Source organism: Oncorhynchus keta, chromosome 25 (assembly GCF_023373465.1).
Source record: "Oncorhynchus keta strain PuntledgeMale-10-30-2019 chromosome 25, Oket_V2, whole genome shotgun sequence".
Lineage (NCBI taxonomy): Eukaryota > Metazoa > Chordata > Actinopteri > Salmoniformes > Salmonidae > Oncorhynchus > Oncorhynchus keta.
The window spans coordinates 13,725,787-14,014,144 of NC_068445.1; the positions used below are offsets into that span (position 1 = coordinate 13,725,787).

Here is a 288,358-nt window from a genome sequence, read left to right on the forward strand (position 1 = left end):
CTTTATCCAGTCTCCTTCCACAGTTTCTCAATGACCTGCTGTCTCTGTCTCAATCCCTTTCCTTTACTCTGTCGGTGTCTCACGCTTTTCTGCTCTCTGCAGTAAACGGCTCTACGTGCAAGTCACCGGGACTGTTTTATGGTTCTCCTTTGCGAAACCTCCGACTTTTTCAACTCTGTTTGGAGGTGAGGAAGGCCCCTTCGGGGCAGCCATCGCAGCCTCTCCCATTACATCAGAGCGATAGCAGGAGGGAGGGAAGGAGAGAGAGAGAGAGAGGCTGTGGGTGGAGTCCCAGCTGGATCAGCTCCACCACACCATCTGTGTCCAGGCTTGGTCACACCACACTAACACACGTGTGTAGCAGCCGCTGTTGGATCACCACAACGAACACTGGATTATTCATTCTTTAAGAAGCTACTGTTTTTGCACGGCTCTGCCCTGGTCTTTAACTGTTGAACGGTGCAAATGCTCACTGATGAGTTTTCACCAAAACGGGTCAAAGTTCATGTTGATGCAACTAGAAGTGAGATTTATTGCCATTAAAAGATACTTTGATGCCAATTTAGTAAATCCCCTTTGAGTATCCGAAACACTACAGCTAAATATAGTTATAAATACAGTTTCCTCCAATTAATTGAAGTCTGTGTCATCCTTTCTCTGAGTCGGCCAAGTGGCTGAGGGAAAATAACGTAAGGGAACATTGCCCGGGTTATTTCTGACTGCGACTAAGCTAGGTCAAAACATTGGGTGTGTTCAGGAGGAAGAACCTCTCTTGATAAAGTGTAACTTTGCTAGGCCAGCCAGGCAGCCAGTCTCCAGCTCTGTCAGGGCTCTGTATTGTCTCTGTTCACCCAGGGCCCGTTCTGATAGGGATATAATGACCAATTGTGCCTGATGCCAAAAGACGTCAGGTCCTGTGTTTTTACAATCTCCCTCAGTAATGGCATGGTGCTCCTGGGTGGACCATTCTGACCACAGTAGACGATACTATTAACATCTGGGCCTAAAAAAGTGGCCAGGGCTTTGGGGTAGCTGTCACCTGTTCATATAGTCAAACAGCCTTTCCTCCTGTTCCCCCTTCCTCTTCCTTTCTACCCACTCAAACAGCTTTGATCAATAACACTGTGGTCACCAGCAGTCAGCCAATATGTTCACCAGGCAGAGAGACTCATTGTTATCTTAATTACAGGCCTTGCTCTCTCTGACTGAGCCAGTGCTTGGGTGACTTTAAATAAGAGTCAGCTGCATAGCTGGGCTCAGCCTTTGGTCCTGGGCTCTTTCAACTGGAACCCACAGCTTGCAAACACAGCACTACTAAACAAGGCATTGTTCACTGTGTCTTTGGTCAGGATTATTTAAACGAGAAAAGCATTGGCCATGACTTCTTCATTAGATGGAATTTCAAAGAAAGAAACGCAACCTGATTGAGAATCTACCCACTGGGCACACACTGCTTGAATCAACGTCGTTTCCACGTAAAACAAATGAAATGACATTGAACCAGCGTGGAATAGACATTGAGTTGATGTCTGTGCCCAGTGGGTAATGTGTGATAAAATTGAGTGCACCTGTGACATCTGGAGAGGCTGAAGCTGAATCACATGTGGCTCCAACCCCCGGGCCGAGAGTAGAGGAATATCAGCACAACGGCTGACACACACTACCTCATCCAGGACAACATCACTATCTTAGTCAGCGAGGCCAGGCATTGTGTGCCAAGTCCATTGTCTCAACTGACTGAGTTGATGGATAGTGTTTGTGTGTGTTGATGAAGTGTAGATCTCAAAGAAGTCCAGACTGCAGCTCACAACTTAAACCCCCTCCCTTCCTGTGACAACCAAGGCTGTTTGATTTTCTTCACAGTCTATAGTAAGCCAGTTTAAGACGGCGGCCGTCTCTGGGGCTATAGCCACGGCTGCAATAAGGCCGTAACAATGTGTGGAGGAGTCCGTGTGTTCCTGAGGGAGTGCTCACAGGAAACACCTTCTCCTTTATTATCTTTCCTGCTGTTATCGCTGGCAGCGCCGCCACTCTCCCCTCCTGACTGATCTCTTTTGCCGGCGCTGCCCGCACGCCATCCCAACTCTGCTTTCTCAGGTTTGCCCAGCCCCTCACACACCCACCCACCCCACAGCCCAGTCACCTCATATAACATACCCATAGAGTACTCTATATACTGTAAACCATGCTAGAAATGGGCCATATCGGTATGCCCTAAAAACCACATCAGATGTTGAGTTCAAATTCCCAAAAACCTTTGCGGCAAAGCAGTTGTGACTGCATTGCAGCAAACGAAAAGGACAAGTCAAATAAAACATGTTGATTGGAAGAGGCAGTATAGACTCCTGATGGCTCATTTGTCCATGATCGTGTTTCTCTGTGATTAGATCAACTTTCTCATCTGCAGTGTTCGTACAACTATTAATGGCTGTGCCTGATGAGACCTGAGCCAAATCACAGCCTGCGGTAGAGCCGGATGACAGCACACCCCCAGGCAATCACAGTGATAAAGGGACCTCAATGAGATGAATACTGAATACCTGAGTATTACACACATATGCAGAAACATAACCAAACCCTAGCCCTAAACTCCATCCAGATGTGTTCAGGAATGCTGGGACTTCATCGACTCCAATCAGAGTTATGTCATCATCCTCAGGGGAAGACATTTATTCTAGATTTTTTTTTTAAATACAAACATCTGATATGTACTCAATGACATGAATATTCTGGCTATTATTCTTCCCAAGACACAACAGTTACACTTTTGATCAATTAGCATGAAACATCGACGACAATTATCTGTCAACCTTGGAATAAAAAGCACAGGGTAATAATGCTTAACACAGTTAAAGGGGTTAATCTGCAGTTGAAACAATAACAAGGTGGGCATCTCACCGCTGGTTTGGTGAAGAGCTGAGTGATGGGGCTGGAGAAATGGAACCACTGGATAAACGTTTTCACTGTGATTTGAGGATGTGCAGTGCATCTTTACACTTACGAGGCTTGAATAAAAAACACGAGGTGGCGCACACCCAGAGATAATTATTTTATGTAGTGGTGCTGACTAACGGCGTATAAACTATAAGCTATAAATAATACAGTTGTTGCACACTCCATATATAAACTTCTTCAGGCACAGTGATGCCGAAACGTTGGGGATTTACACAATAAATGACAGGGGGTTTATGTATGGAGTGTGCAACTCTCTTTATCCTCATACATTTGCAATGTTTACAAAGGAGTAAAACAAGAGTATATTTTGGTTTCTGACAGGGTACGACAGTTGAGCTAAGCTCATGAGGCTATTAGTAATATCAAGAATCAATAGGTGTTTATCATGGATTAAAAAGTTTTAAAAAATGGATGTAGGGCCTCCCGGGTGGCGCAGTGGTTAAGGGCGCCAGCTGTGCCATCAGAGACTCCAGGCTCTGTCGTAACCGGCCGCAACCGGGAGGTTCGTGGGGCGAAGCACAATTGGCCTAGCGTCGTCCGGGTTAGGGAGGGTCCTTGTCTCATCGCGCACCAGCGACTCCTGTGGCAGGCCATGCGCAGTGCATGCTAACCAAGGTTGCCAGGTGCACGGTGTTTCCTCCGACACATTGGTGCGGCTGGCTTCCGGGTTGGATGCGCGCTGTGTTAAGAAGCAGTGCGGCTTGGTTGGGTTGTGTATCGGAGGACACATGACTTTCGACCTTCGTCTCTCCCGAGCTCGTACAGGAGTTGTAGCAATGAGACAAGATAGCAGCTACTAAAACAATTGGATACCACGAAAAAGGGGTAAAAAATAAAAATAAAATGGATGTAGCAACTGCAGTTTGCCCCTTTAAGTGTACAGTTATGTACACCTTAAACCTAACCATAGTACTTCAGCTATCCATCTCTGGACATGTAGTACTGCAGTAACCTAACCATAGTACTTCAGCTATCCATCTCTGGACATGTAGTACTGCAGTAACCTAACCATAGTACTTCAGCTATCCATCTCTGGACATGTAGTACTGCAGTAACCTAACCATAGTACTTCAGCTATCCATCTCTGGACATGTAGTACTGCAGTAACCTAACCATAGTACTTCAGCTATCCATCTCTGGACATGTAGTACTGCAGTAACCTAACCACCACCATTGGGGTGATGCTCCAGTCAGAGACAAACACCTGTCTCTGAGATTGTAATGGATGAGAATTGAAGATTGTTTCCAGAATATATATATATATCTACTGTATTAAGAAATGTCCTGCAGCTGAACCCATTCAGAGAAGTCTTAGTATAACAGCCCCCTTAGTAAACCAAAATCTGTGAGAGGGCATGAAAAGTTGAATCAAAAACCACATTCTGTAACAACGCTAATCCAACATAAACCAACCATATAGAACCCTAACCAGGCCGGGAGCTGGGCTAAAACCTAGTGGCAGTTTTCACTCAGCCTCCAGTGTTAACAAGTCCCGGTGCTCAGACCTGATCATCCTCAATCATAGTCCAGTGTGGAGACGTAAGGCCTTTGTCAATGCTACTCCACAACAAAACTGTACAGCTGATAGCACCTTGGTTTACTGTAAATAACACTCAAACTAAACTCAATATCTTTGCATGGGAAACAAACCAGCTTTCTGTTCACTCCAGCCCACACCAGTGCGCAACATTTCCCTCCACTACTGTACTCCTGGACTGATGTTTTAAAGAGAGGGGCCCCATCAACACTGCTGTTATTTTTATTGTTCCGTTCTGCGGAGAGAGCACCCTCTAATGCTCAGGTTTCCCCTCATCTGGTCGTCATAACGGCAGGCTGGCGGAGTGCTGAGACCAGAGTAGACCACGGTGGGATGGAGGTGGGGGGTGTGCGTGTACTGTACCCCTGTTCTAATACAGGCCTCTCAGCTGTCTGATTTAAGAGAAGCCAGAGAGTACCCCGGAGACTACAGCTCCATTAGTCCATCTCCTCACCGTGTCGTCTACACTACAGCCTATCCCAGGGTCTGCTTTTCCCAGCACCCCTAAGCCTATACTACCCCACACATCCAGGCACCAAGTTCTGTCTGAACTGTCTGAACAATACCAGCAATGTGCCGTCTGTGACTGAAGACGTCATAGAGAGTATTTGATAATGGTGCTACTAGATTACGCCAATCCAAACATGGACTCATCTCAGAGCATTATTGCAGTAGTGCTGTCAGCACAGCAGCAGTATTATGTTCTGGCACAGTTGAACAGAGTCATCTGGCTGTTTGGAAGCACCGTTTCTGAGGCATCCTACTACAGCCAGCCAATTCAGGGGTGGTGATTGCAATACACTTCCTGTTTTTAGCTCCTAACCACGCTCTGGACAGAACCTGCATGCACCCAGAATATTGATGACCCAAATGTGTTGGGGGGAGGATTGTTTTTCATACATTACTGTATCCTTGCTTGTAGTGGTAGTGGAATCAAGTTGAAAATATAATTATTTTTTTTAAAGAAAATAAATGTTGGCCACAATATCATAGCCTACTGTCTTGTCTCAGATCATTAGTAGTGACTAAAATAGTGTCAGTGTGTGGTCCCATCTCTGCTCAGAGAGCACAATGGTTTGTTGAGTGCCTTCCAACAGAGGACATCCTACCCATATGGTTGGGGGAGCCCGGCTCCATACTAATCTGCTCCCACTGTTTGTAAAATAAACAGGCCCTCGAACGCTAACCCACTGCCCACTCTGTTTCCCCCTCTGGCGGCCCCCTATAATGCATCTGGCTGACCTTTAACCTAATCCCGTTTGAACCACACTTCCTGTCCAGTGCACAGTGGATATCACTGTGTGGGCATTTGTGCAATGTCACCCGTTTTCCTATTGTGGTGGCACACAAAGGAGTGGGAAAACAAACAGGACAGGAGACTCATCATCCAAAACAAAATCACCTTGGTTATGAATCACATCACAAAGCCACAAACAGGAGGCAAGAAGTATACAGTAGACTCAGGAGGTCATATGGCTTCAAGCCAATAGAAAAACGACAATGACTCTTTAAGTGGAGTTCGACCAACCAAATGAGGAGATGTGATGGTGTGGGGGTGCTTTGCTGGTAACTCTCTCAATGATTTATTTATAATTCAAGGCACACTAAACCAGCATGGCTACCACAGCATTCTGCATCGATACTTCATCCTATCTAGGTTGCGCTTAGTGGGACTGTCATTTGTTTTTCCACAGGACAATGACCCAACAGATCTCCAGGCTGTGTAAGGGCTATTTGACCAAGAAGGAGTGATGGAGTGTTGCATCAGATGACCTGGCCTCCACAATCACCAGACCTCAACTCAATTGAGATGGTTTGGGATAAGTTGGACCGCAGAGTGAAAGAAAAGCAGCCAACAAGTGCTCAGCATATGTGGGAACTCCTTCAAGACTGTTCGAAAAGCATTCAAGGTGAAGCCGGTTGAGAGGTACTGTACATACAGTGTACATACAGTGTACATACAGTGCCTTCAGAAAGTATTCACCCCTTCACTTTTTCCAATTATTGTTGTGTTACAGCCTGAATTTAAAATGGATTACATTTAGATTTTGTGTCACTGGCCTACACACAACACCCCATAATGTCAAAGTGGAATTATGTTTATTTTTTTAAATGAATAAAAACATGAAATGTCTTGAGCCAATAAGTATTCACCCCCTTTGTCATACCAAGCCTAAATAGGTTCAGGAGGAAACATTTCTACATGTGTTTAACATGACTTTTTAATGACTACCTCATCTCTGTACCCCACACATACAGATAATTGTAAGGTCCCTCAGTCGAGCAGTGACTTTCAAACACAGATTCAACCACAAAGACCAGGGAGGTTTTCCAATGTCCCGTAAACAAGGGCACCCATTGGTAGATGGGTAAAAATACAATTTCAAAATCCTGACATTGAATATTCCACTTTGGATGTTGTATCAATACACCTAGTCCTTCCTAACTCTGTTGCTGGAGAGGAAGTAAACAGCTTAGGAACTTAAAATCAGCTGTAATAGGAGAAAATGGAGGATGGATCAACAACAGTTTAGTTACTCCACAATACTAACCTACATGACAAGAGTTAAAAGCTTGTACAGAAAAAAAATATTGCAAAACATGCTTCCTGAATACAAAGTGTTATTTTTGGGGCAAATCACTGAGTACCACTCTTCATATTTTCAAGCATGGTGGTGGCTGCATCATGTTATGGGTATGCTTGTCATCAGCAAGGACTAGGGAGTTTTTTTAGGATAAAAAGAAATGGACTAGAGCTAAGTACAGACAAAATCCTAGGGTGAAATCTGGTTCAGTCTGCTTTCCAACATACACAGGGAGACAAATTCACCTTTCAGTAGGACAATAACCTAAAGCACAAGGCCAAATATACACTGGAGTTGCTTATCAAGATGACATTGAATGTTCCTGAGTGGCAAGACTTGAAAATGGCTGTCTAGCAATGAACAACCACCAACTTGACAGAGCTTGAAGAATTTTAAAAATAATAATGTGCAAATATTGTACAATCCAGGTGTGCAAGGCTCTTAGAGACTTACCCAGAAAGATGCACAGATGTAATCGCTGCCAAAGCTGATTCAAACACGTATTGACTCAGGGGTGTGAATACTTATGCAAATGAGATGTTTCTGTATTTCATTTTCAATAAAAATGTGAGATTTTTTAAAATGTAAATAAAAATGTTTAAGTCAAGGGGTATGAATATTTTCCGAAGTCACTATATTTACCTCGTACTCCTGAACATCGACTCTGTATTGGTACCCCGTGTATATAACCAAGATATCGCTTACTTAACGCTTGCATTTATTCCTAGTATTATCTTTCTACTATGTTTCTCTCTCCATTGTTGGGAAGGGCCCATAAATCAGCAAGTCACTGTTAATTTACACCTGTTGTTTACGAAGCATGTGACAAAAAAAATCGTGATTCATTTGATTCGAATCAAAAATCGGAGATGCAGTAGCATCTCAACAACATGCTAGAACAGAAACGTAATGCCATCTTAAAACAAGATAGTTTGCTTGAAAAAGGCTGCCCAAACAGACAAGCAAAGCAGGTCTCCCCCGTCCCACCCCCTCCATGCCCTCTCTCTGGGAGCCCCTGAGCCTGTGTGTCCCACTCCACCCTCTGTGGGACTAGATAAGCCAGTGGGCCCCCTCCATCAACAATGGAGTCCTACCACAGAGGGTAGAGTTACAGAAGCAGGCAAGGCAGTCCTCTGGGGGCTCAGTGGGAGTGGGCTGCATAGGGCTGAATTAGACATGGGAGGCTAATAAGTTCCCGGGCCGGGCCAGGCTGCTTATGCCCACCATCTGTGTCTGTTACTCATCACCCACTGACCAGGAACCACCATAAGCACATCTAAACAAACACCCCCAGCAGAAATCCATTTAACAGCAAACTCTCTACCTGCTTGGGCCTTTTAATTACTGACAATCAGTGCCACCAAAGCAGCAGAGTTCAGAAACCCTTTGCCATGTTTAAATCTCTTAAGATTATTTTATTTAATGTGTTTATTGAACCTTTATTTTATCAGGGAGTCATACTGAGACCAAGGTCTATTTTACAGATGAGCCCTGAATGACAGAAATGACAGAAAATACACACATTCATATAAATACTGAATGCAAGCAGAAGAAAAGCCATAAAAACACATTCATCAGTCCTCAATCAACTTTCTGAATTCCCCTAGAGGCACCAAAACATCACATTTAAGAACATTCTTAAGATTATTCCACAAATAAGGAGCAAGAAAACTAAAAGCTGATTTTCCTAACTCAGTAGAGACCAAAGGAATTCCCAGAGTTAGCTCATATGTAACTCATATGTCTAAAGTTTACTAAAGAAGTTAGGTACCGTGGGACTTTTTGTAAAATGGCTTTATAAATCAAAATATAGCAATGTACGAGACATCAAAGAGGGCCAACCAACTTTCTGGTAGAGAAGGCAGTGATGAGTACTACAATTGTCGTCTGTAATAAAGCGCAGTGCGCTATGATAAACCACATTTAATGAAGAGGCAGTTGCGTTCATATAAATGACAACCCCATAGTCTAGGACTGACTAAATAATCTGCTTTCTACTATTTAGCGAGAGGCCGGATCTATTTCTATGGAAGAAGGCCATTTTTATTCTCAGCTTCTTAACTCATAAATATGCTTTTTAAAAGACAGCTATTTATCTATCCAGATGCCCAGATATTTGTAAGCAGGGACACGATCAATATGGACACCATCCCAACTACATATAAATCATTATTTATTTACATGCGCTCTGGAGAACAACATATACTTACTTCAATTTACCTGCATTCAATACTAATTTCAGGTCAATAAAGCTTCTGTAATACAATAAAGGCAGCTGTAGTTCAGTTAAAGCCTGGTCAACCGTGGGGGAAATAGCATACACAACAGTATCATCGGCATACAAGTGCAGGTTACAGTTCTTTACAGACAATAAAGATGATGATATTGTTCATGTAACAGTCAAAAGTACAGGACCCAGAATCGACCCCTGCGGGACACCTTTCATAATATCCAGGAAACCTAATTTAACACCATCAGTAGATCCACGTTGAGTTCTATCGGTCAAGTAATTATTTTGCCAGTTACATGCAGCCTGGTCTACCTAGGCCAATTTGGAAAGTCTCTGAATTAGCAGTGAGTGATCAACAGTATTGAAAGCCTTTGACAGGTCAATGAAGAGGGCAGCACAATGTTGCCTTTTGTCCAAACAATTAACCACATTTATAACTATGGATGCAGCAGAGATAGTACTATGACTTGATCTAAAACCCGACTGATGTAAATTTAGAATAGATTTCAAAGATAAGATCTTAGCTGAGAATCAAGGATTCTAATATTTTAGCTAGAACGTTTAGAAATAGGGCAATAATGATTTAGGTCACAAGGGTCACGAGCTTTGTGAAGGAGGAGTACATGATATAACCGTCAGGTAAAACATATTTAATGATTCAGCAATCAGAGGGGAAGAGAGCTGCAGCAAAAAGGATAAAGTATGGAAGGATGATGAGGAGACTGAGACTTCCACTGAATCTCCCATTATTACTTTTACAAGCATTATATGAGGAAGAACATGCCCAGATTCAGGTCATTATATGAGGAAGAACATGCCCAGAGTCAGGTCATTCGGGATTAGTTTAACATCCAGTACATGATGAAGACGAGCAAGGGAGACACTAACCTAACTTGGACCAAGGTTCATGAGTTTCAGGGTGAGAATGTGGGTGTACGCTTCATGGTTCATTTTCTTGACAAAACTTCAGCCCTAATTGAGCCTGCCTCTGGCACTGCTGAGCTGGAGATGGATTAGAGGGGTCGTAGTGGAGGGGAGTTGTGTAAGAGGAAATGAAAAGCTTCAACACCCAGGATTGTGACAGCCTTTGCAGGGCATACAGGTGTGTATCATTCAGCCCCCGCGCACACACCCATCATCTCTTTCTGCTCTGTGTTCCGTGGGCTTAGCACCAAGGTGATTAGCAGACACTTACTATGCTTCACTTGTCTTTCCACCATTCACCCACACTTTATTGTAGCTTACAAGATGAACACCGTCTCTATTGTTCATCAGATAAGAGTCTACTGATTGGCAGGCTGAATTTAGTCCTTGGACTATTCAATCGCTGTATTTGATTTGTTTTTAGCCGCAGGGCGTATGTCAACTGGGGGTAACTGGAGTAAAGACCATGATGACATTAAGTATTTCAGTTCCCTTTAAAACGTGCCCTTGGGCATTCTTGCTTGTTATCATAAGTTACATTTACCACCTTGGAATTAAGTGTATACTTAGACACCATATGAGGATAATATTAACATGGAAAAATGTAGAACAGCTGGCAAAATTACAGTCCCACGTGTTTTCAAAAGCCTCTATATAAGGAGGCTGTGTGGTGGCGTACTGGGGCCCGCAGGCTAAACTCAACACTGAAAACATTAACAGACATAATGATAACACGAATAAACGGCAGCCTGTTTGGAATGGTTAGGAATACACAAGCCAAAACAAGGGGAATATTTACAAGGACACACGAGACAAGCAAAGTCTGTATGGAGGAAGGGATTTGTAAGTAAGTGCAGTGTTAGCACAGCATATACACAAAGACGAGCATTGCTTTGCACAACTTCCCCGTGCATATATAAATATAGACATTGTGTATTACCAATGTTACACAAGGTTGCTACAGGCAACTACATCTTCATAAGGAAGGGAAAACATCAAAGTGTAGAGTTTCCCTTTGACAGTTGATGAGAACTCCACATGGAGAAACACTGGGATGATTCAATTATCAGGCCTGCCCCAGACCCCCTTCCTGAGTAGGGCTCCTCGCACAACACCTAATGTTTTCCATAGGTGTGATAAATGACACTTATTTCACCAGGCCTTGAAAAGGAGTAGACATGTTCGTTACCTCTGCCTTTTAATTTGACCTGAGCCAACCTGTCATGTGCCATCAAACACGGGAATCGGATACCTCAGAAATACAGGCGGCTTTTGCTTTGCACGTTGCCGTGCCCCCTATTCCTTAACACAAAGAGCCATGGGAGCATTGAGTTCCAAGCAACCCGCATCACATGAATCAACCACTGTGACAGGGGTCCGTTAGGTCGAAGGATCAGGACCACAAGTCTCTCTTTTCCTGCTCCTTCTCCTCATCTCTATTAGCGGAGGACAAGAAGGGAGGGATGGATTTCTAAAGGCACATATTTCCGTTGAACAGATAAATCAGATCATTTCTGGAGAGTGGAGAAGAGCACAGAAAGGGCCTTCTTGATGTCCCCCTTTGAGATGTAAATGGAGCGGGGGCACTGAAAGAAGGGCAGGTGTCCACTGCTGAGAGGGAGTGCGTAACGGTGGGTGCATGGATTCCTAGACCATTAACTGTTGACATACCTCTAGCCAGTTTAGAGACCACGAGAGCAAGAGGCAATACAAAATGTGACTAACAAATCATTGTACTCTTTACCATGGTTTTGCAAAGCCCCATGCAACCAGCTATTATCAAACTTGTGAAATTATGCACAATAAAGTGTATTCAGCATTTTACAGTATTTCAAAATGTTTGGTTCTCTGTACCAAATAAAACAATTCAATATAATAAATTAAAATTCTGGTAATTGTTTAGTAATTTTTAAATCTTGACTTGCATTTGTTCATTTGACACAAGAAACAATAGAAATGGAAAGACCTAATTATTCATGCATACTGACCTCAAGGAAAGAAATGACCTGTTGCTTGGAGACACAGGTAGTCCACCTATTGTCTGACCAAAAATGGGTTTATTGGGGGCGTAGAGGTGGCAATTTGTGCTGAACAAGGGGAAGAGGTTAGGCATTCACTCCAATTATCTCACACCTCGAGGTGGGAATAAGAGATGTTTGACCATCAAATCAAATGAAGAAAAACAAAACCACGTGTATAATTAGTCAGGGTGGCAGAAGTACCTTGGGATGACCTCACCTCGAGTAGGTTACACATCGCAGAAATGAGGGTAAAAAGAGACGTCAAATATTTCCTTAATTGGTTGAAGTGTTTGAGCGTTCTTGGAAGACAAGTCTACAATGTGTACAAAACATCAGGAACACCGGCTCTTTCCATGACAGACTGACCAGGTGAAAGCTATGATCCCTCATTGTCACTTGTTAAGTTCACTTAAATCAGTGTAGATGAAGGGGAGACCAGTATAAAGGATTTTTAAGCCTCGAGAAAATTGAGACATGGATTGTGTATGCGCTATTCAGAGGGGGAAAGGGCAAGACAAAAAGATTGAAGTGCGTTTGAACAGGGTATAGTAGTAGGTGCTAGGAACATCAGTTTGAGTTTGTCAAACTGCAAAGTTGTTCATTTTTACCAGGCATAAGTTTCCTGTGTGTGTATCAAGAATGGCCCACCACCCAAAGGACATCCAACCAACTTGACACAACTGTGGGAAGCATTGGTGTCAACATGGACCAGCATCCCTGTGGAATGCTTGACACCTTGTAGAGTTCATGCCCTGACGAATTGAGGCTGTTCTGGGTGTAGGAATGTGTTCCTGTTTTGTACACTGTGTATACGGTCTTCTACAGCTCTACTGCGCCCCCTGCTGCTATAAAGTAAACTCACCCCACAAACCTAATCAGGCTCACTACTATACTAAATAACCAATTTCCAATTTGCAGTCATTAGTTGGTGAAGATCAAAGTGATTTTATTTGTAAAAACAACAATATGTAACCCCTTCTAGGAGAAATACAGAACATATGATATATTTACTGATGGTTGACATTAATACCAGAGGTCTCTTCAGAAGAACAATTAAAACCAGCATTCTGCTGAGAAGATATTTCTAGGGAAGAAAGCATTGACTTTTGTGTTTGCTTTTCAAACTGTGAAACTAGTGTCAAAATTGTCTAGCTAAAATAGATAAGTCTACCATGATATGGCAAATGGTGGATTTAGATTATTGGTTGTTAAATAAAATATGTAGCATGGAAACAATTGAAAAAATAAATGTTCATTACAAAATAACGTCATTTTACAAATTAGTCTTATCTACACATTTGAAGCATCAAGTTCAACGAGAATACCTGCAGAATGGGAAGTATGTAATACAGGCCACTATGCACTTAGGTGGAGAAAGGCTTTGTTATTTGCTCTCCATTCAACTTGTATTGCTTTTTAGTGAGGTCTTAGAGGTGACTTGTATAAGAAAGTTGCAGGATTCAGTGGAATGATGTGTAATAATACTTGATGTGCATTGAGTCATGCACATCTTAATCCCTAATGAATCATTTCCCATCGTGCTGTAAACAGAATATTTCAACTTGATACCTTCGATTGCAAACCTTAAGCTCCCTCTAAACTGAATTCCTCAAAAAGGTTATGGTCACTGTCCAATTAGTTTGTTTCTTCCCCAAAGAAAAGGCAGGATCATAACAGGCCTCACGACGTTCCCAAATTAATTACACCGATTTAAAAATGGAAAGGCTCCCACGTTATCCCAAAACATGAAGGTTCCAAAAATTTCCCAAAAGTAAGGTCTCAATCACCATGTACAGAAACCCTCTTTGCCCGTCTGCAACGATTGCATTGAGACATCTAGTAAAAGAAAATGGATCACTGATGATTCGAATCACATCTTTGCGCCTTCTGGATCGGTCACTCAGTGTAGCAATGAGGTCATTCACGTCTTTCCAATACCACAGAGATACAGTAACTAGCCTGCCAGGTCCAGAACACCTAGCACACCTGTGGCAAGGAGCAGAGGTCAACACTTCACAGCTAACTGGCATAGCACACACAGCCCCCCCCCAAAGAAGTGTTAAAAATAGAAACATGCATTAATACATACACGATACAGAGAAGACTATGCATGTTAGCCACAAGACTAATTGGCTTTTAAGGAACCCAAGGGTAGGAATGTGTCATATTGTGAGGAATGTCCAGTCCTCTCTCCCTTTCCCTTATCTTACACGAGTTAAACGCTACATAGGGACTGGAACAGCCTGGCACAGTGAGGATATGTCTGGTCTCAGGACATCAGGCCCATTACCACCTGACTAGGAGAATAAACAGTCACAAGTCGCGCTGGTCCGGAGGATTTATGCACACGTACGAGGCACATGTCATGTTTCACTGGAAAGTAAAACATGCTAACGAAGTTCCTTTGAAAGTATGGAAAGTACGGAATTGATAGGGAGTGTATGTCCTCGTATTGTAAATTTGAGACAAGATTGTTGTGCGTTCCTTTTTAGGAAGGGGAATGTAACAGATGGAAGCACATACCAAGGCTGCTCTCTGGTGTTGAAGAATGGAAGCGCTATTTGCTTATCACCAAGGCTAACTGGGACTATAAACAATATTTCTCTCTTTCTTAAGCATTCCTATTTCTTACACACCACAGGTGATTTGGAGATTTGAATTAATATATATTTTTTTTTAAACACGCATTTTGCCCAAACAAAGGCAGGTTGAGTAAAACCCTAGAACCTGGTACACTATTGGGTGGTCTTTGACATGTTTAAAAAGGAATGCATCATGTATACAATAATTACACTACCAGTAAATGAGTAACATGTCTCCCTTTCACATCACTAATAGTCAGAGTAAAGAATAATGAAGAGGTAACATATGGATTAAAGTAGAACACTTAGAAGTGACGCATTAGTGAATGCTGCTGACTGTGTGGTCCAGGCAACACGGTGTCTTAAAAGCAAGCAGGGAAGAAAAAAACATCTATAGAAAAATATACAATTGTGGCACATGGTTGGGCAGCAGTGCCATTGGCCATGATACACCCAGTTGCAGGTTGATGGCGGAGCTGTGCTAATGCCTGGTAAACAGACAGAGGGCTTGGTTGGCATGCAGAGGGCCTAAAGTGAGCGAGTGAATGGGAAGATCTCAATGTCATAATCCTTGTGTCCTCATCTCCTTCTCAAAACCCACTGGAGGAGAAAGTCAGAGGGGAGAGACCTCTGGCTTTCTCATCCTATGGCTTTTGAGAAGGAGACGAGGAAAGAGGACGCAAGTAGTATGCCATTGAGATCGTCCCAATGACAACTGGAACATCCTCCGTAGAGCCATCCTGGAATCTCCCACAAGAGGTCAGGGGGCACATATGCCTGGCCTGGGGCAGAGCAAGGCTTTTTGTGTCTGGGTGACATCAGATTTAGACTCATTGTGGAAGTGAGTCATGTCCAGGATAACACAGGGATTGTTCCAGTTTCTCTTTTACTATTCACTCCTCCACCTTGTACCCATCGTGCCCAGTTTCAGACATGCTGTTCCACCCTCTGCCCAAAGCAAGAGCTACAGGTATGTGTCCTGATCTGCCTCTATGCTACTCAGGCTCTGTGTGGACTTCTGGAGGGGTGACACTGTTAGAAGAGACTGGTCGTTAAGCGTTGGTTGGTGTGGCGGTGGAGAGTCTTCAGGTGTGTTTGGGAGGAGTGTGTCATTGACGAGGGGCTGCTGTACTGTTGCGTTTCTGAGAGTAGGCATAGGATCTCTCAGTGGAAGCTGGGGATCTCTCAGTGGAAGCTGGGGATCTCTCAGTGGAAGCTGGGGATCTCTCAGTGGAAGCTGGGGATCTCTCTGGGGGTCACCGGCTAAAGGATAAGGGTTGGGGATCTCCATGACAGTAGGGGCTTTCTTCATACTTCCTTTCTTCTTGCTCTTCTCCTCCTTGCTCTTCTCTCCCTTCTTCAGCCGAGGTGTAGGCTGAGGGGGAGGCAGGGGCGACTCTACGATTATGGTGGGGTTCTGACGCAGGTCCTGGCGACTGGGAGGCTCCGAAGCCATAATAGCCCTAGCACCGTGCATTCTGGGAGGGGACTTGCAGTGAAGCTCACCACGGTTCTTCCTCCAGCGCTTCAGCTGAACATGGTGCTCCCTTTCAACGTCCCGCTCTGACACAGGCACCTCCAGAACCTGAGGGAGGAGAAGAGAGGTTAATGCTGGTGGTTGACATTACAGGCACATAGTGTTACTAAATAGAAAATTGTTTTAGTCTGCCTTGTAGGAAATGTCATGCAAAAAGACCAGGGATAATGGCCAAGAGGAGAGAAGGCTTTTCAGTGGGGATTCATTCCAGTCCTAATCTTAACCTTGTTAGTAAATGTCAAACTGCCTGAGGCTGAAGGAGCTTCTCACAGTGAGAATGGTCAGAGAAGCCATTGTCAAACTGAAGAGACACTCACACGAAGCCAGGGAAAGGGACTAGACACAGACTAGTCAGAACTGTGGTCAATGTGTCTCTCTCTGCATCACTTGAACTTCCACCCTGAACTCTACATTTCCACAGTACTATAGACTTCTGAACAGCCATTGTCCTCTACAGACAAACAGATGACTATTCTCAATCTGGGTGAAATAGGGGTGTGACCTCATTCTCTTGGTCCTTTCTACTGCCCCAGTCTGCTCAAAGACCATACTTATCCTGCGGTCATGCATCTCCAACTGTGTTTATTATTGGGTAAGTCCTGTGTCTCTCTACCGTCATTGATTCCCTGCTAGTGAAGTCCTTACCTCCCTGACTAGGAAGCCCTCCTGCATGTAGCGTGGCTCTATGGCCCTCAGCAGCTCCATGGTCTCATACTGGCCCTGACACGCCTTCAGCTTCTCACGGGTACCCAGCATGCATTTCAGCAGCACCAGGCCCACCCGGAAGATGATCTTCACACCTGGGGGAGGGGTCAGAGGTCACACAGTCACTAACTGGACATGAGGGATGATCGCAGATGTTAGAATCCACAATTACAAGCATCACAGGAACTTTATTGATTATCTAATGTGGGTGATCAACAAATAGGAAGAGTGGGATAAGTTGAGCCACCCTTGTTTCTGGGGAACCATTCACAAAATGTATAATTTGACCAAATATTTAGGGAGAGGTCATCATTTTATGGCGTCTGAAGGAAGAAACCACATGGAAAAAGTGGTAAGCAAGTTAGGTCCAAAAAACTGTTTTTTCACCAAATTAAATGTATCTAAACCAAAGTAGATCATTTTAAGACCTTGCTATAAATCAGTTGGGCTCTCTATAAGCTTCCATAGGAGGTCCTAAACCTTGGATGAAAGTGAATCCTTGTAGCAGTTTTGGGTAATATAGTCAAAATGTTAGCCTTGGGGTAGGTTCAGCCAATGGCCATGGGGTAAGTTGAGCCAATTGAAGTGTTCTCTTCCCAGGTAAAATGCAAGGCATTATGGCTGGGATATGAGGTAACAACAGGGCCTGGTCAATGTTAAAAGTTTTCTATAAAAGGTGTTAAACGTGTTAAGATGCTTAAAATTATTAAAAGACCAAAAAGCGATTATGATTATGTTGAATTGTGTTTGGGAAATAAAGACTGACATGGCTTTAAAAGGGTAGTGGTAATTTTTCATTCAGCAGAGAAATGTGTAGACGGCTTAACTTACCCTGTCCAGCAGCTCAACTTACCCCATACCAGGGGTAAGTGGTGCCAAGAGACCACTTTTTTTTTTTTTTTTAAAGAAAAGCTATGTTTTCAAAACTGTTATGTTTACATGAATTCAGATTATTTCCAGGGATACCCATCACCCTGAAAAATATGTAGATTTCTTTGTTAGAAAGAATACTATATTTCCCTTGACAGAGTGAATTAAAAAAAATGCCTCAACTTACCCCACTCTCCCTTACTGTAGATGTATAGTGTCAATTGGAGGTCGTAACTAAATGAATGCAAGACAGATGTTTGTGTGGAAGTTTCTGCAACAAACCGTCACAGAGGAACATGTCCCAGACGCGGAGCACAGAGGCCCAGGGCAGGGTGCGGGAGAAGGCACACATGAACCACTCTGTCATGTAGAGGATGGGCTCCATCTTGTGTTTCTCCAGGTGACGGTAGACTAAAGGGGAGACGCGCCGAGTCAAGGCATACAGGATTTCTCCATCTAACTGAATGGCCTCCTGCAGGGACAGATGAGCATGTAGTCTCATACAGACAGGATAACAAAACACATCTTGTGTGGTCTAGTTAACTCTATGTGCCTTTTCCTGTAGAGCATTTGTGAAGGGCACATGTCTTACCAGCCCAGCACTGTAGTATCCAGGAAGGTACTTCTCACAAATTTGGACCAGCCCCCAGAACGCATCCTGTGGGAAAACATAGAGATGGTGGTGTGAGGAAATTGTGAACGGAACCTTCCCTTACAGAGGGAACCAAAACTAAACCACACACTAGCAGGCAAACTACAGGTGTAGCATACAAACAATTCCATTGTAAATAGGAAGCTAGTTTAAAGCACTATTCACTGAGCTACACCACAGGTCAGGCAGTCATTTTGAGAGAACTATAGTTCAAGCATGAGCCCAGAGGCACAGGGTTCACCTCAGCAGGCATGTGCATGAGCAGCACAGCAGCAATGGGGGCCTGGGCTTGACAGTAGCCCTCCTCTGGCCTGTACAGTGTGTAGGCCTTCAGAACACGGAACAGGTCCTGTTGCCTGTGTGGGGAAACAAACATACAAACCCATGAACACACAAGGACAAAGGTCAAACAAGACTAAAAGTCAAACATCAGTCACTGAGTGAGGGTCAATTATTCCATTGTTTGAGACCACTAACCCGTGGCCCCCCCGTGACACAAACATCTCATGGAAGGGGAACTGTCTGTGCAGGTCTTTCTCAATCACATCCAGCTCCTTCGGGTCTCCAGCCTGACTGTCCAGCTCCTGAAACAACACCAGGGAGTCAACCACACTCCCACACAGTAAAAAACACACAGAGCAAGAGAGAACATAACCAACCTCGAACTTCCCTCGGTTCTGTTCCCTCTTCACTTTTCCCCCTGACAGGTAAAGCCAAGCACGGCCTCGCAGTGAGGGAGGAATCCCTTTCTGACACCGCAGTCTCACCTGTTAAACAGAGACAGAAATGTATTCATCACCAACCAAGGAATGTGCCAGTGAAGATAAAGCTGCATTGCAATAGAGTTGTTATACTACACATTTATACTGTAGGCCAGTATTGTTGACTGAACAGGATGGACCTCATATTCAGGGAAAACAGAACAGGCCTTTGAAAATCGATGATCCAAGACAATATTGTACAGGTTCAGTGGAATAATGGCTTATTCGCAGTACTACTCAGTCCATTTATTTTTACTGCAATCATAGGCCCCCCCCTCCTCCTCCTCCTCCTCCTCCTCCTCCTCCTCCCAGAAGAGTGTGAACATCCATGAGGATGTCATGGAAGAACAAAGTAGAGAAGGGGAAACAGACACTATGACCTTCACTGACTGACCTCAATTAACCAGCACAGCAGTCAGAGGCAAAAAATGCCTACTGAATAATTGTGTGTATATTTAAGTGTGTGCTTCAGTACATGTCATGTGGTAATGCCCTTAACCATGTCCATACTTGAGATTGCAGTGAGAACAAGCTAGTCGCTGTCAAACCCGAAATCTCACCACCATCTTTGTAACAGGGACGTGGTGTTAGTACAACCACACCCAGAGTCTTGCTCTGTTACTTAGCCCAACATGGAGTCAGTGAGGGAGATGAAGGATCCTTGCTATCTGGGTTCCTTGGGACATCCATACTATATTAAAGTAAAATGGTTAGCTAAGGTTAGTGTTTATGGTAAGGACCCCCTAAGGATCCTGGGAAAGCACTAACCGGAGACAAAGAGACGGGTTGTGTCACTCCCTGCTGCTGACTCATGGAAAATTAGATGAGGCTGTAGTTGAATAGCTAACGCTAGACACACGGGTAGATCCGGCTAGGCAACTAGAGATGAAAAACTGGCCAAAGGCCAAAGACAAGCACAACCTCCATGAAGAAAACTATCATCAAAAGGTCAGCTTCTTCCAAACATTTTAAGTTTACAGAGGAACAAACAGGCCAATGTCTGAGTGACATACAGGTTCATCACTGGTTTGTCTTTGAATTATTAGGCACTGCAAAATGTTGTTGTCATCCAATACAACCCAAACCTCCAACATGCCTGCCCTGGATAGAGGATGGAAGTAACAGTTGGGTTTACACATACAGGGAAGAGTGCCAACAAGATGAAAGCACTAACTAGGCCCCGGTTGGCTAATAACATAATAAGGAGTTGCCACATACTGTGAACAAACTTATTTAGGATCGTTTGAGGAATAATTAAGACCAGATGGTGAGAGACAGTGTCACAACAGTCTAGACATGGCAACAAATGAAGTCAGACCTATGAATTCCAACTCTCAGCAGGTCTCTGACCTTTTTGTGTCTCTTGACCATCCATTTGTCCCAGTTGCTGAGCATGTCCAGCCACTTGACCTCTCGCTGTCTCAAAACCTCTGGAGGGACGTCCTGAGCCCTGGGGGAGAGAGAAGAACAAGAAGGAAAATATTAGAATTTCCAAAACTATATCTTTAAAAAATAATATAATATATATATAATATATAATATAACATTCTCAGAAATGTGAGTGTGTATTACAGCTAGTTGTATATAAACGGTGTCTAGAAGAACTATAATGCAAATGTACAGGTTTTGAAGCATTAAAGATAAGAGATTCAAGCAGGGGGAAAGGGAAAACCAGGTATGCTATCAGAGGCATTCGACTTTCCCTCTACGTACTTAGGCAGGGCGGGCCTGGTGCAGAACCAGTCAAGAGATGAGGTAATGCTATAATGTGGTAAGTTTGGCTCTAGCCAATAAACGGAACTGAGAATAGAACACTCACAATGCATGACAAAATATAGGCCTAACGTTTTCTTATAGGTTGGCCTGATGGCACTCAACTAGTATGTAATCATGAGCACAACCTTGTAATCATGAGATGTTAGAAGTCTTCAAAGAGAGGCCTTTAAATTTTGACAATCCTCTCTCCTAGAAGTCTGCTGTAATTCTGTTCACTCCAATACCCAAAAGTGTGCAAAGGTCTATAAATATGTGTATCTTCCTTTGCAAGTTTGCCTACCACCCTACACAAATGAAAATAAAACCCTTTTGTCTTCCACTTCCTATACAACCCTGAGCCAGAATAGGCACTCCAACAACAGGGCACCAGAGCTGTGGCACAAGGCCAGTCAACCTCACAGAAAACAGGAAGCTCCCAAGCAACTAATGCTTGGCACAACTTTCACTCATTCCTCCACTCAGTGTGCTACTCAGCAGGGCCAAGGGGCATGAGCACAAGAACAGAGCCTTCTCACAATCAGAGAGACTCATTTGTTACCTCTGCTCTGTCAAAACCAGAGAGGAAATGGGAAAAGTGCTCATGGCGCAGATAATGAAATACATAATATTGTTTAGATATGAAGTTGTTTGGAAGGTGAAGGGAGCAGTAATCCAATGACCAAATCCAGTTGTGCTCCAACTCTATGCATCTTAAGGGAACTATTAACGTTAAGAAAAGAGCAGAATCAAAGTCAGAAAAAAAGATGTGCTGAACCAAGTGTAGAAGGAAGTACATGTGCTCAAGAAAACAAAACCTGGTGTCCCTCCAATCACAAAGGGGAGCGTTTGCGTCTCCATTCTGCCAGCAGTTATATGCCATCAGTGTCCATAAGGCATTGTCATTCAAAGAGACACAACAAAAGAGATGGATGAACAGGTAAGGAGATTAAAATGATGAAGCCGGTCAGCGTCACCCTTCACACCAGAGCATTCTGTTCTTATCTTATACAAGACCAAACATTGGACATAAACAATCAGGGGCCTCCCCTGACCAGAGAAGTGGTTGTCAGAGAGGGCTCGGTTTACAGAGACGTTATGTTAGCAAATTTGTTCAGGTCTTAAAATAGTATTGTATTTAAATGACATAGCTAGCTAGTGAAATAAAACACATTATTTTAGAACAGTGAGTTTCTGTCAAGTCCACCTCAAATAGCCCACTCACATATCAACTAGGTGACATGATCGGGAGGTTGATACTAGTGGCATTTATTTTTCATGGGTGGGGTTTGAGACGAGACAAACCTTTAAAAACACACATTTGATGTAGTTCAGTTCATGTACATCTGAAAGAACTGGCATTTGGTAAACATTTCACATCTTCCCCATCAAAGCTGTGAGAGTTAACCAACCAACTATAGGAATGTACAAGCTTACAAATGGGGCCATGCGAGCAGAACACCAAGGTTACTTACGATTCTTCTGAATACTGTTGCGCCCCTCCAATAAATCCATATTTATCCGTATGCCTGTCGTTGGTGAAGCCATTGATCTCGGAGTCTGAGCCAAGGGAGCTCTCGTCGTCCATATGACTGCTGCTAATTGTCCTGATACTTCTAGAGTCGGCCGACTTGCGACCATTCTCTATTTTAGCCATGATAGCTCAAAAATAACCAAAGCTAACGTTATTTCGTTGGCACGGTCACAACCAACAGTATGAAACCAGACGAAAGTTTCCAAACAAACAAAACCATTGCCATGGCATGGAACACGTAGCTAGGCTAGCGTTAGTTAGCTAGTGTTAGCCGCTAGCAAATAGCCTGTCAGGACTAATCGACTTAAAAAAAAAAAAGTTAGTTAGCTACTGTAACTAGCTACTACCGTTAACTAGCTAGTTACTTTATCTGGTTATTAACACAAACAAATACTTAACATGATCTCTGAGCGAGCCAAATGAGTAAATACCGCAAAATCCCCCATATGGTGTTGACTTTCCAGCCTTTCAAAGCTGACTAACGCGTTAGCCTAGTTAGCTTGTGATGTGTCAATGATGTATTAGTTCGCTAGTAAGTTAACGCATAAAGACGCATGCTAGGTTGAAATAACTTCCATCGACTACATGTTAATCTAACTAGCACAATTCACCACAAATGTGACATTTGTGTTTGTTATGTCGGTGAAGCAAGCTAAACAACGTTTTAGTGTCATTCCTTCCTTCCTGGTCCATGGATTCCGTTTCCTCGCCTGGGGGGGAAGTTCGGCTGTCTCATTTAGTCTGTGTTCAGGGTGTAATTAGTCCAAAACAGTTGCAAAAGGTAGGTCCCTCCTCCCTGCTTCGTTTAAGAAATCCATTAGTCGATTCACGCGTTCCGAAAATCTGCCTTCTCGCGAAAACGTCTGTATTGTTCGAACAGTTGGACCTAAACTATTATGACCACTCTATGGTAAGGGAAGACTCAAGTGTCACGGGACTCGTCTGAAGGTAAGCGGTAACGTCAAAATAAAATAATCAAGGCAGTTGTGCGCCTACCCCAAAAATGTGGTTACATATGTGTAAAATAAAATATGCTAAAATTATTTCCTGAGCTTTCTTATCTCCTAGATATAGTACTGACACTTCAAAAACGTGTTATTTTTTGACTGTCTTATTTTGTAATTTATGGTGTTGTTCAATGCCTTTCTCTGGGCTGTAGTAAAGGCCAAATTCGATATTTTATCAAATCATATATACATTACACACACCTAGAGGTCCTAAAATGCAATAGCAAATAGCTAAACGATCCACAGTATGACCATCTTAAAACAATTCCCCCAACAGCTTAAATTTACATCTATTGCCACATCAGCTGCCTCACTTTTGAACTTCTGCTGACTTAATATTCTGACCTACGCATATAATACCCCACTTGCACAGCATGACAATATGCCCCATTCCATTCAACATACTGAACAAACTAAAATGACAATGGTGGCATTTTATTACTTTATTTGATGATTGACATGGGCTGTAAGCTCTGGACATGGGTAACAAATACACTGACCAAAATAGCAACATGAACAACTATCCCCTTAAACAATACAATTAACCTTTAGAAAATAATCAAGGATTAACATAAGAAACTGTAGCAAGTTATAGTTTTTATTTATGGTTTATTTATGCCTTAAGCATTCTTTAAAATTGCTATGACCAACAAAGGATATAAATCGTTTAGAAAGATCTGCTCAGACAAATGTCCCAAACTACTAGAGAGAAACTTGTTGAGGGGGATGTACACCTCACTTCTTTCTCCCACCTCTCTCCTTCAGTGCCAGGTGTATGACTGAACCGTTGTTTATGTTGTAGTAGGCCAGCGAGTTGGAATCTTTGATGAAAATTCCCTGTAATGGAAGAAGTAATAGATGTAAATGACTCGATCATGCCAGTTTACATTTACAATTATTCAAAACAGGGACGACAATGCTTACCTCATACTGCAGCTTTTGCTTTCCGGCTGGCATTCCAGTGGCTTCATGGATTTTCACTTTAATAACAGACACCTGTGGTGAGAGAATGGGAAGATTAACTATTATAAATATTCCAGTAAATTTGACTTGGGGTTGCACTCCTGAGAATATATGAAGTATAGCTAAAAGAGTGTGGAATGGTGGGTGAACTAGTAACATACCTGATCTGTGAGTGGGATAGTGAAATTGAGCGCTTGTCCACTTAGCTTCCATTCAGTCTTGTCCTGCATGTTGGGAACTTGCACTGTGACGGACACTGAACCCTACAAAGAAATATATACAGTAGAATAACTATATTTGTACAGGAAGCCTTACATGCCAATATACAGAATTACTAACAGCAAGCATAGGATGAATGAAGGCATATCTAAATCCAGCTGTGGATCATTCACACTACTGCATTTTGCCAGTAGTCCTTGACATCTAATTGGCCAACAAACCTTGTATCTACGGAGGAACTCCTCCTCTGGCATGAGGTTGTCCTCTGTCTTCATCTTCTTGCTGGCAGGCTCATCATTATGGGGTGGGGGTGGCTGGGAAGGTGGCTGCGGGTCAGGGCGGGGGCGGGGGGCTGCGGGACTGGAGGGGCAGGGACAAATGCTGGACAGGGAAGAATAAAATGAGTCAATAAATAATATGCTTAAAAGACAACCTGAATTAAAATTGTAAATAATCATGAAAGTAATTTGTAGCAATGCATATTTCTGAAGTCATCCATTGGATTTCAAAGTATTTAACACTGTGGGAATAGTGTAGCAATGGTTATCTTACCAGTTGGGACCACCATGGGTGGTGGTCTGGGGGCCATCATGTGAGGTGGTTGGGGAATGGGCACCACGTTGATGCGGGGGGCATGCATCATGGGGGGCATGGGTGTTAGAACCTGCCCTGGGGCTAGGCGCATCTGCACAGGGGCCATGGGGGGCCGTGGAATCACAGGCACAGCTGACAGGAGAGTGGTGCGTACAGGGGGCAGCATCTACATGATTCACAGTGGAAAATACAGTCAACCATATACAGTTGAAGTCGGAAGTTTACATACACCCCAGCAAAAAACATTTAAACTCAGTTTTTCACAATACCTGACATTTAATCCTAGTAAAATTTCCCTGTCTTAGGTCAGTTAGGATCACCACTTAATTTTAAGAATGTGAAATGTCAGAATAATAGTACAGTGATTTAATTCCGCTTTTATTTCTTTCAACACATTCCCAGTGGGTCAGAAGTTTACATACACTCAATTAGTATTTGGTAGCATTGCCTTTAAATTGTTTAACTTGGGTCAAACGTTTCAGGTAGCCTTCCACAAGCCCATTCCTCCTGACAGAGCTGGTGTAACTGAGTCAGGTTTGTAGGCCTCCTTGCTCACACACGCTTTTTCAGTTCTGCCCACAGATTTTCTATAGGATTGAAGTCAGGGCTTTATGATGGCCACTCCAATACCTCGACTTCGTTGTCCTTAAGCCATTTTGCCACAACTTTGGAAGTATGCTTGGGGACATTGTCCATTTGGAAGACCCATTTGCGACCAAGCTTTAAATTCCTGACTGATGTCTTGAGATGTTGCTTCAATATATCCACATAATTTTCCTTCCCTCATGCCGCCATCTATTTTGTGAAGTGCACCAGTCCCTCCTGCACCCCCACAACCTGATGCTGCCACCAGTGTTTCACGGTTGGGATGGTGTTCTTCGGCTTGCAAGCATCGCCCTTTTTCCTCCAAACATAACGATGGTCATTATGGCCAAACAGTTGTGTTTTTGTTTCATCAGACCAGAGGACATTTCTCCAAAAAGTATGATCTTTGTCCTTATATGCAGGTGCAACCTGTTGTCCGGATTTTTTTAGTGGCGGTTTTGGAGCAGTGGCTTCTTCCTTGCTGAGCGGCCTTTCAGGTTATGTCAATAGAGGAGTCGTTTTACTGTGGATATAGATACTTTTGTACCGGTTTCCTCCAGCATCTTCACAAGGTCCTTTGCTGTTGTTCTGGGATTGATTTGCACTTCTAACACCAAAGTACGTTCATCTCTAGGAGACAGAATGCGTCTCCTTCCTGAGCGGTATGATAGCTGCGTTGTCCCATGTTGTTTATACTTGCATACTATTGCTTGTACAGTTGAATGTGGTACCTTCAGGCGCTTGGGAATTGCCCCCAAGGATGAACCAGACTGTGGAGGTCTACCATTTTTTTTTCTGGGGTCTCGGCTGATTTCCCCATGATGTCAAGCGAAGAGGCACCAAGTTTGAAGGTAGGCCTTGAAATACATCCACAGGTACACCTCCAATTGACAGGCTAATTTACATAATTTACCAGAAGCTTCTAAAGCCATGACAATTTTCTGGAATTTTCCAAGCTTTTTAAAGGCACAGTCAACTTAGTGTATGTAAACTTCTGACCCACTGGAATTGTGATACAGTGAATTATAAGTGAAATAATCTGTCTGCAAACAATTGTTGGAAAAATTACTTGTGTCATTCACAAAGTAAATGTCCTAAACGACTTGCCAAAACTATAGCTGGTTAACAAGAAACCCAAAATTTGTGGAGTGTTTGAAAAACGAGTTTTAATGACTCCAACCTAAGTGTATGTAAACTTCCGACTTCAACTGTATATTGACATAATAACCTGACAAAAGTGTTTTAGCACTTCTATTGAACAAGAAAGCAACTTACGGAAGGAGGGGCCCGAGCCATCGTGTTCATTGGAGGGCTGGGTTTGGGCAGAAGGGGGGCAGAGGAGATGAGGGGTGATTGATGATGATGATGATGGTAAAGCTCAGGCTTGCTTGGCCCAATCTTCTCTTTGCTTTCATCCTCCTGCACCAGTCCCTTGGCCTTGTGAATGGCCTCAATCTGCTCTTGTAGGGTGATGTTGGCCTGTGCTGCCTGCTGAGTACGCGCCATGCTGCCAGAGTGCCCATCCCAGGTCACCTAAGAAGGTGCATTAAGTAAAGACTTTGACCTCATAATGACAACAAAAATAAATAAGATTGAACCTAAACAGCAATTATACACTAATCACTCATAAACCACATGGCTAATTCCCTCTCTTCACTTGCACGCACCTTCTCCTCAGGCTTCTGGATCTCCTCTTCTCCAATCTTCTTACCGATGGCGGTCTCCTCCACACCAAAGATATCAGTACGCCTCTCAGCCAGCTGTTTTAGGCTGCTCTCAATGTCCATGCCAGGGGCGTAAACCTCATCCTCTATTTGCCTCTCTCTGATGCCGCGGTCCCTCTGCTCCAGCCAGCGGGGATCCAGTAGTCCGATGCGCATGTGCTCCTGCATCTTACTGGCTTGGATCCTCTCACCCGTGATGGGAGAGATGAGGAACTCATCCAGAGTCTTGGCTGGAGGCTGGGGCTTGGAGGCTACAGGGCAAGAAAAAGGGATCAAATGTAAGGGCAAATTATGAACAGGCATGTATTTTCCAGTCCTTTATGTCATGTCATGCATGATAATAAAACATCTAGATATTTAGGTCCTGATGATGAAATCCCTCTCACCCTTGGGGTCGTAATCCTTGCGGATAATGACCTGGTCTGGAGTAGGGGGCAGTGGGGGTGGCATGGGGTTGTCTGGGGGCAATGGTGCCTTGCCATCATCCTCTTCATCAGAACCCTGGGGAGAAGGCATCAAAGACTCTACATTGATTACACCATTTCCTAACAATGGTAATATTACATTCAGATTCAATCAGTAACTCTGAAGAAGTAATACGCTGTTAATTATATCCTGTTGTGCGTGTCTACTAAAACAGGTTGTGTTTACTAACCTCATCCATGTCTTGCAGCTGTGTGTCCTGATCAGGCTGTGTGGGACGCCCATCATCCCGATCCTCCTGCTCAACATCATCCTCGTCCTCACTTTCAACCTCCATCTCCACCTCCTCGCTCTCTCCAAACTTGTCATAACGCTCCTGGGTCAGGATGCGAGCTCCCAGTTCCTCAGGTGTGGTGGGTGGTGGAAAGTGGCCTGTTGGAAGTCACAACACCATCATTACAAAGCGATTGACACAGAGGGTGGATAACATTCTCTCAGGAACAGGAATTATCTATTCAAACAATCTTGTCTGGCTCTCAGTTAATTTCCCAACCTTGCTCATTAGGTTGGAAGTCCACGGTCTCCACCACTACAAAGTCATGCCAGTCAATTTGGGCGTAGGACACACGCTCTTTCTCCCGCTCCTCCTCCTCCTTCTTCCTTTCACGCTCCTGAAATTTCGCCCATTCAACGCGGTACCTCACCTGTTGGTAAAACCAGGAGATAAGCTGTTAAGACAATGAACATTTTATGAGCCAATTGTGGGTAAACCCTACCAGACAAGGGCAGAAAAGTGTTATTTTATAGTTTATTTGAAAATACCAACTTCTCAAATACTCAAGGTAGTCAAATATCATTTGTATAGAGTTTCAACTAAAAAGGCAACTATTTTCTTCGATAATCAAATACAGGTCTCAGAAAAACTAATAATATTGAAAAGTATTTTGAATACCTCTCAGAAAACCAAATAATATTTTAAGATATTTGAATATGCAAGTTATTTGAAAACAAAAAATAAACGTTTTTTGGGCATGCTGTATTAATTTTGATAGACTCACGTTTACCGGACTGCCTTACTTTCACCCGAGTGAGACATAAGGTAATACATCAACACTTGACAGCAGATTCTTATACATGTGTAGTAACTCTGATTATTACAAAAGCAAAGATGTGGTTACATTGCTTTATAATGGAGTTATTACATGAGTGGAATAAGGAAGTCACTATTCATTGTGTACAGTACGTGTGACAGATCAATTGTTTTTCGTAAGGCTGTTGGTCGACCGAGATTGTTTTAGTCGAGCAGTGACAAATATACATACATACACCACAAGTTTGGACACCTACTCATTCAAGGGTTTTTCTTTATTTGTACTATTTTCTACATTGTATATTTTTTTTATTTTACCTTTATTTAACTAGGCAAGTCAGTTAAGAACAAATTCTTATTTTCAATGACGGCCTAGGAACAGTGGGTTAACTGCCTGTTCAGGGGCAGAACGACAGATTTGTACCTTGTCAGCTCAGGGATTTGAACTTGCAACCTTCCAGTTACTAGTCCAACGCTCTAACCACTAGGCTACCCTGCCGCCCCAATAATAGTGAAGACGTCAACACTATGAAATAACACACATGGAATCATGAAGTAAGCAAAAAGTAAAGTGTTAAATAAAAATATTTTATATTTGTGATTCTTCAAACTTGCCACCCTTTGCCTTGATGACAGCTTTGCACACTCTTGGCATTATCTCAACCAGCTTCACCTGGAATACTTTTCCAACAGTCTTGTTGGAATTCCCACATATGCTGAGCACTTGTTGGCTGCTTTTCCTTCACTCTGCGGTCCAACTCATCCCAAAACAATTTGGTTGAGGCCGGGTCATCTGATGCAGCACTCCATCGCTCTCCTTCTTGGTCAAATAGCCCTTACACAACCTGGAGGTGTGTTGGGTCATTTTCCAGTTGAAAAACAAATGATAGTCCCCCTAAGCGCAAACCAGATGGGATGACGTATCGCTGCAGAATGCTGTGGTAGCCATGCTGGATAAGTGTAGCTTGAATTCTAAATAAATCACTGACAGTTTCCAGCAAAGCACCCCCACACCACCTCCTCCATGCTTCACGGTGGGAACCACACATGTGGAGATCATCCATTCACCTACTCTGCGTCTCACGATGACATGGCGATTGGAACCAAAAATCGCAATCTCAGCTCATCACTGCTCTGTGAAGCAAAAGAAGTATAAATGCCTTGACTTCTGCTGAGGCCATTCTTGCCCTGACTTCTGCAGAGGCCATATCACTGTGAATGCTGCATGGTCAATGCAGACATTGGATTGACCATGTGCCCAGATGCACAATGCACTTCTCCCTGCAGAATGCTCTCTCCTGCCAATTTGTGAACATTCATTGTTTCATAACTTCATTGTGTGAATTATTTGCGTTTGATTGTTCGTGTATATCAATTCCCTATTACATACAGTTGAAGTTGGAAGTTTACATACACCATAGCCAAATACGTTTTTCACAATTCCTGAGATTTAATCCTGTAAAAATTCCCAGTCCTAGGTCAGTTATGACCTATTTTAAGAATGTGAAATGTCAGAATAATAGCAGAGTGATTTATTTAAGCTTTTATTTCTTTCATCCCATTCCGAGTGGGTCAGAAGTTTACATACACTTAATTAGTATTTGGTAGCATTGCCTTTAAATTGCTTAACTTGGGTCAAATGTTTCAGGTAGCCTTCCACAAGCTTCCCACAATAAGTTGGGTGAATTTTGGCCCATTCCTCCTGACAGAGCTGGTGTAACTGAGTTAGGTTTGTAGGCCTCCTTGCTTTGTAGGCCTCCTAAACAATGAACAATAGTTTTATTGACTACAAACTAAGTGTATGTAAACTTCCGACTTCAACTGTATAATTGGTTAGTTGGTTTGACTTAACGTTCACCTGGGGGCAATGGACATTTACAGAATGTTCAGATAGAAATGTATTGTTTAGATCAAATAGGACTGTCAGATATATTGGAATAGTATAGAAGATTGTCTTCTCCATTTCTATGTTCAACATGCAGTTCCATTAATTGAAGGCAGACAATCCAATAGTTTCTGAATATTAGTCACTGCCTGAAATCAGTATTTAAATATTTTGAATAAGTAGTTGCTTTCTCAGATCTGTATTATATTAGTTAAAAAAAATAATGGCAGTTACTTTCTGAGATCTGAATTCAAATAGTAGTACTTTTTTGGGATCTGTATTCAAATGGTTTATTTTCACAAAGCATAGATAAAAACTATAGTTATCTAAGATCTGAATCCAACAGCAAAGCTTCAGGGGCTTACCTGGTCCAGCACCTCCCTGGGGTTCTCAGCCTCTCTTTTCAGCTTCATGAGCAGTCCCTTGGGAGGGATCAAAATCTAGGAAAAAAAGACCCAAGACAAACACAAGTGAGCATCACAACACAACCAGCTGAAGACATGGTCTACTACTAACAAGTTAAATAATTGAAATATAATATTTCAACAAAACACACTACATGACAAAGTATGTGGACACCTGCTTGTCAAACATCTCATTCCAAAATTATGGGCACTAATATGGAGTTGGTCCCCCCTTTGCTGCTATAACAGCCTCCACTCTTCTGGGAAAGCTTTCCACTAGGGCTGTGGTCCAAACACTTCAGAGACACCCTATCCCCTCAGCCCTCAAATTAAGTAGACACTTCTGATGACGTGTCATGACATCTGACGAGTATACACTTGCAGGGCAAGGGGAGAGGGAGGAAGGAATGCTTTTTAAATGGACCATCCTTAGCCGGAAGTTCAATCCGCGATGATTGTGTTTTCAGCCACCCAACGAACAGTTATTGTGCTGACGTTGCTTCCAGGGGCAGTTTGGAACTCAGTAGTGGGTGTTGCAAACGAGGACAGACAACCTTTACATGCTTCAGAAGTCCTGTTCTGTGAGCTTGTATGGCCTACCACTTTGCGGCTGAGCCATTGTTGGTCCTCTACGTTTCCACTTCACAATAACAGCACTTACAGTTGAGCGGGGAGCTCTAGAAGGGCAGAAATTTGACGAACTGACTTGTTGGATAGGTGCCACATTAGAAGTCATTGAGCTCTTCAGTAAGGCTATTCTACTGCCATTGTCTGTCTATAGAGATTGCATGGCTGTGTGCCTGATATTATACACCTGTCAGCAAAGAGTCTGGCTGAAATAGCCAAATCCATTCATTTGAAGGGGTGTCCACATACTTTGTATAAAATTGTATGTGCCACAATCAATAATAATAATTAGTATGAAGTTGTACCTTAGTGTACTGCTCCACCAGCTTGGTGAAGTAGTTGAAGAGGCTGTGTTGAGGTCGCAGGAAGTCAAACTGGTAATTTCGCTGTTCTTTCTGCATGAGCTGTGTGAGAAACTGGCGCCCGTTGCGAGCCACAAACTGGGCGGTCAGCTTGACAACATCCAGGTCGAATGCCGAGATTGAAGGAGGGTCAGCAATGAACTCAAACTCAGGCGGAGGCTCCTTTGGCACCACTGTCTCATGAATCACCTGGGCCTGCACCTACCGGTAAAGGAAACCATAACTTAGAATAGCTCTTTTAAGGCATCAATCACATCTTACACTTTACAGTGAACCATCAGTGATTTATAAATCGATAGACAAGGAACCACTCAATGTCTCGGAAGGCACACCTTTTGAGGAAGCTGCTGCGAGTTCAGCAGGGCCTGCTGCTGCATGACCTTTGGCACGGCCGCAGACGGCTCCTGGCCCTTGCCCTCCTTGAATTCATTGACCTTGTGGCGATAGTAAGCATGGTAGGGGTCATTGGGGTTCAGGAAGTTGAACTTTGGGTTGTTGATCTCATTCTGACGGATCCTTGCTTCGAACTCTGGTCCATTCCTGAGAATTAATGGAAGGAAAAGAATGAATGATAATTGCAATATGACATCATATTCAAGACTTCATACAATTTTATAAAAAACATGACTGAGACTGAAATGAGATGAGATGAAATGAGACTGAAAAACCAACCTGGCAACAAAGCTGGCAGTCTTATCAACAATGTTTCGGACCTCAGGAGGTGGATAGATGATCCCAACTATGGGTTTCGTTGCTGGGGTTTCCCCTGTAGGCTCATCTGCCTGTTGAAACAATAGAAATTGAAGTCTCATCACGTGGGGGTGTTTGAGGCTACATTAATGACATTTAATTGTCCCTACATCCTACCCCCTCTAAGTACTATGGTAGTAGATCTTCTGATGACTGGGTGGATTTTTCATCAATCCAAACCTTTCCCATAGGGCTGGGCGATATATAGAATTAATTCAAATCTATGTTTTTGCACGATATTCCAAATGCCTGTATTGCAAGAATCTAGTTTTTAATTTTTCTCCGTTTGTCTTTTTGGTATTGTCTCCTTCAGTCTTTCTGTGCACTTTTCCAGTTCCACCAGAGATCTGTATATAATGACAAGATGTTCATGTTTCTGCCCTAACAATGAGAGTTCTTGTCCTAACGGCGGGAAGGCTCATCCTCTCCGTCTACACACACCAAGTCCATTCCCCCTGCCACTCACAACAACAAAGAGATCACTTCTTCTCTGACAAGCAGTTTGTACATATGCTTTATCACTTTACACTTGTGTGTATAAGGTAGTAGTTTTGGAATTGTTAGGTTAGATTACTCGGTTATTACTGCATTGTCGGAACTAGAAGCACAAGCATTTCGCTACACTCGCATTAACATCTGCTAACCATGTGTATGTGACAAATACATTTGATTTGAATATTTGTAATGATTGCTAAACACCCACCCCACTATGCTGTTGGGTTACGCCCACACCATTCCAACACAGAAAAGATGCCTTTTAACATACTTTTTTTTTTAAATGGAAGGGAAACTATTTCCCTCATATTGTAATTTATTAACAGTTACTTTAAGTTAGGTAGCGCTAGTATTAGTAACTATACAAACAGAAACAGATAGCAACGTTTCTGGACACAGCTAGCTACTCTGTTTAGACAATACTCAACACGGTGGTAATGTTACCCCACATCTTCACAATTACAGGGAGGTAGTAAAAACGTTAAAGGGCGATTGAGGTAGCAAATCTTACCTTGCTGTTGGGCTCAAGCTGAACAAGTTGTACAGGCCCAGGCGGCATGGCTGCGTCAATTCTTTGATTGGGTTATCTGTTAAAACGTGAAAAGTCCAACAAAAGCGTTATTTATCTTCACAATTTCACTACTTGTTGTCGTACTGTATGTCTAGAAACCTAATAAATGGCACAAAATATTTACAGATAAGACCTACGAGTACGTTTTTCTGTCGTTGACCTGCCTGGAATGGAGGTCTTTTACTTCCGGAAACACATCTAAGCATTGTGGGATTTGCAGTTCTTCGAGCAGGTAGCTGTGGAAATTAAGTGACACCATCCAACCGACTAAACTCTACTCGCTCACAGCGGCTTCCTGAAGCAGGCACAACACATGAGAGAAAGAGTGCAAGCTACTAAATTTTGTCAAGATTACCCATCTCTTAGGACTGCGTGGAAAGTCTCCTGAACCAACTAATAGCTCTTCATGGTGCTATTCTGGATGTCTTCTCTCGGACTGGCCCAGTTCGATTCCACTCCTGGAAGTTCTCAGGTAAGCTTTCATTTGATCTGGACCTGGTGCCACAATTAGAACAATACGACTTTGTTGATGGGGAGGTGGAATTCAATCAGCATTCACATTGTTTTGCTGAATTTGGTGATTTAAGTGATAATGCCCGAGAATACGGTGTTTTGAGGATATATTGACACGGGTGTTGTTAGTAGAGGGCCAGCAAACCGTGCCAATATATCCTCCAAACACCGGCTTCGAGGGTATTACCATTTTTATACGGGTTACCAACATATTAAAATAATGATTTACATATTTTCATTACAAACGTTTTTTTTTATTTTTTATAAATGTATTCATACAATTTCATCCTTACACAAGATATAGTCCCGACACAAATCGGGACTATATATGCTACTCAAACTGGCTGGTCGTTTGTTCAATCGGTTCGTTTGCCAGAGACGCGACCCAGTATTTTTGTTCTGTATCTATGGACGAGACCCAGTCGTTCGTTCCAAATGTTCCATTGCCATACTAGCTGGCAACGTTATTATCCTTTGCCTTCTAGCTAGCCAACTACGGCTAATTCAGTCATGTCAAAAATTGCATTCAGAATAACAGCAAAGTAGCTACATTTGCATTTGTTTACGCTGTTTTGTGGAGACATCCATAACAATGAGTTAATGAGGCGCGATTTCGGCTCATAGAAAATGTGCTCATTTGTCAGGACACCGTTATTTAGAGCAACTGAAGCTGGAGATAGAATTTGAATATTGAAACAATTTTGGCAAATGTCGGCGAGACACACCGCAAGGTTTATACAAATCATACTGTTGAAACTAAATGTTAGTCTAAAAGAAATGTGAGATAATGTCTAGATGCTTTATATAGTGGAGATCAAGTTTATAAATTGCTTGGCTGGGCTGATGAGCCAGTGGATTGTGCAGTCAGATGGAACAGAGTAAATAGGCATTTTTAACTTCATAGATTAGCCAGTGGTAAATTGTGGAATAGACACCATCTGAAATGCGGATTTAACCAATCTGCATTCAGGATTAGACCCACCCGTAGCTAGAGAATAGTTGGAAATTAACGATGCATGACTGTAATCCATTTATTTTCCCTAGATTACTACTCCTGCTGCAAAGTTTCAGTGCATATGCAGAGCAGTTGAAGTTTGGACAGAAAGAAAACATGAAGAAAACAGCTCCATGTGTATCAATTGGCCTTGTAGTTGGACACTATTGGAATAACTTTATCCAGATTGGCAACCAGAGTGAGTTTTTAAAGCACTCCTGGTGTTTCGTTTTTTTTTTCTTCCCATAAAATGTATATTTTATGACCATGTTGTTCCCTCTTATTCAGAGTATGAAGCAAGATATTCAAGAATTGATCAAAACTCCAAAGTGTGAGGAAAACACCACTTTCTCTTTAGCATCCTCACTCCTGACCACAAAAAGAGATATTTGTCCACAGTCTCCATCCGTAGTGTCTCAGCACTGTACTTCAAGAACAACAGCAAGCACTCCATTCCTCCACAGACAATAGCAAATGGCGGCCCCTCCTGTCCTACTCGCAGAACAGAAAGCATCATCCCCTCCTGCCTTTCCCCTATATCCACAGACACTCATAATGTAAGTTGCCAGACAGTCCTCCCTTGTCCCCTGTGATGCCTGTGCTCAGGTCCAGTCCAGCCTGAGGGAGACTGGTGATGCTCTTGTGGAGCTGTGTCGGAGCGAGGGCCTTCCCACCTCTCTGCAGCGCCTCCTGGTGGCTGTGGATGACACTATGTAGCAGGGCCGTCTGGCTGTAGGAGATGTGTCCCAGTGGTCCACAGAACAGCACAGGGACATGGGTCAGGTGGGAAAGCATCTGCTGAAGGTGCAGGGCTCAGCTGGGGGAGGGAACAGGAGGAACTAAAGCGTGAATGGGCAAAGGACCAAGCAATACTTTAGGAGGCCCAGGCATCCAGGAAGGAGACAGAGAGGAGACTGCAGGACGAACATGAGGAGCTGAGGTACAGTAGCACTCAGAGGAAACCTCGCTGACAACAATATATTTGAAGGGGGATGAAATATTGTAACATTTCAATAGTAAATATGCTTTCATGTTATTCACAATATACTGTATATCTGTCCATTTTAGGCTCCATGTCCCTGGACAATAGCAACTCCAAACTGAAGGCAGAGATTAGTTTGCAACAAAAAAGGTTACAAACTCGGTAAGGACGTACACCCCCACCCCAAGTCTGATGTTTTAGGAGCAGAAGGAGACAGCCCACATTATCTAATTGTTGTGAACAGAAAATATGTGGAACCTTGTCCTTTCTTTGTCAGAGTGTGAGAGAGATAAGCTACATCAGGAAGTGAAGGCCTTGCAGGTGGAGGAAGAGGCACAGAATAAACAAGAGGAGAAGACACAAACACTGGAGGCTCAACTGTCCAGTACTCGGCTCTTACTTGACAAAGAGAACTCCAAGTACCAGAATGCATGTCACCAACAGGAGGTCAGTATAACAGCCATGAATGGGGTTGGATACTCATGGGGGGAGATGAGTCTTTAAAACCAGACCTGGGGCAGTACTAGTAAATGTGTTAAAGGCCACATCTAAAAACTCTGATCCTGATCCTGTTTTACGTGAGTTGTTACTGCACAGTCTCACTCTGTGTCTTCAACAGTCACTGCAGGCCAAGCAGATGTCTCTATTGGAGAGAGTGGATGCTCTGGACCAGGAGTGTGAGAAGCTTCAAGGACAGTTGGGGGAGACTGAGGACACACAGACAGGCTTACAGGATAGACTGACACACATCTCAGAGGAGAAGGACCAACTTAAAACCCAGCTCACCCAATAACAAGTACATTACTACCAGACAGATGTGACTCAACACAATATTAAGCACAATGAAATGTTCCACGTTATAGTTCTGCTTGCATACGTTGGGCAGAGCCATACTTCAGCATAGCAGATACAGTATATAAATATGATCCCATTTCATTTTCAAAGAACAATAATGTGTATGTAATTAATGGCCTTGCCTCTGCAGTCCCTGAGGCCTTGTGTTCTGAGCTGCAGCAGGAGAAGCAGAGATTGGAGAGTCATGTGAACAAGCCGAAAGACAGTTTGGATCAGCTGAGAGGAGAGGTGCAGGAGTTAGCACAGAGGGAGAGGCTGCTGGTGGCATTCCCAGAGCTCAACCCACTGCCTCAGGGACCGCCACAGAGTAGGATCACTTCCCTAAATAACTCAGAGCATTTTCTGTATGTTAACCACAATGTTGACTTTACTTGTACAACCTGTATTGTTTGTATTGTATTGTTTGTTCATGTGGGTTTACTTGCATATGGTTTCAAATATAAATACCAGTATTACAAGCATAGACCGAGTTACAACTCCAGTGCATTTGGAAAGTATTCAGTCCCCTTGAATTTTTCCACATTTTGTTACTTTACAGCCTTATTCTAAAAAGTATTAAAGAAAACATTTTCCTCAGCAATCTACACACAATACCCCATAATGACAAAGCGAAAACAGGCTTTTTGAAATTTTTGCAAATGTATTAAAAATAAGAAACTCAGAATTGAGCTCAGGTGCATCCTGTTTCCATTGATCTTCCTTGAGATGTTTTTAAAACTTGATTGGAGTCCACTTGTGGTAAATTCAATTGATTGGACATGATTTGGAAAGGCACACACCTTTCTATATAAGGTCCCACAGTTGACAGTGAATGTCAGAGCAAAAACCAAGCCATAAGGTCGAGGAATTGTCCGTAGAGCTCATAGAAAGGATTGTGTCGAGGCACAGACCTGGGGAAGGGTACTAAAAATATTATGCAGTATTGAAGCTCCCCCAAAACACACTGGCCTCCATTATTCTTAAATTGTTTTTATCCCTTTCTCTCCCCAATTTCGTGGTATCCAATTATTAGTTACAGTCTTGTCTCATCGCTGCAACTCCGGTAAGGCCTCGGGAGAGGCGAAGGTCGAGAGCCGTGCGTCCTCCGAAACACCACCCACCCAAACCGCACTGCTTCTTGACACAATCCGGGGATAATACTTCAAAACTGCTGCTGGAGAACTACAGATGTAGGATCTTAATTTGATCACGATTTTGTTGCTGAGAATTTCCCTGCGGAGCCGGAAATGCAAACTTGTAGTGTATTCAAGGTTTAACTAGGCTTCTAATGTTTGTAATTTCCCCTTTTAATGTCAGACTTGATTTGCTCTATTGAAAAATGTATAACCCCCTACAAAAAATGTCCATTCATTATAATCCACATAATAATTCACATTTCCTGTTGCTGCAGGATTATTTTCCTGCTGTAGCAAACTGGTTCAAATTAAGATCCTACATCTGTACTGCATGTTTTATTTATCGACTACACCTGAACAATGATAATGACAGTTGTAAAACACAAAACATTATCTCTTACAGATAACCTCTCTCAGCAGCTTTGGATTCTCCCAGTCTGCCTGACGCTCCCAGAGAGAGACAGCTAAATCCCACCCCCTACGTACAACACAGCCCTCTGTAAGTCAACACCACAGAAAGAACATGTACATTTATGTATACTGCAGGTAATATAGCAGTCAACTGTTTTGCTTGGCCAACTGTTTTTCTGGGGACTACAAAAAATGGAATCTTACCTTAGCATGTATACTGTTTTAATTCTAGTAGTGTTTTCATAAATGCATCATTTATGAATGTATTTATGACTCATCTTTTCTCTCATTTTGCCCATCCCAGACAGACCTCCAGTGCAGGAGTGTTGAAACATTGATTGCGGAGGAAGGGAGCAGACAAAGGGGATTCCATCCCTGTGGTGATGGGGCCTTGGGATCACGTCTCTGCCACTTTCTCTACAGCTCTGGTGCATCAGCGGACTCTACGGCTCTCCCCAGACACCAGCGCAGCCAGAACCTAAGCAAAGATACGCCAGGCGTCCCAAACATGCTCTTTCTCCAGAGGAAGAAATAAATCCAGCACTGGGTGATCAACCTCATGTTGACCATTTTTGGAGCATAGTAATGCCGAAAGAGGCTGAGGCAGAGGCTGTTAGAAGTATATGTCAGGCTTCTCCATCAGGAGACTGCAGTAAGGCATTGCATTGTAGCTCATACACATAGTTGTTTGTGTATCAGCTGAGGCAGATGCAGAAAAGTTATGGAGTTCAAGATCTTGGCAACATTGAGCTGGCTTGAAGTTGCTATTTAACTGAAAATGAATTTGATTAATTCACAAACTGGTATCATGTTTTTCTTTCTTGAACTGTTGTGTTAATCACTTTGCTACTTTGGATTGCAAATGTGCATTTGTTGACTTCATGCATTTAGAAAAACAGTTTTACCTAGTTTAGAATGGTAAAGCAATAAGACAGCATAACGAGCCTATCAAAGCACATTCATTATTTAAACTCAAAGAATCTGGTCATGCACAAACACACACTAAAAATAAGTGTCTTAAAATGATCAGTCTAGAAAAGGGAGAGGCTAGGTAAAAGACAAGCCATGGTGTGTGTCTGTGTGTTTAGCTAAGTGTGTGGTCTTCTAAAGGCTCTACTATTGTGTCACCAACACAATGCCACGAATGCAGATGTGTCTAATGATTTACAGAGTACTCTGTTGAGGGAGGGGTAAGTTCCTATGGCAACATTGATGATCAGAGCATGACATCTTGTGTGGGTTCCCTCCTGTCCTTACTGTCAGTCCAACCCTTCACCTATTAAGGAGTATACTTGATGGTAGACCAACCAATTCATTGTGAAGTATGCTTCCCATGGCATGTTAGGGTGCAATATTTTTGTCCTTTGTATTTCCTTGCACTAGAAATGCCAAATTACTTTTCTGAAGGTGGGTTGTAGTCATGGAGATACATGTGAAAAGCCCCGTAGATCCAGACTGGATATTGACTACACCTGAAACTATGCAATTCAAGCCCATATTATTGTTCATGCCTGTTCAAATGTTTCTGCATGAGTTCAGTGGTAGCACAATACTGGGTTTCATTTTCAGGGATATACCTAGATACTGAAGTATTTGCGGAATGCAGATGTACTAATGAAAGCAATAATTTCTTTGCCCACTAACTCACGAATCCTTCTCCTCAGAGACAAACTTGCTTGATCAAGTCTAACCTTGGACCTCAGAGTTCAGTCTTTCAGTTGAGCCAATTATACAGCTGTGTCATCCCTCAAGCATGTAATTGAGATGTGCCCCCCTAGATAATGAATGTATTGTCTATGGTATGCTTGTCTAATGATTGACAGACTGATTTAGCCTAATTGTTAAATTGTTACATGGAGTATAAAAACAAAATATGGCAGACAGTATTTATATGAAAATGTAAAATGGAGCATTGTATAATCAATTTAGTTATTTTAATAGTATGCTACCCTGTAAAAATAACAATATTCAGAATGATGCTTCAAAACATTTATTTGTCACAAAATAACTTATTTTAGACTATACAACAAAAATACATTTGGATGTGAAAGTATAGAGTACATAGGTACAGTCAGACCTCATATCGCACTATGCTTACTGATACACAAAAGACAAAGACCGTAACTCATAGAGGTGAGGAAATGTTCAGCTTGCCAAAAGCACCAGTGTCAACACCTGCAACTTGCCCCCACAGGAAAAAGAGAGACACGGTGGAAGAAGGACACACAGTCATTTGCAGTTAGAAACTTAAACAATGTGCAAAGTTGTACAAAAATCCATTTAGTATTTTTGGTATCCCCGCATCCAATAACATTAGATTATTTCAAAGGTTATATCTGTTGTTCAAATCAATTGAATGTTATATAGTCATTTACGATATATCCTATGAGTAAATACTGAGATTATAACAAGGAAAACTACTTGTTAGAGGGAAAATAAAAACCTGAACAACAATTTAGATTTCACGTAAGCTTTGGGAATCATTACGTATTCATGAAAACATATTTAAGGCCATTGGTTACTTGTGTCATATTTACATAAGCATACTGGTTTGTTTATAAGAACTAATAAATAGTGATAGAGACAAAACAACATTTCTGAGTACAACACTAAGCTGAGCTACAGACACTTCTGAGGCTGGTAGCCAGGGAATCATGCTCATTCTTCATCATTCTAAGGGCTGTGGTATATAGAAACTGCTAATAACATTAAGGCAATGTTTTAGTAACATTATTAAAACACATAAATGGTAGATGTTTTACCACAATCTCCAAATGTGACAACCATGCAAATCTACACCTAATAGGTAACAAAATAACACCTCGTCAGGACTTAACTGAAAACTTCAGCCATTGGAATGCTATGATTATCACCTTAAGACATTGTTACATCTTAGACACCGACAGGAAAGGGAGTAACTGTTGGTGAGAGTGCTGTCTCTCCGAGACATTCAGTGTAATTCAGCACTGTGTGATCTCACATATGTGTTTTATCATCTAGGTCAAGCTATTAGGCAGCTGCAGGGACCGCTGCAAATCTGTCAGATTACAGAGGCCTCATGAGGATGAGGGATGTCCTATGGCTGGCATAGTCTGACAAAACTCCCAATCTCTGTTTGCCAATATGCTTTTAACCACCACCACCAAATACCCTGTTCTGGTACATCATGCACTGGGTTTGTACTTGCCTTACAAAAAGCATGTATTAAATCATATGCCCATAAAATTGTCAGACTCCAGTCACCCAAGTCTTAGACTGTTCCCTCTGCTACCTCACGACAAGCGGTGCCAGAACGGAAAGTTTTGGTCCAAAAGGCCCCTTAACAGCTTCTACCCTCAAGCCATAAGACTGCTGAACAATTAATCAAATGGCCACTTGGAGTATTTACTGTGACACACCCCCCCCCTCACGTTTTGTTTTTACACTGCTGCTACTCGCTGCTTATTATCTATGCATAGTCACTTTACCCCTGCCTACATGTACAAATTGCCTTGACTAACCTGTAACCCCGCACATTGACTTGGTACCGGTACCCCCTGTATATAGCCTCGGTATTGTTATTTTATTGTGTTACTTTTTATTTAATTTTTTACTTTAGTATTTTTAGTAAATATTTTGTTTACTCTATTTCTTGAACTGCATTGTTGGTTAAGGACAACACCTGTTGTATTCGGTGCATGTGACAAATAACATTTGATTTGAAATTTTTATTTGATATGTTTATAACTCTCGTTATCCCTCTTGTGTATGAGGAGAAATGAGAATAAAACAATAGCTAAAACAATCCATGTGCTTTTATATCAGCTGGTTGTATAATCTAACCTCATGCTAGCAGAGCGACGGGGAATGGGCCGCTGTCTAGTTATTGTGCATGGGAAAAAACCCTTCTCAGCAAAGATTAAGTTCATTGACAAAATGTGGGACACATAAGAGAGAGTAAGGTCATGGGATAAGAGTCTGTGGATTAAGTGAGAGGTTGAAAGGTCTTCTCACCCCCTAGTCACCATTAGAATAATTTTCACTTGACCATCTCAAGTGGAGTCAGGTCACTATAATACGAAGTGAGGTACCAAAATATAATGTGTGTGTGATATGCTGATTGGCGTAGTCACAGATAGGGGAAAACACAGATTAATTAAAGAGAGTACCATCTGAGAGATGTCATCATCAGTGAAATGTATCACAGTTCGGAGAATACACAAAATAAATCAATATCTAAAAAAAAAAAACAGAAAAGGTCAGTTTAAGAAACTTTAGCAATGTTGTTGATTTGCATTTGGCTGAGCAGCCACCAGCGTGAGGGAGCTACAGAGGTGGTCACAGGGGTTGTAAGTAGAGCCACATGACCCACTGACAGAATCTAGTCTCTCCTCAGGCGAGAATAATGCTTGTGTGTGTGCGCGCGCGCCCCCACAAGAATAGTAAACAAACAACAATTTGACCAACTGGGGACATTTTGTTCATCCCCACAAGGTCAAATGCTATTTCTAGGGGGTTTAGGGCTAAGGTTAGAATTAGTGTTAGAATTAGGTTTAGGAGCCAGGGTTCGTTTTAGGGTTAGGTTAAGGTTAGGGTGAAGGTTAAGGTTGGAGAAAATAGGATTTTGAATGGGACTGAATTGTGTCCCCACAAGGTTATTTATACAAGACTGTGTGTGTGTGAGAGATAGATAATTTTTCAGCCAATGATTGTCAAGCAAATAACTACCAGTCTCACCGTAACTGACCATTAATTAACATAAACACATTTAGCATCTTCTGGCTTCCACACAAGCCACTGATGCAGACCTTTGGAACAGCTCCATTTTAAAAAGTCTAATAAATCCATGTAATATAGCCTACACCTTCACAATGAATCCATTATTTATTTTAGACAGGTCTAAAGAAGCATGATTAAGAAAATGTGGTCTATTTCAGAAGAACAGAATAGCTTACTCCGAGTTATCCTTATGTTAGGTCCTGACCTGGCTATGCTAAATGGCTGTGGGCTACACTAGTTCATTTAGCAGACAAGATTTGCTTAGAATTCTGTGGCATTATTTTATAGTTTGAAGAATACAATTGAACAAAGTTGAATAAAATAGAAAGGATATTTTCTCCAAACTCACTCGGTTATTCTGTGTTGAGCGGTTAACAAAGAAATAGGTACTCCTATATGCTTAATTTAGAGTTATTAATGTAACTTTAGTTGTTCTACAAACGTTGGTCTATATGTTTTGATTTTTAACACATTGTGAGGCTGCATGATGCGACTAATGATGATTTGAAAAAAGCTTGAAAGGCATGAGATCTTTTTGTTTTTTTGCATTGGCTGTACACACTACATCAGTCCCTCATTCACAATTTGACAAGCACTTGATAATGCCTTGAATTTCCCGGCGGCATCCCCTTTGTGTGGCCATTAAGCACCCTAAAAAAATCTGTCTTTTGCGTCCAGTGGCTGTTGTGCCCTTGGCCTGGAATGCTGCACGCTCCGAAGCACCTCTCACTCACATGGCTCTCCAGCAGTGATCTGGTCTTTCTCACAGGCTACAAGTGAAAACAGACACATCAGGGACGCAACTGTGCATGTCCTTATACAATTCCGAAGTGCATATTGAAGATATTGGGAAAACTGTCCATTTACTTTTCAACAGACAAAAATAAGAGTAGGTCACTATCAAAAGTGACTGTAAATGCATTATGCATGTAATGCTTTAATTATAGGTGCATTTTTATGGTGAAAATTATCTTACTCAAACTTGAAACTTACACATTGCTTATGTATGCCCGTTAGGCTCTGCACCCCGTGTAAAGCGGATTAATGTGCTTAATTCTAAGAAGTTATTGGCCACTTTAGTTGTGATACAAAACATATAGGCGTTTGGGCTAGGCTGCATGACGTGTGCGACTAGGATTTGAAAAGGTTAATTACATTTGCATCGATGTCAGACAATAAAGTGCTGAGTACCAGGCAGTTAGCAAGTTTGGTAGGCTACTAACAACCATCAGCAGCATCAGAGCTTGGAGAAGCCTAATTACCGTGACTAAACGGTCACATGGAATTTGACTGTCTTCATGACTCGTGACCGCCGGTGTGGCAGTAATATGGTCGCCGCAACAGCCCTAATCATGATTCAATGTATGCCATAATCATAAGCACTTTCCATCTTCCAGAAACATTCAATTGTGAGTGCCAAAGGGACGTTAAAGTTGAGAGCAATGCTAACAATAAAAAAACACCTGTGCTGGTTTATTGAAATAAATAATATAGTAAACAATGCTGGATAGCTATAAAAAGGTATGTTCCCATATTAACAGCGATAAATATGTTTCATAATGAGAGTGAGTCCCATCCTGTGATGTGTGTTTACTAATGCAGAGAAACAGAGCCTTGTGGGGTTACACACCAACTGTATGAGGCCAGTGGGGTGAGAAGAGAAGAGTGAGGTAATGAAAGCAGTAAAAGTATATGAGCAGGAGCAGATAGACGATAATGGCCCACTTGAATAAGAATGGCTCCCTTCTTACACATCATCTCTTTGCCTGCTGCTCAGCAGACCGGGAGGGAGTGGTGTGGAGGGTGCTGGCGTCACACTGTCCATTCGGCTGCACAGACTGGACTGTCTCTACCAGGCTGCCACTGGGGAGCACCACATACCTGGCTGCCATATCCTTGGGCTGCAGCTCCCTCAGGCCCTCCTTACTGTGCCAGATGCCATAGCCAAAATACACGAGCAGACCTGGAGAGGTGCAACACTTACTGTTAATTGAATTTGAATATTCTTAAAAGCAAATGGTATTTGTTACAGCATTGGGTAGCACTTTTGAATATTGTTTGACTACATACTAACATACGCCTACATAATCAGAATCACACAGACATGTTGTTATTGTCATCATACTGTATGTGCAACTCTGTTGAGAACATACAGCTATAGCAGGAATATGGTGGTGCTTAACAGTCACCACAGCCTATAGACACGACTTGGCCCATCCCATCTGTGTGTTATGGTCACAACTTTCACCAGGGAAATTATTACTTAAACATGGCTTAGCCCAAGCCTCTGTCATGTCCAATATTCCCTGTGAAGCCAGTTAAATCTCTGTAGGCAGACAGGTGTGTTTAAATGGTTTACATGGTCCAGAAGACCTCTGAGCCCATACAGCCACTCATGTTTCCTTGATGATCAACTTTTATGACAGCAATCTCTACAGCCAATTAACACCTTCTCACTGCAGCAGGTGTTGGCTAGAAAACTCACTGTCTCTTCAGGGGTTTACATTTAAATACAAACTTGTACCATGTACAAAACCCTGTAGGTATAAAACCCTGTTTCGTATCCTGCCATTTATCATCAATCAGTATTAAGTAACCATACTATTTGTCGATCATTTAGGTTAAAAGGCACAGTATTCCAACCACTGAATGCAACCATTTCAGTTCTGCCTGACATGATGTTTGGCTTACAAGGCCTGTCAGCACATGGTCTTTACACAGCACATATTTGTGCCATTAGCAGATGTAATCTTACCTGCGGCCACCCATACAGTAAAGCGGACCCAGGTCATGGGGCTGAGCTTCAGCATTAGGAACACATTCATGAGGATGCTTGCAGCGGGAATGAATGGGACCAAGGGTACCTAGAAATATTACAACAGCAAACAACCATGCATTAAAATTTGTCAAATAGCACACCTCAATTTCATAAGTCTTAGTCACTGACAAAAAGGAAGCTGGGTTCGCGCCCAGGCTCTGTCGTAACCGGCCGCGACCGGGAGGTCCGTGGGGCGACGCACAATTGGCCTAGCATCGTCCGGGTTAGGGAGGGCTTGGTCGGTAGGGATGTCTTTGTCTCATCGCGCACCAACGACTCCTGTGGCGGGCCGGGCGCAGTGCGCGCTAACCAAGGTTGCCAGGTGCACGGTGTACCCTCCGACACATTGGTGCGGCTGACTTCCGGGTTGGATGCGCGCTGTGTTAAGAAGCAGTACGGCTGGTTGGGTTGTGTATCGGAGGACGCATGACTTTCAACCTTCGTCTCTCCCGAGCCCGTACGGGAGTTGTAGCGATGAGACAAGATAGTAGCTACTACAACAATTGGATACCACGAAATTGGGGAGAAAAAAAGGGCTAAAATTTTAAAAGAAAAAAAGAAAAAGGAAGCTGGAGAGCCAGAAAGACTTTACTAAAAGACGAAGAGCTTGGTTAACTTAATTTAATTCAGCAGAGTGAATAAGTTGGTGCCAGGGGGAACATGGGTCCTGCTTGAGCTCTGCCTCTCAAATATGAGTCACAGAAACAGCTTTTATTTTATATGAGGAGCAGATCGGCCACACAGCGGAGAGCGAGTGGAGAATGTGGCTCCCTGAGTCCCTGTCTACTGGGCTATAGGCAGTCTGGGCTCTAGTCAGACTTAGCAGAGTTTAGCAGTGACAGCTACAATTAGTCTGTGAGAGACTTAAAACTCATAAAGAGTAGTATCAGTTTATCATAAGAACTTAGGGAAATATAAAAGGCTGTTTGCTCAACTCCCCAGGCAGACAACATTATACAGATAATAACACTAAGGTGAGGGTTTTGTTCTGCTTCCCTAACTTTATGGGTGGGCCCACACTATTCTATACAAGTGAAAGTCAACAAAGTTGTGAATGGCTTTACATTTATAATAATATAATAATAATAAATGCCATTTAGCAGACGCTTTTATCCAAAGCGACTTACAGTCATGTGTGCATACATTCTACGTATGGGTGGTCCCGGGAATCGAACCCACTACCCTGGCGTTACAAGCGCCATGCTCTACCAACTGAGCTACAGAAGGACCACATTTAAAGGACCACATTTAAAGTTTGGGCATATGAGCAGACATATAATACAAAAGTGAGAATCTGTTTTGCTCACCTGGAAGGTTTTGGTGTTGACATGAGGTTCATGGGCATATATGATAACCAGGCAGAGAAGGAAGGTTGAGCCAAACACCACTATTAGCAGGGCGATGCTCCACGTAGGCAGCTGAAGCTGGTTACTCCCAAACACAAACACAGCACAGAGGGACACTGAGCTCACCATCACCGCCAGCACAGAAAAGGCCACCACTTCCCCTGGCTCAAAGTCCCCCAGCAACCTGCCCAGGTAAGGCTCCCAGCGGGCCTTCAACACCCCTGGGGCACTCCGTTCCCTGGTCTTCTGCATCTCCACCAGCTGCAGCTTGTCTGAGAAGGACTCATACTCCTTCAGCTCCCCACTGTCCTGAGCTATGATCTGAGACTCTGAGACTTCGGGCGAGGGCTCAGGGTTAGAGTTGGGGGAGGTAGTGGAGTTAGCCTTGGAACTGGTCTTCTCTTTCTCAGGCTGGAAGCGCAGCACGATGACACTGGCTGCCACAAAGGTGTAGGCCAGGAGGGTGCCGATGGACAGGAACTGGACCAGGGCCTCCAGGTCAAAGATGAGGGCCATGACGGCCATGAGGAGGCCAAACACCAAGATGGCATTAACAGGGACCTTGGTGACAGGGTTGACCTTGGCGAAGAAGGAGAAGAAGAGGCCATCTTCCGCCATAGCGTAAACAATCCGAGGGAGAGAGAAGAGGTTGCTGAGTAGCACTGTGTTCATGGCTGGAAAAGGGGATGGAGAGAGAGTCACATTATCAGCCCAAGAGACCTACTGTATGAAGTAAAAATAAATGTCATACACATTTGCCCTTCAATCATTTATATCATCAACTAACCAAAATAAACTTAATGACATGATACATTGGTGTAGCCTCGTAACCACCAGATTGACTACTGCTGCGCTATCATGATTCCGTGGTAGCAAACCATTCATGTAAGCTGGCGACATCAGGTGGCTTGCTAGGCTAACATTGGTGTGGTTACAGTCTTTCAAGAGACACTTACCACAGATGGACCCTACTGCCACAATGTAGCCAGCCCAGCTGTAGCCTCGGCGGAAGAAGGCGTCAGACAGGGCTGAGTTTGGGTCGAGCGAGTGCCAAGGCACCATGAGAGTGAGGACTGTGGAGACCAGGATATAGGCTGTGGCGGCCATGCCCAGGGAAATGGCTGTGGCCATGGGAATGGCTCGCTGGGGGTTCTTTGCCTCCTCGCTGGAGGCTGCAATCACATCGAAGCCAACAAATGCGTAAAAGCAGGTGGCTGTGCCCGCCATTACCCCATTGACACCAAACGGTGCAAAACCTCCTTCCTTCTGGCTCCAGTTGACTGGGTCGGCTAGCACGAAGCCAAACACCAAGATGAAGAGTATGACAACGAGACTAACGGCTGAGAAGATGTGGTTGAGCCAAGAGGAGACTCGCACTCCGAAGGTTATGAAGATAGTGGCAACAACTAGAATCCCGGCAGCCAGCAGGTCAGGGTAGTGGGCGATATAGGGAACATTCCACTTCATTATGTGGTTCTCTGTGTAGTTCTGGATGGTGTGGTTAAACATGGAGTCCAGGTAACCACTCCACGCCCGCGCCACTGCGGCTCCACCAATCATGTACTCCAACACTACGTTCCAACCAATGAGAAAGGCCCAGATCTCTCCACAAGAAACATAGGTGAACATGTAGGCCGAGCCCGTTCTGGGAACACGAGCTCCGAACTCTGCATAGCAGAGGGCAGCCATCAGGGAGGCGATGCCTGCTATGAGGAAGGAGAGGACCACGGCAGGTCCAGCGGTGTCCTTGGCAACAGTGCCAGTCAGGACGTAGAGACCAGAGCCCACCATGCCACCAACACCCAGCAGGGCTAGGTCCACCATGGTCAGGCAACGCTTCATTGACGTCACCATCAAGTCATCATCCAGGGTCTTCAGTCGGTTCAGCCTCTGGCAGAAACGCACTGCAGGGACACAGCCACGCCCACAGGTCGCCATGGTTACAGGATCACACTCAGCAACTGGACAGGGTCTTATCAGTCAAGATGCTCAAACTGGATCCATTCTTCTCCTGATCGACTAACCTGAGAGACAAAAACACACATGCATACCATCATGCAGGGACAAAGCAGCCATCATTGAATTTGCCCTGAAGCCTGTGACTTCAGAGCAGGTAGACAAAAGCAACTCAACTCATCCATCGATCACCTATCCACACTGCTGCCTGATGTCATATTGCTGATGATGCTGTGCTTCCATGTCTGCCCTCATCAAAAAGGTGGAAACAACATGTTCAGAATTGCAGACACATTTTTCAGATTTGCCTTATATGGGGTAGCAAATGTCTATTGGGTCTACCTAAGTAATGTAAAACCTATAAATAAAGCTATAAAGTATGCAATTTAACAAATGTGATCACTGTCTAAGGAGTGATTAATAACTGTACATACTAAAGAGTTCAAACATCTGCTCTGGGTGTTTGACACGTCGTCTATTCACTGGCAGTCCAATTTGCCTAATGATGACAGGCCTGTTGGCTATTATATTCAGCTTCCTGTAATGAGACTGACTAGAAGTAGCCTAACCAAATTCATGCACAGCTGTTCGGTTATGATTTAACGCTGCTGTACCAAAATCAAACATCAATGGACGTTTTATGTGATAGAATACATTTACAAATTGGACCATCGGTACGCGGCTTTTCTGATGCACCGTTTCCGACAAAAACTGCGCGCTGCGAGCATATGGCGAGTTGTGCCTCAATGCTAGAAATACATTACGTAACGCTTTTATTCCCTAGAAATAAACACCAACACAAAGGGAAGCGACCCATACAGCTGTCCTCCATAATAACCGGGTGATTCGTGTGAAATAGAATGAATGGCTTTATGCGCGTCGTTTTCACAAAATCCACATGAATAATTTAAAAGAAAATGTTAAGTTATGCAAATATTATTCATGACAAACGATAAGCTATTTCAATAAAGCAATGGCTGACTATTCTATGACATTTTACGTTTTATATTGCTTTATTATGGCACAAACAAGGTGGTTCAATAGGTAGCCTATGGCAAGAGCCAGGTGAGAAACACAACCATTGCTGATATTCTGCATATATAGTGTAATATAAAACGCTCTACTATGGTAACAAATGAATTTATTGGTTTACCTTGAATGCTGAATATTGCTTATCAGTAGCCTATCTCGGGCCCGGTTGATATCCCTTGAAGCTCAACGGAAGGGAGGAAGGTGGAGAACTGACCGAGCTCTCTTCTTAAAGGCACAGTACTGGTCTATTGTACATCTGATAACGATAGGATCAGCCATCAGACAAGCGTCGCATACCCCTTCTCAGACATTGCATGCATCATCAGTTCCTTGCCATCGACTGTATCACCGAATGACAGATTGCTATAATATAATATGGTTAGCCGAAACTTAAAATACTTATCCACAAGTTATAAAATCTGGAATAAGTCAGTAATGCCTGGGAAAAGGAAGGCCTGTGTACAGCCAGTGTTTAAATGGATAGTTCAAGAACATTCTACAATTCCACAATGGTTTCCTTACCTTGTTAAAAGTAACCTGTTGAATGACAACAATCCATGCTTTTGATTTAGTTTCCCTGTTACTGTTTTCACATGCTAACATTTTAACATAATGGCATAAATCCCATTCAAGTCATGGGACAGATATTAGCATTTTTCGTGCACCATCTCCAAATCATCTGAAAGTATCTATAATTGATTGTGAAGCTCTACAAAGTCACTTATAGATGTTTGAACATGATGCTGAAAAATTCTAATATCGGTCCCATGACTTTAGCATGTGGAAACAGTGCCAGGGAAACCAAAGCAAAAATCAAATCCAGAGTCGGCTTTCTATTCCGCAACAAAGCCTCCTTCACTCACGCTGCCAAGCTTACCCTAGTAAAACTGACTATCCTACCGATCCTCGACTTCGGCGATGTCATCTACAAAATGGCTTCCAACACTCTACTCAGCAAACTGGATGCAGTCTATCACAGTGCCATCCGTTTTGTCACTAAAGCACCTTATACCACCCACCACTGCGACTTGTATGCTCTAGTCGGCTGGCCCTCACTACATATTCGTCGCCAGACCCACTGGCTCCAGGTCATTTACAAGTCCATGCTAGGTAAAGCTCCGCCTTATCTCAGTTCACTGGTCACGATGGCAACACCCATCCGTAGCACGCGCTCCAGCAGGTGTATCTCACTGATCATCCCTAAAGCCAACACCTCATTTGGCCGCTTTCGTTCCAGTACTCTGCTGCCTGTGACTGGAACGAATTGCAAAAATCGCTGAAGTTGGAGACTTTTATCTCCCTCACCAACTTCAAACATCAGCTATCCGAGCAGCTAACCGATCGCTGCAGCTGTACATAGTCTATAGGTAAATAGCTCACCCTTTTTCACCTGCCTCATTCCCATACTGTTTTTATACTGTTTTTATTTATTTACTTTTCTGCTCTTTTGCACACCAATATCACCAATATCTCTACCTGTACATGCCCATCTGATCATTTATCACTCCAGTGTTAATCTGCAAAATTGTATTATTCGCCTACCTCCTCATGCCTTTTGCACACATTGTATATAGATTGCCCATTTTTTTTCTACTGTGTTATTGACTTGCTAATTGTTTACTCCATGTGTAACTCTGTTGTCTGTTCACACTGCTATGCTTTATCTTGGCCAGGTCGCAGTTGCAAATGAGAACTTGTTCTCAACTAGCCTACCTGGTTAAATAAAGGTGAAATAAAAAAAATAAAAAAATAAAAAAGCACTGCCTGGTATGGCAACTGCTTGGCCTCTGACCACAAGGCACTATAGAGGGTAGTGCGTATGGCCCAGTACATCACTGGGGTCAAGTTTCCTGCTATCCAGGACCTCTATACCAGGCGGTGTCAGAGGAAGGCCCTAAACATGGTCAAAGACTCCAGCCACCCTAGTCATAGACTGTTCTCTCTGCTACCCCAAGGCAAGTGGTACCGGAACGCCAAGTCTAGGCCCAGGAGGCTTATAAACAGCTTCTACCCCCCCATAAGACTCCTACCCAGACTATTTGCACCCCCCACCCCATTTACACTGCTGCTACTCTCTGTTATTATCTATGCATAGTCACTTTAATAACTCTACCTACATGTACATACTACCTCAATTACCTCGACTAACCGGTGCCTCCGCAAATTGACTCTGTAACTTATAACAGTACCCCCTGTTTATAACAGTACCCCCTGTATATAGCATTTTACCGCTGCTCTTTAATTATTTGTTACTTTTATTTCTTATTCTTCTTATTTTCTTTCTTTTTTAAAAACTGCGTTGTTGGTTAAGGGCTTGTAAGTAAGCATTTCACTGTAAGGTGAACCTGTTGTATTCGGCGCATTTTTTTGATTTCATTGTTGTCATACATACTCCAGTGCTAGCCTCTCTACACTGGCCTCCTGTCAAAGCAAGGGCTGATTTCAAGGTTTTACTGCTAACCTACAAAACATTACATGGGCTTGCTCCTACCTCTCTCTCTGATTTGGTCTTGCCGTACATACCTACACGTACGCTACGGTCACAAGACGCAGGCCTCCTAATTGTCCCTAGAATTTCTAAGCAAACAGCTGGAGGCAGGGCTTTCTCCTATAGAGCTCCATTTTTATGGAACGGTCTGCCTACCCATGTCAGAGACGCAAACTCGGTCTCAACCTTTAAGTCTTTACTGAAGACTCATCTCTTCAGTGGGTCATATGATTGAGTGTAGTCTGGCCCAGGAGTGGGAAGGTGAACGGAAAGGCTCTGGAGCACCGAACCGCCCTTGCTGTCTCTGCCTGGCCGGTTCCCCTCTTTCCACTGGGATTCTCAACCTCTAACCCTATTACAGGGGCTGAGTCACTGGCTTACTGGGGCTCTCTCATGCCGTCCCTGGAAGGGGTGCGTCACCTGAGTGGGTTGATTCCCTGATGTGGTCATCCTGTCTGGGTTGGCGCCCCCCCCTTGGGTTGTGCCATGGCGGAGATTTTTGTGGGCTATACTCAGGATTGTCTCAGGATGGTAAGTTGGTGGTTGAAGATATCCCTCTAGTGGTGTGGGGGCTGTGCTTTGGCAAAGTGGGTGGGGTTATATCCTTCCTGTTTGGCCCTGTCTGGGGGTGTCATCGGATGGGGCCACAGTGTCTCCTGACCCCTCTTGTTTCAGCCTCCAGTATTTATGCTGCAGTAGTTTATTTGTCGGGGGGCTAGGGTCAGTTTGTTATATCTGGAGTACTTCTCCTGTCCTATTCGGTGTCCTGTGTCAATTTAAGTGTGCTCTCTCTAATTCTCTCTTTCTTTCTCTCTCTCTCTCGGAGGACCTGAGCCCTAGGACCATGCCTCAGGACTACCTGACATGATGACTCCTTGCTGTCCCCAGTCCACCTGGCTGTGCTGCTGCTCCAGTTTCAACTGTTCTGCCTCATTATTATTGGACCATGCTGGTCATTTTTGAACATTTGAACATCTTGGCCATGTTCTGTTATAATCTCCACCCGGCACAGCCAGAAGAGTACTGGCCACCCCACATAGCCTGGTTCCTCTCTAGGTTTCTTCCTAAGTTTTGGCCTTTCTAGGGAGTTTTTCCTAGCCACCGTGCTTCTACACCTGCATTGCTTGCTGTTTGGGGTTTTAGGCTGGGTTTCTGTACAGCACTTTGAGATATCAGCTGATGTACGAAGGGCTATATAAATACATTTTAATTTCATTTAATTAAACTTTTTCCGCGTTTTCCACGTTGTGTTACAAAGTGGGATTAAAATGTATTTAATAGTCATTTTTTGTCAACGATCTACACAAAATATTCTGTAATGTCAAAGTGGAAGAAAAATGTGAACTTATTTTTAATTAATTAAAACTAACACTAATAGATTTTGATTAGATAAGTATTCAACCCCCTGAGTCAATATATGTTAGAATCACCTTTGGCAGCGATTACTTTCTGGGTCTTTCTGAGTCTTGTACAATATTTGCCCTTATTCTTTTTTAAATTCTTCAAGCTCTGTGAAGTTGGTTGTTGATCATTACTAGACAGCCATAGATTTTCAAACTGATTTAAGTCAATACTGTAACTAGGCCACTCAGGAAATTCAATGTCATCTTGGTAAGTAACTCCACTGTATATTTGGCTTTGCGTATTAGGACTTTGCCTGTGCTTGAATCTATTCCATTTCTTCATCCCAAAAAACTCCCCTAGTCCTTGCCGATGACAAACATACCCATAACATGATGCACCACCATGTTTGAAAATATGAAGATTGGTACTCAGTGATGTGCTGTGTTGGATTTTTCCCAAACACAATGCTTTATATTCAGGACAAAAAGTTAATTTCTTTGCCAATTTTTATTGCAGTATTGCCTTATTGCAAACAGGATCCATGCTTTTGAATATTTTAATTCTGTACAAACTTCCTTATTTTCACTCATTTAGGTTAGTATTGGGAGTAACTACAATTGTGTTGATCCATCCTCAGTTTTCTCCTACCACAGCCATTTAACTCTGTCACTGGTTTAAAATCACCATTGAGGGGCCTCCTGAGTGGCACATCGGTCTAAGGCACTGCATCGTGGTGCTTGAGGCATCACTACAGACCCCAGGCTGTGTCACAACTGGCGTGACCGGGAGTCCCATAGTGCTGCGCACAATTGGCCCAGCGTCGTCCGGGTTAGGGGAGGGTTTGGCCGGGGGGGCTTTACTTGGCTCATCGCGCTCTAGTGACTCCTTGTGGTGGGCCAGGCTCCTGCAGGCTGACTTCAGTTGTCAGTTGAACAGTGTTTCCTCCGACACATTGGTGCGGCTGCCTTCCGGCTTAAGCAGGCGGGTGTTAAGAAGTGCAGTTTGGCGGGTCATGTTTCACATGACTCAACCTTCGCCTCTCCCGAGCCAGTTTGCAGCGATGAAACAAGATCATAATTGGTTATCACGAAATTGGGGAGAAAAAGGTGGTAAAATACAATTGATAAAAACATTTAAATCACCATTGGCCTCATGGTGAAATCCCTGAGCGGTTTCCTTTATCTCCATCAACTGAATTTGGAAGGATGCCTGTATCTTTGTAGTGACTGGGTGTATTGACACACCATCCCAAGTGTAATTATTAACTTCACCATGCTCAAAGAAATATTCAATGTCCGTTGTTTGGGATTGGAAAACCTCCCTGGTCTTTGTTGTTGAATCTGACATTTCAACTTTTCATTTTATATTAATTTGTAAAAATGTCTAAAAACATTTAACTTTGACATTATGGGGTATTGTGTGTAGATGACATTACAAGATGACATGGCTTCATACACTGGGTTGTTCTGAACAGAATGAGCCTATGTCTATTGTGAAGAAAATTGGCTGTGGAACACACATCTGAATGCACTCATGAATCCATTCAATGCGCATCAAAATTATCTGCTTCTTTGAATTGCCTTGTGAAATCCTCACACTAAGATTGGATTTTATAACTTAGCTAGTCATGTAGGCAATATAACAAGCTTTTAAATGATTCCCACCTGACTCAGATTGCAATTTATAATGGACTGTTTTTAGATTGTGTAAACTACAAGTTATTGTGTGAAGCCTGGGATGCAGGGCTGTGTTCAAAACAAATACAAGTGCGCTTGCTCTAGTTCCACAATTGCATAGCTAAGAGATTTTAAAAAACACCTTATGGTTGAAGATGATTTGAGTCATAAAGGTGCATTGAAATTACTTAGGAACTGTGAACATTTTGAGATGTGTTGCCACAGTCATGGACCAGTTAGACCCTCACTCAAACCCTTGTCATTTCCGTGTCTTGTTGCACCTACCCCACATTTTCAATTAATATTCTTATGTTACTGAATGTATCCAGAGTATTTTAAGATTTCATTATGAACAAATAGAGTGAAAAGTACAGAAAATGTCAAATGCTCATTAAATCAACAGTGCAATGTTTGAATTCAGTTGTGTCAGGTGAACTATTGTGTCCTCACCTTAAGTCTAATAATTTACTCATAATCTCCAAACTCTTATTTTAATTGCCACCATGGTTATGCTTTCATATTTCTTCTGTAAGAAACATTTCAATTTATCTCTAGCCATATAGGCCAATTCCCACGAGTTTAAGTCTCAAGCTGTCAGAAGTATTCATCTACCATAGTAACTCATAACTGGATGCTACAGTATCAGAATGCAAATTATATTCAAGTCCTCTAAGTATGTATAGTACTAGTCAATTTGAATACCTTTTAACCAATGTAGGTTGACCCTATTGTCACTGACTAGACTAACAAAGAAACAGGGGTCACAATCAAAGTAAATTGACTTTATTTCATGAACACACATTTTACAGTGGCCAAAATCATGGTAAACATGTAATGTTGATAAACATGAATGAAAAAGTAATAATGTCATCACAAACATGATAACTTGGATGAATAATACAAATTATTAACTGTTTTTATCTGTGAGTGAGTGGCAACACAAATAGAAACGTATCTACAGCCTTCAGTGATTCTTCAAATTCCCGCACTCTCATCAGGGCCCCATTACCATCCAGAACCAGTGATTTCTACATAGAATCACAAAGCAATACAACTTATTGGTTTCCATGTGCATTTAGGGGAACACACACAGCACCTGAGGACATGAACCTGAACGTGAATCCTGAGCCCCGCTCAAGTGCTCACTAACAAGAGGACAGGATGCTCTTTGAAGTGTCTATCCATTCTAGGATATGCTCTTCAGTGTCCAGTGCTTTATTTAACACAATCAGACCCTGTCTGTGTGTGTGTCTGTCTCATGACAGAACTCCTGACTGGGACTCTTTCTGTTGAAGTTTAAGGATCAGTTCAAGCAGGTTAATCTGCATCGTCAGCTCCTGCAATGACAAGAATGGAACATGAAATCTCCCGAGGCATTACAGATCTACTACTACACTGGACATGCAACTTTTGCCAGGTGTGAGCTGCTAGTGACGCACGCCGATTGCCGTCAATGAAGCCTGCTACACTGGCTGCGTGAGCAGTGCAGTCCCACAAAACCAAGAATGCGTTAAGCTGCTCACGCCAAAATCATTTTTATGTCTCGGTGTGCATTATGAAGGAAGTTAGAGGTAGTTTTGCGAGTCAATGCTAACTAGCATTAGCGCAATAACTGGAAGTCTACAGGTACAGTAGGAGGTATAAAAAAACTGTTTCATTGCCGCAGTATTCCTTTAAAGTGGCTGGCGCTCTGCTTGCACTGACTGCTTCCAGGATATTCTTCCAGTGAAGCAGCTAAAAACCCACAATTTGTCTACACCTGCAGCATAACAGGTATGTTACAATGGTGGAACGAGAGAGCCTCTACCACCATCTACTGGAAATGTTTCTGCACTGCAATCGGTGTTTCACCCCCTGACCCCAATGGAAGTGTACTCAGCTTTCAACACTTCAAAACGGCAGAACAAATAATTTCTCTAGAATTCAAGGCAATACATTTACCTAAATTAATCAGGATTATGTCAACATTAGAATGGAGACAAACTAAAATCTACCATATTATTTGATAGAACAGACATCTGGTTATGAGCTTATGTAGAAGCACACAATGACATTGAACCAATTTGTTTCATGCATCTGCCATATGCACAGGAATGTACATTTACAAAGTGTTGATTCACCTGGGGATTGGTGGTTATGTAAAACCCTGGGACTCCAGCCATCTCCAAGGTGTTCTGTTGGTCTATCACCTTTTGGTCCATCTCCACCACAATCTTCTCATCCATCATCCTTTGCTCCTCCCTCACTCGAATCTCCAGAGCCTGATAGAGACAATCATAATGTCCTCTGACATGATCAACATAATTTAACTCTGTGGCTGTGATATAGAAGGATGGATGTTTCGATAACGTGGAAAACTAATATAACAGCATATCAATAACAACAAAAAGACTAATAAAATGGCATGTTGCTCTGTCAATTCCCATACCTCAGTTTCTCCTTGTTGATTGGTTTTCATAACGGCAAGGTTGTGGGACTTGCAAACCTGTAGGGCTTCTTTATGCTTACGAACCAAATCCTGCTTGAGTGCTGGGCATGAGGAAGAGAATAGAGACATTGTAAGGTCAAAGGACCTCAGATCCCTAGTATAATGGGGCACACCAACATATAAAAAATAAAAAAAACATTTGAGTGTAAGACAGAGAACATGTGAAACCTAGAGAGACACACACCTCGATGCTCACAGTGCAGCTTTTGTCTCTGGTTGTACAGATTCCTCTCAGTCAGGTGCTGGATGTCCAGGAGTCCCTGTACTATATCATACACTGTTCCATCTATGAGTGCCTGAGCCAGGTCACTCAGTGTGGTGTAAGACAGGCGCTGCTGAAAGGAGCTGGGGAGAAATAGTTCAACAGATTTGTTTCTGGAGGTCAAGTCTAGTTTCTGTAACGCCTGAGGTGTATTCACTAGGAATCAAACAGACTGAAACAGGGATGGGACTACCTGAAATTCTGACATGCCTCTGACATCCAACAACTGTAGATATCTTATATGCACTCATGGTTCCTAGTTATGTGGAGACTCTCAATTGCTTTAACTTGATTCCTCGCATCCTCACCTTCTCAAATAATCAATTGGAAGGGACCATTCGATGGGGTTTTAGATGGACGCGAGGAATAAGGTGAATGTAATTGAGATTCTCCCATGGTGCTAGGTTGGGCTGGTTACCTGGGCAAATCTTTGACAAGGGTTTGTAGTTCTGAAAGTAAGTAGTAATGTCTCTCTTGTTGTTTTGTAGAATCATTCTGCTCTTCGTATACCGCAGGATAACTCTCCATTTTCTAAAGTTAAGTCAAAGAACCATATCAATCACCAAAATCCATAATATTTACACCAGAAGGTCGATGTTTTTAGCTATCCCCGAGCTAGCTTTCGAGAAAAATCAAGGGAGCCCAAAGGATTTCCGAGTCATGCAATCCATCATGCTAGCTAGTTAGCTTCACTCTGAGCCAAAGCACAGGTTATTATCATACCCTTTACCGTAAAAGCGTAGATGAACTACATACTTACCAAGTTACCCAACTACAGTAATTTATTTTAGAAGTTCATCAAAAAGTAGTATACACAATGTATCGTGCATTTCTGCTGTAGCCTAGCAAACAGTCAGGCAAGCGGCTGATGCTCTGTGGAAGGACCCTAACAAAAGGTTTGTTGTCTATAAGATGCCTGCTTGTAATACATCTTCTCATATGATTTTTATTTAATGTAAATTTTGTTATCAATCTTAGTATGTATTATATTAGGAAAGAAAAGTTCAATTTAAATATGTAACTATAATTTGACACAAACAAAAGCGAGTTAGGGGGCGCGAGAACTTGCAGAAGGTTCATTCTTTCGATAGATGGCGTGCGCCGCACAATGTCTGTCAATCGAGTAAAGTGCAGATGCAACAAGGCGAGCAGCTGAGCATCGCTAATGACTTGAGGATGCTTGTGTTCGCAACTGTAGTTGACAGTGTCATGTGTCTCTTTTCGGCAGGTAGTGCAGGTTAATGAGACGCCAATGAAGTCTAAAGATGTATAGTTTTTTAAAGTAGCTACTAATGATCTACATTTTTTTCCATTAAAATAGGTGGCTACACATCGTATCTGGAATTTCGAAAATACGCATAGGATGATTATTTTCTTCAAAGGACCGAAATTAGGAAAGTAAATGTCAGTCAGAAAATATAGATGTGTTTATTGGCACGATACTTTAGATATATAAAACATTTGGTTGTTTCCACCCAAACATTTAACAACATTGTTGTTTGTTTGTCTACACTGGCCTTACGCTTATTCGTTTGCAACGTGACTGTTAATTATATATCTAAACCTGCACAATGCAAACGATACAACATTGATTAACATGGGCTCGACGCGCCGTCACGCGCAAAAGGTGCCAGAAATGAAGAGAACACATTTGCTGATGAGGGGAGCACCGTAGTAAGGATCTCGGATGGGCAGATGAAAACAAGTGGCAAAACCACTCTCTGTCAGAAATGGCCAAAAACACATCCCTATATTTCCGTATTGTAGAGGGCAGGAGCCTACCAGCCAAAGACGTGTGAGTATTTCGTAATTGTAATCAGGCAGCAATTACTACTATTTGCTTATTTATAGGCGTATCGTTGTGTGAAGTACACTTATAGGACGTACACTTGTTTGAAGTCAAGAATACCTTTGTTTTTACAGATTAGTGTATGTTAAAAATTAGTATATTTTACAGGTGTTCTCTAAGAAATGTATATCAATAAGTTCTTAAGCAAATAATAAGTGAAGAGATATCTGTAGGTTTCCTCTCCCACTGGGAACACGCTGGTTGAATCAACGTTGTTTCCACGTAATGTCATACGTTGAACCAACGTGGAACATATGTTGAAATGACCTGCACAGTGGGCTTCTACCTGAATTCCATCTGAATTCCATTTTATTTAAATATATATATTTAACTTTTTTTATTATTTTTTTTTATCTCTGAAGCTCTGGGACCAGTGACCCATATTGCATTGTAAAAGTGGACAATGAAGTTGTGGCCAGGTGAGTCCATCAAGTCCTATGCGTACTTGTTTTGTTTGCTACTTAATTGGACTATTTTATGATCATAAATGCTATTGATAAGTGGGCTATACTGCTACTTTAGAATTTCATGTGACAGCAAGTGGCATATGCTGCTGCCAAGAACATGAAAACTGATGTACATGAGGGGACAACTGTAAATGCAAAAATATTTATCAGTTCAAATTAAACTGTTGTATCCTGCATACACGTTGAATTCAAAACTGGATGAGAACAGGATGTATGATTAGGGAGTGGGTTAGGATGTGGTACAGTAGGATAGATGTGTGATTACTGATCACGACTGTGGTGTTCTTAGCTTGAGCCCCCCAAGCCCATGAGAACCTGCCTTTAGGACACCAGCAGGTAACCATGGTTCAGGCAGTGCATTGCCCTGTTTTTGGCTGTGTGTGTCTCCACACAAGCAATGGTGTAAGTTTGTGTTTGATATTCGGGGGTCGGGGTCAGTGGTTTCCGGTGTCAGTTCACCCCTCTAGGGTGTCCGAGGTCCTCCTGGTGTTAAAAAAGCTTTGAAATGGTTATTTCTGGTGAATTCTGAAGGGGAAATACATTCAAAAATGTCCTGATCATTTGGTCAATATACCCCAATAACAACAAACTCAGAAAGTCCACAACCTTTCTTTAACTACATTTAAAAAGTTAAAAGCCATTCTATTTGTGTACTCTTAACCACATGGTCTTCAATAACACATTGCTTATACCCAATTAACATCAAAGGAGTCAAGGCAATCTGAGTCGAGAAACATCTTCCTTGGTTACACAACTCAAATTCTCACCTGATGACTTGTTCGTCCTCTCCTTGCCTCAACATGGGTGGTGCTCTCTCACTCACTCTCTGTATTGCCTGTCTTTGAACCATCCCATAATCGTATAACCAAATACCATTATCATATGACAAAAATGGCTGGACTTAACAGTGATGGGGTTAGCTTATTAACATGAATTAGATTCTGCTTTTATTAGCAAAGTTATTAATTTATTGTCTGGCAATATGTATAGCTAGTTAGCTGACTATGTAGTACCAGTCTATTGAATTGTACAGTGTAGTTAGCTAGCTAGCTATACCTATTGCCAGACAGTAAATAAATAATAGTGAATAAAAGCATAATCTAATTCATGTTAATAAGCTAACATTTACTTACAGTCCTCTGCACTCCCCAAAAATCATTGTCCTGCACTTTTCTCCTCTTTGGCATTGTCACCTCCATTAAAATGGAACTGACAGCGTTTTAGCAACATTAAATCTTTTTAAAAATCTGTTCATATAAATCCCCAGGAAGAATGACAGAATTTTTGTTCTGACAAGCGAGCACTTAGATATGGTAATTTTCATAAATTCATAGAATGTTTGGGAATGACATATGCTCAGGCATTTGTGAAAAATCTATAGCAATATAGAGTGGGAAAACGGAAGAGCGATTGGACAATTAATAGACACTGCAGTAAATAAAACTAAATACAAACATGTTTTGTCCTGGACTCTATGCAGACTGGTGCGCCGTAGCCAATCAGAGCTACAGTAGACCTATATGCAAATAAGCCATTTGCCACATGGGCCTGCCATCATTTACTTTGAACTGGACTGTGTGTTTACAGGCAGTAGCAACAGCGAGACTTGATCATTAGAACACATTCGTCAAAAGCTACAAAACACACCTGAATGGATTTCTGCAAATACCTATGTAAATACCACGGGAGTCCTCTTACATTTAGGAACTTCACAGTAATATTGCAACCATGAACAGGTAGGCTCTTTCTCCCTCAGTTGCCTATGCACATCAACAACAAGATCAACAACTAATGCTAGCCAGAGTGAGATGAGCTAAAATCTAACGAGGGAACCCAGACCCTCTCAAACTTTTTCAGCCAGTCGGCTGTCAAAATTGCACAGATAAACGATGGGGAATAGTAGCCTGCTCTTCCTTTTGCAGCTTGCCTACCAATGCATGCTTGTCCCAATCCACTTTTTGACAACTGAATGGGATCTTGCTTGCCTGCCTGCCAAATACATTTGATTGACAACTAAGAGTTATGCTAACTGTGAATAAGTCAATATACATTTCTTGCTAGCTAACCAAATGATGCATGCATCCCTAGTTGTAGCCACTGAAAAATTATATGAGGGGAAAAGTCGGTCACTCATGCCACTCCTCCAATGACATCCTCCCAGCAGCTAGCTAGCTAACGTTAGGCTCTGTGTTTTTAGCTAGCTACATAAATAGATACGCTAGCTTATGGGTGTCAAACTCTATCAGTGCATGGGTCGTATTGAAAAAAAATATATAACGGATGTGAAACGGCTAGCAAGTTAGCGGTGGTGCGCGCTAAATAGCGTTTCAATCGGTGACGTCACTTGCTCTGAGACCTTGAAGTAGTGGTTCCCCTTGCTCTGCAAGGGCCGCAGCTTTTGTGGAGCGATGGGTAACGATGCTTCGTGGGTGACTTGTTGATGGGTGCAGAGGGTCCCTGGTTCGCGCCCGGGTATGGGCGAGGGGACGGTCTAAAGTTATACTGTTACACTGACATAGCCTATTTGTTTTTATTTAAAAAAAACTTGCAACTTGCGACCCAAACTGGCCATTGCTAAGTTTTTGAAAGAAATATGGTCCTTTATAATGTCCACTTAGGTACATAGGATACTGTATATAGCATTAACATGTTAAAACAAAATAAGCGATACATAATATTTATCCAGTCTTTGCTGCTATGCTTGCATATGTGCATAATATGCTGCGACCCTAATATACAAATATTTAATCATTCCAAATAACAAAAACGTAGCTATAGGTTGTTTTGCACTGCATGGATCACCGGTGCGGTTGAATGCACCATTGTTGTATGGTGCACGCAAAATGTCTTGTAGTTGTGTAGCCAGCCTAGGCTACTTCTCAAATGTTGCTGTAATATACCTACATGTTTCCCCTTTATTGTGTTTTGTTGCAGGTTTTGTTTTTTGGTATTCATTGTCAAGCTTTAAAAACTGAAGCCAGACTGCAACATTTTGTGTTAAGAAAGTGGATGAGTTCGGCGGTGTGTTGTTAGCATACTCCACCCAGATGGGGAACTTGCTCCTGTTGCTGGACTGGGTAGAGATGAAACAGTGGAGGAACTTCTCCAGCTCCTGTTGGCCTGTGCCGTTTGCCCATTCGACTGTGGGTGGAACCCAGAGGGGAGACTCACCGACTCCCCCAGCAGGGAGCAGAAGGTTTTACAATACCGTGCAGCAAACTGGGGCCCACAATCCAAGACAATGTCCTGGGGAAGTCCTTGTAGTCGAAAGACATGGTTAATCATGAGATCAGAGGTCTCCTTCGCTGAGGGCAACTTGGGTAAGGCAATGAAATGGGCTGCCTTGGAGAACCGATCAATGACCACCAGGATAGTGGTAAGCCCTTGGGATGGAGGTAACACTGTGATAAAGTTTCCGGACAGGTGGGACCAGGGCCAGCTGGGGATGGGCAGAGGTTGGCACAACCCAGCTGGTCGCTGTCGTGAGGACTTGACCTGGATGTGCAGTTAATTGAGAGGAGTGTCCTCATTGTAGTACTTGGGAATGGGCTGATTGCGGAACGTAAAGACTTTTTAGTGGGTACCCCGCCGGGGTCAGGTTCCTGGGTCTCGGTATGTCGGACCGTGGTCTCAATACTCCATATCCCAGAGGCCACAACGCGGGAGCTGGGGATGATGGGCTCGGAGTCTCTCTCCTTGTTAGAGACGGCGGGACAGGGAGTCTGCTTTCTGATTCTTGGATTCCAGTCGATAGGCTAGTGTGAAATCAAACCTGTTAAAAAACAGAGCCCACCTAGCCTGGCGAGCGTTCAATCTCTTGGCTTCTTGAATGGAGACCAAGTTCTTATAGTACGTCCAGATCACGAAGGATGAGGTGCCCCCTCCAACCAGTGTCTCCACCCCTCAAGGGCTCACTTAACTGCCAAGAGCTCCCGGTGCCTACATCTTAGTTGTGTTCCTCCTGGCGAGAACCGCTTGGAGAGAAAGGCGCATGCCTGCAGTTTCTTGTTCTCCTCGTTCCACTGTGAAAGGACCACCCCTGCTCTGGTGTCTGAGGTGTCCACCTCTGCCACAAAGGGAAGAGTAGGATCAGGATGAACGAGGATGTGTTCGGAGGTGAAATGTCCCTTGAGCTCCATGAATGCCCTGTCAGCCTCAGGAGTCCAGCAACTTGCAGGTTAGACTTGCGGGTTAGAACCGTGAGAGTCGCTGCCACCACAACAAAGTTGCGTAAGAACTGGCAAACCCGAGGAACCACTGGATCTGCTTGAGGGAGGTGGGACGGGGCCAGTCGGCGACCGCCTCTACGGGATCCATTTGGATTCCTGCGGTAGAGATAATGTGACCCAGGAAGGACACTTGGGATACATGGAACTCACACTTCTCTATCTTGACAGTTGACTCTGCAGGAGGTGTCTAAGGACTTGGCGGGCGTGCAGTATGTGTTCCGGAAGGGATTTGGAGAAGATCAGGATGTTGTAGAAGTAAACAAAGATGAACAGATTCAACATATCCCTAAGAGTGTCATTGACCAATGCTTGAAAGATCGCTGGTGACTTCAATAATCTGAAGGGGATGACTAAACACTCAGTGACCACTATGGGTGTTAAAGGCTAACTCCAAGGCGGTGGGACATAAGGGGTAGGGAGTAACAATTCTTTATCGTAATCCAGTTCAGCCCTCTAATCGATGCAAGGACGCAGGCCTCCATTCTTCTTACCCATGAAGAAGAAGCCTGCACCAGCTGGAGATATAGAGGGGTGAATGAAACCTGCCTCCAGCGACTCCCAGATGTAATTGTCCATGACCGCTGCTTCAGGGATTGAGAGGGAGTACAGACGACCCCAGGGAGGTGTGGAGCCGGGTAGGAGTTCTATGACGCAGTCGTCCATCGAGGCCTTGAATCTGCAGAGGGATGGGACATTTCACTCGGGGGATTTGTAATTCTCTTACAAAGTTTGATCAATCAAATGAACTGTGTCCCCGGATTACACGAAGGCTTGAATCTGGTGCTGACGGTTGTCCCAGTGGAGGGTTGCAGGTAGTGACAGACTGGGTAGCCGGTGTGTAACTTCACAGCTTGTCAGGGCCTCATCTTGTCCTGGCTCCCATCAGCTCTGGGCATGTAGCACGGAGATGGTCGAGACCTCCGCAGTAGAGGCATCAGCCTTCGCACATGCGCCTGTCAAGCTGCTGTGGGCTCAGACGTGTGTCCCCCATCTGAATGGGCTCCTCAATGATACTCCTTGGTGGGTTACAACATTTTTGATCTGGGCGATCTCTTCTGGGTCCATGTTTGGGCAGAAGCTTGCTGTGACGTGGTGAGGTTGGACCCAGGTGCAGAAAAAAGAACCGACAATGAATCGGTGGTTAAGGATAAACATAATACTTTACTAAGAAACGGTAGCCCCGGGATCACAGTACACTTGAAAAAACAACAAACTCTCAAACTCACTCAGGAAAGGAATGCACCTGGTAAACAATTCAAGCTTCAGCAAAGAGAAACAGAAAACAGACCTTGTTTTAAGGGGAAATCATAATGAGTAATAGAACACACCTGAGTGTCATAATTGTCTCTAAGATGGTCTCTGCGCCCTCTGGTGACAGCTGGAACCATGACAGAGATCATCCGTTCACCTACTCTGCGGTTGGAACCAAAATTTAAAATCTGGACTCATCAGACCAATGGACAGATTTCCACCAGTCTAATGTACATTGCTCATGTTTCTTGTCCCAAGCAAGTCTTTTCTTCTTGTTGGTTTCTTTGCAGCAATTCAACCATGAAGGCCTGATTCACGCAGTCTCCTCTGAACAGTTGATGTTAAGATGTGTCTGTTACTTGAACTCTGTGAATCATTTATCTGGGCTGCAATCTGATGTGCAGTTAACTCTAATGAAGTTATCCTGTGCAGCAGAGGTAACTCTGGGTCTTCCTTTCCTGTGGTGGTCCTCATGAGAGCCAGTTTCATCATAGCGATTGATGGTTTTTGCGGCTGCGCTTGAAGAAACTTCAAAAGTTCTTGACATTTTCCTGATTGACTGACATTCATGTCTTAAAGTAATGATGGACTGTGGTTTCTCTTTGCTTATTTGAGCTATTCTTGCCATAATATGGACTTGGTCTAATACCAAATAGGGCTGTCTTCTGTATACCACCCCTACCTTGTCACAACACAACTGATTGGCTCAAACGCATTGAGAAGGAAAGAAATTACACAAATAAATGTTTAACAAGGCACACCTGTTAATGGAAATGCATTCCAGGTGACTACTTCATGAAGCTGGTTGAGAGAATGCAAAGAGTGTGCAAAGCTGTCATCAAGGCAAACCTTTTTGGTTACTACATGATTCCATATGTGTTATTTCATAGTTTTGATGTCTTTACTGTTATTCTACAATGTAGAAAATAGTACAAATAAAGAAACACTTGAATGAGTAGGTGTGCCCAATCCTTTGACTGGTACTTTATATAATTAGCCTAAATCTCAAAGTGTAGCCTAGGTGATATGTCCACATCGATGCTGACATGAGGGGGGAACCATAGAATGTAGCCAAACTTTTAATTACATAAATATAGACTAAACGCCAGTCGTATTTGACAAATATAATGTAGTATAATTAACGTCTAAAGGCCTGATTCTGTTGACATAATCGAGGCACAGTTTGTTCAGAGAAAATGGTCAAAAGAGCGGAGAGAAAGGCACATCACCCACTTTGCAATCTGAGTGGAGGAAGTCAGCATTTCAAATCAATTTAACCATTAACTTAATCGTTTAATAACCTGGAGGTTTTATGGCATTTTATGAGGCATGTCTTATTTTGTTTCATATTAGCCTAGCCAAATCAGACCATAGAAATGTTTAGGGAATCATTTTATAAACTCTTCCTTATGCCATTGATACCAGCATTTCTATAATGTATTGGTTTGCAAATCAACTTTCTTTCATTGCCCAGCAGCCAAAGACATAATCGTGGTTATATTAGCAACCCATGGTAGTTGTTGCATCTTTAGATCTCCCCTCTCTCTCAATTCCAAACAGATATTTTCATCTCTGTCACATGAAACCGCTCGCATGTGTGGTGCCCTTTTTAGAACTGTGTGTTCCAGCTAATTGTCATTTTGGAACATTCGCTTGTATCCTATAGTGTGTGTGCGCATTGCTGCGCTTACCGAACAGCCGGCTGCCTCTGGGGACCTGCACAACAAAAAAGCATATTTGGCAGCGGGGGATACAGTCATAAAATTAGGAACTGAGTCTGTGGTGCAAAAGCACATAGCCAGTAGCTGCCATGGCGCTTTACCAGTGGGGACATTTTTACCAATCCATCAAACTAATCATGGTGTGTTTCTAATATTGCAAGTTATGCGCCTGCACACACGTCTACTCTGTGTATATACATTTCCCATATGTTTAATTTATTGTCATTTAAGGACTGTGTATGAGTCCCCTCTATAAGAACTGTTGGGTCGATTTGTCCTTATGTGGAACCACTAACGAGTTGGCTAATCAAGACTCCTGATACCTCTTTGTAAAATGAATGCAGACCAGATCCCAACGCACTGTTTCTACTTCCTGACAAACTGAAGTGTTTCAGGTTGATAAGATGCGTTTGTTTTGTCTTTTAATGTTGTTTGCTCTCCCATAATGAGATGAGTTGGAGGGTTGACTGACTGCAGAGATCTGCATCAGTCTCTGGCTGGCTCGTTGTCAGCATCATGGTGCTTTGACCCTGCTGTGGGCTAATGGTGTCTGGAAAAGCAGTGTCATTATAATAAAGGGATGCACATTACTGATGAAAATAGACCTTCCAGCTACCCATTGGCATAGAGGACATGATGCAGATGTCATTCCTCAATATCATGTCTAGACAGCACGTTTGCAATCTCCAGTTTATGGTTCGAGCATCTGCAGTAGTTAATGTTTCATAATGAAACGGTTGATTTAAGAATGATTGCATGTAGACTTGTATTTTGTTACACAATACACTACCTTTTGAAGTTATTGCATCATCATTCTGTCACTGTGTTTCATTACTTTCAACACATCACAACATTCCCCACACAACCCTCATTCTAAATGGTCATCTTTCATTGTTACTGACATCCATGACGACAGGGTATAATGTTCTAAATAAGAAATAAGGGCCATACAGTACTTTCTGAGGTTACTGTCACAATTATTTGCAACCTTTCCTTGCAGGACAGCCACAGTGTGGAAGAATCTTAACCCTTTCTGGGGAGAAGAATACACACTGCACCTCCCAACAGGGTTCCACTCGCTCTCCTTCTATGTCATGGATGAGGACACCATTGGGTAAGATGGTCTTCAACAGCTGTCAAAGATAATTCAGAGATTTGTTGTAGTGTGTCAACAAACTAGTTGATAATGGTGTATAAACAAGTTATATCTATATAACCTGTAAAGGTCTCAAAGTTTTGTAATGTAAGAGATGTTCATGATTGTATTTGCTTGTTTAGCAGAGGCTGTGATTTGAGAGTTTTGTTACCTAGACGGACTGGGTTAGGAGCCATGGATGTGTGTTTTGGAAAAACCTGCATGCTTTGAATAAACAAACACCAACACGCAGATGATACCGCAGATTGAAAAATGAAAGACAACTTCAGTATTTTCCTTCCTGTCCTGATCAACGGTCTCGTCAGTTTATGAATATATTTTAGCTGTTATATCAGGGAACTCTATAGGATATTAAGTTATTTTTTGAGAAATATCTTGTGAAGTTCTCTTCAGATTGGCTATCTTAATTTGGTCACTCTGTTGTCACAGATCATTTTCCTGTGTAGCAGGAAATGCAAATTGTGGTGTATTCAAGGTTTAAAGAGGCGTCTAAAGTTTGTAATTTCCACTTTAAAATTTCAGACTTGATTTGCCCCACTGTGAGAAGCAGGGTCAATTTTAGACAGCGTATCTGTATTTTCTATAATACGTTTTTATGAATATGGTATTGTGGTATTAAAATTCTCTATTTTTTGCCCTAGCCATGATGATGTCATTGGAAAGATATTGCTGAGCAAAGACGCCATCGGGGCCCAGGCTAAAGGTATACCTGATCACTATGCCACAATACTGTTGGTGTCTTTAAATGAAAGGTTGGCATCATCATGATGGGGAAAAACTACCAGCACAGTAACAATTCTAAATGCTTTTCATTGCTGCGGTTTATCTGTGGGTCTTCTCCTCTGCCTATGCCATGCTAAAGAGGGCAAGCCAAAAGAGGGTCACCAGAGAGGGGTTATTCCCACGACTCTGAGTAAGGCTCTGCCATGTAGGTCACTGTAATTGAGGAGCTGGGCCTTTTTTAGGTCCTCTTGCTGGGAAATATTGCCAGTGTACTCTCACTCATCCACTGGTTAATTTAGAGATGTATTTTCTGACTTATGCTTGTCTATTTGCTCACACGCTGTCCACCTCTTTTTTTTCTGATTTGTCTCTGAGCAACATGCTCTCATTTCATTGGACAGGCTACAGACCTGTACATAGTTAAATTTTTGCAGGATTGCTCTTTGAATCAGGGTTTACATCAACTCCAGGATCATTCATTGTACAGTGCAGTTGTCCTTTATGTCTGAAATGCTACTGTAGTCTGTGAGAATCAGCCAAAGCTTTTCAAACTGTCAGCCTGTGGCTTTCTTCACCACAGTACACCTGGCTCTCCTACAGTGGCTTTTAACTTGGGAATTAGTTCGAATTTCTAGCAATACGGTATATCCTTGCACTGCTTTTTCTTATCCATGGCAACTAGGTATAAAACCCTGAAGAAGAAAAACACGCAAGTGTGTTGGTTAGAAATATATTGTTACTTTGAATGTGTTTTATCGCTACATAAAACTAAATGTGAAACCTTTTCTGTTAGTTAGTGTCTGATACCAGTCCTCTCATGGTAACATTCTGCATTCATTCCTGTGATTCACTGCAACATGTTGCCACTGAGTCAACAACTCCTTCACAGGATCTTAGGAATTCTCTCCTCTTTTGGCTGTGAAACTGAAGTTACTGCCCTCGGCACATTGTATCTCAACCAGAAATGTCAGCAGCAGTGCCCATATTATTACACACAAAAGGATCCTCTTGTCTTTTGATATACTGTATCTTCAGAAAGTATTCATACCCGTTGACTTTTTAAACATTTTGTTGTGTTACAGCCTGAATTTAAAATGGATTAAATAGTTTTTTTGTCACTGGCCTACACACAATACCCTATAATGTTCAAGTGGAATTATGTTTTATTAATTCTTACAAATGAATTAAAATGAAAAGCTGAAATGTCTTGTATTCAACCACTTTTTTATGGTAAGCGTAAATATGTACAGAACAAAAGATTTGCTTAAGTCAATAATAAGTTGCATGGACTCACTCTGTGTGCAATAATAGGGTTTATGATCTTTGAATGACTACCTCACCTCTGTACCCCACACATACATTTATCTGTAAGGTCCCTCAGTCGAGCAGTGAATTTCAAACACAGATTCAACCACAAAGACCAGGGAGGTTATCCAATGCCTCGCCGAAGAAGGGCACCTATTGGTAGATGGATAGAAATAAAAAAGCATACATTGAATATCCCTTTGAGCATGATGAAGTTATTAATTACACTTTGGATGGTATATCAATACACCCAGTCACTACAAAGACGCAGGCATCCTTCCTAACTGAGTTGCGGGAGAGGAAGTAAACCGCTCAAGAATTTCACCATGAGGCTAATGGTGACTTTAAAACAGTTACAGAGTTTAATGGCTGTGATGGAGGATGGATCAACAACAAGTATTGTAGTTAATACAATACTAACCTAATTGACAGAGTGAAAATAAAGAAGCCCGTACAGAATAAAATGTTTCAAAACATGCATCCTGTTTGCAACAAGGCACTAAAGTAATATTGCAAAAAAAGTGTTATGTTTGGGGCAAATCCAATACAACACATTACTGAGTACTACTCTCCATATTTTCAAGCATAGTGGTGGCTACATCATGTTATGGGTATGCTTGTAATCGTTAAAGACTGGGGAGTTTTTCAGGATAAAAAAAAGAAACCGAATGGAGCTAAGCACAGGCAAAATCCTAGAGGAAAATCTGGTTCAGTCTGCTTTCCACCAGACACTGGGAGACAAATTCACCTTTCAGCATGACAGTAACCTAAAACACAAGGCCAAATCTACACTGGAGTTGCTAACCAAGAACACGGGGAATGGTCCTGAGTGACCGAGTTACAATTTTAAATCTACTTGAAAATATATGGCAAGACCTGAAAATGGTTGTCTAGCAAAGATCAACAACCAATTTGACAGAGCTTGAAGAATTTTGAAAAGAATAATGGGCAAATGTTGCACAATCCAGGTGTGGAAAGCTTTTTAGTGAAGGGTTCCCCAACGAATTTGGCCCGTTATTGTTGAATTTTCATTGTTGGACATAAAAAAAACTGTACAAACACCAGGAAATCAGCTCTAAGTGATTTTTATTTGTTCCCAAATATTTACACGCATAATAGAGAGACATTATCATATACAAATTTAAGCAAGATTTGAAATTATTATGTTTCAGTCAAATATTATATTTGTTTTTGGCTTCTTGCGGTCAATTTGCAGTCTACAAATTATTTGTCATTCTTGTTCTGGCCACCTGACCATTTGCTCAAGAAAAAAATAGGCCCTGTCTTCGAGACTTACCCAGAAAAACTTGCAGCTGTATCGCTGCCAAAGGTGCTTCCTCAAAGTCCTCAAAGTATTGACTTAACAGCTGCACCATTGAGAGCATCTTGACTCGCTGCATCACTGCTTGGAATGGCAACTATTTGGCATCCGACCGCAAGGTGCTACAGAGGGTAGTACATCAGTGGGGCCGAGCTCCCTGCCATCCAGGACCTCTATACCAGGCGGTGTCAGAGGAATGCCCTAAAAATTGTTAAACTCCAGCCACCCAAGTCATAGACTGTTCTCTCTGCTACCGCACGGCAAGCGGCATCGACTCACCAAGTCTGGGACTATCAGGACCCTGAACAGCTTCTATCCCCAAGCTATACGACTGCTAAAAAGTTTGTTAAATAGTTAACCAATAGCTACCCAGAATATCTGCATTGACCATATTTGCACTCATCTCTTTTGACTCATCACATACTCTGCTGTTACTGTTTATTCTATCCCTTTACCTTGTCACTTTATCCTTACCTATATGTACATATCTACCTCGTTTACCCCTTCACATTGACTCAGTACTGGTACCACGTGTATATGGCCAAGTTATCGTTACTCATTGTGTATTTATTCCTTGTTTCTATTTTTTTCTACTATTTCAGTTTTTTTCTCTCTGTATTGTTGGGAAGGGCCAGTAAGTCTGAACCAAGAGTTTCATATCAGACCATTTCTTACATGAATACAGTATGCCACTTTGAGTTGTCTTGCCTTCCAGGTCTCCTACTTGGTCATTTTGTAAATATATATGATTTTCTGTAACTACTACATGTGCCCATCTCATTGATATCAAATTATTAGAGATACACAAATAGTTTTTGCACCCACCATGTGGCATGTGCGTAATGGTCATGTGAGGTGAAATGGTCATGTGAGGTGAAACTTTGTTGGTTTGACCTGACGAAGATCTGTTTTGGATTGAAACATTGTCAATAAAGCGGTGAATTGGGAACTTTAACCGTGTGCGGTCCTTCTTGTTGTTTACTAGGGCCAGTAAGTAAGCATTTCACTGTTGGTCTACACCTGTTGTTTATGAAGCAGGTGACACATTACATTTGATTTGAATACTTATGTAAATGAGATCTGTATTTCATTTAAAAAAAAAATCAAAATACATTTGCAAACATTTTTAAAAACATGTTTTCACTTTGTCATTATTGAGTATTGTGTTTAGATGGGTAAGAAAACAAATCTATTCATTCCATTTTAATTCAGGCTGTAACACAACAAAAGGGGTATGAATATTTTCTGAAGGCGCTGTATGTAGCAGACAGTGGCGGTCGGTGCCGTTTAAGATGAGGGAGGATGATACATTTTTTTTATGAGCATGGCCTTACTTCTATTACAGCATATTGGATGACTGTCATTCATGTTCTGTTCAATGTAATATCAATAGGTTTAGGCTGCTACATTGTACTCAAATTTCCCCTATACCCACCATGAGGTTGCTACAACCTAGCATACTAATGAAAGTTTACAACAGGTGCACAGGTCTGGAGAATTTATTTTGTAATCAAGGCGACCGTGACATTCAAAATCACCTTGCACACTCTTGCCTGCATCTAGCTGATCTAGGGTGTAATCATTAGTCGCAACAGTTGTAAACGAGAGCTTCTATTAGAGAAATTCAGGTATGTTTATCCCTAGTTCGTTCCGTTTGCCCTCCGTTTAAGATTTTTTGTCAACAGAATTGGCGGAATGAATACACACCCACCAACACAGTTCACTTTGATAGTAGACACATACAAACAGCATGATCACTTTGCTCATTGTATAATCCCTTCTCGCATCTATCCTGTCCTCCTACTGTACACCTTCATTGAAAAACTGTGTTTTAAGAAATGATTTGGTGACGTGAATATATTTAGTATAGTTTTATCTAAAAAGGATAACTTTTTTTAATGTTTCACTATTTTTATTTTTATGAAATTCACTGAGGAGGATGGTCCTCCCCTTCCTTCTTTTGAGGAGCCTCCACTGATTGCAGACATTTATCCAGGGTCTGACTTATGAGGATGTTTAAGGATTTACAAAATGTTCACAATAACAGAACCATGCAGGGCACTACCCATTAGAGACACTAGGCATTATTGATGTAGTACTGGGCTGGCTGTTCTACATTTCACTGATGGGTAGTGTTGTGTTCGAGACCACCTAAAGCGAAATGATTCAACACCAAGACTGAAGGAAATCGAATCCGAGTCAAGACCAAAACTGGGAGGGTTTAGTGGGTTGAGACCAAGTCAAGACCGAGACCAGACAAATGCGAATCTGTCACGAGAATTTTCAATCCCAATGATAATAACTGACAATCAATAGCTCTGACCAATCCCCGAGATCTGTAAGACCATGGGTTTAATAATAATTAGTCAAAGACTCAGCTTATGCAAAAAGATAGTACAGTTTATTCAGAGAACTTTCTTATGTCCATTATACAAAGACATCCATTTTATAGCTGCGCACATACTTCCACACAAACAGTAGGTATCCTACGCACATACTTCCACACAAACAGTAGGTGAGTTTTATCTCTGTAGTTGTCACCACTGCCTAGCCGACAGTTCCATTCCCCTGAGATTAGGGAAACCTTGGGAAGTACTCCCTATGCTATCATAGGTTCCTCAGAGGCCTAGCCAGGTCGGTTCAAACACAGTTTTAATTGTTCTTTGGTATTTTCCTAGGCACCCACATTCAAGTTCAAATCCTTGCTCAGACAGTCTGTTTTTCCACTATACAGATACATTGTTTAACCTAATTCTGACTAAAACTACACACATCCTCAGATTATCATTTTATGATTCTAATCAATTTCATACAGTTATAATGTTTGAGTGGAATTATTTTATCATTTATCTTTCAACATATACATTATTTTATCAGAATCCAATGTGAAATTGCCACTATAATTAGAGTTAAAAATATCCAGTATTTCTGTATTCATATTTCTTTAGACATTCAGAATGGTGAAACAATACATGCCAAGGACAAATAGAGAGTCACTTTACAAATGATTACTAACCCAAACAGGTCTATAATAGAACAAAATACTATGTTATAAATTCCCCCGGTCTCCCCTAATAATAGTGGGCATGCAACTATCAAACTTCCCTCATTCTTCCCTACCAGCAAATCAAGGAAATTCTGATGAGCGTGACAAGGTATTGAGGATATTTTTCAACGAAAGTAAAGGACAGCAATGCTATGAGTAAAGCAGGAAGCCCAGCTTTCAATGGGCGATAACATATCGTGTCATTTAAAATGAGTGTGCCTGACCAAGTGGTTTTATGCGCTGAGTGAATGGGAGCTGATCATTTAGAGTTGTTTTACTCCTCTGGTCTTGGCTGGTATCTGAAAGAAAATATCCTCACTGTCCGAGACCGAGTCCAGACCGGATTAAAAAGGTATCCGACCCCGAGACAAGACAGGGACACTCAATATGTGGTCTTGAGTACTACAACACTGCTGATGGGCTTTATTAAACAATACATACGCTACATGACCAAAAGTTTGTGTACACCTGTTTGTCGAACATCTCATTCCAAAATCATGGGAATTACTATGAAGTTGGTTCCCCCCTTTGCTGCTATAACAGTCTCCACTCTTCTGGAAAGGCTTTCCACTAGATGTTGGAACATTGCTGCTGGGACTTGCTTCCATTCAGTCACTAGAGCATTAGTGAGGTTGGGCACTGATGTTGGGCAATTAGTCCTGGCTCGCAGTTGGCGTTCCAATTCGTCCCAAAGGTGTTTTATGGGGTTGTGGTCAGGGCTCAGTGTAGGCCAGTCAAGTTGTTTGTTTTGTGCATGGGGGCATTGTCATGCAGAAACAGGAAAAGTCCTTCCCCAAACTGTTGCCACAAAGTTGTCAGCACAGAATAATCTAGAATGTCATTGTATGCTGTAGCATTAAAACTTTGCTTCACTGGAACTAAGGGGCCTAGCCCGAAATATGAAAACAACCCCAGACCATTATTCCTCCTCCACCAAACTTTAGTTGGCATTATGCATTGGGGCAGTTATTGTTCTCCTGGCATCCACCAAACCCAGATTAATCCGTCAGACTGACAGATGGTGAAGCGTGATTCTTCACTCCAGAGAACGTGTGTACACCGCTCCAGAGTCCAATGGCGGCGAGCTTTACACCATTCCAGCCAACGCTTGGCATTGCGCATGGTGATCTTAGGCTTGTGTGCAGCTGCTCGGCCATGGAAACCCATGAAGCACCCGACGAACAGTTATTGTGCTGACGTTGCTCCCAGGGGCAGTTTGGAACTCTGTAGTGAGTATTGCAAACAAGAACAGGTGATTTTTACCCGCTATGCACTTCACCACTCTGAGGTCCCGTTCTTTGAGCTTGTGTCACCTACCACTTCGTGGCTGAGTCGTTGTTGCCTCTAGATGTTTCCACTTCACAATGACAGCACTTACAGTTGAGCGGGGCAGCGCTAGCAGGGCAGAAATTTGACGAATTGACTTGTTGGAAAGGTGGCATCCTATGCCAGTGCCACGTTGAAAGTCACTGAGCTCTTCAGTAAGGCCATTCTACTGCCAATGTTTGTCTATGGAGATTGCATGGCTGTGTTTTAGATTTTATACACCTGTCAGCAACGTGTGTGGCTGAAATAGCCGAATCCATTAATTTGAAGGGATGTCCACATACTTTTGTATATATTGTGTATGCGTTGTAAAATGTCCCCTGTGTCCAGGGTTGGATAACTGGCTGAATCTAACCCGGGTGGACCCAGATGAGGAAGTGCAGGGGGAGATCCACCTGGGCCTGGAGCTTCTCAGAGATGCCAAGAGGATAGGACTGCGCTGCCATTTCATAGAGGCCAGGTAATATACCCATTTTATTGCCTAATTGATGCTACTGTAAGCCGTTATGGTCTCTTGTTCAAATATATAACTTCTTGTTGAAATATATAACTGCTTCTTCAATCTCAAAAGGTCATCAAAATGCTCATCCTCTGTGTGACAGATCATCATACAATATTTCATGTTACCAGGAATATCACACTCCATTTCAGTGTTTTATAAAAGAGTCTCGAATGCATAATACGGAAATTGTGAGATTTTAAGGTTGATTTGGCAGAGGGATCTTAATTGTTACATTGAGGAGGATGTATGGAAAAAATATACTTTCCAATGTAGGGTGGTGTACCAGGGTTGCAAGGGTGAAATGTACACATAAGATTGTTTATAGGTACTATTGGACCCCTGTTAGATGAAATAAATTAGGTTTATTGCAAAATAATGTATGCTGGAATTGCAAGGGTAGGTAGGTACCTTTCTGCATGCTATATGGGATTGTCCCATGGTGCTCCTTTTCTGGAAGGAGGTTCTTCAAAAGCTTGAAGAATGGGTGGGACAGCCTATCCCAGAGTCCTCACAGCTGTTCTTATTAGGGGATATATCTATTTTACCGGTGGTGTGAAGTACTTCAGTAAAAATACTTGAAAGGACTACTTAAGTCGTTTTTTTGCTACTTAAGTTGTTTATCTGTGCTTTACTTCACTATTTATATTTTTTACTACTTTTACTTCACTGCATTCCTAAAGAAATGTATGTACTTTTTATGCCATACATTTTCCCTGACACCCAAAAGTACTTCTTTCAATTTGAATGCTTAGCAGGACAGGAAAATGTTCCAATTCCCACACTTATCAACAGAACATCCGTGGCCATCCCTGCTGCCTCTGATCTGACGGACTCACTAAACTAATGCTTTGTTTGTAAATGATGTCTAAGTGTTGGAGTGTGCCCCTGGCTATCTGTAAACAAAAACAAAAAAACAATGATGATATCTGGTTTGCAACTTGTTATGGCTGCAATCCCACTAACGGGATAAGTGTCATCAACAACCGCTGAATTGTTTTATTTCTGCCTTTTCTATTCCAGACATTCTGAAATTCACTAAAGCATCCCATGTATGTAACTTTAGTCTTTCACTTTTCAATAAAGTGTGGCTACATTCAATAAATATTTCTACAAATATTTATATCCATGAAATCACAAGTGCAATATAGGAAAACACAGCTTAGCCTTTTGTTAATACACCTGTCGTGTCAGATTTTGAAATGATGCTTTACAGCGAAAGCAATCCAAGCGTTTGTGTAAGTTTATCGATCGCACGACAAAACATTAAGTACAGTTAGCATCAGGTAGCTTGGTCACGAATCTTCGGATGTTTTCACTCACGAGACTCCCAGTTACACAACAAATGTTCCTTTTGTTCCATAAAGATTATTTTTATATCCAAAATACCTCTGTTTGTTTGGCGCGTTATGTTCAGAAATCCACAGGAAAGAGCGGTCACGACTACGCAGACGAAAATTCCAAATAATTTCCATATTGTCCACAGAAACATGTCAAACGTTTTTTATAATCAATCCTCAGGTTGTTTTTAAAATATATATTCGATAATATAACAACCGCAAATGTCTCACAGTAGGAGAGGGAAAAGCAATTCCTATCCAAACTCTGTTGCATGAGCAAAACTCATGTGACCACTTGACGCGATGTTATCGCTCTGGCTCATTTTTCAAAATAAAAGCCTGAAACTATGTCTGAAGACTGTTGACACCTTGAGGAAGCGATAGGAAAAGGAATCTGGTTCATATCCCTTTAAATCCAGCAAAGGGAGGCTATGGAACTTGGAGTTTTCAAAATAGAAGCCACTTCCTGTTTTGATTTTCCTCAGGGTTTCGCCTGCAATATCAGTTCTGTTATACTCTGGGACAATATTTTGACAGTTTTGGAAACTTTAGAGTGTTTTCTATCCAATACTACTAATAATATGCATATATTAATTACTGAGACTGAGGAGCTGGCTGTTTACAATGGGCACCTTTTCATCCAAGCTACTCAATACTGCCCCTGCAGCCATAAAAAGTTAATAAAATTAATTTTTAATTACTTATACTTGTACATTTACTTTTGATAGTTAAGTATATTTTAGCAATTACATTTACTTTTGATACTTAAGTATCAAACCAAATACTTTTAGACTTTTACTCAAGTAGAATTTTACTGGATGACTTTCATTTTCTATTGAGGTATCTTTACTTTTACTCAAGTATGACAATTGGTTACTTTTTCCACCACTATATTTTAGCACCAGACGTTAGCAAAGAAAAGTTTGGTTTTGCCTCAGTGGGTTTTCTGACTATACTCATAACTGGAAGAGTGTAGATTGTCTGAAATCAACAGATTGGCTCAAATCTATGGTGGAGACTGCATCTCATGAATCAATGATAGCAAAATGACAGGAGAGGAAAGGGAAATTTAGTAAGATATGGGATCACTTTTTGAATTATTTAAGGGACATGCGAGGGTGTAAGTTAGTACAAATAATTTATTTGATTATTATTGTAACTTTTTTATATTATTATTATTACTTGTTGTTTAATATTCCAGCCACTGATATATATGGTTGAAAGGTGCTGTCTTGTTTCCTGTCTTGTCGGGTGTTAGGTTTTTATTATTATTAGTGTTATGTAATGTCATATCGATTAAAAAAAACATAAAAAACCTTTATTGACAATATCTGCAATGTTCATCAATCAATAGTGCCTGAAAAAGTATTTATACCCCTTGCCTTATTTCACATTTTGTTGTGTTAGAGCCTGAATTCAAAATTGATTGAACACAGAAATCGCTTTCTATCCGTGTGAACTTTTTGTATTTTTCTTGTCGTCAAATCCCTGCCGAAAGTCAGGTGACCGAAGCGACTCCAAATATGGAGATGCTGTCAAGAAACACTGGCATGTTTTATCATCCGACCCAGTTTTGCCAGCTGAATTTAAGAATCCACCACTTATTGTATATAAGAGAGGTCGAAACTTACGGGATAAATTGGTCCATGCCAACTGCCAGCCACGAATGAAAATCAGCCAGGCATTTTTTCGCCTTCTTCCGAATGGTAGCTATAAATGCAGAGGTTGCGCACCGTGCAGTAATATGAAGTGTGAATATTTCTGCCACCCACATATAGGTTCCAAATAAATGACATTATTACGTGCTCAAACCTACCCATGTTATCTACATGATTAAATGTCCATGTGGGCTGTGTTTTGTAGGTAAAACCTCTTGTTAACATAAAAGTTAAGTCAGGAGTAACAACAGGGATTATCCAGTCGCAGTACATTTTAATGAACAAAAACAGAACATTCTACTTTTAGGTTCTGTGGCATAGAGAAAGTTAAGATATCACCCTCCAGACATTATTTCCCAAAGGTCTTAATGATGAAATGCCTATGTATGTTATGTTGTAAATGTGAACATTAATTAATGCCCCCATTTCAAATTTCTCTGACGCTTATCTCGGGCTATTCCCAATGATTTATGAAAAATTGCTTGATGGGTCGATGTCCTCATTGTGGTTTTACAGATGTGTTTAATACGTCTTATGTACACACATGATTAAATATTTATGAAATGCGCGTTGTTATGTTTGGTAACACTCATTTTCCCTCGACTCCAACCCCATTCAATGCATGGAATGGATGTGGGTGGAGCTGTGTCTATCATAAGGGTGCTAATTTTAAAACAACTCACAAAAGCTCCGAGGAAGGCCTTGGAGACCTATAAATAAAGCTTATTAAAGAGCAGTGATACTATAAAGAGCAGTGGGCGGGTTCCTTCTTTTTTCTCATCTTATTCAACTGTTACCATGCACATGCAAAAAAGATAGCTCAGATGTGCGAATGCCTTTTGAATTAAGATTATTTAAGTCAAAACTGTAACTCGGGCACTCAGGAACATTCACTGATTTCTTGGTAAGCAACTCCAGTGTAGATTTGGCCTTGTTTTAGCTTATTGTCTTGCTGAAAGGTGAATTAAACTCCCTGTGTCTGATGGAAAGCAGACTGAACCAGGTATTCCTCTAGGATTTTGCCTGCGCTTAGCTCCTTAGCTCCATTCCGTTTATTTTTAGTCCTGAAAAACTCAGAAGTCCTTGACGATTACAAGCATACCCATAACATGCTGCAGCCACTACTATGCTTGAAAGTAGTAGTAGTTGGATTTTCCCCAAATCCCCCCCACTTTGTATTCAGGAAAAAAATGTAATGGCTTTGCCACATGCATGTTGCATGTTTTGGAATATTTGTATTCTGTACAGGCTCCCTTATTTTCACTCTGTCAATTAGGTTAGTATTCTGGAGTAACTACAATGTTGTTGATCCATCCTCAATTTTCTCCAATCGCAGCCATGTAAACTGTGTAACTGTTTTAAAGTCACCATTGGCGTCGTGAATACTTTCTTAAGGCACTGTATGTTATTGATGTCGCCTTTATTCTTAAAATAAATACAAGTCCCAGAGGAGATTGTGTTTACCCGCCTGTTGAAGTGCCAGCAGACACCAAGGCCACAGAGTTACAGTAAGCAGATTTTGACGAGGATACGCTCATTTAGAAAAAGGAATGTGCCACAGAGAAAGCCATTAAGAAATGAGAGGCAGAGAGGTCCCTGAGAGGGTTTCAATAACGTGATGGGGACTGAGCACTATAAGCATGGCATCTGTCCAGCTTGGCTGTTTCTGCAGGGTTTGAGCAATCACTGGCAATGTGCTCAAGACCCCCTGAAGGAGAGCTTCTAACTAGATCTGGCAAGCTCTCATTACTGCCTAACATTTGAGATTAGGGGTTTCAATTTAGTTATTTTCTACTAAATTCATCCTAACAACATTTGTACACTGTAGTGATGTCTGATAGATATCTCCGTAATTGATTGGTTATGCGTGTCATTGTCATAACCGGATGTGACTGACCTAGCGAACTACGCTAATAAAACTAACCTAGCAGTGAGGACAAGCAGATAGTTGCTCGGTGAACAGCATGTTAATTGCCTGATTTAAGAGTTTGTAACATAACTAAACCGGATAATTCACAGCCTGGCCTACATCATGACATGTTGTCCGAATTAAAGAACTCACATGTCGAAGATTAGTGGGGAAATGTCGAAATTCAACCTACCAGAGCCGTTCGATTTTTCACAGCCGTCGCCATCGGCATGGCCGATCTGGAGACCACGCTTTTCCTGTTTTCGAGTAGCATCGAAACTGGGTAAGGAGACCGGTGTGGTGCAGGTGAATTCACTAGTTTATGCAATGGGGAAAGATGCAGAGATTTTCTACAATGCATTCTCCTTTGATTACTTTAATGATGAGTTCAACAACAATGTGGTGATGGAAAAACTGAATGAACATCTTGTGCCACGGCGCAACGTGATTCACGAACGAGCATGTTTCCATAAACAGATTAAAATAAAAAAGGGGAGAGAGACAATGGAATCTTTTGTAAGGAATCTGTATGAGCTAGCTGAACACCGCGAGTTTGGAACTACAAAGGATGAACAAATAAGGGACAGGATTGTGATTGACCTTATGGACAGTGATCTTTCACAAAAGCTACAGCTGGGGGCAGACTTGACACTGGAGAAGACGATACAAATCACATGCCAGTCTGAGCAGATAAAGAAGCAGCACGGACATGCGAGTGGGAGCTGAGAACTACGTTGATGAGAGGCAAACCACAGCATAGAACAAACAGTTTAAGCAAAGAAATAGTCAATCAAAACAGGGGAATTTCTCACGTTGTAACCACAGCCATGATTACAGTGAAAATTGCCCAGCACTCAACGAAAGATGCAGGAAGTGTAACAAAATGGGCCATTTTGAGATTGCATGCAAAACAAAAATGGTCAAAGAAGTTACAGCTGAGGATGTAGAGGAAATGCAAGGGGCATTCTTTTTAGGATCGGTTACTAAGGAGTCTGAAGATCAGTGGCATGTTGAGCTCCCAGTAAATGGCACACCTGTAAAGTCCAAGATTAACACCGGTGCTGATGTTAGAGTGATGTCTCAGAGCACTTACCAGAGAATGCAACAGCGCCCCCGGCTGGTTAACATTGTAACTGATGTTCGCAGCCTAGGTGGCAGGTTTGACTGTATGGGAAAATTCTTAGCCATGAGTGAAAGAAAAGGAGAAAAGTACCAATTCTAGATCTTTGTGATTCAAGGACCATATGCTAATAACCAAGTTAGCAGAACCGTTGCTTGCAAGATGAGTTTGTTCCTCAGAGCAGATGAGATCAGCACAGATGTGTTTGGAGAGATAGGGCCACTGAACTGTGAACCGGTCAAGATTGAATTTAGGCCCGATGCAGTCCCCTATTCTCTGACTTCGCCATGCGGAATTCCTTTTCCACTCCCTTCCAAAAGCGGAGGATGAACTCAACAGAATGGAAAGAAATGGCATCAGAGGGAGAAACCGAGTCTACAGACTGGTGTGTTCCCATGGTGCTGGTGATGAAGAAAAATGGCAAAGTGAGAACATGCGTAGACTTAAAACGACTCAACGAAGCAGTGAAGCGGGAGAGGTTCATCTTACTCACCTTGGAGGATATAGTACCCAAGCTATCCAGGGCGAGAGTCTTCTCCACACTCGATGCGTCTAGCGGTTTTTGTCAGATAACGTTTGAACCCAGCTGCAACCCATCAAAGAGTCAGTACTAAAGCTGTACAAAAACAAGTGTCACCTTGGGAAGTCGGAGATCCAGTACTTCTGTCATGTGATCATAGCGGATGGGATAAAGCCGGATGACAGCAAAGTGAAAGACGTCTCCGAGATGCCCAGTCCAACAAACACCATTGAGCCGGGCCTGTCATCAGTGCTACACCCCATCACTGAGCTATTGAAAAGAGAGATGTAGGGAGACCCACAGGAGCAGGTATTGGCATACTACAATGCCGGCAAACCAACTGTAGTCAGTGCAGACGCAAGTAGCTATGGCCTCAGAGCTACACTCCTATAGGAACAAGAGGAAGGCGAGCTCCATCCTGTTGTGTTTTTTGTTCACGCACAGAGACTGAGAGAAGGTACGCGCAAATGAAAAAAGAGTGCCTTACAGGTGTATGTGCATGCAAATGATTTGCCCACTACCTGCAGTGGATGGGCAGCTTTGCTTTACATACAGACCATAAGTCACTCGTTCCGTTGATCAACACGTACGACCTGGACAAAGCACCACTCAGCTGTCAGCAACTGCTCATGCGCCTAGTTAGTGGTGGCTGACACACTGTCAAGAAACCCACTGAAAGAAAACACGTCAGACACAGAAGAAGAAGTCAAAGCATATGTGGAGGCTGTGGAGGAGAACAGACCAGTGTCTGCACACAGGTCAGATGACATCAGAGAGGCGACATGCAACGAATAAGGGCAGAATAATCCTTATGTTGCTGTGGACAAAGGGCTGTCTACCCCGATGTCATAGATGACACAGTTATGTGTATTGTGGATGTTAGAGAAAAACAAAACGTATGTTAATATGTTACAAAAAATATATATACTGTATGTTATTGAAAAACAAATATGTGTATTTGTATTGAAACGGTCCACAGGGTGAATATTTGTATTAGGTCGAGAGGATGTTATAGTTTTGATTTCTCTCAGAAAAGCCGATATGTAGTAATGTCTGATAGGTATGACTGACCTAGCGAACTACGGTAATAGGACTAACCTAGCAATGAGGACTAGCAGATAGGAGCTCGGTGGACTGCATGTTAATTGTCTGATTTAAGAGTTATCAAACATAACAAAACCGGATAATTCATGCCTGGTCTCCATCATGACATAAACCAACTTCTGCACAAAGGGTGAGAACCAAGAATAATGATACCGTTCCAGAGACTTGAGATTATGGGATGAAACAACATTGTTTTCTCTCATGGAAGCAGAGCACCACATGGGAAACATCCCACCAGCACAAACTGGTCGAATTAACGTTGTTTCAACAAAATGTGTTTACCTATTGTGATGTGGAATCATGGAGCAAATTGGATTTGAAAAGACATCAACTGATTTGAGGGTGACATTTCAAACCACAGGATTTATGTCGTCATTGTAATCCGATATTCAACATAAACCAATCTTTAAAAAAAAATGTCATGACAGGCCTGATGGAAATCGAAAAGTGTTGGGTAACTTTCAAAATGTTGACAAAACAAAATACGCTACACACGGTAGGATCTTTTTGTGTCTGTAAAATTAATTATACAAGAAATTTCGGTAGAAACACTTATGCGCAAATATTTATATAATAACCATCAAGTCACGCAATGACATGTTGCGTGGTCCTCCCACTACAACTCGTCAGGAAAGCATTCAGTTTATTAGGCTAATGATGAAATAAGTTATGATGAACTTCACAGGGTGGTGAAAGGTGATGAACTTGATGCTCCTTTCCAATCAATTCTACATTCGATTCTACAATTCTACATTCGATTCGATAGTATGATTTTATTGCGATTCGATGTTCCAAGCATATTGCTCACAATAGAGAGACAGAGAGAGTCATGAGAAAATTACTTTTGATTAGTCATGAGAATAAAAGTGCTGAAAACAAATTGGCTCCCTATTTAAAAAGCAGATGGAGAACAAGCTATGAAGGAAAAATACTGGCGTTTTGGTGGAAGTACAGGTTTTTCCCCCCCATCACTATTGTTTACTACCAACGTACTATTTTGAGAATGATTAAATGGAGACATTTTAATAAATATATTCACTGTTACTATCAAAGTCATTCCAAAGGGTAGGTTTAACAAAGCAAATGAATTCAAACCAGGGTTCAACTAAAACGAGACAATTACATATAGGCCTAGGGCATCAAGCTTTCATTGATTTCAAATGTAATCTTCACATTGATGTTTAATATGTTAATAAATTCACGTCCCCGTCTCAACCAAAAATCTAAGTTAAAGAATAGGACTAAATCAAACCTTATTTAAAGTGCATTGAATGCTTGATTAGATTTAGTCCTATTTTTTTCACTTAGATTTTTGCTTGAGATGGAGTCATGAATCCAACATATAAATTATTAATTTGTAGACAAACTGGATATTTATATTTTGTTTGGTTGTCAATGCAACCAAATATAAACATGTGAAGGAGAGGTATCTCCTGCTTGGATAGTTCCACTGAATTAGTCTGGCTTTAATTCCAGTTTGTCTACAAATGAATAATAGTTTGAGGTATTTCATTAGAATCCCCATTAGCTGTTGCAAAAGCAGCAGCTACTCTTCCTGGGGTCCACACAAAACATGAAACATGACATAATACAGAACATTAATAGACAACAACAGTACTACATCAATTAAAACAATTACAAAAGGCACATACAGTGCATTCGGAAAGTATTCAGACCCCTTGACTTTTTACACATTTTGTTAAGTTACAGCCTTATTCTAAAATTGATTAAATAGTTTTTCCCCCCCTCATCAATCTACACACAATAGCCCATAATGACAAAGCAAAAACAGGCTTTTAGAAATGTTGGTACATTTATTAAAAAATAAAATATCAAATTGACTTAAGTATTCAGACCCTTTACTCAGTACTTTGTTGAAGCACCTTTGGCAGTGATTACAGCCTCGAGTCTTCTTGGGTATGATGCTACAAGCTTGGCACAGCTGTATTTGGGGAGTTTCTCCCATTCTTCTCTGCAGATCCTCTCAAGCTCTGTCAGGTTGAATGGAGAGCTTTGCTGCACAACTATTTTCATGTCTCTCCGGAGATGTTTAAAATCCGGGCTCTAGTTGGGCAACTCAAGGACATTCAGGGACTTGTCCCGAAGCCACTCCTGCGTTATCTTGGCTGTATGCTTAGGGTTGTTGTCCTGTTGGAAGGTGAACCTTTGCCCCAGTCTGAGGTCCTGAGCGCTCTGGAACAGGTTTTCATCAAGGACCTCTCTGTACTTTGCTCCGTTTATCTTGAGTGCTGCAGAGTGCTGTAGAGTGCTGCAGAGATGATTGTCCTTCTGGAAGGTTCTCTAAGGAAGGAACTCTAGAGCTCTGTCAAAGTGACAATTGGGTTCGTGGCAACCTCCCTGACCAAGGCCCTTCTACCCCATTTGCTCAGTTTTGCCAGGCGGCCAGCTCTAGGAAGCGTCTTGGTTATTCCAACCTTCTTCCATTTAAGAATGATGGAAGCCACTGTGTTCTTATGGACCTTCAATGCGGCAGAATGTTTTTGGTACCCTTTCCCAGATCTGTGGCTCTACACAATATTGTCTCAGAGCTCTACGGACAATTCCTTTGACCTCATGGCTTAGTTTTTGGTCTGACATGCACTGTCAACTGTGGGACCTTTATATAGACAGGTATGTGCCTTTCCAAATTATGTCCAATCAATTGAATTTACCACAGGTGGACTCCAATCAAGTTATAGAAACATCTCAAGGATGATCAATGGAAACAGGATGGCCCTAAGCTCATAGCAAAGGGTCTGAATACTCATGTAAATAAGTATTTAGGTATTTATTTATTTGCAAACATTTCTAAAAGCCTGTTTTCGCTTTGTCATTATGGGATATTTTCTGTAGATTGCTGAGGAATAAAAAAATAAACATTTTAGAATAAGGCTGTAATGTAACAAAATGTGGAAAAAGTCAAGGGGTCTGAATACTTTCCGAAGGCACTGTATTTTGGATTCACGTCTCAATCTCAACCTAATATCAAAGTTAAAGAATAGGACTACATTTAATCAAATCAAACATTAAATGGATGCAGTCTATCACAGTGCCATCTGTTTTGTCACCAAAGCCCCATATACTACCCACCACTGCGACCTGTATGCTCTCGTTGGCTGGTCCTCGCTACATATTCGTCGCCAAACCCACTGGCTCCAGGTCATCTTTAAGTCTTTGCTAGGTAAAGCTCCGCCTTATCTCAGCTCACTTGTCACCATAGCAACACCCACCTGTAGCACGCACTCCAGCATGTATATTTCACTGGTCATCCCCAAAGCCACCACCTGTTTTGGCCTCCATTCCTTACAGTTCTCTGCTGCCCATGACTGGAACAAATTGCAAAAATCACTGAAGTTGGAGACTTATATCTCTCTCACTAACTTTAAGCGTCAGCTGTCTGATCAGCTTACCGATCGTGGCAGCTGTACACAGCCCATCTGTAAATAGCCCATCCAACCAACTACCTACCTCATCCCCATATTTGTTTTTGTTTTTCTGATCTTTTGCACACCAGTATTTCTACTTGCACATCCTCATCTGCACATCTATCACTCCAGTGTAATTTGCTAAATTGTAATTACTTTGCCACTATAGCCTATTTATTGCCTTACCTCCTTACTTCATTTGCACTGTATACAGATTTTTCTATTGTGTTATTTATCCCATGTGTAACTGTTGTTTTTGTCGCTTTGCTTTATCTTGGCCAGGTCGCAGTTGTAAACAAGAACTTGTTCTCAACTGGCCTACCTGGTTAAATAAAGATGAAAAAAAAGCACTTTAAATAAAGTTTTATTTAATTTAGTCCTATTCTTTAACTTTAATTATTGGTTGAGATGGAGATGTGAATCCAACATAAAAATGATTAATTTGTAGACAAACTGGAATTTGTTGACATCCAAACACATTTCAGTACCACATTTGCAGTTGTATAAATAGCCCATCAACTTGTCGACAAGTTAATAAATTAAATGTTAGATTCACGTCTCCAACTAAACCAAAACCAAAAGAAAAAATAATAGGATTAAGCCAGTGGCTCAGATGAAACTACTTAGATATCATTTAAATGTTGATAGTCTCAGTGGAGATCACAATTTCTGTAATAATCAGCATTGATCACTTGCACCATGTACCTTTAATGTAATCTCAACTACAATCCAAGTCATTTGGTTGTGCTATTAGATGAAGCACGATAATAACACATTAAGTTGTTGTATAAACACAAAATATCTGACATTGTATTCCTATTTGAACTTTGTTGTGGTTTTAAATGGTTGAAAGCGCATTGATAACACATTTAGACAACTAAACAAAACATCTGACCTTATTTTTCCATTGGATTTTGGCTTTGCTTTTATATTGGTTGAAAGCATAGTGATAACACATTGGGAATTCAACAAACTTCTGGCTGTCTTTTTGAGTGGGTGAATCGACGTCTCAACCAAATATTGCCAAAATGTCCACGTTGAAATGACTTGGTGTGCCCAGTGGGATTGTATCAAACAGCAGAGTTAAGAAAGTCTGGTGCTCCTTTGTCTTTGTGTCCTGTAGACAGCAATGGGCTCCCAATGAGAACATAGTTTTAATGGATTATGTGCCATGGCCCCTGAATGTGGTAAATATGCTTTCTGTTGTGGTCCAAGTATTTTTGCTGTTATGATGACGGTGACATAGCTAACTATCTTACATGCTTATTCACATCTCTTACACATGAGAATGTATTCAACAAAATGTATCCAGTATAGCTTTGTCTCTGTTTGTCAGACAGTGTTTATCTATGTAGAGACTGATATACCATGGTGGTTTGTGCTCTCACTTATCTGAGTGAGAATGCACCTTGTCTTAGCACTGGGAGCAGTGAGACAGGTTTGATCATGAAAACTGGGTGTATAAACAGGTCACTAACTGGCTCTCTATGAAAGAGTCTGTCTCTAGCCGACCTCTATGGTGAAGTCACTGTCTCAGTGCTGCTCACTCTTCACCATTGTCGCTCAGCAGCTTGCCTTCTGCTCATGGATGCAGTTCAGTCTGAGTCATACTCTCACTACACTTACTGTCTCACAACACAGGCCAATCTAACAAGCTTCTATGCTGTTCAAAGTTCTCTCATCTTTAGATTTAGCAGAGTAATGTCAAATCTAGAGGAATGATCTGCACATATCATCTCACTCATTGAATCATTCCAGCACCATGTATAGGGACAGGTAAAGGGGCTGAGGGGTTGCTCATACATTAATGTGTTTCTGTTCGTTGACCTCTTAGAGACCTGGCGCCAAGAGACATCTCTGGAACCTCTGACCCCTTTGCCAGAATCCTCTTCAATAACCACAGTGCAGAAACTTCGGTGAGGAGGGAGATGAGCCAGATAACATGTTCATGTCTGAATTATCACCAACTTTAGTGGAAACAAAGACTGATTTGAGCATGTGAAATAGTAAATGAAGGGTTTTTCTGGTGTGTGTGTTAGATCATTAAGAAGACTCGTTATCCACACTGGAGTGAGACCCTGGAGCTGGAGCTGGAGGCCTGGGAGCTGACTGAGGGAGGGAATGTCACAGTGGAAGTCTGGGACTGGGACATGGTGGGCAAGAATGACTTCCTGGGAAAGGTGAAGAGGTTATGTTCTTAATGTCTATGGGTTACTTATGTTATTCTGTGAGGACACATTATACTTATTTCTACTATGTGGAATCATTCATATTTTTACAAATGCCAATATGTATTTTTGGTGCTAGAGTGCTGTTTCAGTTTAGTGTATGGTATGATGTTTCGGTTATTTGTTCAGGTGGAAATCCCTTTTGCTTGCCTGCACAAGACACCTGTGTTGCAGGGTTGGTTTCGTCTGCTGCCCCTGGGAAACCATGAGGATGATGCAGGGTAAGGGGTGTGTGTATGTGTTTTTGGACTAGAAGTCCTCACAAGGACAGTAAAACAAGGAACATTCAGACAAGTGGGGACATTTTGCCAGTCCCTGCAAGGAAAAAGGCTATTTTAGGCTTAGGTGTTAGATTTAAGGTTAGGGTTATAATTGGGGTTCAGTTTAAGTTTGGGGTTAGGAATTCATTTTATGGTTTGGGGTTAAGGTTAGGTTCTCCATGGCCGATCTGAGTAAGACATTTAAGTGTGTTGACCCTTGCAAGGCTGCCAGCCCAGATGGTATCCCTCGCCGCGTCCTCAGAGCATGCGCAGACCAGCCTGCTGGAGTGTTTACGGACATATTAAATCTCTCCCTATCCCAGTCTGCTGTCCCCAATTTCTTCAAGATGTCCACCATTGTTCCTGTACCCAAGAAAGCAAAGTTAACTGAACTAAATGACTATCGCCCCATAGCACTCATTTCTGTCATCATGAAGTGCTTTGATAAGGTAGATGTGATATGATCCTTAACTAGCCTACCTGTCACTACCTACCTGTATCGAAATGTTCTTTAAAGCTGTATCCAAATAATTTCTAAAAATGTGTTTTCGCTTTGTCATTATGGGGTATTTTTTGTAAACTCAGCAAAAAAGGAAACTGTCAACTGCGTTTATTTTCAGCAAACTTAATAGGTGTAAATATTTGTGTGAACATACAAGATTCAACAATGAGACAAACTGAACAAGTTCCACAGACATGTGACTAACAGAAATGGAATAATGTGTCCCTGAACAAAGGGGGGCAAAATAAAAAATAACAGTTAGTATCTGATGTAGCCACCAGCGGCATTAAGTACTGCAGTGCATCTCCTCCTCATGGAATGCACCAGATTTGCCAGTTCTTGCTGTGAGATGTTACCCCACTCTTCCAACAAGGCACCAGCAAGTTCCCAGACATTTCTGGGGGGAATGGCCCTAGCCCTCACCCTCCGATCCAACAGGTCCCAGACGTGCTCAATAGGATTGAGATCCGGGCTCTTCACTGGCCATGGCAGGACAATGACATTCCAGTCTTGCAGGAAATCACGCACAGAACGAGCAGTATGGCTGGTGGCATTGTCATGCTGGAGGGTCATGTCAGGATGAGCCTGCAGGAAGGGTACCACATGAGGGAGGAGGATGTCTTCCCTGTAACGCACAGCGTTGAGATTGCCTGCAATGACAACAAGCTCAGTCCGATGATGCACACTGCCCCAGACCGTGACGGGCCCTCCACCTCCAAATCGATTCTGCTCTAGAGTACAGGCCTCGGTGTAACACTCCTTCAACGATACATGCGAATCCGACCATCACCCCTGGTGAGACAAAACCGCAACTCTTCCGAGAAGAGCACTTTTTGCCAGTCCTGTCTGGTCCAGCGAGGGTGGGTTTGTGCCCATAGGCGACGTTGTTGCCGGTGATGTCTGGTGAGGACCTGCCTTACAACAGGCCTACAAGCCCTCAGTCCAGCCTCTCTCAGCCTATTGCGGACAGTCTGAGCACTGATGGAGGGATTGTGTGTTCCTGGTGTAAGTCTGGCATTTGTTTTTGCCATTCTGTACAACTGTCCCACAGGTGTAATGTTCAGATGTATCGATCCTGTGCAGGTGTTGTTACACGTGGTCTGCCACTGAGAGGACAATCAGTTGTCCGTCCTGTCTTCCTGTAGCGCTGTCTTCTGCTTCTCACAGTACAGATATTGCAATTTATTGCCCTGGCCACATCTGCAGTCCTCATGCCTCCTTGCAGCACGCCTAAGACATGTTCACGCAGATGAGCAGGGACCCTGGGCATTTTTCTTTTGGTGTTTTTCAGAGTCAGTAGAAAGGCCTCTTTGGTGTCCTAAGATTTCATAACTGTGACCTTAATTGCCTACCGTCTGTAAGCTGTTAGTGTCTTAATGACCGTTCCACAGGTGCAATTTCATTGTTTATGGTTCATTGAACAAGCATGGGAAACAGTGTTGAAACCCTTTACAATGAAGATCTGTGAAAATATTTTGATTTTTATAAATTCTCCTTTTCTTTTTTTGCTGAGTTTAGTTTGTGAGCTAAGCAGGCTACTGCCTGGGAAGGTCTCACACTCAGAAGTATGAGATGGGGTGGGGGCGGGGGTAGGTTGACCTTAGGTCTCAACACTGGAGCCTGAAGTAGGGGGAATCTATCAAATAGCGCACCTCTAACTTTGTACAGTACTAATGCAATTTAGTAAAATCATACTAATCACAAAATTAGTAAAATCACACTAATCACACAGACTACGAAAGGCTACCAAATAAACCACTATTCATAAATAATACTGTGAATATATACAGTTGAAGTTGGAAGTTTACATACACCTTAGTCAACTAGATTTCAACTTTTTCACAATTCCTGAAATTTTATTCTAGTAAAAAAGTCCCTGTCTTAGGTCAGTTAGGATCACCACTTTATTTTAAAAATGTGAAATGTCAGAATAATAGTAGAGGGAATGATTTATTTATTTAAGCTTTTATTTCTTTCATCACGTTCCCAGAGGGTCAGAAGTTTACATACATATTTGGTACCATTGCCTTTAAATGGTTTAACTTTGGTCAAACGTTTCGGGTAGCCCTCCACAAGCTTCCCACAATAAGTTCCTACATTCCTTCTGACAGACCTGGTGTAACTGAGTCTGGTTTGTAGGCCTCCTTGCTCGCACACGCTTTTTCAGTTTTGCCCACAAATTGTCCATATGATTGAGGTCAGGGCTTTGTGTTGGCCACTCCAATACCTTGACTTTGTTGTCCTTAAGCCATTTTGCCACAACTTTGGAAGCATGCTTGGGGTCATTGTCCATTTGGAAGTCCCGTTTGCGACCAAGCTTTAACTTCCTGACTGATGTCTTGAGATGTTGCTTCAATATATCCACGTAATTTTGCATCTATTTTGTGAAGTGCACCAGTCCCGCCTGCACCCCCACAACATGATGCTGCCACCCCCGTGCTTCACGGTTGGGATTATGTTCTTCGGCTTGCAAGCCTCCCCCTTTTTCCTCCAAACATAACAATGGTCATTATGGCCAAACAGTTCTGTTTATGTTTCATCAGACCAGAGGACATTTCTCCAAAAGGTACGATCTTTGTCCTCATGTGCAGTTGCAAACTGTATTCTGGCTTTTTTTATGGTGGTGTTGGAGCAGTAGCTTATTCCTTGCTGAACGGCCTTTCAGGTTATGTCGATATAGGACTTGTTTTACTGTGGATAGATATTTTTTTACCGGTTTTCGCCAGCATCTTCACAGGGCCCTTTGCTGTTGTTCTTTGATTGATTTGCACACCAAAGTACGTTCATCTCTAGGAGACAGAACACGTCTCCTTCCTGAGCGGTATGACGTTTGCTTTGTACCATGGTGTTTACACTTGCATACTATTGTTTATACAGATGAACGTGGTACCTTCAGGTGTTTGGAAATTACTCCCAAGGATGAACCAGACTTGTGAAGGTCTACAAAAAAACATTCTGAGGCCTTGGCTGATTTCTTTAGATTTTCCCATGATGTCAAGCAAAGAGGCACTGATTTTGAAGGTATGCCTTGAGATACATCCACAGGTACATCTCCAATTGTATCAAATGATGTAATTAGCCTATCAGAAGCTTCTAAAGCCATTACATAATTTTCTGTCATTTTCCAAGCTGTTTAAAGGCACAGTCAACTTAGTGTATGTAAACTTCTGACCCACTGGAATTGGGAATCAGTGAATTATAAGTGAAATAATCTGTCTGTAAACAATTGTTAATAGACTTGCCAAAACTATAGTTTGTTAACAAGAAATGTGGGGAGTGGTTGTTGACTCCAATCTAAGTGTATGTAAACTTCAACTTCAACTGTAGTTTCACAGACATATTGTTGCATTTTTTCTGATTTGTGCGAAATCGTTAAGAATAATATAACACAGTCCAAATTTGTGGATCGCTCTCAGATTTTTTCTTACTCTTCCAGTGACTGTAGCTGAATCAGAGGAGCTTTTGTAATGATGGGGCGGTAAGTCGGAAGCAGGTGAAACGTTTTAATAAAACAAAACCAAGAACACGACACCAACATAAGGCAGTACGCCGATACACAATAACAATACCAACAAGGAAGGGAACGTGCCCACTCACCCTGCCAGTCCTGACAGTGAGTCCTCAGGAACCTCCCTAGCTCCTGATTCATCCCCTCCACCTGCCCGTTAGACTAAGGCCGCTACCCGGATGTGAGGCTAACCTTGACCCAGAGCTTTTCCAATTCTGGATGTGAATTGGGGGCCACGGTCTGAGATGTCCTCCGGAAGGTCATAATGCCGGAAGACCTGCTGGAAAAGTGCCTCAGTGACCTGAAGAGCAGTGGGAAGACCAGGAAGAGGGATTAGGCGACATGACTTGGAGAATCTATCCACTACCACTAGAATGAAGATCAGTAACTCAGTAAGTCAATTGATAGATGGGACCAAGGTCTCTGAGGCACGGGAAGCGGCAGGAGCTTCCCTGCTGGAGCATTCCGGGGGGGACTTGGTTTGAGTACACTCGGAACAGGAGTTCATACTGCGTAACATCCTGCACCAATGTGGGCCACCAGTATTTCTCAGTGAGGGAATGGAGGGTGTGAGAAATTCCTGGATGTCCATTGACGACAGCTGTGTACCCAGGTCAGCAGCCAATCCGTTATCCCTGTGGGAACATAGATGTGTGTGCCCAGGTCAGCAGCCGATCCCTTATCCCTGTGGGAACATAGATGTGTGTGCCCAGGTCAGCAGCCGATCCCTTATCCCTGTGGGAACATAGATGTGTGTGCCCAGGTCAGCAGCCGATCCCTTATCCCTGTGGGAACATAGATGTGTGTGCCCAGGTCAGCAGCCGATCCCTTATCCCTGTGGGAACATAGATGTGTGTGCCCAGGTCAGCAGCCGATCCCTTATCCCTGTGGGAACATAGATGTGTGTGCCCAGGTCAGTAGCCAATTCCTTATCCCTGTGGGAACATAGATGTGTGTGCCCAGGTCAGCAGCCGATCCCTTATCCCTGGTTTGGTGTGGATTCAGTCTCCTCGCTGTCCGTATGTACTCAAGGTTCCGATGGTCAGCGAGGATGACAAATGGTTCCTTGGCTCCCTCCAGCCAGTGTCTCCACTCCTCTAATGCCAACTTCACCGCCAAGAGCTACCGATCACCAAGAGCTCCCGATCGCTGACGTCCCCCTGTCTTTGTGACAAAACTGCTCCGACACCCACCTCCGATGCGTCTACCTCAACCACAAAGGGTAGCGGTGGATCTGGGTGTTTTAGCAAGGGGGTGGAGGTGAAACACTACAAGGCCCACCCTTGTCTCCAAGAAGGAGACAGGAATTGGCACTTCTCCGCCTTCACGAAAAGGTTGCTAGCCAAGAGGCGTTCCAGGACTGCTCGAAACGTGAGTGATGTGATCTTACAGGTTGGTCGAGAAGATCAGGATGTCATCGATGTACACAATCACCTGACGTCCGCATGTCCCTGAACACCTCGTTGACGAATGCCTGGAACACTGACGGAGCATTGGCTAAGCCAAAGGGAATAATCAAGTGCTCGTAGTGACCAGACATCATGCTGAACACCGTCTTCCACTCATCCCCCTCCCGGATGCGAATGCGATTGTAGACACTCACCTCCCGCTCTGCCCTCCGCGGGATGATCAAAAATACATTTAAAACAGAGCCATGAACCCCTCATAAGACTCGAGCTCCTCCTCTTTCCCAGACGGCCGTAGCCCATTCCAATGCGCACCCAGTCAGCAGAGAAATATCCGTGGCAACCTTAGACCTCTCGGTGGTGGGAGCTCCCATCTGATGTGAGACATAGAGGGAGCACTGAAGGAGGAAGCCACGGCATTTGGATGATGTCCCTTCATATTTCTCCAGGAGGGATAAACAGGCATCGCTGACCTGAGTGGTTTGCTGGATGGGCTGGTGTGCTGACTCGTTGGGTAGACTGGCTCTAGAATATCCTCCACTGTTGAGACGTTGTAGACTGTGGACAATATAAAGCCACTCTAAATGTGCAGTTTTGTCACACAACACAATGCCACAGATGTCTCAAGTTTTGAGGGAGCGCGCAATTGGCATGCTGACTGAAGGAATGTCCAACAGAGCTGTTGCCATATAATTTTATGTTAATTTTCTCTACCATTTTACAAGAATTTGGCAGTACGTCCAACCAACCTCAACTGCAGACCACTTGTAATCGCGCCAGCCCAGGACCTCCACATCCGGCTTCCTCTTTTGTGGGAAAAAACTCAATTCTGATTGGCTGGGAGACTGGCTCCCCAGTTGCTGTGCCTAATAAATGTATTTCAATGGACCGATTTCTCTTGATGAACTGAAAGTCTGTAAAATCTTTGACGTTGCATGTTGCGTTTATATTTGCTCAGTATATTTAGCTAAAATAATGAATTGCTGAAATAAAATGGACAATTGAAAAACGGATCCCCATTTTCTCAGGTGTTTATTACCCTGTCAGGTGAATGTCAGCCTAATAACTATAAGGCAAAGGTTTGAAGACAGCCGGCGGATCACTGTTTAAATATCTTATTCCCTCACCGAGTTTCATCAAGGGACAAGGGTATACAGCTAGGACTCTGCAGGCATCTGTTCTCTGTGATAACAGTAGAACAAGTGTATAACTGTGATAGCAAGGCACACACACACACAGAGAGAGAGAGTCATTACGGAATGAGTCACAGATTTAGGGGGTTATTTGTTCCGGAAGGAATGACAAGGTACTATCAGAAGGGAGGTCTGTCACTCCCAAGATGGCAGGGTAGAGGAAACTGGAAAGGCCATTATAGGATGGTTGTCACACATCATACCCCGCATGGCAATCCACCAAACCTATCCCCGGTGTGGGCACATTCCCTTTTTAATACTCAGCACTGCGTGTGCTATAAGATGTTTGTGCTAAGCAAACTTCCTGTGAGTATTGTTTGAGTGTTGTGACTGTAGTGTCTCTGAGGCCTCCCTCTCTCTCTCTCTGTCCACAGAGGTAAGCTGGGTGCGCTGCGTCTTAAGGTGCGTCTGGTGGAGGACCGTATTCTGCCCTCCATGTACTACCAGCCTCTCATTGACCTGCTGATGGAGTCTGTCATCTCTCCTGCTGAGGTCAGCATCACACTACTGTCACAAACACAACACATTGTTATTAGCTCTTCAGAGGAGGAAGGGGTGTACCATCCACCTCAGTGAAATTCATACAAATAAAATTGTTAAAACATTTAAAAATTATACTAAATATGTTCACCAAATAATGTTTTAAAACACACTGTTTTGCAATGAAGGTTTACAGTAGCCTCAACAGCCATCTGTAAGGTATCACCATGGTGTAGCCGGAGGACAGCTAGCTTCCGTCCTCCTCTGTGTACATTGACTTCAATACAAAACCTAGGAGGCTTATGGTTCTCAATCCCTTCCATAGACTTACACAGTAATTATGACAACTTCCAGAGGATGTTCTCCAACCTATCAGAGCTCTTGCAGCATGAACTGACATGTTGTCCACCCAATCAAATGATTAGAGAATTGATCTAGTACTGAAAGCATACGCTACAGCCAGCTAGCACTGCAGTGCATAAAATGTGGTGAGGAGTTGACAATAGTTTTGAACAAATGAATTTCTTCAAAAATAAAGGAGAAGCAGTTTCACTTACTTAGCTAGCAAATGCAGCTAGCTAGTTTAGCATACTCATACACCCTGCTCAAATAGAGGGATGTTAGCTAGCTTGCTATGGCTATCCAACACAATACTGGAACTCTTCCAAGTCAAGGTAAGCTTTTGGTTTTACTACTTTATTGCCGCCGGTGTAACTGCTAAATTTTTAACTGACTATACACTATAGTTACTGCATGATTGTAGCAGGTTTACTAACGTCTTAGTTTTATTAGCTATGTTGACTATGACGTTACTTTAGCTAATATGGGGACAACGATGTAGGTTGTGTGTAGCAGTTATGATATGGTTTGGCTTGGAAAGGTTTTTTCGCCTGATGTGTTGTGCATTGAAGTCCACAAACGAAGGGAAAAGGTAAGAGGTACATATAATTATTATTATTTACCCATTTTTCTCCGCAATTTCATGGTAATTTCGTGGTTGTTACAGTCTTGTCCCAACTCCCTTACGGACATGGGAGAGGCGAAGGTCGAGAGCTGTGCGTCCTCCGAAACACAACCCACACTGCTTCTTGACACAATGCCCGCTTAACCTGGAAGCCAGCCACACCAATGTGTCGGAGGAATCACCGTACACCTGGAGACCGTGTCAGCGTGCATTGTGCCCAGCCCGCCACAGGAGACGCTAGTGCGCGATGGGACAAGAGCATCCCTGCCGGCCAAACCCTCCCCTAACCCGGACAACGCTGGGCCAATTGTGTGCCGCCCCATGGGTCTCCCAGTCAAGGCCGGCTACGACAGAGCCATGATCTCAGGATCTCTAGTGGCACAGCTAGCTCTGCGATGCAGTGCCTTAGACCACTGCACCACTCGGGAGGCCTCACAGAACACATAGATATGAGAAAGAATACAAAGTGGCTGCTCTGAATGTGAGCTGTGTTTATGTGTGATCAGGGGTGTATTCATTCCGCCAATTCTGTTGAAAAAAACGTGTCTAAAAATGAAGCGAAACTGGGATTAACATACCTGAATGTGTCTAATAGAAACTCTCGTTTGCAACTGTTGGACTAATGATTACACCCTAGATCAGCTAGATGCAGGTAAGAGTGTGCAAGGCTGTATTGAATGTGTCACTGTCTGTCCATGTGTCACTGTCTGTCACCTCAACATTTTCTCTGGACCTGTGTCACCTATGTTGTGATCTTTCATTCATTGGCTAGGTTGTAACAGCCTTATGATGGGTATAGGCAAAATTTGAGTGTCATTTAGCAGCCTAAACCTATAGATGTTACATTGAACTGGGTGAATGGAATATGAATAACAGTCATCCAACATACTGTAATAGAAATAAGGCCATGCTCCTAAAAAAAAATGTGTCCCCCATCTTAAAGGGCATTGACCGCCACTGATATTGTTATGATTTATTCAGCTACTAATGAATTCAATTTTCATGCCATATGAAGATGCCACGATGCGTGATTCCTTTCTATGAAAATACATTTCCTTCTTTAGATTTATTTGAATATGCCATATCTTTCCACAACAGGGTTATATAGAGAGCATAATGTGCTCCATGGCTGACAGACACAAAGTCAGCTTCCTCTCATATATGAACACCTGGCTAATAGACCCTGACTATCTATGACCCCTCCCAGGTGGAGGACAGCAGCCCTCTGACCATGCTGGAGGAGGTGACCACGGTTGAGAGCCGGCAGGATGTGGCCATGACCCTGGTCAAGATCTACCTGGGCCAGGGCCTGGTGGTGCCCTTTCTGGACTACCTCAGCACCCGTGAGGTCAACCACACTTGTAAGAGACACTGGCTGGCTTGGGAATTTAACATTGGATAGGAAAGTCATATTTGTGAGCTTAAAAAAAACATGGTTATATGACCACTGAATCTCTTGGATGTAGGGAAACAAATCCCTGTGAAGCTGTGAACAACCAGGGAGTGTGTAGGTTAAGGTAGTGTACAGTGTGGGAAGGAGCTTTGAGTGTGCAGTACAAGTCAAAAGTTTGCACGCTCATTCAAGGGTTTTTCTTTATTTGTACTATTTTCTACATCGTAGAATAACAGTGTAGACATCAAAACTATGAAATAACATATATGGAATCATGTAGTAACCCATTTTTTTTTTAAATTTCCAAATCAAAATATATTTTATATTTTATATCTTGAAGGAGTTCCCAGATATGCTGAGCACTTGTTGGCTGCTTTTCCTTCACACTGCGGTCCAACTCATCCCAAACCATCTCAATTGGGTTGAGGTCAGGTGATTGTGGAGGCCAGGTCATCTGATGCAGCACTCCATCACTCTCCTTCTTGGTCAAATTGCCCTTACACAGCCTGGAGTTGTGTTGTGTCATTGTCCTGTTGAAAAACAAATGATAGGTCCATTAAGCGCAAACCAGATGGGATGCTGTGGTAGCCATGCTGGTTAAGTGTGCCTTGAATTCTAAATAAATCACAGACAGTGTCACCAACAAAACATCCCCACACCATCACATCTCTTCCTCTATGCTTCATGGTGGGAACCACACATGCGGAGATCATCCGTTCACCTACTCTGCATCTCACAAAGACATGGCGGTTGGAACCAAAAATCTCAAATTTGGACTCATCAATCAAAGGACAGATTTCCACCGGTCTAATGTCCATTGCTCAAGTTTCTTGGCCCAAGTAAGTCTCTTCTTATTATTGGTGTCGATTAGTAGTGGTTTCTCTGCAGCAATTCGACCATGAAGGCCTGATTCACGCAGTCTCCTCTGAACAGTTGATGTTGAGATGTGTCTGTTACTTGAACTCTGTGAAGCATTTATTTGGACTGCAATCTGAGGTGCAGTTAACTCTAATGAACTTGTCCTCTGCAGCAGAGGTAACTCTGGGTCTTCCTTTCCTGTGGTGTTCCTCATGAGATCCAGTTTCATCATAGCGCTTGATGATTTTTGCGACTGCACTTGAAGAAACTTTTACCAGATTAATTTTAAAGTAATGATGGACTGTTGTTTCTCTTTCCTTATTTGAGCTGTTCTTGACATAATATGGACTTGGTCTTTTACCAAATAGGGCTATCTTCTGTATACCACCCCTAACTTGTCACAACACAACGGATTGGCTCAAATGCATTAAGAAGGAAGGAAATGCCACAAATGTACTTTTAACAAGGCACACATGTTAATTGAAATGCATTCCAGGTGACCTCATGAAGCTGGTTGAGAGAATTCCAAGTGTGCAATGCTGTCATCAAGGCAAAGGGTGGCTACTTCGAAGAATCTCAAATATAAAATATATTTTGATTTGTTTAACACTTTTTTTGGTTACTACATGATTCCATGTGTTATTTCATCATTTTGATGTCTTGACTATTATTCTACAATTGAGAAAATAGTTTTAAAAAATAAAGAAAAACCCTTGAATGAGTAGGTGTGTCAACTTTTGACTGGTACTGTATGTGTGCTAGGCAGATTGAATAAGAGCCCAGCTGCTCACCTGCTCTTGTTCCTGCGTATCCCACAGAGGCTCTAAGCGTTGTTGGTATTTAACACTGATTTGACGCTCTTTCTCTAATCGTAGCAGCAGCCACGGTCGGGCTGTGTGGGCGGGCGGTGCACGCCTGCCAGCACTATATTTATCAGACCTCCGACAATTATCCACCCTTAAGTCGTTTCACAAGTTCTGCGTGTTCATTAATTATATTTCTGTCTCCACCCGCGCCCCCAGGCTAAGTCATAAGGAGTTTTGTTGTGCTCTGCGTGTTTTCTTCTCTTTCTGTTCGTGTGCCTTGCGATTACAAACAAAATGCCTAAGTTTCCATAGCAACTCCACACGATCTGAAAGGGAGATCAAAATAGATGTTGGGGAGCAGCAAGACATTAAATCAGGGCACAAAGACAAATTAGAAAAAAACGACCTTAGAAGTTGTGTGGTGGACCCAAACTTCTAACTATCCTTTATGTCGTGAAAGTGCAGGCAGCTCCTCCCTATCCCCTCTCACAAATGACCTTTAGGTATACAACTAAAACACTTTCCCTGGTAACAGGTCATATCACCATGACTACTTCAATGTTCCTCCCCCCAAGGATAAAGGTAACTGTGTAGCAAAGAGGGCCAAAGAGAGTCATGTTTGAATACTGAAATTAGAGTAGCGCTAGTATTTGGGTGACCCTTGTAGACCAAGATCAATATCTGGTTCATGACTCCTCTTAGCCCCATAAACAGTGGTTTAGAAATCTGATGTCCCTGAAGTGTATAGCCTGTCCTATGTTATAAAGATATGTTACATGTTTGTTATTTACATTCCTCTTCCTTTTCATGTATCCTTCTGACAGTGGATCCAAACACCTTGTTCCGGTCCAACTCTCTAGCTTCTAAAGCCATGGACCAGTTCATGAAGGTGAGTGGAACTCCAGTATATTCTCATCATGTTGTCTAGGCATGCTCAATCCAACATGTTAGCTGGATTCACTCTTGGCAGTCACACTATGCTCACACCTGTCCCACAGTATATACATGCCAAAGACTTAAATCTAAGAACCACTATTATTCTGAATAACTGGTGTTAGCTGGATAAATATAAAATAGCATTGAATGTATGCTCTGTAAATGTGAGGTATTGTGAACTGGCAGGCTGTGGGGATGCTGTACCTTCATGAGGTCCTGAAGCCCATCATTAACCGCATCTTTGAGGAGAAGAAGTACATTGAGCTGGACCCGTGTAAAATTGACCTGAACAGAACCAGGTAAAGAGGAAATACTAGTGTAGAAATACAGATGTAAAAAATGGTTTGAGATGTAATAGTTTCCTGGATAACAGCACACAACATCTTCACAGTTGACTAGAGACAACAACATCAAGATATGAAAAAGGAATGTAAAAATGGGGAAGGTTGTTGCCTGGCAACCAGAGAGAACCCCCTAAGATAGGCCCAGTCGGTATTAGATAGAACATCGCGACCCTGCCCGCCTGTGGTGAAAAAAAACCTGTGGTTACCTAGGTTACCCCATTGGCTCACAGCAAAACCTTGATCTTTTCCAAACGCAATTTTCTTGTTGCCTGCTTTTAGTCAATTACAAAACAACATTTAAGAAAAGTACAACATGTGTAAAGATTACTTTTCAACATTGCCTGCTCCCTAGCGTTCTCACTACTTAGAAAAATGTAATATTGTAGGGCTTCCCTCATCCCCCTTTTCATGACGATGCTAGCAGCTGTTTAAGTGAGTGAGTGCCAGCTAGCGAATGGAACATTAAGCTAGCCAAGACCAACAACACAAACAAACGAACTATACAGCTACAAGTAGTAAGTGGAGTTACAAACGGACTATAAACAAGTTAAATGTCTTACCTGTGATGAAATGTTTTACGTTTAGCCTTCTTGGACACTGCATCCCCACATTTCCCACTCTCCCACACTGAACAGCCTGAAGCCAGAGGGCTGAAGCCAGAGGGTTCCTCTCGCAGGCTCTATTTCCCTACGTGGGAATATTATGAAATCGTAGGTTAGGATTTTTGACCTGGCTGCGTGTACATTGAACGACACAGCAGCTTTTCATCATGTTTTGTTATTTCTGTATAACAAAAATCGATGACGAAGTTGCCTCTTTTACAATGGGGGTCAATAGGAAAGAATGTTGGTTTCCCCAATTTGTGGGCATGGTCGAGGGGAATTCCTTATTATTATGTGAATACTGCCTGGGACTATGCCTATCTCTAATACCCACCCATCTCCAGTATCTATCATCGCTACAGACCAGACCTGATATTTACACAGACTGATCCTAAATATCCTCAGACTTAACCTGCTATGTACTGTAACACTATGCTATCTGTCCACATATGTGCTCATGTCTCTACAGACATCACAATACTGAGGCATCTATTGATTCATGGAATGTCTTGATGTTGTATTGATTTGCCCTGTGCACAGACTTCCTAATTAGTGACAATGCTTTTTGTACAAAGCAAAGATCACAGTAACGATCCGGCAGACCCTCGCGTTTCAGAGCATCATTGATTTGGCAGTATACATTTCGTTTCAATGTAACACTGACCCCTCTCTTTCTCTCTGGAGGCGTATCTCATTTAAAGGTGCGGTGTCTGAGGCTGAGGTGAGGGAGAGCAGTGTGGAGATGCTGCAGGGCTATCTGTCCAGCGTCGTAGAGTCCATCGTGGGGTCAGTTGCCCAGTGCCCTCCCGTGATGAGGGTGGCCTTTAAACAGCTGCACAAGAGGGTGGAGGAGCAGTTCCCTGAGCCAGAGAACGAGGTCAGTCTCACCAATAGGTCAATGGTCAAATGCACCTACAAAGGTCACCGAGATGAAGGTGTGTTTTCAGTGCTGGATAGAGAATAGACACTGGGGCGGTGTCAGTGTTTTTCTTTATTCGTATCTCTTGTACTCCTTCCCTACTCACCTTCTCCCCACAGGATGTGAAGTATCTGGCCATTAGTGGATTCTTCTTTCTGCGTTTCTTTGCCCCTGCTATCCTCACACCCAAGCTATTCCACTTGAGGGACCAGCATGCAGATACACGCACCAGCAGGACACTGTTACTGCTTGCCAAGGTACTGTGCCCTTGCACGCACACACACACTAACACACATGCATGCACACACATTCCCAAACAGTGCCACACAGTAAAACCAGCCTGATCACTAGAAATAGACTTCGATTTCTGACATCTGAGAACGTCGATATACAAAGAAAAAGAAAAACGATTGGTCAGCACTGGGCGCGAACTTGTGATGCTCAGACCACTGCGCCACTGCAATTCACAATGTTCTAGCAAGCCATGACAATGGTTGATAATGCTTGACGGTTACAGCAAGTCGTTTTTTCTTTTCAGCCATCCCCAAACCATTCCCATGACCTTAACCCCTCAGCATTAATGCCTTAACTGTCAACAATTGAATTGATTCTGTTTTAATCCTGTAACCACGCTGAATTAAACCTGTACCCATGCAGAATTAATGTGTCAAAAATAGAAGTTCATCCATAATACGTTGAATTTCGAAGGAAAACTATGAGACCGTGTTGGTAAAACAGTTGTAGAGGATAGAGTTGCTGTCCGTGGTGCTGAAGTCCTGTTGCTATGGGTCCTCTACAGAACATTTTCTATTTTTACCTCTGTGTGCGGCCAGGCTGTGGTTCAAAGCAGAGCTTCGGAGAGGGGTGGAGAGGGGCTTTCTCTGCTCCCTTAGTCAGGTGTGCGTGTGTGTGTGTGTGTGTGTGTGTGTGTGTGTGTGTGTGTGTGTGTGTGTGTGTGTGTGTGTGTGTGTGTGTGTGTGTGTGTCTGTGTGTGTCTCTGTGTCTCTGTGTCTGTGTCTGTGTGTCGTCTGTGTCTGTGTCTGTGTCTGTGTCTGTGTCTGTGTCTGTGTCTCTGTGTGTGTGTGTGTGTGTGTGTGTGAGAGATACTCGGATCATACTGTGCTTTTCATTTAATGCCAGGTTTGATAATGATACTCCTTGTCCATTTGATTGATGGTTTAAGTTACATGAGATAGTGATGGGTGAACATGGCTGTTTCTCTGTGTGCTCCAGGCAGTGCAGAGTGTGGGGAATCTGGGCTTGCAGCTGGGCCATGGCAAGGAGCTGTGGATGGAGCCCCTGCATCCCATCATCCTTTGCAGCGTGGCCTCTGTTAAAGACTTCCTGGACAAGCTCATCGACATAGACCAAGATAGTGGTAAGAAGCACCAGCAAGACACTGTTTATTCAGTAATGCAGGGACAGGAGTTTTTTGTCACTACGTCACCTGACTAGGGGAACTCTGGACTCTAGTAGTAAAGCATCAGTAGCCTGATGAGGAGCAAGCAGGTTACTGTAGAGATAAGGTAGAGCCACTGGAGGGGAACATCAGAACTTGGCTGGGCTCCTGTCCTGGCAGGCTAACCCACCAGGTGCCGGTGTGGCAAGGCCGTTTATTACTGATATCAATTGTAAGAATAGACCCACTGGTGAAATATTAATGGACAGCTGGGAGCTGATGCTGGGGTAACAAGGGAGCGGGTGTGCTGGGCGTTGGACTGTGCAGCCCTCGCCACCCCTACACACCACACAGATTAGATAGCATGCCCCTTTTTTTCCGTGGTTACGTGTCAGAGACTCTGTTGTTGTGGTGATCCATCTTATCCCTCTGAAATATCACGTTCCAATCTCCATGTCATCTCAGCCACTGGGCTCTCCCTCAAAGGCCACTTTGACATTTAATGCACACTGGACAACGGCTCATAATAATGGCCAGAACGGTGCAAATGGAATGGCATCAAATACCTGGAAACCATGTGTTTGATGTAATTGATACCATTCCGCTCCAGTCATTACCACGAGCCTGTTCTCCCCAATTAAGGTGCCACCAACCTCCTGTGGTGCTGTACTATATTTCAACAATATGTATAACAATACTGCTGCAGCTCCACCTTGTGTCCACATTGATAACAGTATCATTTTTGTTTGCGTGCATCAGCTGTCTTATTTCACTCTCTTCCTTTCTCCCATCCTACCTCATCGTCCTTCCACTTATTGTCACTGTTTTTCCTACTCCCTCTCTCTACCCCACCATCCTCTATCTCTCTGCAGTGTCTGAGGTGCCCCAGAGGGCTGTGTTCCTGCCCTCAGTGACAGTGAAGGAGGGCTATCTCCAGAAGCACAAGGCCGAGGGCCCCCAGCTCCTGTCCCGCTTTGCCTTCAAGAAGCGATACTTCTGGCTGAGCAGTGAGACCCTGTCGTACGCCAAGACTCTGGACCTCTGGCAGGTCTGATCCCAACATACACTCTGTACAGAAACCTATCCATGACCAGCTTTGATAACAGCTCTGATGGTAATTCCTCCACTCTGTTACGTCAGAGAAAGCCGGACAAGAAAACTTTAAGGATCAAAGTCCTCTGAAAGTGACTCATTCATTATAACAAGGTAACAATGTTTCCTCTGGTGATGAAGTGGCTCCTGTACCCTTCAAAGGGTGTTTGATCGTCATTCTGCCTCATAAAAAAAAAACATTTTAATCATCCCTCTGCCTTATTTATTTGTGTTTGGCTCTGTATGGGAACATTGTTAGTGTGGAGGCCATTGTCATGTGATGCCCAGCCTTTTGATAATGAACTTCTCTCATTTGCTTAGCCAGCACAGGACAAGAGTGGGGATAAAGAGAGAGAGAAAAAAAGAGAGAGAGGAGGGGGTAGGAGGAAGAAGGGTGACAAAAAGAGAGGGGGGGGCGGGGAGAAACAGAGATCGATAGAGAGCAAAAGAGCGAGTGAGAGAGATGTGGGGAAGAGAGTCAGGCCAGTAAAAGGCTGTTCTCTTTGAGCGGGCTCCTTCCTTTGTGTGGCTCGAATAAAGGCTAGGTTAATTGAAGGCTGTGGATATTCATAACAACATTGCAAATCAGACTGTGGACAATACCCCCTCTCCGCCTCGCCCCTCCCACCGTGCTCTAGCCTGAGTGAGGCAGGCTCCCCATGGAAGCAGCTGATTTACACATTAAAGCAGCCGTTCTGCCGGGTTTCTTCCATCCTGCTCTCTCTCACTTTCTCCCCGTTTTTCCTCCTCTCCACCACTCTTTTCTCTTCTCAGTCCTCTTTCTTTGCACATCTTGAATTGCATAATAACAAAATGTAGGTGAAGGATAAAAGCGGATACGTACTGTACAGACACTTGAAGCCGGGCCTTTACTCTCCCGAGGAGAAGCTGATACACATCAAATGAATCATTTAGCTATTTGCCTGTATTCATAAGATTACCTACGGAGTAATACAGGAGTGCCACATGGACCTGTGTTTGGATGCTCATACTGTGTTATGTGCGTATCCTGCAGATGCGTTCCTCCATCCCCATCCAGTGTGTGTGTGTCGTGGAGAGAGTGGATGAGAATGCCTTCCAACAGCAGCATGTGATGCAGGTCGTCGCCCAGGACAACGATGGACAGATCCACACCATCTATATCCAGTGCAAGGTACTGACAGACCCCCAGTCACTGACCACACTATTGCAATTGACCCTGGACTGGGTTGACTATGTGGTACTTTCTTTGCAACACTGTGATGTTTGAGTGCAGCCTCCCCACTACAAAATGGTGGGCGTTAGCAGAGACAGTATAAAAGGTAGAGTCTGTCTGTCTGCAGAATGTGAATGAGTTGAACCAGTGGCTGTCAGCCATCAGGAAGGCCAGTATCTACAACGAGCGCATGCTGCCCTGCTTCCACCCGGGGGCGTACCGCAGTGGGAAGTGGACATGCTGCCTACAGGCCAACCGCGCTAGTAATTATAACATTGACCATAATGGAAGCTTTGTTCAAGTGCCACACACTTAACATGTTAGTGCTTTTTTAACTCTTCATAATGATCTTTTTACCTGCCGTTTATGTGCACTGCTCTTACACCAGCCCATAGCTGTTTGCTCCCTCAGTTTAAGTAACTCACAGACAAAAATGAATGTGAATACACTGTATGGCCCCTCTCTCTTGTTCAGCTTTAGGTTGCAGTCGCACTCACTCTGCAGTGACTCTGGGTGACTGGAGTGACCCACTGGATCCAGACGCAGAGACTCAGACCATCTACAAACAGCTTCTTCAGGGAAGAGACAAACTCAGGTCAGTGGCATACACTTTGATATTAGGACATTTAGAGGCTATGATAAACCTCCTCCAACAGACAGTGTGCAGGATAATTTCCTTGTCACAAGGGGTCTACATTGCAACACTAGGACTACTCTCTACTCATATTCATTAGAAATAGCCTGTAACCCAGGAACACATAAATGTGGATTGATATGCTCAGCCTCTCTCACACTTGGTCACTACCATGGCAGGGAGATACCATGGTACTGGTGCAAATACTATGGTATTTTCCTGCCACGGTAGTGACCAAAAAACATAATAGTACCATGGTATTTTTTTCATTGTACTACCCTTGCAGGAAAATACCATGGTATTTGCATCAGTACCATGGTATTTTCCTGCCAACGTTGTTTCCAAAAAAACATGATAGTACCATGGTATTGAAATGTAAAGTACCATGGTAGTACAATGACAAAAATAACATGGTTTTGTACCAGCAGCATGTAGTGAAACATGAAAGCATGGTAGTTGTTTACAAGGTATTATCATGATCGTCTGTGTCCCACCATTTTTCGGGTAAAGTGACATTGACTTCTTGCTCTGCAATGGCAAAGTGTACCCTCTTAAATCCCTTTAGCTCATAGTGAAAAACCACAGCACACATTTTTTACATTTTATTTAACCTTTATTTAACTAGGCAAGTTAGTTAAGAACAAATTATTTTACAATGACGGCCTACTCCGGCCGAACTCGGGCAACGCTGGGCCAAATGTGCGCCGCCTTATGGGACTCCCAATCGCGGCCGGATGTGATACAGCCTGGATGATACAGACACATGGTCTAGTAGTGTAGTGTAGCCTCTTAAAACTTGGGACCTGGATAGGGTATCGTGAGAAGAATAGTCTGACACCTTGAAGATAAGGTTTAAAATAATTAGCTAGTTTATCTGGCACTCTTTAATACAGTTTTCAGTTGTCTCTCTCTCATTCAACTGACTCATTCAACTACTCTAAATACAATTGTAAATAGCCAACATACTACAAAACTATATAAAAAACATACTAAAAAACTACAAAAGGTATAGATTATCATCTTACTTCATAAATACATTTTCATCATGTCATTCTCAACATACCACTAACAACAGCAAGTTACAATGTTCGTTAGAGTCCTCTGTCGCCCTGACCACGACAGGCTAGCTTGACTGGCACTAATGTTAGCCGATGTCAGCTTCTATGCTAAAGGACTTTTATGGATTAATTAAACTCCAGTTAACTTGGTCTTTCATATCCTGTGCTTTATGACTCACTCACCGTGAAGATAAGGTTTCAAATCATTTATCTGGTGCTTCTCTCTTTAGTTTTCAATTGTCTCTCTCATGAAACTGACTCGCTGACTATGGGACAGCAGATAGTGTAGCGGTTAAGAGCATCGGGCCAGTAACCGAAAGGTTGCTGGTTTGAATCTCAAAGCAGACTAGGTGAAAAATTGGTCGATGTGCCCTTGAGCAAGGTATTGCTCCTGTAAGTTGCTCTGGATAAGAGCGTCTGCAAAAATGTCAAATGTAGGCAGGCTAGAGCCAATGTAGAGTGAGAGTGCGTTTATTTATTAATGCATTATACTCCCATTGTACCATTGTAACTCAAAATCAATAAAGATGGTGCCATATAATTTTTGGAGCCATTTATCATAATTGTGCATTACCATGGTTAATGTATAATGCAGGTTAAAACCATGGTTTTTCTATGATCCACGTCTATACCATGGTATAAGGGAAAGTACCATAGTAGTACCATGGTATCAATGAAAGTAAGGCCAGCCTCTCTCACAACTCTCAGCCTCTCTCACAAACTCTGTTACACACTATCTAAACATTGATAAACATGTTGATCAGTCCATTAATGCGAGTGTGCCATGCTGTGCGCTGTGCTGTGCCCTGTGCTGTGTGGTTACAGGAAGCAGTATTTGGAGGCTGAGACGACCCCAGAGGAAGAAAAGAGACTGAACTCTGGGCTGCTGACTGGTGAGACTCTGTCAAAACAGTGCCTTTTTAATATGCAGTTTAAGTAGTTGTAACACCTTAGCCCTCAGAGGTTGGTTCACTAGACCCTTGTACTATAATTTAATACTATAATTTAAAGCATTCTCCTGCTTTAAATCTAACTCTCCCCCAGATGGAGCAGACAGTAGTGGGCAGCTCCTGAAGCACAGGCAGGCTGCAGCGGCTCGGCTGCTGGGGGTGGTTCTGGATCTGGAGCAGGCCCATGCCACCTTCCAGCAGAGGGAAAGAGAGGAGGGAGGCAGCCTCATCCTGACCCCCTAGACGGGGCCTTCCCAGCAGCATGAGCCCGGGCCTGAGGGGAGAGCAGCTTCCTGCATCAGTCACAACTGTGTAGGAAAGCTAAGTGATCGCAGAAGGAAGGCAGTGTCTCCCTTCTCCCTGTCATATTGTCTGTTACATGTGATATCAAGAGGAACTTTCTTCTCATCCAGATCACTTCTTCAAAAGACAAAATGTAGAGGATGCCAAGCCCACTCTGCTACCTTCTTTTCCATGGACGTTTGACATCATACGCAGGTTTTCAGCTGTGGCAGACGGGCAATATAGTGACATAACTGATTGCTACAGGCCTTGCATGCAGATTGACTGCCACATATTAACTTCTGCTACTCTCACAAAGCTTGGGCTCTTGTCGATTGAGCAGGACACAAACTGTTATGTGGATCAGAGCTGAAGGAGGGGTTGGACATAGTGTGTCATTCGGTGGTACTGCGTTATTGCATGACTATAATGTAATGCATGCCCTGCATCCAGCGTTTGTGAAATGTGAAGAAAATGCTTTTATATTCAATATTGTCATACCTTGAAGGAGGACGATTATGCAATCTACTCTAGTTTTAGCTGAATTTACCTGAATGTATGCTATTTTGATATGGCTTTTATTGATGTGTTTTACTCTCTAATTGTATATATTTCAATTGAGAACCGCCACAATGTAGCAGTGAGATTTGGTGTTCATGTCACTGAGGACATTGCGCTGTGAGATGCCTAAGTAAATGTTATTAATACAACGGCACACATAATTGCCTGAACAGTCACGTGTTTGCTATTAGGATATTGTTTTCACTGTTGCCATGGACACCTGAGATGAATATTTAGTGAAGCTTGTGTTTGGTACTGTTGCTCTGTGCATGTATGTGGAGTAACTCAAACACAAAGCTGTGGCTTTGATAGAATACATATTTGACATATACAGTATAGGGTTCACAGTTGATTAGTTAATTGGTTAACATGTCTTTGTAGCAGTACTACTGACTCCAGTCAATCCAGTGATGTGTGTTTGCACTTCTTCTCAGGTGTTGTATTTTAAGACAGCTGATTTTGAGTAAAGTGTCATACAGTAACTGCAGTGGTGGAAAGTACTTAAGTAACAATACTTTAAAGTACTACTTAATTAGTTTTTTTGAGGTATCTGTACGTTACTTTACTATTTATATGTTTGACTGCTTTTACTTTCACTTCACTGCATTTCTTAAGAAAATAATGTACTTTTTACTCCATACATTTTCTTTGACACCCAAAAGTACTAGTTACATTTTGAATGCTTAGCAGGACAGGAAAATAGTCAAATTCACACACTTATCAGCCGAACATCCCTGGTCATCCCTAGTGCCTCTGATCTGGCGGACTCACTAAACTCACATGCTTGGTTCGTAAATGATGTCTGAGTGTTGGGAGTGTGCCCCTGGCTTTCTGAACAATTTAAAAATCAATCAAATGGAGCCATCTGGTTTGCTTAATATAAGGAATTAGAAATCATTTATACATTTACTTTTGATACTTAAGTATATTTCAAACCAAATACTTTTTGACTTTTACTCAAGTAGAATTTTACTGGGTGACTTTAACTTTTACTTGAGTAATTTTCTATTAAGGTGTCTTTACCTTTTGTCAAGTATGACAGTTGGGTACTTTTTCCACCACTGAGTAGCTGTCATGCGTTTAATGAAAATTGGACATATTATGTAGATCATTTCTGTTCTACTTCAGTTGGGCTCTCTGTGGTGAGCTTATGATGTTGACTCTTAACAGTATGACCATATCCTGTCTTAGCCATTTCAACATCGATGTACACTACAAGACATTTCATATGCTGTACCTTATATTTTGTATACAATTATGTTTTTCCTCCACAACTTTGACCAAATTCAGGTTGGTTGTTTCGAGCTAAGCTCAGAGAGATGAGGAGTCAGACTCCAAGTGTGTGAGTTGAGTTGCGTGGAATGGTGTGTGCCATTCGAGATGTGGGATATGTTTCAGATGTCAAACTGTGTGTTGTCTTTATTTTGGTAATAGTTTATTTAATTAGTCACGAGGAAGAATATTTTATTTCGATCAGACTTGTCGATCAAGAGAGAAAAGACAAACTTATTAGAATTTTACAATTTCACTTATACAAATGATCTTGAACTGTTATCCAGATAGATTTTTACCTATTATTGTAATCTGTTTTGTAAATTGTATTCTCTACATTCCAAATTGTATTTACAATGGCTTGACATCTTTGGAAGCTTATTTTAGACCACTGTTGTATTCCACAGAAATTCACCAAGCATGCCCTCAATTTCAAATCTGGACAAATATTGAATGTTGCTCATTGACATGGTATTTGCTGAAAGAGAGCTGCAATTTTGAAAATGAGCTTCAATTTGAGTGCTTATACAAAGTTACTGCATGTACAAAGTGGGTGGTTACAGATGAGTAGTAACATCAGCTATATTACTGTGAACTGTATTGGAAATATTCAGTAAAATGGAATGTTACCACTTCTACTGTTTAGTTTGAATCTGTGTTTATGCACACAATGGAAAACCTTTTCAACTTATAATCAGTCAAGTGTTTTTTGTAACAGACGTTGGAGGGTCTGGGGGACACCTCCAGCTCTTTCCGTAGGTCCCAATTCCCACTAGGGTTAACTGCAGCCCCTGATTGTGTGGTCACAAAAGGATCTGTCCTGTGTTACTTATCAAGATAAGGGAGGGTTACTTCAGTGTATTTACTGAATCCCAATTCAGGTCATATCACAAAACCCACCACAGTGGTACTTTTCCCAGCTGATTCTTACCCTAAGCTCTGTGAACACAGACATCACATCTCCCAGGATTTAGACCAGGTAAATCATGCGAAATATGAGTCATTGAAAGTGGCCCGAGAAGTACAAAGTCAGTTTCCCTTCATATTAGATTAATATTTAAGAATATGAGTAAAATGTGTTCGCAGCACATCCCCTTCCTAACCTTATTAAAATGCTAATGAGAGGCACCTGCTATAGGGCAGCAGAGGCTCCCTCGTTAACACCCTCATTACATTAGTGACGGAGGTGAGTGATGAGATGAGGGGAGCTCGGCTGGGACATGCGAGTCTGGGATGTCAGCCCCGGGCCACGACAGACGCTCTAAGCTGCGGTGTCACGGCTATGCTTGTGAGAGGGGCGATGAGCCCCATGACAGACACCACAGGCTGTCCGCAGGACCAGCAGGGAGACCTCCCATGACAACCCCACAAGCTGTTCCTCCAGACCTGGAAGGGAGGGGGGAGGATTGGGGTATTTGCTTTAGTATGCGCCACAGTGCCTGCAGACCCAGTCTCCATTTCTTTCACACAGCACCAACATTCAGCAGCCAGTGACAGAAAATTGCCATAACGCAACATTTACTGCCGGTGAAAACTGTTACCGCCACACTCCACAGCTCGAGCGAAGCTCGTTTATATCTGCATAACGAGGCGCAGGGCAGCCAGGAGGAGAGGGGAACGAAAAAGCTAGAGGAAGAGGAGGACATGGTGGCAACGAAAGACAGTAAAGAACGAGAGAAGGTCAAACAAACTACCCTGTTGAGGGCACATTTATTTTTCACATGAAACACACAAACATGCAACAAAATCATCACAATCCAATAAAGACGGATAGATTAAGAAGCCCTTTAATGTTTTGTCTCTAATCTTGCCTTTATTTCTATTTCATTTGATTATACATTTCAAATCTCAATTTCTCTTTGTGTGTTGTGTTTTTTAAATCGCAATATGTAGTATGTTGCTTCTGATGCTTCTGATGAGAAATGAAATTTGAATGTTGAACCATAGCCACATGGCTCTCTGACGTTTTGTCAGTAAAACATGGGCACTTAAAATGCAGACGATTACCTCATACATATGGTTACCTTTTCTGTGCAACCTGAAGAGAGAGCGGAGCAGCAAAGCGCTAGCTCATTCTCATCTCTCTCCATCAAAGCCTCTTTAGAGGTAAAAACAGACAAGCAGTGGAGTATGGAGCAGTCCACCGTGCCACTCCACAGGACACAGCTGGATGACATCTCTAATGACTCAACTGTCACAAAATATTTTCTTTGTCAGCAGACTTGCTTAGGTCTTGAGTAACATGCACTTCTATGGTCTATTTTTTGTTGTTGTCTCAAACGTCTACCGTTTCAATCTTTTTGGAACTTAAACCAAACATTTTCACACACACATGCAATATGCTCACACACGCAGACCCTCTATCTCACACCTACACAGATTCCCACCAAATTGTTGCAGGCCAATCTGTGTAGACATAAGCACAGTATGCTGTGGAGGTTATCAATATGATTGTGAGATAAAATCCCAATGAGAAAGTATCCGTGTTAATGTGTCCTTAAAGTCAGCTTTACTCCATTTCCCACACCTAATCAATATATGCTATGGAAAATGGTATGGAATGTATATTAATTACTAATAGTAATATAACAACGTTACACAGTATGAATGCTCAATTGAAGATATTCAATCTTTTAAAAAATACATCAAAAATATGTGTTCTCCTATCTGGAGCATTTGAGCAATAACCTTGGATAGCAAATGGACACACCGTACAAAATGTTGAACATCCATTCTCCTGTACCCAAAACCTCCTGATACCTTCTGCTACACATGACATGAGGTACAAATTGCTCGCATATATAATTGCATAAACTCTATTCCTCAGTCCAAAACCAGACAATAAAATGTATGCTCACATTAAAATTCCCCGGTGTACAGACTCCACTGAAAGCATACTGACCTTATGTACACACCTGAAAAGCGGAGGAGGCCTAGACCATGACATTACAGTTACATACTTAAGCATTTGGAGACTGGAAATGTAAGTCTAGAAATATGAACTGGTACAGTACATCAATTAAAGTACAATGACATGGAAAATAGGGTTGGCCAAGCAAAAACGTTTTATCTGTACAACTTAATGAGTCTCACTTTAAATGGGAAATTCCCTGATAAGACTGGAAGCATTTCTTTCCTGTTTTTCCCTATTTAAGAGAGCGACAAAAAGACATCAAAACTTGCACAAGGATAAAGAAGAAATGAACAGGCAAAATGACTTGTTTTTCACTCACCAGTTTGGGGTACTGACAGTATCGTCCTTGGTTCTATTAGGTTATATACATGGTAAATGACACAATTAGAATTCTCATTCTATGGTCAATGACCCATCTGGGGGGATAGGGTCGACTACATGCTGCTAAACTCCCCCCAGCCAATAATAAAGAGGAACTGCTGTACTTACTGAATCCCTCAGCGATTCCAGTACAGAATCTACATTGACGACAGCAGCAAATTCTAAGACTACTGCTAATATAAGATGCTCATAACATGGCAGACATATTTCAACAGTCCCTGACATACTGGCAGATCACCTATGCCAGATTTGACATACAGGGCTTTGGGAAAGTATTCAGACCCCTTGACTTTTCCCACATTCTGTTACGTTACAGCCTTATTCTAAATTGGATCAAAGAAAGAAAAATCTTCAGCACCACATAATGACAAAGTGAAAACAGGTTTTTAGACATTTTTGAAATTATATTTATGTTTTTAAATACTTTATTTACATAAGTATTCAAAACCTTGGCTATGAGACTTGAAATTGAGCTCTGGTGCATCCTGTTTCCATTGATCATCCTTGAGATGTTTCTACAACTTGATTGGAGTCCACCTGTGGTAAATTCAATTGATTGGACATGATTTAGAAAGGCACACACCTTTCTATATAAGGTCCCACAGTTGTTAGTGCATGTCAGAGCAAAAACCAAGCCATAAGGTTGAAGTAATTGTCCGTAGAGCTCCAAGACAGGATTGTGTCGAGACACAGATCTGGGGAAGGGTACCAAAACATTTCTGCAGCATTGAAGGTCCCCAAGAACACAGTGGCCACCTTCCAAAAGGACAACAACCCGAAGCACACAGCCAAGACAACACAGGAGTGGCTTCGGGACAAATCTCTGAATGTCCTTGAGTGGCCCAGCCAAAGCCCGGACTTGAACCTAATCAAACATCTCTGGAGGGACCTGAAAATAGCAAGCTTGTAGCGTCATACCCAAGAAGACTTGATGCTGTAATCGCTGCCAAAGGTGGTTCAACAAAGTACTGAGTAAAGGGTCTGAATACTTATGCAAAATGTGATATTTCCTTTTTTCTTTATTTTTAATGAATTAGCAAAAACTGTTTTTGCTTTGTCATTATGGGGTATTGTGTTAAGAGAAAGGAAGGAAATGTTTGTTTTCATCCATTTTGGAATAAGGCTGTAACGTAACAAAGTGGAAAAAGTCAAGGGGTCCGAATACTTCCTGAAAGCTCTGTATTCATTTTAATATGTGCCTGTGTGTATAGTGATGTGGACGGGTAAATGTGAGTGTATATATTCATAAATAGAAGAGTATAAAAATAAATTAAACTTACACCATATGACTCAAATTGAGCATACATGTACATTTAAAGGTAGATCACATCTGCAAATGTATAGATATATATATATATATACGTATATTTTTGAAGCAATACAAGACAAGTTTATAAACATAAATGTAAAAAACAGCTGAATTTGAATACATTTCAAGACATCTTCCTAAAATGAAAGGATCAATGAAAGAAAACTGCTGCCTCAAAGTGCTACGGAAGACTATGATTCAGTCCAAGATATTCAAAAGCATTTCAAGGATCAAAACCCGTGACGTGGGTGGGACACCATAAAACCTCAACATGAATCTCTTCTCGATTATACCAACATCCCCACTCATTCAAATTGGTCAGATCCAACTGGAGGAGAGAATTATTCAGCTTAAAGGTTAACTTTTCTTTTTGGAAAATAACTCAAATCTTCAAGAACTCTTCAGCGTATGAGCAAATAATCTGTGGGAAGGGAGACAGGAGGGAGCAAAGGGAGTGGAAATTCCCAATGCAACATCAGCTTCACATACTGTACTTTATAGAACAACATTCTGAGTGATCCTACTGTAAAATGAGCTCCTCTAGCTGCTGAGGGAAGGGGAAACGCAGCTGCTGCCCGTACATCAGTATCAGACCTAAGAGCCTTCAGAGGAATCAGACAGTATGGGGTAGGTGTTGTCTGCAGCAGAGGCTTATCATGCAACCAGCCCAACAGGAGGAACACCAGAGGCTCATACATCACAGTGTGTGTGTGTGTGTGGGGGGCGCTCTGCCTACTCTACTCTATGATGGATCAGAGGAGAGAGTCATTCTTTGAAGAGGACATCGCTCTCTGCGAAGCATGTTCTGCTCCTCTATTCAAGGACTGAGGCGCTCCAGATTGCGCCATGGAAATGTATAAGTCATTTCCGATTGAGTTTACCATGAATGCAGTCTCTGCTGAAGCGGGAACATTGTCTTTAAATTTCAATCACGCTGTAATGCTGAACTACCACAATACGGATTAAATAAAGCCCTTAGAAAGCCAGAGAGTGTATTAACACCACAGCACACACACACACTAACACACATTCAAACACACACGCAAGTAGGCAAGCACATGTGATGCAAGCGTGATAGATCATTCCAACGCCTCCTCGAAGACAGGCTTATTCACAGAGGTCAACGTCACCAGTGTTTCAACAAAACGAATGAGGTTAACCTTGGAGTGGAGCGAGGCTTGCTCGACTGCCTCAGATCTTAACTTACAGAAGCATACATTTTTTGAACAATCATCTAACTGATCGGTAAGATGCTTGTGTATGGATCTATATCAGGTTAACTTCCAAAGGCCTCCCCAGGTTGGCACCCCTGTTAGAATATACATCTACTGTGAGACAGCTGAATCTTCAGATCAACTGACTGCCTCTCTGTCAGAAGGTGCATGTGAACCTTCAACAGGCTCAAAGGCCAGTGGAGCCAAGCCTTTGTGAAACGGCCCTGTGTAGCCAATCAGAGATGCCCTCTCTCCTTCCTGAGAATCACTTCACCATGACTGTCCACTCAGATCTACAGACAGTTTTGTTGCAGAAAATCACCAAGCTAAAACTAAAGCAAAAGGCCTCACTTTCAAAAAACTCTCACTATCAACCTCATCAGCATATGACAACAAGCTGAACTGTGTAGATTTGGTGTGAATTGGACTGGGAAAGCACTCACGCTTTTACAATTCTGCATATAAAAATTATCCTGAAGATTTCCACACAAATACCAACTACAACTTGAGAAATCACTTCCCTACTCATTAAAAAATACACATCTGATAAAACTAGAACAAACCGGGACAGACATCTGAAGCCTTCAGAGCCCGAGCCAACTGTCTCTGCAAAAATCCCAGGTGTGCAGTCAACATTAAAATGCAATATCAAATTCTGGGCCACATGGTTTGGTCGTGAGTATAAACAGACATCTCTTTCAATGCTACGATGTCACAGTCTTAAATCTTCTTCAGTACAAAAGAGGAAGTTCAAAATCCAGTTTCAGAGGAATCAATGATCAGTTGATCATCAATGTCTAAACCCCACAACCACCAATACACATTGAGATCAGTTTTCATTCAAATCCTGTCTTTACGTTCCTTTACCCTATCAGGTTGAAATTTTGCCAAACATACACCTGCTCAAGGCATTGACAAAGAGACAGTAGTCAGAAAAGTATTACAGTTATGTTTAGGTAAATGCAAATAACAGTATAACACAATCGTGATGTTATCATGTCATTTGCTATATTTCCTCCGCTCTCATGGCCACATACAGAATCTGAGGGTCTTTAGGTCTGTTTTGGGTGTGGGAGTAAAATATAGTTATCTTGGCTGCATGTTGCCTCTTCATGCAGAGGCCCACTCTATGTCAGAGAGGAGTATGGGTGGTAGTCCTCAGTGGCCTCTCTTCCCCCCTCAGTCCTTCAGGTTGTCCTCCACGACCCCCTGGGCTGACAGCTCTGTCAGGACGTTGTCCAGGTAGTTGGGGTCTGGGTAGCCGTGCCCTGTCAGGTTGGAGCCAAACTCTGTCTTGTGGTGGATCTCGTTCCACACCACCGTGTCTGACTCGCCGGTGGTGCTGGACGTGTCGATGGTGAAGATGAGGCGGCGGTCCCACGCCATGATCAGAAGCTTCAGGACCTGGGGACAGACAGACAGACAGAGGATGAGAGCCTTGTAGGTACAGCAGCAGCTTACAGTGCAGTCACCATCTCTGCATAATGTATTTTGGAAAACATGTCCTTCCCATATACACACAGACAGTCATGTATGTCTCACCTTCCTGCCCTTGTCATTGTCTGGGAGGTAGCAGTGCCGTGGGAAGCCTCTAGCGCTGAACTTCTTCCCTGGGTTGGGATGCTCTGTGGCCTGGTGAAAGGACAAAAACAAAAACAACCCCTCTCTTTCTCTTAACAGTCAGAGGGAAATGTCAAATGTGCCCCTGGGATGAACTTTTATACTAATGGTCATACTAGTTTATTTGACTCTATCAAATCATTCATTTTGGGGGGCACTGCCAAAACCTTTTTACTTATCATTAAGAAACATATTCTTTATATCAGTTGTATAGCAAACAAGTAACTGCCATGCTCTGTGATGCAGGTGATATGTGTTGACATGACACACCGTAGTCATTGTACTCCACTCTACATCATAATGCACTGTATCATTACTATTTCATGACTTTCTTCCACAGAGTACAGCTGTCAGTGAAGATGTGTTTCAAGGGGGAAGTGAGGAGAGTCAGTGGTGTGATGGGGCACTGTGAGTGGGCTGTGGTGTGATGGGGCACTGTGAGTGGGGCTGTGGTGTGATGGGGCACTGTGAGTGGGCTGTGGTGTGATGGGGCACTGTGAGTGGGCTGTGGTGTGATGGGGCACTGTGAGTGGGGCTGTGGTGTGATGGGGCACTGTGAGTGGGCTGTGGTGTGATGGGGCACTGTGAGTGGGCTGTGGTGTGATGGGGCACTGTGAGTGAGCTGTGGTGTGATGGGGCACTGTGAGTGGGGCTGTGGTGTGATGGGGCACTGTGAGTGGGCTGTGGTGTGATGGGGCACTGTGAGTGGGCTGTGGTGTGATGGGGCACTGTGAGTGGGCTGTGGTGTGATGGGGCACTGTGAGTGGGCTGTGGTGTGATGGGGCACTGTGAGTGGGCTGTGGTGTGATGGGGCACTGTGAGTGGGCTGTGGTGTGATGGGGCACTGTGAGTGGGCTGTGGTGTGATGGGGCACTGTGAGTGGGCTGTGGTGTGATGGGGCACTGTGAGTGGGCTGTGGTGTGATGGGGCACTGTGGTGGGTGGGCTGTGGTGTGTGCACTGTGAGGGCTGTGGTGTGATGGGGGCTGTGGGGTGTGATGGGGCAGTGGGCTGTGGTGTGATGGGGCACTGTGAGTGGGCTGTGGTGTGATGGGGAACTGTGAGTGGGCTGTGGTGTGATGGGGCACTGTGAGTGGGCTGTGGTGTGATGGGGCACTGTGAGTGGGCTGTGGTGTGTTTGGGGCACTGTGAGTGGGTGGGAACTGTGAGTGGGCTGTGGTGTGATGTGAGTGGGCTGTGGTGATGGGGCACTGTGAGTGGGCTGTGGTGTGATGGGGCACTGTGAGTGGGCTGTGGTGTGATGGGGGCAGTGGGCTGGGGCACTGTGAGTGGGCTGTGGTGTGATGGGGCACTGTGAGTGGGTGATGGGGCACTGAGTGGGCTGTGGTGGGATGGGGCACTGTGAGTGGGCTGTGGTGTGATGGGGCACTGTGAGTGGGCTGTGGTGGGATGGGGCACTGTGAGTGGGGCTGTGGTGTGATGGGGCACTGTGAGTGGGCTGTGGTTGAATGGGGCACTGTGAGTGGGATGTGGTGTGATGGGGCACTGTGAGTGGGCTGTGGTGGGATGGGGCACTGTGAGTGGGGCTGTGGTGTGATGGGGCACTGTGAGTGGGATGTGGTGTGATGGGGCACTGTCAGTGGGCTGTGATGTGATGGGGTGTGATGGGCTGCTGCAGTGTGGAGGGCAGAGGACAGACTGAGGCTAAGTCTGCTCTTCTGAAAATAAAGGTCATTGACTCTATAAAGCTCTGCTCTACAGTCAGGATGAAATATGCAGCCATCTTCCCTCCTCTCGACCGCCCCGCCCACTGCAAAGAGAGGAGGTGAATCGCTCTCTCTCTCTTTACAAAGATGCAGTCACGCGGCTTTGGGACACTTCAACCCCCTCAGCAACACTAAGCACGTAGTCAAATACCCTCTGAAGCATCCTCATGTCAGACACAGCAGTCTTATACCAACGTAGATGGAAGAAAATAGGCCTCGGAAGGAGAGCCAGTGGATGAGTGGACGTGGGAGTGTGGCGGATATAATTGTGGCACGTCGTGAGTCGTGCTTACCTGTATGCCAGCAGGAATGTCATAGACGATGCGGATGGTCTTGGCCTCCAGGTAGCCGGGCAGGCAGTGGGGGATGACATGGTAGTCCATCTTCCCAGGGGGCTGTGTGCCTGTCTTCTCCCCATAGATAGCCTTACAGGTGGGGCACTGCAGACTGCCATCCTGGACAGGGACACATTAAATGTTCAATATTCATAACTAATCTAATCAAACAAATGGAATCTAATCTAGAGTGACTTCATGAACATCGAGCCACCTTCTGTACTAAATTGACTTTTAATAAAACAAGTAATTGTCATTTTGTTTCATGGTTATGCATTAAAATGAGCATGAACTGTGTTTGGCAGACTAAGGCCTGTTCTGAATTAGTTTGATCTCAATCTAATCTCATCTAATCGAATGATATCAAAGTATAACACCACATCAAATGAGGTGTGTAATTTCACCCGCTATTATACAATATCAGATTACGATATGGTATCATTGATACCATAACAAGCGCTGGCGCGAATGCCCTTTCTCACCTTGTTGCCATTGTTGTACATGGCCACCAGGCACAGCAGATGGTAAATGTGCCCACACTTGCCAAGCTTGCCCACCATTTCTGGCTTTATGCCCTTGTGCTGCAGGACGCCCTCGTAGCCCGATGACGTCACCAGCCTCTCCATGCAGATGGTGCAGTCCTGGGAAGGGAAAGTGAGTGGGCACCAGTTACTGTATCTGACTGCAGGGTTGGGATGCATAGCAATGATACACTGTACAGTGTATTGATTTCAAACCGTATCAAAGTGTGTGTCACCCAGGACTCTCCTTACCTCATCAGGGGCAACCTTCACTTTCTCCGTGTATCTCCGCACCACATCCTCTGGGGTTTTCCCTAGCAACAAAACACAACATTGAAAGGATATGGTTAAAAGGAAAACATGACTAGATAGATCTGCATAAGGAGAAGTGAATCCTGTCTATTTGAGCACTAGGTAAACCCAGGGACTGGTCTGGCCCAACTTTCCTGATGAGAGAAAAAGTTTGGAAGATTGGCTGCCCTGTGATTTCTGCTATACTTACAGACATAATTGAAACGGTTTTAGAAGCTTTAGAGTGTTTTCTATCCAATAATAATTATGATATGCATATATTAGCAATCTTGGACAGATTTTTTTTCAGTTTACTATGGGCACGCAATTCCTCCAAAGGGGGCAGTATTCTGCCCTATCCCTTAAAGGTTTTGACCTGTTAACCTACCACAGCCCTACTTTATTATGATGAGACAGACCAGTTCAATAAGAGAGTATGAATAATACTGGGTGTGATGTTGAAGAGGAGATCACCTTCAAAGTGACATAGAACAACGAGCCATCACCCACACACTAAACTAATCCCAGTGTGAAACCAAGCTAGTATGGCTGATAGAGCTCACCCACAGCTTACACCTCTAACACGCTTACAGGCGGGCACTCTTCCCCCCAACACTTTTGTTTGCTCATTTGGGGAAGAGAGAGAGGGAGAGAGAGAAAGGAGGAAGGGAGGAAGAGAGGGAAAGAGACAGAGAAGTGAGAGAGATGCACTTTCTAACCTCCTGTCCAATGTATGACCATATTAGAGACACATATTTCCCTCAGATTACACAGATCCACAAAGAATTTGAAAACAAACCCAATTTTGATAAACTCCCATATCTACTGGGTGAAATTCCACAGTGTGCCATCACAGCAGCAAGATTTGTGAACTGTTGCCACAAGAAAAGGGCAACCAGTGAAGAACAAACACCATTGTAAATACAACCCATATTTATGCTTATTTATTTTCCCTTGTGTATCCTTAATCGTTAGAACACTGTATATATACGTAATATGACATTTGGAATGTCTTTATTGTTTTGAAACTTCTGTATGTGTAATGTTTACTGTTAATTTTTATTGTTTATTTCACTTTTGTATATTATCTACCTCACTTGCTTTGGCAATGTTAACACATGTTTCCCATGCCAATAAAGCCCCTTGAATTGAGATGAGAGAACGTGATGGAGAGAGAGATATATATATATATAGAGGGAGAGATATATAGAGAGAGATATAGAGAGAGAGATATAGTGAGATTATATATATATATATATATATATATATATATATATATATATATATATATATGAGAGAGAGAGATATAGAGGGAGAGATATATAGATATATATATATATATATTCTGAGAGAGAGAGAGAGAGGGGAGAGATATAGAGAGAAATAGAGAGAGAGATATATAGTGGGAGAGATATAGAGAGAGAGATATAGAGGGAAAGATAAATAGAGAGAGATATAGAGAGAGATATGGAGGGAGAGATAGAGAGATATAGCGAGAGAGATATAGAGGGAGAGATATAGATATGGAGGGAGAGATAGAGAGATATAGAGAGAGAGATATGGAGGGGAGATATAGAGAGATATAGAGAGAGATATGGAGGAGAGGAGAGATATAGAGAGAGATATAGGAGAGATATAATGAGAGAGATATGGAGCGAGAGGAGAGAGATATAGAGGGAGAGATATGGAGGGAGCGATATAGAGGGAGAGATATAGAGGGGGAGATAATGAGAGAGAGATAGAGGGAGAGATATAGATGGAGAGATATGGAGGGAGAGATATAGATGGAGAGATATAGAGGGAGCGATATAGAGGGAGAGATATAGAGGGAGAGATAATGAGAGAGAGATATAGAGGGAGAGATATAGATGGAGAGATATGGAGGGAGAGATATAGAGAGAGCGATAGAGGGAGAGATATGGGGAAGGACTGCATTATGCATTTTCCGGCATTGCCTTTTTGATGGTTTCATTTGCCAGATCAAAGGCCTCTCTGGCCTCCTTTACAGCAGAAGCCGGAACAGGATATCCCTAAATCTCTTTCCCTCTCTGCCTCGCTCCATGGGGGCTATGCTGCATCAATGCAGGCACAATTGGCTGCAACCCATCTATCAATCCGTGGTGTCCTCCCGTCCCAATGCCCCCGCCTGGGTCTGCAGCTCGGGGGTGGAGGGGAGAGATGGCGGAGACATCTGGGTGGAACAGGGCTGAAAAACCCACATCATGCACTGACCAATTAGGACAGGCAGTCCCCTGGGGACGCCTATGGTTTCCACGTCATCAAATTGGCCTGGTGCCATTTTAGCTAAAGCGACCACATATCACCACTGGATCGTCATCAACCCATCTCACTACAATAGCTTCCTCTTAATTATGCTTGTGGAAATATCTCTGTTAATTTCAATGTGGTGGGAAGCCAATGAAATGTGGTGAATGTGACCGTGAGCCCTCCCTTCCCCTTCGCCAGGGTCACTGGGAGTGCATTGTTCAATATGCTGAGGGGGTCATTAGCTACCTGCTTCTACATCTGCATTGCTTGCTGTTTGGGGGTTTTAGGCTGGGTTTCTGTATAGCTCTTTGTGACATCTGCTGATGTAAAAAGGGCTTTATAAATACATTTGATTGAGACTCCAAGATGGCGTCGCTGTGAGAGGGAGTGTTTTCGCGCTCTTCAAAGCAATATTGAGGGTTAGGTGGTTAACAGTCAAATATTGGCCATTAATATTGAAAGAAACTAACTATACCTTTTTTATGGACATGGGATAAGTTTAGAGTTAGTTTTTGTCAAGTTGAATGGGAAGAACACGACAGAAAGACAAAAGTAGACGAAATATCCAAGTCTCACAGAAGACGGCTGACATGCTAGCTAGCCACCACGAGGACCAGAGCAGCATGGATACACCAGAAGCCGCGATCTCAAGCAAGAGAAAGAACAAAGCTGACCAGGATGAAATCCTTGCAACCTCTTTACCTCAGACCCCAAGTAAAAATCCACCGGTGAAAAAACTAAAAGACATTTCCATGTCGGAACTTTTCTCTGCAATCCAGTCCCTGTCTACTAAACAAGACGCCTTGCTCTCCAACGTGTCCATCATAGAGCGGGCTACAGAAGAAACATCAAAGAAGATCGATAATCTGTCAGAAACTGTCAATCAACTACACAAAACTGTGAGCGAGAACAAGGAAAAGATAACGTTCCTAGAGAAGGAGCTGAAGAAAATGCCATCCAAAAATAATGAGCTGTGTGAGAATGTAGCTGAACTTCAAAAGGTACTCTCGCAGGTGGAATCTGAAAATCCAAGGTGTAAAAGCGGTAGAGGGAGAGGATATTAGAGAAGTAGTCATTAATATCCTGGGAAAAGTGGCACCATGCATCAAAGACAGGCTAAGAGACGTGATTGATGTGGTACATCGACTTGGGAAACGAAGATCTGATGGACCCCCTCGCAATATCATCTTGCGCTTAACTATGCGCCATTACAGGGACATCATATGGAAAATGGCCAAGGGGAACAAGTTTCTGGGCGAGAAGAAACTCCGCATCAAAGAAGCTCTGATACCGCAGGATCAGGCTGCCAGAGAGAAACTGTGGCCGCCTATACAGAAGGCGAGAGAAACTGTGGCCGCTTATACAGAAGGCGCAACAAGAAGAGGCGGGGTTCAAGGGCCCACACGCGTTTATCCAAGGAAGAATGATTACTGGGTAACTCTGTTGACATTAAGCAAATTGGAACTGTGAGTACTACCATGAGTACAGTTAATGTACTGCCAATTATACATGTGCCGTTCGAACTACAACTGATGAACACTTGCCAAAGAAAAGGAAGTAAATAGATTTGTTATTCTGTTAACCACCTCTACCTCATCTGAGCGTAGTTTTCCGTCGAGTCATCCTCTCAAGGTTCACTGTTTGTTTTATTGTTCACATTAATACTTGTTATCTAATTTGTGTTCTTTATTTTTTAATGCAGGAGTTCATATTTCAATTCACTAAATATCGTTAGTCTGAATGCTAGGGGTCTGAGAAATCCTACAAAAAGGAGAGCTTTATTTTTATACTGTAAACGCAGTAATGCAGATTTTGTCCTTCTTCAGGAAACTCATTCAGGTGAAAGTGATCTGAAATTTTGGAAAGCACAATGGGGAGATATGGCCTATTTCAGTCATGGATCAAATCATTCTGCTGGTGTTTTGATCCTTATTCACAAGTTTAAAGGTGACATTCTAGAATCCACATCTTCACAAGATGGCAGATGGGTCATAGTAACTGTTAAATTTGACAATGCTATTTTCATCATCTGTAATGTACAGGATTTAAACAACAAATACTCAGAGGCTTTTCTAATTATTTCAGGGGATTTTAATGAAACACCTGATGCATCTGCTGATCGTTTTCCTCCTAGAACGAGTCAAAACCTTCAAAATAGTAACATTATCATTACATTATGCAAGGATCTCTGTGTTGAGGATGCCTGGCGTTATTTCAATCCAGATGCTAAGGGTTATACCTGGACCAACAAAACTATGTCACGTAAATGTAGAATAGATTTATTCCTAATTTGCCCTTTTTTGTTACAATTTGTTATAGATGTAGATCATCAGTTGGCTCCCTTTCCTGATCATCACTTGATTTCCCTGAATTTACAAGCTACTAAAAAATCAAAAGGTACTCGAGGATATTGGAAATTAAACAATACAATTCTTAAAGATACTGCTCTCATTGAAAACATCAAATCATTAGCTAAAGATATTTTTGCAAGAAAAGACTTGGGTCATGGAAGTAGATGGGAATTTTTCAAATATAAAGTCAGAGTGGTAGCCATTAAACGCGCCAAAGAGCTGATGCACTTAAAGAACCTTAGAGAAAAGGAGATGATGAGCAAGCTTGACAGTTTTCTAAAGAAAGATAATCTGAAGAAGAGGAGTCGGTGTTCAGGTCTTTACAACTAGAATTAGAACAGACTTATACGGATCTGGCAAAGGGCGCCTTTGTAAGGTTAAGAGCAAAATGGATTGAAGAGGGGGAAAGAAACACTAGTTACTTTTTTGCACTTGAAAAGAGAAACTACAAAAGAGAATCTATAACTGCACTCAAAATTAACGATGTTTTATGCGAAGATTCCATTACAATATCATCATTTATCAATTCCTTTTATAAAAACCTTTACAGCTCTCAATTTCAGGAAGACGGTTGTGAAAGCTACATTTGCCACATTCAGAATTATGTTCCTGTAATTGAGGATGATTTCCACTCAGTTTGCGATTCACCTGTGTCAATTGAAGAAATTAGAGAGGCTCTGAATTCAATGAAAAAGGGAAAAAATGGCCTGACAGGAAATCACCTGGCCCTGATGCCCTGATGGCCTGACAGTTGAAATCACCTGGCCCCCTGATGGCCTGTCAGTTGAATCAGCTCTATAGACAGTTTTGGGAGTTGCTAGATGACCCGATGTTCAATATGTTTCAAGATTGCATTGAAAAATGGGGAAATGGTCTCAGCTGGCCCACTATGAAACAGGGCCTTATTTCATTGCTTCCGATGTTCAATAGTTTCCTAAAATAAAGACCCTTCTCTCATTGACAATTGGAGACCAATTACATTATTAAATGTTGATTACAAACGGATTGCTCTGCTTTATGCCAAAAGATTAAAGAAAGGAATAGATACCATTATAAATGAGACTAACAGGATTTATGAAGGGCCGTCACATAAGCTCTAACATTACATCCGTTTAGTCTTGGACCTTATAGATTATTCAGATGCAATTGACTCAGATGCGGTTGTCCTATTTCTGGACTTCTGTAAAGACTTTGACACAATTGAACATGAATTTCTCTTTAGGTCTCTTAAACTTTTTGGATTTGGTGAACATTTTATTAAAGTAATTTGCATTTTTTACAAAGATATAAATAGTTCTATGCTACTAAACCTTAATACTTCCAAAATATTTAGTATCAACAGAAGTGTACGACAGGGATGCCCAATTTCGCCCTTTTTATTCATTTTGGTTGTGGAACTTCTATCTCTAGATATTCTGAATAATGCAAATGTATATGGCTTAACCATTTTTAACAAAGAAATCTAAATTTCCCAACTGGCTTATGATACTACTCTTTTCTTAAGAGACAAAGACCAGGTCGCCCATGCCCTTAATGCTATAACTGCATTTTCTATTGCATCAGGATTAATGCTGAATGTTTCTAAATGTGAAATCTTATGTTTATTTGACTCTGATGATAAAGAAATAGAAAATATTCCTGTAAAGGACTGTGGTAATTTTTAGGAATACATCTGTCAAAAAAACACTTAGTCAGACAACATTTGAATTTCTCTCCTAAAATTAAGAGAACTAAAAATATATTTAATAATTGGCTACAAAGAGATCTTTCTATACTTACTTCTGTCCAAGGCAGAAGGACTGTCTCATGTTGTGTACCCCTCATTATCGTTATATGTAAATCCAGATACTTGTAAAGAGATCAATAAAACCTTTCTTGACTTCATCTGGAAAAATACGTCTCACAAACTAAAAAAATCTGTCCTTTCTAACAAAAGAGCTGAAGGAGGTCTAGAAGTGTTGGACTTTGTTGACATAAATAACACTTTCAAGAGAAACTGGTTGAAAAAATGTTTGTTCGATACTGATTCAATATGGTATTTCATTCCAAATAATATGTTTAATAAATTGGGAGGTCTTCAATTTTTACTGAAATGTTTACTGAAATGTAATTATATTCCTGAAAGATTACCTGCTAAATTGGCTAGGTTTCACCAACAAGCTTTACTGGCCTGGAAAATATGTTTCCTGCACAATTTTTCCCCTCATAAAGCTCTTTTGTGGAATAATTCAGACATAACTGTAAGGAATAAGTCATTGTTCTACCCCAGCTGGCATGAGAGGAATATTGACTTTGCCCTTGATATTTTCGACAACAAGGGTAATATTCTCACATATGAACAATTTCTAACATTGAAAGAGTTTCCAATACCTTTCAGAGAGTTTATTTCTGTGATCAAAGCCGTTCCCAGTGGTCTAACTACACTTGTGAAAAGTCATCTTAATTTTGGGAATGATCACAAAGTTTATCCAGAACTCAGATTGGAAGGCGTGGGCTTACTTGAGAAATCTTGTTGTAATAAATATAGAAGACAAATTCTTCATTCACAAAACCAACTTACACCGAGAGGAAAGTTTTTCTAGAACATGCTTATTCCTGACATTGTCTGGAAAAATGCATGGTTAAGACCTTACAAATACTGTATACCAAACAAAGTTAAGGAAGTGCACTTCAACATTTTGCATAAGATATATCCATGTAATTCTATGATGTCCAAATTTGTGGCTGTTGGTGATATCTGCGTTTTCTGTGAAAAAGAAGGTGAGAATCTGTCTCACTTGTTCTTTTGAATGTAAATTTGTGTCCGAATTTTGGGAAAACCTTGCAATGTACTTATTTACCATTATGAACACTGCCTATAATTTTAACATAAAATATATAATATGTTACTATTGCAATGATAACAAAACCACTGAAATGATTGTTATTTTTTAAAATTCTTGATGCCAAATACTTTATACACAAACAAACATTTCAAAATTCTATACCAAAATTACAATTTTTTCTGATTGAATTTAATTATCTTATTAAACCACTAACCATAGTGAATAACAAAAATAATAACATCTTCATGAATCATTATAATAAGATATTTTCAGAGTGAATTTAATTCAACTTAAATTGTTTATTTTTTGTATTTTATTTATATATTTTTTATGTTTGAGCATTGTTAATACCTGTGTTTGGTTTGCTAGACATGTTTGATGTTCCAATGTAAGTTGATTTTTGTATTATTTTTTAAAATACATTTGATTGATTGACCTGTCCTCCATAGAGGACCTGCACGACTCCAGGACAAGGAAGCGTGTAGGAAAGATCATCGCAGACCCCACCCACCTCGGACACCCCATCCTTCAAAGAATCCCCTCTGGCAAATGGTTCAAGTCAATCATGACCAAAACCAACTGCCGCCTGAACGGTTTCTTATCCGGTACTGTGGCCCTCACCAACTGGCCCTCAGGCTCATAGGGATTAAAACTTTGCATTGAGCCGAGCACCGCACCTTGCCTTCAATGAGGTGAAATAATAATTACATTTACATTTAAGTCATTTAGCAGACGCTCTTATCCAGAGCGACTTACAAATTGGTGCATTCACCTTATGACATCCAGTGGAACAGCCACTTTACAATAGTGCATCTAAATCTTTTAAGGGGGGTGAGAAGGATTACTTTATCCTATCCTAGGTATTCCTTAAAGAGGTGGGGTTTCAGGTAATAATAATAACTGCACTATAATGCATTTGCACTATGTACACCTCTCCATATATAGATATATCCCCTCTGTAAATTGTATGTCATCACTGTAAATCATCGTATACTCCAGAGTTGTATGTTCACCCTATTTATACTGTATATCCTGTATGTTGACTTTGTGTCTCTATCTGTTTGTATTGTCTATTGGTGGCAGAAGCTAGTCACTAAGTCAAATACCAGATATGTTTAAATGTTCTTAGCGAATAAAGATATTCTGATTATCCAGAGGAGAGATTTACTTTACATCTTAATGTCTCAATAGAATTCCTCTCACACTCCATGACAGCCCCACCCCTCCAGTGTCCATGGGAACCCTACCTGTCATACATACAGATGTAGGATCTGAACTTGAGCCAGTTTTCTACAGCAGGAAAATAATCCTGCAGCAACAGGAAATGTGAATGGATTTTAATTCATGGGCATTTTTTGTAGGGGTTGATACATTTTTCTTAAGGGAGAATCAACTCTGAAATTTCAAAGTGGAAATTACAAACTTCAGAAGCCTTTTTAAACCTCAATTACACCACAATTGGCATAATATGAAAGTTCTCCTGCAACAGGGTGATCAAATTAAGATCCTACACCTGTACTTACCTTTCCTGAGGTGCTTCTTCTTGGTCTTGCGGCGGATGCCATTGACCCCGGGCACAGGCTTCATGTCACTCTTGTTTATGGGCGGCGGGTGCAGGATGGGTTTAGGGGCTCGGGTCAGACACACAGGCAGGCCAGCAGCACACATCAGGATACCTGTCATACCTGGCACACACACACATACATACATACAGGAAAGAAAAGAGCCGTGTTGGTTTAGTATTATGACTAAGAATGGAATGCGAAAAGTAAAGCACTCGTGTAGATGCAGCCTACGGGAATAAAAAATAAAATGTATTGCAAAAGAGAAGAAAAATAGAACCATTACCTGCAATTGCTGGGTGAACTGGTCCAGAGCCAGTCAAGTTCTTAACAGGGAGGGCCGGGACCCTGCAGAGAGAAAAACGTCCAATATAAAATCGTCCGGTTTTCGGAAAACTAAACATAATGACACTATAGGTCACTGTTATAAAGTACTGTACTTCCTCAGTCAGAATGGCCACACTTACACAGATGTAGAATATGTCGCCATTGTGCGAAAGAGTCCATGGTCAAGTCACGTGTCCTAGCTAGCAACTACACCACAAACACATACAAGACAGCCTGACTCATCAACAGTCACTGCTGTCCCAGAGCATGATTCAGAATGACACTTAGAGAGCACACACACTCTCACACACACACACACACACACACACACACACACACACACACACACACACACACACACACACACACACACACACACACACACACACACACACACACACACACACACACACACACACACACACACACACACACACACACACACACACACACACACACACACACACACACACACACACACACACACACACACACACACACACACACACACACACACACACACACACACACACACACACACACAACTGTTGTTTACTCACAAAGACATCTAAAATAGGAGTGATAGAGAGCTGTGCACAAAGCATGTGGGTCAAGATGAGCTTGTGTGAGTGTGTGTTGGTAAGTCCCTTTTAAGAAACCACAGCCTCAGCTTCAGTCTGGTAATGGAGTGCCCTCCCACACAGGGCAGACCAGACTGCAGGGAAAGGTCACCTGTCAGAGCTAGGATTAGAGCTTTAGGGTTAGAGACCGCAGGCTGAGCTTCTTTTGCTGCTGCTTCTGCTACTCTATGTGCAGAGAAAAGAACACCTGATCTGCGGTGATGGAGAGGACCAAATGGAAGAAAAGGAAGCCATTTTGATGTCAACACAACCAAAACAGTTTAGCGCTTTACGCAATGACCATTGCTTTGATGATTGAATTATTATCCTGTATTAACTTACACAGTATTTCAGTACATGCAAGAAGCACGTCACTGAATTAGAGTAGAATAATAAAACTGCCTTACTTTCCCAAAGGTATTATGTAACGTTAATACCATTGATCTAAGAGATCCCTTCCCCCAATAGCAGCTGACTAGATGTGCTCCACACGAACCCGCCCCTCCCACCAGCCTCTCTCTCTCTCTCCATCTCTGTCTCTCTCTTCCATGTACAGGCAGTGTCCAGGACCCTTAGCCCAGTATCTCTTCAGCACCTCCCTCACAAATCCCTAACGAAAGGCCGCTTTGATGTGAGTAGTCCCTGTGTTCCTGTGCCAGGGGAGCCCTTCAATGAGCTTTACAGAATTAACAAAGGCCCACGTGTCCTGGACACTCTGGGTCTGAGCTGCCTTATCTCCGCTCACTCTCAGGGGAACTAGCGTAGCGATATGCAGGCTGGGCTACATAGAGGAGTAGAGATATGGAGCTGTGGCTATGACAAGGTCAGCTAGCTGGGTAATGGCCTATACTATAGCGTGATGCATGTCAGACAGCTGTGTGCATGTGTGGCCCATTTATGCTCAGGAAGGCCGAAAAAAACCTGTATGTATTGTGTTGGAGAAAGGCCAAGAACCAATAAGATTATTGTGCTGGCATGTCTGCAGTGCGCGCAAATCAGCTCAAGCAGACAATCAGGCATTTTCAACGAAAACAAATCAGGCATTGCCCACGGGGAGAATTCCTCCCTATATTTAAACATGCACTTACAGTATCTCAAATCAAGAGCATCTGCCTCTTGAAACACATGTATAATTCAGGAATTTCATGGAGAGTGTTTGTGATTAAACAATACATTTTCACCAGGAGAGAGCAACATATAAAAGAGCCCTTGGCACTCACATGTACACACACATGCATACACACACATGCATACACACACATGCGTACACACACATGCATACACACACATGCATACACACACATGCATACACACACATGCATACACACACATGCATACACACACATGCATACACACACATGCATACACACACATGCATACACACACATGCATACACACACATGCATACACACACACGCGTACACACACATGCATACACACACATGCATACACACACATGCACACACACGCGTACACACACATGCGTACACACACATGCATACACACACATGCATACACACACATGCGTACACACACATGCATACACACACATGCATACACACACATGCATACACACCCATGCGTACACACACATGCATACACACACATGCGTACACACACACACACACATGCATACACACACATGCATACACACACACACACATGCATACACACACATGCATACACACACCCATGCGTACACACCCATGCGTACACACACATGCGTACACACACATGCGTACACACACATGCGTACACACACGCGAGTGCACCTTGAGACAGTGTAAGTGTTACAGGATTTGTAAGCGTCATTTTTTAACACCATGAGATCATTCAACCATATAAACTCTTGTTGCACAAAGACACACAACAGCATTTCTTGCCACATTTCATTTCTAAATATGGGAAGCTAGTAACTCCAACTTGAAGCTTTTAATTAACAAGACCCTCGAGTTATTCTTAGTAACACCTGGTCCACACTTGCAAACATGAAAAAAATGTAAACTTTTTCTGCGTCTTAAAATCTGCATCAGCCAAATAAAATAGAAATATGTGATAAAATATTTATTGTTATCTGCTCCCATGGGATAACCTGGCACAGTTAGCCCTATGATAACAAAACCAGCTGGCCATGATTATTCCAATAAGGAATTCTTCATCAGCCAACCAAAGATCTTAGACTTTATATCCACCAACCAATGGCCTCCCGAGTGGCACAGCAGCCTAAGTCACTGCATCGCAGTGCTACATCGCACGTGGCACTACAGATCCGAGTTCAATCCTGAGCTGTATCACAACTGGCCATGGTTGGGAGTCCCATATGGCGGTGCACAACAGTTGAAGTCGGACGTTTACATACACTTAGGTTTGAGTCATTAAAACTCGTTTTTCAACCACTCCACAAATTTCTTGTTAACAAACTATAGTTTTGGCAAGTCGGTTAGGACATCTACTTTGTGCATGACACAAGTCATTTTTCTAAAAACTGTTTACAGACAGATTATTTCACTTTTAATTCACTGTATCACAATTCCAGTGGGTCAGAAGTTTACATACACTAAGTTGACTGTGCCTTTCAACAGCGTGGAAATGTGCAGAAACGGTTAAATATGGTGGTGGCAATGTGATGGTCTGGGGATGCTTTGCTGCCTCAGGACCTGGACAACTTGCCATCATTGAAGGAATCATTAATTCTGTTATGTATCTGTTATGGAGAACGTCAAGCCATCCATCTGTGAGCTGAAGCTGAAGCTCAGCTGGGTCATGCAGCAAGACAATGATCCAAAACACACAATCAGGTCTACATCAGAATGGCTGAAAAGCAACAAATGCAAAGTTTTGTAATGGCCTAGTCAAAGTCCAGACCTAAACCCGATTGAGATGTTTTGACAGGACCTGAAACAAGCAGTTCATGCTTGAAAACCTACAAATGTTGCTGAGTTAAAGCAGTTCTGCATGGAAGAGTGGGCCAATTATTCCTCCACAGAGACGTGAGAGACTGATCAACAACCACATGAAACGTTTGCTTGCAGTCATTGCAGTTAAAGGTGGCACAAACAATTATTTAATGTAAGGGAGCAATTACTTTTTCACAAAGGGGAATTGAGTGTTGCAGAAAAGTGAAATAAGTATCACATTTTTGTGTTATTTGTTCACTCTGGATCCTTTTATTAAATATTAGGTTTTGGTTGAAGATCTGACAACATTCAGGGTGTAATCTGTAAGCGTATGTAGGGTTATAGTATCCCTCTTCTTCTCTGCTCTGCTCTTTATCATTGAACTGTTTCAGGGAAGGGACCGTCTCTGGGGCCAGTGACCTGGTCCTTCCTGCAGCTGGGGCTAGGGCTGGGATTCATGCGATGGGCCACTGCTGACCTACATCCCCCCTCTGCTCCTCTCCCTGTGTGGGCAGGGACATGGTCACGAGTTCACAGCTGGATGCCATGCTGCACACAGAAAAGCCTCGCAGTCACTCCTAAGATCTACTGATCATTTAGCTGTATTTTCATCTATTATTAAAACTGGTGTTCAGATTTGATCAGGAGGTAGTACCTTACAAACGTACAGTACAGTAAAACAATACTGTCTTCTGGTATTTCACTTTCAAGTCAATTCCATGAGAGAATACAGACCCAGTAACCTCTTTTTCTCTTCCCCTCCATCAACCCTTATCACTCTCTTCATCCTCTATTCCCTTTTCACAGTCCTGTCTACCCTTCCTCTCCTCCATCCCTCTCTTCTCCTCTATTCATTCTCCTCCCCTCTCTCCAAGACTGACTCCAGCCTGACTTGAGCAGGAATTAATTAGGCTGAGAGAAATGTGATTTCCTCCGGATACAGAGACCAAATTAGGCCCAGTTACAGAAGTGCTGACGGAGCCCTTATATCTCATCGTCTGTTTATCATGCACCAGGAAGACAGGGAGGAGGAGGAGGAGAGGAGAAAACTCAAAAAGTGCTTAATCGCATATTGATGTGCTGGAGGACTGGGAGAGGAAGGCAGACCCTGCCCCTGGTTATGCCCAGGGGAAGAGAATAACATCAGTAATGCACTTTACAAAGCACTCTCAAAACAGACAAATAAGCAATAATGACACAGAGCATCTCTTACATAGCATCGGTTTGGTCTGGATGGGCCTTCATGATTTATTCAGTTATTTCTCCTTTAATTCAATCTAATGGAAACAGGGCTTAGACAGGGCTGAGACAGGACTGAGACAGGGCTGAGACAGGGCTTAGACAGGGCTGAGACAGGGCTTAGACAGGGCTGAGACAGGGCTGAGATAGGACTGAGACAGGACTGAGACAGGGCTAGGGGGTCTAGTGGAGAGCAGAGAAGGGCAGGTAACACACACGGCTGTGTAATCCCTGCTTCATCCACTGGCTTCCCCTCTTTAGAGAGCTAGCTCTGCTCTCCAGTCTGAACAGAGGACAACGTTGGTAATAATCACTTAACACAAGGAGACATGAGCACCAAAACAAGCCTTACTCACTCAGCCAAGGGCAGAGAGAACTGCTGGGCAATTGCAGAGTAAAGTACTATTCACAGCCTCATTATCAAACAAGCTAGTCGTGCAAGTAGAAAGGATCTCTCTTACCATGTATCCCCCTCAGCCATCTTTAGCACACACAGATAAAGTAAAACTAACATTTCCTGTCTGACAGCACAAAACCTTAGATTGTGTTTCTCTGTGCTCTAATGCGGAAGTGAATTGAGGAAGTTGAGATGAGGAAGTGACTTCCTGATGTTGAAATTACAAAACAAAACAAATCACCTGCAAACTGCCTCTCTGTCCTTTACTATAACTGTAAAACTCCCTGAGAAACTCAATGTCCAGATATATGGCAAGTTTTGAGTTTAACATTTGTTATGATCACAGAGGAAACATTCATAAGAGGAGTGCTCTGTACACTCCAGATAGGCAGGTTTTGAGTTTAACATTTGTTATGATCACAGAGGAAACATTCATAAGAGGAGTGCTCTGTACACTCCAGATAGACAAGGAATCAAAGGCCTTGTTGGAACACAAACATCTTTTAAATTCCACTTTCTTCCTACTTTGGATGAATGTGTTCGTAGTTCTGAGGTTGTTTTTACTGATACACGTTCTGACATTTGTGATTCAGGTACAGAAGATCAAAAGTAAAGGACCGTTGGAAAGTGAATAGCAGATGAAAACCGTGGAAACTCAATATGAAAAGCAAATGTGACATGCCTACCCAGACCAGTAGGTGATGCTCTTTACTAGCCATAGAAGACAAGCACAAAATGATTCCGCTGCAAATCTAGACCTGTAATGTAGGTGGCACCATGTGTTCTTTTTAAAGGATGGGCCCCTATCTCTTGAAGACCCTAGGATCCATGTGTAAAGGGGTGGTCAGTCAGCCACTGGGATGACAACCCAACTTGGGATGGGGGAGAGGTTTTAGCAGGTGGAATATTAGAGGACAATTAGAGGTTTACTTAGTCACCGCTGCAGTATTCTTAACAGTGCAAATAGCATGGTACAGCTATATAAACATTCAATTATCATGGTACTTCTTAATGGTAAGTTTTCAAACATATATTATGGTAAGTATAATCGAAACTTGTATCTCATTATGGTAGGTGGTGAAATAAGTATAGCTAGTTATAAATGTAATGGTTTAACAGATAATAAGAAAAGACGATCAGTCCTCAAAAGACGATCCGTCCTCAACTGGCAGCTTCATTAAATAGTATCCGCAAAACACCAGTCTCAACGTCAACAGTGAAGAGGCGACTCTGGGATGCTGGCCTTCTAAGCAGAGTTGGAAAGAAAAAGCCATGTCTCAGACTGGCCAATAAAAAGAAAAGATTAAGATGGGGAAAAGAACACAGACGCTGGATAGACGAGCTCTGCCTAGAAGGCCAGCATCCTGGAGTCACCTCTTCACTGTTGACATTGAGATGGGTGTTTTGCGGGCACTATTTAATGAAGCTGCCAGTTGAGGACTTGTGAGGCATCTGTTTCTCAAACTAGACACTCTAATGTACTTGTCCTCTTGCTCAGTTGTGCACCGGGGCCTCCCACTCCTCTTTCTAGTGACCCCAAACTGTTGAACAGTATCATCACCCCTTTAGACAAAGTTTAATGGGAAAGGGACTGGGGTGACTAAATATATTTATCCCGTAGGCAAAGAAACTTGAAAGGGGTGATGATATTAATTAACAATCATTTTGAACCAAGTGTGCAAACTATTCGATTGGACCATAAACAGATTTGGCTCAATCTATTTGGTCCAAATAATGATGATCCACACTTCTTTGAAAATATTTATAATAATTTATCGAGCTTACAGGCAATAGATGACTCAATTATTTTTGCAGAGATCGGATGAACGGATGATCTCGCATGCAGAGATCATCTGTTCACCAACACTGTGTCTTACAAAAAGACACGGCGGTTGGAACCAAAAATCTCAAATTTGGACTCATCAGACCAAAGGACAGATTTCCACCGGTCTAATGTCCATTGCTCGTGTTTCTTGGCCCAAGCAAGTCTCTTCTTATTATTAGTGTCCTTTAGTAGTGGTTTCTTTGCAGCAATTCAACCATGAAGGCCTGATTCACGCAGTCTCCTCTGAACAGTTGATGTTGAGATGTGTCTGTTACTTGAACTCTGTGAAGCATTTATTTGGGCTGCAATTTCTGAGGCTGGAAACTCTAATGAAGTTATCCTGTGCAGTAGAGGTAACTATGGGTCTTGCTTTCCTGTGGCGTTCCTCATGAGAGCCAGTTTAATCATAGCGCTTGATGGTTTTTGTGACTGTAATTGAAGAAAGTTTCAAAGTTCTTCAAATTTTCCTGATTGACTGACCTTCATTTCTTAAAGTAATGATGGACTGTGATTTCTTTTTGCTTATTTGAGCTGTTCTTGCTATAATATGGACTTGGCCTTTTACCAAATAGGGCTCTCTTCTGTATACCAACCCTACCTTGTCACAACACAGCTGATTGGCTCAAACTCATTAAAACCTCTTGAAACTAGGGGGCACTATTTTTATTTTTGGAAAAATAACGTTACCAAAGTAAACCGCCTATTTCTCAGGACCAGATGCTAGAATATGCATATAATTGACAGCTTAGGATAGAAAACACTCTAAAGTTTCCAAAACTGTAGAAATATTGTCTGAGTATAACAGAAATTATATTGCAGTCGAAATCCTGAGAAAAATCCAATCAGGAAGTGACTTTTATTTTGAAACCCCTGTCTTTCTATGCACCTATTGCCCATTGAAAAGGATATCAACCAGATTCCTTTTTCTGTGGCTTCCCTGAGGTGTCTACAGCCTTTAGACGTAGTTTCAGGCCTTTATTTTGAAGAATGAGTGTAAACGACTACATTGCATACGTGGCCAGCTGAGGGCTCTCAGAGTGATTCTTGCGTAAAGGACAGAGGAAGTCATTTTTCCACTCGCTCCTACTGAAAAGCCAATTGTCCCGGTTGATATATTATCGAATAGATATTTGAAAAACACCTTGAGGATTGATTATAAAAAACTTTTGCCATGTTTCTGTCGATATTATATTATTATCGGCATTGTCGTGACCGCTATTTCCGGTGGATTTCTCAACATAACGTGACCAACAAAAGATTATAAAAATAATCTTTATGGAACAAAAGGAACATTGCTGTCTAACTGGGAGTCTCGTCAGTGAAAACATCCGAAGATCATCAAAGGTAAACGGTTCATTTGATTGCTATTCTGATTTTCGTGACCAAGCTTCCTGCTGCTAGCTGGATAATGCTATGCTAGGCTATCGATAAACTTACACAAACGCTTGTCTTGCTTTGGCTGTAAAGCATAATTTCAAAATCTGAGATAACAGGGTGATTAACAAAAGGCTAAGCTGTGTTTCACTATATTTCACTTGTGATTTCATGAATATTTTCGAGTAATATTTTTTGACCGTTTCGCTAGTGTAGTTGATGACAATTCTCCCGGATGGGTAGTTCCAAGAGGTTTAAGAAGGAAAGAAATTCCACAAATGTACTTTTAACAAGGCACGCATGTTAATTGAAATGTATTCCAGGTGACTACCTTATGAAGCTGGTTGAGAGAATGCCAAGAGTGTGCAAAGCTGTCATCAAGGCAAAGGGTGGCGACTTTGAAGAATCTTAAATATAAAATATATTTGGATTTGTTTGGGTACTATGATTCCAAATTTGTTATTTCAAAGTTTTGATGTCTTCACTATTATTCTACAATGTAGAAAATAGTCAAACGAATGAAAAACCCTTGAAGGAGTAGGTGTGTCCAAACTTTTGACTGGTAATGTAAATATAAACACAAATTCTTTCGCTGCTCTGTCTTGCGCTACATACTTTAGTCTGAGATTGCCACCATGGAAGTTGTTTGTGGTGACGAGGCGCACGAGGGTCATTGTACAAAACAAAGTCATCACTGATTGGATCGTCCCTAACCAATCAGAATATCAAGTCAATGACGACTTTTCAAACTGTCGCTTTACCCGCCTGTGTTCTGGCTCTGGCCAAACCCATCGGTTTCTGGACCAATCAGACTAACCCGAATGTGTTCATTGCAGAGAAGAAACTAACATCCTTGTGCGTAGCGTTTGGCTGTAGCAAGGAGTCTGGGTAGCAAGGCAAGCTCCACTCCACCTCTGATAATCATGACTACATTACAACAGCCATGTTCGAGGAGATTGAGACTAAGCCTGAAATTATCCAGGCGTAAACTAGCTCATTAAACTAACTCCTATCTCCCTCCGAGGCCTCCAACTGCTTTTAAATGCGAGTAAAACTAAGGAGTCTTATATCTCCCTAACTAACTTTAAGCATCAGGTGTCAGAGCACAGTCAATCTGTAAATAGCACACCCAACTACCTCATCCCCATATTGTTACTTACCCTCTTGCTCTTTTGCACCCCAGTATCTTTACTTGCACATCATCATCTGCACATCTATCACTCCAGTATTAATGCTAAATTGTAATTATTTTGCCTCTATGGCCTATTTATTGCTTACCTCCCTACTCTTCTACATTTGCACACACTGTACATAGATTTTTCTATTGTGTTATTGACTGTACGTTTGTTTATGTGTAACTCTGTGTTGTTGCTTTTGTCGTGCTGCTTTGCTTTATCTTGGCCAGGTCGCAGTTGTAAATGAGAACTTATTCTCAACTGGCCTACCTGGTTAAATAAAGGTGAAATAAATAAATAAAAATGATAAACACCTACATGTTCTCACAAGGTTATTATTTCAGCGACATTCTTTGTCACTGGTGACAACTTACAATGTGTATAGATGTGTAATATAGCACCTGCCTACTACCGGCAAGTGTGAAATTCATACTACACAGTGCTGCAAAACGGAACACGTTATTTGAACATTTACTATGGAGAGAATTACTGCAACATCAGACAAGACGCATGTTTTCTTTTCAGCTACTTCACACCATCAACCCTGAGTGGGTTTCAAAATCAGCACATAGAACAGAAAGGACGCAGTGAGTTTACGAGTTTATGTATAAAACAAGTGATATTTGGGTGTGGGTGTGTGAGAAAAAAAACTTGAAATGTTTCTATTCTGCGTGGGTTTCTGTGTTATCTGTCTGCAATGCACTGGTGAGAATATGTGAGGGTGTTCACGTGTCTGTGTCCTCCTGTGTGTGTAGTTGTTAACCACACTCATCCTGTGTGTACAGAGCCACACGCCTGGGAAATGTTGTTCTCCAACTCAACCTTTTCTCACTCTGTCTCGCAAATGTCTCGCATTTTTTCTCTCAGTCTTCTCCCACAGCCTCTCACAGCTCCCTCCCGCCTACTGCGCAGAGAGGTGAGAAACGAGCACTCCATCCACTCCAGCCCTCTGATTTGATAGGACCCTTAAAAATCACTACAGGGGTTCTCAGCTGGCTCACACACACACACACGCACACACACACACACACACACACACACACACACACACACACACACACACACACACACACACACACACACACACACACACACACACACACACACACACACACACACACACACACACACACATCGCACATTCCCTTACACAGAACTAGGCCTTGTGAAGTCTGCCTGAAGGACAGTATCATTTCAATACATACTGTCTAACTGTGCCTCTCCCCATAAGCTGTGAAAGGGAAATGGAATGAAATGAGATCACCAGAGGGTTTATTTTAGTAAAGAAAACAGGATAGAAAACAGGACAGCCAGAAGAGGACTGGCCACCCCTCATAGCCTGGTTCCTCTCTAAGTTTCTTCCATTTCTAGGGAGTTTTTCCTTGCCACCGTGCTTCAACACCTGCATTGTTTGCTGTTTGGGGTTTTAGGCTGGGTTTCTGTACAGCACTTTGAGATATCAGCTGATGTACGAAGGGCTATATAAATACATTTGATTTGATTTGATAGGAACAACGGTATTGGTTACAGTTCGAGACACTACTTTCCTTTAGTTCCCTTCACTAAATTGCTCTCGGGTCGGATCGCTCTGCTCAAGCTCCCATTTTTCCTTGATCCATTATTCACCTCTCCCCAGTGTATCTCTGCCTCCATGGCAAATGGGTTTCCACAGCTACATGGGAGCACAACTTTACACACGCACACACACAGGCATACACTTCCACAAGAACACACCTTCACACACACAAACAAGAGAACACACATACAGTGTTCAGCATAGTGTCACGCCTTGGTCTTAGTATTTTGTGTTTTCGTTATTTATTTGGTCAGGCCAGGGTGTGACATGGGTTTATGTTGTGGTGTGTTTTTGTATTGGGGTTTAGTAGGTATTGGGATTGCGGCTGAGTAGGGGTGTTTAGCATAGGCTTGGTTGCCTGAGGCGGTTCTCAATCAGAGTCAGGTGATTCTCGTTGTCTCTGATTGGGAACCATATTTAGGTAGCCTAGGTTTCACTGTGTGTTTTGTGGGTGATTGTTCCTGTCTCTGTGTTAGCTGTCACCAGACAGGCTGTATAGGTTTTCACGTTCCGTTTGTTGTTTTGTATAAATTTAGTTATTTCATGTATCGTTGTTTATTTTCATTAAAGAACATGAGTAACCACCACACCGCATTTTGGTCCGACTCTCTTTCAACAGACGAACGCCGTTACACATAGAACATAATTACACATAGCTTACTGAACACACCTTCACACACACAAACAACAGAACACACACAGTGTTCCGCATAGAATAATATAATGACACATAGCTTACTGAACACACATTCACACACACAAACAACAGAACACACATACAGTGTTCAGCATAGAACATAATTACACATAGCTTACTGAACACACCTTCACACACACAAACAACAGAACACACACAGTGTTCCGCATAGAATAATATAATGACACATAGCTTACTGTGTGGTAAAAAATTACTGGGTAAAATTAGAGGCACTGAGCAGAAAACAGCTATTTGGAGTCTATTGAGGCAAGTGTAAGCTTGATATTCAGGACAACCATGCTAAGATTCAAATGTAGAGCAGAACAGTTCCCCACACTCCCCAGTGCAGAGAGAGGAGTAGAGAGAAGATATAAAACAGGAGAAAGAGCAGAGGAGAGGAGAGGAGAGGAGAGGAGAGGAGAGGAGAGGAGAGGAGAGAGAGAGAGAGGAGAGGAGAGGAGAGGAGAGAGAGGAGAGGAGAGGAGAGGAGAGGAGAGGAGAGGAGAGGAGAGGAGAGGAGAGGGAGAGGAGGAGAGGAATTAGAGCTGTCAATGCACCCAGGACCTGGAGCTCCCACTGCAGAGCCATTGATCACCCAGATTAAAACAGGAGAAGAGCAGAAAGGAGAGGAGAGGACAACATAGAGATAGAGGAGAGGAGAGGAGAGGAGAGGAGAGGAGAGGAGAGGAGAGGAGAGGAGAGGAGAGGAGAGAAATTAGAGCTGTCAATGCACCCAGGACCTGGAGCTCCCACTGCAGAGCCATTGATCACCCAGTTAACAAGAAGTGCAGTAAATCAGCAGACACACAACATAGAGATAGAAACGGGAGAGAAAGAAAGACAAAGAGAGAGAGAAAAAGAGAGAAAGAGAGAGGGAAAGAGAGGGAGAGAGAGAGAGAGAGAGAGAGAGAGAGAGAGAGAGAGAGAGAGAGAGAGAGAGAGAGAGAGAGAGAGAGAGAGAGAGAGAGAAAAAAAGAGAGAGATAGAGAGAACGAGAGAGAGAGAGAGAGAGAGAGAGAGATAGAGAGAGAGAGAGAGAGAGAGAGAGAGAGAGAGAGAGAGAGAGAGAGAGAGAGAGAGAGAGAGAGAGAGAGAGAGAGAGAGAGAGAGAGAGAGAGAGAGAGTGAGATAGAGAGAACGAGATAGAGGGAGAGTGAGAGAGAGAGAGAGAGAGAGCAAGAGACAAGGAGACATAATGTGATGCAACACAACACAATGCACCAGACACATACGCTGTATACAGTATGTCAACAGAGATATTCTAAAACTGTATGCCACATCAGACAGGTATACAGAGAGAGCGAGATGGTGTTCTTATTTTCCTTTTTTACATTCAAAATACTTTAATCTACTGTCATCTCATTGAAAGAGCAATCTATAGACTAGCCTAATGTGCTTTTGTTATGTCCCTACTGCTTGTGTGTTATTCTACTGTTCATACTAAAAGAGATGTGGTTTTGGTTTGCAAATCTATAGCGGAATGTAATCTAAATGAATCCTGGTTACCCTGGTGGGATGGCTCCTCTAGCAGTGCCCATGGAAATGCGCTGGGTTCCTGGCCGGTTCAGGTTGTTCTGCCCGTTGATGATGACATGGTGGCCGTGGGAGTGTGCATGGGTGTGGGAGTGGCCATGTGCAAGCGGAAGGGCCGGCAGGGCCGGGGAACAAGGGAAGTTGGAACTAGACATGGGCGACTGCACCTGTTCAACTTTAGCTTGGCCACTTCCTGCACTTATGTTGTTATGCTGTATGTTGTTGCTCCCGGCACCGGAGGTTGGGGACCAGAGTGTGGTCCCGGCGAAAGTGTTACTCTGCCGTACCACATTGAGCGTGCCTGTGGCCCCTGGAGCTCCTGCGGCCCCTCCGTACAGCTTACGACGCTGAGAGGCCAGGATGGCGTTGGAGGCGGCCCGCGTGCTGTTGACTAGAATGCACTGCTGGCAGGAGCAGGGTTGGCCGGAGCTGGCGCCCACAGGCCACGACTGGGACTTGGGGATGGAGCCCATGATGAGAGGGTAGGCCAGGTCCATGCGTCGGCGCAGGCGGCGTTTCCTCTGGCTCTGCCGGTTGGTCTGGACCATACTGTTGAAGTCAATGAGGTAGCAGAAGCCCAGAGAGGTCAGGTCCAGCCAGGGGTGCTGCTTCTCATAGGCGTTCTGGATGGTCACACAGATCTCCATGTCGTAGGGCGTCCAGGAGCCGCTGTCGTTCTCCCACTCCCACACCACACCCTTCCCCGGGGCCGACGACGGCTCATAGAAGTTCCTGTGGACCGGCCTCATGGTGCCTGGAGGGAGAGAGCGAAAGGAGAGGAGGTCAGAGGAAAGAACTACTGTACGTATCCATCATCGATGATTCACTTACCAAGATCTCAAACCACTTTTTGTTTAAATAATCATGGATTTAAATGTATAACTCATTGAATAAATTGGCCAAGCATGATTCAAAATCAAAGAGTAACCCAGATTCTAATATGTGAAAATGACAGTCAGAATTTTCTACATGTCTCTGTGTTGAGGAAGAAGAAGGGGAGGGGGAGACAGAGGTGTAACCCTGCCCTCCCGCTGATGGCCTTACAGCCCCCACCTCCAATATAACACAATTACTGTGGTCACATGCGAAATCAGGACACCTCTCCCCATCCATCTCCTGCTTGCTACGCAGCACACCAGCAAGGGTATCCAGGCTCTACGGCTAGGACCGCCAACACCACCCTTCCCCCATTTAATTTAACAGCTAAATGCACACTAACTTGCAGTGGAGCACTGGGGTGATAATGGAAGGAAGGACGTGTGTGTGGTGGGGGGAAAGGCTGGCGTAAAAGGCTGTCCCCCCCCCAGACACACAGCACAGCATCACTGGCACCAGAGAATAAAACGCATCAGCAGAATCAACAGCACTGACCTTGAATCCCTGCCGCAAACTGTGCTAAAGGACTTGGCTTGGCAGCTCATTTCATTTGGAAGGCTGCTGAGAACCTCTGCACACAGACACACAGCCAGCTGCCTCTGTCACTCACCTCACCAGGCAGTCAGTCATCCATTCCTTCCCTCATTCTCCTTGCCTCGGTGGTCTATTGATTGACTTTCAATTTCCTCCACACACACACACACACACACTCTCTTCCTCATGCATTACTTCCCATGCCTGATGTTAGGATAAAACTCACCAATTCACACTCACTCAGTCATAGCTACCACTGTTTCATCCATTCAATGAGCTCACTCACTGTATCACTTATTCAATGTTTCACTCCTGACTACCAATTACTCATCCAGCACGTTGATTTACAGTAGTATTCCCAGAGCCTCAGGTGGGGATAGAGGATGAGATGGAGTGAACAGCTCTTCTACAGAGTAGGCTTTTATCACTTAGTGTTCTCTCCTGTGGGACACATTAACATGCAGCAGACACACATTCTCTATTTCTCCCTGTTAGGTGGTGTGTGTGTGTGTGTGTTCTCACATCTCAGACCCTCTCAATGGGTGTGTAGCAGCACCACACTCTCTTGTTAAACGCTGAGTTAACTAACACTAGCCTTGTAAATATTTGATGACGTGGAGACTTTTTATCTGCTGGGCATCAATGTAGCTTCACCAAGGAAATATAAACACAGGGCCCTATAAAAATCTGTTTGGTTTTTCAAGGTTTCCTTTTCCCTTGTTTTTTCAGGTTTCCACCCTAAAAAAAAAATCACACTTTAAAAAAAGAAATAGAAAAACAACACATTTGGATGTTCTAAAGTCCACAACAATGTTTCAACCATATCAGGGGACCACTTTTGAGGTCTAGGATATTTTGTTATTTTATTTACATTGTTGGGTGTAGTAATCCTTTAATTCCAGCGTGGTTTTTAGCGGGTGGTTTTGTAGCGCACGTGTTGGTAGATTTTGCGAAACAAATACCAACTGGATTGACGCAAATAATCATGATATAATTCTGCCAGGTAGGCATAGGCTACATTATGGCTAGTTAACATTTCATTGAGGTGTTCTGGAAAGCCTTTCCATCTACCGGAAGACTTTTCATTAGCCTCGGCTACACAGACGGGGAATTCTCATCGCCTCTTCAGAAAGTTGCAGGAAATACAAATCACTGATGCATTCTGTTCATGTCTTATGATAAACTTTGGCAAATTAATTCATTTTCATTACATTTAGTTGATTTCCTTACTAAGTTCAATTCATTTTTTTATTTTGTTGAATTACGATTTAATGTCTGGACTCTGTCCGAGCTCTATCTCAGATTTTATAGGGCCCTATAAACATGATCTTCCTTTAATTAAGACCCAATTAGGTTTTCATAGGCCCTAATGGATGCTAATGTAGAGAACATACACAAAATTACTAAAATATATTCTGTAAACAGTAACATGTCCAAATGGAGGTTTGATTGGAAATCATGTTACCTGGTTATTACAGCAAATTACTCCAACAGGATATGATGTAGGGCCATGACATTCCCATGAGGAATAATCCCTCACCAGGAATTTGTGAATACATTACCCTTCCTATTCCAGACCATAAATCATATACCTCACATATAAACCCCAGGATATTATCAAGGCGAGACCCAGATAAAGACACAGGAGGCAGATGGTTGGAGTCTTACAATGTTTAATAATCCAGAGGTAGGCAAGAGAATGGTCATGGACAGGCAAAATGGTCAAAACCAGACCAGAGTCCAGGAGGTACAGAGTAGCAGACAGGCAAAAAGGTCAAAACCAGATCAGAGTCCAGGAGGTACAGAGTAGCAGACAGGCAAAAAGGTCAAAACCAGATCAGAGTCCAGGAGGTACAGAGTAGCAGACAGGCAAAGAGGTCAAAACCAGATCAGAGTCCAGGAGGTACAGAGTAGCAGACAGGCAAAAAGGTCAAAACCAGATCAGAGTCCAGGAGGTACAGAGTAGCAGACAGGCAAAAAGGTCAAAACCAGATCAGAGTCCAGGAGGTACAGAGTAGCAGACAGGCAAAAAGGTCAAAACCAGATCAGAGTCCAGGAGGTACAGAGTAGCAGACAGGCAAAAAGGTCAAAACCAGATCAGAGTCCAGGAGGTACAGAGTAGCAGACAGGCAAAAAGGTCAAAACCAGATCAGAGTCCAGGAGGTACAGAGTAGCAGACAGGAGGTCAAAACCAGATCAGAGTCCAGGAGGTACAGAGTAGCAGACAGGCAAAAAGTCAAAACCAGATCAGAAAACCAGATCAGAGTCCAGGAGGTACAGAGTAGCAGACAGGCAAAAAGGTCAAAACCAGATCAGAGTCCAGGAGGTAGGTCAAAACCAGATCAGAGTCCAGGTACAGAGTAGCAGACAGGCAAAAAGGTCAAAACCAGATCAGAGTCCAGGAGGTACAGAGTAGCAGACAGGCAAAAAGGTCAAAAACCAGATCAGAGTCCAGGTCAAAACCAGATCAGAGTCCAGGAGGTACAGAGTAGCAGACAGGCAAAAAGGTCCAAACCAGATCAGAGTCCAGGAGGTACAGAGTAGCAGACAGGCAAAAAGGTCAAAACCAGATCAGAGTCCAGGAGGTACAGAGTAGCAGACAGGCAAAAAGGTCAAAACCAGATCAGAGTCCAGGAGGTACAGAGTAGCAGACAGGCAAAAAGGTCAAAACCAGATCAGAGTCCAGGAGGTACAGAGTAGCAGACAGGCAAAAAGGTCAAACCAATCAGAGTCCAGGCAGAGTAGCAGACAGGTCAAAACCAGGTACAGAGTAGCAGACAGGCAAAAAGGTCAAAACCAGATCAGAGTCCAGGAGGTACAGAGTAGCAGACAGGCAAAAAGGTCAAAACCAGATCAGAGTCCAGGAGGTACAGAGTGGCAGAATGGTCAAAGCAGGCAGAATGGTCAGGCAGGCAGGTACAGAGTCCAGAAACAGGCAAGGGTCAAAACTGGGAGGACTAGAAAAAGGAGAATAGCAAAAAGGAGTAAAGGAAAAACACGCTGGTTGACTTGGGAAAACATACAAGACGAACTGGCACAAAGAGACAGGAAACACAGGGATAAATACACTGGGGAAAGTAAGCGACACCTGGAGGGGGTGGAGACAATCACAGGAACAGGCGAAACAGATCAGGGCGTGACAGATATAAACTGGCAAAAGAAGAAACATGGGAATGTCGAACAGACAAGCGCTAACCCTCTAGCTGAGGGACTGTATCTGGTCTACTGTGCGCATTTCTATGCTGTGGTAGTGACTGGGGTTAGATAGGGCCTCAAAGATTGAGTGAAGGTCAGAACAGTGCAGTAATCACATGGAACCATAACAGGAAGCTCCACTCACATACAGCATGAACAACCTCGCAGCACCTTATATGGCTGTCTGTCTCATGCAGTAATTTACTGTTGTATATAAAATGGCTCCAGCCCAAAGACTGAGGCTGAGTTGTTGATGCTCTCCGTGTGACCCAGCCGACTCTCTATGCTCTTCCTGACAGGAAACGGAGAGAGAGTGGTCACTTCCTGTCTGACCCTATGTGCCTTTGGCACCGGTCTCTCCCTTCCCCCCTAAGTCTCTCCTCCCCTCTCCCCGTCCCATCCTCCTCCTCATGACATCCTCCAGATGTCCTTGCCCAACAAAACAGCGGTCCCATTGGGTGAGGAGACGTGGCTGTGTCATGTACAACTGTGTCAAGCCTCACTGTGGGATCCTAGCTCACACACGGAAAGGTGAGTTCAGGGTGAATTAAACTGTTAAGACTCTTGTGGCTTCCTGAAGATCTGTTCCTTCCCTGACAGAGTCTATCATTCCATCACTCTCTTTAATAGGATTGTTTTGGTCTTCAGCTGAAGACATGTCTGTCTGACTCGCTCCTCACAGGTCTGTCTGACTCTCTCCTCACAGGTCTGTCTGACTCTCTCCTCACAGGTCTGTCTGACTCTCTCCTCACAGGTTTGTCTGACTCTCTCCTCACAGGTCTGTCTGACTCGCTCCTCACAGGTCTGTCTGACTCTCTCCTCACAGGTCTGTCTGACTCTCTCCTCACAGGTCTGTCTGACTCTCTCCTCACAGGTCTGTCTGACTCTCTCCTCACAGGTCTGTCTGACTCTCTCCTCACAGGTCTGTCTGACTCTCTCCTCACAGGTCTGTCTGACTCTCTCCTCACAGGTCTGTCTGACTCTCTCCTCACAGGTCTGTCTGACTCTCTCCTCACAGGTCTGTTTGACTCTCTCCTCACAGGTCTGTCTGACTCTCTCCTCACAGGTCTGTCTGACTCTCTCCTCACAGGTCTGTCTGACTCTCTCCTCACAGGTCTGTTTGACTCTCTCCTCACAGGTCTGTCTGACTCTCTCCTCACAGGTCTGTCTGACTCTCTCATCTCCCGCTGATGCCAGCCCTCCCTTTCCGCTCCTGTCACTCCTGGCTAGTCACCAACTCTCTGACAAATTTGTCACATTTTCCACCCTGTCACTCATTGGCTACCATCCTGATCTTAGACAACACTCTTGTTGTCCACATTACCCAGCACTCATGCTCTCGCTAGTGCTGCACTAGACAGGCTGATGATAAGCCCTGTATGCCTCTAGATACAGGCCCATTATGTATCCTAATAATTGACAAGCTTCTCCAATTCCCCCTGGGCCACCCTGAGCTTATTAAAAATAGCTCCATGAGTTCCTGTAACTACAGAGGGAGAGAGGCCAGTAACAGCTACACTGTGAGGCTGCCGAATGCTAGCTAGCTGAGTAGCACTTAATAGGAAGAGGCTAATATTTGTTTTATTTATTACAGATGTAGGATCTTAATTTGAGGCGGTTTGCTACAGCAGGAAAATGATCTTGCAGCAACAGGAAATGTGAATTATTATGTGGATTATAATTAATGGACAATTTTGTAGGGGTTGCTAGATTTTTCATAATGGAAAATCAAGTAAAAAATGTCTAAGTGGAAATTACAAACTTCAGAAGTCTTTTTAAACCTTAAATACTGTACACTATAAGGTCTCCTGCAACAGTGTGATCAAATTAAGATCCTACATCTGTACAGCAGCCAAACTGACTGGCCAGTGGCGAACACTGTGGTGCTGGGTCAGGTGCACTCTTTTGCTCACTTATATATCATAACATAAGATTCATTATAGCTATACCTTTCCTAAATCAGGGTTTGACATATACAAGCTTTTCTATTTTACTGCTGTGGGATATATTGCCATTTGGTACAGTTCATCGACCTAATTTCTAACTAAATGTTTATTGGGCTGTACATCAGCCTGCACTTAAATGGATTTATTATCCATTTACGCGTTCTCTATGCGAATATTGTATATCAGTGAAAGAAGACTAAATATTCCATTATGTGCTGCTACTGTATACGGGCAATAAAGTAATTGAGGTATGTTTGATGTTTTCCATAAACCCCACAAGCACAGCTTGAACGGAAATATCCTTTTCATCTCCTGAAAAAAGGCCTTCACAAACAATTAACCCGATACAGTTATGAGAGAACACACAGAACTAGGAGGGTGTTGATGACATAAAAACATGTCCTGGTTGTGAGATAAAACATCTAGGTCAAACAGGTCTGTGGTGAAGTAGTGAAAATACAATCTCTAGGTATGTACCCATAAGGATTAGGACCCCTGAAACATATGGATGACATGCATACAGCATCAGCAAGCATGTTCACAAAGTAATATAACATACATCATAGGTACTGTGAGATACTGTACTAGCGTTATACCAGCATGCCACGAACTCGTCTGAGATCAGAGAGCGAGGTAATGAGGATGACAGTGTGGTATCAGTAGCTGGCTTGAGAATGTTACTGGCTACAACATACTACTCCTTACCATAACTATCCCACCCAAGCTCCCTCAAACTTAATTATCCAGATCACTTTAACAAAGCAAATTTCTATACTGCTGAGCCACTGTACAGTTTTGACATAATAATGCAGAGCTATAATGGACCCGTGGTGCTGGGAAGCAACCTAGAATCCCTACAGCAGCAGCCTCCTCGATCCAGTCGACGTGATGGATGAACAAAGGACGAAAAGGTACAGGTGGTTGGGAGGAGAGGAAGAGGCTGGCGGGGGAGGGTTGGTGATATGCATAGAGCTTCTCTGCTAGAGTGGAATGAAATGAGGATGTCTCACTTCCTCTTACCCGGGCAAGCTTACAATGTGTATACTGCAGCAGAGCAGAGTAGCCCCCAATGACTCAGTCCTCCTAAGACAGGCTGCCAAACAAGACAAGCTGGGGGGGAGTAGCAGAGCCCCCCCTCCCATCTCTACCCCCTTGCCTTGGGGAGCTGGCCAGTTACAATGCACTTGTGCAGAGTTTGCAGTTATGGTGGTAACAAAGACGGACCAAAAAAATTGAATTAGTCTTGAGGTACCTGCCAGATATTGCACTGCAGCAATGCAACAGACCCTGAAACAACCCTCCAGACTGTGTGTGTGTGTGTGTGTGTGTGTGTGTGTGTGTGTGTGTGTGTGTGTGTGTGTGTGTGTGTGTGTGTGTGTGTGTGTGTGTGTGTGTGTGTGTGTGTGTGTGTGTGTGTGTGTGTGTGTGTGTGTGTGTGTGTGTGTGTCGTGACTGTCCTGTGTCAAGGTGCTTCAGCTCTGTCAAGTGTACTCTATTTCTACTTCTCTGCCATCACGTTGAGTGTGTCACAAGTTGTCACTTCCACTTCACACAGCCACACAGATAAAGCCCCTCATCAGGCAGCAGGTCTAGCAGGAGCCTGCATCTTTAGCATGTCACTGGGATGGGACACAGAGCCCCACTAAGCCCCAGGCCTGGGGCGTCACAAAGACTCTCCATAAGACACTGTCCAGACCTGCCACAGAGGATACGGCAAGCAGCCTTCTTGTTAGCAGAGCAAGGGGATGGTGGCAGTACTGTACTGTGTTAAGGCGAGTGGTAGGAGGTGGATGGTGGCAGTACTGTACTGTGTTAAGGCGGGTGGTAGGAGGCGGATGGTGGCAGTACTGTACTGTGTTAAGGCGGGTGGTAGGAGGCGGATGGTGGCAGTACTGTACTGTGTTAAGGCGGGTGGTAGGAGGCGGATGGTGGCAGTACTGTACTGTGTTAAGGCGGGTGGTAGGAGGTGGCTGGTGGCAGTACTGTACTGTGTTAAGGCGAGTGGTAGGAGGTGGATGGTGGCAGTACTGTACTGTGTTAAGGCGGGTGGTAGGAGGCGGATGGTGGCAGTACTGTACTGTGTTAAGGCGGGTGGTAGGAGGCGGATGGTGGCAGTACTGTACTGTGTTAAGGCGGGTGGTAGGAGGTGGATGGTGGCAGTACTGTACTGTGTTAAGGCGGGTGGTAGGAGGCGGATGGTGGCAGTACTGTACTGTGTTAAGGCGGGTGGTAGGAGGCGGATGGTGGCAGTACTGTACTGTGTTAAGGCGGGTGGCAGGAGGTGGATGGTGGCAGTACTGTACTGTGTTAAGGCGGGTGGTAGGAGGTGGCTGGTGGCAGTACTGTACTGTGTTAAGGCGGGTGGTAGGAGGGGGATGGTGGCAGAACTGTACTGTGTTAAGGCGGGTGGCAGGAGGTGGATGGTGGCAGTACTGTACTGTGTTAAGGCGGGTGGCAGGAGGTGGATGGTGGCAGTACTGTACTGTGTTAAGGCGGGTGGTAGGAGGTGGATGGTGGCAGTACTGTACTCTGTTAAGGCGGGTGGTAGGAGGTGGATGGTGGCAGTACTGCACTGTGTTAAGGCGGGTGGTAGGAGGTGGATGGTGGCAGTACTGTACTGTGTTAAGGCGGGTGGTAGGAGGTGGATGGTGGCAGTACTGCACTGTGTTAAGGCGGGTGGTAGGAGGTGGATGGTGGCAGTACTGTACTGTGTTAAGGCGGGTGGTAGGAGGTGGATGGTGGCAGTACTGCACTGTGTTAAGGCGGGTGGTAGGAGGTGGATGGTGGCAGTACTGTACTGTGTTAAGGTGGGTGGTAGGAGGTGGATGGTGGCAATACTGTACTGTGTTAAGGCGGGTGGTCAGGTGGGTGGTGGTGGTACTGTACTGTGTTAAGGTGGGTGGTGGGAGGTGGGTGGTGGCTGTACTGTGTTAAGGTGGGTGGTGGGAGGTGTGTGGTGGCAGTACTGTGTTAAGGCGGGTGGTAGGAGGTGGATGGTGGCAGTACTGTACTGTGTTAAGGTGGGTGGTGGGAGGTGGGTGGTGGCTGTACTGTACCATGTTAAGGCGGGTGGTAGGAGGAGGTGGGTGGTGCAAGTACTGTACCGTGTTAAGGTGGGTGGCAGGAGGAGGTGGGTGGGGGCAATACTGTACTGTGTTAAGGTGGGTGGTAGGAGGTGGGTGGTGGCTATACTGTGTTAAGGTGGGTGGTGGGAGGTGGGTGGTGGCAGTACTGTACTGTGTTAAGGTGGGTGGTAGGAGGTGGATGGTGGCAATACTGTACTGTGTTAAGGCGGGTGGTCAGGTGGGTGGTGGTGGTACTGTACTGTGTTAAGGTGGGTGGTGGGAGGTGGGTGGTGGCTGTACTGTGTTAAGGTGGGTGGTGGGAGGTGGGTGGTGGCTGTACTGTACTGTGTTAAGGCGGGTGGTAGGAGGAGGTGGATGGTGGCAGTACTGTACCTTGTTAAGGCGGGTGGTAGGAGGTGGATGGTGGCAGTACTGTACTGTGTTAAGGCGGGTGGTAGGAGGAGGTGGATGGTGGCAGTACTGTACCTTGTTAAGGCGTGTGGTAGGAGATGGATGGTGGCAGTACTGTACCATGTTAAGGCGTGGTCAGGTGGGTGGTGGAGGTACTGTACTGTGTTAAGGTGGGTGGTGGGAGGTGGCTGTACTGTACCGTGTTAAGGCGGGTGGTAGGAGGTGGGTGGTGGAGGTACTGTACTGTGTTAAGGCATGTGGTAGGAGGTGGATGGTGGCAGTACTGTACTGTGTTAAGGCGGGTGGTAGGAGGTGGATGGTGGCAGTACTGTACTGTGTTAAGGCGGGTGGTAGGAGGTGGATGGTGGCAGTACTGTACTGTGTTAAGGCATGTGGTAGGAGGTGGATGGTGGCAGTACTGTACCATGTTAATGCGGGTGGTCAGGTGGGTGGTGGAGGTACTGTACTGTGTTAAGGTGGGTGGTGGCAGTACTGTACTGTGTTAAGGCGGGAGGTGGGTGGTGGCAGGTGGGGAAGTGAGTGCATGTGTCTGTCTGAGCCATCTGCAGACACAGTGGATTGCTGGAGCTCAGAGGCCTCTCCTCTCTATCTCTGACAGGTGACCTTACATGTGAGAAGACCACAGGAGGCTGCTGAGGGTATGATGGATTATGATTATGCCTGGACTGAGGTGAATGGAGTGGAAACCATGCATTTGATACCATTCCTTAATCCATTCCAGCCATTACCATGAGCCAGTCCTCCCCAATTAAGGTGCCACCAACCACCTGTGGAGCAGACAGCCTCTCACTCCCTTCACTACAAGAGAGAGTGACAAGCACACGCAACCCCTCCACCACACCCCTGCCTGCTCCAAGCAGTATTTATCTATGTGACAGGATGATATTTCATGTCAGCCATCAGCCAGTTAACAAGCCTGCAAGGCAGTTAAAATGGTTCGCTAACTCAGCAGAAAGCTAATTGAGAGGCATACTAGTTTTTGGGGCCATTGAGGGATGTTTGCACAGGTCCTTCTCGACCTCAAGAGGAGCTGTACTAGCTACATAGAAACGCAAATAAAATACAAACTAATGGTTATGAGTCATTGGCTATGACAATGCAATCCCAGTGCGGCGCAATCCTTCTGACCCTAGACACTCATAGCTGGATTTAATCATGCCCCAGTGCGGTGATTCAATTGCTATGTACTGCATATCAAATAATACAACTCATGGAGTATCATTCTCACAATCCACTCTTGGCAAATATAGAAGATGAACAGATATACAGCGGCAAGGAAAAGTATGTGAACCTTTTGGAATTACCTGGATTTCTGCATAAATTGGTCATAACATTTGATCTGAAGTCCCAACAATAGACAAACATAGTGTGCTTAAACTAATAACAGACTAATTATTGTATTTGTCTTGTCTATCATTTAGAACCCCTAGAATGACTTCTCCAAAAGCCCATTGGAATCAGGAGTCCGCTAACCTGGAGTCCAGTCGATGAGACGAGATTGGAGATGTTGGTTAGCGCTGCCTTGCTCTATAAAAAAAACACTCACAAAATTTGAGTTTGCTATTCACAAGGCGCATTTCCTGATGTGAACCATGCCTCGAATAAAAGAGATCTCAGAAGACCTACGATTAAGAATTGTTGACTTGCATAAAGCTGTAAAGGGTTACAAATATATCTCTAAAAGCCTTGAAGTTCATCAGTCCGCGGTAAGATAAATTGTCTATAAATGGAGAAAGTTCAGCACTGTTGCTACTCTCCCTATGAGTGTCCATCCTGCAAAGATCACAGCGCAAGAGCACAGTGCAGAATGCTCAATTAGGTTAAGAAGAATCCTAGAGTGTCAGCTAAAGACTTACAGAAATCTCTGGAACATGATAACATCTCTGTTGACGAGTCTACGATACGTAAAACACTAAACAATAATGTTGTTCATGGGAGGACATCACGGAAGAAGCCACTGCTGTCCAAAAATACATAGCTGTATGTCTGAAGTTTGCAAAAGCGCACCTAGATGTTCCACAGCGCTACTGGCAAAATATTCTGTGGACAGATGAAACTAAAGTTGTGTTGTTTGGAAGGAACATACAACACCATGTGTGGAGAAAAAAAGGCACAGCACACCAACATCAAAACCTCATCCCAACTGTAAACTATGGTGGAGGGAGCATCATGGTTTGGGGCTGCTTTGCTGCCTCAGGGCCTGGACAGCTTGCTATCATCAATAGAAAAATGAATTCCCAAGTTTATCAAGACATTTTGCAGGAGAATGTTAGACTATCTGTCCGCCAGTTGAAGCTCAACAGAAGTTGGGTGATGCAACAGGACAACGACCCAAAACAAGTAAATCAACAACAGAATGGCTTCAACAGAAGAAAATACGTCTTCTGGAGTGGCCCAGTCAGAGTCCTGACCTCAACCTGATTAAGATGCTGTGGCATGACCTTAAGAGAGCAGTTCACACCAAACATCCCAAGAATATTGAAGAACTGAAACAGTTTTGTAAAGAGGAATGGTCCAAAATTCCTCCTGACCGCTGTGCAGGTCTGATCCACAATCCCAGAAAACATTTGGTTGAGGTTATTGCGGCCAAAGGAGGGTCAACCAGTTATTAAATCCAAGGGTTCACATACTTTTCCCACCCTGCACTGTGAATGTTTACACAAAGACATGAACGTATAATTGTTTGTGTGTTATTAGTTTAAGCAGACTTTGTCTATTGTTGTGACCTAAATGAAGATTAGATCAAATTTCTGACCAATACATTCAGAAATCCAGGTATTTCCAAAGGGTTCACATACATTTTATTGCCACTCTAGCTGGTGTGGATATGGTGTCCTTTAGCCTCCTGTAGGATGATGATGCCTTGGTTGAGTAGACAGGCTAGTATCCCCTGTGCTGCTGAGACAGGGTTTTTAAAACCCTCTGGTCTACCCAGCCAGCTGCCAGACAGGCTCAGTGTCTGGCCTTATCTGTGAAGACTCTACATAAAAGCAAGGTGTCACTTTGATTCCCTGTCCGTGCTGGTCAGCTTTGATCAGCTCTAACACGTCCAGGTAGTCAGATGTGGTGTGATGCAGCAGGTCAGCAGGCAGGCCACACTGTTCCCTCTGCAGACAGATAGAGACAGAGCTGCACTGATTTACTGCTGGAACAACATGGCTGGAGAGAAAGATTCTACTGTACTCTTCTATGAACTTTGCAACCTACATCAACTGGAAATGTCTTGACACTGCAGCCAGTTACAAACAAATTGATGTTGTTGTCTTTAAAAATAAAAAAAAAGACGAATGTTTAAATGATTCCATCTTGTTCCGATCTGGTGAATGTTTCAATTATTCCATGTTGTTCCAATCTGATTGACTAATGAGGGATTTAGACCATTTTGATACAAAACGGTATCTGTCCTGAATGAACTGTCTCTTCTGAGCCAGCAGGGTATTTAGAGAAACAGGACAAGCTCAACCAGGTCTCCTGAGAATGGGAGAATGTGCTTGTTGAGGCTAAAAGTCATATTCAGGCTCTAAATCAGGATCATGTCTTCTCTAGGAAGGTGTAGGAGGTCTAAGAGGCTTCACCCTGCTTTTGCCAGAAGTCCAGAGGGCTTCATCAAAGGGTAAAGCAGCGTAACAGTGTTACCTAGAGATGGGGTCAGAGCTTTTGAAGAAACTCATTTCATAAATCCAAAACCGCACATCAAGCAGCTCAGCACTTTTTTAAAAGTCAGGCTTTCTCTCTCGGGTGGGTCAGCCGAGTGGTACAGTGTGGAGCGTGAGGACTGAAAACCAACTGAAATATTATGAAATATCAATGGCTGGTGCTATAGGAGATTCCCGAGTATGGGATAACTGTCTTCTGTCTGTTATAGCCTTTAGCCTACACTGGTGTGAAGTGTAAGTATTGTATTTTCAGTACAGCACCGTAAATGTATCATTACATAGAACTAGTGTACTCTGAATAGCTGGAGAGGATGCTTATCAGTTCTAAAGAATAAAGTAACTTTTCCATATATAATATATATCATTCTGAGGGGAAAAGGTTTCTAGGTCATTCTTTATGCAGATAATTTGTTCTAGAGGCTATATTGATTTACACTGAGCATTAAAAACATTAAGACCACCTGCTCTTTCCATGACATAGACTGACCAGGTGAAAGCTACAGTATGATATCTTATTAAATCCACTTCAAATCAGTGTAGATGAAGGGGAGGAGACAGGTTAAAGAAGGATGTTTAAGCCTTGAGACAGTTGAGACATGGATTGTGTGTGTGCAATTCAGATGGTGAATAAGGCAAGACAAAATATTTAAGTGCCTTTGAACGGAGCATGGTAGTATGTGCCGGGCACACCGGTTTGTATCAAGACTGGTCCACCACCCAAAGGACATCCAGCTAACTTGACACAACTGTGGGAAGCATTGGGGTCAACATGGGCCAGCATCTCTGTGGAACGCTTTTGACACTTTGTAGAGTGTGGGGGGTGCAACTCAATATTAGGAAGGTGATCCTAATGTTTGGTATACTCAGTGTATGTTACATGAGATGCAAGTCCTCAAGGGAATACAATGAAGTAGAACTAAATTATGTGTATGCATTTGATCAAATTATTTAAATAATTGTATTATTCATCATATGGAAATGAACATGGTAATGTTCCATCCAACAGATTGAGCTGCAATGTGTGATCTTTGCTGTGCTTCAGATCTATCGTCTGTTCAGGCGTCCATATTAACTGGGAAACCATCTGCAGTGAAAACCCACACACATTTCAACCAGAGACAATACATCTCTCTGCTGCGACTCCCACTCCCTTTCACGTTGACTAATGTCTCACAGACTGATAGCCAATGTGAGGGACAGAAAGGTATAGAGGGATTGGCTATTTCTTTGCCTGAAGACAATTCACCTTGAGCCAATAGTAACAAACCCCCTGAGAGTGTGTTTGCTGTCATTATTAATGAGACATCTGGAAAGTGAGGCCGCTTGGTGCTCCATTCAGGATCGACAGCACAGTGCTCCATGTGCCATGAACACCTGGCCAATATTATTCACCTCACAGGCTGCGGCAGGATGTTTCTCCTGCTGGCCAGTCATAGGACTTGGAGTGGAACCAAGAATGGCGATTTAGAAGCACTTACAGGTGAAAGAGAGAAAGACTGAGAAGAAGGAGAGAAAATGAGAAAGAAGGGTGAGATTCACATTGATATTCTGCAGAGTGGCCATTCTGAAAACATCAAAATACATTATTGTAGTTCCATGGCAGGGAGGGAGGAGTCAGTGTGTGTGTGTGGGGAGTGTGAACCCCGGGTTGTCTGCCAGGCATGTATTGTACCTCCCCTGGCTTGTCGCAGTCATCCCCACTCTCATTGTCATTAGTCCCTGGAACTGACAGCCTTTGAGAGTTTGAGTAAATGATTCACACACCAAAAACTTGCAGACAGACAGACTTGCACAAGGCAGACCTCCAAGTCTCTGGGGCTCGTACAGAAAGTATACAGAAATAGCACCAACAAACACTCCTACACCAATCCTTAATTTCAAAGTGCCAAACAATTAATTCTGTTTGTCTTTACCCACATGAAAAAAAATACTACAGTATACTGTAGAATATTATACTACTCACATTAGTATCCCTCGATTATGAGTAGTGCTGAATGTTGTAGTATACTGTAGAATACTACAGTATTATCCTTTAAAAAACATTGTCGTAAATACTACTGTAATGTTAGCAAAAGCACTACAGTCCACAAAAAACACTTAGCTATAGTAAATAAATACTACGATATTTCATTTACATATACCCTGCCCATTTCTCACCCCCATGTTTGCAATTTGTGCCACCCATAAGTGAGAAACCTACATAGTATACCTACTATAGTATATTCTATAGCCATTCTAGAAGATGGCGCCGGAGAAAATGGCTGCTGTTTCATGGGCTCTTAACCAACTGTGCTATTTTGTTTGTTTTTTTCGCATTTTTTGTAACTTATTGTGTAAATAATGTTGCTGCTGAAAATCAGAACAGCGATTACTCACCTTGAACTGGACAAAGAATTTATCTTTAATGAGTCGGACGAGAGGGATTTACTTCAGACACCCGAACAGGCCATCATCGATGTCATCCCGTCAGAAAAGACGGCAAATATATCGCGGAAAGAGATCGGGGTGCCTTGTGAGAAACCGCTGACGAGTTGCTAATATGTGCTTGCCATCTGTATTACTGGCCAACGCACAATCACTGGAAAATAAATTGGATGAACTACAAGCACGTATATCCTACCAACGGGACATTAAAAACAGTAATATCTTGTGTTTCACTGAGTTGTGGCTGATGACGACATGAATAACATACAGCTGGCGGGTTATACACTGTATCGGCAGCATAGAACAGCAGCCTCTGGTAAGACAAGGGGTGGTGGTCTATGTATATTTGTAAACAACAGCTGGTGCACGATATCTAAGGAAGTCTTGAGGTTTTGCTCGCCTGATGTAGAGTATCTCATGATAAGCTGTAGACCACACTATCTACCTAGAGAGATTTCATCTGTATTTTTCGTAGCTGTCTACATACCACCACATACCGATGCTGGCACTAAGACCGCACTCAATGAGCTGTATACTGCTATAAGCAAACAGGAAAAGGCTCTTCCAGAGGCTCCTAGTGGTTGGGTACTTAAATGCAGGGAAACTTAAATCCGTTTTACCTCATTTCTATCAGCATGTTAAATGTGCAACCAGAGGGGGAAAAACTCTAGACCACCTTTACTCCACACACAGAGATGCGTACAAAGCTCTCCCTCACCGTCCCTTTGGAAAATCTGACCATAATACTATCCTCCTGATTCCTGCTGACAAACACAAATTAAAGCAGGAAGCACAAGTGACTCGGTCAATAAAAAAGTGGTCAGACGAAGCAAACGCAAAGCTACAGGACTGTTTGCTAGCACAGACTGGAATATGTTCCGGGATTCTTCCGATGGCATGGAGGAGTGCACCACATCATTCACTGGCTTCATCAATAAGTGCATTGATGATGTCGTCCCCACATTGACTGTACGAACATACCTCAACCAGAAGCCATGGATTACAGGCAACATCGGCACTGAGCTAAAGGTTAGATCTGCCGCTTTCAAGGAGCGGGACTCTAACCCGGAAGCTTATAAGAAATCCTGCTATGCCCTCCGACGAACTATCAAACAGGCAAAGCCTCAATAAAGGACTAAGATCGAATCGTACTACACCGGCTCCGACGCTGTCGGGTGTATCAGGGCTTGCAAACTATTATAGACTACAAAGGGAAGCACAGCTGAGAGCTGCCCAGTGACACGAGCCTACCAGACGACCTAAACTACTTCTATGCAAGTAACACTGAAACATGCATGAGAGCACCAGCTGTTCTGAACGACAGTGTGATCACGCTCTCCGCAGCCGATGTGAAAAAGACCTTTAAACAGCTAAACATTCACAAGGCCGAAGGGCCAGACAGATTACTAGGATGTGTAATCAGAGCATGCGCTGACAAAATGGCAAGTATCTTCACTGACATTTTCAACTTCTCCCTGTTTGAGTCTGTAATACCAACATGTTTCAATCAGACCACCATAGTGCCTGTGCCCGAAGACCACTAAGGTAACCTGCCTAAATGACTACCGACCCGTAGCACTGACGTCTGTAGCCATTAAGTGCTTTGAAAGGCTGGTCATGGGTCACGTCAACACCATGATCCCAAAAACCCTAGATCCACTTGAATTTGCATACCGCCCCAACAAATCCACAAACGTTGCAATCTATATTGCACTCCAAACTGCCCTATCACACCTGGATAACTACAGTTGAAGTTGGAAGTATACATACACCGTAGCCAAATACATTTAAACTCAGTTTTTCACAATTCCAGACATTTAATCCTAGTAAACATTTCATTTCTTAGGTCAGTTAGGATCACCACTTTATTATAAGAATGTGAAATGTCAGAATAATAGTAGAGAGAATGATTTATTTCAGCTTTTATTTATTTCATCACATTCCCAGTTGGTCAGAAGTTTACATACACTCAATTAGTATTTAGTAGCATTGCCTTGAAATTGTTTAACTTGGTTCAAATGTTTCAGGTAGACTTCCAAACGCTTACCACAATAAGTTGGGTGAATGTTGGCCCATTCCTCCTGACAGAGCTGGTGTAACTGAGTCAGCTCTGTAGGCCTCCTTGCTCGCACACACTTGTTCAGTTCTGTCCACAAAATTTTTATAGGCTTGAGGTCAGGGCTTTGTGATGGCCACTCTAATACCTTGCCTTTGTTGTCCTTAAGCCATTTTGCCACAACTTTGGAAGTATGCTTGGGGTCATTGTCAATTTGGAAGACCCATTCGCAACAAAGCTTTAACTTCCTGACTGATGTCTTGAGATGTTGCTTCAATATATCCAGATACTTTTCTTCCCTCATGATGCCATCTATTATTTGAAGTGCACCAGTCCCTCCTGCAGAAAAGCACCATCAGAACATGATGCTGCCATCCCCGTGCTTCACGGTTGGGATGGTGATCTTCGGCTTGCATGTCTCCCCCTTTTTCCTTCAAACATAACGATGGTCATTATGGAAAAACAGTTCTATTTTTGTTTCATCAGACTGGAGGACATTTCTACAAAAAGTACGATCTTTGTCCCCATGTACAGTTGCAAAACCTAGTTTAGCTTTTTTATGGCGGTTTTGGAGCAGTGTCTTCTTCCTTGCTGTGGCTGCCTCTCAGGTTATGTCGATATAGGACTTGTTTTACTGTGGATATAGATACTTTTGTACCTGTTTCCTCCAGCATCTTCACAAGGTCCTTTGCTGTTGTTCTGGGATTGATTTGCACCTTTCGTACCAAGGTACATTCATCTCTAGGAGACAGAACGTGTCTCCTTCCCGAGTGGTCCCATGGTGTTTATACTTGCGTATTATTGTTTGTACAGATGAACGTGGTACCTTCAGGCGTTTGGAAATTTCTCCCAAGGATGAACCAGACTTGTAGAGGTCTACAATTTTTTTCTGAGGTCTTGGCTAATTTCTTTAGATTTTCCCATGATGTCAAGCAAAGAGGCACTGAGTTTGAAGGTAGGCCTTGAAATACATCCACAGGTACACCTCCTATTGACTCAAATTATGTTAATTAGCCTATCAGAAGCTTCTAAAGCCCTGGCACCATTTTCTGGCCAACTGGAATTGTGATACAATGAATTATAAGTGAAATAATCTGTCTGTAAACAATTGTTGGAAAAATGTCTTGTATCATGTACAAAGTAAAAATCCTAACCGACTTTCCAAAACTATAGTTTGTTAACTTCTTGGTGACAGTGGGCAGTGTTTTCACGTCCGGATGAAATGCATGCCCAAATGCTACTCATCCCCAGAACATTAGATATGCATATTATTAGTATGGATAGATTTGGATTGAAAACACTCTGACGTTTCTAAAACTGTTTGAATCATATCTGTGAGTATAACAGAACTTATGTAGCAGGCGAAACCCCGCTTTTTGTTTTGTTTTGAGGTCACTCTCTTTTCAATGGGTTTCATTGGGAATCCAGATTTCTAAGGGACCTTCTTGCAGTTCCTACCGCTTCCACTGGATGTCACCAGTCATTAGAAATTGGTTGAGGTTATTCCTTTATGTAATGAAGAAGTAGACCTGTTCAAAACGAGGGTCACTTCAAGTGTACTATTTGTTAGAGGCGCGTGACCAGAAAGGTAGCGTCAATTTGGTTTCTTCCTGTTTTGAACACAGATCATCCCGTCTTCAATTTGATCGATTATTTACTTTAGAAAATACCTAAAGTTGTATTACAAAAATAGTTTGAAATGTTTTGGCAAAGTTTACAGGTAACTTCTTATTTTCAATGACGGCCTAAGAATAGTGGGTTAATTGCCTGTTCAGAACAACAGATTTGTACCTTGTCAGCTCGGGGATTTGAACTTGCTACCTTTCGGCTACTAGTCCAACACTCTAACCACTAGGCTACCCTGGCGCCCCTCAATGCGAAGCGTCACGTCTGGAGGAAACCTGGCACCATCCCTACCGTGAAGCTTGGTTGTGGCAGTATAATGCGTTAGGGATATTTTCAGCGGCAGGGACTGAGAGACAAGTCAGGATCGAGCAATGTAAAGAGAGATCCTTGATGAAAACCTGCTCCAGAGCACTTAGGACCTCAGACTGGGGTGAAGGTTCACCTTCCAAAAGGACAACAACCCGAAGCACACAGCCAATACAACGCAGGAGTGGCTTCGGGACAAATCTCTGAATGTCATTGAGTGGCCCAGCCAGATCCCCGACTTGAACCCAATCTAATATCTCTGGAGACCTGAAAAAAGCTGTGCAGCTATGCTCCTCATCCAACCTGACAGAGCAAGAGAGGATCTGCAGAGAATAATCAGAGAAACACCCCAAATACAGGTGTGCCAAGTTTGTAGCGTCATACCCAAGAAGACTCAAGGCTGAAATCGCTAGCAAAGGTGCTTCAACAAAGTACGGGGCCTGAATACTATTGTAAATGTGTATTTGTAAAAAATTCAAAAAACCTGTTTTTGCTTTGTCATTGTGGGGTATTTTGTGTAGATTGATGAGAGGGGAAAAAAACTATTTAATTAATTATAGAATAAGACTGTAACGTAACAAAATGTGGAGAAAGTCAAGGGATCTGAATACTTTCCAAATGCACTGTACATCTATTCAATCGTTAAAGCCTCAAACTAAGCTCTGCTTTGTCAGCTTTGCAGTGCAGAATGCACACAGTGTGGTGGCTGAATAGTGCGTTCTACAGATAGGGAAGACTGGAACCAAAATAAAAGGCCCATGCTGAGATCTGTACTGTCAGTGATCAAGGGGAGCCATGTGCTCTAAGCTAGCTGTGCAAAGCTCCCTTAATACAGCTCTGCTCTGAGTCAAACAATGATCTTTCTGCACTAATGATCACATACCCTACTGATCAAAGACTCCAGTGCTGACTTATCATTCCTTTGTCACCTTTAACATGACAAGTCCCTAACGATCATTTTGTTCTGCTGTATGGCTGAAATAGAGACTTGAGGCTCTAATGGATTCATTTGAGCATCTGTTACCAAAATTAATTAAATGTTAACTTCATCAATCATGTTCTGTGACTGCACAGATCAAACACATAGTAAAAAAAAGATATACCTCCTGCCTTTAATTTTAGTCCATGGTGGGTTGTAGTCTCAAAGTACCTGAGACCATTTATCATGCAGGCTGTACATGGGCACATACCTTCTCATCAAACACCCACATCTACAGACCAGGTTAAGTCTGGGTGCTCTGGAGTTTAACAAACCTGACTAACCCCACTAGCACATTGGTCCAACTCAAACATAAAAACATTAGTCCAGACCACTATTTTAGGGCACCCCAAGAGTCAACCCTGGCACTCATAGCTTAACCACCAGTGTCCCTCTGACACACAGAAGATGGTGATAGATTAAACCAGGCAGCAGAGAGGGAGACCTTAATGGAGTTGTTTAGAGGGAGAGAGGCGGGTGGGCCTCATTCATATTCACAGCAGTGGTGAGTGAGTGAGAGTGAGCATGAAGGAGCGAGAGAGGGGGGAGGCTTGAATCTGAGTGACCTCCTAGATTGGCCCTGATAAGGAAAGCACTGGCAGAGAGCAGCTTTAAAAGGTTTGGCTCGATATTTATTTCATACATTTGATTGAACCTTTATTTAACTAGCCAGTTAAGAACAAATTCTTATTTACAATGACGGCCATCCCCGGACAAACCCTAACCTGGGCGACCCTGGGCTAATTGTGCGCTGCCCTACGGGCGATGAAAGAGACAGATATCCACCTCAGAAGTTAAAAGTGTTGACTCATCGGATTAGAGGTTGAGAGGAGGGAAAGATGCCCTGGGTGTCTAACTGTGCTTCTGCATGTGCCAGGCTGCAAAGCCAGAGCAGCTGCTACAATTTTCAGTGCCCAGCGCCCAGTCCGCTTACCTCAATCACTTGGGTAGGACGTGGCCATATATCAGACCTCCTCCTCCTCACAGGACCACATCAAGAACTACAAACACTAAAGCCCCAAGGTCCAGGAATAAAGGGGGCCATAGGGTCACTTTCACGAAGGAGCTGCAGAAGGGCCTGGTCTGGACATTGAGCTACAAGTGTTGTAGTAAGCTACCACCTCTCCAAGCTGCTAGAGATTGGAACAGTATCCCAGAGCTACATGTCCCCATTCCAGAAAAGGAACCATGACGTGGTGATGGAGATCAGGAGGCTAGAACAGTTGTTTGATTCTGAAAGACTCAGTCTTCATAAACTGTCTTTCTGTTCCATATACAGAAATGCTGTGTAGCCGCCTCAAGTTAGAATGTGAACCTGTACATTTGATTAGATCTTGCAGTACTTTTGCATTGATGTGAGAGACAATGGCAAAATGATAAAGTAACGTTCTGAAGGACCAGATGAGGTGGAAAGCTGACTTCTATCCAGAGTGAACAAGGGAGGGTGGAACTGGAAAAAGGAGAGAATGGATAAAGAGACAAACATGGAAAGAGAATGTAAAAGAGAAATCACACCTGCCCTGTGTTTCTGTCTGGTTCTTGTCTTTGTGCTCCCCTCTTTCATGGCCGTCACTGAGTGTACAGAATAGAGGTCGAACGATTCATCGGAATTTCGCATTTTCATAACAATTGGAAATCGGTATTTTTTGGACACCAATTTGGGCAATTTTTTATTTATTTTTTACACCTTTATTTATCCTCTATTTAACTAGGCAAGTCAGTTAAGAACACATTCTTATTTTCAATGACGGCCTAGGAACGGTGGGTTAACTGCCTGTTCAGGGGCAGAACGACAGATTTTTAGCTTTTACCTCTGGAATTCAATCTTGCAACCTTACAGTTAACTAGTCCAACGCTCTAACCACCTGATTACATTGCACTCCACGAGAAGACTGCCTGTTACGCGAATGCAGTAAGAAGCCAAGGTAAGTTGCTAGCTAGCACTAAACTTATCTTATAGAAAACAATTAATCAATCGTAATCGCTAGTTAACTACACATGGTTGATGATATTACTCGTTTATCTAGCGTGTCCTGCGTTGCATATAATCGATGTGGTGCGTAATCGCGAAAAAGGACTGTCTTGCTCCAATGTGTACCTAACAATAAACATCAATGCCTTTCTTAAAATCAATACACAAGTATATCTTTTTAAACCTGCATATTTAGTTAATATTGCCTGCTAACCTGGCTCGTTGCGAATTCTGTGAAGACAATTTCTTCCTAACAAAGACAGCCAACTTCGCCAAATAAAAGCGCATTTGCGAGAAATGCACAATAGTTGCAAAACTGTACCTAACCATAAACATCAATGCCTTTCTTAAAATCAATACACAGAAGTATATATTTTTAAACCTGAATATTTAGCTAAAAGAAATCCAGGTTAGCAGGCAATATTAACCAGTTGAAATTGTGTCACTTAACTTGCGTTTCATTGCACGCAGTCAGTGTATATGCAACAGTTTGGGTCGCCTAATTTGCCAGAAGTTTACGTAATTATGACATAACATTGAAGGTTGTGCAATGTAACAGGAATATTTAGACTTATGGATGCCACCTGTTAGATAAAATACGGAACGGTTCCGTATTTCACTGAAAGAATAAACGTCTTGTTTTCGAGGTGATAGTTTCCAGATTCGATCATATTAATGACCTGAGGCTCGTATTTCTGTGTGTTATTATGTTATAATTAAGTGTATGATTTGATAGAGCAGTCTGACTGAGCGATGGTAGGCACCAGCAGGCTCGTAAGCATTCATTCAAACAGAACTTTCGTGCGTTTTACCACTATTAACTCCCGAGATTAGGCTGATGTAACCGATGTGAAATGGCGGGGTGCGCGCTAATAGCGTTTCAAACGTCCCTAGCTCTGAGACCTGGAGTGGTTGTTCCCCTTGCTCTGCAAGGGCCGCAGCTTTTGTGGAGCGATGGGTAAATGCTGCTTCGAGGGTGGCTGTTGTCGATATGTTCCTGGTCTGAGCCCAGGTAGGGGCAAGGAGAGGGACGGAAGATATACTGTTATACTGGCAATACTAAAGTTCCTATAAGAACATCCAATAGTCAAAGGTATCTGAAATACAAATCGTATAGAGAGAAATTGTCCTATAATTATAAAAATAACTACAGCCTAAAACTTCTTATGGGAATATTGAAGACTCCTGTTAAAAGGAACCACCAGCTTTCATATGTTCTCATGTTCTGAGCAAGGAACTTAAACGTTAGCTTTAGCCTTACCATGTTTCATTTTATTTGATGCTAAATTGATTTTATTGGTGTATTATATTAAGATAAAATAAGTGTTCATTCAGTATTGTTGTAATTGTCATTATTACAAAAACTTTTTTTTATTTTTTAAATCTGACGATTAATCGGTATCTGCCTTTTTTGGTCCTCCAATAATCGGTATCTGCGTTGAAAAATCATAATCGGTCGACCTCTAGTACAAAACATTATGAGCTCCTATTATTGAGTTGCATCCCCTTTTGCCCTCAGAAGAACCTCAATTCATCAGGGCATTGACTATACAAGGTGTCAAAAGCATTCCACAGGGATGCTGGCCCATGTTGACTCCAATGCTTTCCACAGTTGTGTCAAGTTGGCTGGATGTGTTTTGGGTGGTGGATCATTCTTGATACACACGGGAAACTGTGCACCTGGCACCTATATTACCATAACCCGTTCAAAGGTATTTAAATCTTTTGTCTTGCCCATTCACCCTCTGAATTGCACACATACACAATCCATGTCTCAATTATTGTCTCAAGCCTTAAAAATCCTAACCTGTCCCCTCCCCTTCATATACACCGATTGAAGTGGATAAATAAGTGACATTAATAAGGTATCATAGCTTTCACCTGGATTCACTTGGTCAGTCTATGTCATGGAAAGAGCAGGTGTTCCAACTGTTCCAACACTCGTTGTACAATCATGGGAACATTCCACCTCTCTCTCTCTCTCTCTGTCCCTTTTCTCTCAGGATCTCAGTCCTCAGCTCCTCTCTGCACCTTTCTCATGGGCTTTTGCTTTGTGCGCTAAAATAAAAATTGTTTTCCAGAACTAAAACTTCTCTCAAATATGGGGGTACAAGTGCTGTTATGAGTTCACTTGGGAGCTTCAGATTAATTTACTTCATCTATTCTTCTCAACTTTGGATGTAATGACTGTAAACCATGACACCAGTGTTCATTAGAAGATAGGAATATTCTCTCTCACTCAACAATCGTAACACTGACGTGGTCTTATCTAACAATGCGTAGAACATCTGTTGTAGCTCAACATAACCCCATTGTGTCACTCAACAACATTCCTGCCTTGACAGGGAGGGCATCACACACTCACTTCCGTATTGCTGACACACACACACAAACACGCACCACCCCTCCCACCGCATCCACGGTTTACATAAAAACAAGCTCTCCCTCTCCTCCTTCCTTTCAGGTACACAATAAAACTGTACTGTATTATCGTGTACACGATTTACATATATTGTGTGCTATTTCCAATAAAACAGATAATTCTGTCTTCAGAGACAGAATTATTTAGAAATATGAATGACAAGAAAAGGTAGGCCTATACAGGAAAAGGCAAGAATAGGTAGGCCTATACAGGAAATTACAAGAATAGGCAGTCCTATACAGGAAAAGGCAAGAATAGGTAGGCCTATACAGGAAATTACAAGAATAGGCAGTCCTATACAGGAAAAGGCAAGAATAGGTAGGCCTATACAGGAAATTACAAGAATAGGTAGGCCTATACAGGAAATTACAAGAATAGGTAGGCCTATACAGGAAATTACAAGAATAGGCAGTCCTATACAGGAAAAGGCAAGAATAGGTAGGCCTATACAGGAAATTACAAGAATAGGTAGGCCTATACAGGAAATTACAAGAATAGGCAGTCCTATACAGGAAAAGGCAAGAATAGGTAGGCCTATACAGGAAATTACAAGAATAGGCAGTCCTATACAGGAAAAGGCAAGAATAGGTAGGCCTATACAGGAAATCACAAGAATAGGTAGGCCTATACAGGAAATTACAAGAATAGGCAGTCCTATACAGGAAAAGGCAAGAATAGGTAGGCCTATACCGGAAATTACAAGAATAGGCAGTCCTATACAGGAAAAGGCAAGAATAGGTAGGCCTATACAGGAAATTACAAGAATAGGTAGGCCTATACAGGAAATCACAAGAATAGGTAGGCCTATACAGGAAATTACAAGAATAGGTAGGTCTATACAGGAAATCACAAGAATAGGTAGGCCTATACAGGAAATTACAAGAATAGGCAGTCCTATACAGGAAATCACAAGAATAGGTAGGCCTATACAGGAAATACAAATAATAGGTAGGCCTATACAGGAAATACAAATAATAGGTAGGCTTTTACAGGAAATTAGAAATAGTCCATGGTCCTCCTAATTGAATGGTCCGATATCCCCTTAGATCCATCCAGTTCTCCTTCAGTTCAGGACAGAAGGGTGATGGAGTTAGCCCTACAAAAGCCCCCCTGCAAAACATACACGTAGCCTTTCTAATACACATGTCCCCCTTTATCTTTACTCTGCTCATCCTTCCTGTTCACATGTGGGTCAATAATGTTTTGATTTCAAATGGTGACGGCTGAGCGCCAAGTCATAACCGACCTGTAGCACGTAGCAGGAATCCTTCTCAGAACATCCCACACACACACTGCAGGCTAGTAAAGAAACCACACACTGCCTTCCCCCAACACACCTGCAGTACACACACTCAGCAAGATGCCGTCAACAGCAATAGAAACAAGACTGCAGCTACTGCCGGTTGTCATCTGCACATGAAAATGGAAAGTGACAGCTTTAATTTTCTGCAATTGTATCTTTTTCCACCACAAGCCACCAAACCGTTTTGAATTAGTCATCGAGGATTGCAAGCACAGAGAAAGCAGGTCAGAGGAGAACAGGTTCTCACGCCTGCAATACCAAAACAAATAAGGAGGAGAAACAAAGCACGTCACTAGCATGGGTCACAGCAACGGAACAAAGCCGCTCCGATAGAGTTCATCTCTGTAGTCAGTCACACACACTAGAATGTCAGACCAACAGCCCACACTGTAGCCTAATGTAAATCTCAATTACTAGAAAAAAATGAATCACCTATATATATATATAAAGTTGAAGTCGGAAGTTTACATACAATTAGGTTGGAATCATTAACACTCACTTTTCAACCACTCCACAAATGTCTTGTTAACATACTACAGTTTTGACAAGTCGATTAGGACATTTACTTTGCGCATGACACAAGTCATTTTTCCAACAATTGTTTACAGACAGATTATTTCACTTGTAACTCACTGTGTGCCAATTCCAGTGGGTCAGAAGTTTACATACACTAAGTTGACTGTGCCTTTAAACAGCTTGGAAAATTCCAGAAAATTATGTCATGACTTTAGAAGCTTCTGATAGGCTAATTGACATAATTTGAGTCAATTGGAGGTGTACCTGTGGATGTATTTCAAGGCCTACCTTCAAACTCGGTGCCTCTTTGCTTGACATCATAAGAAAATCAAAAGAAATCAGTCAAGACCTCAGAAAACAATTGTAGACCTCCACAAGTCTGGTTCATCCTTGGTAGCAATTTCCAAATGGATGAAGGTACCACGTTTATTTGTACAAACAATAGTACGCAAGTATAAACACCATGGGACCACACAACTGTCATACCGCTCAGGAAGGAGATCCGTTCTGTCTCCTAGAAATGAACGTACTTTGGTGCAAAAAGTGCAAATCAATCCCAGAACAACAGTAAAGAACCCTGTGAAGATGCTGGAGGAAACAGGTACAAAAGTATATATATCCACAGTAAAAACAAGTCTTATATCGACATAACCTGAAAGGCCGCTCAGCAAGGAAGAAACCACTGCTTCAAAACATGCCATAAAAAAGCCATACTACGCTTTGCAACTGCACATGGGGACATAGAAATGTTCTCTGGTCTGATGAAACAAAAATAGAACTGTTTAGACATAATGACCATCGTTATGTTTGGATGAAAAAGGGGGTCGCCAGCCGAAAAATACCATCCCAACCGTGAAGCACGGGGTGGCAGCATCATGTTGTGGGGATGCTTTGCTGCAGGAGGGACTGGTGCACTTCACAAAATAGATTGCATCATGAGGGAGGTAAATTATGTGGATATATTTAAGCAACATCTCAAGACATCAGTCAGGAAGATAAAGCTTGGTCGCAAATGGATCTTCCAAATTGACAATGACCCCAAGCATACTTCCAAAGTTGTGGCAAATGGCTTAAGGACAACAAAGTCAAGGTATTGGAGTGGCCATCACAAAGCCCTGACCTCAATCCTATAGAATATTTGTGGGCAGGACTGAAAAGGCGTGTGCGAGGAAGGAGGCCTACAAAGCTGACTCAGTTACACCAGCTCTGTCAGGAGAAATGGGCCAAAGTTCACCCAATTTATTGTGGGAAGCATGTGGAAGACTACCTGAAATGTTTGACCCAAGTTAAACAATTTAAAGGCAATACTACCAAATACTAATTGAGTGTATGTAAACTTCTGACCCACTGGGAATGTGATGAAAGAAATAAAAGCTGAAGTAAATCATTCGCTCTACTATTATTGTGACATTTCACATTCTTAAAATAATGTGGTGATCCTAACTGACCTAAGACATGGAATTTTTACTAGGATTAAATGTCAGGAATTGTGAAAAACTGAGTTTAACCTCTTGCTCCTACCTGGCACGCAGGCGTCCCATCTAGAGCTCTGGAAATGCAAATGCGCTATGCTAAATGCTAATAGTATTAGTTAAAACTCAAACATTCATTAAAATACACATGCAGGGTATTGAAATAAAGCTACACTCGTTGTCAATCCAGGCAACAAGTCAGATTTTTAAAATGCTTTTCGGCGAAAGCATGAGAAGCTATTATCTGATAGCATGTAACACCCCAAAAGACCCGCAGGGGACGTAAACAAAATAATTAGCATAGTCGTCGCTACACAAACCGCACAAATAAAATATAAAACATTCATTACCTTTGACCATCTTCTTTGTTGGCACTCCTAGATGTCCCATAATCACTATTGGGTCTTTTTTCCGATTAAATCGGTCCATATATAGCCTAGATATCGATCTATGAAGACTGTGTGATAAACAGAAAAAAATAGCGTTTCATAACGTAACGTCATTTTTTAAAATTCAAAAAGTCGACGATAAACTTTCACAAAACACTTCGAAATACTTTTGTAATGCAACTTTAGGTATTAGTACACGTTAATAAGCAATAAAATTCATCAGGAGGCGATGTCAATTCTATAGGTGTCCGTCTCGAAAAAATGTCTGGAGAGAGCTGGACCAAAACATCCGGTCAGAGACCGGAGGGAATCGGTTCCCTTGATTCGGTTTGACCAAGAATCAAAGCTGAATCAAATGACAAGACTCTAGACATCGTGTGGAAGCTGTAGGCACTGCAACCTCGGCCTCATTTAATTCGGTTCACTTTGAACAGTTCCTGGAAGTGGCGCATGGATATTTATTTCCATTTTCAGTGATCAGATTTTCCTGCGCTTTTCGATGAAACGCACGTTCTGTTATAGTCACAGCAGTGATTTAACCAGTTTTATAAACGTCTGAGTGTTTTCTATCCACACATACTAATCATATGCATTTACTATATTCCTGGCATGAGCAGCAGGGCGCTGAAATGTTGCGCGATTTTTAACAGAATGTTCGAAAAAGTCGGGGGTAGGAGTAACAGGTTAAATGTATTTGTCTAAGGTGTATGTAAACTTCCGAATTCAACTGTATATATACACAGTCATGTCCAAAAGTTGAGAATGACACAAATATTAATTTTCACAAAGTCTGCTGCCTAAGTTTGTATGATGGCAATTTGCATATACTCCAGAATGTTATAAAGAGTGATTGCAATTCATTTCAAAGTCCCTCTTTGCCATGCAAATGAACTGAATCCCCCAAAAACATTTCCACTGCATTTCAGCCCTGCCACAAAAGGACCAGATGATATCATGTCAGTGATTCTCTCGTTAACACAGGTGTGAGTGTTGACGAGGACAAGGCTGGAGATCACTCTGTCATGCTGATTGAGTTTGAATAACCGACTGGAAGCTTCAAAAGGAGGGTGGTGCTTGGAATCATTGTTCTTCCTCTGTCAATAATGGTTATCTGCAAGGAAACATGTGTCGTCATCATTGCTTTGCACAAAAAGGGCTTCACAGGCAAGGATATTACTGCCAGTAAGATTGCATCTAAATCAACCATTTATCGGATCATCAAGAACTTCAAGGAGAGCGGTTCAATTGTTGTGAAGAAGGCTTCAGGGTGCCCAAGAAAGTCCAGCAAGCGCCAGGACCGTCTCCTAAAGTTAATTCAGCTGAGGGATCGGGGAACCACCAGAACAGAGCTTGCTCAGGAATGGTAGCAGGCAGGTGTGAGTGCATCTGCATGCACAGTGAGGTGAAGACTTTTGGAGGATGGCCTGGTGTCAAGGGCAGCAGAAAAGCCAATTATCTCCAGAAAAAACATCAGGGACAGACTGATATTCTGCAAAAGGTACAGGGATTGGACTGCTGAGGACTGGGGTAAAGTCATTTTCTCTGATGAACCCCTTTCTGAATGTTTGGGACATCCGGAAAAAAGCTTGTCCGGAGAAGACAAGGTGAGCGCTACCATCAGTCCTGTGTCATGCCAGCAGTAAAGCATCCTGAGACCATTCACGTGTGGGGTTGCTTCTCAGCCAAGGGAATGGGCTCACTCACAATTTTGCCTAAGAACACAGCCATGAATAAAGAATGGTACCAACACATCCTCCAAGAGCAACTTCTCCCAACCATCCAGGAACAGTTTGGTGACGAACAATGCCTTTTCCAGCATGATTGTGCACTTTGCCATAAGGCAAAAGTGATAACTAAGTGGCTCAGGGAACAAAACATCAATATTTTGGGTCCATGGCCAGGAAACTGCCCAGACCTTAATTCCATTGAGAACTTGTGGTCAATCCTCAAGAGGCGGGTGGACAAACAAAACCCCACAAATTCTGACAAACTCCAAGCATTGAAGAATTATGTAGGGAATGGGCTGCCATCAGTCAGGATGTGGCCCAGAAGTTAATTGACAGCATGCCAGGGCAGAATGCAGAGGTCTTGAAAAAGAAGGGTCAACACTGCAAATATTGACTCTTTGCATGAACTTCATGTAATTGTCAATAAAAGCCTTTGACACTTATGAAATGCTTGTAATTATACTTCAGTATTCCATAGTAACATCTGACAAAAATATCTAAAGACACTGAAGCAGAAAACTTTGTGGAAATTAATATTTGTGTCATTCTCAAAACTTTTGGCCACGACTGTATATAAGAATGATACAATGTCTTTAAAGTCATAGCATAACATGACGTAGTCACAAGTTCTACATTTTAATTAGTCATAAGCTGCTGTGGAGTTTCAAGCGTGTTGAATTCTATGTAAAAGTTACATCTCATGGAATGAAATTACAAACAACAGTTTGTGTGTGCCTAATGTCATGATCTGCATATGTAAAAGTCATGTAGTGTACATGACTGTGTGTGGTGCATAAGTGTTTATTACATTGGCTTTCCATCATCAGGAGAATGAGAGGTAAACAGTGGTGAGGCAGCATTGAACCCTATCACTGGCCAGTGGCAGGGAGAGTGTTGGGGTACAATAGAGATGGCTGATAAGTCCATGTGTTGTGCTATGGGAGTGGGTGGAGTGAAAGGGGATCAGTCCAGAGCAGTGTTTAGAGCTTCAAACACCCCTCTGGGGAGGGGAATGGATCGATCCACTTTGGATGTGAGCCAACCCATCCCCAGCCTCCAGCCAGAGATACTTCCACAAATTAGGCGGCCCTGTAAGCCTGTGCGCACGCAATCCATTTTTTTACACTTCACCATAGACTGGTATCTTCTCTTCACAAGCCAGTGCTGAGCTGAGCACTGTGTAAACCCTGTGTTTAGAATGACAACAGCATGCAGATGTGCTGGGCAGGCTGATAGAGAGAAGGGCCCTGCTGCACAGGCTGTGGTGGCTGCTGCTGCAGTCATCCTCCACTGATTACAGGGAGAGGAGTTCAAATAGAGCTGCTGCTCTCTCATTCTGGTAGTATGGGCTTGGTGCGTGTAGGTCTATGGTCTGGATCCCACCCATAGGAGGGACGGTTTTGCCCAAAGCCACAGGAGACTATCCAGATCCCGGAGAGTGTGTAGAGAGGACACACACCATCCAACTGACAGAGCACTCCATCACTCACACTCCTGCTAGGACACCATGGACACACAAGCGTAACACAACGCTGCTCAGCGCCGGATTACCAAACGGGCACGCAGAGCACGTGCCCCTGGGCCCCCGAGGCACGTGCTCTTCCTTGAGACATATCAAAAACACTACTCAACTATCAAGAAGGAGACACTCGCTTTGGTACTGGCTCTTCAGTACTTCCAGTTTTATGTAACGGCCTCTACCCCTATGGTGGTCTATACCGATCACAACTCTCTCTTTTCCTGCAAAAGACGAGCTTCACAAACAGCCGACTCCTTCACTGGAGTCTCACATCGCAAGATTTGCCCTTTGAAAACAGACATGTCCATGGTAAGGACAACTTGGTTAATGATTGACTTTCCGCCTCCCGGGTGGCGCAGTGGTTAAGGGCGCTGTACTGCAGTGCCAGTTGTGCCACCAGAGACTCTAGGTTCGCGCACAGGCTCTGTCGTAACCGGCCACGACCGGGAGGTCCGTGGGGCGACGCACAATTGGCCTATCGTCGTCCGGGTTAGGGAGGGTTTGGCCGGTAGGGAAATCCTTGTCTCATTTTGCACCAGCGACTCCTGTGGCGGGCCGGGCGCAGTGCGCGCTAACCAAGGTTGCCAGGTGCACAGTGTTTCCTCTGACACATTGGTGCGGCTGGCTTCCGGGTTGGATGGCGCTGTGTTTTATATTTGAGATTCTTCAAAGTTGCCACCCTTTGCTTTGATGACAGCTTTGCACACTCTTGGCATTCTCTCAACCAGCTTCACCTGGAATACTTTTTCAACAGTCTTGAAGGAGTTCCCTCATATGCTGACCACTTGTTGGCTGCTTTTCCTTCACCTTGCGGTCCAACTCATCCCAAACCATCTCAATTTGGTTCAGGTTGGGTGGTTGTGGAGGGCAGGTCATCTGATGCAGCACTCCATCACTCTCCTTCTTGGTAAAATAGGCCTTACAGAGCCTGGAGGTGTGTTGGGTCATTGTACTGTTGAAAAACAAATGAGAGTCCCACTAAGTCCAGGAGGGATGGCATATCGCTGCAGAATGCTGTGGTAGGCATGCTGGTTAAGTGTGCCTTGAATTCTAAATAAATCACAGACAGGGTCATCAGCAAAGCATCCCCACACCATAACACCTCCTCCTTCATGCTTTACGGTGAGAAATACAAATGCAGAGATCATCCATTCACCCACACCGGGTCTCACAAAGACATGGCAGTTGGAACCAAAAATCTCAAATTTGGACTCCAGACCAATGGACAATTTCCACCCGTCTAATGTCCATTGCTCGTGTTTCTTGGCCCAAGCAAGTTTCTTATTATTATTTCTGTCCTTTAGTAGTGGTTTCTTTGTAGCAATTCAACCATGAAGGCCTGATTCACACAGCCTCTTCTGAACAGTTAATGTTGAGATGTGTCTGTTACTTGAAATCTGTGAAGCATTTATTTGGGCTGCAATTTCTGAGGCTGGTAACTCTAATGAACTTATCCTCTGCAGCAGAGGTAATTCTGGGTCTTCCATTCCTGTGGCGTTCCTCATGAGAGCCAGTTTCATCATAGCGCTTGATGTTTTTTGCGACTACAATTGAAGAAACTTGTTCCGTATTGACTGACTTTCATGTCTTAAAGTAATGATGGACTGTCGTCTCTCTTTGCTTTTTGAGCAGTTCTTGCCATAATATGGACTTGGTCTTTTACCAAATAGGGCTATCATCTGTACCCCCCTACCTTGTCACAACACAACTGATTGGCTCAAACACATTAAGGAGGAAAGAAATTCCACAAATGTACTTTTAACAAGGCACACCTGTTAATTGAAATGCATTCCAGGTGACTATCTCATTAAGCTGGTTGAGAGAATGCCAAGAGTGTGCAAAGCTGCCATCAAGGCAAAGGGTTTGGTTTGGTGTGATTTTTTATTTTGTTTGCCTTTTCTTGGGTAAATTTTGTGGGCGCTCATGGTGAGTGTCTTAGGTCTCAGTACTTGTTGCTCGTCAACTTTCTCTCAGCCTCACGGCAAAATTTGTAGAATAGCAGGAAATTTGCTTTAAAACGGCATCATTTTAAGTCGGTGCCACGGGGCCCCGAATGCAGTAGTCCGACCCTGACACTGCTGTTTTCAGCCTCTAGCTCCATCCACAGCTGCAGTAGACAGCAGCACCACTGGTATATTAACCATGGTCTTCCACCAGAGGAACAATCTGAGGCCCTGCAGCAGGCTAGTTGATTGTGGATTTGCGCTTGTCCTTCACACAGCAAACATCCACTGTGAACAAATGTATTGAAAGCCATAACAAACAGAGCCGAGGCCACGGTTTCCCATTCCAGCGTTCATTTAAATGGATCAATATCACATAGCCTCTCACCAGGGCCCTATATGAAGACAGCCACAGCTGCAGGAGCCTATCACAGTTTTTAGAAGGTGGAGGAGAGGGGCCAGGGGTCCAGGATGCTGTCCGTTAGAACCTGTTGTGACAGTTTTATCCCAGCTGAGGGGGAAGGAAACACGGAGAACAGCACAATGAGGAGCGATAAACGTCAGGCACAGGCCCAGCACCATGGTAATGGCTGACAAACGGTTGGCTAGCTCTCTCTCTCTCTCTCTCTCTCTCTCTCTCTCTCTCTCTCTCTCTCTCTCTCTCTCTCAGACACCCAGTCTCAGACACATGTGCAGCTCTATTCTATCAAAGGACACGACGACAAGGACAGCAGAAATCACCCACAGCACTTTCCTAGGCTTTTAGGCAAGTGTGACAGGCAGCCATGCTAAGATACTGCCTCGTCACATTCACACCAGCCAACATGATTTCACTGTGACTATCAATAGAAGACCAATGACTTTGCATCCAACTGAACAATTAATTTCACTTCAAAGTACCATTTGTTCTGTTGTGCCAATCCTCATAAGCTACACAGCTTATAGGATAGCAAGAACGTTTTGCTCATGCTGAGTGAGTTGATATTCTATGAAAAAAGAGATGCACCAGCTAGTAAAACTCAATGAGATATCCTCCCCTTTCTCTCCAGCACTCTCTCAGACACAGTGTCATGTTCAATGCCCTGTGAATATAGAGGTCTGGCCATTGGGACATAGAAGGTTCATCAATTAATGAATCACTATGATACATTCATTGTTCAGGTGAATGAGCCTGCGGGGCTAATTGAGGTGTCAAAGGATTCTCTATAGCTGAGACAGAACAGCTTTCTGAGACCTCCTCCACATGCGTGCATCCTCTCCCACAACACACTGTGGCAGCATTGACATCTAAAACTCAGACAGGAACGCTTTGATAATCTTAGGCAAAAACACTCTCACATCTGAGAAGCAAACGTGTCCAAGAAACAGAAGCAACACAAGCAGGCAAATTAACACCTTAGTGGGATACATTTGTGAGTTCAATGACCAAACAACCTATAGGAGGAACAGAAGCCTAGGATGTTTCTGTTGATTCTTGCTGGGATTGTGACCTTTGGCCCCAAGTTGTCTGAGCCAAATAATAATAATAATATAAAACAGTCTCAATTCGTTGGGGCATTGACTCTACAAGGTGTCAAGTGTTCCACAAGGATGCTGGCCCATATTGACTCCAATGCTCCCCACAGCTGTGCCAAGTTGGCTGGATGTCCTTTGGGTGGTGGACCATTCTTGATACACATGGGAAACTGGTGTGCATGAAAAACCCAGTGGCGGTGCAGTTCTTGACACAGTTCTACCGTACCCCGTTCAAAGGCACTTACATTTTTTCTTGCACATTCATCATTTGAATGGCACAAACACAATCCATGTCTCAATTGTCTCAAGGCTTAAAAATCCTTATTTAACCTGTCTCCTCCCCTTCATCTACACTGATTGAAGTGGATTTAACAAGTGACATCAATAAGGGATTCACTTGGTCAGTATATGTCATGGAAAGTGCAGGTGTTCATAATGTTTTGTACACTCAGTATATGTGATCGTATACAAATGAAAGCAAGGTTTGAAATGATTATGTGTTAGTCAAATGTTATATCTGTTTGGGTTTCTTGCGGTCAATTTGCAGTCTACAAATGATTTGTAATTATGTTCTGGCCCCCCGACCATCCACTCAAGAAAAGAAATCGTACTGCGGCTGAAACTAGTTGATGTTCACTGATCTATAGGATATCTCTATCCTGTATTTCTAAGAGTATCTCTATTTACTAGATGGAGTCAATGCTGCTTTTCCAATCATGAATGATTGGTAGGTTTGTACCTGAGAGTGGCAGCACTGTGAGTACTGGTAAGAGGCAAGAAGATGAAGCATGAAAATAAAACATCAAAACCGAACGTGAAAACTAATTATCTTTCACATTGTTATTTTCTGAAAGAAAATATCCTTTTTCTGTTTTATGGCGCTGGATTGAGTGAGGATTACAGCAGTCGATCACTTGAAATGCTCGGCTGCCTCATTCACGGTGACCTTTGGCAAGGTCATGACATTAAAGCGTAGAAGATGAGGTAATGATTAACGTGGTTGTTAAACTTGTTTTTCATCTGATGAGCATTAATGGTCCTCGGAGTGCTTCATCTTCTGTTGTAGCAACAATACCCATCTCAACCTGTGGTTCAGATAGGTCCCAGTACATTTGGATCTCTCGCCTGACTTCCCCAAGGAGTTCAATTCAATTTGTTGTACGCAGTGGCAACCCATAATGTTTTTGAGCCCCACAATATTTATCTCTTTTATGACAAAATGTTCCAACGAAGGACAACAAGGTGAGTCCCATAATGTCTTATATGCTGCTGCAGAAATGATGTAATAGGCCAGGGAGATATGGTCAGCCATATCAGCTATGTTTTTAAAAAAAGGCTGTAAACGAGGCTGAATGAACTGTTTCACTGCCAGACAAGGCTCCGCTGATAGCCAGGTGTAGCAGTGGTAAGGATTCACTCCATGGTGCTGGAAAGAAAGCTCTGCTGTTGGGACAGCTTTATGTAGGCACTAACAGTTTGTGGGCACCGCATGGCCTTGTTATAGCGCAGTTAATGTATTGTTTAGTGTTGTGTTGTGGCTTTGCTGGCATGCATCTACAAAAAATTGGGGGGAGTTTCCGCTACCAAGATGCTAATATCGCAAATGGTTGTATGGCAAATACAGAAATAGATGCACATCCTTCAAGGGTGGTTTCCATATGAACTTGTTGAGCGAGGTTGCAAAGAAAATGTACACCATAATGGAGGGGTCTATTGGCTAAGAATGAACATCTGAATAATACGTACAGCATGCTGTGACATGAACTGCACCTTTTACATTGTTCATCTAGTCTACCATTGAAGTTCATAATGGGGAAATACAGTTACATAAGTGTGTGTGACCCCACATGCATCACATGATAATGAACGACACAGATGTTTTGACTGGTTCTTACCTGTGTCCTGTCTAAACTGGTGCATGGACTGCAGATCAATGATGTAAGAGGCCAGCTGGGCATCCACCTGTCCAAGGACCACAGTCCCCCGCACGTCCCCCTTCAGTACGTTCTCTATGTGGTGGCACGTTGCCGCGCTGTAGGGCCGCCAGCGCCCATGTTCGTTCAGCCACTCCCACACCACCACCCGGGCCAGGTTCTGAGGAGGGTACCCCAGCCCGTTGACCCCCACCAGCACCCCAGAGCCTGGCCGTGCCATTGTTCCACTATGGCAACCGTGGTTCAGCTGCTGCTACTACGCTACAAGAAGACCACTGCTACCCAGCAGGCCACCAGAGATGCCCAAGCATTTGTTCTTCTTTTTTAAAACAACAATTAAAACGTTGATGTCAGCAGTCACTCTGATAGTCCTCGGTCAAATGGTGATGTTTCCAGGGCACAGGTCCAGTGGAGTCATCTAGTTCACTTAGAAGAAACTCACTGTCATCCTGAAGGTACTTTTTTCCACTGCAGTTTCTTTAACCAGCCTCTTTTTGAAATGCCAAAAGCAGCTCAGCTCCCTCCTCTTATGGCTTGATGTGTTTGAAGTGGCAGATGATGCTGATGTTGATGAGCTTTGCAGAAGTATACAACCGGAGCAGTCTCAGAAAACCCAAGCAGATGAACATGGTATATACACTCTAAATCAGACAGGAGACAGGAAAGAATGTGACATAAAAAAAACAGATAGAATATGCACATTGGTAGGATTTGTCCTGAGCTGACTTAACTAAAAGGAAAAATGGCAACAAAAACATTATGATTTAAATACATTCAAAGGATACCAATAATACTTCACAGTGTTATTACTCCATAATAAGCATGCTGCTCCAGGATCCTATACTTTGCATAGTTATTTCTAGGTAGTATAATGACACAATGTATATGTTAGCATATCAACAGCAATATAAGGATGATTTGAGTCTTTATCTTTTCATTTTGGAATTTATTTACAACATCGTATTTATTAATTATTTACAATCATGTGCACGATATTCCTCAACGGTATTCTACAATATTATCGAGGTCTCTTTTTTTTCGATATAGGGTTCGCATTCTCATTCAGCTCTTAAGTGTTTATGTGCTGAATATAATTATAGCTTAATCCAACACATACTAGGCTACCGAGATCTTAATTATACATTAAAATATACGTCCAAGCACAATTTTGTCTGGACTCGATAAACCATTGTAATAATAATCGAGATTTTGTTCTAATCCCGTCGAGTTTGCAATGATTGCCTATTTTGGTCGGCAGACAGACCTGTAGGTTGTGATCGAGGCGAATGTTGCCTATTGCAAATTCAAGCAAAAATAAACAGGCGCAAATCAAATCATAGGTTGTGATTTAGTATAACGCAGGAATACTTACAAAAACGGTATTCGATTCTTCAGGACAGTAGCGTTATTCAAACCTGTGATATGTCCTCCCATAAATTACAAATAAAAATATATTTCAGATGATGAATTGCCTTATAATCAAGCAGTGCCGGGTGTTATTTCCAATTATTTTACATTTTTCCGTTCTATGCATCTCAGTTTATCCGAACTCCAACAGCCTGCTATGGATAAACAATAAAACGCATGCCCCAATTACAATCACCCGAACGTTTGAGGTGCGGAGCCATTATTGCTATAGGACTGGTCTGGTGGTTTCCCCCTTAGATATAATCAATTAATTCGCTCATAAACTGAACATGCAAAAGTGGTCGAAAATTACGCACAACGGTCCACGAGCACCTGTGATGCTGACCAAGAAAATCTCTACTATTACCTTGGCTGCGCGCGTAATCGCGTTGCGTTGTGGAAAAATGACAGGAAGATGTTGTATCGCTGAAGTGAAAATGAGACGACGGTGAACAGTCTGTTCTAAAAACAGCAAAATATTGCCCATGTAAATGTACGAAATCAACTATATTTTTTACTCATCAAATAAATAAACAAATATTTGCATGAAATAGGTCATTTTCAACGCTTTGATCTGAACGCTTCCATTGAATTTCCTTAGCCTACATTCGGTAGACCCAAACCGAGTCCGGGAGAAAAGCCTGCGGTGTGTGCATCACAGCACTGGACTGTTGCTCCACAACTTTAAGATAAAATAGTACGCTATAGAGATAAACCTAACAGAAAGCACCACTTTCGCGGCAGAGGATTTTTCTACACATGCCTTTTGTTAAGAGCTTGACTTTATCATAGCGAACTTGATATGTTCGCCACGTTGATGGCAGCGGTGGGATTATCTCTGGTTTCCCATGTTTGCACCTCAAACTGCGTGCGCTCTCTCTCCATCTCTCTCTGTCCCGAATCATGTAAATTGCTACTGTCTCTGCCAAGAGGTCTGGATCTGTAGGCCTAAATGTCAGGAGGTAGTGTACTTGCTCTGTAACCCTATGGTTCAAGCCCTTATCTGTCTGTATCTCCTCAATCTCTAGGCCTTTGTTCTCTATCCTATGCTTCATTTGGTATTTTAAAATACATGTTTGGTTTTGCCAGTCTGTACTGATAGTATAGTGACATCTTGTGTCTAGATATGGAAATGTAGGCGAGAGGTAAACACTTCCACGAGTAATTCAATTGGATTGGTCCTAAGCAAATTGCATTTATTTCACTCATCAAGTATTGTAAATTAAGAGTTTCCATGTCAAAAACGGCCCACAATTTCTTCCATCCCCATAAACTGTCTTTCTCCACATCTTCCAACCTTCTCTGATACAACATGGAGCCCTTTTCTGCCGAAAACAATACGTAGAATATTCACTATATAGACTAGTTGGGCCAGTCCTCTTCTTCATAAATAACCTAGGGATTGGATTTGTACAGTACAGTGTGATCACTTGTTTATTACATATCTTGCCTCCAGACGTCACTCATGCTGTGCTTGTCTGTTTCACACATCTATCCTCTTTATTTGGCTCACCATTGATTGTCTGTGAAAAGACGACCTCTGCTGGCTTTAGAGCAGACTTCTGGAAAGAGGGAATTCGAATGAGTGGTAACAGAGTGCAAATCTATGACTCACGGGCGCAATCTCCCACCGAAGAAACCAACGTCTTTGTTCCCTTTTGGGCGACAGTGATTTAGAAGTAACAGGCAGGGCTACATCACGAGACTTTGAGTGCAACTAATGTCCGCTACATTCACCCCCCTTTGACCTCCTCTCCCACGAAAGAAGATCCCACCGTTGTATGCCATTCACAGCCGGGATCTGAAACCGGATTTTCCACAGAAGAAACCAATGTCTTAACAGTTAGCCCAATAGCTAATTCCCTTTTGGGCGGAGGGAGACACTGATTTTGAAGTCGCATGAAGGGCTACCTCATCATGAGACCGTGACCCTGTCTCATGTCAACTACACACAGGTGGGATCTGAACCGGATCTGAACCTGTCTCTTGGAAAACCAATCTCATGTGCAGAGTGTGACACAGATGTAAAGTAGTAAGCAGTGCTGCCCATGTCTATGGCAAACCTGATGAGTGTTTGTGGAAACTAGTTGTTTTCATTTAGACACAGAAAGATGTATCCCACACATTACTACCAATAATAGACCAAATCTAAATTAATGATCAAATACCTACTTTAGATTACTTGTGCTATTATAATAACAGCACGACAGTGTGAAAATGTTGGTATTCTTTTGTCCACACTCAGTGTTTCAATAGTTGCAAAAAACACAGCTATTAATGACCTATTTCTCACCCTATGTCCGTCCACTGGCAGCCTGAAACCTCAAGCAGTTTCCGCTTCAGATTCTTCCAAAGTTCTGCTTCCAGGCTTCACTGACATGGTGAAAGCCTGTGACAGAGGTTAGATTCTTCCCAACACACACCACGTTAGTAACAAAAAAAGACTGCTTTATTATATTGTCATATACATAGTATTCAAGGACGAGTAAGTGTGATGTGAGAAGCATGACAATAAGTGATTATGCCACTTTTCGATACTTGAGATGTATTTTTTTCTATATTAAAAGTAAATCAAACAATAAATAAAAATATGTGATGGATTTACAGATATCACAGACACATAGGTCAGACAGTCCTGTGTAGATTATGTCTTAGAAATGCCCATGACAAGTAACCAATTCATTTGTGTGATAACTAGACAATTACCAATTCATTTGTGTGATTTGTTTCTGTGAATGTATTAACATCACAAGATGAAAAACATTCAGGGAGTATTAGTTTAATAAGTTAACTTCTTATAACATGTACGTAGCTGCAGACTTCATATAGCTTGTTCATCTGTCTGGACAGTATTGCTGACCAGATGAAGTATGGATAACTTAACTGTAGTATTAACTATGACGATGTGTATTGGATTCACCAGGTAAGCAGGCGATAATGCAGATGTTTGGCGGAGAAGTTTATGTGCACGATGTAAGATGGAGTGAGATGAAAGACCATGCAAAAAGGACAGGATGTTTAAGTCACATGGGTTTCAAAACAAAACATTTGGCATGCTTACAGTAGTCCGTGTCTACATATTAAAAACATTTTTTTTTTGAAGTGAAGAAAGTGACATTTTAATTTTTTTGTCTGTATCCCATTTGACTTTATTTTGCTCGTTGCAGAATTGCATAAAAAGCAGCTGATTATAGAGTAGGTGATGCTCCTTCTCGCTCTTGTGGTGTGTTAAACTGTTCTGTCCGCCCCGGATCGCTTCCTCACCACCTTGTCCCCATTGACCTGGTCCACAGCCAGCATCTCCACCTCTGGCTGAGACGGCGCTAGTGGAGGGTTGCTGTGGTGAATGCGGTGTGCCACGCCCACGTGTGCCCGGTGCTGACGGTCCCGTGCCAGGCTGTGGCGGGGGCTGGACGAGCGATCACAGGCGATGGGGGGGATGACGGCAGGCCGGTCTCGTACCATCTGTAGATCAGGCGTGTCTCGAGCTGCCTGCAGAAATGGGGTGGGGTCGGGCATGGCGTCCACCGCCTCCCGTAGGACCATCCTCCTCCCGTCAGAACCCAGCCGGTACAGCTCGGTTAACTCAGAGTGCAGCGGCTGAGACAGGCTCTTCTTCATGCGGCGTAGAGGGGTCTCAGGGCCAGACTGACGGTCCTTGGCTTTGGGAGGGGTGGGCTTGTAGGAGCTCACAGGGCTGACGTTGGGGCTGGCCTCAGAGGAGCTGCCTGCCAGGAGCTTTTTCTTGGTGGCGTGGAGCTGAGAGGTGAGGTAGGCAATGGTGCTGGCTCTCTGCTCCAGCTCTCCAGACAGGACAGCCAGCTTGTGGCTCTTCATCTTCAGCTCCTCCAGGTACTTCTTCTCCCTTTCCTTGATGGTGTTCTCTAGGACAGAGATCATGGCATTCTTCTGCTCCAGGTCCCTCAGCAGCTCAGTGTTCTCCTCCTCCTTCACTTTCAGCTGAGCCTCAAGCTCCTCACACTTACTGTGTAGCTCCCTGCAGCGTGCCTCACTGCTGTCTGCACACAAACAAACAAATCACACTGTTAGACCCCTATATGAAGACAAAACATGCACATTCACACAACCATCAGAAATCTACACCCTGTTGCAACACACAAAAGTCTCACATAGCCTGCTTTATTTGGATCCACAATAAAACATTGTCCATTCCTCTCAAAATATTCCATCAGGAGTACAAACAGGGCTGTTTTGCTATTTGTCTGGTAGGGCTGCCATCTGCAGTTAACATACTGTAGGCTTGTGTACAGATATAGGATCTTAATTTGATCACCCTGTTGTTGCAGGTACTTGCAACCCTGTTGTTGCAAGTATTCAAGGTTAAAAAATGCTTCTAAAGAAAGTAATTTCATCTTAAAAATGTCAGACTTGATTTGCCTCAACTAAAAATGTTGCAACCCCTATATAAATGTCAATTAATTCTAATCCAGACAATAATTCACATTTCCTGTTACTGCAGGATTACTTTCCTGCTGTGAGAAACTGGTCAAATTAACATCCTACATATGTACAATGGGGAGAACAAGTATTTCATACACTGCCTATTTTGCAGGTTTTCCTACTTACAAAGCATGTAGAGGTCTGTAATTTTTATCATAGGTACACATAAATTGTACAATTCCTGCTTGAAAATGTGCTAAGAAGCCATTTCTGATTCTTTTTGACCATTTTAATTTAAAGGTAAGTGTCACGCCCTGGTCGAAGTATTTTGTGTTTATCTTCATGTATTGGGTCAGGCCAGGGTGTGGCATGGGGTTTTTGTATTGTGGTGTGTTTTGTCTTGTGGTTTTGGTGTGTATATATTGGGATTGTAGCTAGTGGGGTGATCTAGCAAAGTCTATGGCTGTCTGGAGTGGTTCTCAATCAGAGGCAGGTGTTTATCGTTGTCTCTGATTGGGAACCATATTTAGGCAGCCATATTCTTTGAGTTTGTCGTGGGTGATTGTCCTTAGTGTCTTTGTTCCTGTCGCTGTGTTAGTTGACAAGTATAGGCTGTTTCGGTTTTCGTTAATTGTTTTTGTAGTATTCGTGTTTACGTTGTTTATTAAACATGGATCGCAATCTACATGCTGCGGTTTGGTCCGACTCTCCTTCACACCTAGAAAACCGTTACAGTAAGGTAAATAACTGTTACCCTGAAATTATATTAAGATAAAAACTGCTGCATTGGGCCTAACACACACACACACACACACACACACACACACACACACACTGCAAATTCCAAATATAAGCTACACATACTGTGTATCCAACCCTCCACACACACACACACACCTTGCGCATAGGTACTTTTAATAACAGCATTTTAATTTGTTTATGTTACTGTAGGCTGTAAAAAATATGTAAAAACAAACATCAATATTCAAGTGTCCAACAGATTTTATTAATGGAGTGCTGGAAAGTGTACGCTGGGAGTCGGGAAGGAAGTACAGGGAGTGAATAATTTAATAAATAAAACGAACATGGACAAAACAAGAAACACGAGCAGCGTGCAGGAGTGACGGTTATAGGGAAGGTAATCAAGCAGGTGATTTGAGTCTGATTAGGCGCTGATGCGCGTAACGATGGTGACAGGTGTGAATAAAGATAAATCAGCCTAATAATAATAACCAACGAACTCGAGCGCTGGAGAGGGACGTGCCTTTGTTACAACTATGACGTAGAAAGCATGTGTTACAAAGCGGTAACAGCTTCTGTCTATAATGACAAATATTTTAAAAAAATACCCCACTCACCAAGACACACGGTGAAATGATGAAAACATCAGTAAACTAAACATCATTATAAGCGCAAAGTGTGCTTGATAAATAGTGAACATCGGGACAGAAGGAACAGATGTAAATAATTGTCAATTATTGTCAGCTTGTGCTGACATGGTGTACGTTGCAGATGTTGTTTTTGCTTCCGATGTAGGGCCTTCTCTCTGTGAGGACATTTTGTGCTGATAATCGTCCAGGCTTGTTTTGTAGCAACGCTAATGCAGCAAGTAGATCCATTCGTCTTGGTCTTCTTGCCATTGTAAATTACGCACACTGTGTACTCTAAGTAGGACAGAGTAGACTGATAAGACTGCTTGGATTCGGTGGACTGATATAGGATACATACCATCTTGAGATTATAATTAGAATAGATCCATACAATAGAATGGCCCACCCTGTTCTTCATTCACAATTGGTGATTACATGATTTTTTTAAATGTTTGATTTATTTCACCTTTATTTAACCAGGTAAGCTAGTTGAGAACAAGTTCTCATTTACAACTGCGACCTGGCCAAGATAAAGCAAAGCAGTGCAACACAAACAACAGAGTTACACATGGAATTAACAAACACACAGTCAATAATAAAATATAAAAAGTCTATATACAGTGTGTCCAAATGAGGGAGGATAAGGGAGGTAAGGCAATAAATAGGCCATAGTGGCGAAAAAATTACAATATAGCAATTACACCCTGGAGTGATAGATGTGCAGAAGATGAGTGTGCAAGTAGAGATACTAGGGTGCAAAGGATCAAAATAAATAAAAGGATGAGGTAGTTGGATGGGCTATTTACAGATGGGCTATGTACAGGTGCAGTGATCTGTGAGCTGCTCTAACTGCTGGTGCTTAAAGTTAGCGAGGGAGTTTTGAGTCTCCAAGTTCAGTGATTTTTGCAGTTCGTTCCAGTCATTGGCAGCAGAGAACTGGAAGGAAAGGCGGCCAAACAAGGAATTGGCTTTGGGGGTGACCAGTAAAATATACCTGCTGGAGCGCGTGCTACGGGTGGGTGCTGCGATGGTGACCAGTGAGCTGAAATAAGGCGGGGCTTTACCTAGAAAAGACTTATCGATGACCTGGAGCCAGTGGGTTTGGTGACGAACATGAAGTGAGGGCCAACCATCGAGAGCATGCAGGTGGTAGTGGTGGGTAGTATATGGGGCTTAGGTGACAAAACGAACGGCACTGTGATAGACTGCATCCAGTTTGCTGAGTAGAGTGTTGGAGGCTATTTTGTAAATGACATTGATGAAGTCAAGGATCGGTAGGAGAGTTAGTTTTACGAGGGTATGTTTGGCAGCATGAGTGAAGGATGCTTTGTTGCGAAATAGGAAGCTGATTCTAGATTTAACTTTGGATTGGAGATGCTTAATGTGAGTCTGGAAGGAGAGTTTACAGTCTAACCAGACACCTAGGTATTTTTAGTTGTCCACATATTCTAAGTCAGAACCGTCCAGAGTAGTCATGCTGGATGGGTGGGCAGGTGTGGGCAGCGATCGGTTGAAGAGCATGCATTTAGTTTTACTTGCGTTTAAGAGCAGTTGGAGGCCACGGAAGGAGAGTTGTATGGCATTGAAGCTCATCTGGAGGTTAGTTAACACAGTGTCCAAAGAAGGGCCAGAAGAATACAGAATAGTGTTGCCTGCGTAGAAGTGGATCAGAGAATCACCAGCAGCAAGAGCAACATCATTGATGTATACAGTGATGTATACAGAGAAAAGAGTCGGCCCGAGGATTGAAACCTGTGGCACTGCCATAGAGACTGCCTGAGGTCCGGACAACAGTCGAAAACCTTGGCCAGGTCGAAGAATACAGCTGCACAGTATTGTCTCTTATTGATGGCGGTTATGATATCGTTTAGGACCTTGAGCGTGGCTGAGGTGCACCCATGACCAGCTCGGAAACCAGATTGCATAGCGGAGAAGGTACGGTGGGAATCGAAATGGTCGGTGATCTGTTTGTTAACTTGGCTTTCGAAGAAAGGCAGGGTAGGATAGATATAGGTCTGTGGCAGTTTGGGTCTAAAGTGTCTCCTCTTTGAAGAGGGGGACGACCGCAGCAGCTTTCCAATCTTTGGGGAACTCAGACGATACGAAAGAGAGGTTGACCAGGCTAGTAATAGGGGTTGCAACAATTTCGGCAGATCATTTTAGAAAGAGAGGGTCCAGATTGTCTAGCCTAGCTGATTTGCAGGGGTCATGATTTTGCAGCTCTTTCAGAACATCAGCTGTTTGGATTTGGGTGAAGGATAAATGGGGAGGTTTGGGCAAATTGCTGTGGGGGGTGCAGGTCTGTTGACCTGGGTAGGGGTAGCCAGGTGGAAAGCATGGCCAGCCGTTAGAGAAATGCTTATTGAAATTCTCAATTATCGTGGATTTATCGGTGGTGACAATGTTTCCTAGCCTGCAGTGGGCAGCTGGGAGGAGGTGCTCTTATTCTCCATGAACTTTACAGTGTCCCAGAACGTTTTGGAGTTTGTGCTACAGGATGCACATTTCTGTTTGAAAAAGCTAGCCTTTGCTTTCTTAACTGCCTGTGTATATTGGTTCCTAACTTCCCTGAAAAGTTGCATATCGCAGGGGCTATTCGACGATAATGCAGTACGCCACTGGCTGCTTTTGTGCTGGTCAAGGGCAGTATGGAGTCTACCAAGGGTTATATCTATTCCTGGTTCAATTTTATTTGAATGGGGCATGCTTATTTAAGATGGCGAGGAAAGCAATTTTAAAGAATAACCAGGCATCCTCTACTGATGGAATGAGGTCAATATCCTTCCAGGATATCTGGGCCAGGTTGATTAGAAAGGCCTTTGCTGAAGTGTTTTAGGGAGCATTTGACAGTGTTGAGGGGTGGTCGTTTGACCGCAGACCCATTATGGACGCAGGCAATGAGGCAGTGATAGCTGAGATCCTGGTTGAAGACAGCAGAGGTGTATTTGGAGGGCAGGTTGGTTAGGATGATATCTATGAGGGTGCCCGTGTTTAAGGCTTTGGGGGGGGTACCTGGTAGGTTCATTGATCATTTGTGTGAGATTGAGGGCATCAAGCTTAGATTGTAGGATGGCCGGGGTGTTAAGCATGTCCCAGTTTAGGTCACCTAACAGCACGAGCTCTGAAGATAGATGGGGGGTAATCAATTCACATATGGTGTCCAGGGCACAGCTGAGACTTGTTGAGAGTTGTTTCTGAGACTTGTTTCTGGAAAGGTAGATTTTTAAAAGTAGAAGCTGAAATTGTTTGGGCTCAGACCTGGATAGTAAGACAGAACTCTGCAGGCTAACTCCACCCCTTTTGGCAGTTCTATCTTGTCGGAAAATGTTATAGTTAGGGATGGACATTTTTGGTGGTCTTCCTAAGCCAGGATTCAGACATGGCTAGGCCATCCGGGTTGGCAGAGTATGCTAAAGCAGTGAATAAAACAAACTTAGGGAGGAGGCTTATAATGTTAACTTGCATGAAACCAAGGCTTTTACGGTTACAGAAGTCAACAAATGAGAGTGCCTGGGGAATGGGAATGGAGCTAGACACTGCAGTGCCTGGATTAACCTCTACATCACCAAAGGAACAGAAGCGGAGTAGGATAAGGGTACGGCTAAAGGCTATAAGAACTGGCTATCTAATACGTTCGGAACAGAGAGTAAAAGGAGCAGGTTTATGGGCACAGTAGAATAGATTCAAGGCGTAATGTACAGACAAAGGTATGGTAGGATGTGAATACACTGGAGGTAAACCTAGGCATTGAGTGACGATGAGAGAGTCTCTAGAAACACAATTTAAACCAGGTGAGGTCACCACATGTGTGGGGGGTGGAACTAAAGGGTTAGCTAAGGCGTATTGAGCAGGGTTAGAGGCTCTATGGTGAAATAAGTCAATAATCACTAACCAAAACAGCAATAGACAAGGCATATTGACATAAGGGAGCCATGCATAGCCGAGTGATCATAGGGGTCCAGTGAGTAGCTCGGCGGGCTGGAGACACATCGATTCAGACAGCTAGCGGGCCGGGGCTAGCAAGCTAGCAGAAGGGCCTTAGAGGGACGTCGCAACGGAAGAAGTCTGTTGTGGCCCCCTCGCGCTGTTACGTCGGCAGACTAGTTGTGATGGATCAGCAGGGCTCCGAGTGGTGAAAGGTTCTAAAATAGTTATAGTGACCAAAGAATTTGTCCGATGGACCACTTCAGCTAACAGTCCGATATGCTCTAGACAGCTAGCGGGCCGCGGAGAGCAGATGGACATTCACCGGGCGTCGTAACGGAGGAGCCAGATGAAAAACTCCCCCGGGCAGATTATGTCAGTAGTCGTGATGGAATCGGCGGGGCTCCGTGTTGGCAATAAAAGGGGTCCAGGCCAATTGTCAAAATAGGTATTGTAGCCCAAGGAGTGGCTGATGGACCTCTTCGGCTAGCCGGGAGATGGGCCTAGCAAAGGCTAGCTCCAGGCTAATTGGTTCTTGCTTCGGGACAGAGATGTTAGCCAGGAGTGGCCACTTGGATAGTAGCTAGCTAGCTACGATGATCCAGGTGAAAAGGTTCAGAGCTTGCGGTAGGAATCCGGAGATATGGAGAAAAATAAGTTTGATTTGCTCTGTTTTGAGTCGAGCTGTGCAGACTGGCAAGAGTTGTCCGGGCTAAAGGTTAGCTGATGACCGCTAGCAGTGACTAGCTGACTACTAGCGAGCCCTACAGTCAGGAGAAGGAAGGGAGCAAGCCCTACTGTCAGGAGAAGGAAGGGAGCAAGCCCTACAGTCAAGAGAAGGAAGGGAGCAAGCCCTACTGTCGGGAGAAGGAGGAGCAACGGGGGGAATACCATTTAAAAATAGTTATAACTCCAGTTCTGTTTGTGAATTTAAGATTCTAACAACGACCGTGTGTTACAGTTCATTTGGAAAGTATTCAGACCCCTTCACTTTTTCCACATTTTGTTACGTAACAGCATTATACTAAAATGCATTAAATAAAGACAAAATCCTCATCAATCTACACACAATACCACATAATGACAAATCGAAAACAGGTTTTTGGAAATGTTTGCAAAAAAACCTAAACAGAATTACCTTAATTACCTTAAGTATTCAGACTTAGAAATTGAGCTCCGGTGCATCCTGTTTCCATTGCTCATCCTTGAGATGTTTGTATTACTTTGGAGACCACCTATGTTAAACCCAACTAAATGTGAGGCGAAAGAAATGCACACCTATTTAGGCGAGGTGCTGGCTAGCGGAGTGGAACACTTAAAAAAAATAAAGGACAGCCACACACTCTAGAAGCTCAGATGCAAAAATGTTATGTCCCAACGAATTGGACATGATTTGGAAAGGCACACACCTGTCTATATAAGGTCCCCCAGTTGCCAGTGCATGTCAGAGCAAAAACCAAACCCATGAGGTCGAAGGAATTGTCCGTAGAGCTCCAAGACAGGATTGTGTCAAGGCAGAGATCTGGGGAAGGGTACGAATACATTTCCGCAGCATTGAAGGTCCCCAAGAACACAGTGGCCTCCATCATTCTTAAATGGAAGAAGTTATGAACAGCCAAGACTCTTCCTAGAACTGGCCGCCCGGCCAAACTGAGCAATCGGGGCAGAAGGGCCTTGGTAAGGGAGATGACCAAGAACCCGATGGTCACTCTGACAGAGCTCCAGGGTTCCTCTGTGTAGACGGGAGAACCTTCCAGAAGGAGAACCATTTCTGCAGCACTACACCAATCAGGCCTTTATGGTAGAGTGGCCAGACGGAAGCCACTCCTCAGTAAAAGACACATGACAGCCCGCTTAGAGTTTTCCAAAAGGCACCTAAAGGACTCTCAGACCATGAGAAACAAGATTCTCTGGTCTGATGAAACTAAGATTGAACTCTTTGGCCCCGAATGCCAATTATCATGCTTGGAGGAAACGTGGCACCATCCCTACAGTGACACTTGGTTGTGGAAGCATCATACAGTGGGGATGTTTTTCATCGGCAGGGACTAGGAGACTAGTCAGGATGGAGGGAAAGATGAACGTAGCAAAATACAGCGAGATCCTTGATGAAAATCTACTCTAGAGCGATCAGGACCTCAGATTGGGGAAAATGTTCACCTTCCAACAGGACAACGACCCTAAGCACACAGCTAAGACAATGCAGGAGTGGCTTCGGGAAAAGTCTCTGAATGTCCTTGAGTGGCTCAGCCAGAGCCAGGACTTGAACCCAATCTAATATCTCTGAAGAGACCTGAAAATAGCAGCTCAGCAACGCCCCCCCCCATCCAACCTGACAGAGCTTGAGAGTATCTTTTATTTTTTTATTTCACCTTTATTTAACCAGGTAGGCTAGTTGAGAACAAGTTCTCATTTGCAACTGCGACCTGGCCAAGATAAAGCATAGCAGTGTGAACAGACAACACAGAGTTACACATGGAGTAAACAATTAACAAGTCAATAACACAGTAGGAAAGAAAAGAGAGTCTATATACATTGTGTGCAAAAGGCATGAGGAGGTAGGCAAATAATTACAATTTTGCAGATTAACACTGGAGTGATAAATGATCAGATGGTCATGTACAGGTAGAGATATTGGTGTGCAAAAGAGCAGAAAAGTAAATAAATAAACAGTATGGGGATGAGGTAGGTAAAATTGGGTGGGCTATTTACCGATAGACTATGTACAGCTGCAGCGATCGGTTAGCTGCTCAGATAGCAGATGTTTGAAGTTGGTGAGGGAGATAAGTCTCCAACTTCAGCGATCTACAGAGAAGAATGGGAGAAACTCCCCAAATACAGGCGTGCCAAGCTTGTAGTGTCATACCCAAGAAGACTCAAGGCTGTAATCACTGCCAAAGGTGCATCAACAAAGTACTGAGTAAAAATTCTGAATACTTACTGTATGTCAATGTGATATTTAAGTTTTTTATTTTGTATAAATTAGCAAAAAAATCTAAAGACCTGTTTTCGCTTTGTCATTATGGGGTATTGTCTGTAGATTGAAGAGGGGGGGAAAAACTACTTGATCAATTTTAGAATAAGGCTGTGACGCAACAAAATGTGGAAAAAGTCAATAGGTCCGAATACTTCCCGATGCCCTGTATCTCGGAAATGTCAAGGACGGAAAGGGGCATGACTTTAAAAATGGCAGAGTAATACATTCATGAGCAGTCCAAATGACTGTTTTAGTGCTTCTAGAGTAAGTATATCCACTGACCATGGACTGAGTCTGTCAGCTGATGTGAGTGATGGTATACAGAGACTCATCTGCGGTGGGCAGAGAGAGAGTTAGAGAGAGAAGAGCTCCTGTCTCAAATTACATATCTGGTCGATAGCAAGGTCACAGCACTGCTCTAACCTTCATCATTGCTCTTCATCCTCCCCCTACCACATCAACACAGCTCCTACCTCACCCCACCCCATTAGCATTGATCAGACACACATTCACAAGCAGCTACTGTACAGATATAGCCTAGCTATTACCTCTCTGTATCAGATAGATAGGCCTGTATCATACTGTAGAGCCTACATAATGATGTCTACCAAATACAACCCATCTACAATGAATACTAGAGTAGATGTCTATTTTCTATACTGGGCAGTCTGGTATATTTCCTATCAGCTTAATGGGCGGGGGGTCATGATTGGTGTTTCTTTACCAGCCGAGAGAGGGGATGTCGTCTTTGTTTTGAGCCACTGAGCCCTGCCTGCTGCACTAAGTAGGTCGCAGACTGTCCATTAGTGCTGTGACACATCATCTAATTTCCTGCACTGAAATCTGGGTGTTGTCCCACACTAACCTGCTACTGTCTCTGAAAATAGCCCCCACAGTACTGCGCTGTCTGCACTGCACAGAGCCCCTTTACAGGATTCACAAGGTAACATTAAGTGAGATATGTTACCTGTCGTACTGTTATTCTGTAACAGGGAACTGACTGATTTCCCATTCAATAATTCAAAAGCACAAAAGACATCAAAGATCAAGCCTGATTTCAGAACCATGATTTGTTTAGCTTTTTTATCATTATTTTTTGCTTGGGTCCATGGCTAGAGATGCTACAAAGTGTGAGTATCAGCTCACAACAGTATATATGGCAAGTATATAAAGCTATTTCAGCTGCTTAATCAAGACTGTAATGATGTCCTGAAAGATGAGGGTGGGAGGGCCTTGACTTCTGCCCATTGTTAATAGGATTTCTGTAGTACTGACCGTATACAGGATAGCTATCATCACATTGATTGCTATATTTTCTACCTATTGCACAGATCCCCTGTGATTCATGTTCAATTCCTATTTGAGTCTGTCTACTATGTGGTCAAATCCCAGAGTTGGACCTCTGTGTGGTTCTACTGTATGCTCATTGTCAGTTCTCCTGTGTATATAATTTAGACTTCTGTTTGACTCTGTGACATGTCCATGGTAACGTGGGGGAGGGGGCTGTGCTATGAGCTTGACGGTGAGCTGACAGTGAGAGGACAGTGCCCTGAACAGCAGGGGGTCCCGGCCGCAGAGCACCGCATCCTGGGTGGGGGAGTGTTACCAGGATACAGCACACGCCTTCTGCTCTCTCCCATTCCCAGGGCTAAGACATACAGAGGCCTCTGTTCTGCTGCAGAAAGTCTCATTTATAGCTTTGCAGGTTTTAGTACCTGGGCTGTTCACGGGCACTGCCACTGTTTTCGAACAGCCAGTGTGAAGTCAAGCAGAGAGCAATTTTTTTTTTTTTTGTTCACATAGGCTATATAATAGCATGAACAATATACCTGCCAGTACGATAGTTTGCAGAGGCATTGAAAATATATCCATTTCATTTCAAAAGTTTTCCAATCAAAGTGAAATCAGTGTCAAAGAGAATAACTACAAGTGGTAAAACATCAATGGCTACATTCCATGTCTCAGTCTAACAGTGTGCTATACTGCCAGTACTGACATTACTTACACAATGACAGCAGAGTCAAGTCAAAACAGAGAGAGTTCCCACAGAATTACATCTAGAAAAATTGTGAGAAAATAAACTGACTGGATCCCACCCCAGTAAAAAAGTAGTAATCTCTCAATAACTATGGTATTACTATGTAATAACTAAGTATGGAAAAAGTCATGCCAAGTGTGTGTGCCTGGGGTCACGTTATGAAAGGACGCCTGTTAAACATCTTACCTGTTGGATCTGAACTTCTCACTGTCAGCTCATATGTCAAGTCTGTGAAAAGAGAAGAGAATCAAATGTCACCGTCAGACCAGGAAGTGACATCTTCAGCTCTGACAGGAGTGGTGTGGTGGCATAAAGGAGCATGCTATTCAGAGAGCCTGTCTAGCAGCTCTAGTGGAGAGCAGGGTTGGGCATGGCCAGGGCAGATGTTGGGCATGGCCAGGGCAGGTCGCCTACCCTAAACAGGCTACCCTGTTGGCCACAAAGACAACATTTAGCTGTTTTAAGCAAATTTCCTGAAATTCTACACATTTTGACAAGACTTATGGCTATCTGAGTGACTCAAATATCAAACATATAACAAAATCAATGCATAATTTTGGAGTTTTAGATTCTCCCTGACGGTCTAGATTTTATTTTGGTGTTTTGTTAGCTGTCAAATATTGAAAATCAACTTTCTATGACCTTTTCGCGAGTGTCAATGGAATGTTTTTGGGGACATAACAAAATATATGCTAATAATAGCTAAACAGTTAACTACAGGGTACAATATGTTTTGATTTGGCTACCTAGTTAATCTGTTCTCTATCATATTTTATAGGCCTACCTGTTGCTGCAATGTCCGACTGTCACTCTCTCCTTAAGCAACGGCAAATGAGTCTCGCGCAAACACGGATGCAATATTGTCATTCCGATTCTGGCTGATATGTTGATTTTTATTTGATGGACACATTTTTTAAATTATAATTTTTTTAAACTCTGCCTAAATACATTTTAGGATTTTGTTTTCCAAAACTTTTCCAAGCCTGGAAAACACCATTTTCAAATTCCAATACTTTCCCAGGATTTTCATGACTGTACGAACCCTGTGAAGTGTATGTATTTAGGTCTAGTGGCCCTAGTTCAAGTTCAGTTTGAGGTTCAGCATGTTCACCTGTACAGTGCTGTTGTAGTCTGCGGATCTCTGCATGTAGACCTTTCAGTGTCTTGGCATGGTCCTGCTGGAGGAAGAGCAGGTTCTTCTGGGCGCTGTGCAGATTATTCTCTAGGGTACCAGTGGGGGATGCCATGGCAGATGATGCAGTAGAAACACACCAGCTCTAGAGACCTGCAAACATAGATGACAGAGAGACAACATCAAAACAAGAGCCGTACCATCTGGGGTTCAGTGCTTAGCCTAAATGCTCCCCCTTTCACCAATTTGGGATGTGCACCAGCTTTACGTTGCCTTTGATTTTTCTTACTTTTGGGGTGAGGATAACTCAATATAGTGAATAAAAATATATACGCAACATACAACATTTTAAAAGATTACAATTATTACAATTATTAAGTTACAGTTCATAGAAGGAACTCAGTCAATTGAAATATAGTCAATTCATTAGGTCCTAATCTATGGCTCTACATGACTGGGCAGGGGTGCAGCCATGAGTGGGCCTGGGAGGGCATAGGCCAACCCACTTGGGAGCCAGGCCACCCACTGGGAGCCAGACCTAGCCAATCAGAATGAATTTTTCCCTACAAAAAGGGCTTTATTTCAGACAGAAAAACTCCTCAGAATGCCCCCATCCTCAGAAATTCCCGCAGGTGAAGAAGCCGGATGTGGAGGTCCTGAGCTGGCATGGTTACACATGGTCTGCGGTTGTGAGGCCGGTTGGACGTACTGCCAAATTCTAGAAAATGACGTTGGAGGCGGCATATGGTAGAGAAATTAACATTACATTCTCTGTCAACAGCTATGTTGGACATTCCTGCAGTCAGCATGCCAATTGCAAACTCCCTCAAAACATCTGTAGCATTGTGTTGTGCCAAAACTGCACAATTTAGAGTAGCCTTTTATTGTACCCAGCACATAGTGCACCTGTGTAATGATCATGCTGTTTAATCAGCTTCTTGATATAACACACCTGTCAGGTGGCTGGATTATCTTGGCAAAGGAGAAATTCCCACTAACACATATGTAAACAAATTTGGTCACAGAATTTGAGAGAAATAAGCTTTTTGTGCGCATGGAACATTTCAGGGAGTTATTTAATGAAACACGGGACCATCACTTGACATGTTGCGTTTATATATTTGTTCAGTATACTTTAAAACATGACTCAAACCAAATCGGAACTATTTAGAAATTATAATGAACCGAGTACATTTATACAGTTTCTTGGTCACTACTCAGTCAATACCCTTTTTTATACTGATAGAATTCGCAATGCAGCCTAATTCTATATTTATTGCAAGGAGAGAAGGATCACATAGGCTAATACCTTTTTGCTTACTCTAATTGGCTTACACACACTGATGTCGAACTATTGATTTTATCAGATAGAGAGCAGTCTACGTCTCTAAAGAAGACACCTCAGGGGGAAACAAGTCATCTGCATTTTGTTGGGTTTCTTGGGCCCTTTACCAGCATGTTGCTTAAAATAAACATCAACACTTTAATGAGACAAGACCCTGGATTAAAAAGACCTCAAATGAATACCAATCCAAATACCATATAAGAGAACACACGGTATGTATTTGATTAAATTAATAGGTTAATAGACCAATGGGTATTTCATAGGCTGAATAGGTCATTATCAACAGGTCATCCAAAAAAAACTAGGCTACAAGGAACAAAAAAACTCTGGCAGGAACTTACTCCTCCATTTCAGTGCACAAAGCGTGAGGAGGAGGCTAAGTACAGAATGCTTTCAGAGATCCTGAGAAGATTAGTAAACGTCACAGTGACACAGGGTGCGGCATGATGCAGCCAGTCTCCAGCAGCAGGCAGGGTCCGCTCGTCTCCTGTCCCTTCCTCCCTCCTTGGACGTCCTTCCATCCAGTGTTCAGCCAGAGACAGCGCCCAGAGGTGAGGTAAGAGACCATCACTCAGTCAGAGCAGAGCAGCCGTCCCATTGTCTCCACCCTCTCCCAGACAACACTACTGGGCCGGGAGTAGAGAGCACATTGATTTTCCCCTCTGAGTGCAGAGAGAGCCTTCCACTGCATACATTAGCAAGCAAGTTTCAATAACACATCTCATAGCTTCTCCCTCTTTCATCATCGGTTTACTAACATTAATAAATTGTGTCACCTCTGATGGCTCTCAAAGCTTGCTCTACAGCGATAGGAGATTTATGTCAAATTCTCTCATTGTGTACAGAAGCAAAGGACACCAGTTGACCTCCAACACAGCCGAGTAATCACAGAGAGAGAGAGAGAGAGAGACGCGTCATAAAGGGTGCACTCAAAAAGATAATCTATAATAAATGAGTAATCCTGAGTCCTTCCTGTAAACCCTGGATGGCAGACACTCCCACACAGCACAACCCATTCCTAGCATCAGGCTTGGTTCTTGAGAGCTCAGCTGATGTCATAGCACAGTGACAACATTTGATTACGATGCTTTTCTAATGATATCACATTGTAATGACATCACCAACAAACAACCCTCCACCCTCTTTCTCCATTTGTAGTGATCTGATATACTCAGTCATCCTAAATTGATGTTGCTTTTGGAGAGAAAATGTAATATCCAACTCCCCTCCCCTCTCTCCAATGAACTGCAGAAGCAAGACAAACTAGCTACCATACTTCGCTAAACAGATATTAACGCTACAGACACACCCCCTGTGATAAAAGGTTGGTCGAAGTCTCACACACTTAAGACTGAGAAAATCCCTTTCAATTCACCTAACCAAGCTAAGTGCTGCTTCAAATTAGTATGCTGAAAATATCATGAAGTCACCCTATGGAGGGTGGGTGTTGAGCAAATATCTTTGTCTCATGGATACTTTGTTCCAGTTCATATAACTAACTTTCCATGTGCTTTGGAATAATCAATTGAGATATTAAGGCCGCATTGCTCTACTAGAAAATGTGCAGAATTAAAATGTATCCACTTGTCTCCATAACAGCAAGGTAGCCAGTTGGGTTTGGAGCAATAATTATTATTCATTAGAATTATTCCTCCGAATGGAAAAGCAAGTCAAACTGACCTCATGCAAGGACAAAATTATATTAGTTTTATATTGGTTTCAGCACCTGCATTGCGGACAGCACCCGATCCGACTTTCACAGGCACGCGTCTGACTATCACTTTCCAATCAAAAATCAATTTGACAACAATGTTAGCTAGGCATCTAGCTACATTAGCTAATTGTTTCATTTGATGTTAACTGTAATTCAGACGTAGGATGATCAGTCCATAACAATTGGTTAAGGCCGCCCTGTTTGTAAACAACATCGTCTTATTGCACTCCAAATCCCAATAGCTGAACTGGTAATATCTAGTACACCTACTAGTTAGTAAATACGATTGTCATTTTGTGTAGCCAACCAACCATCAAGTCAGCCAGCTAACGTTAGTAGCTATATTCTTGATATCCAGTCCCACATGGCATGTCACAATTAGCTAGCCAACCAAACTGTTAGCTAACGTTAACGTTATCAACGAGTGCAGAAGCTAGCGCTACCTAAGATGCTGCATGCGAAGAAATTTCGAAGCTGTTATGTTCATTTTAGCAAAAAATCATTGACAATGCTATGCTCATGTGGCTAGCTTGCTGCTAGCTAGAGAATGTTAACAAAACCAGACTCTGCGAGAGACAGGTGCAATCGATGAGGGGTCCTGCTGTTATCAATGTGGAAAACGGTTTATAAATGTAATAACATATCGTGATACCTACCTTCAACAATATTACAATATCGTCTGATATTCTCTAATATATAAATTGTTGCCGTAATTGCTACAGTGGCTAAATCCGTTCTGTCATGTCAGGCATTGTCGCTGCTGCTGGTCAAACGCTCCTGTTGTCTGCAGTAACAGAGAGGACTATGTCTGTCAGTTCTCTCGCTCATCTCCCTGAACTACAACAAAATAAGGCGATGCATCATGGGATACTACTAAAAGTAGTAACAATGTTCAATAAATGGTCGTATGTTTTATTACTTCTAAGTTGACACTCAGAAATAGATACATAAAAAAATCAAAGGAAATGTGATTTTAGTAAACATAAAATTGTTAAACCCAGACTTTTTCAGCCTGAGGCCTAAATGAGAAATTCTGTGTTTTCGTGGGACATAAACTTATGAAAATATGCAACTATAAGCAAATATTGGCACATTTCATTGCCCTTATGCCTAAAACAAATGCAATATAGACAAAAACAAATAACAATGAAATTAAATATAAATAGCTAATCATGTTTATTTTTCCCCATTAAAAACCCTCTGACATATCTGTCTCGGTTGGAACTGTTGCTGTTAAAATACAATAAATAATTTTCACTCTGAACTGAGTGAAAATTAATCAGCGTATTAATCAAATCACACAGGTTGAAGTTTTTACCAAGCATGTCTATTCTGGGCTCAGTTTTGGACAGTGCAACATAGAGGTCATGTTCAGCATTGAGTCTGTTTTTGTACTTGTTTTTTAAGTATGCCAGAGTTGAGAACCATAATATATAATAATAATATAATAATAATAATAATATATGCCATTTAGCAGACGCTTTTATCCAAAGCGACTTACAGTCATGTGTGCATACATTCTACGTATGGGTGGTCCCGGGGATCGAACCCACTACCCTGGCGTTACAAGCGCCATGCTCTACCAACTGAGCTACAGAAGGACCATGTCTTGTATGTGGTGCCAAACTGGATAAGAACATACTTTCTCAGTCCTGCTGTAGATGAGCAACCCAGAACTGTGTGAGTGTGTTTGCCTCTAAAAACATATTGCTTCAATCAGTGTATTCCAGTTCAGAATACAAATTATGACTTGTATTTTAACAGCACAGTTCCAATCGAGACTCGTTTTCAACATAATTTCTACAGTAAGATGTACGGTAGGCCCGATCAAGGCAGGGAGGTGGGGAGTGAGTGTCAGCATGGGCTCCTGCAAAAATATAGAATTAGATTTGGATAAATGTAGATAAACTTACATTTTATTGCAAGATACTAACCTCAACATCAAAACTGTGTTTCTTCTGCAGGTTTTGGCATGATAGAAGTTTTTTTCTTGATTGTCCTTGGTAGTAATAGTCCATTCAGGTAATTTTGTCCAAAATCAAGGACAAAATTACCTGAATGGACTATTACTACCAAGGACAATCAAGAAAAACACTTCTATCATGCCAAAACCTGCAGAAGAAACACAGCAGAACCTGGAAATACCATCCAACACAAAATTGAGTGAGTAATGTTCAGTCTGAACCTACTTTCTGAAGCCAAAAAGTAAAATACAACAATCTCTAGGTAATTTTGTTATATGAGGCTCAATAAATAAGGCCACTAAGCTACCAAGCTGCTAGGAAAGAATCTGACTGAAATTAGCACTGAAGTGTGAATGAAGTGAGAGGTGTGAAAACTCTTGAGCCTAACAATGGCAGGAGATTTTCACTTTGAAGCCCCATCCATCTGCGCAGATAAGATATCCTCCTCAGAATCCCCGAAATACAACTTTGTTTGGACGTCGTAAAGGACCATTCTCCGATACTGAAAAAATATAGCTAGCTAACGACCTCCTTTTCCACGTGGAAAAGAAGGACAGAGAGCTAGCTAGCTGGGGTTTTCTACAAGGATTCTGCCTCCCGAAAAAAGCTTCTCCCAAGTCGGTGTGACACATACTCCCGTTGCCTGCTGCACTGTTGCTTGAATTCCACCTGGCGATCTGTTCACCATCCGCCTTGTCTTCCCCCTATCTGGTATAGGTACACCCTCCCACACCTTCCCCTCTCTCCCGAGCTTTCGCTCTCCTCCAGCACACATGCACTGTTGAGGCGATTGACTCTGAACTTACAATGGCTAACCCCAAGTTGTTATATTTTTCGCTTGTGCTTTATGCTATTTGCATCATGACTCCTGCATGCTTTGTTGACTATGAACTAGCTTGTTTACCCAACCGTGGGACAGTCTATGTTTGTTCCCACACTCAGGACTCTGACTCTCTATTGGACTCTTGGCCTCACAACCTATTCTAACAACCTCTCACCAGCTTTGTATTCATGTTTCCTGATGGAATTGCTGTACAATATGATATTGTTGCAAATTAAATGTTATAAATCAACACTGCAGAGCTCTGCCAGTCCTCTGCCGTGCCCTGATTGTATTACTGCTGATTATATCTGGAAATGTGCATGTACACCCTGGCCCATCTAATGTTGCTAGCCCCAATTCTTATTTGTGCTCTGATATCTGCTTCACTGATTTCTGCTCTCGTAAAAGCCTGGGGTTTCTGCACATTAACACGAGAAGCTTATTACCTTAAATGAATAAATTGAAAGTGTGGCTCCAATCCAGATGTGTTGGTCATTACTGAGACGTGGTTAAGAAAGAGTGTTTTCAACACTGATGTTAACCTCTATGGTTATAGCCTTTTTCTGCAAGACAGATCTTCCAAAGGTGGTGAAGTGGCAATCATTACCAAGGAACACCTTCAGTGCTCGGTTGTCTTCACCAAGTCTGTCCCCAAACAATTTGATTTGCTGGTTTTACGGATTCAACTTTCAAATAACTCTTTGTTAACTGTTGCTGGATGTTCTAGGCCACCATCAGCACTGTACCTCAAATGCCCTAAGCTCTCTCCTGGCCACTTACACTAAGTCTGAATGTGTCCTGCTAGGTGACCTAAACTGGGACATGCTTAAACCACCTGACCAAGTCCTAAAGCAATGGGACTCCCTAAATCTTGCTCAGATTATTACCAATCCCACAAGGTATGATTCCAAACACCAAGAAAAGGCTACTCTCCTTGATGTTATCCTGATAGGTATCAGTCTGTTGTTTTCTGTAATGACCTTAGTGAACACTGTTTAACAGCCTCTGTTCGTAGTGGCTGCACAGTGAAACACCTGTCCTGACTTGTCATAGACGCTTGCTAAAAAACTTTAATGAGCAAGCCTTCCTTCATGAACTGGCCTCTGCAAATTGGTATAGAATCAGCTTGATTGTAATGATCTTCTTCTTCATCGGATGAGGAGTAGGAAGGATCGGACCAAAATGCAGCGTGGTAAGTGTCCATGATCATTTATTAACACAGAACACGAACATACAAAATAACAACATGAATGTAAGAAATGAAAAATCGAAACAGTCCTGAAAGGTGAAAACACAAAACAACTACCCACAAACACCAGGTGGGAAAAGGCTACCTAAGTATGGTTCTCAATCAGAGACAACGATAGACAGCTGCCTCTGTTTGGGAACCATACCAGGCCAAACGCATAGAAAAGAAAACATAGAAAAACAACATAGAATGCCCACCCCAACCAAACCAAAATAGAGACATAAAAAAGGAACTAAGGTCAGGACGTGACATTGATCCCCCTCTGTCGAAGATGCTTGGACCTTCTTTTTTGATATTTTCAGTGGTATTCTTCTTCTTCACGTTTTGATTGCCTTCCCTATATCTGTCTGTTTCCTCCCCGTATCAGCATCATTTTGTTTTCCCCTGTCCAGACGCTGTCCGTTTTCTGTTCCTGTCTGTGTTTCATTCAATGTTCACTCTCTGTACTTGCTTCTCGCCTCCAGCGTCTGTCCTCACAGTCTCTCATCTCGTGATGTGTGTTTTATCCTATATTCATTTTTATTTTTTATCCCCCGTCCCCGCTGGAGTCATTTTACCTTGTAGGACGTCATTGTCAATAAACATTTGTTCTTAACTGTCTTGCCTAGTTAAATAAATAAAGTACTCCATTATATCTGCTTAGAAAATGACAACAATTCCTTGCTAGCTGACTTACTTTTCCACTGTTCGAAAGCACTGTTTCCTGAAGCATTCTGCCCTGTTCTGAAAGTACTCTACTTTGTTTAACGTCATGCTGTGGATGTTGGTCAGGACGTGTCATTTTCAGTGGTGACCTGCCATTCAGGGCAGAGCCCCACCTGTTTTGGGCCCCACATTTTTAGCAAAAAAAATAAAAAATAAAATCATTTTTTTTGTTTTTTGTTTTTGGGGCTTGCCATTTTGCATGTTATTTTGGCATTAATACGTGTCACATATCAGTTTGCAAACAATGTAAAAAGGTATATATCAGTGAGTTAATAAAGCCGTGTACAAACATGGTCTCTTTTTTGTTTTCTTGAGTAAGGCAGCTCCAAAATTCAGGTGTTTCAGCCCAGCTCAGTCCTTTCTGTGGTGATGGGGCAAGCCAGCAGAAAATACAAAGCATTGCGCCGTGATTGGCTCAGTGTTCTGTCACTCATGGGGACTTTACATCACTGCCAAGTGTAAGAGACATTGAAAATGCTTGCCCCTTCGACTGCTGCCATAGAAGTGCTCATCCAAGAAGGCTCAATGTCATTGGCCACAGATAAAATGACTCCAAATCACGTTATATGTACAGTAGCAACATCATACTTTCACAGTTTTAGCTAGCAGTCATCATCATGAATCAAGTCGACAATCTACAGGCAAATACTTTTTAATCCTTGTCATATGAAGAGAAATAATGAAAATAAATTATACATAAAACATATCGGTGCTCATTGGCCTGTAACTCGGTTCTTCCTGAGAAGGAGAGGCGGACCAAAACGCAGCGTGGTTATTTTGATACATCTTTAATAAAGATGGAAATAGAACAATATACAAAAACAAGAAACGTGAAAAACCAAAAACAGCCCTATCTGATGTAACAAACACAAAGACAGGAACCATCACCCACAAAACCCAACACCAAACAGGCTACCTAAATATGGTTCCCAATCAGAGACAATGACTAACACCTGTCTCTGATTGAGAACCATATCAGGTCAAACACAGAAACAGACAAACTAGACACACAACAGAATGCCCACTCAGATCACACCCTGATCAAACAAAACATAGAAACATACAAAGCAAACTATGGTCAGGGTGTGACATGGCCATTGGACATAAACATTACACAACAAGTTGGAAATGGCAAATTCAGTGAGTGGTTTGGAAGGAATCAGTGACAGTGGTTGTGTGGTTCCAAATCTGGGATTAAGGGACTCTTTTCCAAGTTTAAAATGATTAACATTCAACATTGATCATGCTGTCAATGATGCATGATTTGTGCCGCACTCACAAAACAACTGTTAACTCGGAGGACCGTGTCGGGGAAATTCAGTACTGAGACCAACTTAGTCATTTCTTCAAACAATCATCTTTATTTAATATTGATTAATTATTGCAATAATGAAACCATCGACCCCACACTCTGAACTGTGTTGCCGAGTACTTAACTCATAATGAAAAAACAGATGTTATATAGGACCTTAAAATGCTTAGTCAGACTGGTTCCAACTCCCATAAGCCGCCTTGGATTGGGTTTTATCCCCAACCCGGCATAGTTTCCCAGATGCCAGGAAGATGAGACAATGAGGCATTGTTCAAAACTCTTCCAGGCTATCTCTATATCAGGTCACACACACCATATCTTGTCTATGAAATGCCAATTTAGGTTTTCATCACCAAGCCATTGTCAGCTCACGCTATCTCTAGCAAAACCCATTTTCCTTCACCATGTGCCCAGACTAACTGCAGGAAGCTAGAGTGGAAACCATCTCTTTAACAGTTGCCAACCCAAGCTTCAAAAGACTCCTTTCAGTTAACTCAGAAAGGGAGAGAGAAAGTCCTGAGAACCTTACTCTATTTCATAAAACAACCATTTGCTGCATAAACATAACATCATCTTGTAATTATGCTACCACAACTGCCGTGCCACCTTCCTGTTCAAGTGAGCCGAGCACAACAATGCCAGGGAGATACGTATACTGTAGCTAAGAAAGTAACACTAAATATATGTTATGTAGTAAGATGTTAGTAGCCCATGTGCCTCACCCTAAACATTTGGTCTATTTACCCCTCTTCATTTTGCATACAGTTCTGACTGTTCTACTGTAGCCTATAACCTGTTTTAGAGAAATGTAATCATTGAATATTGTAAGAGCTTTCATTGTCTGCTTATTACATTAGACACCACATTTGTTAAACAAGTCAGTCATATCAGCTAAGTTTTTTTCTAAAGGCAGCAAATGAGGCTGAATGAACTGTTTCTCTACCAGACAAGGCTCCGCTGATAGCCAGATGTAGCAGTGATAAGATGTTGGGAATTTGGTTGGGACAGCTTTATGTTGGCCCTAACAGTTTGTTGGCACCTATTGTCAACGTTGTACTGCAATTAATGTATTGTTTAGTGTTGTGTAGTATAGTGGCTTTGCTGGCATGCATTCCACTTGTATTTTTGTTGCTCCACCAAGATTTACATGCCAAAATCACCACTGGTCGTTTTATTAATTTGATTGTTTTGAGAGACTCATTTTTTAAGTACTTCCCTGCACAAAACACATTGCGGGCGCTCCTCGTTATTTCTCAAAGTTTCTATGAAACCAAGAGAGAGAAGCTCACTGCTGTATTTGCGTTCCATGACTATTGAGCTCAGGCAGAACTTGCGGGTAACTTGAGTCCATTTGATGACAGTGGTGAGCGATGGCTTGTGGGAATGTCAAGTCAGTGGCTGACAACGCATCATCTGCTGCTGAACGACAGAGCTGCATCATGTGGGTCATGGAGTGATCTTCAAGAAAACCGCAGAAAAAATATCAGGTAAACAATGAAGCACACAGGCATCTTCCTCCCACTCAAGCAGCTGCCAAACTGAGCAGAGGCTGCTGCTAAGCAGAGAGCGCACTGAACAGTGAGCGCAGTTGCACTTGGCCAAATCAATTCCAGTAATAAATGAAATATAATGATACATTTACTCTGACACGTCGCGACCCACTTTAGGTATCGACCCATACTTTAAGAAAGGCTAATCTGGGGCGTAAGCTTCATTCAACCCCTCCCAGTGTTTCAACGGGACGTTCAGTACAGCACAATTTCCGTTCAATTGACGGTTCCATAACGTAAAAACGTTTCTCCAAAACATTATTTGATGTTATTGAACAGACTTTGAGGTATGTTTGCTCTCGTTTGGTGGGCGTGGTGAGGTGTAGCTTGAAGCAATGAGTGACATTAAAGGGCAGTTGTCATGCCATAGATTGAAGAAAATAAGTTCCTGTTGACTGCGTTCCCCTACCCGCTTTTCAACCGGTCGTTCAGTACAGCACCGTTTCTGTTCAATTGAACATTTGACTAAATATCAAACTCGAGTTCTTACAATGTTATAAGCTGTCTCCAGACAGCACCACTGAATCATTTTCAACTTTGAAACTACCCAAGTCCCGTCTTGGCCATGGCAGGCAGTGATTGGCCCCTCTGGGCCATGACGCATATTGCTCCGCTCCCGAGGGTATAATATGCACAGCCCTGATGAAGAGTGTCACTGGTTCTTTTGAGTTTTGATTTTGCCTGACAAAGTGCCTGACAAAGTGTTACAAGCTTTTGTGCCGAATACATTACGTTGTTACAGGTGTCAAGTTTATGGGCATGTGGCAGCAGTGTGTGAGAGGGAGGTTCCAAGGTGTGAGACGTGTGAGGAAGAGATAAAGGAATGTGTAGCATTGGGGAAAGAAGCGGTATGTGCTAACTGTAGGAGTGCCCATGGGGCTGGGGGTCAGAAGTGTCCGGTGAGAGAGAGGCAGGTTGAGGTCAGGGTTAGAGTAGAGCAGAGGGTGTCGTATACTGAGGCAGTGAAGAAAGTTGAGGAAGATGGTTCAAGGGGGCGGGATCCTGAGAAGATTAATGTGAGTAGTAAATTTGCACCAGTACAGAGGGATAGGCCAACAAGTCATATGCTTCAGTAAGATTGTCCTTTAAGCATTCATACTGTAGCAATGACTATCAACTCTACTGCAGGGATGGACACCACAATAGAATTGTGGTGTCCCGTCCTCCTAGGCCATTGGCCTGAGGTAGGACTAGATAAGTATAAATAGTGCAGTAGGGTGGTGGGTTTTTAATGTGTGTAGGGTTAGATGGTAGGATATTTGATGATTTATTACCCTTTTTCCAAGCAAAGTGTAAGGGAGTTACTGTATTCTCCAGTGTAGTTGGTGGCGGTAATACAACATGTATTGGACGTCAATCACCAGTAAACCACATAGAAGAAGAAGAGCGTGTCACTGGGTGGAACAGGAGTGGGAGTTCTGATCTTGGACTAATGTCGTTGGGAGAAAGACAGACGGAGGGAGTGTTTTGAGATGGAGTTATGCCGGGATGCCATTGGGCCACAGGCAAAGGATGATTTCTGAGGAGGAATGGAGGGGGAAAAAGAGGAAGAAGAGGTTGAAGAAAATGAGGAAAGCAGAGGTTGGATTTGAATTTGAGGAAGATGGTGATAGAAGTGGAGATGGGGTGTCAAAGAGGATTGGTGTCAAGTGCAAACAGAGTGAGCTGTGCGCTATACCGAGTTCTGGAGGTGAAGGCGAGATAAATGAGGTGGAAGTGTATCCTTGCCTTTCCCCGGATCCATTTGTGATTTCAGGTTGGGTGGGAAAGGAGTTGGGTACAGTTGAATCAGTGAAGGTAACCTGTAGTGGACTTGTTGATATTTGTTTGTGTTTTTTCTGATCAGAGGGTGTGGGCGCTCCATGTCAGGCAACTTGGGTCAAGATCTGTTTCCTGCTTTGCTCTTAGGAACAGGGCACAATTGAAAGGAGTGATTTGTGGGGTAGCGTTAAGTGTGGAGGCGGAGCAATTGAAGTTGTTTTTCCAGGTGTTTGTGACGCCCGCCGTATGATGCGAAGCAGACCCGGTGGTGAGCCTGGTGAAACAGAGGAGTCACTGTCAATCATTTCTAGTTTTGAGTAAGAGTCTTTAAATAGCCATCATGACCACGATGGCCACTTGGGCTCCCGAGTGGCACAGCGGTCTAAGACACTGCATCTCAGTGCAAGAGGTGTCAATGCAGTACCGGGTAGGTATCCAGGCTGCATCACATCCGGCCGTGATTGGGACAATTGGCCCATCGCTGTCCGGGTTTGCCCAGGGTAGGCCGTCATTGTAAATAAGAATTTGTTCTTAACTGACTTGCCTAGTTAAATAAAGGTAAAATGTATATAAAAAAAAAAAAATAACCGACAAGGTCATATTAGAATGTGTCAGTTATCCAGCTAGAGCTTTTGTGGCGAATCCACTGCACTGTTTCAGTTACAACGTTTACGGTCATGTCCCAGCAGTGTGTAGGAGGGAGATTCCAAGATGTGGGAAGTGTGCAGGGCAGGGGAAAGAGGATTGTGTAGTTCGGTCGGATAAAGTTGTGTGTGTCAACTGTAGGGGACGCTGGGGATAAGAAATGTCCACTGCGAGAGAGGCAGGTTGAGGTGGCTAGAGTCAGGGTAGTGCAGAAGGTTGTTGTATGCTGAGGCAGTGAAGAAAGTAGAGGTGGATGGGTCAAGGGTGAAGTATTCTGAGAGGATCTCTGTGAATAGTAGTAGACCTTCTGGATGATTGCGGGGTGAACAGTCCGTGGCTCAGGTAGTTGATGTCCTTGATGATCTTTTTGGCCTTCCTGTGACATCGGGTACTGTAGGTGTCCTGGAGGGCAGGCAGAGTGCCCCCGGTTATGCTTTGGGCAGACCGCACCACACCCTGGAGAGCCCTGCAGTTGCAGGCGGTGCAGTTGCCGTACCAGGCAGTGATACAGCCCGATAGGGTGGTCTCAATTGTGCATCTGTAAATGTTTGTGAGGGTCTTAGGGGCCAAGCCAAATTTCTTCAGCCTCCTGAGGTTGAAGAGGCACTGTTGCGCCTTCTTCACCACACTGTCTGTGTAAGTGGACCATTTCATATTGTCAGTGATGTGTATGCCGAGAACCTTGAAGCTTTTCACCTTCTCTACTGTGGTGCCATCAATGTGGATAAATGCATGCTCCCTCTGCTGTTTCCTGAAGTCCACGATCAGCTCCTTCGTTTTGTTGACGTTGAGGGAGAGGTTATTTTCCTGGCACCACTCCACCAGGTCTCTCACCTCCTGCATCCAATTTGCTGAGTAGAGTGTTGGAGGCTATTTTGTAAATTACATTGCCAAAATCAAGGATCGGTAGAATAGTCAGTTTTACGAGGGTATGTTTGGCAGCATGAGTGAAGGATGCTTTGTTGCGAAATAGGAAGCCGATTCTAGATTTAATTTTGGATTGGAAATGCTTAATGTGAGTTTGGAAGGAGAGTTTACAGTCTAACCAGACACCTAGGTATTTGTAGTTGTCCACATATTCTAAGTCAGAACCGTCCAGAGTAGTGATGCTGGACGGGTGGGTAGGTGTGGGCAGCGATCGGTTGAAGAGCATGCATTTAGTTTTGCTTGCATTTAAGAGCAGTTGGAGGCCATCGAAGGAGAGTTGTATGGTATTGAATCTCGTCTGGAGGTTAGTTAACACAGTGTCCAAAGAATGACCAGAAGTATACAGAATGGTGTCGTCTGCATAGAGGTGGATCAGAGAATCACCAGCAGCAAGAGTGACATCATTGATATATACAGAGAAAAGAGTCGGCCTTCATGGTGTGGTTCCAACCATGAAGAATGGAGGAGGCGGTGTGATGGTTTGAGAGTGCTTTTCCAGGGCAGAAGGTAGCATAGTGATTAGAGTGTTGGGCCAGTAACCGACACATTCCTAGATCGAATCCCAGAGCTGACAAGGTAGAAATCTGTCATTCTGCCCCTGTACAAGGCAGTTGTAATATAAAAAAAAAAAGTATTTAGAGTTCAAGGCACACTTAACCAGCATGGCTACGACAGCATTCTGCAGCGATCCGCCATCCCATCTGGATTGGGCTTAGTGGGAATATAATTTGTTTTTCAACAGGACAATGACCCAACACACTTCCAGGCTGTGTACTGTAAGGGCTATTTGACCAAGAAGGAGTGATGGAGTGCTGCATCAGATGACCTGGCCTCTACAATTACCTGACCTCAACCCAATTGAGATGGTTTGGGATGAGTGGGACTGCAGAGTGAAGGAAAAGCAGCCAACAAGTGCTCCGCATATGTGGGAACTCCTTCATATGTGGGAACTCCTTGGAAAAGCATTCCAGGTGAAGCTGTTTGAAAGAATGCCAAGACTGTGCAAAGCTGTCATAAATGCAAAGGGTGGCTACTTTGAAGAATCTCAAATATAAAATACATTTAGATGGTTACTGCATGATTTCATACGTGTTATTTCATAGTTTTGATGTCTTCAATATTATTCTACAATGTAGAAAATAGTAAAAATAAAGAAATACCCTTGAATGAGCAGGTGTGTCCAAACTTTTGACTAGTAGTGTGTGTGTATATATATTTTTTAATTTTGTATCACAACGTGTAATGGATCTATACTATAGTTCAATTGGCGGTGGTGATGCAGCAAATTGGATGCCAACCACTGTTAAACCTCACAGAAGAAGAAGAAAGTGTCACTCTTGCTTTATTCAGCCACTGCTGTTTATCGAAGCCACCATTCTTATCTGTAAATTCATCTTTACTTATTTATCATCTAAATTGTTTAATATCGGATGGCCTAAGCCATCGACTGAGTGGCAAAGATATTTTTTATTTAATTTTAGATTGGAGGAAACACCGCACTGCTTGATAACTGAAGACAGCGTGCATGTCCCCGGCCACCACAAGGAGTCGCTAGAGTGCGATGGGACATGGACATCCCAGCCGGCCAAACCTTCCCCTAACCCAGACGACGCTGGGCCAATTCTGCACCGCCTCTTGGGTCTCCTGGTCACTGCGATGCAATGCCTAAGACCGCTGCGCCACTCGGGAGGCCCCCAATAATCTTTTTGAGAAATAGCAACTTAACTTTCTCCTTAAATCTATAGTTAAGGAAAAAAAGGCAAGTTAAGAATACATTTCTTCTCAAGAAGGTTTTGCGAATCTTGGCCCTGGGCTCTTCGGGCCTATTGTGGAGACCATCACACACAAGTTTGAGCAGAACAGAAGGAGTCTGCAGCATTCAAGGCTGTCATGCCCGCAGGCCCCGGGCTCCTTTCCCTGACCCACAACCTCATTCCAACCAGCCTCGCCAAGACATCTCGCCGTCACTCTGCGAGTGCTTCCAGGACAGATGTCTGAGGTGTCCCGCGCCGCTCCAGCAGCTAGTGCGAGAGGCTGGAACCGCAATCCTTGCTGCCCTCAGCAGCAGCATGCTGCCCAGGCTTACAGAGGGAAGAAACCGCAGAGGGCCTGAGAGCCTTCCTGGGAGCGACTTCATGTTGTATCCTACAGTCAGAGAAATCCGCTCCACGCCAGGTAGCATCACGAAAGAGAAGACTAGCGACACATTACCCACTGCCAGCAAAAGCCGTCCGGTATGTGGCACACAAGACACATAATTCCACACATCCCTCCAACACACACTAAGTGTACACACTCCTGTGTCTCCCACACATTCTACTGCCCCCTATCCACTTGTTCTTACAAGCGTCATGGCCCTAGTGGAAAGATTCCATGAGCCCAAAGCCAAACCTACTGTAAGGTTGGGACAGTTATCACCGAGACACACAGTTTAATTCCAGTCATGCAGCTGCCTCTGCCTGTGACTTGGCTGAACAGTCCAAATCTAAATCAGCAAACTACACAGCAGCCTCTGTCTATAGTCAGATATTCCCAATCAATCCACAGCCCTGCCCTATCTAATAGAAAGAGTAGACCTGTCCAGCTGACTGAGTGTGCGGAAACACGCATGCCCAGCTACCACTTGGGGACTGAATACAATTTCGAAAGGTTATGCATTGCAGTTCACTGGCAGTCCGCTGGGGTTCACTGGTGTCTTGCCCGCACAGTTTCAGCTCAAGCAGCCCCTATTCAAGAACAGGAAATAATCTAATTCTAGGAAAAGGAGCTATTCGCCCAGTGAGGGATGCAGACAAAAATGAGACCGATCTTAGATTTGAGGGTGTTGAACAAATCATTATGAAATCTACCTTTTCACATGTTAACACACTGCCATCTATTCAAAGCGGTCAGAGAGGCAGATTATTTCACCATTGTGGACCTTAAGGACACATTCTTTCACATACCTTTTGTGGAAAGGCACAGGAAATGTCTCAGGTTCTTATTTCAGAACAAAGAATACAAGTTTTGTGTCCTCCCATTCAGCATAAGATTAATCCTTCGCTGCTTCACCGTTTGCGTGAATGCAGCTGTCGCCCCCCCTACAATCACAGGTGATACGGATCATGTGCTATCTATACGACTGTCTTATAATAGTGAAGTCGGGAGAATTGGCCGAGACACACCAGGATATTGCATAATCATATCTGCAATCTAGGTTCCCTGATCAACTGGAAAAATAGTTGTCTCACTCCTAGACAACAAACAAGCTTCTTAGGCTTGCAGCTGAACTCTCTGTCTGTGCATGCTCTTCTAACAGTCACCAGACATATGTACATTCTGCAGCACACGCACTACAGGGCTCGCCGGGCTTGGGTTCTACTGGGGCTGATGGCTGCAGCATCAGCAGTCTTACCACACGGCCTATTACGCATGAGACCTCTCCAGCAAACCAACACATTCATCCAACAGAGACCGTTATCGGCCTATTAACCATTACGCGGCAATGTCGCCACAGCCTATCCTTCTGGCAAAACCCAAGCATGCTCTCAGCTGGGATCGAGCTGGGTCAGTAGCCTTGGGGGTTGTCATAAAGACTGACGCCTCCCTGAGGGGATCGGGGGTAGTTTATGAGGGACGCATAATGAGCAGTCAGTGGGAGGAACACAAAAATCGTCATATCTATGTTTTGGAGCTGGAAACGATTCACCTGGCCATATTACATTTTGCCCCCAGGATAGAGGAGCATCAAATTCTGATTTGTTCAGACTTCTCAGCCTCGATCGCTTATGTCAATTGCCAGGGCGGAGACGCTCACTGGCCATGCACCAGGTGGCATCACGGATACATCTGTGGGCACACACACACCTGCGCTCACTGTCAGTAGCACACATTCCAGGCCGGTTGAATCTAGTTGTAGCCTATTGTCGAATGCCAAGCCTCAGTCTGTGGAGTGGCGTATCCACCCAAAGGTGATAGAGGCGATTTGGCAACAGTTCGAACGAAGAACCCATGTAGATCTGTTCGCATCTCGAAGAGTAACACACTGCCCTCTTTGGTATTCCATTCTGAACAACAACCCACCGTTGTCTCGCGATGTCCTGGCCCATGAGCTTGTCCATATGCATTTCCTCCAATTCCCCTGCTACAACAGGTCTTAGACAGAGTGAGGGAGCACAAGCTGAAGTTGATACTGTTGGCCCCGTTTTGGCCCTCACAGACTTGGTTTGCAGACCTGTGTTCAATGGTGTCCGGAGCGCCTTAGACACTCCCGTTAAGCACAGACCTTCTGTCTCAGACTGGAGGGGATATATTCCCTCCCCTCCCCAAATGGAAGCTGGTCGCTTGGTACCAGAACGGGAACGTCTTTTAAGTGACGGTTTACCTCTGGCGGTTATAGATACTAAACAGAGTGCTAGGGCTCCTTCAACAACGTCTCTTCATGCAAACAGGTGGCAAGCATTTACGCGCTGGTGCGAGGCGCCAAGTGAAGAACCACTGCACTGCAGTATTGGTGAAATGTTTAGCTTCCTTCACAGTCGGTTTGATAAAGGCCTTCTACGTTGAAGGTCTATTTGCCACACTGATATAGATGGTAAGCCCTCGGGAAGTCACATTTTGGCCTCTCTGTTTATGAAGGGCACCCTTCGTCTGCGCTCGCCTACACCCTTCGTCTGCGCTCGCCTACACCTTTTCTATTCCCCAGATGGGATTTGGTTACAGTTCTGGATGTGTTAACTAACCCTCCTTTTGAGCCTATAGACACAATACATTTGTATTCCTCTTGTTTACTATTAGCCCTTGCCTCTGCAAAGAGGGTAGGTGACCTAGCGGCCTTTTTGCACCAGTCATGCACCACTCTGACCAGATGTTTGTGTGCTTTGGTACACAAGCACAGGTTCAAGGCTTTGTCCAGAGAACGACTATCTGGCTGGATAGTTGAAGCTACTGTATCTATTTGGCATACTCCTCTGCAGGGAGGCTCCCCCAGAGGGACTTAAAGCGCATTCTACTAAAGGTGAAAGGAAACATCTTTGGCCCTACTTTGGGGCGCAGCAGCCTCTTGGGCTACACCTCACACTTTTGTCAGGTTCTATAGTCTGCAGCTAGACGTTAGTTCCCACAAAACATGTACTGTACACTTCCCTTTAGGCCCTACATGTCCACATTATAATCCCTTCTACCAGTGCATAGCCGTAGGAGTAGGTTATTCTTTACAATGGCCTGTGTTACCGATTTCTTATTAAATGTATCACATAGCCTGCAGGCTTTGCCTGTCTTATCCCGGTCTTGAGTATGTTATATCAGGGGTATTCGCTATGGACCACTTGACTGTATCCGGCAGGCTGCACAGGGGTGCAGGTCCTGCTGACCAACAAGGTTGGTTATATACACTATAGCAAAGTAAGAACTCAAGTTCGAAATGAAGTAAAAAACGAATGGGTAGTACTACAACTGGTTTTACGAATGAAGAACGAGAGTTCTTACTAATGCGGCCTTGCTGGCTCCCATTACGTGGGCTGAATGGGTCGCTAGAGTGACATTGTCTGTTAGGGCAGTGCATATTATATCCTCAGGGGCGGGGCAATATGCGTCATGGCCCAGAGGGGCCAATCACTGTCTGCCGTAACTTGGGTGGTTGCAGAGTTGAAAATTATTCAATGGTGCTGTCTGGAGACAGCTTATAGCACAGCAAGAACTCTCATTCTTCATTTGTAAAACCAGGATTGTAGTACAACCCATTCTTTCTAGAACGTAAGAACATACTGAATGCAGCCCTGTTCACAAATCTGGTACGTACATTTGAGCCATCTAGCAAAGAGAGGAGCACACGTAACTGGTGAGAGGGCTCTCTTTCTTCCTCACAATGTGAAAAGGAAATACAACAACAGAATTCCTTTACACTATATTTATATCTGAGTATTAATAAAGATGAAATATCTCAACAAAAAGAATAGACCTAAATTGTTATATTATTATCACATACAACAGAGCAGAACAGACAGCAGAGGGAAGCAATGCTTCAAGAATGGGCCTTTGATGTGCAGGGCAGTAGTGCACAGCAGCCCACCTAAACATTCTGTGTACAATGATGGGCAGACTTACATAATGCGGATTGATTTTCACTTCAACTAAGATTGGAATGCAACTTTTCTTTGGCCTGTATCTGGAACTTGAGCACCCTTCTCTTCTGCTCTGAAAAGTCTATGTTTCTTTCACATTCCCCACAGGTATCCAAACAGGACAGCGCATATCAAACATTTACAGAGAAGGTTAAACCTAGGAAGATACTGCAGTAATGAACATAATGAACATTGTAAATACTTTAAGTGGAAAATGTAGTACTTTCCCAAAACACTTTTTCCTGACACATCAGACATACCAACTTATACGTTATTTCAAGTCAACTGTAAGTACAGTAGCCTAAAGAGATCTCTGGTGCAGCATACTTCTTTTGCCTGCTTTCCTCTCAAGCAGTACAATTTAACTAAGCTTTACTCTGGATAACAGCTCTGCTCAGGTCCTGTTTCTTCTACTTTTGTATATAAACTGTGAGAATAGTGGACTTTTTATCTACTCCCACCATTTCACCCTCAGCACTCCTCACATCCTGACAAAGCTACCTTAAATTATCTCTGGCACGAGGAATTCCACAGTGGCACGTATACTGCGTAAAACGATATCAACCAAAAACAAGAAATCAATTTTCATAACCAACCTAAGAAAGTGTCTCAAATGAATGGGGAAAATGTCTCATGGAATAAATGGGATTATTGTCTTGCTTTTGAAAGCAGCCTTTAATCTCTCTCTCTGGCGTTGGCATGTTTTTGACGGGGATAAAATTCTTCTCATTTCTTTATTTTGAGTGTTTCTGGCACACGTCCCAGATCCTTCTATCGAGAGGAGAGACCAACCAGTTGGGGTGAGGATAAGATATCCTTCCTCCAGCATATTCTTTACCCTTCTGAGGTGAACAATTATTCCTCAGCCGAGACTCATACCTTCCTCATGATTTGTTTTACTTAAAGGCTGTTAGAGTTATTTATATAACATAACAGGTAGTAAAACAGCTCAATGAGGGGGGAGAGGCTCACCAAGTAAAACAAGGAGCTTGGCCATTATAAACTACCATCTAGAAGCAGTCAAGTCCAGTGTCTCTAAAGCACTGAATCATGACTGGGAGCGAGTGTGTCACTGTGTGTGTCACTCAGATACCTATTGACAGAAAAGCGGGGCACCAGGAGCTTAAGTCTATACTGTATCAGCGCATTTTTCTTTGCTTCAAGACATTTTCTACTGTGCTCCATAGCAGAAACATTATGGTGGTGTGTTTGTGTTGTCCCTTCTCCCAAATAAAAGATTATCCAAAGATAATGTTCTGGTAATACATTCAATTACTCAAACCCATGCCTAGATATTTGTATGTTGTGCCTTCCAACATTGCCTTGATTTAAGGTATCAGCTGTTTAAAAAAACATATCATGAATAGTCTACATTATTTTGCATAAGAGAAGAAAATCATTCACCAGACAGGTTGTAATCCAGCTTTATGTCACCTTTATTATAGAGCAATGATTGAGTGTATGGCCATGTCAATGAATCAACGTAGAAAGCTCCTTTCCTGCCATTGACTTTTATTTTGCAGAAGTCCTCAGTGCCCTTTACACTACTGTGTTTTGTATAGACTTGCATTGTCAACATTGTCCACTTAGGTCAAGAGTTGGGCTTTTTGTGTTCCGAAGATTCATAAAGGAACCAGATTTTTTTCATTTCATGGCCATCTATTTAGATAAAAAAAGCAGGTCCAGACATCTCACCCTAGGAGAATCCCTGTCTCTGTAACAGTGATGGGGTGCTGATTAAGTCCAGCTGAAAAATGTCCTTCCCCACATCTCCCAAGCACTCCCCCATGCCAGAGCCGTCCACTGTCTGTGATTTTCTTTAACAAGCTGGCAGGCCCAATAAACGTGGCAGTGATTTACTGCCCACTAGGCCTCCAGATTGTGATTTTTATTTAATTATGAAGGCAAGGAAATATATTCTTTCAAGTGACACTAAATTCAGCTATATCTTCAGAAATGTTCCAAGTGATGCCTTACAGACGGGTGTTTGAAAAGGACCCAAAACTGTCGTAGGGAGGCACAGCTAGGGCACACTGGTGGGAATGTAATTAGACTGAACTATTAAGCTTTTGTTACAACAGCATATATTCAGTCAAGCACACAGAGGGAGGTCAGAAAAACAAATATGAAATTGTTAAACTGGAGAATAATGAATGTGGGTGATGGGCTCTTAGTTGGCACATCAGGGTTGATTGGATTTCAATGGCATTTCGTGGCATCAGACACAGCAGGTCTGAGTATCTCTATGCTGGATGTGGCTGTATACTGTAACATCCAATTAGGCTGGGTTTTACTGCCTCCGCTCTGACCAGCTGCCATTTGCAAACTCTTTTCAGGTTGTAATAGTTTTACTGTTGTTATATTGAGGTTGGCAAGGCTAAATGCCCTGAAACTCTGAAAGCCTAATGTCATTTTCCAAGAGTTTATTTTTTGTTGTTGTGAAAAGACAGTCGTAATCACTCCAATATTGAATGCAATGTGTCATTTATTTGATAACTTCAAAGTCAGCAAGTCTATCAGTCCATTTACAGTAACTGAAATACATTATTAATTTCAATTACTTCAAGTTCATCATGATGCATTTCACCCTCAATATGTTAGATGTATAACGCTGTTTGACCGGTTCGTAACTATTAGAGTACTATTTAACCTTTGCCATCAATTCTAAACTACTTTCAATACACCCAGAACACATGCACAAAATGTGCTGTAACCACCTATACCCAAATGGACAGTTCTGGTAAGGGACGTCTTTCTCTTATAGTCCACCCTAGTTCTGGTAAGGCATCTCATCATGTTTGAACCAGATGTTGAGGCTATTCCCACTCTCTAAAATGGTAAATGGGACCTCCCAGAGGCTTTAGTCTTTGCCTTTGCTCACTGCTCAAAGGTATGGAAAGTATTTGTCTATGTATGTCCTTTGAGAGAATCTCTGTAGTAGCAGCTGGAACACACAGAGACATAGGCCTACTGTAAGACTGAAGGGGGGACACCTACTGTAAGACTGAAGGTGGGGACACTTACTGTAAGACTGAAGGGGGGGACACTTACTGTAAGACTGAAGGGGGGACACTTACTGTAAGACTGAAGGGGGGACACTTACTGTAAGACTGAAGGGGGGACACTTACTGTAAGACTGAAGGGGGACACTTACTGTAAGACTGAAGGAGGGACACTTACTGTAAGACTGAAGGGGGGACAGCTACTGTAAGACTGAAGGAGGGACACTTACTGTAAGACTGAAGGGGGGACACTTACTGTAAGACTGAAGGGGGGACAGCTACTGTAAGACTGAAAGGGGGACACTTACTGTAAGACTGAAGGAGGGACACTTACTGTAAGACTGAAGGAGGGACACTTACTGTAAGACTGAAGGAGGGACACTTACTGTAAGACTGAAGGAGGGACACTTACTGTAAGACTGAAGGGGGACACTTACTGTAAGACTGAAGGGGGACACTTACTGTAAGACTGAAGGGGGGACACTTACTGTAAGACTGAAGGGGGGACACTTACTGTAAGACTGAAGGGGGGACACTTACTGAAAGGGTTAGCTCATGAGAGTTCGCTAAAAGATGGTGGGAAAACAAGAAGGTTTGATGATGTGAAGAAAGTGTTGAATATATGTGATTTCAGATCAAACGTGCAGTAGAAGTCTACCATGTGCCACTGCTCTGTTGATATGTGTATTATGTCCTTCAATCAGTTTGGGACAAGCTTACTGACTGAGATGGAAAAGAGAACATAATGTCAGCGAAGAGGAGAGAGAGAAAAGCTACAGTATAGTGAACATGTTACATACTGTTTAAAGTCGACACGGAAAGGTTTACTAGGACTGCTTTCTCCACCATTGCCAAACCACTTTCCTTATATTCTGGTAATGAGGGTGGACTATAAGAGAAAGACGTGCTTTCAGGCCGACTCATTTGTACAGTCCAGGGAGAGTAACGATGCCCATGCCATTCACAGCCACACTTTAATTACCAGTGCTTAATGGACCACTAACACCAGCCTCAGAAGTGGCTGTAACTCTAGGTGCCCACACAACCGGCCTCACTGGAAAAAATGTACCGCGTGATTATTGTGTAATGAATCTTTTAACATGTACAGTACAAGAGACATAGTGATAAGACACAGAGTGTCAGTGAAGTGACAGGACATGAAAACATTTGGGTTCCCAGGACAGCTGACAATGACAATATACAGACTGACTTGAAGCACAGAGGTTCATCTAAAAAATAAATAAAAAAATCGACCATTTTTCCCTCCACCAACAAATAGATGGAGTAACAAAAACACATGTTATATTGTCTGAAACAATATGTCACAGAACAGACATCTCCTCAAGACGCTCCTCATTAGCTGTTTTATGATCTGTCCTGTTTACTGTACAGTCTGTGGAGAACATCTATGTGGATGAAGTCATGATGAGAGCATTACTATTGAATACATGGACCTATGGTGGGGAGATGTTTTATTGTTAGTAGCACAAACCTGGATTCTTCCTTTCAGCGACTCCTGATTTTGCTCCTGAACTTTTACATATTATTGAAGAGTCAATACCGAATGATCAGGAAGGGGACTTGGCACAGACTCTACACTCTGGCGGTGGTTTAACCTTTGAATCTCGCCTGTAAAGAAATAGCAGTGACTCATTCCTTCAGGCCAAGAATCCTACACTGTAGGTTTGCTATTAACATAACATATGGGTGCTGTAGTGCTTCTGGCTCTAGGACTGTGTGATGTTTTCTCTTTTCAGAACTCAATGTTTCAACATGTACATACATACACCACTAAAATCACCAAAGATGCATAGTAACCAAATTCCAAATTACAACATTTTCAGACAAGATAGAACTGCCAAAGGGGGCGGTGTTGCAATCTACTGCAAAGATAGCCTGCAGAGTTCTGTCCTACTATCCAGGTCTGTACCCAAACAATTTGAACTTCTACTTTTAGAAATCCACCTCTCTAAAAACAAGTTGCCGCCTGCTATAGACCACCCTCTGCCCCCAGCTGTGCTCTGGACACCATATGTGAACTGATTGCCCCCCATCTATCTTCAGAGCTCGTGCTGCTAGGCGACCTAAACTGGAACATGCTTAACACCCCAGCCATCCTACAATCTAAACTTGATGCCCTCAATCTCACACAAATTATCAATGAACCTACCAGGTACCCCCCCAAAGCCTTAAACACGGGCACCCTCATAGATATCATCCTAACCAACTTCCCCTCTAAATACACCTCTGCTGTCTTCAACCAAGATCTCAGCGATCACTGCCTCATTGCCTGCATCCGTAATGGGTCAGCGGTCAAACGACCTCCACTCATCACTGTAAAACACTCCCTGAAACACTTCAGCGAGCAGGCCTTTCTAATCGACCTGGCCGGGGTATCCTGGAAGGATATTGATCTCATCCCGTCAGTAGAGGATGCCTGGATATTTTTTTTAAATGCCTTCCTAACCATTTTAAATAAACATGCCCCATTCAAGAAATTTAGAACCAGGAACAGATATAGCCCTTGGTTCTCCCCAGACCTGACTGCCCTTAACCAACACAAAAACATCCTATGGCGTTCTGCATTAGCATCGAACAGCCCCCGTGATATGCAGCTGTTCAGGGAAGCTAGAAACCGTTATACACAGGCAGTTAGAAAAGCCAAGGCTAGCTTTTTCAAGCAGAAATTTGCTTCCTGCAACACTAACTCAAAAAAGTTCTGGGACACTGTAAAGTCCATGGAGAATAAGAACACCTCCTCCCAGCTGCCCACTGCACTGAAGATAGGAAACACTGTCACCACTGATAAATCCACCATAATTGAGAATTTCAATAAGCATTTTTCTACGGCTGGCCATGCTTTCCACCTGGCTACTCCTACCCCGGTCAACAGCACTGCACCCCCAACAGCAACTCGCCCAAGCCTTCCCCATTTCTCCTTCTCCCAAATCCATTCAGCTGATGTTCTGAAAGAGCTGAAAAATCTGGACCCCTACAAATCAGCCGGGCTAGACAATCTGGACCCTTTCTTTCTAAAATTATCTGCCGAAATTGTTCGACCTCTCTTTCGTGTCGTCTGAGATTCCCAAAGATTGGAAAGCAGCTGCGGTCATCCCCCTCTTCAAAGGGGGACACACTCTTGACCCAAACTGCTACAGACCTATATCTATCCTACCATGCCTTTCTAAGGTCTTCGAAAGCCAAGTCAACAAACAGATTACCGACCATTTCGAATCTCACCATACCTTCTCTGCTATGCAATCTGGTTTCAGAGCTGGTCATGGGTGCACCTCAGCCATGCTCAAGGTCCTAAACGATATCTTAACCGCCATCGATAAGAAACATTACTGTGCAGCCGTATTCATTGATCTGGCCAAGGCTTTCAACTCTGTCAACCACCACATCCTCATCGGCAGACTCGACAGCCTTGGTTTCTCAAATGATTGCCTCGCCTGGTTCACCAACTACTTTTCTGATAGAGTTCAGTGTGTCAAATCGGAGGGTCTGCTGTCCGGACCTCTGGCAGTCTCTATGGGGGTGCCACAGGGTTCAATTCTTGGACAGACTCTCTTCTCTGTATACATCAATGAGGTCGCTCTTGCTGCTGGTGAGTCCCTGATCCACCTCTACGCAGACGACACCATTCTGTATACTTCCGGCCCTTCTTTGGACACTGTGTTAACAACCCTCCAGGCAAGCTTCAATGCCATACAACTCTCCTTCCGTGGCCTCCAAATGCTCTTAAATACAAGTAAAACTAAATGCATGCTCTTCAACCGATCGCTACCTGCACCTACCCGCCTGTCCAACATCACTACTCTGGACGGCTCTGACTTAGAATACGTGGACAACTACAAATACTTAGGTGTCTGGTTAGACTGTAAACTCTCCTTCCAGACCCATATCAAACATCTCCAATCCAAAGTTAAATCTAGAATTGGCTTCCTATTTCGCAACAAAGCATCCTTCACTCATGCTGCCAAACATACCCTTGTAAAACTGACCATCCTACCAATCCTCGACTTTGGCGATGTCATTTACAAAATAGCCTCCAATACCCTACTCAACAAATTGGATGCAGTCTATCACAGTGCAATCCGTTTTGTCACCAAAGCCCCACCATTGCGACCTGTACGCTCTCATTGGCTGGCCCTCGCTTCATACTCGTCGCCAAACCCACTGGCTCCATGTCATCTACAAGACCCTGCTAGGTAAAGTGCCCCCTTAGCTCAGCTCGCTGGTCACCATAGCATCTCCCACCTGTATCACACGCTCCAGCAGGTATATCTCTCTAGTCACCCCCAAAACCAATTCTTTCTTTGGCCGCCTCTCCTTCCAGTTCTCTGCTGCCAATGACTGGAACGAACTACAAAAATCTCTGAAACTGGAAACACTTATCTCCCTCACTAGCTTTAAGCACCAACTGTCAGAGAATCTTACAGATTACTGCACCTGTACATAGCCCACCTATAATTTAGCCCAAACAACTACCTCTTTCCCAACTGTATTTAATTTATTTATTTATTTTGCTCCTTTGCACCCCATTATTTTTATTTCTACTTTGCACATTCTTCCATTTCAAAACTACAATTCCAGTGTTTTACTTGCTATATTGTATTTACTTTGCCACCATGGCCTTTTTTGCCTTTACCTCCCTTCTCACCTAATTTGCTCACATTGTATATAGACTTGTTTATACTGTATTATTGACTGTATGTTTGTTTTACTCCATGTGTAACTCTGTGTCATTGTATCTGTCGAACTGCTTTGCTTTATGGCGAGGTCGCAATTGTAAATGAGAACTTGTTCTCAACTTGCCTACCTGGTTAAATAAAGGTGAAAAATAAAATAAAATAAAAACCATGTTGTATATTTCATATTGTACAATCTAATAGGCCTACCTATAACTTGTTCACTGAATATCTGGACAAGATGCTTTCCATATTTTCTCTGAACACTAAAATCTGAACAGAACCTTTCCTCAGGACTGTATCTATACTGACTGTACAAAACATTAAGAACGTCCTAATATTGAGTTGCCACAGCCTCAATTCGTTGGGGGAATGGACTCTACAAGGTGTCGAGAGCATTACACAGGGATGCTGGTCCATGTTGACTCCAATGCTTCCCACAGTTGTGTCAAGTTGGATGGATGTCCTTTGGGTGGTGGACCATTCTTGATACACATGGGAAACTGTTGAGTGGGAAAAACCCAGCAGCGTTGCATTTCTTGACACAAACCAGTGCCTGCTACCATACCCCGTTCAAAGGCACTTAAATATTTTGTCTTCACCCTCTGAATGGCACACATACACAATCCGGGTCTCAATTGTCTCAAGGCTTAAAAATCCTTCTTTAACCCGTCTCCTCCCCTTCATCTACACTGATTGAAGTGGATTTAACAAGTGACATCAATAAGGGATCATAGCTTTCAGCTGGATTCACCTGGTTAGTTTATGTCATGTTTTGTACAGTACACTAAGTGTATATTCAGTCTTATTTGTGGACACAATCACTCACAGAATGGAATGGTACCAGCAGACCTGCCTTTCCTGGACTCTGAAAATCCTCCAGGCTCCGATTTCAACCACCTCAACCGTCACTACTTTACCATCATAATCACTGCTCACAGATAGAGCTCAAAGATGATTGTTTTTCAACAGAAAGATCATTATTATTTTAGTAGAAGGTGTATTTCCCAATGTCTACTCATAATATAGAGGATCCTGCTGACTTCCACTTCTTGGCTCCTCGTTTCTATCCATGCACCACCACTGGTACAGTATCAGAAGATGTTCAATATTCACAACATTCATATGTCTATACGATGGAAGCCCTTAAAGAACACATCATTAAACCCTTCTACTTGCCCAGTGCAGGGGGAGGAGGGTAACTGGACCCTGCACCTCCAGCACCCCTCCCAATGTTTATTTGTAGGTATGACTGTACAGGAGTGTTGATGGGGTTCAGGGTACATCAACCCACCAGCTCCCTGGTAGCAATGATCGCAACATCTACATTGAAATAAAATGAACAGAAACATTGTTACATTTCAGATTCAGACTCTAACTGAAGGAAGGGAAAGGAGTTGCACAACTGAATGCATTCAACTGAGCAAAAAAAGTGAGAGACTGAAGGAGCAGTTTCTCCAGCCTGCCCAGATGGAGGACAGAAGAGGAGCAGTTTCTCCAGCCTGCCCAGATGGAAGATGGAAGGGGAACAGTTTCTCCAGCCTGCCCAGATGGAGGACAAAAGACGAGCAGTTTCTCCAGCCTGCCCAGATGGAAGATGGAAGGGGAACAGTTTCTCCAGCCTACCCAGATGGAAGATGGAAGAGAAGCAGTTTCTCCAGCCTGCCCAGATGGAAGATGGAAGGGGAGCAGTTTCTCCAGCCTGCCCAGATGGAAGGAGAGCAGTTTCTCCAGCCTGCCCAGATGGAAGATGGAAGGAGGGCAGTTTCTCCAGCCTGCCCAGATGGAAGATGGAAGGGGAGCAGTTTCTCCAGCCTACCCAGATGGAGGACAGAAGGGGAGCAGTTTCTCCAGCCTGCCCAGATGGAAGATGGAAGGGGAGCAGTTTCTCCAGCCTACCCAGATGGAGGACAGAAGGGGAGCAGTTTCTCCAGCCTGCCCAGATGGAAGGGGAGCAGTTTCTCCAGCCTGCCCAGATGGAAGATGGAAGGGGAGCAGTTTCTCCAGCCTACCCAGATGGAAGGGGAGCAGTTTCTCCAGCCTGCCCAGATGGAGGACGGAAGAGGAGCAGTTTCTCAAGCCTGCACAGATAGAGGACAGAATGGTAGCAGTTTCTCCAGCCTGCCCAGATGGAAGATGGAAGGGGAGCAGTTTCTCCAGCCTACCCAGATGGAAGATGGAAGGGGAGCAGTTTCTCCAGCCTGCACAGATGGAAGATGGAAGGGGAGCAGTTTCTCCAGCCTACCCAGATGGAAGGGGAGCAGTTTCTCCAGCCTGCCCAGATGGAAGATGGAAGGGGAGCAGTTTCTCCAGCCTGCCCAGATGGAAGATGGAAGGGGAGCAGTTTCTCCAGCCTGCCCAGATGGAAGATGGAAGGGGAGCAGTTTCTCCAGCCTGCCCAGATGGAAGATGGAAGGGGAGCAGTTTCTCCAGCCTGCCCAGATGGAGGATGGAAGAGGAGCAGTTTCTCAAGCCTGCACAGATGGAGGACAGAATATAGCAGTTTCTCCAGCCTGCCCAGATGGAAGATGGAAGGGGAGCAGTTTCTCCAGCCTACCCAGATGGAAGATGGAAGGGGAGCAGTTTCTCCAGCCTGCCCAGATGGAAGATGGAAGGGGAGCAGTTTCTCCAGCCTACCCAGATGGAAGGGGAGCAGTTTCTCCAGCCTGCCCAGATGGAGGATGGAAGAGGAGCAGTTTCTCAAGCCTGCACAGATAGAGGACAGAATGGTAGCAGTTTCTCCAGCCTGCCCAGATGGAAGATGGAAGGGGAGCAGTTTCTCCAGCCTGCCCAGATGGAAGATGGAAGGGGAGCAGTTTCTCCAGCCTGCCCAGATGGAAGATGGAAGGGGAGCAGTTTCTCCAGCCTGCCCAGATGGAGGATGGAAGAGGAGCAGTTTCTCAAGCCTGCACAGATAGAGGACAGAATATAGCAGTTTCTCCAGCCTGCCCAGATGGAAGATGGAAGGGGAGCAGTTTCTCCAGCCTGCCCAGATGGAAGATGGAAGGGGAGCAGTTTCTCCAGCCTGCCCAGATGGAAAATGGAAGGGGAGCAGTTTCTCCAGCCTGCCCAGATGGAAAATGGAAGGGGAGCAGTTTCTCCAGCCTGCCCAGATGGAAGATGGAAGGGGAGCAGTTTCTCCAGCCTACCCAGATGGAAGATGGAAGGGGAGCAGTTTCTTCAGCCTGCCCAGATGGAAGATGGAAGGGGAGCAGTTTCTCCAGCCTGCCCAGATGGAAGATGGAAGGGGAGCAGTTTCTCCAGCCTGCCCAGATGGAAGATGGAAGGAGGGCAGTTGTTGCGGGGTTAACTACCTTGCTCAAGGGAAGATTTTTCCACCTTGCCGGCAAGAGGAACACAGTACTCTTACACCTGAAACAGGAATGTTAGAGGCCTGCTCCTCTCTCTTTCCGGTGTGGAGCTGTATGAGGTACCTGCTGAGGGAACTTATGCCTAAAATAAACACTGGATGCTGTTTATACATCTCACACATGGATTTTAGTGCCTGTGTGATCTCTAAAGGTCCTGGGCCCGCTCCAGGCGAGCAGCGCTACTCATCCTTTAGCAGAGGCCTCCAAATAAAACGGAGCTACCTTGCCAAGCAAAACGGGCTTCAGACCTGTTTTCCACTGACTGTGTGGCCAGGGAAAATACAAGGAAACCATTTCAACCCTGAAACGTTCCCCGATTGAAAAAGTGTAGATCAGAGAGATTGGTGAAAAGACCCAATCAACGCACTGTCAAGGCTTTTCCTAAAGTTGTCAGCTTCCTCTGCAGGGAAAGTAAATGGACTCAGTCAACTTGCCAGGTACCTCTCTCCTAGAATTAGTCAGGCTCCACACACAACCTGCCCTATCTCTGTGCCACATTCACTCCCTTGGACCATTCAGCTACCCCTCTATGCCATTCTACTATCCATCCATACTAGTATGGCACCTGGTATGGCTGACTCCCCATCCTGGTCCAAGACAGTCCACTCCCAATTCTTTCCCCTGGAAGGGGTGATTTAAGTGCTCACCTGTTTCCCTGAGTCCTCCAGCTGCTCTCTGCAGGCTTTCTGTCTGTTGTTGATGCCTCTTCAGCAGCATGCCCTAGGGAATAGCCTCACTGTATGTCTGCTGTGCACATCTTCAGTGGCAGGGTCCAAGGGGCCCCATGAAGGACTCAGCTTGACTATCTTCTTTCAAAGGGAACTGAAGGGGACCACAGGCCCTCTGAGCCCAGCTGCCTCAGTGGAAACCCAAAACCAGCTGGGCTCTTTGAAACTAGCCATCACAGGAAAGCTACGGATTATGACTTCCACCGCGACACCATGTATCTTTAGTAACGCCCATGTCGTCCTTGGCTGGCACTCCACTCATCTCCTCTGAAGGAAGGCCGCTCGACAATAGAGTGGCCCTGCCACAGTCTGAACGCTTCAGATGGAAATCATTGAATTGTACAGTGTACATTTCTTTAAACCAATATTGTGGGTGTTTTTATTAGAATTTGTTCCACAATGCTGTTATTGTTCATTCTAAAGAACTCTCCTTCTTAACCATGTAACTGAACCGTTAGGCTGTCAGATTCTGATGAATGTGTCACCATAATACAACAAAATTATTTGGATGTAAACTTTTTATTTTATTTTGCCAACCACTCTAGAAACAACTCAAAAACAGAACTTTACCGATGATCCCTAAGCGGGTCTACATTCTACTGTTTAGAAGCCAATCAGATTGAGTTTCATTTCAGGAAATACTTTCCATGCTGTATTTTCATTGCCTCGCAGGTCCACTCTGTTGCCCCAGAGCACTCAATGAAAAGAGGCTTTATCTGCCACTCAGTCACTCTCATTACCATGAACAACACCTCGCCAGAAACACTTACATTTTACATTTATCAAAAAGAGCCCTTTAATGATCTGCAGTTGAAATGTGTAACCTCTAGTTGACAAAATGCATGCGCTGCCCAGGATATACAAACCAAAAGCTAAGTCTATAAACTTTCAGTGGTTTTTTTTTTTATTCACAGGCTTTTTTTGTGAACCTAACAATTACACCTTTGTGATAAGAAACGGTTATTTTCGGAGGGAATAGAGAACATTATCGAATATCATACTATGAAATATATAATACAATATTGTGACACAGGACCAATTTAAAAACTCTCCCAATTCACCTTTGTATAAATCACTCCTTTGTCTGTTTGAATTGGACTTTTTTGGCACAAGGTTTCCCACTGATACAAGTGGTTGGCAGCAAGCACACCCTCCTGACTTTGATAATGCTGTAAATGTAACACCAGATTACATTTATACAGTGTTCTGACTTGCACCTTTAATAGCCTGCAGTCATATAGGCAGGCAGCAATCTGCTACTAGGCTGGGCTCCACACCACACAGGTATGTACAGACCTAATGCATGTTTATATCACATTGGCAGGCAGGGTATCATTATCTGACAGCATTGATCTTAAATGAACTTGCCAGTGTGAAACAGCAGAATCAGAGGTCAGATAAGCACAGTGGCTATGTGCCTGTCAGTGTTGTCCTAGCTGACTTTGAGTAGTGTTGAGAAAGCAGTGGAGAGAGACAGGTGGTGAGACGTCAGGGGGAAGTGAGCACGAAAGTAACACACAGCATCATTAGTGTTTCTGCTCCAAATGTTCAATGCTTACCGCAACAGAGAGGGAGAGAGAGGGAGGAAAAGAGAGAGGTCTCATAGACTAGACGTAACAGTACATTTTACGAACGTAGGGTGGTTAGTCGGGGTGGAAGGGTGGGTGTATAACACGAATGTCTAGCATCCCAATGTCATGATTCCACCTGTCACCAGAGGTCGGCAGAGACCATCCTGGAGACATTAACGACACTCAGGTGTGTCCAATTTACTCATTGTGATTTCCCTGTTAAAAGAGGTGTGTTTTCTGCTGTTGTATGCAACATTTGAATCGTTTATTGTGTGCGGTTCCTGAGTGAATTTTTGAGACCAATGTGTGTTGTTTTTTCGAGTGTACTGTCCAACCTTACCACATCACACCCAAAGGTTAGCATGTTAACCCTTTAAACTAACCGTTATCCTTAACCCCTAGCCTAGGTAACGCTAGCCACCTAGCTAACGCTAGCCACCTAGCTAACGTTAGCCACCTAGCTAACGCTAGCCACCTAGCTAACGCTAGCCACCTAGGTAACGTTATCCATAATAATTTGGAATTCGGAACATATAATACATTTTCAAATTCGCAGCATATTGTACGAAATGCAATTCGTAACATGTCATATGAAATGGAGGATGGACATCCACAAATGAATACAAACTGTACGAAACGTAACATATCATACTAATTGGAGTGTCACGGATTTATATTTACTATGTTACTCTACGTCTACCCCAGTCCAGGTTTGGATGGGATATAGTGGTGTGCTTGTACACATTCCTGTGCACCACAGAAGCAGTAGCTCCTGTTGGCAGCTCTTCCTTCAGACCCAGTTAGCCCTCCCAGGTCTATGTGTTTGTCTTGGGTTTCTCTCTATCCCTCCCTCTCTAAATATTTTTGAATGCCACTGAAGAATGTTGTAATGTTGTTGAAGTAGCGGAGCGGCTGTATCCAGTGAGCAGCACTGCTGTTATTCTTTCACCTGATACTGAGGAGGACTCTGCGGAGGGGCTCTGGTCACACATACCTTTGTCCTCCTTCCCTCCTCATCCCAGCCTTGCCTTCCTTTCCCTACTCATTTCACTGACAGAGACACTTGCATGTGGAAAAGCACTGTCTTGAAAATCAAATATGTATCTAATTGTGAGTTGCAGAGAGTGAAATTACAATGTCTCTTCATTGTTTTTCTCTGTTGAATTACTTTACTCACTGCCGTTTTAATTTTGTCATATGCCGAATTCACTACTCTTCTAATATGGTGTTTATAGTTAACATCATCTAATCTCATGATTTGATTGATTCTACAAAGTGACTATAACAAATACAGCTTTTAGGATTAAAATCTCTTTCTGGAGGAGAAAACTGTGCTTCGCTGGCCTGAATACCTCTTTGTTGAATCCAAGCATCTCGGCTAAAATAGTCATATAACATAATCAAGCGGGTTCAGCGGCTCAGTATTTCTGCTGGGGCTCTATTTTAACAAACCGAACGCATGGTAAAGTTAAGCGCTGGCAGTAGCGCTATAGGTTCGGGGTTGTGTCAGAAATATCTTTGCTGTTTTCACCACCACAGTTATGGGCGCAGTTGCTGGCGGTGGCGCAGAAGGACTGGGTTTTGAAGCATAAACAAGTTCTGGGGGTGTCAAGGCTTGGTCCCTCACTGGCCAATCAGAACGTGCTCCATGGTTAAATATGCGGTTGCTTCAAGTTGCGTATTTACAGTATTTTACGTGTTTCGTCGTCGTCAACTCCAATTCAAATGCTAGTCCGTTATAGCCTAGTTAAATAGCCTGCCCCATTTGCAAAATATTGTTCTAATTGCATTGCTTCAATATGGAAATGCATTGTTAAACGTAGGCTATGGCATTCACACTGATATAGGGGCTAGGCCTATACATAATTAAAAGTCATTGCCTAACTCATTAAAGGAGATGTTTTATTTCTTTACAACCAAACCTCTATTTTTTATATAAACTGCATGTTATAGAAGTGTCCGGACACCTTTTGTGGTGATTTCACATGTTTTTGAGAAACTTACCCCAAACAGCAAATCACTTCCTCATTGTGTAGTATAGGGGCCCACAGAAAACATGATCAAAGGCTCCAAAAACACCAAAATGCATCCATGGTCTTTAGATGTTGTACAGATGAAATTGTGTCATTCCTAACTTTATCAGCAGTGTTATATTCTGTTTTGTTGCGACTCAAGTGATGCCTCTCTGTCCATTCTACTGTACAGGTAACTGATAAAATAAAGGAAACACTTGACTAAATGAGGGATGCAAAGTATATTGAAAGCCTATGGTGCTTCCACACAAGAAGTTCCAGACACTTGTAGTTCCAGGCACTCGTGGTGGCCCAACCTACACCCTGTTAAGACACTTTATGTTGGTGTTTCCTTTAGTTTGGCAGTTACCTGTAGCAGCAGGCTACACAGAGAATGGAACAGCTGGATAGGGGAAACATCTCGAGTCGCGCAAAAGGAAATATAACATAAAGTTCGGAATGAAACAACTTCATGTGTACAAAATCTAAAGACGTGCATCACTACACTGAGAGGTTTGTAATTTCTAAAAGGACGTATTTGGGTGTTTTTTGAGCCCACGTTTTGAAGGGGCCGCCATACTCCACAACGAGGATGAGGAAGGGATTTGTTGTTTTCATTAAGTAGTCGTAACTTGCAAAAAAGTAATCATTCTATATCAGCACAACTTAGACAAATCAAGTGTTTTTTACTCAAATGTCAGTGTCAGGCTACTAATTTACTATGTTAAGCAAAGAAGTCAAACATAATAGAATCAAGTCACAACAGCTCGTCTAATAAATGTTAGACTTTAAAATATTAAACAATCATAACTTGTAAATTCAGTAACATTAGATTAGCAGAACGAAATATTTGTAAACAGTACTCGAAAAACATAAGAACATCTGATTAACGTCAGAGTGCGTACCAATTATATGTTTTGAGTTCTACAGGCAGTTGGTGATGGTTGAGTAACCTCTACTTAATTGCTTTAAAGGATACGTTTTATTTTTTACATCCAAATCTCTACTTTTGAATGAAATGTATTAGCATTTATTATAGATCCCCATTAGTATGGCAGATATTCAACAAGGCACACCTTTCAATTAAAATGCATTCCAGGTGACTACCTCATGAAGCTGGTTGAGAGAATGCCAAGAGTGTGCAAAGCTGTCATCAAGGCCAAACGTGTTTACTTTGAAGAATCTCAAATATAAAATGTATTTTGATTTGTTTAACACTTTATTGGTTACTATTCTACAATATAGAACATAGTCCAAATAAAGAAAAACAATTGAATGAGTAGGTGTGTCCAAACTTTTGACTGGTAGTATATGTAAATATGTCACGTTCTGACCATAGTTCTTTTGTGTTTTCTTTGTTTTAGTGTTGGTCAGGACGTGATCTGAGTGGGCATTCTATGTTGTATGTCTAGTTTGTCTATTTCTATGTTTGGCCTGATATGGTTCTCAATCAGAGGCAGGTGTTCGTCATTGTCTCTGATTGGGAACCATATTTAGGTAGCCTGTTTTGTGTTGGGTTTTGTGGGTGATTGTTTCCATGTCTGTGTTTGTTTGCCACATGGTACTGTTTCGGTTTTGTTCACGTTTATTGTTTTTTGTATTAGTGTTCATGTTGAGTTTTTTCATATTAAAAACATGGACACTTACCACGCCGATCCTTCTCGCCTCTCCTCTTCAGACGAAGAGGAGGAAAACCCTTACAGAATCACCCACCAACCAAGGACCAAGCGGTGTGGTAAACATCAGCAGCAACAGTGGCCGAAGACACAAGACTCCTGGACGTGGGAGGAAATCCTTGACAGGAGAGGACCCTGGGCAAAGCCAGGGGAGTGTCGCCGCCCCAGGGTGCAGCAGGAGAAACAACAGCAGCAGCAACAGCAGCAGCAACAGCAGCAGCAACAGCAGCAGCAACAGCAGCGGCGGCAGCAGCAGCAGAAGAAGCAGCAACAACAGCAGCAGAAGAAACAGCAACAATGGCAGCAGAAGAAGCAGCAACAGCAACAGCAGCAGCAGCAATAGAAGCAGCAGAAGAAGCAGCAACAGCAGCAGCAGGAGAGGCAACGATACGAGGGAACGCGACTGGCAAGGAAGCCCGAGAGAGAGGAGAGTGAAGAGAGAGAGCTGCTGGTTTGGCGTAGTATGCACGGCATTCTCTCTGAGGAGCGTGTTAGCTGTCCGACGCCACCTGTGTCAGTTCCTCTTACTCAGCCTGAAACTTGTGTTAGAGTTGTGTTAGGAAGATTTGATGCTGGCTATACACACCAGGTCTCCAGTACACCTTCACAACCCGGTGTGTCCTGTTCCTGCTCCTCGCACTCACCCTGAGGTGCGTGTCCCCAGCCCGGTACCACCAATGCCGGCACCCCGCACTAGGCTGTCTCTCCGTCCTTTGGCTACAGGTGCTCCCGCCTGTCCAGCGCTGCTAGAGCCTTCCTACTCTCCAGAAATGCCGGAGTATCTCGCCTGTTCGGAGCTGCCGGAGACTCCCGCCAGGCCAGAGGCGCCAGAGCCTCCGCCCCACAGTCCAGAGGCGCCAGAGCCCCTCAGTCCAGAAGCGCCAGAGCCCCTCAGCCCAGAGGCGCCAGAGCCCCCCGCCTGTCCAGAGCTAGTAGAGCCCCCCACCTGTCCAGAGCTGCTAGAGCCTCCCGCCTGTCCAGAACTGCTAGAGTCTCCCGTCTGTCCTGAGCCGCCAGAGCCGCCAGTCTGCCAGGAGCCGCCAGTCTGCAAGGAGCCGCCAGTCTGCCAGGATCCGCCAGAGCCGCCAGTCTGCCAGGATCCGCCAGAGCCGCCAGTCTGCCAGGATCCGCCAGAGCCGCCAGTCTGCCAGGATCCGCCAGAGCCGCCAGTCTGCCAGGATCCGCCAGAGCCGCCAGTCTGCCAGGATCCGCCAGAGCCGCCAGTCTGCCAGGATCCGCCAGAGCCGCCAGTCTGCCAGGATCCGCCAGTCTGCCAGGATTCGCCAGTCTGCCAGGATCCGCCAGTCTGCCAGGATCCGCCAGTCTGCCAGAATCCGCCAGTCTGCCAGGATCCGCCAGAATCCGCCAGTCTGCCAGGATTCGCCAGTCTGCCAGGATTCGCCAGTCTGCCAGGATCCGCCAGAGCCGCCAGTCAGCCAGGAGCCGCCATTCAGCCAGGATCCGCCAGAGCCGTCAACCAGCCTGAGCTATCCCTCAGTACTGAGCTGGCCCTCAGCCCTGAGCTGCCCCTCAGTCCTGAACTACCCCTCAGTCCGGAGCTGCCCCTCAGCCCGGAGGAGTTTATTTAGTCCAGTGGGGCCCTTTAGTAGGGTTGCGAGTCCTAGGTTGGCGGCGAGGGTCGCCGTTCCTAGGAGGAGACTAAAGCAGACAAAGACTATGGTGGAGTGGGGTCCACGTCCTGCGCCAGAGCCGCCACCGCGGACAAATGCCCACCCAGACCCTCCCCTTTAGGTTCAGGTTTTGCGGCCTGAGTCCGCACCTTGGGGAGGGGGGGGAATACTGTCATGTTCTGACCATAGTTCTTTTGTGTTTTCTTTGTTTTAATTGTTGGTCAGGACGTGATCTGAGTGTGCATTCTATGTTGTATGTCTAGTTTGTCTATTTCTATGTTTAACCTGCTATGGTTGTCAGTCAGAGGCAGGTGTTAGTCATTGTCTTTGATTGGGAACCATATTTAGGTAGCCTGTTTTGTGTTGGGTTTTGTGGATGATTGTTTCCGTGTCTGTGTTTGTTCACCACACGGTACTGTTTCGGTTTTGTTCACGTTTATTGTTTTTGTATTAGTGTTCATGTTGAGTTTTTTCATATTAAAAACATGGACACTTACCATGCCGCATATTGGTCCTCCGATCCTTCTCGCCTCTCCTCTTCGGACGAAGAGGAGGAAAACCCTTACAAAATAAGGTATCTGTTTTTAATTTTTAATAAATGTGCAACATTTCTTAACCTGTTTTTGGTTTATGGGGTATTGTGTGTGTGGATTGACGAGAGAAATATTTAATCAATTTTAGAATAAGGCTGAAACATAACAAGTGGGAAAAGTGGTCTCAATACGATCCGAATGCACTGTAGCTTACGTTGATTGGACTACATTTACTTTGGTATCTTTTAGTTGTCACTGTATACAACTCTCCTTCCGTGGCCTCCAACTGCTCTTAATTACAAGTAAAACTAAATGCTCTTCAACCGATCGCTGCCTGCATCTGCCCGCTCATCCAGCATCACTACTCGGTTCTGACTTAGAATATGTGGACAACTACTCATACCTAGGTGTCTGGTTAGACTAAACTCTCCTTCCAGACTCACATCAAACATCTCCAATCCAAAGTTAAATCTAGAATTGGCTTCCTATTTCGCGACAAAGCATCCTTCACTCATGCTGCCAAACATACCCTCGTAAACTCACCATCCTCGACTTCGGCGATGTCATTTACAAAATAGCCTCCAATACCCTACTCAATTAATTGGATGCAGTCTATCACAGTGCCATCCGTTTTATCACCAAAGCCCCATATACTACCCACCACTACTACCTGTATGCTCTTTGTTGGCTGGCCCTCGCTTCATACAAACCCACTGGCTCCAGGTCATCTACAAGACACTGCTAGGTAAAGTCCCCCCTTATCTAAGCTCGCTGGTCACCATAGCAGCACCCACCTGTAGCACGCGCTCCAGCGGGTATATCTCTCTGGTCACCCCCAAAACCAATTCTTCCTTTGGCCGCCTCTCCTTTCAGTTCTCTGCTGCCAATGACTGGAACGAACTACAAAAATCTCTGAAACTGGAAACACTTATCTCCCTCACTAGCTTTAAGCACCAGCTGTCAGAGCAGCTCACATATTACTGTACCTGTACATAGCAGATCTATAATTTAGCCCAAACAACTACCTTTTCCCCTACTGTATTTATTTATTTATTTAGCTCCTTTGCACCCCATTATTTCTATCTCTACTTTGCATATTCTTCCACTGGAAATCTACCATTCCAGGGTTTGACTTGCTATATTGTATTTACTTCGCCACCATGGCCTTTTTTGCCTTTACTTCCCTTATCTCACCTCATTTGCTCACATTGTATATAGACTTATTTTTCTACTGTATTATTGATGGTATGTTTGTTTTACTCCATGTGTAACTCTGTGTTGTTGTATGTGTCGAACTGCTTTGCCTTATCTTGGCCAGGTTGCAATTGTAAATGAGAACTTGTTCTCAACTTGCCTACCTGGTTAAATAAAGGTGAAATACAAATTTTGACCAAGCATAGGAGATTTGTTATGTTGAAATAGTACTGGAATAGTGGAGGCGGCTCCTGTTTTATTTGCGACTTGCGGTAACTCTCCGTGGTTCTTAATTAAGGGTGTTTAGTGGTGCAAAAATGTGGGAAACATTAACTTGCTTGACCATGCTGTAGGTAACTGTTACATGAAATATGCTTTGTGAACTTCACCGGTCAGAGGTTTTTGTGTTGAAACGTGTGGTTGAATTTACTGTGACTGTCTTGTCTCGACCTCTAGGCCTATACGTCACGGTCGCATGGCATATTTAACTAACAGGTCATAGAGCAAACAACACAATTATCACAACATATAGGTTGTAATATGGCTTTTGTTCTGTCTTCCCCAGTGATTTTACCCACGCACCTTTACTGGTTTAGCGGCCATCTATCTAAACTTATCATGGTCGAATTATCGGCTGGGGGGGGCTCATTGATTTTGTTAGTCAGTCTCACTCAGATATCATAGAACAACTGCAAACATTTCTTTCCACCCTATGGCAAAATGCAGAGGAAATTGCACTGCATTTGAGCCATGCATCCTACATCTTCAGGCAGCAGGGTAACCTAGTGGTTAGTGTTGGACTAGTAACTGAAAGGTTCAAGTTCAAATCCCGAGCTGACAAGGTACAAATCTGTCGTTCTGCCCCTGAACAAGGCAGTTAACCCACTGTTCCTAGGCCGTCATTGAAAATAAGAATTTGTTCTTAATTGACTTGCCTAGTTAAATAAAGGTATAAAACACATGGACGGTGAATCTTTCTAAAAGGCTATTTTTTTAACTCAAATTAAACAAAAGATTTATACATCTTGTTTAACAAACAACAATATTTCTAAATAGGATCAGGTCGGAAGCATGATATCATAAATCACTTCTCTCGTTCCATGGCACTATGTACACACAGGCCTAAATGTCTACACGTAACTGTCACGGTATTCTTCTGTTGAAGGAGAGGCGCACCAAAACGCAGCGTGGTTATTGTGATACATCTTTAATGAAGGTGATAAATGAACAATATACAAAACAAGAAATGTGAAAAACCAAAAACAGCCCTATCTGGTGTAACAAACACAACGACAGGAACAATCACCCACAAAACCCAACACCCAACATGCTACCTAAATATGGTTCCCAATCAGAGACAATGACTAACACCTGCCTCTGAGAACCATATCAGGCTCAAACACAGAAACAGACAAACAAGTCATCCAACATAGAATGCCCACTCAGATCACACCCTGACCAAACAAAACATAGAACATACAAAGCAAACTATGGTCAGGGTGTGACGGTAACATTCACTCATCTATTCAAAATACTAGGTTACTGTCAATTGTATTGTTGCGAGTCAGATTCTCAAAAGAATCTGCCGTTGATATGACATTACAGGAGGATTGAAAACCTTGGAGGAGAGTACCTGTTTTTGGTAATCTGACGAGGGGCCATCTTTAAAAATGGGTATTGGATAGCCTAGTCGAACAAGCGAAATGAGTAATGCAGTTATGTGAATTGTGAATAATGGAAAAGCATGAAGACAAAAATTGGCAAATGATTTCAGAGGCACTCTCAGTAGACAATTTAAAACCCCTTTATTCAATGGCTAGTTGGCTAATGGCCAGGATAAAAATACGCACATTTAGGCCTATGCAATGCTTCTAAACTAGCCTTGATAGAGTGGATGGTATACTATGCTTGTTTTTAACCCCCCTCCCCCCAAAAATGGGGGGAAACCAATAGTTTGTTTCTAAATATGATATTCATTATCCACTAACTGTTACCGTTAACACCGGCTTTTTGTGGGTCTTAAAACTTCCCATTAGCGCAGCATGAAATTGTCACCTTTGCTCTGTTTTTAAGGACACACCTCAAATATTCCCATCCCTCCCCCTCAACGCAAGTGAGCTGATGTTACACAGGTAAATTGCCGAACTGTTAAAGGGCTGGAAAATTCTATTTTTTACATGATGAAATTGGAAATGCGCTTTTGCCTCCTTACCGCCAGCTGACAATGGAGCTCCTGGTGTGCACAGTGTGGTCGGTGGTGCTCTCTAATTCACACCATATATCTTCCTGAGTATTTAAACATCAACAAACAGAACCCCCACAGCCTGGCGGCCCCATGGCAGGAAAGGTGTAAACTACAAAACCGCAATGTGGGGACCATACCACAAACTGCGCTGTCAATTCAACCCAGGGTGTAGAACTGGGCCAGTCTAGAAGTTGATGTGAAAGACTGCCAGCACTGCAAACACTACTCTTAAATGTATTCTGTTCAGAGCTAATTTGACTTGGCGATCAGGCTGGTCCTCAAACCAGACTAGGGCAAAATGAGTGCAGGTTGTTCTAATGGGTTCTCCATGCATGAGCAAACTAAACACTCTCCATTGCTTGGTTTACCTGCATACATTTCCATTACTACCTCACCCTCTGAGGCAGAGGACCCTAAGGACTCCAGGTTTAGGTCTAATTCCAGTGCCAGACCGAAGAGTCCATTGCTGGGTAACCAGTCATGGGGTCTTGAAAGATCTTATTCACACAGACTAGTGATAGTTTAAACGGACATTGAGTCATGCTAAATAGAGCACCCGTTGGCACATTCACCCCTTCTTGGGCCTGCCTGACACTGTGTGTGTGTGTGTTGTGACTGCCAAGAATGGAGCCAACCGCAGGGAACAGTAACACTGTGTGAGTTTGTGAGATGTACCCATTGGGCCGAAACACTGTGAGTTGGGACATTAGATCTCTTTGAAAAGGATGGCTAACAGAGCTGGTTCCTGCTTAATGGGACACACTGATCAACTTACGGTTGGTCAATATCTTACGCATGAAAACCACATAATCTAGTCCCAAAAGAGATTAGCTTCAAATCAATCACCAAGCTATTTAAAAAAAGAACGGACAGCATGAACGCTTATGTTAAAAAAGAACTGTACTTTCGGCATATTTCAACTGCTGAAAACATGTAAATAAGGTAACTCTTTGCTTTCCCACAGTATGTCTGCTCTCAAGCACCAGAGGCGGTGAGGGAACATCTGTTGCTCTGCTGGAGACACACAGCTGATGATTATTGCAAGTAAACTTGCTTATTACTGCGCTGAAAATGAAGGGCAAGGCTGCCTACAGGGACTACAATATTTTACTCTAATGCACACCGGGTGTCAACACCTTTGACAGAGAAAAGTTGTCCTTTAACTCTGTCTGTGAATGTGTGTATTCACACTACGGGACGAAAAATCCACACCGCACACCATATGAATGTCGGTAAGTCAGTGTGGTTGCAAGTTTTGATACCTTTATTCACATATCAAGGCAGACTGTGTAAATGTGTTGTCCTGTGGTTGAGCTTTGTGGGTGATGCCATTTGTGTGTGCAGGGCAGTTGGTGTATGTATATATTCAGATCTATCTGACAGATTTCTTGCCGGGTCCTGGGGAACAGATACAGGATTGTGCGGCTGGCTTTGGGCTCTCTCAGGTGTAGCCAATAATCCTCAGAATGGGATGTTTACCTTTCAGTGTGCCTCGAAACCCGGCCAGAATAACTCAAAAGCCTGTTTGTTCAGCAGCTGTTTAGACAGGTGAACGAACCAGCCACTCCTGATTGAGGCCATTTCTGCCTACTCAGAGGATTACAGGTGACATTAGAGAACTGACAGACTGGTAAAACTGGGATTCAGAGTTAACAACTCTGACACTCTAAAATAGAAAATGGGGCCATATTTTGTAGTCCAAGAGTACTTGTAATGATATGGCTCTATTTTGACCTATAATTGTTCCAGCCTCAATCTTCATGTAGAGTTGATGGATGTTCTGCTTTAATAGGTCAAGCTTATCATCCTGTCTAACCTGACAGACATGCTATTCCAAACAATAGTATTCTCTGCAACACAGTCTGTGGAGGTTGGTGTAGAATAATAATCTCACTCTCTCTCTCTATATATATATATATATCTCTCTCTCTATATATAAATATAAATATAAAGCTCCTTAATCAAGTTCTGGTTGTAAAATGTTTTAATGAACCACTTTACTGGAATTTCTCTTTACAAGTTTCCCGTGATGAGAAGAAAGCGTTCAGACTGGCCCGTATGCCAGAGCATTGGAAAAAAATCCCACCCCCAAAATAAGGTTGTTTTATGAGAACAAGTAGATTCATAGCAGAGCCTGCTGTCAGGGACATTTTCCACTGTAAACATCAACCACGCAGGAAAGTGCAAATGAGCAACGAAACAGCTGTTACACTTTACAAGGCTGGTGCAATTTATTCAAACATTAAACAAACTAAACTTAATACATGTTGTTTACTTGATGTCATACATGACAGCCCATGTTCGGAAGGTTTGAGCGACAGGGGGAGAGACAGTGGCCTACCCCCCTCTGAGATTCAGCTTTTCATATTTCAGACATGGTTGAGACATGTTTAGACAATGTGAGTAAACTTGTAAAAAAATATTACACACTGAGGTAAAGTTGTTAAAGGCCCAACAAACCAATGTCAATCAAGAAGCTGGCATATACTGGCCTTTTTCCATAGACTGGTGTCATCAACACAAGTTCCCCTGTGCAGCCTTTTTATGTATAGATGGGTGGAGTCCCTCTGAAGATTCATATTTCTCTTAAATTAGGTTATTTTCATTAAAACATGGCACATGGTTATATTCATGCTTAAAGTTGCACAGATGGGAACAATATATGGACCTTGCCTGTATATAAACTTTCCAGTGATCTTGGAAACGAGTCCATCCACACAGCCTGTGGTGTTCTGGCTATACTCCGGCTCTCTCAGGGGCTGATAAGCAGATGAGAGATGGCCGTGTGTTAGCCCAGGGGAGGAATAAGACCTTTCCTTATACGTCTGATCCTCTCCAGGCCCCCAGACCCGACCCACGGTGCAACTCAGTGGCCGTCATCATTTGTTATTCTTTCTTTACCATGTCTGGAATCTATCACTCTGTCTGCGCTTGACTCTATCCATTTCTATTTGTCTATGACATTAACTATCATGTAAACAAGCACAATTCGAAACCAGAATGGTTTGTGCCGTACGACCTCATCGAACTGTGTGTTTCCTGATCTCCAGAAGAATGGTGGTATAGCATAGTGCTCCAAATGAAGGCTTGTAGCCTCAGACAAAGAGACCTCTGGCTCAAAACGTCCTACTGACAGCCTACTCCTCCAGACATGCTAAACTCACAACTCGATACTGCCTCGAGCACAGTCTTTGTTCCCCCATCATTTCAACCCCAAACTCAATGTGATGACGTTGAATCAATGTGGAAAACTCATTGGATTTGCAAGAAGTCCTCAAGGCCATTTTGTATTAGCCTACATCCAATTACATGGTGACATGTTTTGTTCCTTTCAAGTTGAATTCACAATAGTTGGCAACTCAACCAAATGTAAATCAAAACTAGACGTTGAATTCATGTCTGTGCCCAGTGGGATGTGTAGTTAAATTGAGTCAAAGTAGTTCGATAGATCCCAAGTATAAAGTGGTGTAGAACACACATAAAGATGTAGGGGATAAGTATACCATAGAATGGAAACACATTCTTTTATTAAAACAAATAAATTCACCTCAATTTAGGCTAACAAATGAGATATAAACAAACCATCAATCATGTTTTTATTACTATTGCAGGTACAATGTACTATTATTCACTAAATATTGAATATAATTTACTAAGAGAAATATCTCAACTTAGAATCAGAGACTATCATGGTTGGTATGATCCTCTGGACGGGTAACCTCCCTCCTGTCCTGTCCTGTCCTGTCCTGTCCTGTCCTGTCCTGTCCTGGGTTAGGTTAGGTTTATTGAAGACAGAACCTACCATTGAGGAGGAATGAAAGCCCAGTCACAGAGTATTTTCTGTGGGTGAAAATGACCCACTATTTGAGTTTGTGTCCAGATTTGGAGGGTGACGCCATGCCAGCTCTGTTCTGCTCTGCTCTCCCTCAGCTCGGTGTGTTTTTACAGGTGCACGCGTGATATGATGTATGTGTTACAGCCACTGTGTGACTGAGCACTGACCCACTTCCAGAGTTTGGCACCGTGGCACTGCAACCTCTGTCCTCAGCACAGAGACCATAAGCCTGGTAACAAACACTCCTCTGTCACACTCCAAGGCTGTAAGGGTTCTACTTGGTTTGGACTCTTGCAGTTTAAGCTACTTCATTTCAATCATCTAAAGTGAATGGTATGATGTAGGTCTGAAGAGCTAGATATCTCTTCATTATGCATCCCCCATGAATGTGTTCTCCGTAACAACACACACACACAAATGACCTAGTGCATGCACACTGGTGCACATAAATTCCTTACGTCAAACACATTGTCTATGAAAGCACTGTAGGGAACGATTGGCATGTACTGCTGCTTGCTGCTGTCGTAATTCATCCCAATGCTCCAACGCTGACCTACCGCCACCTCTAACCAAGCATTTAACAGAAAGAAGGATGTCAAAACACTGAGAAAATAATGGTTGGCAGGCAGGAACAAATGGCATGGCAACAGTCATGGAGAGAGAGGTCAGGGGGAATGGGGGAGAGCGTAACCTGACAGGAACGCAATTAAACCCGAACCATGGGCTTACCTAACTTTAATTGATGTGCCAATTCAAACATATTAAAAGACTGGGTGTCAACAGGCCTGTATGTCCCCATGTGTTCACATACATATTTCCATTATTTAGACTCAGCTTCCCCCAGTGCTCTCTGCTTGACTACAAACTCAGTGGTAACCACATCCGAGTCCAGTGGCCCAGGACATCGACACACAACAAAACGTTTGAGGTATAAAAAAAAGACATTATGACATGATATTCTATGTCAACACAGTGCATACCAGAGACATGTTGGGAATTGGTTGAGACTGAAGGTAGCTGCCCTGGTCTGACAGTCTGTCAAGATAACAGAATGATGGGTAGAAAAAGAAGGCAGAGACCCCTTGCCTGGGAGTGTACAGAAAACCCCTGTCCTATTGGGCCATGTCTCTCTAAATCAGGCCTGGGGATAGGGGGATGGGGGGAGGAGAGTGGAGTCAGAGCCCCGCTGCCTGCACACGCCCTGTCCCTCAGCCTGGTTGGCTGGGAGGGATGATTCGTTTGATTGGACGTAAGAGATGATATAATGGCACACATTAGCCATGTCATTTAGAATACTTTGGAGAGCTGGGGTTGACATTTTTTTGTCTAATACTTACAAGCTATAACGTTTCAATCTTATTTTATGCATTTTCAAAGGTTATTTGTTGCACAGCAGTAAATGAAGTATAGTGTTGCTGTTGCATACATTAAGATATTAAATATATTTACATATGTTGTATATGGCCGTATAAATCTGCTGTGTCCTTGTTGTAAATTGCATAGATACACATGTAAACATTTTAAAGAAGTGTTTACATTATGTATGCTTTCAAAATGTTGGTCTCCAAAACCAAAAGAGAACAAAAGGTAGAAGTGGCTGATGTTACTGTACACCTGACTGGAATATACAATGAATATACAATTTTACAGACCCTCTTATCCAGAGCAACTTACAGGAGCAACTAGGTATTTTCACCTAATTTGCTTGGGGATTCTGCCCAGTGACCTTTTGGTTACTGGCCCAACACTCTTAACCGCTATGCTACCTGCCACCAGGCACCAAAGACACCAAAGGGCTTGATATCCACCAACAGCAGAACCAATGAACCCTGTCTGTGTTCCAGTTACAAAAGGCCGCTAGATGTCTCCTGTCTCTGCTTCCTTCCCCAGTCCTGCTGTACAGAGCCTCCAGTCACGACACCATCCATCCACCCAGCTCCAGGCAGCAACATAACCTGCAGTTAGACCAGTATAAATACATAACGAGTGTCCTGGTCTGGTTCTCCACACTATACTATATCAATAACTACACTGTAAACCCCATAGCATTTTTTACTCAAATAGTTCTAGTAAGCTGAACTCAAAGTCAACTCAAAACTAAATGACAAGTCACATCATCTCTTTTTTAAAGTTATGATAACATATTAACTTTTTCCCCAGCATACTCTACTGCAGGTAAATGTTTTGGAATTGTTTTCAACATCTGTGTTTTTACATGTACATTGAGTAATTAATGTATTAATCTTATGCTACAAATATAAGATGTTTTTTTTAAAACTAATCCATTAATTTAGTTAGATTTTTTGCACCCGTTAGTTAATTAAATGATTGTTCCAGTTTAAATGGCTTAAGCATGTAATGTAATGTAATGTAAAGTAGTCTCCTCACACTGTTCCTAACCCTGGCAATCATTTTTAAAAAATCAACTATTGGATATCCTAACTCTGGCTGGATTCCAATAGGAATTACACATTACTTTGCAAGCCAGCATAATGTAACTAGCAGGTAGTGTTGCAAAATACTGTCACATTTCCCAGGTTTTCCAGAAATCTCGGTCGGAAGATTCCTTGAAATCGTTCAACCAAGATTTTTTGAAAATCTGGGGATTTTAGGAGAGTTTCATGAATTTTCCAACCCCACTTGCAGGCCTGATGTGACCTGAAAACCACGAGTTGCAGGCCACTGTGTTAGGGTAAAGCTAGGCCTAATGAGATATGTAATGTATTGTTATAAAGAGTTTAATTACAATGATAACATTCACCTAAGAACTTACTTGGATGAAGACCACAGGACTGAAAATGAACAAATTCAACATTCATGTCTCTGTTACTAACAAATTAAGGTCATGGGTGGTAACTCTACAATGTACTCGATAAGGCAAGGCACACTCAGAAATGATATGTGAGGTGTGGTTTAGTGGGGCCATTACTCAAAATGTTTTAAGCTGATACATCTCAAATATGTACCCTTTACAGAGTCAAAGGGACTCGTATCGCTTTGAGTAATGACTACAAAACTACACTTTAAGTAACTGTACTCAGATACATTAAGTGCAACAGGTTTCCTCAAAGGTTTTGAGTAATGACAGCACATTGGAGTTTACAGTGTACATGTGTCAAGCTGCACCATACAGTCCATGTCCAACCCACGCTGGAGCATTGAATCCTGGCTGGCTGGCCCAGCTCCTTCCCACAGCTGATATTTTTAACTGACTAAAAGAGCCAGAGGGAGTACAGATGTAGGATCTTAATTTGAGCCAGTTTGCTACAGCATGAAAATGATCCTGCAGCAACAGGAAATTACATTTTTATGTGGATCATAATTTTTGTAGGGGTTGGATCAATTTTTCATAATGGAAAATCTAATCGAAATTTCTCAATGGAAATTACAAATGTGCAGGAAAAGTGTCCTGCAACATGGTGATCAAATTAAGATCTTACATTGGTAGTGTACTGTAGGAACTAAACGTGACAGATGGAGATGAAGTGATCAGCTCCCCCAGCTTGTCATCATGATAAGAAGTCAGGATGAGGAGTGAGTCTTGGACGGAATATGAGATGATTGTATAGTTTGGAGAGGGAACATTTTCAGACAGTAGATTGATGAGTTATTGTATTTGTACAATAAAAATGGGAATTCAACCAATCTGGTTAGTTATTATATGGCTAGGTCTCACACGATTTGAAGCGTAAGGTCTAGGTTCCCCCATGGCTCTCATGCCATATCTGCAGCTTGCCAGTTTATCTCAGTGGTGGCTGGAGGGAGCTGAAGCTGCAGGGCTGGAGCTTTGCTGTGGAGGAATCATTTTAGGGCTGATGGAGCAAAGCTTTATGAGCCTTAGGCCAAACAGTCAGACAGACAGAGCCACTCCTGGTGGCACAACTTTCACACTGACTGCAGCACAGAGGCCCATCAGATACTGTCTGCAGTGACATACACACAGGACCTTAATTTGAGCAAGTTTGCTACAGCAGGAAAATAATCCTGCAGTAACAGGAAATTAAATGTATGTGGATTATAATTCATGGATTTTTTTAGGGGTTGATAACATTTTTGTTAGGGCAAATCAAGTCTGAAATGTCAAATCGGAAATGACAAACTTTTGAAGCCTTAATAAATCTCAAATACACTACAGATGTAGGATCTTACTTTGAGCCAGTTTGCTACAGCAGGAAAAGAATCCTGCAGCAACAGGAAATGTTAATTATTATGTGGATTATAATTAATGGACATTTTTTGTAGGGGTTGATAAGAGAAATCTTACAGCAAATCAAGTCTGACATTTTTAAGCGGAAATTACAAACTTTAGAAGCCGTTTTAAACCTTGAATGCACTACAAATTCTCAGCAACAAATGAGTGATCAATTAAGATCCTACATCTGTATGCACACACATTTATACATACACACAGTCACCATTCATCTTGGAAAAATCTTGAGGTGGCTCGACTTTTGTAAATAAACAGTGCATCACTGGAGAAATTTACACAGAGACAAAGTGCATGAGGCTACTAATTACACAGGTCTCGGAGGCCAAACACCCAGTCTGAACTATTGTATAACTCTGCAAAGTTCAGTGTTTCATCAGTTTAATATTATGCTTTTTAAGGCTAACAAGTTAAATAAACCAGACTTGCTCTGTCCAACCTGGTAGTGACTGGGGAGGGAAATCCTACATGTGTTGGCCGGTCCAGCAGGTCCAACAGGTCCAGCAGGTCCAGCTCCCTGACCCTGCCCACTCCCTCAGTGCTGCTTCTGTACTGTAACGGCTGGGCTGGGAGTGGTGTGTGAACCTGTCCCCTTGCCAGCTCTCTCAGACCTCTGCACTACATCTTAATGGTCTAAATTACAACGCTGCTGCGGTTGGATGGTTGGCCTGGTCTGGCAGAGAGGAGTTCTCACACCTGAAAGCAGCCTGTGAACTGCAGCCAGAAACATGACCGCTGGACAGGGAACAATCATGTTAGCCTCTCTGTTGAGCTGTTCAGGACCCAGACCGCTTTTACTTGTTGTCCCGTCAAAGATGGTGGATAAATGAAGGTAGTTCACTCAGGCCATTTACCATTGGGGAGAACATTTTCAGTTCAGGTCTACTTAACTGGGTGTGTCTCCCATAGACACCAATGCAATTGCAGCTGGGTCTGGTCTACATAGTCCATTGACATTCATTGAACCAGATTTTTCTTTTAAACAGCGAGTGGGGTGTCGTGCTTCATCTTTCATTTCTGGTACCGCCTCTCATGTAAGGGAGGAGGCCAAGCTTCTTGGGTTGGGTGTGCATGTGCTTTCATGGTATTGAAAAACAGGGCCCTGACATTCTGACAGCCCTATCCAAAACAAGCGACTTGTTAGAGCCAGGGAGGTTTGGTGTGGCTGAGTTTAGAGGACGCCTCCCTTTGACCTCAAACTAGAGCATGATGGGAACACAGGGAGACAGATGTCTACATCAGAGACTGAATGAAGGACTTCTTTAAGTGATGTTGACATTGTAGTTAAGAGTGAGGTTATGTTGAATATCAAGTTAATTGCTAAAGATTTAATGATGAAAACAAAACATTTGAACTTGAGACAATCCAGCCCTTTCTTATCCGTTTATGTTGGAGTAGACACTGTTCTGGAGTACCAGAGAATAAATAAAAAAACATTTATCTACGAAATGCTGTATTTCTCTGACTGGCTGTCTCTGTACCCATCTCACAACACCTGTAGTCTACTAGAGGTCAATCACTCTGAAAGCTTCACCCACCATAGTACCATAAGTCAGACTTCTGCCTCAAACTTTAGACTCCAACCCTGAGCTGACCCAACACAGACCTTTTTGGCTGTGTATTTAGAGTGAAAAAACTGTGAAGACTGGTAACAAAATTCCTGATCTGTATGTGGTTGTCACTGCAGCCAGCAAACCCATAACTGGCTGTGTGCATCTGATGGAGGTAGGGCCAGAGTTCACTGAAGCATGGGGGAGCAGATAGATCCAAGAAGACCTCAGCTCACACAAATTGGTGTCAGCTGTTGAGATAACCACACACTTGTGGTACACCTCACAGAGCCTGGAGATCTCTGAGAGAGTGTCCAAACGAGCTGCAGCTTTGCACGGTGCACACAATTGGCTATAATTAAGTGTCAATTCCATGTGAACCGAATTTCAGTTTTGCTTCGAGAATGATTAGCATTCTACTATGATGCTGAAGTGTTAGCATGTTTTGTATCAAAGATAGATGAGTATGAGCGGTGGAAGGCTGGAGGGGTGCTGCCTGGAGCACGCAATTGCATCTGGGGCTGAGGGTGGGGCTCTTTCCTGCCTCTCACAGGATGTGGGCTATCCTGTCTGGCTGCTGGAAAGAGGGCTGCCCAGCTTTAAAGGAGGTAAGGTAAGTGGTAAGGGGATGGGGGTGTAGTAGGTGGGGGATGAGGGGCTACTACAGAAGTTAATGGATTTCTCAGTTTATCTTTTAGCTTAAACTCAGGACAGAGTAGGGACTCAGTAAGAGCACAGTTTTGGACTGGGATGTTACTCTGTTGTTCCAGTTAATTTGAAGTGGACAGATATATGCTTGTTTCAGGCAATCCCCACTGCAAACTCTTATTCACGAATTACTGTAATTCAACATGAAACTGAAGAACGTACAGTACAATATCTACAGTTCAGTACTTTTATAAGACTTCAAATACCTTTTCCCGTTTCCAGGCCTTAGTGCTCCCCCTGTGGAGTTCCCCCAGACTCATGGTTGGTGAGGGGGTTATCTGCACATTTTAACTTCAAAAATATGCACAGCTGGCACAATGAGATGCACCCTTTTCCACTGGCATCTGCACACATCGCACATACAGAAAATCACTAATGAGTAATTTAACCTAAATATGGGGCCATCAAATTCATTACACTCTCCTCTAATTTCAATCTTGTCTTGTGAACTGCCATATACTCCCTTACATCAAAGACCCACATAGAGAAGTGCAGAGTTGGGGTAGAATAATTATCACTTTAAAGATGAAACATGTTGGATCCTTTGCCGTTGAGCCTTTTCCCTCTACATGTGTTTGCCATTATCTCTCCCTGCATGCCCCACACTGGGCTGCCATGCATGGTAAACTCAGGGTTAGATCTCTGTGGGCCAGGCTGGATAGATGAGCCCCATTCTCTGCGTATGTACAAGAACCATCTACAGTGGGGAGAACAAGTATTTGATACAGTGACGATTTTGCAGGTTTCCCTACTTACAAAGCATGTAGAGGGCTGTAATTTTTATCATAGGTACACTTCAACTGTGAGAGACGGATTCTAAAACAAAAATCTAGAAAATCACATTTTATGATTTTTAAGTAATTCATTTGCATTTTATTGCATGACATAAGTATTTGATCACCTACCAACCAGTATGAAGTCCGGCTCTGTTTTTCTTTAAGAAGCCCTCCTGTTCTGCACTCATTATCTGTATTAACTGCACCCGTTTGAACTCGTTACCTGTATAAAAGACACCTGTCCACACACTCAATCAAACAGACAACAACCTCTCCACAATGGCCAAGACCAGAGAGCTGTGTAAGGACATCAGGGGTAAAATTGTAGACCTGCACAAGGCTGGGAAGGGCTACAGGACAATAGGCAAGCAGCTTGGTGAGAAGACAACAACTGTTGGCGCAATTATTAGAAAATGGAAAAAGTTCAAGATGACGGTCAATCACCCTCGGTCTGGGGCTCCATGCAAGATCTCACCTCGTGGGGCATCAATGATCATGAGGAAGGTGAGGGATCAGCCCAAAACTACACGGCAGGACCTGGTCTCAAGAGAGCTGGGACAACAGTCTCAAAGAAAACCATTAGTAACACACTACACCGTCATGGATTAAAATCCTGCAGCGTACACAATGTCCCCCTGTTCAAGCCAGCGCATGTCCAGGCACGTCTGAAGTTTGCCGATGACCATCTGGATGATCCAGAGGAGGAATGGGAGAAGGTCATGTGGTCTGATGAGACAAAAATAGAGCTTTTTGATCTAAACTCCACTCGCCGTGTTTGGAGGAAGAAGGATGAGCACAACCCCAAGAACACCATCCCAACCGTGAAGCATGGAGGTGGAAACATCATTCTTTGGGGATGCTTTTCTGCAAAGGGGACAGGACGACTGCACCGTATTGAGGGGAGGATGGATGGGGCCATGTATCGTGAGATCTTGGCCAACATCCTCCTTCCCTCAGTAAGAACATTGAAGATGGTGGCTGGGTCTTCCAGCATGACAACAACCCGAAACACACAGCCAGGGCAACTAAGGAGTGGCTCCGTAAGAAGCATCTCAAGGTCCTGGAGTGGCCTAGCCAGTCTCCAGACCTGAACCCAATAGAAAATCTTTGGAGGGCACTGAAAGTCCGTGTTGCCCAACGACAGCCCCGAAACCTGAAGGATCTGGAGAAGGTCTGTATGGAGGAGTGGGCCAAAATCCCTGCTGCAGTGTGTGCAAACCTGGTCAAGAACTACAGGAAACGTATGATCTCTAACTGCAAACAAAGGTTTCTGTACCAAATATTAAGTTCTGCTTTTCTGATGTATCAAATACTTCTGTCATGCAATAAAATGCTAATTAATTACTTAAAAATCAATGTGATTTTCTAGATTTTTGTTTTAGATTCCGTCTCTCACAGTTGAAGTGTACCTATGATAGAAATTACAGACCTCTACATGCTTCGTAAGTAGGAAAACCTGCTAAATCAGTAGTGTATCAAATACTTGTTCTCCCACTGTATATATAGACCCAGGTCAGAACAAAACAGTCTGCTACTAATTAGATGTGCTCATTATGTAACAGGCACTACAGTGGAACACAGGGGAGAAGAAACACATTATTGGTCTGGACCACTCTGAGAAAAGAGTTCTGCAATGGAAATGGAATGCTGGGAATCATTTGATTCAATCGATGAGTCCACCTATACACCATTGTATTTATTAATTCATTCATAATCAACAACAAATGTAATTATGAACTTGATTGATAAGACCCTATTCCTCACCCTTCACTCATTGCATGTTGCACCTCAGTTCGAGTCGTTTTTTTTTGCAGTAAAAACAGTCATGCTGTGAATCCTTGAACCTTGTGTAATTTAGGATATTCATAACGTATGTACAGCAGTGTGTCTCTCCATCTGCCCTCCCCGCACGTTGCCTTAAAGACTCCATTGGATTTACAGGCCTTGGCATCTGCAGCCAGTGACAGGGTGTGGAATGGGAACACCTGAGTTACGAGGCCTGTCTGTTGCTCTCTCTACCCAGAGACAGGAGGTCCAGTAAATCACAAACATCAGCTGTCAGACAGAGTCTCTTCAACTGAGTGTGGCAACTTGGTTCATGACCCTGCATCTGTGCATTGTGAACAAAGAACACAAGGAGATATCAAGGAGTATAGAACATTTAGTACGCTGAGTGTAGTACGCTGAGTGTAGTACGCTGAGTGTAGTACGCTGAGTGTAGTAAGTATAGTAAGTTAAAGAATACAAAATAGTCTGTGACAGGATCAAGAAAAGTACTATTTGGGGCAGAGCAGCTTACAGTAAGGTGAATGAATCCCTGTCTCACTGTGAAATGAGAAGCATTGCTTTCCAGACCATGAATTATGCATTTGAATCAACTTCAATTCGTATTTGATCGCTGGGAATGTGGAAGAAGTTAGTATTTAACAAGAGCAGACCTTTGAAAAACAGAATGCTCCTGATGCCAGAACTTGCTTGTATATCCTGCCAGGGTTTCTCTGTGCCTGTGAGAATGTGCTGAGCTCCACTCTGGTCTGGGGGTTGGGGTGAGTCAGCTGTGCGTTGTGTGCGTGTGTGTGTGTGCGTCCATGTCAATGCATGCATACATGCATGTGCACATGTGTGTAGGGAGGAGGTAAAAACAAGCTCGGAGGCCAGAGAAGGGAGTACAGTCTTAGTCAGGGCGGGGAAACCAATCCATATTTACCAAAAAGGAGAGGAGTATTGGGCTGGCCAGAACAGGGGTGTGGGTTGGGACATCCAAAACGCACTGGACATGCCAAACCGCACAGCCATGAGTGAGCAGATGGGAGCTGGAGCAGCCAATAGAGCTGGTGGTAACTCCTGGCCTGGAAAGAGGAGTGCTGAGCTCCAAAGGGGCAGCTACTGTCAGCTGTAGCTGCTGTCTGGATGCAGCAGCGTTCCCTCTCTGATTGAATATCTGTGGTGTGCATGTACCCTAGCTAATCCCTCATACTTTGAGCCCCCCACCCCTCTTGACCCCATCTACACCTGTCCATTCTATAAGTGCCCTTGAGAGTGCTCCGTGCTTAACTTCAGGATAGAAGTGCTAAAACATAGCACCACTTGAAAAGAAGCTTGCATTTTGTGTTAATGTAGACCAATAGTAACATGCCCCAACACATACACCTATGTCGTCCCATATCTACTGGGAGGTGATATCATTTCAATCAGGGGGGAAAGGTGGCGAGGTCAGAGTTTCTATTTAGGGGAAATGCACCAACTGCCGTGAAGGATGCCGCTCCTTACAAAGGGTGATTCACAAGGCTGGACGAACATGTGTGCAACATGTGACAACCCTCTGGAAGACAATCCGAGCTACAGCCTAAAGAGAGAGGCCCATAGAGACCACACTCTACAGTTAACCAACAGATACCAGTTGTGCCTCTTAGACTTCGAGATATACGACTGTAACACTAATGAGGAATGTCTTCATCAGTCATATGTAGCATACACTTTTAACAATAAAGGTGCAAGTTGGAACCGAAATAAGGGTCTTGAGAGTGATGCCATAAGGGAACCAATTTAGGGTCTCTGAAGACCCATACAAAAATCTAAAACAAGAAATGTTTCGTCCCTCAGGACCGGAATAGAATAGACCTTCTTTAGGATTTTAAGCCTTATTTGCATATTTCCCAGGGTGCCTTTCAAGTTAATTTTAGAGTTACCAGTACCACAATGTATTTGCTAGTGACATAGACATGGTTGTTGCATTCATTCATTTCAGTCCTGTGGCCTTCATCAAGTGAGATCCTAAGTGAATATGTTGTCATTAAAATGTCATTCTTCAAGACAATACAATACATATTTTAGAAGGCATTCTTTTGTGGGCCTAGTTTTACCCTGATACAGTGGCCTGAAACTCATTGTTTACAGGCCACATCAGGCCTGCATGTCACATTATCCTGGCTTGCAAAGTGATGTGTTGTAATTCCTATTGGAATCCAACCAGGGTGGGCATATCCAACATTTGACATGACTGCCAGGGTTAGGAATGCTAAGATATGAGACTACCTTAAACATCTAAACTGGAGCAACCATTTCAGTAACGGATGCAATATGTCCAAGTAACAGATTGTAATAGTTTATGTTGTTTATATTTGAGTGGCATAAGATTATTTTAATCAATGTACATGAAAAAACATAGATATTGACACAATTTTTTAAAAAGCTACCTGCAATAGAGCATGCTGGGAAATATGATAATGGACGTGGTTTAAAAAAATGAAAAGTATATAGCTAACTTTTAGCTCTTCCGTGTAAATTCATATTTTTGCTGAAGATTTCCTTTGGAATTTCAAGTCTGTACTTTGAGTGTTTCTCTCTCTCTCTCTCTGTCTGAATGTTTTTGTGTGTCCCTGTGGAGTTGTGTGTGTGATGTGGGGATGAGGGATATCTGGTGAAGTGCCAGCATGTGAAAGTTGGGTCTCAGGACACCCAGGGAGCTGATAACAGCTAATTGCCCAGATGAAGCACAGCGGCAGCTGTAGCAGTCTCCCCCTCCCCTTTCCCCTTCCTCCTTCCTCTTCCTCTCACACCGCTGACCCCCTTCTTCTCTTTTTAACTGGGGCAGAACTTGGTGCCCCCTTTCCATCCTCCCCATCACCTTCCACACACCAGAGACTCCCTCCCTCCTCTAGCAGGGCCAGATCTGGTCGCCAGAGAAAAAAAAAGTTGGAGAGCCTTAATTTCCCACTGAGAGGTTTCTGTAGTTCGTTTGAACTTGGCCAAGTCCCCGCTCTGTGTTGTTGAGGCTGCTCTGTTCAGCTGCTGGGTTTTTCCCCTGTGTCGAGGTATCTCAGGAATCCTAATGATCTTTTGTGTTAATGATCACAGAGTGACTATTCAGCCAAATGTCTAATGGGACCAACACAGGCTGCATGGTGCATCTGCCAAAACCCCAGAAAGAACTGTGGTTGATCCACCATATAACCCCACTCATAACCCCACAACCTCAACATGCTGGAGCAGCCATCAGCACCACAAAGACTGACAAGCATGTGCATTGATCCCCATCTTCTCCACCCACCCACACAAAGAACATAGGGACTTTGCATAGCTGGCTCAAAGCTTGTCTGATATTTTATTCAGACATGATATTAACTCCAGATTGAAACACTGTGGAGCTGTTGTGTGATGTTGCCTGAATAGGAAAGCACAAACGGGCTTTAAGTACAAACTCTGGCGAACTCACACAGCACAAAAGATACAAAGCCAGTGAAAGTGGTGAATGCTCTTTTTTTTAAAAATGTTAATGAGCAGAAAAGAAAAAGGAGCAGAGGCTCTAATAGAGATTACTCAGAGGGACATGCTAGACGAGGTCTCCTTCCTGACCTGGCGGGTAAGTCATGCATTACATTTCTAAGTCCTCCTCCCTGCCTGTCTTCTCACCCCCCCCCCTCTGTGTCTCTGTTGTGATTTCTCCCAGGAGCCTGTTTGGGGAGGCAGGAAGTGTGGCCTCCTCCGAGCCCTAGCCCATTAGCGCTGTTTATTATCCTAACCTCTGTGAATTTGCATCCTAGACAAGCACAAAGTCAAGGGCATCAGGCCTGGTGAAGGCACCAGGAGGAAGAGGGAGGAAAACAGGCCTAGAGACCCTGCTGTATATTTGTGTAGTGAGGGGTGTGGGGCAAGGGGTGTAGGGCTGGCAGCAGTGAGGGTGTAGAGGTCAGAGGGGTGCAGACCCACCGCACTGGGGACACCATGTCATTTCAACGTGGAAATTTGGGCAATATATGGTTGAGACGTTGATCAATGAGATTTCAACCTTTATTCACCCACTGAAAAAGACTGCCAACAGTTATTTTTGCATTTCCAGTACTTTAGGGTTTATATACTATACTCAACTAATAATCAACTACATGTAAATATTGGGATGAGGTTGAGAACACATTGTGATCTGATTTGACCTAAACACACCATGAATTCAACAGGGATTATGACCAATCCATGATGGTCCTTCTGTAGCTCAGTTGGAAGAGCATGGCGCTTGTAACGCCAGGGTAGTGGGTTCGATTCCCGGGACCACCCATACGTAGAATGTATGCACACATGACTGTAAGTCGCTTTGGATAAAAGCGTCTGCTAAATGGCATATATATACATATATATAAGTGCGTTGATTAGAGGTTTAGAAGTAGTTGCCATTTGTTGATGTCTGCTTCTTTACATTAAATAAGGATAAGAGCCTGAGCTAAGAATAGGAAAACTAACTGCATCAACCAGGACCGTTCTGATTTTGAACACTCTTGAACAGCACCCTGATATGTATAATACTGTTCTACACATGGTGCAAAATGTTCTAGACTTAGGGTCTATACTACTGTTGGCTATTGTCATTTTGTGAAACACAATTAGAGCAGTAACTTGGAAAAGCATTGTGTAAACCTTTGTCCATGTAAAAACTCTTATGCAAATGTGTTTTGTCAAAGTCAAGAATGGTTTAAATTAAGAAAAAAAATTGCACCACAATGTAGATGTACAAGCCATTAAATTATAATTTAAAAAAATACATTTCTGGCACAGGCTTCTGAAAACACAAATTAGATATAAAATAAACCCCAAAACGTCACTGTCGGAAAAGGCTTTGATGCTTTAAACTTCGTAAGAACTCTTTCATCTCCTTCCTCATTGGCCCTCCCACTGCCCCCCGTGCGGTCAGGTGCATATTTCAAGCAGGTTGACATCACATGTAGTATTTCTAACTCTGTAGCCTTTGATTCACCAAGATGCACACCTGCTGTAAAGGGGGAAAACAAATATTAGTCAGAAGGTATTTAAATGTCATGTAAAATGAAAAGAGGAAATATGGTAATAGTTTACCGATGCATTGTTCTCTTCACCCGGTCCGGGATGTCTTTCCCGTCCAGCTTTGAGATCTGAGATATCTGTAACCTTACAAAATAATATTAATGCATTACACATGTACAGGGTTTTTCCATCCAGTACTACATGGCAATATAATGTCATTCAACTCATACCAATGAAACATTTAATTTCTCACAATGTATTTTAGAAAATCATTCTCCATTAGTGTGACGTTTCAGTTTGCCGTTTCAGTTTGCCATTTCCCCTCACCAACCATACCTGATGGCTTGCTGGGTGTTTCAGTTTGCCATTTCCCCTCATCAACAATACTTGATTACTTGATGGCTTGCTGGATGTTTCAGTTTACCATTTCCCCTCACCAACAATACTTGGTGGCTTGCTGGGTGTTTCAGTTTGCCATTTCCCCTCACCAACAATACTTGATGGCTTGCTGGGTGTTTCAGTTTGCCATTTCCCCTCACCAACAATACTTGGTGGCTTGCTGGATGTTTCAGTTTACCATTTCCCTCACCAACAATACTTGATGGCTTGCTGGGTGTTTCAGTTTGCCATTTCCCTCACCAACAATACTTGATGGCTTGCTGGGTGTTTCAGTTTGCCATTTCCCCTCACCAACCATACCTGATGGCTTGCTGGGTGTTTCAGTTTGCCATTTCCCCTCATCAACAATACTTGATTACTTGATGGCTTGCTGGATGTTTCAGTTTACCATTTCCCCTCACCAACAATACTTGGTGGCTTGCTGGGTGTTTCAGTTTGCCATTTCCCCTCACCAACAATACTTGGTGGCTTGCTGGGTGTTTCAGTTTGCCATTTCCCCTCACCAACAATACTTGGTGGCTTGCTGGATGTTTCAGTTTGCCATTTCCCCTCACCAACAATACTTGATGGCTTGCTGGGTGTTTCAGTTTGCCATTTCCCCTCACCAACAATACTTGGTGGCTTGCTGGGTGTTTCAGTTTGCCATTTCCCCTCACCAACAATACTTGGTGGCTTGCTGGGTGTTTTAGTTTACCATTTCCCCTCACCAACAATACTTGGTGGCTTGCTGGGTGTTTCAGTTTGCCATTTCCCCTCACCAACAATACTTGGTGGTTTGCTGGGTGTTTTACCTTTGTGCTTCTTAGTGGCATTGGCACAGGTTTTCTGGCACTTGGGAGCAGATTTTAGTTGGGCTTGGATAAGCCTAAGAAAATAACAAATGCAAGTGTAAAATAACGTCCAGCATTTTTCTACACAATCTAATTTCTATCAAACTTTAAACCAAAATTGTAAATGATGAGTTTCATACTTGTTGTGTCACAAGAAAAGATTCTGATCCTTTGCAGCGATTTGGTGTGGGGGATCCCTCAATTAAGAAGGCAGAAGGAGACCGCGAGTACTCATTCTCCAGGGATAAGCCACGTGAGTTTTTACAATTAGAATACCTTTCTCAAATACAGTGATCAAGAATACGGAGTTGGCTTACATTGTGAAGGGTCGTCCTCACTGTCATTAATTGGTGGCTTTGTGCTGCGTTTTAGCCTTTTGCTTCTTGGCAGCAGTGGCACAGGTTTTCTAGTGTTTCGGAGCATATTTCGGTGGGGTGTAAACCTTTGCCTGAAAATAAACAATGTAAAATAACATCCAACCGTTTTCATGTATTTAAGTATTATTGAAGTGGACTTTGAAAAAGTCAACCAAAACACATGACCAAACTTTAAACCAAAATTCTACTACATGCCAAAGTTCATCTCCCAAGCCCCTACCCAGTAGCCTGTAAATCCAGGTGGATTTGAGCTCAGATTTAAAATGATCAGTTAAAGTACAGCAATACAGTTCAATGTTCTCCCAGTCTGTCAACAGGCAAGGAGGTTGTTCAGTGGCTACGGTTTAGGGACAAGGGCTTTATTAGTAATCGGCATTGCAGGCTACCGTACTTACATAACTTGGAGGCAGTAGCGGCTGGCGGTGGGAGGTTGCATTAATCATGAAATTCTAAATATACAACAATATACAGAGGGAAAAAAATGGCAAGTAAATTTAATGTACACAAACTGTCAATGTGTGTTTCAACATACCAGTTATACATTCTTTGAATGTAGTTTTCTTTTGGTTTCTCTCCTTCACTGGCTTCAGTGATTTCGACGTCTTCACATTGTTGTTTTGATTCTGAATAGTGGGGTGAGGCTTTAAACATTTTAACAGTCAATGTTAACAAACAGCAGTTTTTACTTATTGCATTATCAAGTATAATGTATCTGCTATTTACCTGATGTCAGTTTTCTCATCAGAAGAGAGGTTGTGGACCAATCCTTTCTTGCTTTGTCCTATTTATTTGGGGGCCACCACACGGTCTTTGATCCAGTGCCCTGAATAATACCTTCTACTTCCTTCTCATTTTCCATCCACACTGCTCTGGCCCACATCCTCTGAGATTAGAACCTGGGGAAATAGACATTATTAAACAATATAATATAAGCCATAATTGCAAACATTTGAGTCACATTTGTCCTGGAGGAGGAAACAACCATCTCGCATGTTATTCTTGATGTATGTTTGGATGTTCTTGACAGTATGTTTCACTTGGCTTGATTCGGACAGTCCCTTGTACCAATGGATTATGTGGGCCTTTGATTGCACTTTTAAACCACTGCAAATGGTTCTCAAATTCGTAGCATGTAAGGTCATTGAGTGAGCAGTTGTGAAATGCAACATCTACCAAGTGAGTGAGACCATGTACATTCTACATTGTAAATGTATCACCATAGACACTCTTGCTCATTGCAACAAAGTGCATCGGCAGCTGTTTGGCATCATCAAGGTAATGCCTCCTGCCGTCATCTGAATCTAGCTACATTACATGGCTACACTGAGGGACATAAAATGGTGATGGACCTTTTTTGGGAACAACATCCTTCAATACTATGGGACCGGTGTAAAGCAGATACTGCCTGTACTCAGTGGCTTTCCATCGGTCAAGTTCTGCCTGTGACCGAGGTTGTCGGGAAAATTTGTTTTGCAATAAGCCTTGAAAGGAGATTTGAGCCTCTGACAACTTGGTTTTCTGAGAGGAAGAAAGTTTGCATGTTCTAGGGCCTCGTTTAAGGCAAATTAATATACTCCTCATGGCACACAATATGCATAAAACCTAATGGAAACCCTGAAATACAAGTAACTCCAGCGTCTATCAATGGAGATGTAGCTACCTGATGTGGAGTCAAGTTATTAAAATCAGCATAATTTCTCACTGAATGTGTCCTCTCAGAGTGCAACACAATCTGACATCTTTCACATGCAAAATATCCACTATGGGATTTGGTGTGTGTGTGTCGTTATATCCATTTGATAGTTATAGTCTTGTCCCATCGCTGCAACTCCCGTACCGACTCGGGAGAGGCGAAGGTCGAGAGCCATGCGTCCTCCGAAACATGACCCTACCAAGCCGGACTGCATCTTGACACACTGCTCGCTTAACCCGGAGGCCAGTCGCACAAATGTGTCGGAGAAAACGCTGTACAACTGGCGACCGAGTCAGTTTGCCGGCTCCCGGCCCGCCACAAGGAGTCGCTAGAGCGCGATGGGACAAAGACATCCCGGCCGGCCAAACCCTCCCCTAACTCGGACGACGCTGGGCCAATTGTGTGCCGCCTCATGGGTCTCCCGGTCACGGCTGGCTATGACACAGATTTGGAACGAACGCGGGTCTGTAGTGACGCCTCAAGTACTGCGATGCAATAATAATAATAATTTAGTACCTCAGTCGGGGTCTCAACTTTACTACTGAGAGTAAGAATGGTAGAATAAACCAGGTGGAAAACTGCATCAGCAGTTGTTTATCTTATGTCAGTCACTGACAGTCACTCAATTAGCCATGTCAGCTAACCATTTTTAGATAGTTTAGCCAGCTTTTCTGAGAATTACCAATAAACTGCACCTCTTGTGAGGTTGTTTTCATCAACTCAAGATACCAGCTTCACACACATACCACCCTTTGTTGAATAATCCCAGTTTGCTGGGAAGACAAAATAATTTCCCTCAGAATATTAGCCAAGATTCTCATTAAATTCTAGATAGGGTTTTATCTAACAATAGGATAATAACATTCAGATATTTTCTTTATACAAAATATATAATTTCATAATGTTTGTATTAGGGAGCACAAAACATTCATTTGATATTAGAATAATGTTCCCAGAACATGTGATTAGGTTGTGTGTTACACCCTGACCTTAGTTATCTTTGTTTTCTTTATTATTTTGGTTAGGTCAGGGTGTGACAAGGGTGGTTGGTGTAGTTTCTGTATTGTCTAGGTGTTTTTGTCCTGTCTAGGGTTTTTTGTATACCTATGGGGTTTTAGTAAGTCTAGGTATATGTAGATCTATGGTGACCGGAATTGGTTCCCAATCAGAGACAGCTGTTTATCGTTGTCTCTGATTGGGGATCCTATTTAGGTTGCCATTTCCGATTTTGGTTTGGTGGGTTATTGTCTGTGTAGTTGCATGTAAGCACTAGTTGGTAATAGCTTCATGGTTGTTTTAGTAGTTTAAGTGTAATTTGTTTCAATAAAAGTAGAATGTATTCCAATCACGCTGCGCCTTGGTCTCCTCGTTACGATGAACATGACATTGTGGGTACATTACAAGAGGTTCCCAAAACGCAAAATGTGACCAACCACCTTAATTCTGTCTTGTGTTGCGATATTTGAAATTGTGTTTTTTAAATTGGATAAAAGTGAAGACTTAGAGCTACAAGATGGTATATCATACTCTGCAGTTGAGGAACAATGGGAAAGTAATTCTGCTTTGAAGTTGATACATTAGTAACCCCACTTTTGAGAAAATGGTCCTTGAATGTTTTGGTACACCTGCTGGAGAGCTCTTTGTCTACACCTATTCAGCATCGTTAACACCCTCTTAAACCTTAGCTCCACCCATCTCTTTAAGCATGTGAGGCCATGTGCTAAACAGAATGAGTAAGGTAGAATAGTTAACAGCCAAAGATTTCAAGACTAAATGTGGTGAAAGTAGTAGCCTACAGCAAATCAAATCAAATGGGATTTGTCACATGTGCCGAATACAACCTTACAGTGAAATGCTTACTTACAAGCCCTTAACACCTCATTTAGCTTATAACTGCATTGTTGGTTAAGGAAAACGCAAAACTCCAGATAAAAATGCACTATGTAATGCTTGGCCTATATCCTAATTGAACTTTGGTGCAGGTCATGTTGTTCTTCACATTATCGTCTTTGGTAAACACACACTATATTAAATCAAATCTAAATGGTAAGGTCTAAATAAGGTTAGGTCTAAATGGTACAGTGAAATGGTTACTTGCATAGTCACAATATCAAAAATAGAAAGTGTCCAGATAAAAATATTTTATAATTATTAGATGTTGCATACCCAGACACACTTGTCCAAACTGATGGGACATGTAAAAGAAATGCTATAATCACATTTATTTATAAAGCCCTTCTCACATCAGCTGATATCTCAAAGTGCTGTACAGAAACCCAGCCTAAAACCCCAGACATCAAGCAATGCAGGTATAGAAGCATGGTGGCTAGGAAAAACTTGCTAGAAAGGCCAGAACCTAGGAAGAAAACGAGAGGAACCAGGCTATGTGGGGTGGCCAGTCCTCTTCTGGCTGTGCCGGGTGGAGATTGTAACAAAACATGGCCAATATGTTCATAGATGACCAGCAGGGTCAAATAATAATAATCACAGTGGTTGTCGAGGGTGCAACAGGTCAGCACCTCAGGTGTAAATGTCAGTTGGCTTTTCATAGCCGATCATTCAGAGTATCTCTACCGCTCCTGCTGTCTCTAGAGAGTTGAAAACAGTAGGTCTGGGACAGGTAGCACATCTGGTGAACAGGTCAGGTTTCAATAGCCACAGACAGAATAGTTGAAACTGGAGCAGCAGCACGGCCAGGTGGACAGGGGACAGCAAAGAGTCATCATGCCAGGGAGATCTGAGGCATGGTCCTAGGGCTCAGTTCCTCCGAGAGAGAGAGAGAAAGAAAGAATTAGAGAGAGCACACTTAAATTCACACAGGACACCATATAAGACAGGAGAAATACTGCAGATATAACAGACTGACCCTAGACCCCCGACACAAACTACTGCCTCATAAATACTGGAGGCTGAGACAGGAGGGGTCGGGAGACACTGTAGCCCCGTCCGACGATACCAAACAGGCAGGATATAACCCCACCCACTTTGCCAAAGCACAGCCCCCACACCACTAGAGTGATATCTTCAACCACCAACTTACCATCATGAGACAAGGCCAAGTATAGCCCACAAAGATCTCCGCTACGGAACAACCCAAGGGGGGAGCGCCAACCCAGACAGAAAAATCACGTCAGTGACTCAACACACTCAAGTGACGCACCCCTCCTAGGGATGGCATGGAAGAGCACCAGTAAGCCAGTGACTCAGCCCCTGTAATAGGGTTAGAGGTAGAGACAGCAAGGGCGGTTCATTGCTCCAGTGCCTTTCCGTTCACCTTCATACTCCTGGGCCAGACCACACTCAATTATAGGACCTACTGAAGAGATGAGTCTTCTATAAAGACTTTAAAGTTGAGACCGAGTCTGCGTCTCTCACATGGGTAGGCAGACCATTCCATAAAAATTGAGCTCTATATGAGAAAGCCCTAGGGACAGTTAGGAGGCCTGTGTCTTGTGATCGTAGCGTACGTGTAGGTATGTACTAGAGGTCGACCGATTAATCGGAATGGACGATTAATTAGGGCCTATTTCAAGTTTTCATAACAATCGGAAATCGGTATTTTTGGACACCGATTCTACAGATGAAATAAAAGGTGTACGTTTAAAAAAGAATATATCTTTTTAACTAGGCAAGTCAGTTAAGAACACATTCTTATTTTCAATGACGGCCTAGGAACGGTGGGTTAACTGCCTTGTTGAGGGGCAGAATGACAGATTTTCACCTTGTCACCTCGGGGACCAAATATTGCAACCTTACAGTTAACTAGTCCAATGCAATAACGACCTGCCTCTCTCTCGTTGCACTCCACAAGGAGACTGTTACGTGAATGCAGTAAGCCAAGGTAAGTTGCTAACTAGCATTAAACTTATCTTATAAAAAACAATCAATCAATCATAATCACTAGTTAACTACACATGGTTGATATTACTAGATATTATCTAGCGTGTCATGCGTTGCGTATAATCTGACTGAGCATACAAGTATCTAAGTATCTGACTGAGCATACAAGCATACAAGTATCTGACTGAGTGGTGGTAGGCAGAAGCAGGCGCGTAAACATTCATTCAAACAGCACTTTCGTGCGTTTTGCCAGCAGCTCTTCGTTGTGCGTCAAGCATTGCGCTGTTTATGACTTCCAGCCTATCAACTACCGAGATGAGGCTTGTGTAACCGAAGTGAAATGGCTAGCTAGTTAGCATGCGCTAATAGCGTTTCAAATGTCACTCGCTCGCTCTGAGCCTTGGAGTGGTTGTTTCCCTTGCTCTGCATGGGTAATGCTGCTTCAAGGGTGGCTGTTGTCGTTGTGTTACTGGTTCGAGCCCAGGGAGGAGCGAGGAGAGGGACAGAAGCTATACTGTTACACTGGCAATACTAAAGTGCCTATAAGAACTTCCAATAGTCAAAGGTTAATGAAATACAAATGGTATAGAGAGAAATAGTCCTGTAATTCCTTTAATAACTACTACTAATAACCTAAAACTTCTTACCTGGGAATATTGAAAACTCATGTTAAAAATAACCACCACCAGTCAAGCAGCCATGTTTAGCACTAACTGAAGTTTATTTAGTGCTTTATCCGGGTAGCCAAAGAGTAGAGCATTGCAGTAGTCTAACCTAGAAGTGACAAAAGCATGGATTAATTTTTCTGCATCATTTTTGGACAAAGTTTCAGATTTTTGCAATGTTACGTAGATGGAAAAAAGCTGTCCTTGAAACAGTCCTGGTATGTTCATCCAAAGAGAAATCAGGGTCCAGAGTAACGCAGAGGTCCTTCACAGTTTTATTTGAGACGACTGTACAGCTGTGTGTCATCTGCATAGCAGTGAAAGTTAACATCATATTTCCGAATGACACCACCAAGAGATAAAACTATAGTGGTCCTAAAACGGAACCTTGAGGAACATCGTTTACAGTTGATTTGTCAGAGGACAAACCATCCACAAAGACGAACTGATATATTTCTGACAGACAAATCTAAACCAGGCCAGAACTTGTCCGTGTAGACCAATTTGGGTTTCCAATCTCTCCAAAAGAATGTGGTGATCGATGGTATCAAAAGCAGCACAAAGGTCTGGTAGCATGAGGACAGATGCAAAACCTTGGTCTGACGCCATTAAAAGGTAATTTACCACCTTCACAAGTGGCCCGTGTTGTGTCACACTCTGGTTCACACTGACCATGTGCAGAAAGTAGTCCACATCTTTTTCCCACTGTTTGTCAGTCCATGGGTAACATTATATACACTACATATACAAAAGTATGTGGACACCCCTTCAAATGAGTGGATTTGGCTATTTCAGCCACTCCCGTTGTTGACAGGTGTATGAAATTGAGCACACAGCCATGCAATCTCAATAAACAAACATTGGCAGTAGAATGGCCTTTACTGAAGAGCTCAGTGACTTTCAACGTTGCACCATCATAGGATGCCACCTTTCCAACAAGTCAGTTCGTCAAATTTCTGCCCTGCTAGAGCTGCCCAGGTCAACTGTAATTGCTGTTATTGTGAAGTGGAAACGTCTAGGAGCAACAACGGCTCAGCCGCGAAGTGGTAGACCACACAAGCTCACAGAACGGGACCGCCAAGTGCTGAAGCGCGCAAAGTGTAAAAATTGTCTGTCCTCGGTTGCAACATTCACTACCGTGTTCCAAACTGCCTCTGGAAGCAACTTCAGCACAAGAAGTGTTCGTCGGGAGGTTTATGTAATGGATTTTCAATGCCGACAAGCCTAAGATCACCATGCACAATGCCAAGCGTCGGCTGGATTTAGATTTTTTTCTTTTCTTTTTTTTGTTCAAATTTCTCTGTGAAGTAGTGATGTGCGACATACGCCTAGCTTCCTGAAACGGGTCACAAATATGCTTAGTTGTGATAACATTATTCATACAATGTTTAAATTAGGTTGCACACAACATTGTAACACTGTATTTTAAATAACTTGTATTATTGTCAATGAATATGCTTCTTAAATACTTAAATACAACTCAGAACATTCAAACTAAATAAGAAAACCTTTTACCTTTTCTCAATTTGAAAATCACATTTTATAAGACTTTCAACACGTGATGAAGAAATAAAGTCATAAAATACAGTGTTCCAAGAACACATCATACGAAGAGGATGGGACCATTTTAACAACTCAGAAATGGTTTCTGTGTCCTGTTGGACCATATTTGACAAAGAAAATAAACCCCCAAGGCCACAGATATCCCCTGGTGGAGCAGAGAGTTAATGTTCTGGCTGCAGATTTGAAGATTGTAGGTTTAATCCCACTTTTACTTTTACCGAAAAACTGTGAAATTGAGGCTCAGATATACTCTAATAAAAGAGAGGATGTCTGTATTTCGTCCAGATTTAGAAAATCCAGTCGGAAAAGCATTAATTTAGACTAAATGTTAAAACTAAAACATGAAACAATTGACTGTTCAACTCTAAAAAGATGCACTCAACATAATTAATTTTTTGAGATGCTTGATATGGTCCCCCCTGGCTAATTTTTCATGATCTGAAAAGCAAAACTGATCCTAGATCAGCACTCATAGTCTTGGCTACATTGTAAATGTGGGTGCAGAAGTATGCAGCATATAAACAGGATGGGTGAAGTGATGAATAACCCAGTTACCAGTATAACCCTGGGTTAGTTATGTCTAAGAAGGCTAAAAAGGAAGTACGGAATTCCTGATTGACCATACTGCCGTAGCTATATACTGGACTGTCCTGAAAAAAAAGATATGAGTGCTTCCCTGTGGGTGCAGAGGATAAACAACCTGGCTAGGAACTAAACATTGAAGGTTCAAACCCCACATGTGCATATTGTCAACATTTGAAGTGTAAAAAATATGGTTTTTGTTTGTCTGATAAAATGCCATTTAAATGTCCTATTAATTAAATAATGTGAAGATTGTCATCATATGAAGTGTAAAAAATATGGTTGTGTTTGTAGGATTAAATGCTGTACAAATGTCATATGAATTAAATTAAAATGCCATGTGTCTCTTTATCACTTAAAATACAGTCCTCAAATGCAAATTGCCAAAATCTGATTTGAAACATAATGGGGATGTATTCCAATCTGCATTAAGTAGCTACACATTTTAATGCTGAGAATGTGTCACGATCATCGTCAAGGAAATGACCGGACCAAGGTGCAGCGTGGTAAGTGTACATTCTTTTATTTTAAATGTCGCCAAAAAAACAAACAACAAAACGAATGTGAAGCTCTGTAAGGCTTTACATGCCACTAACAGAGACAACAACCCACAAATGAGAAAAGGAAAAAAGGCTGCTTAAGTATGATTCCCAATCAGAGACAAAGATGGACAGCTGTCCCTGATTGAGAATCATACCCGGCCAAAAACAAAGAACCAGAAAGCATAGACTTTCCCACCCGAGTCGCACCCTGACCAAACCAACATAGAGAATAAAAGGATCTCTACAGTCAGGGCGTGACAGAATGTTATGGTATTATTTGGTCAAACTTAAATATAACATTTTCTAAATTCTCTTAATGTTTTGAGGGGACTCTAAGACAAGATCAAATTGCATGAACATCAATGGCATATTATTTTAAATCTAAAACAACGATGCTATGAACATCATAAAAACGTACTTATTATATTCTTAGAACATTAAGGGAATGTCTTGTGAAACCTAACTTAAACATTGTATGAATGCCATCACAACTGAGGATATTTTGTTTTTTGGGAACCTATCTCTTGTAATGAACCCACACTGGTCCCACAACCTAATTAAATATTCTGGGACGATTTACAGAACTCAGAAAGACTGTTCTGCCAACATTCTTGCAATATCAAAGGAATGTCTTTGTACATTTTTCAACATTTTGCTTGTTTGATTGCCTTACGGAGGGAATAACTACACTGTTTATATTCGGCCATATTCCCAGTCACCTTTCCATGGTTAAGTGCAGTGGTTCGCGCTTTCAGTTTTGAGCGAATACCCAAGAAGACTCGAGACTGTAATCGCCGACAAAGGTGCTTCAACAAAGTACTGAGTAAAGGGTCTGAATACTTATGTAAATATGATTTCAAATTATTTATTTATAAATGTACAATAAATGTTTCTTTAAACTGTTTTTGCTTTGTCATTATGTGGTATTGTGTGTAGATTGATGAGGGAAAAAAGCAATTGAATCCATTTTAGAACAAGATTGTAGTGTAACAATGTGAAAAAAGTGAAGGGGTCTGAATACTTTCCAAATGCACTGTTAGATGATTACGTAAAAATTAGATTGATGTAACAACTTGTTAATCAGGTTAGGTCATTGTATTTCAGTTAAAGTTTTACCCTAATTTCAATGTTTGCAATGCTGGTTGAAATGATATGAAAACAGTACTTGTTGAGGAGTTTTTGCAAATCCCAATGTGTTTTCAACATAGATTCAACATCGCTATACCTTGATAAATTAACATTGATTCAACCAGTTTGTGCCCGTGGGACGCCAGTACCTCCAATTGTGCCCTGAGCACCTACTGGTATGCTGCCTCAATTCAACCCAGTAACTCTGCTGGAATGAAATGATTGGTGCATATCAGTTCTTGTTCTGTTGATACATTTCTTCCTGTTGCCAAAACACAGTACAGTAGTAGCATTCCTGCAGAATTTGAACATTTCAGCTTGCATCTGTATGTGTACAATTTTTCATTGTAGGTGTATTGTGTGCAACCATGAGTGTCTTTACCTTTTGTGAGACAAAAACTATTTTGCGTGTGTGTGTGTGTGTGTGTGTGATTGTCTGTGGACATGGACACGTAAAAAAGCCAGTACATGGTTTCTTTCTTTGCTGGCTACTCTAGGGCCATAAAAGGGGAAGTTAACAACTGACATTGTGTGTTTCTCCTCCCACGCAGAGTGGTTAAAGCCCTGTTCTTCCACAGCAGCAGGGAACAGGAGGCTGCTGGAATGTTCTCTCCACACTGTTAAAGACGGGATTACCACTATGGAGCTGGGAAGGAGGAGTGGCGCCACAATGAGATGCTTCTTAAAGTGCTGTGTAGAAATCAGCTTTGTCAGGGCTGGGGGAGAGTGGACAACCGGAGCCCTCAGAGATCTGAGACGATAAAATAATTTCCTAAATCAGAACAAGAGCAACCAACCAGCCATGGGGAATCAGGGATGGCAAACAGGGAAATTACATTTCTAATTAGTGAGGAACACACTCCTTTCTCCTTCACTCTTTCACATATAAACTGACTAAACCCAAACCAGCTGCTAGTATGAGGACCACGTGGAGAGGTTTCTATTACAATGTCCTATTTTTCCACACAATGTATTCATACAGTACAGAAAACAGAAGACAGAAAAAATAGAGACTTAATAGGCTACACAATGCTTGGTACAGTGAGTCAAATCCTCAAGTGCCTCTGAAGTAAAAACTGATTCCCATGGTTTATAGTGCGCTTAAATGTTATAGCAGGAAGTGAGGAGGTGGCCAGTAACCCAGAAAGCACACATTCAGCCAGAGCCAAAACATGACTTGTATCATTAGGAGAATAAAGGCTTTTCAGTTTGTGTTGTTAGCGTGCAGGTACTGTAAAGTCTGTAGTGGTAACCGCTATAGGACTAATTCCTTCCCTCAGTGTTTCTCCTCTGTCTTCCGAGGCCCAGGGTGCTGTATGAATGAAGTCCATTTTTCACCCTGCAGAGAGAGTGGGAGGGAGGGAGAGCAAGGGAGGATGGGAGTGAAAGTGAGAGGAGGGAAGGAGAAGGAGAAAGAGAGAGAGAGAGGAACGGAGAGGAGGGAGGGAGAGCGAGAAAGAGGGAGAGAGCAGATCCAGAACACCAGCCCTACAGATTAGTTACGCCATGAGCTGCCAACAGGAGACCGGCACATTAATAAGGCAATTTTACCCGCTCAAATGAAGGGGCTTACTAATAAAATAAAAAGGGTAATGACTCGGCTGTTTCAGTAATAGATTTGTCACTTTGGTACAAAACAATGAGGAAAAGGAGAACAGATTACATTCAATTTATGAGGTGTATTATGTGTACACAACAGTAATTAAAGGACTGGGGTTCTTACAGGAACTAATTTGTGTTAATTTGATTTGATTTTGTCATTTAAGTGAACACCTAAATCCTTCAGCAGTGAATGGGCTGTGGGCCAACCCAGACGTTACACAGAGTTTCACGCTTTGCTACTACATTTGCCAAAGGGGAAAAAAGGGGGCACTGTACTTAGGTTTAATGAAAGTCTAAGGAACTGAGTCAACACACACCGTGACATTGGGAGAGACTTGATTCAAGAGGATTAGATTTGGAGTTGTTTTCCTCCTGCCATGCACTTGTACTGTAAGCAGAGGGGACCATAAGGATTTAGGTTCATAGGGGCTTGAGCTGGCACCATCAAGAGGGGGAAATCTTTTTCATTTGATACAGACATTAAACTTTAGACAGGAAAAACTCCCTGAGGAGGAGACATAAAAAAATGAAACCACAAAAAGTCTGGAAGAACTTGACTCAAAAGAGGGCATGGGTAAGGACGTTCCCCAGGGAAATACTTACCTTCAGCAGAACTTCCAACAATACAGGTAATAATGACTATCCACAATGTCTAGAACAATCAGCACAGCAGAGGGAACTAGATAGCTGTGGAAAAGAAACTGTTAATGTGATATGCTTTCAATTATCAATTGTTGGTTATCACTGGGCTTGTTTTGCCTAGTTTCTACCACACTGTGCCAGTGAGGATTTTAGCATGTACATTTTGGTGGGGCAAACACTTTTTTTTATGCATGCCAGCCAAACCACAATACAATACATTAATTGCAGTATAACGGTGACAAACGTTGCCCACAAACTGTTAGGGCCTACATAAAGCTGTCTCAACATCAGAGCTTTCTGTTCAGCACCATGGAGGGAATCCTTACCACTGCTACACCTGGCTATCAGAGGAGCCTTGTCTGGCAACGAAATCAAAGCTGATATTGCTCTCTTGCTGACAAATGTGGTTTCTACTGACAATTGAGATGTACAAACTATGGCATAAGGGGACCACAAGCGGATAAGAGGCAATCCGGAATTTCGATTAAGACATTAATGAGCGAGCTAGGACGGATGTAGTCATTATAACTATTTGTGTAGCCCTTTTGAAATGTATAGTGACATAATTCAGAACATGGGCTGTTCTTAGAGTTTTCTCCCTGCACACCAAGTCAGAACTGTAGGATAAATAAAGGGGGCATATAAGCAGACAATGAAAGCTTTTACAATATGCGATGATTACATTTCTCTAAAACAGGCTACATGTGCACCACCATGTCAGAACAGTAGGCCAAATTATGAGGGGGACAGGGGGAAAATTATTAGGGTGAGGCACATGGCCTACAAACAGCTTACTACATAACATACACTTAGCATTACTTTCTTAGCTACAGTATACATATCTCCCTGGCATATTACATTATTTACGCAGCAGCATACAAAATATTTTTGGACTCACCTTGTTGTGCTGTGCTCACTTGAACAGGTAGGTGGCGCGGCAATCCTTTGTGGGAAAATTTTGTCACCAAACTGTCATCAAAGTCTGGTATTCTTTGGATTTATGGTGCTGGGAACTCAGAAAAAAAACAGGTTGAATCATGACGTCAGTGATCTTCAGGTCGGAGTTTTAGAAGAGATGCCGACGTCCTGACTTGGAATTCCGAGTTGGATGACCATTCAAAACGTATTTTCTCATTCGGAGCTTGTTCTTTTCAGAGTTCCCAGTTGTCTTGAACTCACTGAAGTCTAAGATTTCCCAGTTCAGAGTTTCCAGTTGTTTTGAACACGGCAGAAGTTATGCTGGATTGACAGCATGACCAATGTATTCAACCCTTTATGGCCCATGGTGTTGAAAGTTTATCCTTTTAAGCTTGGAAAAGAGACCCTTAAACCCAGACTTGTACCACACACCCACTCCAGTAATTGCTTTGTAACGCCGCTTGCAGTTAGCCACTGATTCCTTCCAAACCACTCATTGTTGAATTTGCGATTTACAACTTGTTCCAACTTTCTTCCAGCCTTCTTGGATAGGCAATTCTAATGTAACTCTATGGCAGCACCCAAGGGGCTTGAATTTTCGAACTCTGTACGTAGATTTTGGGGTGACATAATGTCCCCATGAATGACAGAACACTGAGCCAATCACGGCGCAACTAGAGAACATTACCAACCTCTACCCTCCATATTTTCTGCGGGCTGCCCCACCATCACAGAAAGCACTGAGCTAGGCTTTAACACCTGCATGTTGGAGATGCCTTACTCAAGAAAGCAAAAATTAGGCCATGTTTATATGTCACTTTATTAACTCAAATATTATTATTTTATTTACATTGTTTGCAAACGGATTTGTGAAATTTATTAATGTCAAAATAACATGCGAAACAGGCCAAAAAATAAATAAATAATAATAAAATGTTTTCTTTTTCTAACAAAACAGGTGGGGCTCAAAACAGGTGGGGCTCAAAACAGGTGGGGCTCAAAACAGGTGGGGCTCAAAACAGGTGGGGCTCACCTGCCTTCAATGACGGGTCACCACTGCACACTGCATCGTTGCAGCCTTGCAGACAAGCATCCGCCCAGTGCTGATCAGCCTGACTGCTTACAACAACAACAAAAACTGTGTGGGAGGAAGATAGTTATTTTACACACACTCACTCAGCACAGGATGAGTGTGTGTATGAAGACGGCGAGGACTAAAGTTCTTACTCCAGCTGTCCTGCCACCCACAAATCTCTGTGAATTGTGGCCAGGGGGTTGAACAGGCAGAGGAATGCTTTCATTTTGCTGCCTATGTATTGGAATGGCAACATTAAAGGAATTTAAAACATGCCCCTAATGTATTAATAGGCATCTGTTTGCTATAAGAGACTGCTAATTAACGGCTATGATTGTGGAGGAGAAAAGACTGAGAGAAACAGGGGGGTTGAGAGAGAGAGAGAGGGGGAGAGAGAGAGAGAGAGAGAGAGAGGTTCTGTTTCACTTGCTTTGGCAATGTTAACATATGCTTCCCATGCCAATAAAGCCCATTGAATTGAGAGAGCGAGAGCCATAATGTTTGTATTTAGTATAAATTGCAGTTTTTGTTTGGGTGATTTGAAAGGCAGGATAAACAGAATAAAGAATTGACTTTTCTGTTTACATTAGCAGAGTAGTTAGCCCCATATGTATGTGCCACTTCCACTACTTGCTCCAGTCCTATGAAATGCATGGAAATGATTAGATGAAAAATGTGCGCTGCGGTGGTCACAGTTATTCTGGCAATCAACACAGAGAAAAATATTCTGTAAAAAGCCTCCCTTCTTCCATTTTCCTGCCATTATACCTGCAAATTCACATACACCCAAGTTTTAATCTTCCTTACATAGCCATATATTCAAATCTCATCTTCCTATTACCACCATCTACATTTAAATATCTATTCTTTATCCATGTACAGTCAAACTCCTCTCTTCTCCAATAAACACAACCAAACATGTCCTCTCTCCTTTCTCATCTGACTAAAACCTCTACCTAGACCTAGGGCTGTTATGGTGACCGTATTACCGCCAACGGCGGTCACGTGTCATGACAGCAGTCAAATTCCACGTGACCGTTTAGTCACGGTAATTAGGCTTTTCCAAGCTCTGATGCTGATGGTCATTAGTAGCCTACCAAACTTGACAACTGCCTGGTACACCACACTCTATTGTCCCTTGAATCAACCTGACATCAATGCACATTTTTTATTTCTTTATTTAAACTTTATTTAGCTAGGCAAGTCAGTTAAGAAAAAATTCTTATTAACAATGATGGCCTACCCCGGCCCAACCCTCCCCTAACCCGGACGACGCTAGGCCTTATGTGCACCGCGCTATGGGACTACCGATCAAGGCCGGTTGGGGATACAGACCGGGGTCAAACCAGGGTCTGTAGTGACGCCTCTAGCACATTTCTATAGACTATACAATTGTGAGAGAAAACAGAGTGATGGCCTCTATTAAAAAGAGGAGGATGCTATCAGCTTTCTATAGGCTAGGCCTATTATATTTATTTTTAAAGCACATTGCTTCTCTTTACAACTGGAGTATAGCCTACCTGGCTGGCATGAAAATGAACCATGTGAAAAGCCTCCTCCATTCGCTAGTTAAGTGCATAGATGACATTTAAAAAAATCTGTTTTGAGACAGGTGCATGATAATGGCCATTCTAAATCATAACTAATTTCATACATACATTATTTTGTATATGGTAAGACAGGATTAACAAGAATAGTGTGATGGGTGACAATATTAGGCTATTGTGAATTATATATTATCATTTGTGAATAAATCGCCATTTTAAGGCAAGAAACACAACATGCTTTTTTTGCGACTTTTTCAAATCATAGTCTCACACCTCATGAAGCCTAACCCATAGGCCTATATGTTTTTATAAGGTTTGCACAGGGTTGGGGAGTAGCGGATTTCATGTAATCCGTTACATGTAAGGGATTACAAAAAACAGCAAAAATCTTATAATCAGATTACAGAAACTAGATGATGACTGCAATGATTACTTTTAAATTGCGGAAAAAAAAATGTTTTGACACTTCTCTGTTTTCTCAATGACATTCAAATCAGCATTGAAAAACGGTGAAAATGTAAGTTTGTTCCACCTGAGGGAGTCTGACCACAATTCAGAGACCACTGTGATGACACACCAAATGTGTTTGATGGATCGCAGGAAAAGAGCAGGAATAGGCTTTTGTAGGCTATAGTCCAAGTTATCTTCCAATGGTGCGACTGCTGTCGGCATCAAAAGATTATCCAACTTGAATAAACGCTTGGAGGTAAGGAGGACAGCAGTGGTGTAATCTACGGTGATACGGATATCACTTATTGTTATCTACATAGCACATTGATGTGAATCACACTGCTGCTCTCTCATTTAGCTATTAGCGCCTTACGGATTGTGGTTGTTGTGGATTGCTGTTCACAAATCTAAATGTGTATTTGAACCCAATAATGGTTGAATTCAAGACGTTTAAGCTGCCTATCAATCATTGTTTTTGAAACCAGTGGACAGTCAGTGAAAAATGCGCTCTTGCAACAACTGCACAGTGCGAATCCCAGCCTATGGAATAAAAGTGGGGCTTTAAAGGGGCAATCTATAGTTGCTACATATTTTTTTAACTTATAAATGATGTATATATATTCTGTGTATATATACATATATATCCATTGATGCTTGAAGAATATAACTTATAAATGCCTCATGACCTTAGTTCAACTGTCACACTCCATGTGAACCCAAAATATAAACTTGTTTTTCTCATTGTAAATGTAAACAAACACTGTATACCCTCATAAAATAGTTAAAACAATAATTTTGATGTCATGGATGACCAGTCCTTCCATTCATAGCTCTGTCTATTAATCTGAGAGTGGTTACATTTCTCCAGGCCCATCCCTGAGCTTTTTACCAAAACAGAGGCGGGGTGGCATTTTGTTATTGTTTCATCTGTGGATTTGCCCTTAAAACACCTGATTACTATCAAGATATCAAAGTATCACCAACAAAAAGGTCAACCATAGGCCTATAGAAAATGTAGCAAATGGCATTTATTTGTACACATGTAAATAGCACTTCAGTAGTGCTCAAAGCATACCATTCCATAAACGCAGCATTTATTGTTCAACTAGAATCAATGAGCCCAATCAGTCCTCCATGACAACAAAATCATAAACAACAGAGTAGGACTGGCTAATAAGTCCTTAGTTTTGGGGTTATGCTCAGGTTAAACAATTTGGCTAATCTATACTTCCATATGTATTCCTGAAGATCAAGGGGTATGACATTTATTGGATCGACTGGAATTCTGATAGACTTTGGTTTTTAATAAAGATATAATTTAATTGTATTATTATATGTGGTATAAATAGATGGGTTAGAAGAAGCCTACATAACCAACCCATAAAGTCAAATGTAACATCCATATATAGCCAGCTATGTAAACTTTAACATATATTTATCCTGCAATAGATGTCATTCAATTGGTAACATACATGTATGTATGTCTTCTTCCATTGCTTCTTCTTCTAATCCAAAAGTAACGTTACTGATTACAATTTTGGACAGGTAACTAGTAACTATAATCAATTACATTTAGAAAGTAACCTACCCAACCCTGGGTTTGCATCACAACTAAAGTGGCCAAATAACTTCTTAATCCGCTTTATAACGGTGTAGGGCCTAACTGGCATACATACTGTATGCATCGGATGAGTTTCACGTTTGAGAATAGCCGTGCTCCCTCACATCGTTTGGAGAAAATATCCTTTCTATTTTATTCAGCTATGTTCAATTGTATTCTACTAGAAAATATTATAAAACAATGCCACAGAATTCTAAGCAAATATTGTCTGCTAAATGAACTGGTGTGGCACAGTCATTTGGCATAGTCAGATCAGTGTGCTATTCTGTTCTTCTGAAATAGACAAAAACAAATCATATCATGTTTCATTAGACCTGTCTAAAATAAATAATGGATGTATTGTGATGGTTTAGGCTATATTACATGGATTTATTAGACTTTTTCAAATGTGATTGTACCAAAGGTCTGCATCATTGACTTGTAGGCTATGTGTAAAAGCCAGGAGATGATTAACATAAACACATTTAGCAACAGTCAATTACTTTGAGACTGTCAGTTATTTGCTTGACAATAGCCCAGCTGACAAAATGTCAGTGCCACAGCCCAAACTAGACCCTGAGTGCCACAGCCCAACCTAGACCCTGAGTGCCACAGCCCAACCTAGACCCTGAGTGCCACAGCCCAACCTAGACCCTGAGTGCCACAGCCCAAACTAGACCCTGAGTGCCACAGCCCAACCTAGACCCTGAGTGCCACAGCCCAACCTAGACCCTGAGTGCCACAGCCCAACCTAGACCCTGAGTGCCACAGCCCAACCTCGACCCTACTCTATGTGAAGTTAATTATTCATTTTGAGAGAGGGATAGAGTTGGCTCTAATGTCTATACCCTATAAAATCTTGACTTCACAGACAGAAATCAGGCAGTGTTCTAGTAGTGTCTTGTCTCCTCATCATCCCCACAGAGCATCAGATTAGATCAGTTTCTCCAAATCAATCAAATCAAATCAAAATGTATTTTGTCACATGCTTCGTAGACAACAGGTGTTGACTAACAGTGAAATGCTTACATACGGTGAAATGCATACTTACGGGCCCTTAGGAAATGATGAGCCAAGAGGAACACACCAGCAAACTCAGCCTGGGGTAGCTATAGCTAAAACTCTCTCAGGTCCACATCTCTCCCACCCAAGCTTCGCAGACCTCCTCAGACACTCTCACACCACAGCTGCCGTGTTTCTTAGTCATTCGGTGTATTCTAGATCACTCTTCTTGCTCTGCCAGTGGAAAATAACAACAGCTCTGGAAGACCCTGGATTGCAGAGCTTCTGCTCGGAGGTGGAATCTAAGTCACTGAGCCCCAGGGTGTTGACAGAGGAATATATGGACGTCCTAGGGAACGAGACAGGTTAAAGAAGGATTTTGAAGCATTGAGACAATTGAGACATGGATTGTGTATGTGTGCCATTCAGAGAGTGAATGGGAAGACAAAATATTTCAGTGCCTTTGAACAGAGTATGGTAGTAGACGCCAGGCGCAGCGGTTTGTGTCAAGAAGTGCAACGCTGCTGCGTTTTTCAACCTCAACCGTTTCCAGTGTGTATCAAAAATGGTCCGCCACTCAAAGGACATCCAGCCAACTTGACACAACCATTGGAGTCAACATGGGCCAGCATTCCTGTGGAAGGCTTTTGACAGCTTGTAGAGTCCCTGCCCTGACAAATTGGGGAGGGGGGGTTGCAACTAAATATTAGGAAGGAGTTGTTAATGTTTTGTACACTCAGGGTTTATGTTGTCTCGTGCTCAAATGTAATTAGGTATTGATTTCTTCTCCCCAACTCAATCACACATCATGTCTTCAAATTAAGACTTTATTTCCAAATCACTATATCCACAAATGTTTCCCATTTGCGTTTTTTCATCAGAAATTATTGCTTGTGGGTACCTGCATGTGCGTGTTAAACTTTAGTATTCTCCGATTTTATATTAATACATATGACATCAGTGGCGCCCCGTTTTTTTCTAAAAACATTTGTGTATTTTTTTAATCAAAAACTCAAGGATTATGTTTAAAATGACTATAAAAGTGTCGTTAATTTGTGTACATTTTAGTCTTCCAAAAATAAAGTGTTCAAACAAGCTGTTCAGTTACCTACTGCTCTGCCATCACTGACACCCCGGGTATTCAGCCAATCAGCAGCCACCTCTATTTTAAATGTGTATTAAAATGTGTTTTTTTGCGCAACGATACACACTTTATTAGGCACACCACCCTGTTCATGTGGCCGTGGCTTGCTATTTAAAGCAGGCAGACAGGCATTGAGGTATTCACTTACTGTTAGATTTAAGGTTAGAATAGGCAAAACTAGTGATCTAATCGACTTTGATCGTGGTACGATCGTTGGTGCCAGGAGTGCCGGTTCCAGTATCTCAGAAACGGCCAGCTTTCTGGGCTTTTCACGCACGACAGTGTCTAGGGTTTACCGAGAATGGGGCGACAAACAAAAAACATCTAGGCAATGGCTGTCCTGTGAGCAAAAACAGCTTGTTGATGACAAGAAGAAGTGGCTCCAGTTGGCACGCAATCACCAACACTGGATAATTGAGAAGTGGAGAAACATCGCCTGGTCCGATGAATCCTGGTTCCTGTTGCGTCATGCTGATGGCAGAGCCAGGATTTGGCGTAAGCAACAACAGTTCATGACCCCATCCTGCCAGGTGTTAACAGTACAGGCTGTTGGCGGTGGTGTAATGGTGTAAGGAATGTTTTCGTGGCAAACACGTGAGGTCCCTTGATACCAATTGAGCGACTTTTGAATGCCACCCCTTGTAGAATCCATGCCCTGAAGAATTATGGCTGTTCTGGAGACAAAGGGGGTCCGAACGGTATTCATGTACCTAATAAACTGGCCACTGAGTGTATATCCATTGTTTAGGTGAATTGGAATGTTTGTACCCTGCATGTGTGACTGTGATATGTGGTTGTCTCACCTAGCTATCTTAAGATGAATACGCTAACTGTGAGTCGCTCTAGACAAGACAAAAATGTTTTACATACAAATCTCATATTACTGTATTTAATTATTTGTTTATATACACTGAGTATACCAAACATTAGGAACACCTTTCTAATATTCTGACCTCAGAAGGGCCTCAATTCCTCGGGGGATGGACTTTCACGGCCGTGTCAAGTTTGCTGGATGTCCTTTGGGTGTTGGACCATTCTTGATACACACAGGAAACTGTTGAGCGTGGAAAAACCCAGCAGCTTTGCAGTTCTTGACACAAACCGGTGCGCCTGGCACCTACTATCATACCCCGTTCAAAGGCACTTACATTTTTTGTCTTGCCCATTTACCCTCTGAATGTCACACGCATATTGTACATGTCTCGATTGTCTCAAGGCTTAAAAATCCTTCTTTAACCTGTCTCCTCCCCTTCATCTACACTGATTAAAGTGGATTTAACAAGTGATATCAATAAGGGATCATAGTTTTCAGTCTGCCATGGAAAGAGCAGGTGTTCATAATATTTTGTATACTAATTCTTATACTCAGTACCTATCAGTACTTATTTTGGAAGCAAACTCTTCAAATACAGGTCAGAGTTGCATCATGCAGTTTAGTTGTTGACTGATTTTTTAGCTGTTCTTTTCATGTTTTGGAGGTGACAGACAGCTGTGAAATATGCCGTGAGATAAAACCACAGGATAGTCCTCAGGACCTCAGTGATGAGAGACAAATAATAATAATGTCTGCTTATCTCTCAGTACCTGCCCGTCTGTCTGCCTGCCTATCTCTCAGTACCTGCCTGCCTGCCCTTTCTGCTTGTCTATCTACCTGACTGTCTGCCTGCCTATCTCTCAGTACCTGCCTGCCTGCCCTTTCTGCTTGTCTGTTTGAGTTGCAGTGCACAGGAACAAGAACAAGAAAAACGAGAAGTTAATGGCATCCCATTAGTGAAGGGATAGCGTTGGAAAACGGATGCACTTCCAGCCCAACCACATCAATTTCTCAGTGTTCCTCCAAACCCTCCTTCCCTTTCCTCTGCTGCTCAACACAACATATTAGAGCTTTGATTTTCCTTAAACAATGTGTACAAGTAGTTCATCAAGTAGCTTGGATCTGTATCTGAGCCGCCTGATACCCTTTTGACATAGCTTGGAAACACTGAAGCTAGTGTTGGTGGTTGAGTAGAACTGTGGACATATTTTCTACCCTGGCTGCTGTTTGAGAGCACATTCCCTGGAGTCTACTGGGTTCTAAACTGCAGCAAACTCCCACAATCTATCTGACCTGACCTGTCTGACTTGAATCCAGTCAGGTTGTCTTTTCAATGCAGCTGACCTGTAAAACACTTGTGCCAGATAAGGAGGTGAGAAAGAACCCACTTGTACAGAACACGACTTGTGCATTTAGCTCCTTTCTGTGATTCTTATCAGGCGTGGGTAGTATATCAAAATAGACAGTGTGGCGCCATAAAGAGAATACCATAGCATTATAAAAACACCAGCATATCAGGAGACACCTGTCCCCCTGAGAACATAAAATGATTTACAGTCAGAAGCCAGGAATCAATGGCAACATCTAGAAGTGTATTCAGGTCAAAGGAATGACAATAGTAGATAGGCTTGGATTTAGTGTTTTCTGATAACACTATTTGGGGCAATTCATCTTGAGGAGGGAGGGAAGGAGGGAGGGATTGTGTGATAGGGACTGTTTACATGGCCTGCACCAGCCTGGCAGGGGAGTTATGTTTTAAAGGGGTTGTACCACGCATACTCAAGGTCAAAGTGCGATTAGGTTTCCCTCTCGGCCCAGACTGCTGATAGGTGCTGTGGGATATGTAAACACTGCCACTCCCACACATTCTCACACACACTATATTTGTCAGAGGTAGTTATAGGACTCAAAATATTCTCTCTTCCAATTGAGCTCCTTGATGATCTATTTTCTGTGTGTACTGAAAAAATGAATTGTATCCAAGCCTCTAGTGGTATCTTTCCATAACAATAACATATTTTTAGATGGTGCCAGTGATCCCAGGCGTTTTCAGTTACAGACATTTTGTATATTATTTATAATGAGACCATTGATGTCTTAAAAAAAACATTTTATTTGACTCACAGCTCGTTGCTAATATTACTGTATCCCCTGCCAGCCTGCCTTCCCGCGTGCCTGCCTGTCTTTTTTAGGCTGGCATGTTTAAACTGTAGGCTGTCTGCCGTGCTGTGTTGACTGAGTATTTTGGTTGGCTGGTCCAGTCCAGTCGATGTGTTTGAAAAGCAGGCGACGGCACTGACAAGGAAAGGCCTGGTAATAAATGTCCCACATGGGAGTTAACTTTAGCCAACATGAGCTGGCAGCTACTGGGAAGTGACAGAGACAGAGAGGGAGCGAGGTAGAGAGAGAGAGACTGGATAGAATAAAAGGGTTTAGAGAATGTCCCTGTTTGTGAGACAGACACATAGCTTTGTCATACAATCTGTCATCAACAGCACACCAGTGCAGTATCACACTATCATCTCTCGCTCACGTCTACAACTGGCATACATGTCACAATCCAGCTCTGGTCCTGTCTAGACACACAGAGGCACAGTCTGGCCTCACATGGACAGCGAGATCTCTGGGAAAAGGAAAGCAGACACTGAGAGGATAGTCAGAAAACATACTCCTCTCCCAGGGAAACTCCTTAACCCCTCCTTGGTATGATAATGGATTAAAGAGGTGAGGTACTAATTCTTATCATTCCTTCCTCGTTTCTGTGTGTGTGTTTGTGTGTGTATGTCTGTGTGTCAACCACTCTCAGTATTTCACATAAGCCCTGCATCTCAAGCAAGCGAATGAACCCATGATAAAGTCCAATCAGTCTGGATAAAAGTGTGTATTTCACAACAGAGTAAATCCTTAATGCCTGTTTTGATTTTAAAATACCTTAGTCGCCTGGCTCTTGTGTGACAAGAGTCAGAGTTTGGATTCAATATGTAATTATAAGCTCCAGAGAAAGCTCAAGATTTAGAGACAGAAACCCTGCAGTGTCCAAAAACTGTGCGCTGTGTTTGTGGGCTGTCAGTAGTGGTGAGGCCTTAGGCTCCCTTGTGACACAGATCCATAGTTTCCCTGGC

At 43.0% G+C, this 288,358-nt stretch overlaps 7 protein-coding genes and 2 long non-coding RNA genes across 22 annotated transcripts; 3 read left to right on the top strand and 6 right to left on the bottom strand.

The window, feature by feature from the left end:
* Positions 1–14,567: 14,567 nt before the first annotated feature.
* LOC118358254 (TBC1 domain family member 10A-like) lies at positions 14,568–23,577 on the bottom strand. The gene is made up of 9 exons (XM_035735854.2): positions 22,587–23,577; positions 20,710–20,809; positions 19,258–19,365; positions 19,076–19,182; positions 18,840–18,954; positions 18,539–18,604; positions 18,229–18,418; positions 17,017–17,171; positions 14,568–16,419 (listed from the first exon to the last, which is right to left on the bottom strand). The coding sequence occupies exons 1-9, from the start codon at positions 22,766–22,768 to the stop codon at positions 15,799–15,801; spliced, it is 1,644 nt and encodes a 547-aa protein (XP_035591747.2). The 5' UTR covers positions 22,769–23,577; the 3' UTR covers positions 14,568–15,798.
* A 503-nt stretch (positions 23,578–24,080) lies between these two features.
* LOC118358255 (splicing factor 3A subunit 1-like) lies at positions 24,081–34,552 on the bottom strand. Its single transcript, XM_052478711.1, is given in 17 exon segments — positions 24,081–24,489; positions 24,577–24,648; positions 24,777–24,878; positions 25,056–25,187; positions 25,190–25,215; positions 25,387–25,594; positions 27,289–27,546; positions 27,681–27,988; positions 28,124–28,238; positions 28,393–28,592; positions 28,714–28,864; positions 31,501–31,575; positions 32,472–32,729; positions 32,861–33,068; positions 33,201–33,310; positions 34,285–34,360; positions 34,482–34,552. Coding segments are annotated over 16 exon segments (2,373 nt in total). The 5' UTR covers positions 34,333–34,360; positions 34,482–34,552; the 3' UTR covers positions 24,081–24,387.
* LOC118358256 (uncharacterized) lies at positions 34,543–40,983 on the top strand. Of its 5 annotated transcripts, none has more exons than XR_008078868.1 (9): positions 34,554–34,816; positions 35,902–36,050; positions 36,140–36,791; positions 36,920–36,995; positions 37,111–37,280; positions 37,453–37,995; positions 38,701–38,857; positions 39,207–39,302; positions 39,519–40,983. It is a non-coding gene; the product is annotated as an uncharacterized LOC118358256 (long non-coding RNA). The 5 variants fall into 5 exon arrangements; XR_004820447.2 differs by lacking the exon at positions 38,701–38,857 and having other exon boundaries at positions 34,565–34,816; positions 37,453–37,629; positions 37,819–37,995; XR_008078866.1 differs by having other exon boundaries at positions 34,543–34,816; positions 37,453–38,857.
* A 729-nt stretch (positions 40,984–41,712) lies between these two features.
* Positions 41,713–51,367, bottom strand: LOC118358257 (cationic amino acid transporter 4-like). Of its 4 annotated transcripts, XM_052478712.1 has the most exons (7): positions 51,246–51,341; positions 50,270–50,337; positions 49,093–50,160; positions 48,098–48,810; positions 46,728–46,836; positions 45,724–45,935; positions 41,713–44,742 (listed from the first exon to the last, which is right to left on the bottom strand). In XM_052478712.1, exons 3-6 carry the CDS (start codon positions 50,072–50,074, stop codon positions 45,727–45,729), a joined length of 2,013 nt encoding a protein of 670 aa, XP_052334672.1. In that variant the 5' UTR covers positions 50,075–50,160; positions 50,270–50,337; positions 51,246–51,341; the 3' UTR covers positions 41,713–44,742; positions 45,724–45,726. The 4 variants fall into 4 exon arrangements, with proteins under 4 accessions (XP_052334672.1, XP_035591750.1, XP_035591752.1 ...); XM_035735857.2 differs by having other exon boundaries at positions 41,713–45,935; XM_035735859.2 differs by lacking the exon at positions 51,246–51,341 and adding an exon at positions 50,527–50,689 and having other exon boundaries at positions 41,713–45,935.
* A 6,032-nt stretch (positions 51,368–57,399) lies between these two features.
* Positions 57,400–60,297, bottom strand: dgcr6 (DiGeorge syndrome critical region gene 6). The gene is made up of 6 exons (XM_035735861.2): positions 60,143–60,297; positions 59,801–59,913; positions 59,305–59,465; positions 59,061–59,161; positions 58,753–58,893; positions 57,400–57,969 (listed from the first exon to the last, which is right to left on the bottom strand). The coding sequence occupies exons 2-6, from the start codon at positions 59,908–59,910 to the stop codon at positions 57,889–57,891; spliced, it is 594 nt and encodes a 197-aa protein (XP_035591754.1). The 5' UTR covers positions 59,911–59,913; positions 60,143–60,297; the 3' UTR covers positions 57,400–57,888.
* A 193-nt stretch (positions 60,298–60,490) lies between these two features.
* LOC118358258 (rasGAP-activating-like protein 1) lies at positions 60,491–113,138 on the top strand. Its single transcript, XM_035735860.2, has 21 exons — positions 60,491–61,177; positions 61,594–61,650; positions 69,900–70,013; positions 70,697–70,758; positions 78,107–78,236; positions 91,186–91,267; positions 91,391–91,531; positions 91,709–91,800; positions 98,823–98,940; positions 101,100–101,253; positions 103,774–103,838; positions 104,072–104,184; positions 105,516–105,708; positions 105,870–106,007; positions 106,984–107,128; positions 108,022–108,197; positions 109,257–109,394; positions 109,564–109,699; positions 109,911–110,031; positions 111,954–112,021; positions 112,173–113,138. The coding sequence occupies exons 1-21, from the start codon at positions 61,113–61,115 to the stop codon at positions 112,319–112,321; spliced, it is 2,457 nt and encodes an 818-aa protein (XP_035591753.1). The 5' UTR covers positions 60,491–61,112; the 3' UTR covers positions 112,322–113,138.
* Positions 113,139–115,869: 2,731 nt separating this feature from the next.
* LOC118358260 (E3 ubiquitin-protein ligase DTX1-like) lies at positions 115,870–187,025 on the bottom strand. Of its 2 annotated transcripts, none has more exons than XM_035735863.2 (10): positions 186,752–187,025; positions 184,939–185,618; positions 147,144–147,924; positions 133,797–133,858; positions 133,472–133,633; positions 124,466–124,527; positions 124,175–124,333; positions 123,651–123,812; positions 121,554–121,643; positions 115,870–121,415 (listed from the first exon to the last, which is right to left on the bottom strand). In XM_035735863.2, exons 2-10 carry the CDS (start codon positions 185,195–185,197, stop codon positions 121,191–121,193), a joined length of 1,962 nt encoding a protein of 653 aa, XP_035591756.1. In that variant the 5' UTR covers positions 185,198–185,618; positions 186,752–187,025; the 3' UTR covers positions 115,870–121,190. The 2 variants fall into 2 exon arrangements, with proteins under 2 accessions (XP_035591756.1, XP_035591755.1); XM_035735862.2 differs by lacking the exon at positions 186,752–187,025 and adding an exon at positions 186,350–186,745.
* LOC127911677 (uncharacterized) lies at positions 150,258–152,094 on the top strand. 5 transcript variants are annotated; one of them, XR_008078871.1, is made up of 5 exons: positions 150,270–150,405; positions 150,458–150,743; positions 150,934–150,985; positions 151,114–151,269; positions 151,344–152,094. It is a non-coding gene; the product is annotated as an uncharacterized LOC127911677 (long non-coding RNA). The 5 variants fall into 5 exon arrangements; XR_008078869.1 differs by lacking the exon at positions 150,934–150,985 and adding an exon at positions 150,855–150,906 and having other exon boundaries at positions 151,344–152,093; XR_008078870.1 differs by lacking the exon at positions 150,934–150,985 and having other exon boundaries at positions 150,258–150,405; positions 151,344–152,091.
* A 1,786-nt stretch (positions 187,026–188,811) lies between the features above and the next one.
* LOC118358262 (coiled-coil domain-containing protein 92-like) lies at positions 188,812–206,135 on the bottom strand. Of its 2 annotated transcripts, XM_052478715.1 has the most exons (5): positions 205,942–206,135; positions 203,913–204,194; positions 202,206–202,379; positions 201,281–201,322; positions 188,812–190,403 (listed from the first exon to the last, which is right to left on the bottom strand). In XM_052478715.1, the coding sequence occupies exons 3-5, from the start codon at positions 202,339–202,341 to the stop codon at positions 189,613–189,615; spliced, it is 969 nt and encodes a 322-aa protein (XP_052334675.1). In that variant the 5' UTR covers positions 202,342–202,379; positions 203,913–204,194; positions 205,942–206,135; the 3' UTR covers positions 188,812–189,612. The 2 variants fall into 2 exon arrangements, with proteins under 2 accessions (XP_052334675.1, XP_035591757.1); XM_035735864.2 differs by lacking the exon at positions 203,913–204,194 and having other exon boundaries at positions 205,942–206,134.
* Between the last annotated feature and the right edge of the window lie 82,223 nt (positions 206,136–288,358).

Bases quoted from the DNA above. Each gene is read 5' to 3' on its own strand.
- LOC118358257 (XM_035735856.2), bottom strand. From the start codon at position 50,074: ATGGCGACCTGTGGGCGTGGCTGTGTCCCTGCAGTGCGTTTCTGCCAG. The intron at 46,837-48,097 runs GTGAGCAAAACA...TAATATTTCTAG, and splicing joins TCAACACCAAAACCTTCCAG to GTACCCTTGGTCCCATTCAT. The intron at 45,936-46,727 runs GTAAGATTACAT...GCACCTCTCCAG, and splicing joins TACTGTATGGGTGGCCGCAG to GTCTGCTCGTGTATTTTGGC.
- dgcr6 (XM_035735861.2), bottom strand. From the start codon at position 59,910: ATGGAGAGTTATCCTGCGGTATACGAAGAGCAGAATGATTCTACAAAA. The intron at 59,466-59,800 runs GTAACCAGCCCA...ATTTCTCCCCAG, and splicing joins CTTGTCAAAGATTTGCCCAG to CTCCTTTCAGCAGCGCCTGT. The intron at 59,162-59,304 runs GTGTGTGTCTCT...CCTCATGCCCAG, and splicing joins GCTGCACTGTGAGCATCGAG to CACTCAAGCAGGATTTGGTT.
- LOC118358262 (XM_052478715.1), bottom strand. From the start codon at position 202,341: ATGGCATCCCCCACTGGTACCCTAGAGAATAATCTGCACAGCGCCCAG. The intron at 201,323-202,205 runs GTGAACATGCTG...CTCTTTTCACAG, and splicing joins ACTACAACAGCACTGTACAG to ACTTGACATATGAGCTGACA. The intron at 190,404-201,280 runs GTAAGATGTTTA...GTTTGTGTGCAG, and splicing joins GAGAAGTTCAGATCCAACAG to ACAGCAGTGAGGCACGCTGC.
- LOC118358254 (XM_035735854.2), bottom strand. From the start codon at position 22,768: ATGGCTAAAATAGAGAATGGTCGCAAGTCGGCCGACTCTAGAAGTATC. The intron at 19,366-20,709 runs GTCAGAGACCTG...TCTGTTTAACAG, and splicing joins TGGTCAAGAGACACAAAAAG to GTGAGACTGCGGTGTCAGAA. The intron at 18,605-18,839 runs GTGAACCCTGTG...GTTTTCCCACAG, and splicing joins TCATGCACATGCCTGCTGAG to GATGCGTTCTGGGGGCTGGT.
- LOC118358260 (XM_035735863.2), bottom strand. From the start codon at position 185,197: ATGGCACGGCCAGGCTCTGGGGTGCTGGTGGGGGTCAACGGGCTGGGG. The intron at 124,334-124,465 runs GTAAGGAGAGTC...TTCCCTTCCCAG, and splicing joins TGAAGGTTGCCCCTGATGAG to GACTGCACCATCTGCATGGA. The intron at 121,644-123,650 runs GTAAGCACGACT...TCCTTTCACCAG, and splicing joins ACATTCCTGCTGGCATACAG to GCCACAGAGCATCCCAACCC.
- LOC118358258 (XM_035735860.2), top strand. From the start codon at position 61,113: ATGGCCAAAAACACATCCCTATATTTCCGTATTGTAGAGGGCAGGAGC. The intron at 103,839-104,071 runs GTGAGTGGAACT...GTGAACTGGCAG, and splicing joins CCATGGACCAGTTCATGAAG to GCTGTGGGGATGCTGTACCT. The intron at 105,709-105,869 runs GTCAGTCTCACC...TTCTCCCCACAG, and splicing joins TCCCTGAGCCAGAGAACGAG to GATGTGAAGTATCTGGCCAT.